Source organism: Artibeus jamaicensis, unplaced genomic scaffold (genome assembly GCF_021234435.1).
Source record: "Artibeus jamaicensis isolate MK-2021 breed Jamaican fruit bat unplaced genomic scaffold, CSHL_Jam_final contig_2170, whole genome shotgun sequence".
Classification (NCBI taxonomy): domain Eukaryota; kingdom Metazoa; phylum Chordata; class Mammalia; order Chiroptera; family Phyllostomidae; genus Artibeus; species Artibeus jamaicensis.
The window spans coordinates 1,748,710-2,037,067 of record NW_026521445.1 but is presented as its reverse complement, the minus strand read 5'-3'; the positions used below and the strand labels follow the sequence as shown (position 1 = coordinate 2,037,067).

Genomic DNA, 288,358 nt, shown 5'->3' with positions numbered 1-288,358 from the left:
AGGAGTGCAGGCAGCTTCTAGACACTGGAAAAGGTACGAAAACAGATTCTTTCTTAGAACTTCCAGAGTGTATGTAGCCCTGAGTTCTTGATTTTAGCCTTGTGAAACCCATTTTGGACTTCTGAACTCTAAAGTGTAAGATAATAATTTTGTATTGTTTTAAGGCACTAAGTTTGTGGTAAATTGTTACTGCAGCAATAAGAAAAGAATACACGAGTTAATATTTTAGTAGCACTATGGAATGGACCGTATTTGGTCTAAGTCAGGGCATGGTAACCTATTGGCCTCTGCTGATTGTGATTTAGGAGTTGACCTGTGACCTAGTTCCATTTGGTGACTCGAAAAGGGAAGACTGCTGACCGGGGAGACTTTCTGGGAAGGAATTTGCTCCCTACTAAAAAGAACTGTTTAGATAAGAAATCTTGCCCCTTCCTGCCTGCCATGAACAAAGCTAAGAGAGAGCGTAATGCTTTGGAGCTGCACGGAAAGACCGTGAATCATGAAGGTAAAGGTCAGAAAGACTGACCCAATAAAAAGTAATGACTGCTCGAGATGAAAAGAAACTCGATGTGTTTTCATCCTTGAAGCGTCAGAAAAGAGTCTGGAGTTTGCAGTTCGGGCAAATTATTTTTCTGTAGGGAGTCTGTGGTTGATTCAGGAACATTAGATCGTGAACTCAAGATGATTGGTCAGAAGATAATCAGCAAAAAACACACTGGTGTGATTGTTCCAGTGCAGGTCTGGGAACTCACACAAGGCATTATGAAATATATCTATTTCTTCCACTGAGCTTTTCATTACAGGACAAACTGATTGAGTCTTGCTACACCAAACTTGACCAAGACAGACTTACTATAGAGGAACATTCCATATAGAACAGTTTCTTAGGAAGTATCAGGTTTTCTTTTCGAAGAACTTCCTGATTTGCCTGTCATGAATGGCATCCCAGTTATTTTTCCAGGTATCTAAGTTAGAAGTCTGGGACTTTGCCTCTTTTTCTTTAGTTATTTCTCTTGCTGCACATCTACTGGTCACCTTTGTGCTTTCTTATCCCTCTGTCCTCTGTTCCTGTGTCACTTCGGCCCTTCATCATTGCTTATCTAGGTCACTGCAATGTCTCTGTGTCCTTTATGTCTCCTCCTCTAATCCAGGCCTCAAACTTTAGGCAAATGACCTTTTCAAAATTCAAAGCTGATCATGCCAACTCCTACCTCCAACTGTTTGATGTCTCCTTATGACCTACAGGGTCAAGCCCCAAATTCTCAGCATCACTGTTAATAAATTCTTTCAAGGTGTGGTTCTTAATCGAGTTTCTGGCTATGACTTTCCTTTCTAGAATCTTGAAGTCTAGTCAGTTAGAATGACCTTCAAGTCCCTGGTGGGGCCAGACTGTGTCACGTCTCTCTACCTTTTGGCATGCTGCCTTCCCCACTGGAACTGAAAACATCCCCACTCTGTGTACTCAGAGCAAACATCACCCCTTCCGTAGTGCCATTCTGATGATCTCTAAAGTACCCGGGGAACTGGCTATTTCTCCTCGATGAGGAATGTACACCCCGCTCCCTACCCCACTTTTATTCATCTCCGTTATTTTCTTATTGTGTCATATTCTTTACAGTTTTAGAAATTGTGCTCTCCATACTAGATGGTAAACTTCTGGACATAAGGATCATTCTGAGGTTGCTTGTCCTTTCCTGGAGCTTCATACAGATCCTGGCACATATAAGACTCAGTCTCAGAGAGATGCACATAAATCAATGAGAGAATAAATGGCAGTTGGCAAGGGATTAGAAAGTGAGATCAGCTTCATAATGGATAGTGTTTAGAACAAAAGTAAGCGTACATGTTGTTTAGTTCAAACTTTTCATTTTATAGTTCTAGATTGCACTGTCCAAATTGTCTACTACATACTCAAAGTGTGGCTTTTCTGAAGTGATAGGTTCTGTAAGTGTAAAATATACACCAAAATTTAAAGCCATAGTACCTCAAAGACAGACTATATATCTCCTTAACAATTTTTATATTGATGACATTTTTATAATGACAATATTTTAGTCATTTTGGATAAAATAAAATAAATTATTAAAATTCATTTTACCTATTTGTTTTTACTTTTTAAATATATGGATGGCTGCTACAAAAAATTAAATTACTTATGTGGTTCACATTTGAGGTTCTTATATTTTGGTTGGACCATTTCTAGAATGGGAGTTGGCAAACTACAAATCTGACTAACCCTTGTTTTTTGATGCCTATTAATTTTCTTTTACATTTTTGTGTCATTAACTTTTAAATATTTATATAAGTGCCCACATAATAGCCTTGATTTTGCACTGGGCCCACAGAACCTAAAATATTTACTATGTGGCCCTTTTAAGTAAATGTTTATTGGCCCTGGTATAGAAGATAAGGTTCAGTGTAGTGAAATAAAAAATAATGTAACAACAGTAATTGCCTTAATAATAGCCCACACATTGAGCGTTCAATTATTTCATAAATATCTTTTGACAGCCTGCTTTGGGCTGGACACTGTGTGTAGACATTCAAGGAAAGAGCTCTCCTCCCTTCCTCGTGTACCTGAAAATCTCATGAGGAAGATATATCTTAAACAAATAAACAAAACCCACAAACCTTGAGAGAAAGGGCAACCTCCCCGAATCAGCAAGAATTATTGGAATCATAATTTTAAGTAATGTCATAACCTTAATACTCTTAAATTGTTGTAGTGAAGATAGAACTAAGCTTTACTGATCCATACAGGTTGTGTTTAGTATTCATGTCGTGGGTGCTTAGAATTGCTTGAGAATTTTTTCTCTTGAATTATTTAAAGATTCTTTCTAATATTATATTCATTTTTTCATTAATTAATTGGCCAATTCATGCTTTCACTCAAGCATTGATAGAATATGTATTGAGGACCAGTTGTACAGTAGTTATAACATAGTCTTGGCCCCTAAGAAGCTCAGAATCTGGTGGGGAGATCATTATATGAGTAAGGAATGGTGAATATACCGTGTGAATAATGCTTGAATATACATATAACCAATATGCTGTGATCACATGAAGTTGGAGAAGCAATCTCTGTCTGGAGGGTAAAAACATTTTTCCCCCCATAGGAGATGATATTACAGCAAATCTTAAAGAATAAATAGAAGCTTGCCTTAAATGAAAGAGGGATGCTTTCGAGGAAGAAGAAATAGCATGAAAAAAAGGAATGGAGGTATTACTTATTTGAGAGAGAGAGGGGAAGAAATTCAGCTTGGGGGAGGGTAGAGTATGCGTAAAATAGGAGGGGTGAGTAGTGAGCTTGAGGGGAGACACTGGGACCTGATTTCAGAACACCCATATATCTCAAAGAAAAGGCTGAGCTTTCTCATCGGTGATGGGCAAGCTCTGAATTGTATTATTTATTTATTTAACAATCTAATCTGAATTTTTCAGGTTTCTTTTTCTGGTGAGAGATGTATAGGAGTTGGGTAGGGGAATGTGTGGCTTAAAAGCTAATTACGAGGCTGTTGAAATCCTTTGAGGGAGAAATGATGAGAACCCAAATTAGGGCACAGCGGGGAAAATAGGAAAGGAGAGGGGAGTTGAAAGACTTCTTAAAGGTAACATTAATTGACTTTCTTCATTGTTGTTGAATAATCTGATGTACATTTGGAAGAAAGGGAAAATCAAGACGGCCACCTTGGCTGTGTTGTTGAGAGCCACCAGAGTGCCACGCCCTTAACTGAAAGAGAGAGAAAGGGAAAGCCGGTAAGGATGGGGGTGCGGGCGTGACGGGAAGTTGTATTTGAGACCCTTCCAGGTGGAGCCCTGTCTGTGTGGGGAAGTGGGTGTGGAGGCACTGCCAGGGCAAAAGGGGTGCAGAAACAGAGGAGACGTAATTCCCACCTTGAAGGAGGGTGTAATCTAGGGGAGGCGGCAGGATGTGAGCAGGTCATTTCAACAGAGCAGGCGTCTTCCTGAATTCCGGCTGCTATAATGAAATAGCAAAGACTGGGTGTCCTAGAAACTGCGGAAATTTATTTCCCACAGTCCTGGAGTCTGGAAGTCTGAGGTTAGGGTCTCAGTGTGGTCTGGGGAGAGCCCCCTTCTGAGTCATAGACTTCTTGCTGTGTCCTCACAAGGTGGAAGGGGCCAGGGGGCTCTGCGGGGTCTCTGTTTTTTCTTTTAAAATTTCCTAAGAAAATTTGTCAATATCAATGGTTGTAATTTTAAATATTAATTAATTAATTTTATTAAATTTATTGGGGTGATATAGGTTAATAAAATTATATAGGTTTTATGAGACTGACGCACTACCTACTGCGCTAAGGCACCTAAAATTATATAGGTTTTAATTCTATGATATAAGTGCAATTAGAATTATATAGGTGCAATTCTATGATATATCATCTATATATTGCATTGTGTGCCAACCACCCAAAGTCAGATCTTCTTCTGCTCCCATACATCTGACCCCCTCTACCCTTTGCTACCCCTCCATCACTCCCCTTGGAGTCTCTTTTATAAGGAAACTAATTTGCCCTCTTGACCTAAGCACCCTCGGAAGGCCCTACCTCCTAATTCCATCATATTGGGCATTAGGATTTCAATATAGACCTTTCAGGGAGCTCACAAACATTCAGACTGGAGCAGCGTGATTGAGGCTAAAATACAAAGCACCATTAAGTCACAGCAGGAACTATAATGCATCGCGAGGTTAAGAACAAATATCCCCTCCCCAGTTATTTTCCTATACAGGTAATGAGTTTCTACACATTAGCATTCTGATTCATTTTCCTGGGCAAGTATTTTGTCTGGTTCTATGATTTATGGACCACTTTGGAATTTTGAACAAATAAATACTTACTGAGCAATCATGAAAGTAGTATTTACTTTCTTTAAAAAATCTTACTTTCATTTCCATCCTCCTCCTTTTGGCTGAAGTTTTCATTGTTTCCTTTCTCAATCCTTTTCCTCTGTATATTTTCTTCAATTAAAAAAATACATGCCACCATTGGAGTTTTTGCGGTTACATACATTATTATTCTCCACTATCATTTACCATGTCTTGAACTACCTTATCCTCAAGAAAAGAATGAAAAAAATCTGAATTTAATATTTAATATCTACTAATACCATAAATATTTTACCAGTTTCTGCAACTCTTTTAAAACTTTCCAGCTGGGAATATTTTTTATAAAGGAGCAACTAGAGAGGGCATTATTTAAAGGGTTTACACAATATAAAAAGATGTCTTCTAAAGATAACTTTGGTGTGAGAAACAGCATAGTATAAAAAGCAAGTTATCCTAATTAGATCTATTTCTTGTCATTCTGTAATGGTGTGGATTACATTAACCTCTAATGAGTCACCGAAATTATAAAATTATAAAAAGCGTACCTTTACTATTATTTGGGGGGCATATGCCTTTCTTCTATTAACTGACAGTCAGAAAGCCCACTCCAGGGGCGTGTAATAGATCAGGGTTGCCATGGGGAAGTCGCTGTGGGCAGCTTTTCTCCACTGGGCCCCCCCTTTAGTGCAGGGGACTTGGGGGCTCCTCACTAGTCATCGGGGTAGAATTTCATTTGCTTCCACAGCCCCTGCTCTCTCTGTCATCTGTCTCTTGCAGGAACTGAGACTCACACACCGACTATGGTTATTTCTGCTTCTTCCCTGGCGTTCGCCGCCTTCCCCAGCCTTGTGTAAACTGAAGCAAGCAGAATGCCACAATTGCTTCAGCAACAGCTTCTTTTAAAATCTGCTTCTGAGACAGAATTTGGAGAAGCAAAATCTGTCTACATTAAGAAAGGTTTCCTAAAGGGTTGTCGTACTCTGACTTTTTAAAATGTTTTTCTTTCTTTTTTTTTATACCAGTAGTTAAAAAGAAACTCTAGGCAAATACTGGATGATCTGACTTATATGTGGAATCTAAAGAACGTGTACACACGCACACACACAACAATAACCAAAAAACAAACTTACAGAGGAGATCTGATTTGTGGTTACCAGGGGTGGTGGGTACAGGGAGGAGGAGCTGGATGAAGGTGGTCGAAAGGTACAAACTTACAGTTACAAAATTCATAAGTGCTAGGGATGTACATACTGCTGTACACTGTATACCTGAAAGTTAAGAGAATAGGTCCAAGGAGGTCTCATCACAAAAACCTTTGTATCTCTCTGTGTGAGATGACGGCCATTAACTACACTTAGTGTGGTAAGCACTTCACCTATGTACGCAAGTCAGTATGCTGTACACTTAAAAACTTATCTCAATTGTCTCTCAAGAAAACTGAAAAAGCAAAGAATCTCTAACATGCAGGTGCAAAGTGGGTTCTCCCCGAGCCTCAAAATCAGTTTCAAAGTAGAAGAAACATGGAAATTTATCATTCTACATTGTTTTTTAAATATATTTTATTAATTATGCCATTACGGTTGTTCTATTTCCCCCCTTCATTCCCCTCCACCCTGCACACCCCCTCCCCCACCACTCCCCCCACTTTAGTTTATGACCCTGTGTCTCATTCTATATTTCCCATACTATTCTTGTCCTCCTCCCTACTCCTCCTCCCACTCCCCTGTTGCTAACCCTCCATGCGATCTTCATTTCTATGGTTCTGCTCCTGATCTAGCTGTCCTCTTAGTTTGCTTTTGTTTTAGGTGTGGTTCTTAATAACTGTGAGTTTGCTGTCCTTTCACTGTTCATCTTTTTTATCTTCTTTTTCTTAGGTAAGTCCCTTTAACATTTCATATAATAAGGGCTTGGTGATGATGAACTCCTTGAATTTGATCTTATCTGAGAAGCACTTTATCTGTCCTTCCATTCTAAATGAGAGTTTTGCTGGATAGAGCAATCTTGGTTGTAGGTCTTTGGATTTCATGACTTGGAATATTTCTTTCCAGCCCCTTCTTGCCTGTAAGGTCTCTTTTGAGAAATCTGCTGACAGTCCTATGGGAACTCCTTTGTAGGTGACTGTCCCCTTATCTCTTGCTGCTTCTAGGATTCTCTCCTTCATTTTAATCTTGGCTAATATAATGATGATGTGCCTTGGTGTGTTCCTTCTTGGGTCCAACTTCTTTGGGACTCTCTGAGCTTCTTGGATTTCCTGGAAGTCTTTTCTTTTCCAAATTGGGGAAGTTCTCCTTTATTATTTGTTCAGGTAAGTTTTCCACTTGTTGCTGTTCCTCTTCCCCTTCTGGTACCCCTATAATTTGAATGTTGGAACGTTTAAAGATGTCCTGGAGGTTCCTAAGCCTCTCCTCATTTTTTTGAATTCTTGTTTCTTCCTTCTTTTCTGTTTGGTCATTTTTTCCTTCCTTCTGGTCCACTCCTTTGATTTGAGTCCCAGTTTCCTTTCCATTACTATTGGTTTCCTATGCATTTCCCTTCATTTCACTTAGTTTAGCCTTCATTTGTTCCTCCAATTTGTGACTAAAATCAACCAGTTCTGTGAGCATCCTGATCACCAGTGTTTTGAACTGTGCATCTGATAGGTTGGCTATCTCTTTGTCATTTAGAAGTATTGGCTCTGGGGCTTTGAGTTGTTGTTCTTGAGCCATGTTTTGGACCATTTGCGCCTGTTCTGTATGAGAAGTGGAGCCTTACGTGTTCACCAGGGCGGGGCCACCTAGGTCGCTGGTTTGTGACGCTATTTGTGGGGGCAGGGTCAGAGAAGGACAATGGTGGTTCCCTCTGCCGCTTCCTGCTGCTGGGGCCTGCTGGGTACGTCTCACCACCGCTAGCTCTTTCACTGGTTTATCTGCACCTGAATGTGTGACTTTGATCAGCCCTCAGTGGTCCACCGCCTTGCGCCCTCAGTGGGTCTGCCCGCTTCTCCATACCTGGGATCCGCCCACGGCTGCTGGTGTACCTGTGTCTCGCGCCTGGGTCAGTCTGGTGGATCTTTCCTGCCCGATCCCGCTCTGCTGCTGGCTCTGCCCCTCTTGCCTGTTTGGCTGAAGCGTTCGTTGTTGTCAGACTTCCGTGTAGTTCAATTTTCTGTGGTTTGGCTGCATTTTTATTGCTAAAACTTTATTGTTTTTAAACTTTGTTGTGCGTGAAGGTGCAGTGCTTCCACCTACACCTCCATCTTGGCAGAAGTCCCTCATTCTACATTGTTATAAGATGTGGCTAGTTGACGATAGGTGCTGGTAAGAATGCTGGTAAGAATGGTTTTCTCTGGGCCCTCCAACAAGTCTCTGCACTATGGGTCTCTAACTGTGAAAGGAGACAACATCCTCTTCACGGGGTTGCGAACGGGGTCAAATGTGACATGTGAAAAAACTACTTAGGATTGTAAGGTACTGTAGAAATATAAGTCTATATTCAAATATATGGATATATAAGTGTATGTTTGATTGGTATTTGTATCAAATGTTAATGTTTGTTTATACTTATATAAATATGTAACAAGTTTCACAATCGGATGAGGATCTCTGTAGGTGCTAATTGATGTTAGGGGGCTGGGTCTGCTGAGTACAATTTCATGTTTGTCACAGAAACCTCTGCTTCTGTTTTCAAGCCTACATTATAGGTATTTCTCCTTAAGTATATAAACACATAGGTTCAAAGTGCTAGAAATACCGAGCAAATTGCGGAAAGCCAGAAAGTAAGCCCAGGGTAGAAGATAAACTCACTTTGTTCAGTGCTTCGTGTACTGGGCATTGTTGTAAGCGCTTTAGACGCAAGGATGTGGTCACTTGTCCCAACAGACCTGTGAGGTTGTTGCTGTTATTGCCCCCATTTTACAGAGTGGCAAAGTGAGGCATACAGGAGTTACATAACCTGTTCAAGATCACAGCATGTAAGCAGATGAGCTGGGATTTGAATCCAGTTTTTCAGCTTTGATGACCATGTACCTAAACAAGACATAGATGTGCTTAGGTTTCATGGAATAAAGAGTATATTTCACATGTTCGCACAAAAGAGGTTATTGCAAATAACCAATGAAATGGTCACTAGCAAGTCAATGATTTGAAAAAGCCAGGAAAACTGTTAAGACGTTGTTGAGATAATGTCTAAAATTATAATATGGACCAGGTATTAGATAAAATTAAAGGGTTATACAGGAACAAGTATAAAGGACACATGGCCAAAAACTAAGGGGGGTGGAAATGGGAGGGAGGTGGGGAGCACTGGGGGGGTGGACTGGGATGGGAGTAGAAGACAGAAAACTGTACTTAAACAATAATTAAATTAAAAAATGCTTAAAAAGTAATGATAGCATTATAAAATTAAAAAAATAAAGGGTTATAGTTTCGTTAAGTGTTTTAATGTATGTTGCCACGTAAGAAAATGTCCTCATTCTTTAAAAACTCACCCTGAAGTATTTTCAAGTGAAATGTCATGATACCTTGGATTTACTTTTAAACAATTTGTGAGAGATAAAAAAAGCAACAAAAAGTGAGAGCAAGAACGAGAGAGAGAGAGAGAGAGAGTATTAGAGTGTGTGCTGGGATAAATAAAGCAAGTATGGCAAGATGCTGATGACCACTGAATCTGGGTAATGCACATATGGTCGTTTACTGTGCTATTCTCTCTACATGGGTATATATTTAAACAGTCATAGTAAAAAAAAAAAAAAGAATCGGTTCACGTAAGTTCACAGAAGCCCAGTGGTAATGCCAGCATCGATTTGTGAGAAATAAATGTGCTCCACACAGAGGAACAGCTTAATGGCACCCACCAGTCTACATGGAAGTGACATTTAAAGCCACAAAATAGCACTGTTTATTTTTCATGTGTGAGTGCTTTTGGAAAGAAAAAGTAGAAAGACAATAATATCATCTAAGTTTGTTTACTAGGAATAACTCTCGAATAATGGTTTTAATGTGTTGTAGCTCCGTATTTATTTTTAGCTTTTTTTTCTGTTTTGTTGGTTAATTCAAAACACCAAACACTTCTTGGCTTGAGCAAAATGGGCATGTCATTTTCACACCAAAGGAAGGTCATAATTGCTTGTTCTGTCTCATCTGAACTTTGTGAAAAGACACAATTTCACTTTTCAAAAGTTCACAAATAAAACATTTGCAAAGTTTTCACAATTAATTGCAGTTCCAACTACCAGAACATTTGAAAACATCTTTTTTTTCCCCACTTTCACGGATAAGTGAAAACCAAAAATTTCATAAAAGTTCTTTTTCTTTGAAAAAATATATTTCTAGTTAGATTAAAAGTCAACATAAATTTTGTCCAATCCTTTTAATTTTCTTTATAAATATTTGTCTTCCGAAGCTTGCTCCAGTGACTTCTGAAATATATTTAAAAGATTAACATTTGCATATACAGTTCTACAATCTCTTCTCTAATTCTTGCAGCCAGCTCTTTTTTTTTTGAACTTGGAATATTTCAGATGATAGGGAAGTAACACTTTGCATATAGTACTATACACTGCACAGTGCTGTTAGTGAGGACTCAGAGAGCAGCTTGCAGTCAATTGCACTCATATGTTTGCAATGAGAAGTATAAATATTACATTAAGTGAGCTAGAAATTCTAAGTGGCCTCCTGTCAATGTAGGTCAGATTTAGCTACCAGAAGTATATATGCTGACTGCAGAAGAATGACTTTGAGTTTTAAGGGCCCCTGGGTATCCAACTTGCACATGAAGGACTGTGGATCACTTGGGGTCAGAGGGGCAGCTTTAGAGTCAGCCAGACTCTGGTCGGAAACTTAGCCTTGACCCTTACTAGCTGTGTGACTCACTGGCCCTCATTTCCTCATTTATAAAATGGAAATCATACCTCCTTCATAAGATTATTGTGATGATAATTTCTGCAAAGTGCTTAGCAGAATGCCTGGCCTAGTAAGAGGTCAAGTAGCTATTATCATACTATAATGTTATTATTATTAAGTATTAGACAGTTGTGAAGGGCAATTTTTTTTATTCTTTTAAGTCATTTCTGAAGCTAACTTGAAGCATTAAAAATTATTTGGCATATTTCACACATTTTATTGGATAAGCTTTTATTGAGCACATACTATGTGTATAGCATTGAACATTCAAAATAACAATCTGTACTCCCAGTTCTATTCCTTGACCCATCATGAATCATTTAGTAAAAATTAATAAAGTAATATCCTAAAAGCATATTGACCACATCGCATTTAACATGAAAATTATTATTGTGCTTGTACAATGCAGCTTTTTCTAAACTTCAAATTAGCAAGCATTCAGAATTAGGATTTTCTCTAAATGGACAAAAACTTGCTCTCTTTTCTGAGGCTGGCTATATTTATATTTCTTATACATATGTATGGGAGGTTTATATTAAAGATTTTGTAATCGTTGCTCCTTTTATTTAATTAAACATTTGAAAGAATGCATTTTTTCCACATTCATAAGTGATCATACAAGTTCCTCAAATTTTCCACAGGACAAAAAAATAACTATATTTGGGTGGAGATAGAACATGCAATGGAAAGTTTTAGCCCCAAAGAACTTTTTTTCATCAAGTTATGAACATGCGAACATGGAATTATAATTGAAACCATTTTGTATACTTCACCATAAAATTCATCCTGAAGAGAATGTTTTGCTAATTTAAACAACAGATATGAATGACTCCTACTTGTCCACAGGATTTTTAGAGTATCTGCCATGTCACCTCTGTAGTAACCATGCTGAATGGTAAACACAGTAACTAGAAAACTATTAAAGATGTTTAGATAGACATAGAACAGCTAAATGAAGTTTAGAGAGAAATCTCTGTTTTCTACTGACACCCAAAGTTTTTGAGATGGTCTAATGCAAAATGACCAGATTTAGCCAGTGTTCTCCCCTGGAGCTGGTGAAGTAAAACCAAATTCACTCTTGACTTCTCATACTTTTTTATTTTTATTGTTCACTTCCGAATGATGATTTAAATGAGCAGCGAAGAGACCAAAATTGAGCCGACGACTAGATAGAAAATAAGCATCTGAAGAGACTTTTACAGCAAAAGGACCCGAGAGATGATTTAACCTAAACAAGCTCAATGTACCGTAACTATAAACTGACCCCCCCCCCTCTGCAAAGCTGAAATATGCCTTGTTAAAAGCAGATCGGTTCTGGAACCCAGGCCTCTGAAAAGTCGTCTCAGCGATCTTTCTTCTGGAGTTTCGTTCTGCGGTAGTGCCTTCGATATAGCAGGTACTTCATCAAATGGATTTGAGAAATGAATGGCAGATTGAGGATTGATTTTATATTTATCCAGGTTGCATATCGATGATTGAAAACCTCAAATAGAAGTGAAGGAGCTACAACAGAGATTTTTGTACAAATGCTTAGACATTTTCCTTGACACCAGGTTTGAGAATGTTAGCTACACTGCCTTGTTGACCTTCCACACGCTTAGTAAGCTTTTCCATCTTTGGCCAAAGTCTCTCTCAGGAGACACCGTCGACACGTCATCGCTCTCTGTTCATCCATCCATCTCCTGGCCACGTACCCCGAAAATATCCAAGGATTTGGTTCTTGACCCGAGTATCCGAGTTCTTGCATCATCCCGGGCAGCGCTCATACAGATGGCCTTTTCAATATGTGTCCTCCCGGTTCCCTGACGTGATGCCAAGGCTGTCATTTACATTGGACCTCGATCCCTCTGTCATCATTCAGAGCTGTCTTACCCCTAACATCTCAAATCCCCATTTCTGTCCAGAACCTCGTACCTTTCCAGGTGTTTCTGTCCCATCCTGTGCTTATGAGGTCTTTCACCTCCTTAGGTTCTACAGTTTCTCTGTCCCTCCTCTCACTCCCAAACTACCCGCCCGCTCTGGCTTCCCTCCCTTCCCTAGAAAGTCCATCCTAACATCGTTTTGCACATATTTGTGGTTTGCTTCCCACACTTGACTTTGTCACACCCTCTCGATGAACGTTTCCACCTTAGTTCTGTACTTCTTTGTGAAAGTTGCCCCCGAGTTGAGGATATGTGCTGCCGCTATGAATTCAAAGCCCCCAGTCTCCGTTTTGTCTTCTTTGCCCCTCAGAGGTAAATCTGCATGGCTTTCCTTTCTAAAACTAACTGAGCAAGCCCGTTCCCTCTTTTGAAGCTCTTTTGCTTAGTTGGAACCCTGCTAGACCCTTGAGGTTAGCTATCTCGAGCTCCATTTTCAACTCCCTTTTCTCTTGCCTGACCCTGCTATCCAAGTAATACAAAGATTAAAAACTTGGTTTTCCAGGGTCCCTTAGAACTAGGTGGCCAAGTGATATCACTGTTTCCAACTGAGCTCAGACTGAAGTCTTTGGGTACTCTTCTTCCTTTTTTTCCCCTTCCTCCCTGTGCAAATTCAGGGCTGCAGCCATGTTGTAATCGTGACTTACAAAGCAACGTGTCGGGGACAGGGAAGTAGAGCACCGGGAGAGCTGTGTGACACTGATGATTTTATGGAGCCACTGTGCCCCGGCAGCTATCTCTCCAGCAGCCTCATCTCCCAAGTTCAGCTAAAGAGTGGTTTGCATTTTTCATGCGTACTTCCTCTCTTCTTATTGACTTCTCAAACCGCTGTACGCAAATTGCTCTTGAAAAGATTACTCCTAACTTTATTTTAAGTTTCCAGTTAACTTGATTGTGTTTCCTAGACCATTTGCATTATTGATCAAACTCTACTCAAAACTCTCTCTGCCTCTGGCTTCTCCTGATTTTGTTTTTACCTCCAAGACAAATGCTTCTCAGCTTCTTAATTTCCCACTTGACTCTCCTCAAACCCCCAGTCCCTCAATTTTTGATTTTGCTCTTTTCTTGATGGCTCCCCTCCGTGATGGTGTCTTGGGGTTCCCTGCTTGGCCTCTAATGTTCTTACTATTTATACTCTTTGTGATTAACCATCTACCCTTTGGTTGAAATACCAACAATATTCCAGAGTCTTCTAAATATGAGTCTGTTGTTTAAATCTCTCCTTAAAGCTGCATCTCCAATGAGAAGATAGACAATACCCTAGCCATTTAAATAGAGAATGTTTCCTATAGAGAATTGTTAACTAGCCAAAGGTGATTAACTACTAAAAGGGGCAATAAAGGGCTCTTAAATTACAAAATTAGTAATTGCAGAAAGCAACTACTACTTCTACGGTTGTGGAAGAGTGAAAAAGCAAGAAATTAAGAGTTTTAAAGGGCTCTGCTCCTCTCCTCACTTGTCCTAGGGTTGAAGTCCAGACCTTTTTGGACAGGGTGTGGCTGCAGTGGGCAGTGAACTGCAAGGTGGAAAACGTGGCCAGAGAGCACAGGGCTGGAGCTGGTCTGAGGGGTTTTTGAGGTCAGTGCTACTGGGCCTTCTACCTGGCTCTGCCTCCTACTGCTGTGGCCCCAGAGTCCACACTGTGCTCTCTACTGGCAAAGCCTAATAATGAGCCAGTTGGCAGAGGAGAACTGTCTACAGGGCCCAGTACCCAAAGCAAAGAAGGATGGCTTTGGGGCCGTAGAGACTATTGGTCATAGCGGAAATGGTCCACTGTAGCCCCGAGTCAATCTGCTGAAATAGAACTAATCACATTTCCCTCTGGGTCCTCTCACCAAATACATGGTATCCCCATCTCCCCAGTCATACAAGTTGGAAAACTGAAAGGCATGCTAGACTCTTTCCTTTTCCTAACCCTTACGTTTACTCAATTAAGTACTGTTGATTTTATCTCCTAGAGATTTATTCCTTTACTAAATACCTATTGAGCATCTATTGTGTACCAGGCACCATTCTAGACACTGGAGATACACCAGAGAAAAATCACTGCCCAATGGACTTACAGTCCAGTATTGAAGGGTGGAGCAGAGATGAGAAATGAAGAAATGAGGAATACATTAAGCAGCATATTCGTAGATTATAAGAGCCACACATAAAATTCAACAAGGAAAGGGAACAGGAAGTGTTGGGAATTGCATTTTTCTATAACATGCTCAGGAAAGGAGGTAGCATTTGAATAAAGATTTGATGGGAGTGAGGGAAAAATTGGGGGAAAGAGCATTCCAGAAAAAGGGACAACTAGAGAAATAGCTCTTAGGATTGTGCCTGGTGTGTTTGGGCGTGAGTAGTAGGAGAATAGGTCAGAGAGGTGACAGAGGACAAAGCTGTGTGGCCTTGTGGGCCATTGAAAGGACTTTGGTTTGTGTTCACAGTAGGATTGGAGGCCTTTGAAGGGTTTTGAACAAGGGTCATCTCATGAGGTCTAAGCTTTAACAGAATTGCCCTGGTTGCTGAGGGAGAATGGTCTGAAAGGGGAGCAAGGAGGAAAACGAGGAGGCCAGTTGGGAGATTTTAGTGAGAAGCCATTCAGTCAAGAGACAGTTCTGGCTTCTCCAGCATGTTGCAGTGGAAGGGGTGAGAATATAAGTGGACTTTCTCTCTGTCATCTCTGACCACTGCCATTGTCTTAGAACTTGCTCTTTGTCCCCTGGGTTTTCTCCTAATTCAGCTCCCTGCTTGCAGCCTCAGTGTCTTGTTCTCTCCCGGGCTAAAGTTTGTCTTTCACACTGATGCTCTGGTAATCTTTCTATGACACAATTCTGATTTTCTTAGCAATTTGACTCCCTGCGCCCAACAGGAGAAAGTTCCAATTCGTAGCATGACATACAAAAGTTTTTCATGCCCTAAATCTTTTTCTTTTTTTAAAATCCTTGCCCAAGGATATGTTCACTGGTTTTAGAGAGAGAGAAACAGCAACGTGGGAGAGAAGCATCAATCGGTTGCCTCCTGTACATGCCCCATCTGGGGACTGAACTCGCAGCCTAGGTGTGTGCCCTGACTGAGGACTGAACCTGCAACCTTCTGGTGTGTGGGGGCAATGCTCCAGCCAACTGAGCCACCCAGCCAGGGCTCATGCCCTAAATTTTTTCTCTCCTTTAGCAGTGAGTCACATGCTCTCTAGGCAACCCAAGTTGTTCTCAAATCTTTAAATTGGCCATAGCCTCCCTTCCTCTTTCTGTCTTTTCATATTCTGTCCCTTCTTTCTAGAATAGTTTAAATAAGACAAACATTTCTAAGAATAAGGTAAACAAAATCACCTTTGGTTGCATAGATCAGAATATTGTTCCCTGCATGTAATTTAATACTATTTGAGACTTATTGAGATAGGTAGCTGGGGACCAGATCCTCAGTGAAGACCCCAGGAGTAGCCTTTAAGTGATGATAATGAAGGAGTTGGCATGCAAAATTCTAGTGATTCCTAAAAAGTTTTAAGGGAGAAATATGCTGCTGAGCATCTTGGTGGACTTCTGGGAAGACTATGGCCCCCTTTTCAGCCTTAGGCCAGCTGTTCTTGTTGGCCACACAGATTCGACTTTGGCTTTACACAGTCACGTTCTTTAGCATTCAGTGTCTCCCAGTGATGTTGGAAACTGTAGACTGTGGAGGTGGGAGCATGTGATCATGCACCATGCACCAGTGCAGTCTACAGGAGGCCAAGCCACATGTGGTTCTTACAGGGTTACCAAGGACAGGGGCAGGACTAAGCTGGAAGTAGAAATTGGAGCGTGGGATGGTGGGGGGGGGTGGATTAAGTCCATATTTGAACTTGCTATTTTTTTTTTTTGTGAAATGTCTTGTTGCTCTTTAAGATCTTTTCCAATGGTTCAGAGTTGCAAGGCTGTGGTATCTCCAGCTCTGGGATTATATTCTTCTAAAATTAATTTAAAATTTATTCTAAGAAAGTAAAAAAATCAAATACCGCAAGAGTGTTCTGGGGCTTATGAAAAATAGTAACCCCTGTCCTTAGTTCCCCACTTCTTGTCTACTCTTCAAAGGTAAATGCTTTATGGTCTTAGTAATTTCTTTTTGTGTTTGTCTTGATATTTCTAGATATTGTTTAAACTATCTCTGGATTCATTAGTTTTAGGCAGTGTCTTGTAACTTTGACAAAGGGCGATCAGGGTTTAACTCCCTTGCATAGACCTGCTGCCCAGCCTCCCCACTTTCTGCATAACCTCTGAGTCCTCGCACCCCTCCTTTCCAATGTGATTACATCACACCTTGGGGTAATTAAGATTCAGAATTTAAATTTTTATAACTATACAAATGTTGTACACTGCTGAGCCAAATAGCATTGCATAATTTCATTTCTTTTCTTGGACAAATATGTTTTCCCCCTTGGAGTTACTTTCATTTGTTTGAGTTTTCTTTGTATCTGTTGCTAAATATTTTTGTAACCTTCCATAATGTCTAAATAAAGTTTTACATATTTGAAATTAACAAGATTGTTTATCAGATTATTTTTTTCTGCATGAAGATGTCCTTGCTAGAGTTTCAGTTTGGATGATATTCTATAGTCTGATTCATGGTTGGCACCCTGGGGTTAATCTTGGAGTGACTTTGTTGGATTCTTGCTTCCTCTATCCTGGGACTTTTTCTTTTTTGCCTATTTCAGGAGAGGCCCAGCTTTCAGTGCCTTTAAGAAAAGTATGTAGGAAACAAATGTCTGAGTTATTGCATGTGTAAAAATATGTTTATTCTACCCTCACATCTAATTCAACATTTGATTTAGGGTGGAAATTAAGGCTTAAAATAATTTTTCTTCATATATTTGAAGGACTTGTTCCATTGCTTTCTAACTTCAAATGTTGTTGACAACTGGTTCAATGTCATTTTTTTCTCTAATCCTTTGCATGTGATTTATTTTTTCCTCTCTGGAAGATTTTATGATTTCATTATTTCACATTTCAAAATGATGAGCTAGATGGCTGGTGGGTCCTTTCACTCTGGAGACTTCTGTATTCAATTAAGTGACAATTTCTGGTAGTCTTTCCTTGATAATTTCCTCCCCAATCTTTTATGATTTTCTCTCTTCTGGAACTTCCATGAATAGAATGTTGGACCTCTTGAACTTATCCTCTGATTCCTGTATCTCTTCTGCTTTTGTCCAGTTTTAGACCTCTTATTCCATTCTGTGCGATTTCTTGGCTTTATCTTCTACCTATGCTATTCAGTTACTTATTTTAGCTATTGTTCTGTTAATTTCCCAGAATGCTTCCTTTTCTGATTGTTCTTTTTTTATTAATAGTGGGTTGGGAAGGGGATATAGTCCATCCATTTATACTAGGAATAGGGGGTGGGTGTGAAAAACAAAATGTCTCTGTTGGGTCTCAGTGTTAGAGTTGAGTCTAAAGAACATTGGACTTTTGTCTAAAGAAGACTGAACAATCAATACCTTGATATTTTGACTTCTGGTACTGCTCCTTGGGTATAATATTGTTAATTGAAATCCATTTAGGGAGGAGACATGAGTAACAGGGAATGATGGGGTATTCCAATATCATTGGGTTTACTTCCTTTGACAGCTATAAAACTGAGCTCACAATCTATTAATGGTTCACTGTATTCACTCCACAAATGTTTATTGAATGAATCAGTAGCTCGTGTCTAACTCATGACCTGATGTTTGTTTCTCTTCTAGGACATCTCTCCCAAATAAATTGGCTTCTGCTTGGATTACAAAATGCCAGCTAGCAGGGTGGGTGGAGGTTGAAGAGGGTATAAGGGGGATAAACTGTAATGGAAAAATACAATAAAAAATTAAAAAGACTAAACATTTAGCTTAGAAAATGAGAGTTCTTTACTATATTTATTTTAGGGAAAAATTTGATCATTGTAGAGACAGATGGTAGAGTTCTCACCTTTTTTCAAAAAAACACAAACAGGAGTTTTTAGAAGCGTAGTGCTAAAATCACATAAGAATGGAAATTAAGGGAGGAAAACTGGGATCGGGGAGGTTATTTTAATGCGTTTTAGATATTTTCAGTTCTACGCAATGACAACTCAACCTGTCAATCATCTTCAGCAGTAAGCATATAGATTTTGTACATAGAGAATCTGATAATCTCTAAATTAAGAAAGAAAAGACAAAACATGTAGCTGCTGAAAACACCTAACATACATAGAGAAATGAAAGTAAACACAAGCGGATGAAATGGAAGTCAGTGGATGTTAGGTGTACTTTAATACATTCCACTGAGGAAAATGCAAATGTTTATAAGCAGAGACATTGAAAAAAGAGTAAACTGACAGTAACCAGAGAGGAGAGGTAGGGGGATCATGAAGGAAAGGAGGGGAAGGGTTGTCAAGGAACATGTATAAAGGACACATGGACAAAGCCAAAGGGGATAGGATTGAGAGTGGGAGCTGGGGAGGAATGGGGTGGGGAGAATTGGTGTTGGGGGGTTGGATGGAAACAATTGTGCTTGAACAACAATAAAAAAGTAAAAGTAAGATAAAATAGCATCTATTGATATTGGAGCAGGCATTCTGCGACTAAAGAAGGGACACAAAGAAAATCAAGATGTATGCAGAATGGGAATTTTCAGAGTTCGTTTTACCCCACAGTCCCATACTTAGCCGTCTCTTGCCCACCAAACTGCATCCCATAATTTGGGATTCCTATAATTCAATGATCACTGTACCAAAAGAGATTTCCATTCATGTGGCCTGCAGACAGAGGTGGTGTGATTTCTATTGTTGGAGAAATAGGGAGAGAGGAGAAAAATAAGAAGGGCCTATGGAGGAGCCAAGAGTAGGATATATTGTCTTGGAAGAAAGGTTCTTGTCCAAAAGGGGTGAAGACACAAGACAACAGACAGGTGCTTGTTTTCAGCCTCACTGCTGTGAACTTGCCTCCAGAGACTTCCTCTATAAGTCGGATGACTATATATAATTTATTGTCAAAACAGAGACACTTTTCTGAGGGAGGTGCCATGCTATTAATAATTATGCCAGAGAATGGTGAAAATCCAACTTTCCTGGGCACATGGAAGTGAGTGACCAGCCTTCCCTATAGGTTTCCTGTGGTGTGAACTCCACCACCCATGATTACCACCTTCATTCTCTCTTGTGCATAGCATTAAAAGTTGGTCAGGTTCCCAAAGGGGTGGGTGGATCCCCTGCCTCTGTTTCCTTGTTTATCCCATAGCACACAGCCTAATGGAACTGGAGTATGAGGCTGGCCAGGGCTATCCCCTTTTCAGAGAAACCCCAACAATCTCCTTTCACTTGACTTCTTCTTTAGATCCTAGGAATCTTCGGCTGCTCTGTGTTAGTGCGGTAAGTCAGTAAATGAGTAAGTTTCCCAGCCTCGGGCCGACAGCTCTTTCTGTGAACTGTTCTCTTCTTGCTGGTGTGGGGGCTCTAGACTGAGCTTTTCTCACCAGAAGTTCAAGAGGCAGTTGAGAGCTTAGGGGTATAAAGGGGGGAAAGCCCTATTTTTTTCTGCCATGCTTTTAGGTCTCTGGGCTGATGTAAGCCTCAACAAAAATAATTCTTCAGATGGATCAATCTAGTTTATTAGGGTCCTGAACCAAGATTTGAGCTCAATGTTCCAATTTGTAATCAATCATTTCTTTCCTCAGCTCATACATAAAATAGATAAATGTGAGAGGAATCTTTCCATTTTAGCTTCCTTACATTTTCTGTGTTAGCCTTCCTGGAGCTCACAGTGTGATCTCCTAGAATATTCTGTCTTTTACTTGTCCAGACTCTTTAGGCAGTATCACGAGTTTCTGTACTCACTTAACTACTTGTATTACTTCCCAAGTAGAGCTATTCAGAAATATTTCAGAGACAAGGTTCATTCGTTTTATGTACTTCCAAATACCAACTCTTTCTGCTCAGTCAGATATCTTTGGCTTTATTTCTGTACTGGGAGAGTGAACGTCAATTTTCACCCATTTCTGAGGCCTTTTCTTTCCAATCTGTTTATTCCTTGTGGCCTCTCCAAATATGTAGTATTGATTTTGATGTTAGTACTTTTTAGAAAAATGTATTTTTACTTTCTTAAATGTAAACTATACTTCCATAAGTGTATTTAAACATATGTACCTTTTAGAGGATTATAATTTTTAAAAAAGCCTTATTTGTGTTCATTATTATTTTGCTTTTCAAAACTGTTTTTATCGACTCTATATTGTGTATCTATACGCCATATATTATTTCATTTTAACTTTGTTTCTATAAATGGAAATCATATCAGTTAGCATTCACTGCAAAACAAACTACTCCAAAACTTATTGGTTTAAAAATGATAATTGTTTGCTCAGAACTTTTTAGGTCAATCGTTTGGGCTGACTTCATCTACAATGGCTGTCTCGGCTCCAAGGAGTGCCATCTGGTCTTACTGGTTCATTACTGGTCAGCTGCTCCGCAGGGGTTACACAGTGGTCATGTAACTGGCCATTGCACTGGTGGGCAGCCAGGAGGGTTGATGGAGATAACTGGACCCAAAGGCATTCTTCATGTAGCAGAAGGGCCCAGGCTTGTTCACTCAATGATGACTGTGTGGTTCCCAAGACCAGCAAGAGAGCAAGCCCCGATGCACACGCACCTGCATCATGTTTGCCAATGACTCCGTGGCCAAGGCCAAGTACAAAGCAAATTACATTTATGAAAAAAGGCATAGACAAAAACTTTACATTTCAAGGGAAAAGTGACAGAGTCACAAGGCAAAGAGCCATGGACACTACAGTTGGAAGAATTTATGACCATGATTGAAAGCTACCATTGTTGACTGACCAGTTACAGAGAGAGGTGTGTTAAAATCTCTCGTCATGACTGTAGACTTTTTACATTTTTCTTTGTAATTCTGTCAATGTTTGCTTTATGTATTTTATGAGGATATATTATTTTATGCTACAAGTTTAGAACTTAAATATTTTCCTGGAAAATTAAGAGTTTTATTATTATGAATGAGTGGGTTCCTCCTTGCTCTTTACTTTTATTTTTTGCTTCTCAGACCTTCCTTTTTATATAAATGTCCACCTGCCTGAAGAATCCCTGATAGAATTTTCTTGGTAAAGGTCTACCAAAGGTGAATTTATTAGTTTATTAGTCAGGAAATATTTTTATTTTGTCCTTGGTATTTAAAGATATTTTTTGCTGGGTATAGTAGATTGACAATTATTTTCCCTCACACTGAAAATGGCGTTGCACTGTCTTAAGACTTCTGTTCTTCTTTTTTGAGATTTAGCTGGCAGTCCAATTTGACTTTCTTAAAGGTCTTTTCTCCCTTGCTGCTCTTTAATATTTTTTACTTGATTTTGGTGTTCCATAATTTCAATACGATGTATATATATATATTTTTTTTCATTTTGCCTGTCTGAAATTCATTGGATTTTTAAATCTGTGGACTGGTGGCTTTTATCACTTTCATAGCAATGGGTTTTTTTTCAAATTTTGCCCAGCCTCTATTATTTCTCTTTTTCTTTCTAAAAAACTAATTAGATGTACATTTGACTTGCACATGATTATTTATCTTTTTTAGTGTTATTAATAATTTAAACATTTTTCTCAACAAATGTAAGCCATATAAATCAAATCAAATCAAAGACTAGTTGCCTAGTGTTCTTATATTTGAAACATCAAAACATCTGTAGTCTCTTTGAAGTCACTGCATGTCATTTGTTTTTGCATCATTCTTCACCCTTCTGCTCATCTCTGCCCCAGAGCTCTGAGAATTGTGTCTTTGGAACTCAGAATGTATTAGCTAAGTTAATAAAATAGATACTCGCTTGTTAATCTCAAATCAAACCTCCACATCCTGGCACATCAGTAATACTTTTTGAAACTAAGGATAATAATGTGTGTGTGTGTTTGTGTGAGTTACTTACCTGTCCAAATATTTTTATTAGAGAAAATCTATTCTATCTTGCAGCTAAGGGAGTGGAGAAAGAAGGAGCATGGGAAGGAAAACTTAAGACTTTCCTCTTTGCCCTGGCAGGTGTGGATCAGTTGGTTGGAGTGTTCTGTAAACCAAAAGGTCATGGGCTTGATTTCTGGTCAGGGTACATGCCTGGGTTTCGGGTTCAATCGCTGCTCTGGGTGTGTACGAGAAGCAACTGATCTGTATTTCCTTCTCACACTGATGTTTTTCTCCCTCTCTCCCTCCCTTCCCCTTCCACCGAAATCGATGAGCATGTACTCAGGTGAAGATAAAAAAAAGATTTCTCTCTCTATCTCTTCATTGTTTCTCCTCAAAGGAGTGTTGCATCTGTTTAGGAGAGAGAGAAACTTGACCTCTATATCAACTGCCTTTGTCAGAAGGTGGGACTAAAACAAGGTGACTTTGTCAGTTCTTTCTTAGCTCTCTGCCAGTCTCTAGGGATTACCTGCATTAAAATGTTTTTATTTTTCTAGCTCCACAAAATAAGAAAACAAGGCCTTTATTATCTCACCTTTGACTTAAAGTTTGAGTCAGGATAATGTAAAGGCTGAGCAGAAGGATGCAGTCCCACTGTAGTCTCCAAACTGTTACCAGAGAGCACTAATTAAATAATTGTTCCATGTATCTCATTTCTGTTTTTTTTCTCTTTAGACTAGAAGCCAAGAAAGAAAAAAGTGGGTAGAATTCAGACATCAAACCTTACTCTGGAATCTTCATAGTCTGTTGTAAAAATAAATATTCTCAGGAGAGATAAAGGTTAGATAGTAATTGATTATAGTCAATATAATAAATTGGAAATTACTAAAATAAATAAATGTTAATGGCAGAATATGGCTCATTACTATGAGGTAAAAATTGGTTATTGAGAGAAAAAAATAATGAAACAGGAAGACAAGGAGAATGGCTTTGGATATAACTATTTGAAATCTTTTTGTTTGCTTCTAGTTTTCTATTGACTGCTTCCATAGTTTTTGATGATTACTCACTCTAAGTCCGAGATCACGTTAGTAGATGTTCTTGCATTCTTGAAAGAACTCTGTACAATTCATTGAAGTGAACACCTTCAGTATGCTTATTAATTCCTTAATTTTTTTTCTGAAGAAAACTCATAAATTTTACAGGTAGAAGAAAAACAATCACCAAACCCAGCACACAAAACTCAGAGATGACCAATGAAGAAAAGGTGAGAATACTCACAGATAAAATAGCTTGGTAGTAAGTCCGAGATGAGAAAACACAGGTCAAAATTTCCCTGATTAAAATCAAACAAACAAACAAACAAACAAACTACATTCTCGAGATTTTATTGCTCATCAATGAAATGCCTAATTCTAACACTGTATACCTAGTCCCTCAGGCCTGCCACTCAACACACTTATATATACACTTTCAAAAAAGGGTAAGAATAGTTTCATGAGATTTATTTTGGAAGATACAGCCAAAAAACCCACTCAAAAAGCCAAACAAATAAGGAAACAACAATAAAAGTTTGTTTTTTTGGTAACAAGTTTTTTTCCAACAAGTTTAAACTCTTTAATTTGTGAAACATGGGAACTGTGTTTTACAGAGGTTGGCTAGTTTGTCAGGGAGAGGTTCAGACCCAAGTCTCAGTCTCCTTCTTCTTGGTCGCAAATTCTTTCAATTAGGACATTCTTGCAACAGTCAATGGCTATTTTGTCAACAATAAAGTGACTATATATATATAGTCACTTTATTGATATAGTCACTTTATTGTTGACTATATATGTATATATGTATATATATATGCATATATATATATATTTATATATATATAAAGATCCTAAGAGAAATTGAATGAATTCAACATGAGCTGTTAGCAGGAATTACTTTCTACACATTAGAGGCATGATCTAGCTCTATCTAGATTGCATAAATAGCTCTCTAGATTTTTTGGAAATAATTAACTAATTTCAACATATCATTGAACTATAATTTTAAGAGTATGGTATCAGAAATGAATAAATTCAATTTCTGTTTAGTCATATCTGTATTGATTAAGAAAGCACAGATTTATAAAATGATTTTATAAATTGTGAGTATTCACATTACAAAGATTGTGATCTCATTTTGTAAAATGATTAATTACTTCCCTTGATGTATTTCAGTCTTGGCTAACAAGTCATTAACAGCTTTGCAAAAGCAAGGAGGAGGAAAGGCAGAAATTCTGAAAGCTAGACCTCTAGGAACTATTGCTAAGCAAAATAATTCAGAAATGGCCCTGGCTGGTGTAGCTCAGTGGATTGTGTGTCGGCCTGTGAACCAGAGGGTTGTGGTTCAATTCCCAGTCAGGGTATATGCCTGGGTTGCAGGCCAGTTCCCAGCAGGGGATGCATGAGAGGCAACCATACATTGATATTTCTCTCCCTCTCTCCTTCCCTTCGCCTCTAAAAATAAATAAATAAAATCTTTAAAAAAATAATTCAGAAATGGAGCTAAGGTATGTCAAAAACTATAAGGCACTGAAAAGTAAGTTTTGGGTAATAAAGTATATTTCACACGTGTTCAGAAATATATCTTTCTACAAATCTTTTTTACCTTTTCTATTCTATTGAAGTTATTTTTAAAATGATTTTATTTATTTACTTTTAGAGAGAGGGGAAGGGAGGGAGAAAGAGAGGGAAAGAAACATCAATGTGTGGTTGCCTCTCCAGTGTCCCATACTGGGGACCTGGCCCACAATCCAGGCATGTGCCCAGACTGAGGATCGAAACAGTGACCCTTTGGTTCACAGGCATGCATTCAGTCCATTGAGCCACACTAGCCAAAGCTGACGTCTGTTTTAATCAACCAATCTCTCTCTCTCTCTTCTAACCCTCTCTCTTGTAGTTATATGACACTCCTGAGAAATTCCTCTACTTGGGTTCCTCTTTGGGACCTAAGATCATTTTCCTTCTCATGAGATGCCAACAAATGGTTGGTGACTATAGCTTATTGTTCTTAGAAAAGAAAAATAAAGGAGATCATGTAACATCTAATTATCCATTGTTAAATGTTCTCTTTGTTTGGAGATAATTCTTATTTTTTTATATTTTTATGAAAAATAAGGTAAAACTTGCTCATTCAGTTCCTCATATAAGGTGAAACACAGGTGAGCATTAGAAATACAGATTTACTATGAGGGATCGTAATTTCTTCTATGGGGGAAGTAATAGTACATCTCTGTGCTATATATACAGTGGTCAGCTGGGCTTACTGTACCAAGCCTCGGTTGCTTCTGTCCAGTCACTCTGTGTCTGAGCTGCTATTCCGAGAGCCATCCAACTATGAATCTTAAGACTGTTTATATAGTTGAAGCACTCTTCTTCCCAACAGCGGGCAGGGGCGATGTGGACTCTGATGATCTGGGTACCACTTGTACTTGGTAGGGAATAAAGGGTGACTCTGTCTCTTGGTATCTGGAAAATTTTCTCTCACTGTGATTAGAAGACTCAAAGTATCCCCCTACCCTGTTTAGGGTGGCACCTTAAATATGGTAAGGAAAGTATACATTGAATTCTTACCTGGTAAATAATAGCAAGAAGGTAGTGTACCACAAAGGAATAAAACAACCTCTAAGTGATTTTACATGTTAATTCACAGCCCTGGTCAGTGTGACCCACTGGGCGGATCATTGTGCCATAACCGAAAGGTTGCAGGTTCAATTCCTGGTTGAGGCATGTACCTGGGTTGTGCGTTCGATGCCTGGTCTGGGCTTGTATGGGAGGCAACTGATCAGTGTTTCTTTCACATAAATGTTTTTCTTTCCCTTCCTTTCTCTCTAAAAGCAATGAAAAAAAAAATGTCCTCAGGTAAGGATTTAAGAAAATTCACAATGACTTTCCCCTAATTTTTGTAGTTGGCATAATAACATAAAAATGATTGGGATAGGTATTCAAGGAGAAAAATGATCTCACCTGAATCAGACTTATCCTCCCAGAAGGCCCTGCTTTGTATGTATGATGGTGATAGAATAACAGTAAAAGTACTGGATCCCCCTGTTTACATTTTTATCATTATTATTTTACATTTTTTAGTTTTCCATATTCCATATTTCAAAGAGGTAAATTTTTTTCCCTAAGAAAATAGCTAATGGATATCTTGGAATACTTATTGGAAGTGACAAAAAGGAGCAAAGAAATATTCACTTGGAAATTTGCAACTTTGAAAGTTGCTTCATTACTATGCTTTGCACTCTTCACATGGTCCCTTTCTTAGGTAGAAATTGTTATGATTACAAGATTGGATATATAGTGTGAGGTGAAAGCAAAATAAGCAAAAACTGATTTTCTATGAGAAAAGTAAAAATACTTTTTTCTATAAGGCACAAATAGATGTGGATGTATAACATATAAACTTACAAAATAAGCTGGCAATGAAAAACACAATAGCAAAATCTGAAAATATGAATATGTAATTTACTTAGACATGTAAAATATTCCAATATATATCATGTTAATACCTTTTTTGTTTTTCATATATTAAGTGACTTGATCCATTATCTACTATCAGTTCAGAGGGACAGTCTGACCTTAACACCGAGAATCTTTTTATCATAGAAAAATTTATAAAAGCATTTAAAGCAAGATAAACCTGATTTGAGGAATCAACTCTCATATGTTCCAGACTGAAGGCTAATTGTAGGTCATCATGAAAAGCCGAGAGACATTTTACCATTCCAGTCCTTCCCGAAGGGTCAGCCAAGCGTTCTGTATTGTAGGGCCTTGGCTGATCGCCTTTGGATTCTCCAAATCCTGGACCCTCCTCTTTCCAGTTTATCCAGGGTTCTTCCTGTGAATTTCTGGGATCCACTCAAAACTGATGTACTAAGACATACATGTCAGAAGGTGCTTCAAGTGACTCTCATGCGCAGCGTGCTTTGGGAGTGGTTGATCGAGGAGCCCTCTGTTCCCTTTTGTTTCACCTTCACGTTCAGCCACCGAGCATTTGTTGGGGAAGTCAGGCTTCTCTAGGATGGATGGAGTGATGTCCAGAAGAGAGGAGAGAGACTGATGGTTGGGGAAAAAGACAGTGTCCTGAGGGGGGATTCAATGAGCTGGGCTGAGTAGATGGGAAATAGATTTTATGGATGAGAGAGATTTGCAGAGCTTTTCAGGAGGTCATGAGCTGCTGTTGGTTGTGACTTGTGGATGCTGGAGGACTGATCCCTGTGACTGAGTTGGTGGTCTATGCAGACAACCTTTGGGAGGGGCGCTTCTCTATCTTGCTCTGAAGAGCAGTATCCAACAGATACTTGACAGTGTGGCATCGAGTATAGAAGGAAGTTCGAGTATATTAATCGAGCATTAAATATGGAAAGCACCACAGACCAAAGAGCAGACTGACTTTCAATTTCCTGGTATCACTTAAAAAATTCAGAGTTTTGCATAATCCAATGGCTCAATGTAAGCAATAGGGAAATGAGAGTGAATATTTGATACTCAGATATACTCCTGAATTAAAAATACTTAAAGATACTCACAAGAAGACCAACTAGCAGCTCTTCCTAGGCAAGACACCACTGTGAAAATCCCAGAACAAGGGGGTGAGGCTGATCATGGAGACGACAAAGAACAGTTTCACTTTGACCGCACCACATCTCCCCTGGGCCGGCACAGCGCTGAACCGAGAGGGACCCTTAGGCCTAGGATTCCTCTAGTGGGGAAGAGAACCCGAGGTCAGCATCCAGCTTCCCCCGCATTGTAGGAGGCCCACTGAGGCTTCACTTTGTGGGGATCAATGGGATAACCTTCAGAGCTGGACCACTGGGAATCAGACAGGGAGGAAGGGGGTGACATTTTATCTACCTGGGCTCAGATCTCCATGGACCACATTCCTGCTGGCAGTAGTGCCCAACTAGAGATCTTAGCCAGTGGGACCCCCACCCAAGCCAGATGAGTAGAGCTGAGCTGGTGTCAAACCATCCTTGCATCCCAAGGATGAGTCCCATTTGATCGTGGCCTAAGACCCTTTTAATGCATTGTATGGTTTGGTTTGCTAGTGTTCTGTTGAGAAGTTTTACATCTATATTTATCATGGCTATTGGCCTGTAGTTTCCTTTTCTTATAGTGTCCTTATCTGACTTTGGTATTAGGGTAATGCTTCCATTGTAAAATGAGTTTGAGAATGGTTCATCCTGTTTAATATTATTTTTTGGAAATAAAAGACAACTACATGAGGTGATAGATGTATTAACTAAACTTATTATGGTAATAGTTTCATAATACTTATGTATATTATCTATTCACATTGTGTACATTAAACTTACACAATGTTATATTCAATTATATCTCAATAAATCCAGAGAAAAAAAGAAGAAAAAATACTCAAAAGATTGATAATTGTCTCTAAGACACATGGAACTAATTAATGTCTTTAAACATGTAGAATTTATATGTTCATTGAGTATTGAAATTGTATTTTAGAGTGTTACTGAACCTTTTATATTTCTTATTTTAACACATACGAATATATAATCTTAAAACAAAGTATTTACTTTGTAAACCTTACTGAAAATTTTTAATGTCAAATGGAGAAAGGAAACCATCTAATTTTATCTATTGAGATCATGTGAGAGATTGAAACCTTTAATGTAAATCTAAGGGAAATTCTTTTTTCTAGGAATTTCAATTGTATTTAGTTTCTATGGGGAAAGCGTCAAATTATCTATGAGGTATTTACCTATCTTTTTTAAAAATTTTATTTATTTATCTTTAGAGGGGAAGGGAAGGAGAGAGGGAGAGAAATATCAGTGTATGGTTGCTTCTCGTGCATCCCCTGCTGGGAACTGGCCCCTGCTGGGAACTGGCCTGCAACCCAGGCATGTGCCCTGACTGGGAATCGAACCACGATCCTTTGGTTCACAGGCCCGCACTCAATCCACTGAGCTACACCAGCCAGGGGGGCTATTTACCTATCTTTTAAAGTATTGATACAAGTGCTCATATTTCTGGGAGTAAACAATATAATCATGTAATGATATAATGAAAACAATCTTTTGATTTTTTTCCGTTCTTATACATGTAAGATGGAAACTGACTTCAGTTTTGATTATACTAATAAAATCATTAAATACTTACCCTCTAGTATCTGGACAGTTGGAAATAATTTTAAAAGGCTTTTTTCCCCTTGAATTACAGATAACTGTTTAAATTCTCTGGTTTGGGTCTAGTTCAAGTGTTTTGAAACTATTTAGGCCTGCTTTTTTTTTTTTTTTTTTAGGAGAAAAGCAATCTGAATCACAACATTCTAGGCTCTTCTAAGTATTTTTTTCTTTTTCCCTTTCCACTAGTATTGTGGAAAGCTTCAGTTAAATCCTGGAACATGAATGGAAGCTTTTGGTTAGGCTGCCATCCTAGAAAAGTGGTACCCACTGAGTAAGGAGCCAGGCTTGGCACTGACACTAATGAACTGGGTGACTCCAAAGTGAGTCACTTCATGTCTCTGTGACTTAGTTTTTCCATGTATAAAAGGGGGATAATCTCTTTTTATGCCCATTTTTTTAGGGCTGTTATAAGTTTAAGTTAAGCTTCTCTCTGAGGGCCAAGTACTTCCTGGGACAAAGCAACACGGCCATCAGCAGTGAGGAGAAGGAAAGTTCATGAATGAATGTACAACTAGCAGGGACTCAGATAGACACAAAGCAGATGAAGAGTCAGGATACATTACAAGTGTAGGCTGAAACTTGCTGGAGAAAAAGACTGTCAGGTCAACAGCAGCAGGGGCTAGGACTGGAGACATGTGGGAGTTGAGGTATCTGAAGTCTCAACTATCTTTTCCTTGGCTTTAGCTAGAGTCATTGTCAGGGTCAGCTATCAGCTACAAATGGGAGCTTTCAGGGATGGAATAAGAGGAAGAAATCAAGAAGCCAATGGTGGATAATAAGAAGAAAGAAGAGGAAAGGAAGGCACAAGGGAAGCAAACATATGTCTGGTATCCCCATTTTGTCTTCTGTAGGGTCTACAGAGTGAGAGGAGGAAGAGGAGGAAGGAGGAGGAAGAGAGGGAAGGAGAAAAAGAGACTTACCTGGCTTCTATGAGGACAGAGAAGTATGGAAGCACTTTCAGGGAAAGACGAACTCAAGAGTCTGCTGAACGTGTAGTAATAAGATGCAGTGTAGCAAGAGAATACATAGTGGAGAACTAATTATATAATCAATTTGAAATGAGTTCAAGAAGTATATTTGTTATAATCTAAATTCTAGAGTCAGGAACAAATGCACTGTCAATCACCAGAGAGGTTAGGTCTAATTTTAACACGAATTTAGGAGAGACATGACTAGAATCTATAGACCTTAGCTGAACACTTCATCCTTGTCTCTTAGACTTGTAGCAATCCCTATGTTTTTCTTTCTAGTGCAAGTCACTTCCTGTAATTTACGCTAAACATTGCTGTGAAACTGATCTTAAAAAAGAAAAACAACCCCCCCAAAATCACAAATCTGATTATTGCTTAAAAGTGTTCATCACCCGAGGAATAAAATCCGAATTCTTCAATGTGACATTGTTAATTTTGATCACATTCCAGGCTAACTTTGCAATGTCATCTCCCAACCCCCTTGATTACAGAAAATTCAGTTTATTATCAATTTTCTTTCTGCATGGAGATACTGAAAATTTTTAGAATACCTCTGTCTAGGATTTTAATGAATGGTGCCGGGACAATTTTTCATATTGAAGGGAATTAAAATAATACTTCATACCCAAAGCAAGATTTAGTTTAAGGTAGGTTAACTACTGAAGTGTGAGAGTAAAATGTATTCTATTTTTTTGGTAATAATTTATTGACAAATCTGTTTTAATACCAGAGTGCGTTTTCTGTCACACATTATGTGCTTATTACATAATGTTTGAAATTATGTTTAGAGATTCAGGGAAGATGTCTGTGTACCTCTGGCACTCTTTGAAAAAAAAGTAATATTGTTATTATCCCTCTACTACCTATATTTTAAAATCTGTGATATTTCAAACGCAATTCATTAGGAATTTAAAATGAAGTATCAGAGATGTGGAAAAACTTGAAAAAGAAGATAACTACAGAATTGTAGAATGGTACAAATTCATTTAAAAAATTTTTAAATTTCAATAGTTTTAGAATGTTCAATAAAATATTAATGTAAGACATTCTACGTTACTTCCCAGCTCTCCTAACTTTAAATTATTACTAAATATTACAAGTCAAGATTTGGCATATAATGGGTTATTGTTGAATAGCTTGAATTAATAAATTGAAAAGAATTTTTGATACTAGCAAATTTAATTTCCTGTTCATCAGGCAATTACATTGCTCTACCTCTTAGTCCCAAGGCAGAAAATGGAGGTGATGGTAGCAAGATTAATTAACATTTGATTGTGTTATAAACATCATATTTTAATTGATGCCAGATTGTGCAGTGGGTAGTTGTCATTGTCTTGGCTATTCCAATTCCTTCCCGTGTTTGGGGATGCCCTGCCTTGGTGAGGGAGCGAAGAGTTGGCCAAGGCCTTGTCGGTCTAAAGCAGCTGAAAGTGGACCCCTACTGGCTTGCTCAGCCTGCCTTGTAGTTAGAGAACAGGCAGATCACCTGGCTTACCACTCAGCATCCCTCACATCACATGCTGTCTTAGGAGCCAGTGATGGGATGAGGAAGGGGTGGGCAGCTCTTCTGGTCACAGCAGAGGTAGCCCCACTGTAAGGCTGGGCTCCTGAGGCTGGAAGTGATGGGGCTGCAGCAAAATGAAATGAAATGTTGCTGGTGGAATGTCCCCTGCCCTGGGGGGAACCTGCTTACGGCCCACTCTGTTCTGGTTTTGTCCTGGGGCCTCCAAAAGATAATCACACCCAAACATTGTCCAAAATAAGTACATTTCCAAACTTCTTGTTATTCCTGTTTGAACCTACCATGCGTTAAGCTTTATATTTTCATTTCCTTCTTACACTTTTCTACCTGCTCACAGTATGTATCATATTTCTTTCATTTTTAGTCTTTGCTCCCAGATTTCCTCTGAGAAAGTGCTCGATTGCATTTATACACCCCCCTCCATAAAACTAACAATAATATAAACACACAAGGCAGTTTCTTTTCTTACAGAAAACAAGAAATATTTATCTTTACAAGCCAACTAAATCTTCAGACATAGCTCTACTAGAAACATTTGTACTCAGAATGGATGCTGGTGGTTGAACAGAGGCGAGTTCTCCACCCCCATCTCCCAATGAAGGAGCAATTTGCCTCAAAGGTTAATTTGATTCTGTGAGAAGTCAAAAGTGCTTGCAATTTTAAAATGGCCTTCTCCCCAACCCACCCAGTTTCTAGCCACAGATTAAATGAGAGAAAAAAAATACAGGCTAAGCATTCCTTATAAAAGAGGGAAATAGAAAAGTAAGATTAGCAGGACTTAAGATGGCTGAAATAACACGGTGATAATATAATGGATATAAGTCTCTTTTGGCCAGGCAGGCAGTTCAATACTCAACCAGTTTGAGTTTTAGATCATCTCCTTAGACGGGCCTCATTGGGGAGCAGATTCATACCTCTCACTATGGAAATTGATAAAAGCCAGGTATCCCCCACTCCCCCTCTGGCAGCCAGAGCGCATGCACATGGTTTCAGCCCACAGCTAAAGTACTTCCGCCGGGGAACTTGGCGCTGGAGAAGCATCTGTGGAGCTGTGCGCATGTACTGCCATCTGCAGCAGTGCGTGGAGGGGAGAGGTGCGTGATTACACCTGCTATCGGCCTCCAGAGCCCCCAGCCCCGCTGTCTTGCGTTTACGTTTCAAACCTGCATCTCTACTTTATAAACACTGCTAGTATTTTATTAATCCCATCTCTGTATACAATGGCCAGGGTTCTTTTCTATTGCTTGCAAGCAAGAACGCAGATGGGAGTAAATAGTAACCTTTTTGAATTATGGGATTAAAAACTGGGCATTGATCATGCTGGGCTATGAGGGTGGCAATGAGTAGCACATTTGTATGTCTTACGCAAGTTCTTGACCAACATACTCTTATTTATCTTGTTTATCTCTTGCAACCACAGTGCAAGCACCATAGTTCCTTGAGCACTGGAGTTTTTGACTGTTTTTTTCATGGCTGTATCCTCAGCATATTAGATAGTACCTGGCTTATAATAGGTTTCCAATAATTATTTGTCAAATGGGTGAATGAATACATGGGAAAATGAACATATGAAATTATAAACAACTTTATTATAAATATAAGCTTGTATCAGAGAAGTGAGCAAATGTATATGCTCAGTTGTCCATTTTCAAATGATCAACTTTATGGTATGTGAATCTCGCCTCAATAAAAATGACAACAAAAATTTTATCCTTGACAGAATACACAGAAACACATTCATCTCTTGGGAGTAGTCAGCTACCAAAGAAAGTCAGAACAACAGTGTGCTCAGCACAGAAAGCCTGTGCCACTGACGCCATTTATTTAATAGATGTTTATTGAGCATCTCCTATGGGGCCAGGCCCTCATGTGCCTGGGATACATCAGTGAAAAAAAAAGGCCAGCAAAGTCCCCCCTCTAATGGAACCTGTGCTCCAATTGGAGGAACGCATCATAAATAAGTGACATATTATATAGAATTGTCAAAGGTGATAAGTATGGTAAAAAAATTAAAATCCTATAGTAAGGCAGAGGGGATCAGCAGTGTTGAGGGTTTTTTTTTCAATTTTAAATAGGATGATTTGGGTAAGTCTCATTGAGCAAATGACATTTGAGCAAAGATTTGAAAGATGTGATGAAGTTAGTCATATTGATGTCTGGGGAAATACTGCTCCAAACAAAACCAATAGGCTTGGTGTTTTCTAGGAACAGCAAAGAGGGTAAAACAGAGTAGGAAGGGTGATCAGAACAGCATCAAGTAGATCAAACTCTGTACTGTCCTATACACCATTATAGGGCTTGGACTTCTACTATCTATTGCATGGAAGTTGTGATTTCAACATAGGAATGATAACCTGACTCTATATTTTATAAAGATTACTCAGGCTACCAAACTATGAATGACTAAAGGGGGGCAAAGAGGACAGCGGGGAGATGACTGTGCTGTCTCCTGCAGTTGAGTCACCTGGGGGAGAATGGGAGTGGGTAGGACCAGAGAAGTAGCAGTACAGGTGGGGAAGAGTAGTCAAATTCTATATGTTGAGGATGGTACTGACATGATTTGCTTGCTGGGTTGCCAAGTCTCTGTGAGAGAAAGAAAAAAAGTTAAGGAAGACTCTGAAGTGTTGACCTGAACACTGGAAAGATGGAGTGACCCTGAACTTGTGGAAAGAGCATGGATGAAGTAGGTTTGGGAAGGAAGATCAGGGGTAGAGTTTTGGACATGTTAGGTGGAAGATCTCCTTTAAGTATTTAAAGGGAGATGCCATACAAATATCATGTGACTTCATTCATATGTGGAGTCTAAAGGACAAAATGAACACACAAAATAAAAACAGACTCATAGTTGTAGAGAACTGACCGAGGGTTGCCAGTGGGGAGGGTTTTGGGGGGCTCTGTGGAAAAGGTGAAAGGATGAAGAAGTACAAATTGATAGTTACAAAACAGTCACAGGATGTAAAAGGCAGCATAGTAAATATAGTCAATAGTATTGTAATCATTACATATGGTGCCGTGTGAATCCTGGAACTATCAGTGGGATCACTTTGTAAAGTATGTGATTGACCACTATACTGCATACCTGGAACTAATACAAAATAATATTAAATGTAAACTATAATTGAAAAATAGAATTCAAAAAGAGCAGAGGGAGATGTGATATAGGCTGTTGGATACCTGAGATGGAAGCTTGGGAGGGAGGTAACTCTGAACTTGGATGTGTACTTGAGAGTTGGAGCGGAAATAGTATTTAAAGTCATGAGGCTGGATGACTTCACCAAAAGGGCTGAATGTAGATGGGGAAGTGAGGAGCTTTGAGGACTGGGCTCTGGGAGAGTTCCAACAGCGAGAGCACCGAGAGATAAAGAAACACCAGCCCAGGAGAGGAGAAGGAGCAACCAGTGAGGTAGGAGGCAATTCAGGGCATTCTAGAAATTCCAAAGGGAATCATGATATGGAGTGTAGTGAATGACAGATTGATCCAATGTATCAAACACTGCTGTATACTTGGGTAGGCATGGACTGAGGACTGACCACTGGATTTGTCCATGTGATTGTTATTCTGGATGTTTACAAGAACAGTTTTGGTGTGGTGCTGGGAGACAATTCTGGTCAGGTGGGTTTAGGAGAGAACAGCAGAAGAGGGACCAGAGACAATGAGTGCAAATAATATTTGGGGTGAATTTTGCTACAAAGCAGGGGCTATAGGGAGCAGCCGACAAAGCAAGTGAGTTCTAGGGGTGGGGGGTTGGGTGGTATACCACTGCACCCACAACACCAATTTTGGTGAAATATTGTCTTTTAGGTAGGAGAATACTTCTTGATGCTATGTATTGGTTACTTTTAGGCACCAAGCAGATTAGATTGAAGATCTTGTTAGGGTTGTCTAACAATAGTATCTAGAGGAAGAAAATAAGATTTAAAAAAAATCAAATTACCTCTGTCCTAGGGCAGATTCTCCTAAGAGATACATTTCTAGACATTTAGTAACCTGTATTTATTCTCCTATACAATTTAACATCTGACTCAGTGACCTGAAAGATTCAGTGACCAATGCAGCTACATTTTCAGTAAGCAATGGCTGATCCCTGGTAATTGCTATGCTAATGTTAGATTGGTTTCCTCCGGACTCTCGGCTTTATCAGTTCAAGCTAAGGTGATGTATGGCCCCTCAAGTACACCTATGATTATCATTATTCCATAGCAGTGAAAATTTCCTTCCTGATTACGACATTACTCCATTCTGGCAGCTCGCCCCTAGGCTTGATGAGGGCTTCTTTTTGTTTCTCTACTATTTATGTGTCAATGTCTGTCTTCTTCCCTCATACTACACTTGCCTAGGCTGATGCAATCTATTGTATGGATTCAAGTCTGCCGACATTATGGTCATATTTAAATATCTTTGTCCAGAGTTCTAGACCAGTAGATCTAATGGCTATAGGACAGCTTTGTAGCATGTTCCATAAACATCTTAACTCAGTTGATTTTGAACCCAAGTTACCTGTATCTATAGGACAACTGCAGAAAGCCAGGGTAAGTGACTCATGTACTATGGCCAAGTTTCCCATGCTAACTAAAATGGCAACTTTCTTTGTTTTAGTCTGGAATTATAATTAGCATCCTGAGCAAATATTCCCAGGCCGTTTAGAAGGTATGACGGGCAGTTATGCCTTTGATGAATGAAACTCAGCAAATGAATTAATTTGCTTACTGAATAAAGTTTGGCAGATAAAAATCTTTCAAAACATGGGGTGTCAGTGGAAATAGAAGACAAATGGTTTTGGTGGTAGAAAAACTGGGAGAAATTGTACTTAAAATGTATTTTGTGCCTTGAAAACCAGAAAAAGAACCTCATTTGTTGATATGACAGTGATTTGCAAATATCAGCTGGCCTTTGCCTCTCCTTCTGGATTCGGTCCTTCTTTTATGTTTGGCTCACTCCCAAGCAGTGAGTGACAGGAAGCTGCACAAGCAAACCTCCCATTCACAATCTGTCCTGTTCCCATGGCGCAGTTGATCATTGTGACAGTGTGGTCGAGTCGCAAGAGAATGAAAAAGAAGAGATTTGCCTGCTTGGTTTAACACACAGAAGTGCCACGACAAGATGAAAGTTAACCAACTTTGGGTCAGTGAGTCTACCTTCGGCACCTGGGCCAACGGGGATGGCCACGCCAACATTGACGTAATGTGACCACTCACCTGTGTGCAGAACAGGCCAGTCAAAACAGGGACTTCAGTGATAAATCTATAAAGGCCAGGAAGGAGGACTTCAGAAATCTGAGAGTTTTGGGCCAAACACCGAAAAGTGTGCCTCCACTTAACCACCTGTGTGACCTGAGCAATTTGTCTCTCCCAGGTGTTGCTTTCTTCTGCGTAGTGGGGATTCTAATATTTATTTTTCTAGGTTGTTTTAGATCATTGTAGGTAAAGTCTCATATGCAGGGTGGGGTAAGAGTAGGTTTACAGTTGTGGGCTTGGAAAGCAATACTATCATTAATAAGTAATTGTGCAAAAGTCAAGTGGCTGTTTCATGTACTCACAACTGGAAACCTAATTTTGCCCCACTCTGTGTATAGTTGGACCTTCCCATGGATTGAATGTTTATGTCCATGAGAAATTCATATGTTGAAATACTAGCACCCAAGGTGAGGGTGTTAGAAGGTGCATCTTTGGGAGCTGATTAGGTCATGACGGAGGAGCCCTCATGAATGGGATTAGTGCCCTTAAAAAAGCCGCCAAAAACAGCTCCCTTGCCTCTTCTGCCACATGAAGTTACAGTGAGAAAACATCAGTCCATAAGACAGTGGGTTCTCACCAGCTACCGATTCTGCTGGTGCCTTCATCTTGGACTTCCATTCTCCAGGACTGTGAAAAATTAATTTCTGCTATTTTTAAGCATTTCTTTTTTAAAAGATTTTATTTATTTTATTTTTAGACAGACGTGAAGAGAAAGAGAGGGAAAGAAACACCAATGTGTGGTTGTCTGTCACACACTCCTCACTGGGGACCTGGCCCACAACCCAGGCATGTACCCTGACTGGGAATTGAACCCGTGACCTTAGGTTCAAAGTCCAGTGCTCAATCCACTGAGCCACACCAACCAGGGCTAAGCATTTCGTTATAGTAGTTTGAATGCACCGTGATAGACCTTTTCTTAAGATTCCAGTGTGTGAGACTGCTCTCACCATGTATATCTGCCATGGTCCCCCTTTCATAAATGCCCATTCTTTGTCTTAGCCCCATTCAATCACTAGATCGCTTTCTCAGACACAAATATCAGCCCATTTCCATAAGGACAATGCCTACTTCTTAGACCTCTATTTTAACTACTGTGATAAGGTATAATTTCAAACTGATACCTATCTACTTCCCAGTTCTCTGATGTAAGCAAAATCTATCCTCCTGTTGAGTTCTATTTGCCTCTCTACAGATCGCAGGTGCAACTTCCATTTGTGACAATGGGAGTTCTTCCTGTGAAATCAATTCAAAGGAACTCCAGCTGGGGGAGAAAAGGGCGTCAGACAAAAAGTACAAAAACATAGACATTTGCTTTTAAGTGTGTTCTGGGCCTTTCAATCCTTCCTTGAGCAGTCCTTCATCAAAATAAAGAGCTCTTGGTCAGCCCCAACCATACATTAAAAAAATATATATTTGAGTTCTAATGACTTCACACATCTTTATTCCATTTTAATCTTAGTTTTAAACTAATGCCACCATGAACCCTCAAAGGATTTTCAAGAAATGGGGACACCACATGGGGAACGTATCAACCGTGTGGAATGTGTCGTTGAGTAGGCCATTTGGTGATTACCAGAGCAGGCCTAGTCATTAAGTACTTGGTCTTGGGAGTCAAACGTAGGAGTGTGATGTCTCTCAGGTAAGTCACCCGAAATAACTACCTTTCTGTGGCTCTGTTTTCTTTAATTACAATAGTGGTAAGACCACCAAATGGGATAAGAAGAAGAGTCTGAGTACACTATTTGGCACAAAGTGAGCATTGGTCACTGGCAGGCAGCTAAACACGAACCAGATTCCAGCCTTCCCCTATGGGTCTCGGAATTACATCTCAACTCCTTACTATGGCCTACAAGTCCCCGTGCGACCTGGCCACTGCCCACCCTCTACTCTCATTTTACTCCACAGCCTGCTTCAATGGATGGCTTTCTGTCTTAGGAATCTGCCACCTTCTGTACTCAAAAAGCCTTTATCCCTGCTCTTAACATGGTGGGCTCTTACATCCAGATGTAAGTTCACCTCTCTCCTCTGGAAAGCCTTCTCTGACTTCTCCGCTCAAAAGGGTTCCCCTGTCCTCCCACCACCTATCACTCATGTTACTTCCTCTCATGTCTCCTGTTTCATTACAGTCCCTTATCCATATTAATTGTTTATTATTTGTTTACTTCCTTATTGTCTGGCTCCTGCTTCTAAGGAGGTGATGTATAAAGCCAGGGATCTTGTCTATCTTGTTTATTGCTGCATCCCCAGCACTGAGAAGAGATTCTGAAGCCTAAAAGGGGCTCAATAAATGATCTTAAATGGATAGTTTTAGAATATTCCATATTAAGTAAATTATATTATTAATTGCTAAGTATTACAATTTCTTACATTAAAATGTCATCCTTTGTAATAATGTTAAATGATTAAATAGCAATTGAAAAGTAATAAAATGCCTTTAAAGTGTTATAACAATGAACAGACTTATTTCCAGGGCTGCTAAGAAGGAAATCCAAGAATGCATACACTTGTTAGGGTAACTACTTGCCTTAGATTTAAGGAATTATAATTCCCAAAGCATATGAGTAAACCTAGTAAGATAAGATTCAAAATATTTCTAATGTTATCTAGAACCAGGAAATGTCACAATATTTCTAAACACCTAGAACCAGGTAAAACCAATGATTTGGCATGCATATATAAAACCATTAGCTAAATCTGATAGACTGATTTCATACCTATTTTTAGCAGGTGTTTTTAACTAAAGAAGCAAGTAAATTTTTATGTTGTATTTAAAGTTTAATACCTAAATAGCAGATTATTTTTTAAGATGTGCTATAAAGGCAAGAAAAGAATAGAGGGACCTAAATGCAAAAAAGCAGAGTTTTACTTTTGGTATTGCTATCAACAAGCTTCGAGAACTTAAAGTAAGTCACTCCCTCTCTTGAAGCCTGAGTTCTCTCACCTACAACAGTAAGATAAGTATAATAGAATCATTTTAGAAATTGAATCACACAGTGGATAGGGATGTTCTTGGCTCATAGTAGTTTGCCTCTAGTGATGTTTCAAAGGAACAATGGCATGTTTGAATCTTTAATATAAATTTCTTATTAATAGTGTTCTTCTTGCTGTAATATTTTAAATGTTGTTGTTTTCCATTTGACCACAAAGTATCTCTCTACTAAGAAAACAAAAACAAAGCAAAGCTCAAATACCATATAAAAACAAAAATAATTCAGTATTTTTTATTATGTCAACATCTTTATTCAGTTTTTATAAGTAACTGTGGAAAGTGAATAAAGTCCAGTTAACTTAAGAACTGATAGAATTCTTTGAACAAAAACAAACCTATTGATAAATGTTAATGCTATAGAGATTTTCTTGTAAAAGAGAATTGAGTAAGCTCTGTATATGAGTAGGAATATTCTAAAATTCTTTTCCAGGCTCTCATTAAGCTAGAGATTTCACTGTCGTTTTAAAAGCTAACTGATTTGAACGCCTTGGTATTTGCCTATAGACTTTGATAAATTTAAGGGAGTTTTCAAAGGTGGTTTTGATTATACACAAGTATGGCTTTACCTCCTGAGACATAAGGATTAATTTGCCCAACATATTATGATCCCCTACAAGCTGGTCTCCCAGTAAAGAAGGTGGTTTGCATTGAATCTCCATGCAGATTGGTTTGGAGTCAGTGCTTAACAATTAATCCTAGTCAACTGCAAGTTTGGACACCAACCTCTTATTCCCATATCATCATGATAAGGAGGGGCTGGAATTACTCTCAGCAATGATTGCTTAAGGTGAATAGATAGGATCGGAGCCAAGATTCTGTCAACAAATACTGCTCTTGCATCTTGGCCCCTGATCAGCACGGGAGGCACAGATGTTGGGATCTCTCTTAAAACATGTCTGGCATATCTGACGATGGGCTATTTGCACTGGTTTGTGTGATACCCATTGACTTAGGGGCCTCCACTCCTCCTAAGACAAAACTCCATTGACTTCTTATATCTGTCCATGCACCCCACTCAGATCATAATAGATGGAGTAATAAGTATAAATATATTTTCTGCATTAAATTTTTTTTACCTCTCTTGATTTTGAGGGTTAAAATTTCTCCAATTGTTTTCTTTGTCTTTTCCAACAGATTTTGAGAGTTAAGGAAGATATAAGATCAAAACCCTAAACTTCAGGGTTTCAGTCTCTAGCAAGCGTTTTTTCTGCTCATGTTGCTATATTATCGAAATACAGAACTTTTTATATCTGTGGTGTGATTAGGGTCTGTTGGATCAAAGTAGGAGAAACAACAACAATAATAACAATTCTAATTTGAGCACCACTTTCCAAGTACTTGTGACCAGCTCTGCAGAATATTATCTTATTTAATTCTCATAAGTATACCCTGAGGAAGTTATTGCTTTTTGTGTTTTAGAAGTGACTTCATTGATGTCCAAGGTGGCTAAGAGACTTGTTTGTGGATACACAGCAAAAAGAGGATCAATCTTCGAATCAAACCCAAATCTCTCTGTCTCTAAGTCCTAAACTGTTAAAAAAAAAAGAGAGAGAGAGATTCTCTACCATCTTTCCACACTGGATGTGAGAGGGACACCCAGATCCATCACCTGACCCCGGTCTCTATTTATGTCTCGCTGTCCCCAATATTTCCCGAAGCCAACTTCATATAAAGCAGTTAATGTTTTATTTTTCTTTCAACATATGGGATTTTCTTATGCAATTATTGATCACATGTTATTTTTAATATTCCATTCATAAAACTCATTATTGGTAATACATTTTTAAATAAGTTTATTTACAGACATTCCTAGAACACAAAGTTAACATAGCTATACCTTTCTAATAAGACAGGTTGTCTGATTTCTAAGAGCACTGTAACTCTGAAGCCTCAAAGAAGAGGATGGCAGAGCACAGCCACTTAGTTTTTGGATTGTCCTGACAAGTGAGACTGGTGACAAGAAAATAACAAAAGCTGTCACAACAACAAAAATTTCAGATATGGGTAAATAGTCCCACTAACCTCACAAGACCCCAGAGTATACTTCTGTTGTATTACATTGCTGGTGTTTATGTTGCTTTTGAGCTGTTATTCTATGTAAATGCTCTCTTAAAAATAGCAAGAACACTTTAAGTATATTTTAAAATGCTTTGATTACAAGTTAGATTGAATAGTAAACATTTTTACGACTACTCTAAATTAGAAATTTATCATTCAGAGAGCTACATTTTCCAGGGGACTCCCCTTTATGGTAGAGTGCATCAAGCCCATGAACAACCGAGTCTACCATTTAATTTACTTCTGAAATATTTTGGAGGTGTGTGGTGGATATAACATGCCTTCTCTCCTTACCTAGTCTGACTATACAGTAGTCATCCCTTTTCCAGGGGGGGATAAGTTCAAGACCTCCAGTGGATGCCTGAAACCATGGATAGTATCAGATTTTATACATACACATATATTTTTAGTACACACATACCTTTTACTTAAAGGAAGCATCTATCAGATTCTCTTTGGCATATCTGAGTTGCCAGCATCACTACCCTTGTGCTTCGGGGACATTACTAAATAAAAGGAGGGTGACTTGAACACAACCACTGTGAAACCGTGACAGTCAATCTAATCACCGAGGCAGCTACTAAATGACTGATGGGCAGGGGGCGGGTCTACAGGTCCGTTGGACAAAGGGATGACTCACAGCCTGGATGGGGCTGTGCGAGATTTCATCACGCTACTCGGAACAGGGCACGACTTAACATTTATGAATTGTTTATTTCTGGAATTTTTCATTTAATATTTTCAGACTGTGGTTGGCCACAGGAAATGAAACCATGGATAAGGAGGGGCTACTGCAGGTTCCTGTCTTCCTTCTCCAGGATGAACGTGTCTGGGGTTTGCGGTCAGTTTAAGTGCAGGCTTTTTACCTCTCTTATGAGAACGTGGTAGCTACTTAGTTTCTTGCTAGGCATGTTTTCCTTTCCTCATCTGTGATCACAGAACTCTTTTTTTTCCATGGAGAACTTCTTCCTACAGTTGGGTTGAGTCTGACCACACTCTCACCATAGAGGTGGGCACGTGACCCAGAGCGCTCTGTTCAAGTAATTGGTTCGGGTGTAGGGATACGATCCAAGCCAAAAACCCAGAGTGTTTCTGGGGCCTCTTTTGCTAGAGTTGTTGGGAAAAAAGCCTTTTATCCCTACTGGACTGCTAGCTTGAAGGATGACGTTGGCTTGGAACTTTGTGGTCATTCTTCACGCACAAGAACGGAGCCCCTGGGAGAGGAAAAGCCAACACAGACGGAAGCAGAGCTGAGAAATGAAGTGTCGGAAATACGATGGTAAACTTTACACCTGTGCACTCAGCCAGGCCTGAAGGCAACACTGTAGACATTCCAGTAGTTTGAGCCAACCACATTTTCTTTTACTTAAAAGAGTTCGAGTTGGATTTCTGGCAATTTCACCCCCCAATTTTTTATTCACAGTCTCCCTAAGCCTTGGTTTTTCTAATTTGTAAAGTGGTGATGAGATTCACTACATTGTAGAGTAAGGTATAAATTAAAACGATCTATGTCAACTACTCGGCACATGTTACGTCCTCAATAAATGAACTCAGCAGCAGAGAAGCTCTCAGATTTCCTCCACAACAAGACCACTCACTGTGGTTCCTCTCTGCCTGGCTGCCAGCTGAGCCTGTTGTTCTCGCCTTCGCTGGTCTTCATTTGATCCGGGAACTGCCTGTTCCCTAGCTGATTGGTCAGGGAGCCTCCTCCTGCTCTTGGCGGGCAGATGTTCTTAAGAAGTGGAGGTCTCTGTCCTGCTGTGCACTGGAACTGTGAAAAGATCTCACCTAGAGAAGAGAGCACGCCCACAAGAATTCCCAAGAAGACCGCACTGAAGGCACAGACGAGCTGACTTTGGTCCCGGTTCAGGAACATCTGGAGGAACAGCTGTGGCCAGCAAGAACGTGTTTATCTCCTTTGTAAAGGAAAGGAGGGGAAAGGCAGGGAGTGCAGCAGGACTAAATAGAGATCCGTTCCCATCGTCCAAACTTGGGATGGAAAATAATGGAGCAAAAACACAGCTTGTTTTTAAATCAAATAGCTTAAAGGGTAATGAGTTGAGAGGGAAGACAGAAAACTGAAGTTTTTAAGCTGTTAGTCTTGTGTCTCCCACCTGCTGCTAATATTAGTTTCAGGGATCTATAAAGTGTATCTGTATCTGATCTTGAAATGTCCTTCAGCAGCAAAACCTAAACTGCTTCCTTATTATTCGAAGGTTAACTCCCTCGGGATTTTATTTGGGAGATAGCATTGTTGATATTGTGAAAAAGTCCTTAAGATTTATTATACTTTACAAGTCAGTATTTTTTCTTTCTTTTGGCGAGATTGTAAAGACTGTACTATAAGGTTTTTTTTTTTTATTTTCACGAATGAATTCAGTAGTTTGGGCTTCAACTGTACAAATTTATGATCATGGCTTTGAAAAGAATTTTGTTTTTTCAAAAAGTGCCTGGCTCATGCTTTTCAAAACTAGGAAAATAAAACTTAAGCATTTATGATACTTGGAAAAGAGGAGACTAGTTGCAATTTTATGGTTGAAACTGTAACTACAATAACCATGTATTTTTTTGGTAGCCAAGTTACTGGAGATATTTTTTTTCTTTCCTCATTAGCAGATGAAACTTCAAGAAATTGAAGAATTAGAGCCTCATAATAAACTAGCTATGAAGGCACATTAGACTGGTTATTAAAACACAATTTCTAAACCTTTTTGAGGGAAACTCTAAAAAATCAATTCTAGAGTGTTCATCAATGGTAGCAGGAGAGAAATTCAGGTTTATTTTTAACAGGAAAAAAGAACCTTGCAAAAATATGGGTTCAGCTTTATACGAGACAGTTTCTAGACAAACATAGATGAATGATTCAATAGCCGCAGGGTACCCCTTTAAGTAAATACTGAACTGTGGGACTCAAAAAAACAAATTCAAAGCAAAACATTATTAATCAGCTTGAGTTTTTTCCCCCCTCTCAACATTCTAAGAGAACAAACAGACCAACATTGAGGAATGCTTTCAACGAGAACAACCAGCAGAGTATGGTTCAGAGTTGCCCTTGATAAAACTTTTGTTACGTAGAGACTTCCTCTGAGCCAGTCTTCATTTTGATGCATCACGTATGGGAAAACGGTCAAACATCAAAATACTATAACGTCTTAATTGTTTTTCCTTTACAATGTGCCTAGTTGAACTTCTGGTTGACCCAGCATATATTCTCTACCCTCTTATTAGGTAAAAGTTGGTACTAAACACATACCTGACTTGGAGGATACCTTGCATACCAGCGTTCTGAGTCCCTTGCTGGAAGGTGTCCTTTATAGAAAGCCACAATAAAGAATCTTAGCTTGGGATCTTACACAAACTAAACATGCAAACTGAAGTGGAGATTTAAGATGTTCTTCTGAGCAATCTTGGTCTAAAGCATTTTCACCTAAAATAGTCAGGAAATGAGCAGAAGATGATTTTTGTTCCTTGATTTACAACTGTAATTTTCTTCACCAAACCCCAAAATCTGGGTGAATGTAGCTATTCTGAGTCATAGGACAGACTCCAGACACCTGTTAGATAAATGTTCAGTCACCCACATCTTACTGAGCAGAAGACAAGCCTATTGGCTCACTTACTTTGTGGCCAATCATTTTCGTATTCTTCTCTTTAGGTAGTTTTGCTTACACATGAAGAAGCTCATTGTAGGGTTGGGTAGGGACAACTTCTAGATGTAAAAACAAAATGGTCTACATATTCCTAAGGAACCTCATTAACCATGGGCTAATGCATTTAGATTATTGGATGGCTGATGCTAATTTGCAACTGTTTGAATGTTTCTTTATACATGTTTTTGTTCGGGCTAAATGTTGTATTGGACTGTAATTGCCATGCCAATGATACTCTTAACTTCATTCTTATACATAAATAGTTTTAAGTGCATATAAGGAGGTCAGTATATTGTAATATTGAGGTAAATAATTTCCCAAATACATTTAATGTGCATTTATGAAAGTCTAATCTGTATTGGAGAATAATATTAGTAAAGATAGTTACATAAAATAATTTCTCAATAAAACTATCAATTTTAGTAGATGAAAGGTCTAATAGGAAGATAAATAAATCAATCTAATTTCTAGATTAAAGGCATATATAACTTGATATTACTAAAAACTGATCATCTTAAATGTGTATGTATGTAGTCCCAACCTTAGAAAAAAATAATCATTCTAATTGGCTAGTTTTACATTACTTTCATATTAAATCTTACAACATTTAATAAGCAATCATTTATCTGCTATTAGGAATACTAGTAATACACATTTTAAGCTATTTGAGAATTCATTACAAATAGGATTTTGTAAGCTGATGCAGAGTAATCTTTTGGCAAATGAGATTAGTTATCTATCTTTTACTTGCATCACAAACTAATAATTAGTGATTTTCCACAAACAGCCAATTTTTCTAAAGTATGTTAGTAGATATGGTTCTGTGTATAGTTTAAAATATTGTGTAAATGTTATAATAATAAAAAATTTTTGATCACTTTATTCACCTAAAATCTCTCTTCAACAAATCAAGCTATTTTCATATTAACTGCTTTCTTCTCCTTACCTATCTGCTTACATTTTAAATAGTTCAATACATATCAGGTGTTTGTAAGGCATATGCCCATGCTGTCCATTCTTAGCGTGCACTGCTGGTATCTAGACATTGGCTGTTGTGGTGCAGCTTTGACTTCTACGTAGGGCTTCAGATGGTGCTTTTTTGACATTCATAACCTTGCAAGTAAATGTGGTGTGTGGGGGTATTTAAAAAATTTAAAAAGCCATATTCATTTTTGTTACTTAACCCTGAATGTTAGCTTTTCTGACCATGAGAGTGAAGTGTATGCCGTATGATAAACAGAAGGTTGGATGGCAACAAGGATTGTGGTTTCTTATCTTATGAACTTCTTACGATGAGTGAGTCTCACCCAGACATGAAATTATACCAATACTCCTCTCGCCTGGGCTGCTCTGAGACACACAGAGAGATGTCGTCATACCAGTTAGCTGCTTTTTGACTTTTCTTTCTATAGGGAATCAAACAAAGGAAAACCTCAGTATAGACATATAGACATATGCTCCGCTGTTAACTGTCCAGGGAGCCCAAACATAAGCAATTATTAGCACTTTCTTTCATCTCTACTAATAACATTTTTGAATATAGTAAGCACTGTACGAAATACTTTACCAATATTTTCACTTTAAGTTCTCCTAATGAGCCTACAAATGAAGTCCCATTTTGCCGATGAAGAAATTAAGATTCCCAGAGCTTTGAGAACTTGACCAAAGCCACCTCTTTATGGAGCAATGATGTAGAGTCCAGATTTGAACCCAGACAGACTGACTTCACAGCAAGTACCTAAAACCACTAAAATGCCCTCCACCTAAGAATAAAAATTTTGAGAACATCACAAATGTTGAAAAAATATCGCTGTCATTGTCCAAGGGTTTAAATGTCAATATCAAGACCATTAGTCTGGTGAGAGCATTCCTGAGCCCATCTTAGAGGTATCTCCTTTCTCTTAACATTATGATTTTTGTGGATTTGATATACAATACATTGTGGAACTGCCTTGCCTATAGATTCTTGACATGGTCTTTCACCATTTGCTTGAGGGATTGAGTTCCTCTGTCCTGGAAGGTCTTGGATATACTTGGGGAAAAGTAGATAAAAATTATGGTTTACTTCTCTTTATGTACATGATCTAAAGATTTATGAGACAGAAAAGAAGATAGTACGGGTGCTTCTATCTATATGTGAGTGCCCAGCCCCTGTTGCCACATACTTAGCCTTTGGTACAAATGATGGAGATTGTAAACTGGAGATTGCAGAGCCTGCGTAATAATAATTATATGTAGCTAGTCTAGAGTCTAGAGCCATTTAAGGAAACATTTTAGCTGAGTATGTTTTGGAGTCGGGGAAGAAGAAAACAGCAATTCATCTCTAATCACAGAGAATGCTGGAATATGACTACAACTATCACTTTGTAAAGTCATAGTACAAAATTTCCTCTCCATGAATAAAGTTCTCTTTAACCAGGGACTAGATTTGGCAAGATATATTGGTAGAGGCCATGCCAATTGGGCTTCAAATGTTGTTATCAATATTGCATTCCTTCCTTCCGATTTTATTCCGGTAGTTTGTCTTCTGTGGTTATAAGACAGGTGCCATCCAGTTCTGTTAAGTTTATTGAACTCTCTGGAGACAACATAATCAACTGGAAAAGCTATCGGAATTATGAGTCAGCTGTCTTTCCCAACGTGGAAGACTTTTTTTTAGCGAAAGCATGTTCAAGATGTGTTCATTCGACAGAAATGAAATAAAGTCAGCTAGAAATCAAAATCCAAGTTTCTTCAAAATATCTTCATGATATTCTGCATTTATGCATTGTTAATCACTCTACTTGGCTCTGTTTACATAAGTTTAAAATGTGTCTAACTAAAGGGATGATAATAATAACTCCAGAACCAGCTGCCCCTTTGCATCTCCAGCAGCAGAGAATGGCATGCCTTAGCATTTTAAGTTATTTAATTCCTAACTAATGAGAAAATTGCAGAACTAATATAGATTTTGTGGTCCAATTTATAGTCCAAATAACATTGTACATAATCATGGAAGATACTTTTAAGAAACTTCTTAAGAATGTGCACCTTGGGTGAAAGGAAATTAAATAAAGGCATTAACCTCTTGTAGAGAGACTTCACTAGAAAAAAACCCCCTAAGAATTTATGATTCATTAAAGATTTATTCAATATTTACAATGAATTGCCAATTTAATTTACTGTCTGGAGGAAACAGGACACTAGGTTACATGATGAAAGGTTAGAACCCAGTAAAAATTGTGATTATAATAAATATTGTATTTGCTCTTAAGTAGTTATTACTTTAGGCCAGTGATTGAAATATCGGTAAAACAAAATGATAAGGTCTTTTGCATAAAGAGTTGATATCACAAACTATGAGTGTGTCTTGTGTTTCACAATAGTCTTGCATTAACTTGTCAACAATCTCTTCTTCATTGTATTTAATGACTGGCAGCAGGCATGTGTGAAAGTACATGCAGGGAAGATAATAAGTTCTCTTGCTAAAATCTTCATCTTTAGCTGGTTCTGGAACTGGGTTAGGTGGCATAGGAAGCAAACAAAAAGGTAAATAAATTGTTTAATTGACTAGATATTCTAACGGAAAGAAAAAGCATATTTCTTTCTCCTCTCTGTCTCTCTCATTCCTCCCAATCATTGTCATTGAGTAATTCACGTTTTGTTATATGGAAAAATATGTAGTTATATCTTTGTAGATCTAATACTTATGTGTTCACTGTCAATATTTTCTTTCTATAGTCCTTTTTGTTGGAACGTAAAGTGTTGGCTTAGCTATAGGAACCTTTCTTTTACCTAGAAGAAAGAAAAGATTTGTTTGGGGGACTGGATGAAAGAAAGTGAAGGAATTAAGCAAAAAACGTACATATATAAGCAGAAAACCACAGACGGCGGAGTGTTGAAAGCCAGAGGGAAGGGGTGTTAACGAGATAGGTGGAGGTGAGCAAAGGGGAAAATGCAGATGGAAAGAGACTTTGGTTCCGACGATGGGCACATGATGCGGTGTGTGCGGATGTTTTACTGAGTTGTACACTTGAAACCTGTGTGGTTTTATGAACCAATTTCATGCCAATAAATTCAATCAAAAAAAGAAGAAGAAAAGATGTTTCTCTTTCCTTAAGTCTATGTTTGAAAATTAAAGTATATGCTGTAGGAAAAAATACATTAGATTGGAAATGGATGGTATGAATTTTAGTTTCCGGTCTCCTTGTAAGTATCCAATAATTAACAGAATGACAATAGGCAAATGGTTTAGCCACTCTTGGTCTCTGTCCCCTTACTTGTTGAATCAAGGTGATTGGATCAGGTAACCGGTGGCTATTTCCCCTGCGCTCATAGTTCCCCAAGTCTTCTTTTCATTCTGTGGATAACCCAAGTTCTTTTCCTGCCTCGGAGCCTTTGCATTTTTTATTCCTTCTGCCCGGACCATTATTCCTTTCATCAGTTCTAAGACCGACTCCTCCTCATCCTTCCCATCATGCTTTGCTACCTCTTTAAGAGGCCTTCCTGGAGCATCCTATCTAACTTAGTTCTATCTCCTATAGTCTTTATAGCAGCATTCGTTACTCTTTTTATAACACTAATTACAACTTATAATTAATTATTTTTGTAGACAGTCTTCCTGAGGCTGATGCTGTTAGATGCTACCTAAGATCTCTAAGTACTTCTTCCTAATGAAGAAACTAATGATGTTTTTCAGAGTACCACTATGTCAGGGTAAATAAAAGTACTCACTTCCCTAAGCTCTTTTGGCACTAAGAGTGGTGCCCTGATACAGATCCAGTCATTTAGTCCTGGGCTGATGGTTTCTGGGGAAATGCTTCCTTACCTGGTATATCTATCCTACTACTTCTAGACCTTCTCTGTAGTTTCTACATGAAAGACAGACATTGTGTCTGAAGAGTCCACAGCAATTTTATAATCATGTATATGAGATCCATGAACTGAAGTTGATGGAACAGAAAAAGTCTGGGTCCTCAACAATAGCAACACCAGAGGTATCTGCTGTACCAGGCTTGAATTAACCAATTTGGAATCCTTTGTTAAGCTTAAACCCCATAGGCTTAAGCCACTGATTTCTAGTTTTCTGTTATTTCACTGTCTGCTGCGTTCTTCACACATTTCTCTCTTGAATGCAGCTGTAGGAAAACAACAGACATGTGGTCTTCTAGCCCCAGCATCTTATAAAATGCTTGACATAGAGTAAGCCCTTAATATTTGTTAATTTAAGTCGAGAACCTGAAGCACAAAAACAAGTATTAAAAAAGTGCCCAGCACACCTAAGGAGAAAATAATTTAAGCCTTAATGTCAATGCCTCTAAAATAGGAAGATTTATATGAAGCAATAGGACAGCCATTATGACTCCGACAGATAAATGGGCTAAATATATGAAACACCCATTCACTTGAGGCAATAAGAGGAATAAATCATCTGTTGTCTTTAGCAAAAGAGTTTTGTGATCAAATAAAGAGGAGCTATGTCCTAATTAAGCATTTGAGTGAGTGTTTTGGCATTGACTTAGGGAGAGACAGTGATTCAAACCGTCCTCACTCAGAATCACTTAACATTGCATCAGAAAATGTTTCCTACCGTGTTGATTGGCTTTGATGTAAACATACCTATGAAATCAGAAAATATAGAAAAAGTTGGAAGAAGGAGAGTGGCTAAGTGGAACAGCTGAATTGCTAACTCCGTGATGTACGAATGAAACAAATAATTATCTGAATGACTCTCTGTGGGATTCAATTTGGAAAGTAATCAGCTCAACTCTGTTTCCTTCCTCTGAATAGTCCTTTCCTGTTTTGTGTGAGATCTGGTTCAGCCGGGACTGAAGTTACTGTGTTTCATATTCTGTCACTTGGGCTTCCGTGTTTGTCTACACCAGTCAAAGCCTCAGTGGAACTGATAAATTCTGTCCGTGACACAGTTTCATAAAAGCAGCTGCCATTTGTTACATGTCTGTGAGATACCCATCTTCTCGCATGACTTAGCTCAGCCAATCTCACATTAGTTCTGGAAGCTAGACATCCAGAACTAGCTTCATTTTTTCACATTTTGTCGGTAAAGAGTCAGAGGCTCAAAGAGTTAAGCTATGACTTGTGACAAGGTACGTGGGGCCTCTTTGGTTCTAAAGACCACGATGTTAGCAACACACATAAATTTTTTTTCCTCCGTTTGAGACTTGGCTTGCCTGTGCAGTTGTGGTTTTCGCGTTTTATTAAAGACAAGGGTGAAGAAGAGTTATTTCACATGTATGGCATTTGCAGATCTTTGTATCTGATTTAGGAAAGAATTGCAACAAAGCCACTCAATATTCCACCTACCTCTGGTAAAAGGAAGATTAGAAGATTGGAAAATTTGACGTGACTTTGATGTCTTAAATGCTAAACAGCGCTGCACAGGATGAAAATTCCTTGGAAGAAGATGGGGAGTATAACTACTTTTGCAGGTGTTTTAGAGCAAAAATCTGTTCACTTAGTGGTTCCACATTTTTGAGACGGACGTAAATAGGAAAATTTTTCATATTTTTTTTCCACGGAAGGAACGTGAAAATGCCAGAGAGATAGAGGCAATTATTTTGATTGAGCATTTACGTTACTTGTTATGATGGCAAAATCAATTTATATTCACAGGATCATTTGTCAAAATCCAGGAAATATAGCACATTGATAATTGCATCAGAAGCAATTACATTTGGTTTCTTGATTAAAAAGAAAGAAAATGAGTATTACCCATTAATTAACAAAATTATGAATAGTCTCAGTTCACATATGCATTTATTTTCTTGATGAATACAAGGTGATTTGACGTTTGTAAAGTTCTGTTGCAGCTTGAGTATGGAAGTCCAAACTTTCTCCATGTCAATGAAAGATACATTTAAGATTTATTCATAACTCATTCAGTGAAATGCGTAGGTAAAAATTTAGCTTTTCCAAGAAGGAAAATGCCCCTGTATCAGGACACATGAAAGAGTGGGGAGAAGGGACCCACAATTAAAATCCTTAACATAGTTTTGGAATCTAGCTTTGTATTTGGCTGTAATCCAAATTATAAATGTGTTTACCATGTTGACAACTAAGGTCAAGATCTGAATGGTCCAACAGCTTGATCCACACGTTTTGTGAGGCCCTGCTGCCTGTTGAGACTTTTTCTCGGCATCTGAGTTGACACAGGGAAGCATCGACTATCCTGAGACTGGGTGGGGAATCTGCTTCAGAATAAGGGTCGTTTTCTGTAAAAACCATGTGTTACTTTCCATTAAGTATGTGAGAGCTCTTTTAGAAAATTTTGTGTGGGATGTAGTTCATTTTCATTACTGTATTATTTCTCCACCACTTAGGACAATTCATTAGAAAAATCCATCTGATTTATTTGAAGTAACCAATTAAGCCTTTGAGACACAATAATGAATATGCAAATTATACCACATTAACAGTCACAGGAGAAATGAATTAAATTAAAAATATACAGCCTTTCAGACATTAAAAAATATTTTGTTTTACTGTCACAGATACTCAAAATCCATATGATTTTTCTGTTGTGCTTCATTTTAATTATCTCCTTGCCTAGAAGCACCAAGACAGATGACCATGCCTATTTAAATTCATTACATCAGGTTACTAATAGGATATTACACATGATAGTCATATTGACAAAAGACTTGACGAGGCCAATAACAAAAAACGTGAATCCAGAACAGAATAATTACACCAAAAAGTAAATAATCATCATTGCTATTCCCTTCTCAGACATGCTTACAGGGAAATAAAGGGCTAAGGGGTCATTCTGAGAACATTACCAAACTGCCAACATCTTGACTCAAGCCAGCAAAGTCTGTGGTACAGTGAGGTTTTAAATGTTTTTTCCTGATGACTGGATAATGTTAGGGAGATATGAATATTACCGATAAGATATCTGTAAAATAGTCCCTGGCTGGTGTAGCTCAGTGGATTGAGCACGGGCCTTGGGAAGCAAAGGATTGCGGTTTGATTCCCAGTCAGGGCACATGCCTGGGTTGCAGGCTAGTTCCCAGCCGGGAATGCATAAGAGGCAACCATACATTGATGTTTCTCTCCCTCTCTCCTTCCCTTACCCCTCTAAAGATAAATAAATCAAATCTAAAAAAATCAAAAATAAAGAAATCTGTATAATAATACTTAGTACTCTCTGAGGGCTTTCTGTGTGGAGTTTACTGCTCTGGGTGCCTAGCCAGTCCCCTGTGAATGGACCCTGTCGTGGCTGTTGCACAGGAGCGGCACCAGAGAGCACGGTGACCGACCCAAGGCAGCGCCAGCATCCGAGGGCAAAGATTCCCCACTGGAGACCGCGTGTTCATCCCTGGCCTGCTCTGAGAGAGAAGTGACAGAGAACATCATTGGCATTTTCCTGAGATGAAATATTAAAGTGTTAGAAAATTAGAGAGATGAATGTTGCTGTTTAGAAATTGTTATCATGTTTACTTCTTGCTATTATTGTTCAAAATATGCAGTACGAAATAGGCAATAAGAATTCACACGCTGGTGCCTTGTTTTCCTACTGAGCTCAGGGAGCTTTTCTTTCTTTCTTTCTTTTTGTAGTTGTTCAACTACAGTTGTTTCCATTCCCCCCCACCCTCCCCCACCCCACCCACTTCCACCTCCCACACTCAATCCCCCCACACCCTTTGGCTTTGTCCATGGGTCCTTTCAATGTAGCAAATGTATCATCTTATTATTTTAACCTCAATTTTTTCAATAAGAGACTGCAAGAAGGCGCATGTGTCATCATAGTGTAAATGAAATGAATTGAGGTGGTTACACAGGTACTGGTAGTAGATATTTGTCGGACAATTGAATTCATTACCAAAATTATTTTGGAAAACAGTTACCTTCTACTGAACTATTGAATATTAGATTTCTTCTCTTCCTTCCTTTTTTCCTTCCTTCCTTCCTTCCTTTTTTCCTTCCTTTCTTCCTTCCCTCCTTTCACCTCTCATTATTTCATCATTAGCATTATCATCAGCCCCACGATCATCATCTCTACCTTTCCCCAAAAGATCTGAGACAACTGCTTGAACATTATACTTCAGGAAGAAGTCAATTTTTACCTTAAATAGTAATTAATAAAATTAACAAGTGATTATTAAGCATGTAGCTCATGCAAAACACTGCTATAGATGTTTTGTCATAGTACTTTAAAAATGTTCTAACTCTCAAGAGCCTGCAGTTTCTTGGGCTAATAAATCATACACACAATTATAATCCAAGGACTCCTGAGATAAGTCCTCTTAAAAGTACAGAATTGTATAGGAGTTCAGAGGTTGTTTCCAGGTGAGAATTAGGATAGGGAGGAGGGAAATCTGAGGCTGGTGATCAAAATGGGGGCTTTGGAATTGAGTTTTGGGGGAAGAATCAGCTTTCTGTGTTCGTGTAACTCTATTATGTAACAGCTTTGCCAGGTTTTCTCCTAAGGATGGATTTTTTTTCCTATGAAAACTACCACGCCAGGTGATCTGTAGAGCACAGTTCAAACCACAGCTCTGCTGCTTAGTCGTCACTGTGTCTTGTGGCCAGGTGGCTATGCCTCTGTTTCTTCACCTGTGCAATGGGGACGATGGTGATATTTACCTCCTAGAGTTATTCTGATCACGAAGTGAATTAATATGGGCCAAGCAGACACAACAATGCCAGCACTAGGTAGAAGTTAGCTCCCAGGATTATTACTGAGTGGAGGTGGAAAATTCCGATCAGTGGCGTGCCTTAGGATGCGTAGGGAGTAAGGCAAGGACCATTTTGCATGTCTCACATTTCCGTTGTGTTTTGTTGGGAGGGAAGTGTGTTTTGAGTTTGAACTTTCAATAATTGTTAGGCCTTATTTAAGCATAGAGCATATTTACGGGCCGGATAGAGAAAGATAATATTTCTGAGGACTCGTGGACATTAAATGTTGACTCCGCCCTGCCTGTGACATCTTATGTTTTGATCAGACTGTAAGAGCAAATATATTATCTCACAACACTGCCTGTACAAAGTGGATAAAGTACTAGAGATAAGGCAGGATAGACCCTGTTGAAAATTAATTGGTTCTTCAAGAGGATTAAAAGTAATCGTCATCCTCTTCCACCCCGCCCGTTCAGTTAGCAAGCAAACATTTTAGCTTGGTTTTTTTGAAGAACACAAATTCCTATCAACACTCTACAACCATATGACTGATTTCTGTAGGGAACTTCTCATTAGCAGTTAGTTATTCATCGCTCTGATCACTTGGCCCATACAATATTGTTGACCTGGTGAAAGAGAAAGTCCTTCATTCCCAGTCTCGTATTTCCACAGCTTGTTGATTTATTTTTATAAGGCTGCTCAGATTTTTATAGTAAAAAGCCACTTGAAAATAGATCTTGCCTAAATGCATTCAGGTGCACGCTAATTGATTTTCCTCCTTCTATGAAAATTTGCACAACAAGAGGAACAGCTGGAGACAGTTTATTAACTAATTGGAAATCTTGGGTTTCGGAGCTACTTGGAAAAGAACAGAAGGGAAGACTTGCATGATATGAAAAAAGATGCGTGTTCTTCCTGACAATGAGATATCATATTATTCCATTTGCCCATTGACTACTTCCTCTACAAAGCTTCTGGCTCAGAAATAGACTGGAAATCAAATTAAGTCTTGCATGATGTTCCAGAATGGTAAATGTGTATATCTTTGGTATTTGATATTTGCTGGATAATACTGCCATATTATATATATTCAGAACTCTCTGTGTCAATGATGGTCACTCACCACATAGTTTAAGCAAAAAAAAGGGGGGGTGGAATTTATTTAACTAGAAATTTCAAGGGTGGTCCTGACTTCAGGCAGGGCAGGAACTCAGATAATGCCGTTTGGGTTCTATCTTCTTCTGTCTTGTAATCCTTTTTTTTTTGTGGCCTGAGTACACTGTCTGCCTAGTTCTCTACGTGGCAGGAAAGATGGCCCTTACAGCCCTCAGCTTCAAATCCTTGTGGTTTGATATCTAAAAGAAAAAAGGAAGCCCCTCTCACTTCAACACATACCAGGTTTAAGAGAAGACTATGCTTGACTGAGCTTACTTATGGCAAAGGTCCTCCCATTCATGTACAATAAAAATCTTCTCAAACTCTAGCATATAAACCTCTCATACTTACACTGGATGACCCGTTAAACTTCAGGTTCTAATTAAGCCCATTTTTACATTTCTTATATGGATAACTTACTAACTCCCAAGACCAGGATTTAATAAAACGTGATTCACACCAAGAAAAGAGAGTGGTAATAATCAGTGACATAAACAGAAATCAAGAAACTGCAGGAGGCTGTTATTTTTTTTTAAATGCACAAAAAATAAGATAATCAAGGTACCTGGGTGATAAATTCAAAGCTCATAGAAAACAGCAATACCTTTCTTTTTTATTTGGAATGAACGGAGAGGAAAATGGGGCCTCTGAGATTCATTACTCAGTTTTACTCAAATAATAATGATCGTAATTTACATGATTAGAGTACACACAATCTCATCACATTTTCAGAACAGTTTTGAGAGGGAATGTACTTTTAGTCCTCTCCCATCAAGCGCATCCAGGCTGCTTCGCTCTGAGCAATGATACTTTGAGCAAGGATCCTCTTTGTGCTGGGCTCAGGTCTGAGGACCCGCAGTGTGGCCAGTACGGGTCCTTAACCTACTTCTGTCTAGTGAGAGAAGCCAGGGAACCTCCGCTGGCTTAACGCTATGTTAAAAGTGGCTCTTCTCTTTCGATTCTCAGTATCTGACTCAGCTCCACCTTTGACTTTGTTTTATTGGCTTTTAGTGTCCAAGACAAGATGTCTTGACTCTGGCACTGGGCATGAATCTGGGCCTGTGTGTTATCCTACTGGTTTTACTTGATAACAGTGGTGCCTCCTGAGTCAGTATCTGGCAAATAACTATTGGAGTCAGTTTCTCCTCAGCTGTTTCTTCTGGCTCCTTTTATTTTATTCTTTTAATTAAAAAATTAAATTTGTTTGCCCTGATATAGTTCCCCTTTGTTTGATTAAACACATCCTTGATTCATAATGATATTTATGATTATAATAATAATGGTGAAAAGGACCACAAAAGCTAAATTTTATTGAGTACTCTATTCCAGTCACTGTAATAAGTCATTTTTATGCATTAACATAGTTAATTAGTTAATTTTCTTAATATCCTTAACTGTGCACTCTGATTCTCTTCATTTTACAGACGGGAAAATCGAATCACAAAGAAATGAATTAATTTGCCCAAGTTCACAGTGGCAGACAGTAATAGAGCCAGGACCTGAAGCCAGGTAGTTTGGTTCTAGAGTTCCCTAATGTCAAGGAGAGAAATATGCTATATGGTATTTTAAAACAAGGACAACAATACTGTTGCTTATTATGTATTCGACTGCCTTTCTGTAATAGTGATGATGGTGATGATGATAAACATATAGGACTTCCTGGTTTACAGAATAACTGGTCCACTTTCAGGACAGTAGCTCTCACTTAGAGTGTGGGCAAAACTGGGGGGTTGGCATGCTAGGCAGCAGAATCAAAAGACGCGTGTAGACTGCACATGAACTGATGAACAGGGGTAATTATTTGGAGGAGACACTGAGTGCTTTGTGGGAGGAAAACAAGGAAGAGGTCATAAGTTTTGTCTCTTCATTGGCAGGCCATGCTCAGCAGAAGAGTCGTTGGGTAAATCCACTCTTTTTCAGTAAATATTTGGTGTCATTCATGTAGCTTATCACCATTTTTCCTTTGAGTCATATAGAATATCTCCCCTGAGAGAAATTGTGATGCGCACAATTTCCTAATTTTTTTGCATGCCCCGGGGCATTTCTTGTGCTCTGTGTTAATTACCATCTAGGGCCACCGTCCTGCTGGATCACCTCATCATCCAGTTCTGTCCAGACCCTTCCCCAGAACTATTTAATCAGAATTTCCAGAGGTGGCTCCAGGCATAGCTATATCCCAGAGCTGCCCAAATCAAACGGATGGGCAGCCCTGGACTAAGAACCACCCAGTAGAATGTTAGAACTGGAAGGACTTCGGCAAAGTAAATGAGCTGCAACTTAGAGATGTGACCTGCCATCCACAGTCACCTGCAGAGCTGGTGATTGGCTCACTTCTTTTTTCAGTGCTCTGTCTCTTGTTTGATGTGACTGGTATTTCTAGGAACAAGTTAGAGTACATGCCTCTCATTACTTTTTCCTCTTTGCCTTGTTAAGTGGCCTGAGAAGAGCAGCGCTGCCCATTAGACTGACATCCAAGTTGTGAACAGCATGCCCCTTCCACTTGACTTCAGAAAAGATTCAGGTTCCGGTCCGAGTGCCGCTCAGGTATTGCTCATCCTGTGACTGTCCCGTTGCCCCTCCGACAGTTCTTCTATTCCAGCTTACCTTCTTCCGATAGGATTCCTCTTCCCCCATCATTTTTTGTTGCATATCTCACCTTTTCAACACAAATTTAGACCCCAAAGTAGGAGGAAGTCTATCCTGAATTGTTGTCTCTAGTTCCGATGACCCCATGACCTACTCAGAATCTGTATTGCTTGTACTACCTTACACACAGTAGTTCTCATTAGAGATGGATCTTGCCAGTGAGTCTTTCTTTTATTTTCCATCTGAATACAAATTAAAAAGAAAATGAAGACGTGACCTCTTAGATATTTTTTACTTCCACATCCTAGGCACTGATAGACATATTTGATAAAGATCTACCATGAGAGGGAAAGAGAGAACATGAGCCTTTGGGATACATGATGCCTATCAGCTCTAAAATTGAGGGACTCTGGTCTCTGGCTTAACCCAAGGGACATTAAAAGCCAAAACCTTCCAAGACATGATTGGCCCCAGATCTGAAGGGGCAGGTCACCCCTAGCATTTGTTAGTATCAGGCGTATGAAGCTATATCCATTAGTTACGTTTACTCTGGTATATAGGTACCATAAACCCTTGAAAGTAGTTTATTAGGATCCCAACGTTTAAGCAAGAAGGAAAAGAACCTCCTTCCCTGAGCTGATATCACATTGGAAGAGGGTGAAGATGAGGTAGAAATGAATAAAAATCGATCATTTTACCCACGATTTCATATGAAGACATAAATTAGCATGTAAGTCAATGAAAATATCCTTAGAGTCATACTATTAATAAACATTAAAAATAGACAAAGTAATTGTCCAATTGGAACCCACTGAAACATCCTTTAAAGAATGAAAACAAAATGAAGAGTTTTAGTTAAATAAAAACCAGCAGAATTTGTCTCACGCAGACTGTCATTAAAAAAGTACTTTAGGCAAAAGAAAAACATCTGACTTGCAACAGAGAGCAAAGAAATTGGTAAGCCAATGGGTCACTCCAAAAATATAGAACAATAAAATAATGTTTTCCTGGATTAAAAAGGATAGTATTAAAGTTGGGAACAATGTGGAAATAATTCAAGGATTCCTAGAGTCTATATTTTGTTAAAATAATTACGTGTTTTTAAAGTTGTGGGAATAATGTTGGAAGAATAGAAAGATAGTGCTTAACTCCTAAGCCAAAGAGGGAAGAATAAAATATTAAAAATTCATTCAATTGAAAGAAGATCAAGAAAGGGGAAAGAGAAAAAAAACAAATAGTTCAAATGTAAGCACAAAGTAAAATTGTAGAACAATCTGCATATATCAGCCATCATTATAAATATAAATGGAGTAACCTCCATTTAAGAGAGAAAATTTGTCAGGCTTTTTGAAAACATGCAATTCATCTATTAGTAAGAGATACACCTAAACCTAAGGATACAGAAAAGTTGAAAGATCAAAAAAAGATCCCCAGGCTCATAGGACGACTTTGTCCTTAAAGCTATAGCAGGGACAAATGGGCATGTCACCCAGACTCTGGCCCTCAGTGGCACTCAGGCCAGACTTGAACTCTGAAGCAAGTGACATGAGGCAGAATGCGTGGGTGCTGGGGATGGAAATGTTTGCGGTAACATCAAGTTCGGGAGCAGCAAGTTTACTGCGCGCCAGCTCCAATCATGTCCTTCTCAGACTGGTTCTGCAAGTGTAATTTTGGTTGTTTTTCCTGGAAGATTACCTGCAGCTAGGAATTCTGTGAGCTGCTCTATATCCTTAGGCAAACAAACTCCCGCCCGCTGTGTCTTTGCACTCAGAGCCAGCTTCTATTACTTGCAGCTAAGCACCCTGACTGATACAAAATGGGGACCCCTGTTGCTTTGATCTTTCCTGCAAGCCCCGGTCGGTTTCTGAATTCTCGCACTTTGCGATGATTTCAGCTCTCTCATGTTTGAGCAAAATGCACACGATCAGCACCTATGTTCAGACATCTATCAAATTTAGAAATAAATGGAGGCAAGAGATACCTGTTTAATCTAAGGCAAACTTCCCACTTCAGAATTCATGAAGATCATGTAAACAGGTACTGTAGCCCAGGGGAATTGGTAAATGAGATGAATTACTGTTATATTTTAAAAGGGACATTCAATTTGTTTGGAGATTGTTTTCTTTTCTTTCCACCTAATTTTTTTTTTATCTGAAATTGAGTCCTATTTTGTATCTCAGCCCAGTATTAGTTTTTGTAAATAATTATTCATGTAACTTTAATGCTTGCCTCCCTGGTAGGCTGTAAGCATCAGGGAGGCAATGAAAATGCTTGTCTTGGTCACTCCAGTATTCCTGTGCTTAGCATGTATTAAATGATCATAAAAACATTTTAAGTTAAATGAATAAAAATAAATGAATGTAATATAGTAAATGCAAAAATTTTTTTGAGTTTTCAAATATTTTTTAAAGATTCTTTTCTTTTTTGAAAATATTTTATTTATTTTTAGACAGAGGGGAAGGGAAGGAGAAGGAGAGAGTGAGAAACATCCATGTGTGGTTGCTTCTCCCACGCCCCCTACTGGGGACCTGGCCCACAACCCAGGCCTGTGCTCTGACTGGGAATCAAACCAGTGACCCTTTGGTTTGCAGGCCAGTGCTCAATCAACTAAGCCACACCAGATGGGGCTACATTTTATTTTTCAATTGCAGTTCCCATTCAGTGTTATTTTGTATGTTTCAGTTGAACAGCTTAGTGTCGCCCCCAATATTTCCAGTCTCCGCCTGGCACCATATGTAGTTATTACAATATTATTGACTGTATTTCCTATGCTTTACTTTATACCCCTGTGACTATTTTGTAACTACCAAAGAATTTCTTTCACTATATTATGGACGACTTCTCAATTTGTTTCCTTTTTTCCATGAAATGGCAAAATTGAAGAACTGCTAACTCATTTAACATATAGATATTTGTAGTACTAGTTATGGTCAATATAAAAACTACCCCAAAAATCAGTTGGTAAAATGATCATTTTAGTCCAAGTGATTTTTACATGTAAAAAACACTTTAAAAGAGACCATATCTGACACAATTGATTAGGAGTGAAAAAGTACAAATTCTTTCTTCATATCTCCCAACCACTGAAGTGACTTTTGGTTTACGGATGGGCTTAAAGATCTTATTCAATGAGTAAAAAAGAAAAAAAACGCATGGACAAGGACAAGTGTAATGATTGTGGGAAGGGTGAAGGGGAATGGGAGGAGGTGGATGATGTGGTGTGGAATTGTGTGCCTGAAACCTGTATAAACTTGTGAACCAGTGCCACCCCAGTAAATTCAATAAAAAGGAATAAAAAAGGTCTCATTCGAAATTCCATTGTTTCACATTTAAAAATAATTGGCAGCCCTTAAAATGTCTAGAGATTTTACATCTCAAATAGGCCCTCTCCCAGGATTTTCTTTCAGAAAGTCCATTAAATCGTCTGCATTTGATTAATCTCCAGAGCTTTCTTCTAGACGTCTGTCCAGCAGTATCTGCTCTAATAAAACTTGCCTTTCCTTAAAAATCCTTCCTCTTCAGTCTTTAAATAAAATGACCACTTCCTTCCAGGACCTTTTTAATTAAACAGTTCATCTGCCCAGACAGTCCTTATTTCTTCCTCTTTTAGATGAATAGTTATTTAAGACTTTTTACTCCGAATCTGCAGTGGAATTCCACGATTGCCACTGCCCTTTGCTGGCATTGAAAGGCGTGTACATGGAGGTAGGTGGACTTCATTGAGCATCGCTGTACAACGGCTGCCTTCAGTGTGGCCCCATGAGATCTGGCTTCCACATTCTGCATTCTTTCTCCACCCTAATCTTCTTTTATACTCCCAACCTCTACCTGAATGAATGGCCTTCAGCCCATCATCCCCAGAGAGCCAAAGGCATCTGAAGTGTTCTCCATTTTTCTCTATCTGTTATCATGGCATAAATTCTACATAGTAGCTTGCTAAGGCTACTATAACAAAGTAGTAGGTGGCTAACACAAATCAATTTTCTCACAAGTTTGGAGGCTAATCCTCCAGCAAGGGGTCCGTAGGGTTGACGGCATCTAGGCCTTTCTCCTTGGTTTGTAGGTACCAATCTTTTCCCTGTTTTTTCCCTGTTTCTTCCTGTAGTCTTCCCTCTGTGCTTGTCCTCATCCCAGTCTCTCCCTATATGGACACTGGTCACATTGGATTAAGGCTCACCCTAATGATTTTATTTAACCTTCATTACCTTTGTAAAGACCCTATCTCCAAACACTGTCACATTCTGAGGTCCTGGGGGTCAGGGCTTTAACATATGAATTTCGGGGTATTACAACTCAGCCCATAACACTCTATATCTTGCTTCTTTGGACTTCAAGAGCCTATTTGTGAGTTGTAAGAAAAATAAGAGCATTTCTTGTTTCTATTTCTTTGCTTCATCCTAGAATAACCCTAATTTCCCTCAAGGAAATGATTGAGCAAAAGATTATGTATGAAGGAAAGGACACGGATTTCTATTTTAAGGCAGCATTTCACTGCTTCTACACTTTGCCAGGAACAGTGCTGAGCAGTTGCTGGAATTACTGTCATAGGCACTGATGGTGTCAGCTTGTGCAAGCAGATGCACACCTGCAGAGAGTTTAGGTCATGTGCAGGCTGTTCCTCAGCCATCAGCCATTAAGGATGCCACTGGGAGGCAGGAATGTCTGTCAAACCCAAGATCTAATTGTTAAGATGACTTTTAAGTTAAATTGGGCAAAACTGTTTCAATGCATGTGTATGCTACTAATAATTCATACTGCTTATCGTTCATGGAAGAAGAATGCTGAAAGAGTAAGCTGGTGGACTGCTCTAAAATTGGCATAGTAAAAACCACTGGAGGTCAAGGTGGGTTCCTCTCATTGCCTGAGGGTACTCAGTGAGGAGTTAAGGAACTCAGGGTTTGGCCTTGTGGTTCTAAGACCTTCTATAAGGCTGCGTGGGGAAAAAGTCTCTCTCTTCCACGGATTGCCACACAGCCCTGACCACTCAGGTCTCTAGGCTTTAGCTCCCTCTTGGGAGAGGAAGGTCAGTCACTCTGTACCCCACAGTCACTTTGTGTCACTTGTTTATTGTACCCTTTACAAAACAATAGCAAGAAATGACAGAGCTAGTAGGTATATTAAGCTCCTGGGATAAGCATGAATTTCAGTGGATGTAGAAGCTTCTTTTTCCAGCAAGGAATTTAAGGTATATTTTTCAACATGTTTTGGGAACCGCCCTGCCTGGTTTCAGGAATTGTAACTGCCTCCCATGGCTAAGTGAGCGGCCTCTGGAATGTGGGCCATGGGAGACAAAGCTTGTCTCTGGCAGCAAGCGCTGCTTCTGCTTCTTCCCCTGCCCCCAAAGCATGGTTGATGTCCATGGCGGGTATGACCCCTCAGAGAGGGGCAACCTAGGCCAGATATGATCACTTGGGAGGCCATCATGGAAGGACTCGGGGGGATTGCAACACAGAGGGAGCAATGGAACCGTGTCCTCTCAGCTATTGTGACATAGACCGAGTCCCCATTTCCATCAGGGAGAAGCGCTGCCTAGCTCTAATCCACATAAGCCTAAAAACCTATGATGAGGAAGGTGGTGCAGCCCTGTGCTGGAAAGGGCGGGTATCTGGGATAAATCAGGCATAAGAAAGAATATGTAAAAATCCTGTGAAACCTATTTTGTTTAGAATGCTCGCATTTAAATGGTAAGGGTCCAAGCAAGAAGTTGGTTCCTCAAAGTTTTATGGCTCCTTAGCTATCTGACCCTGACTGAGAATAAGCCCTCATAGTTCTTTGAATGCTATCTATCGTTTGATCCTTACCCGTATTCTTGTGCAAATGAACCCAATAAAAGGCCCTTGAGCCGGGGGCTCTTGACCCTTCCCCTTTGAGGGGTCAGCCACCTTTCCTCCCCAAGCAGATCATGTCTTGGTAGTGTTTACTTTCATCCGTGGCCCATGGGGGGACTGTGAAGAAAGTTGCCCCCACAAACATTTAAGGAATATTTTTCTCTGCAGAAAGAAAAATAACCAATCTAATAATTCTGATGATTATAATCATAATGACAATGAAATGGTAGAAATTATTACCATTGCTATGTTTCGGGCAGTGCATATAATTCTATTAGTGAGCAAAATAAAATGAACTTGACAAACCCATTGAAATGGAATAAATCACAAAATTAATTAAATCTATTTGTCATTCTTCCTGGCATGTTTTATTTTTAGAGTTTATTTATACCAAAGTAAAAAGTAAGTTTATTTATAACACAGTAAGTTAGTGATGTGAACTCCAAGTCATATAATTTATATGTTTAGGAATAATGAAGAAGATGTCACTGGCCACTTCATTATTATCTTCTTAACAATTAAATTTTAACCGAGAGGTTGGAAAGAACACATTAACGCAGTGATTATTCTCTAGACCAAAGGCTACAGGGGGAGGACCATAAAATGAGAGTGTGGGGAATCATGTGTGGAGCAGTGGGAAGAATATGGGAATGATCTGAGTCCGGGGATTCGGAATGAAGTTTTTGAGACTGTCGAGGAGAAGTCGAAGGTTTTGACTTCCATAACAACACCAAATGGGTGGGGTTATAAGAAGAGTGTTATTCAGGAGTGACTCATGTTCACCATCTCTAATATGGGTGAATTCGAGATGGATTTAAATGATGTGTTTTGGTTAGTTTTAAATGATTTCTCCATATTTAAAGTTGTAAAGTTCAGAGAGAGACTCATAAAGGAAGATCACTGTTTGTTGAGCATCTTTACATAGAACCTAATGTATGGGCATTGGACACGCCTCAGTGGATAAGAGAGATAACCATAGGCGTTACTTATCTTAAAGTCTAGTGGAAACTATATCAGTTTCCTGGATATCCTAATGGATAGAACAGAGGTCTTCAATGAGAGGATCACTTGTGAATTCTGAGAACTTATCTGGTTAAGTCTAGGAGGGAATTGTCCCTGTTTTCTGAGGTTTGCTGCTATTTTTGAAGTGCAGAAGGGAACGATTTTCTCTAATCCCACCATGGCTGTGAACATTCCCATTTGCCCTGCCTCAAAATTTCAGACAGTTTTCAGCAAGAGAGCTCACATGGGGCACAGAACATTAGACATAGGACAAATAGCTTGCTTTCTGTGGTGGTGGGGTAGAATGTTCTTTTCTTATGCACCCGAGGGGGCTGAAGACAAGGGGCAGGAGACTGAGAAAGGGAAGAACAGAGAGGAAGAGGTGCCAAAGTCAAGAGACAGAGGTCAAGATTGATGGGAGAGAGGCTACGTTGAGGCATGTGGGCAGTGGGGGTGGATTGGTGAGTGGGTACACTTTGCAAAAAGCTGGGTATTTGTTCTGAGTTTGCCTGTGATATTTGACCCTTGGTAATATGTTGATGCTCCTTTTGAGTGACTGTTCAAATTCTCAGTTTCTAGGAGGTGTTGAGTTGTCCATCTAATGTTTCTCCACTTGTCTTCGCATGACCACTGTAGGGACCAAGTTTGTCCTGGCTTGGCAAATGTGACTCAGCCCTGTATGGAAAAACCTACAGATGTGAAGTGGTAGGCAGAACCCAGACTTGCAAACCAAGTTTTCCCATGGGAATCAGGCATAGAAAATGCTTACAGATTGTTATGGCTTGCTCTTGCTAAAACTCCCTCCCCCTGGTCTAAAGCAACAAATGTGTATTGTCTACCTTCAAGGTAATTTTCAAAGCCTGTGTGAGCTCTCCCAAGGACAGAGCTATCAGCTCATTGCCATCCCCCTCTGCACGTTATTTTTATTTCCTTGATTGTACCTAGAATATAGACAATAATATTCTACGTGGTAGATAATAAATCTTTCTTTGATGTAAGACCCCAGGAAAACAATAAAAGCCTGTCTAGGCAAGGGTTGGGGTACTCCTCTCTTGAGGGAGTGGCTGAGGCATCCATAGGCACTGTTCTCTTGAGAGAGCAGCCATGCCATTTTCTTTTTCCACACAGGATTGTTGTTGCCTGTGCGTTGATTCTCGTCATAAGCCACAACAGGCGGACTCTGCTGGACAGGGTCCGCCACAGACCACTAATGTCCACTGCTGGGCCTCCTTAACACTCCCCTGTAGACTGGATTTAACTCGGGTCCTACAACCAAGGCTTCTACCTAGGGAGAACTAGTCGACTAGGGAGAACTTCACCTTGCTTTTTTCAATTAAATGAAAATGTGCCTTTTCTCCTGTGACCAAACTTTTATCTGCAATGGGCACCCCTTTTCTGTCTTCTTTCCCACACATGCACAGGAACGATTTGCTGCCGTCCTAGGGCTTTCCAATGCGTCGACTCTAAATCTGCACAGATACAAAGGAGGCAGGCCCACAGTTACAAGTTGAGAGGTGATGGCATCTTTCAATACCTGCTTCCTTCTCTTTGGTCTTCTACTGGATTCCACAGATCAGTGAACTCATATGGCCTTTGTCTTTCTCTCTCTGACTTATTTCACTCAGCACCATACCTCTAGGTTCATGCACATTGTTGCATTGTTTTGTTTTTACAACCGAGTCATATTCCATGGTGTACAAGCAGAACAGAAACAGACTCACAGATACAGAGAACATTATGACAGTTGTCAGATGGGAGTAGGGTTAAGGGACTGGGTGAAAAAGATGAAGGGATTGAGAAGTACAAATTGGTAGTTACAGAATAATTGCGGGGATGTAAAGTACAGCATAGGGAATATAGTTAATAACATTGTAACACTAGGTATGGCACGAGATGGGTATAAGATTTATCAGGGTGATCATTTTGTTATAAATGTCTAATTACTGTGTAGTACACCTGAAACTAATACAATGTTTTATGTCAACTGTAACAGAAAAATAGCACTTATTTTAAAAATAAATAAATTGGAAAAAAGGAAAAAAATCTGCTCCCTTAGAGCCTGAGAGGTAGACAGGCCTGAGTGTTACACAGAGCAGCTTGGATTTGTCTGTGCTTTGAGGTGTGGCCAGAGCTGTTTGTAGGGTGTGGCTGGAGCTATCACGCAGTGCTGACCTGAAGCCTTCGCTTGTCAGGGGCTGCTTCCCAGTGACTCCTGCCACCTGCTTGAGGTGGTTAGTGCTGTCTCCTTGGGTTCTAGACAGCTCTGTCACAGCAGTGAGCCTTTAAGTCACTCCTTTGCCTTCCACAGTTTTGCTCAGGCTGTTCGATTCTCCTGATGTTCCCTTGTCAGAGCTGTTCTGTGGGGGAAGGAGGTTCTTTATCTCCTGCCTGGAATTCTAATAAAGGCAAAAGGGGTTAAAGAGCATCAGGGGAAATCTTGTCACAGGACCTGGCACCGGTCTTGAGGTCTCTAGTTAGTACCTTGGGTGAAAGTGTCGCCAGGGTTGTTTGCCATTGACTGTGTCCCATTTCAGCTGGCTTGTGGGCTTGCTTGTGGAGGTGGCTTCTCTGCGAGTTCCTTACCAACATTGGTGCCTTCAGAAAGGCCTCTGGGTTTCAGTCCCTTGCTGGCTTGCTTTGGACACTTCTCTCTGGCTGTTCAGTCAGGACCAAGGCCGCTACCTGGCTTTACTCAAGGAGGAGCGAGACTCCGTTTCTGTGGCTTTGACATGAAACTGTTCTGCCCCTCTTTTCTGTCTCTCCTGAACAGCTTATATTTCTTCTTGTTAATCAGATTCTCTCGCCTGATCAGCAGATCGGCTTCCTACAGGATTATACATTTTAACTGGGCACTCGTAAATTTTTTACAAGCAGGTATTGATTCTAATTTAGCTACAAGTAAGGCCTTCTTTGTTTCTCCTTCAAATTATTTTGATACTCAGTTGGTTAGAGAGTCATCCTTGCACGCCAAGTTTACAGGTTCGATCCTCAGCTGGGGCACATACAAGAATCAACCAATGGGAGTATAAATATGTGGAACAACAAATTAATGTTTCTCTTTCTCTTTCTCTTAAAACAATCAAATTTTCTTTAAAAAAAAAAAGACAACTTGGAGAAAGGGGATGACTCCAGATTTTGGAATCTCACAAGACTGGAGTCAATTCCAATCAATGTAGACTTAGGATTAATTAATTTTCCAAAGACTCAGTGTTTTCATCTAAAAAATGGAGACAATATTTTCTATTTCACAGGATTACTCTGAGGATTAAAAAAATAATGGTTAGAAATCACTTGGTGTGTCACAGGCATTAAGTTTCTTTCTTTTCACGTTTGTAATGATTGTCACAATCCATCGTTCTTGGGGCTGATCCTGCCATCTGGTTCCTGTGTACGTCATGCCAAAGAAAATGGTGCTGAGTTATATATAGAACCACTGTGCTCAACAGCACTGTCTAGTCAAAAAGCGATGAGACCTGTAAAGTAACCAGAATTTTCCTATTTCTGTGCTTTTGCAGAACAAAGTGACAGAAATTGTCGCAGCAGCTGAAATGAAAAGGGAGAATTTCATGGCATGCACGGAGGACTGAGGCATAGAGTGATCACAATGACGTGTATATTACTGTGCTGAGGTCACCAGTGAAATGTTTTCATATTGACTCTCAACACACCTAGACCTGTAATTACCAAAGTAATATGACATGTTGTTAGTAGTCATGTTTGAGTGATCCAGAAGATTCTGATGATCAGATGATTCCAAATTCTTGAACTTCCAGTTGATCAAAGTTTGTTAAATAAATATCCAGTAAGCAACAGTCACCATTGCTTCGTTTTAGCACCTGGAGATCAGTTGCCAGAGGTGTATCCTGATACACTTGATACACCCTTTGATAATTCATTCCAAAATCGCAATAGAAAACATCCAAAAGCTTGTAATCAGAGATTAATAGTTAATTGCATCCAAGGCCCCATAAGAATTTTAGCCTCATTATACCAAAGAGAGGTATAATGATTTAAATAGCAAAGATTTGCTTGCAATTGATAGTAATCTATAGTTAACATATAAGGAACAGAAGGGTAATTGATGACAAGATGCATTGATACGTTATCATTTGTGATTCAGAAGAGAGTCAACTTATTCAGAACTTATAATCATAAGTCTCAGATTTTCTTAGATGGCAGGATTTTGTTGGGATAGGTCTATAAGACTTCCCAGCAGATTGCCAACTTCATTAACAAGTGACCAAAGTTCTGACTCAAGATTTGGCATATTTGGTAGTAATTAGGGTTGTATGTGGAGTCTCACTGGAAAACATCCATTCCTGATACACTGTGATTTTTCATTAGACTGGTTCTAAGAGATAATACTTAATTATTTTTCTGCTGCTGGTACATCTTATTCTCAATTGTCTATAGTCAAACACTGGAATATTGACTTTAGTAAATAAAATTTTCAGGTGATCTCAAAGTATATTTTGGCTGTCTGTTACTTATGGAGTTCTTGTGCGTTTGTGTGTGTGTGTGTGCGTGTGTGTGTGCGCTTTTTGAAGTGCCTTGTGCCACATCTAGGAACAGGGAAAGTTGGCTCCAATATTTGAAGATCAGAGCTGATGGTGAGAAGTACTAATTTTTTGGCATAGGACTCAAACTGAGTAGAGATTCAATGAAGAGTAATTTCATTTCCTGCTTTTCTGTTTTTCCTGTTTTACCTTCATCCTTTGGTAGAGCTAATGATGTCTGTGTATCAGGCCAAGGGAAAGAGAGTTAGGAGAAAATGACAAGGACTCTGTGTTCATTAAATAATCAATGGAAATAGCGGAACACCATCCACCAATTACATATATTTCCAAAACCAAATTTTGCCACAGAGATTCTACCAGCCTTTCACATACAAATACTTCTGCCATTAACCTTCAAATACTGTAAAAGCCATTTGGACTTGGCGTGTCTTGGAAATGATTGGAGACAGAGAACATGGCAGTACACAGATGTCTGAATTCATGGAGCCTGAACACAATTTATGACTTGTCTTCATGTCAAGATTCATGTAAAGGCAGGGATCTGGAAGTCATAGGCTTGCTGTTCTTGGTATTAAAATGAGCTCTAGAGAATTAGTTTAACCAAAGGTTTCAGACCTCTAACACACTGTGGCTCTTAAACACCAACTAGAGTCTTGTTTTTGTTAGGGTCTCATCTCAAATTCAGGTAGGCAATGAATAATCAGAAAACGGTTCTTAATGAAAAAGCTGAATCTGAAAAGTTGACATCTTGAAAGGTAACAAATTAAATCTGAGTTGAGCAAGAGACAACAAAAAATGTTCATGTTGATTTAACTTTAATTAGAGAATCATAATGTCATGATTTGGAAGTGAAATGTATTTCTGTGGGATTTGTAGCAGTGGGAAATTTTGAGCATTTCTGATAAATTGAAAAGAGCTTGGACATGAGTAATGAAAATGATGAAGGAGCTGGAAGAACTGACTTATAGGAGAAGATGAGAAGAATTTAACATGGATAGCTTGGCTGAGTGAAGAACCAATACTTTGATTAATAACTATGCATTCTTGAAGTGCATAAGCAACCATGAAAAAAATCAGTGCATGTTGGGTGTGGAAAACATGAATAATGGAATCAATTAAGAACAGTAAAATAAGCTGAATGCAAAATGTAAGATATCTATTTTGGGGTTTTTTGGGTATGCTCTTGAGGTACTTTCAACGTTAAATATTTCCTAGTAAAATGGATGAGTTCTTAATATTTTCAATCCTTTTTTTAAACAAAAGAAGCAAAATCTCCCAAGAGTTTTGAAAGGATATATTTTGTTTATAGGGGCATAGTGGTTAGATTTTAACCATAGTAGGCAGCCAAGCCAACCACTATCTTCTACACAGTGTCTTAAATCAATTGTAATTGATCCTAAAAGCCACAGAAGGGGTTCTAGTTTTCCCCTGGGAAGTTTGTCTTAGACCTCTGAGGGGGGCAGAGGGAAACAGTGGACAAGGCCTTGACACCCATTGGTTCAGGACAGACTGAATGCACACTGTCACCTCTTACAAGGTGTCTGGTTCTGTCCAGAAGTCAGGAACATCTGAGTTAAGTCAAGTTGAGCTTAAAAACTTGAACGAAATATGTCAACATGTCATGGCATGCATGGAGGACTGAGGCATAGAGTGATCACAATGACATGTATATTACTGTGCTGAGGTCACCAGTGAAATGGTTATGCTAAGGGTTTGATTGCTAAGACAGAAGCTACGAATACAGCTAGGATGGGGGAGGAGTGAATTCAAGATTCTAGGCAGGCTGGCATGGTGGTTTAACATACCTACATAGGTACCAGTCAACCCACACATCTTAAAATCCAGGTTGGCTACTTACTAAGCATTTCATCTCAGGCAAATGCTTTTCCTTTACAAGTCTCAGTTTCTTCTTAAATGAAGCAGGGTATCTCTAAGAGTTGTTCTGAGAATTATGTCAAAAATTATATTTATATAGCTCAGCAGAGTGTCTGATTCATAATGTGTTTTGTAAGTCTTAGTACTTATCCTTGTTACTAGCCTCACCATCTACCCTGACTATATCCATCATTCCTATGACCACACCTCTCTTTCCAAAGATGAGTGTTTTATGGGCCATTCCAGGGGTCAATTGGGGACAGAGGAGATTGTCGTCATTCTATGAGAAAGCATGAGTTATTTCACATCAATGTATTTTACAGTAAACCCTTTAGGGTTTAAACTAAAATCTGAATAGCTGCATGTCTAAATCAAAATTAAAATTCAGTTTTATTATATTTTATTACAAATAATAATCACTTCACTTACTTTTCTTTTTTTCCCAAGTCTTAATTTGCTAGTTTGGCATGTATTCTGATATGTTACTAATTTTTAAAATTCTAATTTATATTTTACTATGCTTTTGTGGGTTCCTGGTTTTGTTATAAGATACCCAAATAGTTTGTGTAAGATGAAAGAGTAGAAACAAATAAAGGAAATATACATTGTTGAAATACTTATAAAACAAAATTATATATCTATAAGTTAGGAATGATATACTCATGGCATTAAAGAATAGAGAAATTCATGTCAATGGAAAATAGCATATTAATGATGTTGGTTCACCTTACAGGGAAGGAAGAAGAATTTAGGGAGGAGAATGTGGAGAGCTTTCTCTATCCTGGCAATCCTTGGAATGGATAAGGAGAAATCAGTAGGATGTTGGCTTCTGTTCAATGACAGAATTTCCATTCTGAGTGATCCTGGGAAAGCTGGCGTAAAGAGTGACTACTGAGACGAGTATGGCAGATCCAAAGTTGGTGAGAAATGTAAGGCACAGTTGGCTTCTGCATGTGCTGTTTGTACTTTGGTTCCCTGGGCTTCAGCTTGTACCTTCTGATGGTACTAATGTTCCTCATGCATGTGAATATTTTCTATTCTTATTATTTAATTTTCTGGGAACTTGTTGTACATACAAGGGTTCTATTAACAGCTTTACCATGGAGAGTTTTTTTTTTAACACCAAATGCTTTATAAGCACCATCTAATCCAATCACCAGTTAAATTTCTTTATTCCATCTCCCTAAAATAGTTGTGATTCTATAGTCAGAATCAGAGCAGAATCAACTACATTGAAAGTCCATCTCCTCCAGGAAGGTTACTCCAACCAGGATGTCAGGAGCTGGGTTTGCAGGTTTTGTTTGAACTTTCCTGCCTTGGGTCAGTTGCTGGGAGGGCAGGGCTCTGGGTGAGGAGAGCCTAGAAAAGGAGTACTCAGAAATGAGAGCCCAAAATTAGAATGAAGTATCTTGGGTGAAGCAGATCGAGAAGAGGAAAAGGGATCACCAACACAGATGGGATCCTTTTACTAGAACTAGTTGGATACATGGGCAAGGAACTAAGTTTAGTAAACACGCAAACATTGGAAGTCTGAATCAGATAAGGATGTCTAATGAGGAAACCGAGGCTTAGAGAGCATCAGTTACATATTCAAGGCCACAGAGCCGATCACTGGTAGAGCTGGCTTCAAATCTAGGTCTCTCTTACATGAGAGCTTCTGTCCTTGACTTATATACATCATAAACTTATGCACAAATTTCAAAGCTACTTTTCAGGAGAGCAAATGTGTAAGTTCCTTCAGTTTTCTACTTGAACTTACTTTCTATTTCTAGCCCCCACTGTTTTTGATATGAACATTGTAATTTAGTCATTACCAAGAAAACAAAGTCATGTTCAAGTCGGTTGTCTGTCATTTCAGGTTTGAGGTTATTCAAGCACACCCTTCTTTTCCCTGGAGTTAATGCTATGCTCAGAAGGCTGTGAGGCAAATGGTAAAAAGATATTTATTTATTTTAAAGATTTTACTTATTTATTTTTAGAGAGAGGGGAAGGGAGGTAGAAAGAGAGGAAGAGGCAGCAATGTGTGGTTGCCTCTTGCTTGCCTTCTACTGGGGTCTGGCCTGTGACCCAGGCATGTGCCCTGACCAGGAATTGAACTGGTGACCCTTTGGTTCACAGGCTGGTGTTCAATCCACTGAGCCACACCAGCCAGAGAAAGAGATATTTATTTAATGACTTAGCTCACAGGTGGCAAACACAAGGCCCGAAGGCTAAATCCTCCACCTTGTTTCTACCCGGTGGTAGTGCTGAGCTCTCTCGCTTAACTGTTTAGTGTAATAACATTTACACAGTCCTAAAATTACATTTGGCCCTTTGAAGGGAACTGCGAGGCTGATGTAACCACTGGGAAAATGAATTTGACACCCCTGTCTTGGATTCATCTTGGTAGCCTGCTGATGTCCATTCATCTGGCTCTCTGGCTTGTCTCTACCATAATAGTACCTGTCACATTTTAACAACATTCTTAGCTGAACCTCTACTGGGCAGGCTACTTTGTCATTTCTGCCTTAGCCCCCACCGCTGTAATTTCTCTGTGACCTACAGCACTTCGTCTGTCATCAGCTGCTACCTCCAGTCTGGGGGACCACAGAAACCTTCAGGCCGAAGGTCCCCTGGGTTGCCCCTAGCCTTCTCCTTTTATTATCTGGGGTAGCCCCACCAAACTGGCATGGCCACCTGTTCACCAAGGACATTACCTGGAAATCGAGGTCCCTGTTCTCCCATCTTTGAATCTTATGGCTTACTTGGAGGGCTAAGGCATTTTGGATCCCCATGGAGGCTGAAGAAAGGGCTTAACGCCCAGCCTCCCCACCTGCCTCATTAATGATGAACTCCCATGGTTTGTATCTGTTCTGTCTCTAACATCTTTTCTTCCCCAGCCCACAGCATTCTCTCCCTAGACTGGTGTGTGGGTGGAGATCTGAATCAGGCTGACAACATCTACTTCCTAACCCTTCAGTCTCATTCGTGGCTCTAGAGTGTTTGCGTTTGCTTGTGTAGTGGTTCCTTTTGACACTTATTCTTAGAGCTTAATCAGCAGCTGAACTCCCAGTCTAAGCCAGGGAGGGGTCACTTCTGTGGGGGGCTGAGATCGAGCTGCATTCCAGTTCTTGCTTGCATATTGTCATCCAGCTTCTGTAAAATAATCACGTCTTGTTAGAATCATCCTTTTTAATGGTGATTCCAAGGATTAATAATAATTTTATTTTTGTAGGACTTGCAGATATTGAAAAGTTGCCTAAATACTTGGGACTTTTCGAGTTCAGTAAAAGTTACTCAATTTGCTGTGCTGCTGACTTCAAGAACCTTGACATTTAAGACACATAAAAGGGGATAATTATGTAAGTTATAAAATTAACAAGTACTGCGACAGTTCCTTACCCCAGCCAAGTCTATCTTAGTGCAGGTGTTGGGAATTCAAGGGTAAAAAAAAATTGGCATTGACAAGGGATGCTGATTACGTGGGCTAGTGCAACCTTCACCATCAATCATCCCTGTGTGTGCAAGGAAAAGCCCTGTTAAAATAATCTTTAAGCGATTGCCCAGACTCTTGTTCCTATCAAAATGGTTTTCTCCTGGGCGCTTTTTTCATGTCCACATCCAAGAAGAATGCAACTTCTACCTCACAAATATTACCCTAGCTTCTTCATCCCTATTATTACTGCCTTATCATCTGTTGTCTAAAATATTATAACAGCCTCTTGGCTCTTCCTGCTTTACCTAGTCCAAGCTCTGCTTACACACAGCTATTCTTTATGATGTACAAACTCGATCTTTCCTCCCTCATTTGGAAGCTAGGATGCCTATCACTGCTTACAGAAAAAAATGCCAACCTTTGAGCAAGGTGTCCAAGGTACTCAATGGTCTGCATGCAACCATGTCAGTATGCATGTATGCATTTACTCACTCATTCAATAGATTTTTATTGACCACATTATGGAAATGCAGGGGTACCTCCATACTCATTGGGAATTTGTTGTGGAACTTATGATGAGTGTTAAAACTGGCGAGTACTAAATAATTAAGCAGTTTTTCTTGCAGGGTGCAACTGTGACTCATACCAGTTCCAAGCAAGCGCCGAGGGCTGATGCAGTTTTTTCTCGACAAAATGCAATGAGTACAGGGTTTGATGAGTTTGGAAGCTGAGCAGTATTGAGGTATGACTGTACATGCAAACAAAATTTTCTGCCAGGTAAGAGTGGAAGTGTGAGTGAGGAACAGGTAAAAAGAAGAAAAACAAGGAGAGAAACCGCTACACAGGCTATAATGGGCTCAGGACGGTTGGGGAAGGCTCATCTTCTACCACTGCTTATGTTCCTTCTCTAGCACACCTTTATTTTTTTTATTTTTAAAGACTTTATTTATTTATCTTTAGAGGGAAAGGAAAGGAGAGAACAAGAGAAGGAGAGAAATATCAATGTGTGGTTGCCTCTCATGCATTCTGTGCTGGGAACTGGCCTGCAACCCAGGCATGTGCCCTGACTGGGAATTGAACCGCGATCCTCTGGTTCACAGGTCTGCACTCAATCCACTAAGCTACACTTGCCAGGGTTCCAGCACACCTTTAATTAAGCTGCTGCACAAGCATGGTCTTTCACCTCTGCTCAGTTGAGTTTCTTGATAAACAGATTCTTCGTCCTTATCTTTGACTTTCCAGAGTTGCCTAATGCAGTACTTGGCACTCCATGGCACGCTGTGGCACCCAGTAACCCATGGTGGAGTTAGGACATTGTTCTGAGGTTTGTCCTGAAATGAGCTCAGGTTTGGAACTTTATTTGCTGTCGAAGGGTGTTCACTTAAAGGACACTTATTTATGACAAAAATATATTTATTATTTCTCCTTGGTACATCCTTAGAGTTTTGCCTTGGTTTTTTTTTCAGTTTGAACCATAGGTAAATGCCATGGATACTTTACTGTTTCATAGAGAACACCTAGATGTATACTCTAGGTGTTTTCAAGAGTGGGATCCTGTTATTCACAGAGGGGAAAGCGGTTTGATAATAAGGACAAACTTGTGATAATAGAGCAAACACTGTGGCAAGAGCACTGAGTAGCTGAGTGAAGAAGCAAGAAGAAGGAGCATTCCAGAGAAAGCAGTCTGTAGGTAAAGACGACAACGATGCACAGGGCATAAAATGTAGATTCACTAGATTATAGTAAGGAGAACATTTAGCATTTAATAAGTGCTTGGTGGGCTTTCTTATTCACTTATTTTTAAAAGATTTTACTTTGTGCTTATAAGGCACTTAGCAATTTCTTTATTGCTGAGTGTTAAAAGGGGTACAAAGGGCAAGAAGATTGAATCCAGATAGAACCCACTAGACAGTACATTACATTAGTATTACATGCATAGTATTTCTATATTTGAATCAGAGTTTTAGAATACAGTGGTATAGTAGACCAGGATTAAAATCGGCCCTGGTGCTTTCCCTACTTCTGGAATAATATTCCTTTTATTTTGGAAACATCTCCAATCTCTCCTTGTATTATGTGATCCTGGTGGAAGTTTTGCATCATAGTACCCCACCTATCTGGGCATGTGGGTGGGCATGGAACCCAAGTGGAGCTAGTCCATTCCAGGGTCTTTTCAAATCTGACTGAAGGCAGAAGAGTACTTACTCCCTTTCAGCAATGAGTGAAGCCGAGCTATGAAGTGAAGACCAGTATGCAGTCATGCTCTGGCCCTCTAAACAAAGCCAGTCTGAAAGAAGGAAGTTGGAACTCAAGAGAAGCCAACTTGAGAGGCTGGACAACAACCTGGCAATGTTCTCAGCCCCACTCCAGTTGTCTCAAAGTCCCACCTTAACCTAGAGCTCTTGGCGGCTGATTCCTTGATTCCTCAACCCCCGCTTTTGCCATACAAGGTTAAGTTATGTCTCTAGAACTTGTACCAGAAGCTGATCTGGTGAGTTTAATGACTTAAGATCCACAGAATCATAAAAGGGGCTTTATGTTATTGTGAGGAGGTTCTTATGAAGGCTAACCATTTTTTACTTTTTGCTATCATCAATACTGTGATTTTTTTAAAAAGCCAAACTATTTTTATGGTAGTCTAGATTAGAACAGCACTATCTCCACTTCTAGGAAAAGGTCATTAAGAGTCATCTTCTCCCATCGAGTCTAATGTCTTGATCCCAGTTTTCCCAGTTGGTGAAAAGGCATTAGCGTGTAGAAAGGAGAGTCCGTTTCCTGGCAACTGAGGGTCCAATAGACTCTTGTTGCTTTAGGTGCAGCTGACGTTCTACTGAGAGATAAATGGGCCCCTGCAGTGGCCAGATTGTTTTCATGTTTTCTCTGTTTTCTTTTGGAAAAGATTGGGCTCTCTGCTTTGTTTTGTGATGTCTAGGGGGACTGTGTTCATGTGGATTTTGGCAAGTTTGTCTGACCCTGGATTCCTCAAAGTGCACTGAAGACTTAAAAATACAAGAAACTTTTTTTGGGGGGGTGGTCCTTGATTGATTAAGGGTTCTACATTGATTGTCAGAAGAAACATGTCATCACTTGAACATTTTGGAGCACAAACAAAACATTTAAAAAATCAGAAATAATCATGTAAAAAAAATGATGTCTTCTGATGACCTCTTTAAGGCTCCCATTGCCATTGTCATCTTTCTGCCGAGTGTTTATTTAGTAGAATCTAATGGAGAACACTTTGCCAACACTTGGAGACACCGAGAAGAATATTATGTATTTGTCAACTTCAAGGAGGTTCCCTTGTAAATAAATCAGGGCATGTACTGCTATAACCAGAATGTGCCCAGGTTATACCAAAAGAAAGAAGTTCACAGCGATAGTAAAAACAAATACTAAAACCAGCAATATTTCTCTGGTTCCTCTACTATGTATATCTTGGCCTACTATTCCCTCCTGCAATTGCTCCCAGCTAGTTCAGGCAACTCTGATGGAGTGACTCAGTGTTGCTAACTCACACAGATTTCTTGTCTGTTCGGTAGAGTCCATGAGTTCTCCATTGTTTGTCCCTGGGTAGGTGTCTTGGCCACCCGGTGAGGCTCCCATGTTCTCTCTCCCATTTTTGGTTCTTCGGGATGTCCCTTGCTGGCACTGATCTGTGATGCTGTCTGCTCATCATACCATGTGTAGGTCAGTCCAGCCTCCTAATTAGGTTTCTAGGGCCTTCACCCTTATTCATCTCATGGGTCTTTGCCTCCTTGAAAGGGGAACATACCCTCTGTCACTTGTTCCTTGAGCTAAAAAGACACACTTTGTGTGTTGGGTGCCTTGCAGAGATCTTAAGAAAGCAGCACTGTTATTTGTTTACTTTGTAGACTCTAAGTCCCAGGTATTTTGGTAAAGTTCTGCTTGAGTTATTGGGCAGGGTAGTGATTGATGGGCCAGGGGACTATGGGACAAGCATACTTCAGGTGGCACTTAAAACTACTTCTCTCCCACATTGACCCAATGGGCCTGGATTACCTTGCTGGCAAGAAATTACTTTCCCAAGATGCTTCTTTGCTTTTTAGATGTATAGCATTCATATTTTCTCAACCTCAATGTCATTCTACATATGCATTTATTTATTTGATAAAAATATACTGATACTTCTAATGCGCCAGTCACTCTGCTAGGCCTTCGGGATATAATGGTTGATGAAACATTGCTGATTCTGTCATCGTGCATCTTGGCAGGAAGTATTACAGCTTAAAACTGTCTCGATATTCAGTAGTTAAACAGCTTATGTCAGCTTCTAACCTCTGCTGCAGAGCAGATGAACAACAGAAGGTTGCATTTATTAAATGCCAAGGAGAGAAGCCCCAGAGGAGTTAAGAAGAGCAATGGATTCTCAGAAAGACTGGACTAAGCTTGTGAAAAGAAATGGCATTTGGGTTGAGGGAATGCGGGGACTAGGTGAATGGAAAGGAACAGGAATAGCGTTTCAGAAGGAATGCATTTCCTTGCATTTTCCTTGGACAGAGGGCCCAAGAAGAGAGAGGCAGGAGGGATTTGTATATATGCAGACCAGGAGGAAGGCTCAGGATAGGATGGAGTTGCACTGGCCCAGATTCACATGGTGGTTGGAGCACATAGTATGGATGCTTGTGACCCTGGGTTGGTTAATTAGATTCTCTGAGCCTCCGTTTCTTAATCTGTAAAACGAGGATAGTAAGCCCTGCCTCATGCGTTTTCATATGGGTTATAAGAACACAAAGTATAGAAATGTAGGTAAAGTCCTAAGAATTATGTCTGGCAAGTAGAAAGTGCTCAAAATCTGATAGGTCGTGCCAGTTTGGTTGAAGCAGATGATGTGTGTAGGGGAAGAAAGGACTTGTTTTGATATTTGTTTTTTGGAGTCAACCCTGCTGCTGAGTGTGTGAAAATGACTGAGGAGCACTCTGCTTTGTTACCCGTAAGGGGATAGAAAATAAATAAAAGAGATGGACTGCTTTCTTGTTCTTCTTCCAACTTCTTATCTGTGTGTTGAGCACCTGAATGACTCAGCCCAGTTCCGTCTGAGCGCAGGACATGTGCTAGACCAGCTGGGTCCTAGAGAAGGACGCCTGTTCCCTCCTCGCTTCTGCTTTGCCCTGAAAAGCTGGGGAAACACTCATAGGTGGTCTGACCATATCACTGTTGTCTCAGAACATCAAGTTGGGTTATTTAAATTTAAACAGCTATTTAATAAACAAGGCTCTTACATTCCTCCATCCCCTCAGAAAAACACCAGCTTCCGAACACTCGGCTTAATTTGCTCCAATTTTGTCTTGCCTTTTATTTGTGGCAAAATAAACTTCACTGACTGACTCAACTTCCTAGTCCTACTGTTGGCTTCTAATCTGCTTCCTTTGTAATTAGCTTAAACTCGGAATCAATTCCGGCGCCCTATGCACTGCAGCTTTGAAGCGAAGTTGCCATTTTACTTGGAAAGGGCAACATGGATCAACACTTGCAATTTTCTTTCATTTAGATTCCTCGCACATGAGGCCTGGAACAAGTCCTCGTCGAAACCTCATCTGAGTGGGTATTGTAGCCACAGTGAGGTAACACTGACAGAATTTTATATGAAAATTCTGAAAGCGAGGGCATTTGGTAAACACAAAAGAATAAAAACAGGAAGTAGGAAGAAGAATGATGCAGAGTCAGTTAACAGTTTGCCAAGAAGCCAAGTCATGAAGAATTGTTGAAAGAATGGCACGCAGATATTGGGTGGTCATTTAAACAATCATCTGGATTGAATAATAACACGGAGGCAATGGAAACTAAAGGACTGATTGCAGAGCGAAAATCACATGGGATTATAATTTCATTCTGGGGGTTTCTTTTATTCTGAGTTACTAGCAGTTACTAGCTCCTATCATGATTTACCTAGGCAAGGCATCCCTGAATTCGTATTCCCTGCTTCTTTTTGTTCCTGACACGTGTTCTTAGTCTTTCTTCTCATCTGAAGGACCCGACACCGTTGTATTAGAGTTAATTCATGTGGCATCTCACTGTAGCGGGCCGGTGAGAACCCGGAGGGCATGGAATGTGCTGTCTTTGACCGAGTGTCCTGTGCCCAGCCGAGACTCACGCACTGTCGGTGTTCCACGAAAGTTGTGACGGGAATGAGCACATGAGTGCCCATTTTGCTTAGCCAGACAGGATTTCTGCCCATTTCTCTGAGCATTCTTTTGACAGATAGTTTACTTTTTGAACTCCCTCTGAAGTGATGGATTACTTCTGATGTGGAAGAAACGTTCGAAAGAAAAAGAAAGGAAGGAAGAAAGAGAAAGAAAGAAAGAGAGAAAGAAAGAGAAAGAGAGAGAAAGAGAAAGAGAGAAAGAGAGAGAGAGAAAGAGAGAGAGAAAGAGAGAGAGAAAGAGAGAGAGAGAAAGAGAGAGAGAAAGAGAGAAAGAGAGAGAGAGAAAGAGAGAAAGAGAGAGAGAGAGAAAGAAAGAAGAAAGAGAAAGAAAGAAAGAAAGGAAGAAAGGAAGGAAGGAAGGAAGAAAGGAAGAAAGAAAGAAAGAAAGAAAGAAAGAAAGAAAGAAAGAAAGAAAGAAAGAAAGAAAGAAAGAAAGAAAGAAAGAAAGAAAGAAAAACTACACAGCCACAGGGCTGTGATTCCCAAAACGGTTTCCCTGCTAACAGCAAGTATCTCATGATGAAAGAACCCCAATCAGTCTGGCACCGTCATGACAGTGACTGACAGCCTGACAGGCTATGCTTTGCCTGATAAATCGCAGAGGGCTGGGTGTGTTTTCCATACCTTGACAGCTTTAAGCTTCTCCTGACACATGTCAGTGGAGCTGCGGCAAGAAGAAGGAGCCTTGGGCACACCCAGTGCTACTGCTTACACGTGTGGGTAGATGGGAAATTGGCCTCACCTTCCCTGCTCCATGATCTCTTCTCCTGGTCGGAACCTGAGATATTTTCATTATCCCAGTTCTGGACGCGTGACTCTGTCAGTTACAGAAACTTGATTGTCCTCATGTACTAGGACATGGGGACAGCCTACTAAAAAGGATATAGATCTGAGAATCAGAGAGACACCTTTTAGGTGTGTGCAAGTCAGCAAATATCAGTGAGTCTGTGCTTCTGAATCAATAAGCAGGTATGATCCTTGTTCCACAGAATTGTTGTGAGAATGGAAATAGCGTGCCTGGAGTTTATGAAATGAAACCAGCTAGGGGCTGAATGTTTATGTTTCGCCAAATTCACGTGCTGAAACCTGCCCCCCAGGGTGATGGCATTAGGGGGTGGAGCCTGTGGGAGGTGATGAGATCATGAGGCTAGAGCCCTTGTGAATGGGATTGGTGCCATTATGGGGATCAGACACCTCCCTCACCCCTTCCATGTGAAAACACAGCGGAAAGATGAGTTGTCCAGGAACCAGAAAGCAGACCCTCTCAGGGCACTGAATCTGGTGGAACCTGGATCTGGGACTTCCCAGCTTCTGAAACAGAAATAATATTTGTTACTGAAACCATCCAGTCCTTGGTAGTTTCTGCTAGAGTAGCCCCAATCAAGCAGTTCTTAACTGGGACAATTTTTGTATTCTGCTCCTTCAGGGGACATTTAGCAATGTCTGGAGACATTTTTGGATGTCACAGCTGGGGGCAGGTGCTACTGGCATCCAGCGGCTCGAGGCAAAGGATGCTGCTTAGTATCTTAAAATGCACAGCACAGCCCTTTCCCTCCCCCGCTCACATATGCAACAAGGAATTCTTCTGCTCAACATATCAATAGTGCTGAGGCTGAGAAACCCTGCTTGTTCAGCAGGAATGGCGCAGCCCTGTGCAGAAGCTTACCAGTTCAATTTCTAGAGGGGCTGCTGATTCATTCTACTTAACTAACCCCTCCCTCAGAAACCCACCAGCTGACTCTTGCTCCCCATTTAAAAAGCATTTGGGCTTTAATCTATTAAAGGCAGGTTAAACTAAGATGTTCTGCAAACAAGTATGTTTTAGTTTAGACTTAAGAAACCACCATGTCCTTCAGCTCTGAAGCTTGTGCCTCCTCCCACAGTCACACAAAGGCCCCCAGAATATTTCCCTGTGCCACCTCTCATCCTCGGACGTCCTCCGGGTAACGATGTGTAAGGGGGTCTGCTCTGGGGTGGGATCTGCCTCCTGGCCTGCTGTGATTTTGCTGTCACTGTGTTGGCAGAGTTTGGTCCTGACTCAGTTTTCTGGCTTTTAAGACTAACCAGTGTCCCTTCCCAACACTCAACGTCACTGTGTTGAAGTCCTAACCCCCAGCACCTCAGATTATGACTGTGTTTGTAGCCAGGGTCTTAAAGGGGCAACTTAATTAAAATAAGGTCACAAGGGTGAACCCTACCCCTGTAGGACCATTGTCCTTACAAGAGGAGATTAGGACACAGACAAGCAGAGAGGGAAAACCAGCAGCATCAGGATCACAGGGGCATTTCTTAGAAATGCAAATTTTCAGGCCTCCCCGACAGCTGAATCAGGAACTCTAGGGGTCAGACATAGATGTTTGTCCTTAGCAAGCCCTCCAGGGGCTTGTTAAATACTCAAGTTTGAAACGCCAGTTACAATGTCTTCCATTCTCTGAGATTCCCTTTCCTGTTCTCTGCACGGTCACTTCTGCCTGGTCCCTCCCCAGAGTGTACCCTTCATTAAAACACCCTTCACCTGCTTACTATGAGCAAGTCAACAGGAGGTGTGCAGATTCAATGATGGAAAATCTAACTCTCCAATAATCCTGCCATCAATATGAGAGCATTGACTACTTACTCCCCGGGAAATGATTTTTCCCCCCCCCGAACAGGGCTGTGATATCTTTATCCCCAGCTGCAATGTTAAATGTCCTTTGGTTACCACCAGGCTCGAAGTTGCTAATACACAGAGTTGAAGAGCAAAGAAGGGGGGAGGGAAGAGACCTTGTCAGTCCTTTTAGACAAATACTAACACAGATAACGAATTTGTAAAGTACTTTTCAATGCACAACGCTCTTTTTTATATCCTGAGATGTTAGTTTCCTTATCTGCAGAGTGGGGATAAATATATTTAGCGAAGAGGACTTCTAATATAAGCTCATGAGTTTCGTCCCCCACTTTCCAGGTAGGAAACTACTGTAGAGCAGTCACTTAGTACTGTTACGGAACAAGAGGTGGTCCGAGGGAGGGGCAATACAATATTTGGCCCACCTTAGGGGTGCCAAAAACTGCTATACAACAGGGGCCCCTCCCAAGAACAGAATACTAATATCTACTGGGCTCTTCTGTCCGCCGCCAATTGGAAAGCCGCCGCCAATAAAATGTTTATTTAATGCTATTCAGGCCTAATGCCTCCACTAAAATATCAAAGTCCTTTTGGGTATACACCTACACCCACACAGCTCTCCCTTCTCCCACTGTCCCAACTCCGGGTACCGTAAACCAGGAAAAGAGCACACGTCTGTGTTGCAGGCCTCTGGCACTGTCATCTGTGTCACCGTGCAGGATCTCGAGTTAATCCAAAGTACTGTGATACCCTCTCATGGTCCACTGGCAAGAGTCCTTTGTACCCAGTTCCAGTCAAAGTCTCTCTTGCTTTCCAGGCCACGCGGCCAAAGGGAGCACCCCAAAGCTGCGTGGGCCTCTTCTACCAAAGCTGCAGGGGTTCACGCTCCACCAAAAGCATGTGGCTTTTTTCTTCACCTGGCTGCAGGGATCTCCATTCTGGCAAGGCTGCGTGGTTTTCCCTTCCACCTGGGCAGTTATCCCCTCATGTCTCAGAGCCAGTCTTTTTCCAAGCTCTCACGCAGGCGCTCTCTCTCAGAGGTGCAGCCCCTAGTTCCATCCTGGGTAGCAGCCACTCCCTTCTCCCTGGCTCAAAAATTGGCCACAGCTATTTAACATATCTATGAAGCCAGTTAAAGGTTATAGATATGTTAAATAATCATTCTAGAGGTTAGCTGCAAAACAGTTACTATGCAAAACAGCTCTCAATGGCCCTGGCTCCATTCGTTTCTCCCCCCTGGGGGGGGGTGAGGACATCTTATATGTCTCTCCAATATTTTTATACACTTTGAATTCTTGACACCATTCCAAATCTTTTTTGGGGCCCCCCCTTGACTGCACCCTGTATCAGTACAAGTGGTCCATCTTGCAAAGAGATAACTGGGTCTGGTCCTTTCCGATCCCATCAATAGAAAACTGAGACACTACTTGCCATAGTGTGGATGGATCTATGGGGCATTATGATAAGTAAAAACAAGTCAGACAGAGAAAGAGAAATACTGTCATTTCACTTATATGTGGCATCTGCAGAACAATATGAATGAACACAGAAACACACTCATAGACACAGAGAACATGATACAGGGTGCAGCCGGGGGGGGGCTCCCCAAAAAAAAACAGATTTGGAAAGATGTCCAGAACTCAAAGTGTATAGAAATATTGGAGAGACATATAAGATGTCCTCACCGCCCGCCCCCCAGGGGGAAGGGATGAATGGAGCCAGGCCATTGAGAGCTGTTTTGCATAGCAACAGTTTTGCAGCTAACCTCTGGAATGATTATTTAACATATCTATAACCTTTAACTGGTTTCATGGATATGTTAAATAGGAGTGGCCAAGTTTGGAGCCAGGGAGAAGGGAGAAGGAAGAAGGGAGAAAGGACTCGAGCTGGTAATGAGGAGCTGCACTCCTGAGGGAGAAAGTCTTGGACTCAGGAAGATGTAACTAAGGTCTGCACTCCTGAGAGAGAAGGGCTTGAGGACTCAGGATGTAACGAGGGGCTGCGCTCCTGAGTGAGAAGGCCTGGGAGAGAGCCACGCGGTTTCAGCAGAGTGAGGACCCCCTGTTGGTGAGGTGAAAGAGGGAGCCACGTGGTTTTGGCAGGGTGCAGACCCCCTCTTTCCCAGGTGAAAGGGAAGAACCACGCAGCTTTGCCAGAATGGAGATCCCTGCAGCCAGGTGAAGAAGAAAGCCACATGCTTTTGGTGGAGTGCGGACTCCTGCAGCTTTGGTAGAAGAGGCCCACGCGGCTTTGGGGTGCCCCCTTTGGCCGCAGGGCCTGAAAAAGCAAGAGAGACTTTGACTGGAACTGGGTACAAAGGACTCTTGCCAGTGGACCATGAGAGGGTACCACAGTACTTTGGATTAACTCGAGATCCTGCACAGTGACACAGCTGACGGTGCCAGCGGCCTGCAACACAGACATGTGCTCTTTTCCTGGTTTACGGTACCCGGAGTTGGGACAGTGGGAGAAGGGAGAGCTGTGTGGGTGTAGGTGTATACCCTAAAGGACTTTGATATTTTAGTGGAGGCATTAGGCCTGAATAGCATTAAATAAACATTTTGTTTCCTTTTCACAAATCTCTGGCATTAAGAGATGTCTTTCCAATTGGCGGCGGACAGAAGGGCCCAGTAGATTTTAGTATTTTGTTTTCGGGAGGGGCCCCTGTTGTATAGCAGTTTTGGGCATCCCTAGGTGGGCCAAATATTGTATTGCCCCTCCCTCGGACCTCCTCTTGTTCGGTAACAAACAGACTGATGATTGTCGGGGAGAAGGAGGTTGGGGGACTGGAAAAAAGAGGTGAAGAAATACAGATCAGCCTTGGAGATGTAGATTACAGCATCAGGAATATAGTCAATAATATTGTAATAACTGTGCATGGTGCCCAGTGGGTGCTGGAAATATTGGAGGGAACATTCTGTAAAGTATATGGTTATTTAACTATTATGCTGTACACCTGAAACTCATACAAAACAATATTGAATGCAAACTGTAACTAAAAAATAATTTTAAAAATTTCAAAAACCTAAGAGAAAACTCATTAGTTCCCACATGTAGTTTTTAGCACTGAGCAGGAGTGGTCCAGCCATGCAGGCCCCAGCACGTACACTGATGGGTGCTTAGGAGACAAGCGATGCTCCTGTCCTCTTCCACTCTGGTCCATCGCCTCACTAGAAATGCCTAATGGGTGCTGTCCAGAGAGCCCTGCTTTGAATCCCCTTCTGTAAAGGTACAGAGGGGAGAAGACAGGGTACTCAGGACTAGAGCTGTTGAACAAAAATGCATTGTGACAAAAGCAAACCACCAGTTGTCAGGGTACTGTTGATACAGAGTGCAGCCAAGAGGGGCCCCCCAATAAAGATTTGGAATGTTGTCCAGAATTCAAAGTGTATAGGAATATTGGAGAGACATATAAGATGTCCTCACCCCTTCCCCCAAGGGACGAATGGAGCAGGGCCATTGAGAGCTATTTTGCATAGCAACAGTTTTGCAGCTAACCACCCCTCAGGGGGAGGTCTGTGTGGGAGCTTGGAAAAGATGGGCTCCGGGACATGAGGGGATAACTGCCCAGGTGGAAGGGAAAACCACGCAGCTTTACCGGAATGGAGATCCCTGCAGCCAGGTGAAGAAGAAAGCCACATGCTATTGGCGGAGTGCAAACCCCTGCAGCTTTGGTAGAAAAGGCCCACGTGGCTTTGGGGTGCTCCCTTTGGCCATGTGGCCTGGAAAGCAAGAGAGACTTTGACTGGAACTGGGTACAAAGGACTCTTGCCAGTGGACCATGAGAGGGTACCACAGTCCTTTGGATTAACTAGAGAGATCCTGCCTGCACGGTGACACAGCTGACGGTGCCAGTGGCCTGCAACACAGACATGTGCTCTTTTCCTGATTTAAGGTACCCGGAGTTGGGACAGTGGGAGAAGGGAGAGCTGTGTGGGTGTAGGTGTACACCCTAAAGGACTTTGATATTTTAGTGGAGGCATTAGGCCTGAATAGCATTAAATAAACATTTTGTTTCCTTTTCACAAATCTCTGGCATTGAGAGATGTCTTTCCAATTGGCAGCGGACAGAAGAGCCCAGTAGATATTAGTATTCTGTTCTTGGGAGGGGCCCCTGTTGTAAAGCAGTTTTTGGCATCCCTAGGTGGGCCGAATATTGTATTTCCCCTCCCTCAGACCTCTTGTTTGGTAGCACTGTCACAGGGAGGGCATCAGAAAGATGGTGATGCTTGCTGCAGGGTTGCTGCAGGTGAAGGGGGCGTCTCCTGTGAGCGCTGGATGCCAGCACAAAGGAGCCTGAGGACCACCGTGGAAAGACAGGCTCTGTCTGGAAGTTGCACAACTCCCTCTGTGTTTGAATATTGAACATCATCAGACTCAAAAACTGTGGCTGGTGCTACAGATCACTCACTGAGAAATAATGATCAAAAAAGCACCAAGGTAGATTCATGGAAGAGACTACAGGAATCTGGGAAACTCTGTTTAAACCTTGATGTGGCAGCAGAATGAAAAAGAGTGTGATTGCATGTGTGTCTGTGCATGTGTGCATGCTCATGTGTGCATGTGTCTGAGCATGTGTGACTGCATGCATGTATGTGTGTTTTAACATGCCCTTTGCATGCTCTTTCAAATCCCCACAAATGTTCGGGGGAGACAATTACAAACGATTTGGAGGCATGACAGGTTGTCTTTGAGAATTCATGAATGTCTGAGAGCCGTGGGATTGACATGGGATTTTCTTAGGCTCTTTTAAGGAGAAGTGAGTGCCAAGACTTAGGGTGCAATTAGAATTTGTTCAAGTATATTTTTGGCAACCACCTACCGAATGCCCCCCACCCCCACCCCGTCGAGGTGAGAGCTTGTTGTCGGCCATCCCTTCCTCTGCTGGTGTGACTGGGACCCACAGCCTCGCTCCAACCTCTGGAAACTGCCGCCCGGCCCTGCTGGGTTTGGTTCTGAATGCAGTTTGTTGCTTTTTGCAGTTTGACGACATAACGGAGGCTCCATATAAGCCACAGTATAATGAAAGAGTTAGCATTTACTGTTTCCTATGCAGTGGACGTTGTTCTAAGTTGTTATAGGCAATATCCAATTCCAGTCCTATATTGGGAGGCAGACTGAACACCTGTATTAGCTTCTGTTCTTTCCTGTGAGTTCATTATGATGAGAGCAGAGAAATAAGTTTTCTTAAAATAGGTAAAAATCAGAGATTGAAAACTGGCAGCCAAGGGTTGGATCTTGCCAGTGGCCATGTTTTGATTAGCCAGCAGAGTGTTTAGAAAAACATTATTTTCCAACATTTAAGAACTGGTTATTTTTAAAATAAATGTTTATATACCTGGCCAGTTTTTGAAAAAATCAAAGGTTTGTCACCTCTTGTATTTCCTGCTCAGGTTGACAATTCTCTGTGGGTAAACAATGCTTGTCATTTTAGATGAATGAGTCTTCGACATCCTGCGACATGAAGTTGTTCTATTCCCCTTGCCCTGGTTGTCATTTGATTTGTAATTCCTTATAAAAAGATTGGGAATAGTCTTTCAACACCTGGCTTATTTCACTCAGCGTAATGCTTTCCAGTTCCATCCATGCTGTTGCAAAGAGTAGGCGCTCCTTCTTTCTTTATGCTGCATAGAATTCCACTGTGTAAATGTACTATAATTTTTTGATCCATTCATTTACTGATGGGCACCTAGGTTGCTTCCAACTCTTGGCTATTGTAAATTGTGCTGCTATGAACATTGGGGTGCATAGGTTCTTTCGTAAATACCATATGATCTCATCTTTAACAGGAAGCTAAACAACAAAACAAACAAGCAAGCAAAACAAAAACAAAGACACTGAAATAGAGAATGGGGGGACAGTGACCAGAGGGGAGAGGGGAGGGAATTTCAGGGGAAAAAGGGGAAGGACTTACAGGAACTAGGATAAAGGACACATGGACAACAACTGAGGGGCATGGAAATGGGACGGAGGTGGGGAGCACTGGGGGGGGCTGGGATGGGAGTAAAAAACAGAAAACTGCACTTGAACAATAATTAAACAAATTTTAAAAAATTAAAAAAAGATTGGTAACAGCGAAGGAAGCAGAAGAGGCCATCAATGAATGTGACATTTAAACACATTTCTAGAAGATCAAAAGTGAATAGGTGCTTTTGATTTGGAAGTCACAGCGTAAAATACTCACAGACTGAGCCAGCAGACCCTGGGGAGGCTACTGAGCCTGGGCTCATGGGTAAACCTAGGGCCGAAATGAAGGATGTACTTGATGGTCTGCTGGGGCAGCCGCCCCTCCCCCAATGCCATTACAACATGCAGATGTCTTCACGCAGGTAAAAATGTGACCATGTTTTACTTTCAATCCTCAGGCTTTCTTCGTCTTAGAGCTGGAAGTTTGCACACTTTTATCAGCCTCTCTCGACTTCCAGCACCCCCACAGTCCCTGGCAACCACTTTTCCACTCTCTGTTTCTGTGAGTTTGACTTTTGTTTTTAGAGTCCACGTGTAAGGGACACCCACGCAAGACTTGTCTTTCTCTGTCTGGCTTATTTCACTTGGCCTGAGATCCTCCAAATCTGTTCCTGTTGTCACAAATGGCAGGGCCACCTTCCTTCCCATGGATGGATAATATTTCATTATATAATGTATATACAATATATATATGCACTTATCTTACATCTTCACTTATTTACTGATGGACATTTCGGTTGTTTCCGTGTCTTGACTTTGAAACTAATTGTGAAATGAACATGGGAGTGCAGCTATCACTTCAATATCCTGCTTTTTATTCCCTTTGGATATGTACCCAGGTGTGGAACTGCTGGATCATATACTGATTCTATTTTTAATTCTCTGAGAAACTTCTACACTGTTTTCCACAGTGGCTGCATAAATTTACGTTCCCACCAACAGCGCACAAGGGTTCCCTTCCTGCCACATCCTCTCCAACACTTGTTATCTCTTATCTTTTTAACCAGAGCCATTCTAACAGGTGTGATTTCTCGTTATGGTGTTTGTTTGCATGTCCCTGATGATTGGTGACGCACCTCTTCATGTACCTTTTGGCCATTTATGTGCCTTCTTTGAACAAATGTCTGGTCAGTTCTTCCGCCCATTTTTTAATTGAAACTTTTTTTACTATTGAGTTGTGGCCATTCTTCGTATACCATGGCTTTAACCTATTAGACATATTATGTGTAAATATTATCTCCCATTCACTAGTCGCCTTTTCATTTTGTCGGTGGTTTCCTGTGCTGCACAGAGGTGTTTAGTTTAATCTAGTTCCACTTGTTCATGTTCGCTTTTGTTGCCTTTGGTGTCAATTCAAAAAATCATTGCCAAGACCAATGTCAAGGACATTACCCTCTATTTTTTTTTTTTTAGGAATTTTATGGTTACAGCTATTTTTTTTCTTAGGAAATAAGTGAATGAACTATTTTAGGGAGGATTTCAGCCGTGAGGGTGTGTATTGTGTTCCAGAGCAAAGCCCTCCTTGTTCAGGAATACGGGGCCAGAGCATCTAGGCCTGAGAACCAGCTCTGCCACCCCTGCCCACCATCACAGAACTTCAGGCCAACAATCTTCTTCCATTTAAAAATATGAATCAACACCCCAAAATCACCATTCACTTTGAAAAGCTTGCAAGATGAAAAAAGGAATTCCAAGATACACATGTATAAAACCTAGTCTGACAGTGAATAGATAATTCATGGCACAAAAAAGAAAGTAAAACAAAACAAAACTAAACCAATATGTATCCCCAGAAAGATCTAAGAATAGTGCATCATGAAATAAAAATGCGATGCCATGTAAAAGGAAAATCTGAGACCAAGAAAGTCAACTTAAAAATTAAACATGTGACTAATACAAAATTTAAAATCAGCATTGGCAGATAGATTTTTAAAAATTCACCCAGAAAGTAAAAGGTATAGAGATGTAGAAAATATAGTAAAAAGAAAAAAGATATGAACTAAGGGGATCAATACTGAACTTCAATATCTAATTCAGAGGAATTCTAGAAAAATGGAACAGAAAAAAGTAAAAGGACAAAATGTTCAAAGAAAGAATAGAAGACAATTTCTCAGGACTCAGAATTACATGAATTTTTAGATTGAAAGGGGACCAATAAAAGCCGTGTAGAAAGACAAAGGACATCTAACCACATCAGGAAGAATATGAGAAATGGCAAAAAAGCTTTCAGAGAGGAAAATGAAACATACATTAAAACAAAAAAAATAATCTTGTTCACCAAGTCACCAGGTTCTGAAGAATGATTTGAAATCTAGGATTTGATCACCTATAAAAATGAGAAAGCTGGTATGAAAAATGAATAATCAGGTATCCTTTGAAACATGTGAGAAGGCACTTGGAAAGTTTATCTTCTCTAAAGTTCTCCACAAAAGGTGAACAGATAAATTAGCTGAAAAAACTAAAAGTAGGAATGTAATTTAGTGGAACTAACCCAAGAGTCCAGTGAAAATAATGTATAATCTCGTGATAACAAGATTGGAGATTTTGACTCTACAACCATCACCCAAAATACTGGCAGACTATATTTCTTATCTTTAACGTGGGGAAGAGGAGAAGCTAGGAAGTGAGTGCCTTTTGATCTTTAGGATTTCCTTAGTCCTGTGTTTACTGGGTCTTGTACCATGTACATTGTACCATCCTAACTGTTACTCATTTTGTGAACATGTGTACTAATTGATATTCCTGATTTCCATGCAATAATGTAGTTCTCTGTGTTATGTGGTCACATTTTTGGATCTTAGCCATTGTGTTAGAGTGTTTTACTGTGTATACCAGAAAAAAAAACACATAGGCAATATACCCAGAAAGTTAATAGTCCAATAGTGCAGGCAATCTATTCCACTCTCCTCTTTAAAGATGTTTTATTTTGCTTGGTTCTCCCCCTCCAAGCCCATGGCCACTCCTTAGTCTCTTGCTTGTTCTTTCTAACCATTGCATACTTGGAAGAGCCGGAGCACAGGGTCATTGGATAGCTTCTTTTTGCTGTCTTTGCTCCTTGGGTGATGTCACTTAATGAAATAATTCAAGGCTTTTAACATCATCTTAAAACAGATCAATCCAAAATTAATATTTTCATCCCAGAATACTTCTCTTTTCAGAAACTAGCAGCTCTGTTCAGCAAGGCTTTAAAATTTTCAGTGACCCTTTGACTCTTTCTTCCACACCTCACATCTAATCCCTGGGCAATTTTGTTGGCCTCGCCTTCAGAAGAGCTCCAGCATCTGTTTATTAACATCTCCACGGCAAATCAGCCTCCAATCCACCATCACGTCCTGCCTGAATTATCAGAACGGCGTCCTCCTCAGGGTCATCCTGTTCCTGCCCTTGCTCCTGGTGGGCTCTTCACAAGACAGCTGCCAGAGGGATGGGTCCTTTTAAAATGTAAGCCAGAACATGTCTCATTCTGCTAAAAACCTTATCACTGGCTTCCCAGTTCACATCGAAAAAAGCCTAAACTATTTCACTGGTCTAAAGACTTTCTCATCCTGTGCCCCCGCCTTCCACATTGCCTCTCTGATCTGCTCCCCTGTCTACGCATTCCAGTGGACTCCTGGCTAGTCTTTAAAATGCTAGGCATACTCCGGCCTTGGAGATCTTTTGTTTCATGTCTGGAATACTCTATCCCTGGGTATCTCACTTCCTCACCTCCTTGTGTTCTTGCTGAAATACCACCTTTTTGGTGAGTCTGCCTTGGCCACCCACCCTGTTTTTCGTTGCATCCCTACTTGACTTCCCTGCTTTACTTTTGACCTTTGGAAAAATCATCTTCACCTGAGTTATTATATGTATTCATTTATTTGTTCACGGTCTCTTTCTTTTTGAACTGGAATGTAGCTTTCCAAAGGCCAGAGTGTTCTGATTGCTATATCCCAAGTGCTACAATGGTGTCTGATACTTAGTACGTGTTCAATACATCGATTGAATGAATGAATGAATGAATGAATAGGTTCCAAGTGAAATGTTTGCAAGATAAATGGAATAGAGTCAAAGGAGTAGATAAAACAAAGGGATAAAAAAATACCAGAAGTATAATTAAGAAGGCATCAATTCCTCCTCTCAACAACTAAATAACAATTAAATCTACACTATTTGAAATGAACATTCTTATAAACAGTGTAACGTAAAATGGAAAATTAGAATTGTGTTTAGTGATGAATTTTTAAACATTGTTTTTTTTAAAAATCAGTAAAAATCGGAGTTAATTTTATATGGGTCAGGCTTTACTTGATTTCAAATTTTAAAAGCCACGCATGAGCTTTTAAGAGCCTCTTTTATGAACACGATTTCCACTTTCTGGCCCTGCGGGGATGGGGTTTCCCAGGAAGAGCAAAGCCAGCATCATCCAGAACGGGAGAGAAATGAAAATTCCCAGGCCCCACCCCCACCTCATCTGCCGAAAGTCCTGGGGTGGGGTTCAGACATTTGTGTTTTCACGAGTCCTCCAGGCGAGTCTGATGCCAGCTAAGGTTTGAGAGCAATGACTTGAACCTGGCCCTCACGAGGACTCGGCTTTCCCGCACAGTGGAGCCTGTTTTCCAATCCCATTTCTCGGATCACTGGCGTGGTGTGAGTGTTGGGTGTTATTTCCCTTATTCTTCCTGGCCTCTCATGGGCCATTTTTTTTCCTCCTCTCACAACACACACATGCACACACAAACACACATGTGCACATGTGCACAAATGAACACATGCATAAACTCACACACATCATCAGATCAGACGTACTTCCCTTGCACCTTCTTATCTGTCATTATCCATTGTCTTCTGTCACACATACAAATGAAAGGTAACCTTTCCCCCATTTTAAAACACAAAACAAATTTTCAAACTCTCTCTTGAACTCTGTTTCTCTTTAAGTCATTGTCCCATTTCACGCCTTTTACGGCAGAATTCAAAATAATTCTCCAAAAAGTCTCCCTTGTTTATCCTTTGAACTCCCTAAATTGGGCTTTTACTGACACTGCTCTTACCAAGGTCACTTCCCTTGGCTAAATCCAAAGAGCAGTGTTTAGTTCTCACCTATGTCACCCATCAGCAGCATCGGACAATTTATCCCACTTGCCTCCTTGAAATCCTTTCTTCACCTAACATCAGGTCGCCACTCTCCTGGTTTTCTCCAGCTCAATCTTCTCATTCAGTATCTTCACAGGTACCTGAGCACTAAACTCTTCCCTGTTCTATCAACACCCATTTCTGCATAATTTTATCCAGTCATGGCTTTCAATATCCTTATATGCTGATGAGTGACTCCCAAATTCCTGTCCCCAGACCTAACTGGGACCCGGAATTCTGGAGTCCAAACCTACCTATATTTCAATATCTACTCATCATATCAATTTGGTTGATTATTGGCATCTTAAATTAACATGTACAAAACTGAGCTATATATTTCCTCCCAGACCCATTTCTTTAGTCTTTGCTACTTCAGCTGATGGTAACCCCGTTCTTCCAGTTGCTTAGGCCAAGAACCTTGAGTTGCCCTTGGATGCTCTTTCTCTCTTATACCCCATTTAAGACGACAGCAAACTCTCTCGACTCTATTTTCAAAACATGTCCAGAATCTGACTGGCTACCATCCCCTCCTCTGTTACCACCTTGGTTGAAGGCACCATCACATCTCACTGCGGCTTCTAACTGGTTCTGCTCTTTTCTTGTTCTCGGGGAGTCCATCCTCAGCACGGCACAGAGCCGCTCCTGCTAACTGCAAGTCAGATCTCATCACTTATCTACTCATATCCCTTTGGTAAAATTTCCTCTAACTCAGAGTGCAGAACAAAGCTCTTCTAGTGACTTAAGTGGTCCTGCATGACCAACTCTCCATTGCCATTTTGATCTTAAATATCTGTTTGGTCTATTCTTGCCACTGTGTCCTCTGTTATTTTCTTAGACATTTCAGGGTCTCTCTCCAGCATTAGCTCCTTTCTTTGCCTATTCTCCTCCAAAGATTTATCTCTTTCCCTTACTTTGTCCAAGTTACTAATCAAAGGTCATAATTCCAGTGGTCCTTATTTTACTTTTTTCCCAACAGGTTCTCTTTTCTGTCTATTTTTCTCTCCTTATAACTTTGCACTATATAGCATATGATCTATCTTATTAATATTCGTGTTGTTCGTTGTCTCTCTTCCATGCTAGAATGTAAAGGCTATGAAAGTAGAAACTTGTGTCCATTGCTACACCTAGAACCTAGAGCAGTGTCTGTCACATGGTAGGCACGTCATATGTATTTACAGAAAAATGAATGAATGAAAACTTGAGCTCTTCATTTCAAAAAGCATTCACACTAATTCATAGGCCCAAGGGATAATACAATACTCTTTTATTTTTAATGGGAGAGAATGTACGTATTTTTGTGACACCTTGGTTGAAGACTAGAACTGTATCTCTACAGCCGACACTGTCCTGGACCAGTACTTGGTGAGGTAAGTGAGGTACCTACTTTGAGGCCCAATAACTGTACTTGGGGGTGTGTCCATCTAGTAATTAAGACAAATGATACTTTATCAGTATTCCAGATAAATAATATTTTGACATAATATCTTTAAAGCAAAGGATCTTTGATACATCACATACCAAGATTTTAATAAAGATAGGATTGATGTTTCTGAGTCCCATTAGCCTTGGTCTCCACTGTGGCTGCCCTCGGTGCGGATTTTATCTTTTGGTACTTAGTGACTGACTGTTGGTTGAGTGAGTCAATGAAAGAAGGCCAGAAAAGCTGTGCCAGAGGAAGAGAAACCTAGGTCTTCAAGACCTTTCCTTGTTCCTTGGCTTTACCAACGAAAGGAATCAACACTTACTCTGTGCCAGGTTCTGATCAAAGTGCTTTATTTGTGCTGTATAATAACTTATTGAAGTCTTTTCCAAATCCTATAACTGGTTACTATTACCATCATCCCCATTTTACAGATGTGGAAATTGAGGTCCAGAAAAAAAACAGAAAGACTTGTGTGAGTTTGTACTCTAGTGAGTGGCAGACTTGGGCTTGATAGTGGCTGCGTTGGATCTTCTGTGGAGAGGAATTCTAACGGCTCTGCAAGGCACCAGGAGACATTCCAGGAAAAGGGAATCTAAGCAAATTCCTTGTACTGTTATAGAGTAAGTTCACACGGACACCAAAATAAATCATGAAAACAGGAAAAAACAGATGTCACGATCCAAACACTAGGCTGGGGAAACTAATGTGGAATTGTTTTACAAAGCATGTCAAACATATGGAACAAGTTACAAAGCAGGGCCGTTATAGATTTACAAAAAATACCATTGGCTTCAGGAACCAGGGTGTAGTATTAAAGGAAGAAAAATGAAGGCAAGAGAGGCATTTTCTTATTATCTGCAGCAGGAAGGAGAGGCTGCTCTGATAGTTTTCTCATCGTTATAAACCTTTCCGAAATGATCTTTCCCAGGGAGAAATTACTTATGACATCCTTTCGAGGATGCAAGCAAGGCTCTAAGCTCTAATGGCGTGTGTAGAAAGGATGGAATCACAGGTGGGGATCACTTGCTGGAGATTATTTGCAAGTCTATTCATAGTGAAGGCCATTGACCTCCACTGCACTAATCTGGAGTTTATATTATGAGGGCTCTGTTGAGGTTTATCATTGGAAAGTAGACTAGCCGTTTAATATGTGTAAACAAGTTTTTGGAAAATGACATGAACACATTTTGTCGAATATAATGTCTCCACCCTGTACAGAAGCAAGCTTTCCCCTTGCGTGGTGTGGAATGGTGAAGCTTTATTGCGTGTTGTGAATGCTGGTTGTCACATACATAAAAGTCTTTAGGAAATGCATGGAGGGTGAACAAATGTGAGAGGGATTTTTCATTTGCAATGTCTGTTTCTTTCTTTTTAATTGCATAAGATGTGGGTAGTGACAGAGGTTTGAATTGCAGGCCCTCACATGAGAGTTGAGGGTTTCCTCTTCCCAACCTTGGTCGGCATAGGCAGATTTGCCCTGGATGCTGGAGCCCCAGGATGCTGGTTTAGGAGCCGGGAGCCTTCCCTTCCCCGCTCCCAAACCAGCCACCCTGGCAGCCCCACCTATGTACTTAGGCTAGGTGGGGGGGTGGGGTGGGGGAGAAAGAAAATAAATGTATCCCTTCTCAGGCTGCAAGTGGAAATTTATATTCTAATCTGTCTTCTTTTTTTTTTTAAATATTAAATTTTATTTAGTTACTTTTCAAGTACATTTTTTTTTCTCTCTTCCCCCCCCCCGCCCTGCCCGGTCTCCCCCCTCCCTCTCATTCCCCCCCCAGTCCTCATCTCTGTGTCTTTCATACTTGTTCCTCAAAATCCCTCCCCCTTTTTCCCCTTAAGTTCCCTTCCCTCTCCCCTCTAATCTGTCTTCTTTTAAGATGTGTTGAAATAAAGTCAGATTTTCTTTTCCTGCCTTTGACTTTTATGTAAATTTCTGGGGCTCTTTGAAGTCCCGGAGGGGATTGACACCTGCTCCTTGTTTTTACAAGACCCTGTGAGCACTTGTCCATCTGCACCGTCTCCCCCACGTGCTCCTGGGAGGTGGAAACTCAGCTCTCGCTGGCTCCGGGCTCTCCGTGCGTGTGAGGAATGAACCCTGTTCTAAATCACTAAAAGCCCCAGTGGAAAGAAAGAAGCAAAGCATTTTAATGTAGCGATTTCAGAAAAGGGGCACGGGCCCAAAGCGGTATTTTTTTTCTTCATGTAATGTGTAAACTAATGTGCTCCCTCTGAGCAAGGAAATGGAGTCAGGGAATGCTGAGACCGGATCTCTTCGATGTGTCTTCAGTCAAGCACAAGGCTGCCAGAGGAATCCCGGGGTTCATGACAGTGCCTCTGGTAGTTGCAAGCGGTCTGGGGGAATGAACGTGCGCGGTGAACTTGCTAAAATCCCTTCGTTACCCACTGGCTGTGTGACCTTGCGCAAGACACTTCGCTTTAATGGGCTTTGGGTTTTGTTTCTGTTTTTTGCTATAATTCACTTCCTCCCTATACGCAATTAATAAGTTTGCATGTTCCACTTCATTCATTCATTCGTTCACTGGACAAATGTATTAATCGCCCACTTCTGTGCCAAGCTAATTACTTGGTGCCCATGACTTAGTGTCAGATGAGACGAGACTTAATTGCTAAATCCATGGAATTTACAGTTGAGTAGGGAGAGGTATACGTTAATAATAAATTATGAGAATATGTGGAAAATATATAAATGTAGTTACTTTAAAGAGGAGAAATGCTGTAAGCTATACAAACACTAAAAAAGGGGAATTGAACTAGTCCATCATGGGTATTATTAGATTTTGAGCAAGTGTAGGACAACTAAAATGTTTATAACCATCTTTTTGAAAAACTCGGAAATAGTTTTATTGAATCTTGTAGAAAAAGACTTACATCCTGTTTCATAATATGAAGAAAAAAATTTTACTGGTTTCTATGAAATCTTGTAGGTGGACACCTAATTTTGTTAGGAAGAGCTGAGTTTTTAAGACCCAAGTATGAATGGGTCTCCTGTGTGTGAGAGAAAATACTATGCATTTGTGAACAGGCTTGAAGGCATCAGATAAAGAGAGGGCATGTACGTGGTGGAGCAGGCAAGGTGACGTGCTGGGAGGCAGCGTGAGAAGTGGCCTTTTCATGATTCCTTAAGCCTTAAAGCTTCTCAACTTGCAGTGCTTCAGTGGCAGTGGGTGCAGAGATTGGTCTTTGCAACACCAGGCTGCAGGCCAAGAAACAGCTGCTTAAAGATGTAAAGTATTAGGAATCTGCAGGAAGCAAGGCTGGGGGTCTTTGGACTCTCGTAAATGACATTGGATTTTATGGCATTGGATTTCAAGTTAAGCTCAGTAAGATTATTGTGTTGTCCAGCAAACATGAAAGTTATACCATGTTTTAATTTATGCACTATATGACATAGAATAGTACCTAAGAGAAAAATTGGCTCTGCTTTTTTGCTACTCAAATGGTATCTGATGTCTCTGGTGCCTGTATTCGAATCCTCTCGGCCTCACCTGCATGCGGGCTTCAACTCACCTTCTGATATGTGGGTCTTCTCTCACGTTGCATGTTTCATTTTGCAGCCACTGGTGGAAGCCTGCTCTCTTGTCAAGCATTTGTTTGTACCTGGAAGTGAGGTGATTAACATCTCTGGAGGTGTCCTTTTTGAATTGTAGGAACAGAGGAATAAATTCATCCCCAGTTGATCCTCTGGTAGCTAGTTCTAAGACACATGAATATACGTTTTGTAAGTTCTCCTGTAAGAGAAAGCCCCGGTTGCCCATAGAAATGACCCTGAGTGTTACCTTGTCCCTCTGCCTTGATTTGTCCCATTCCCTCTCCCCAGCTCCTTGGAATTACTCCTCAAGTGGGATATTTACATGCAACTCCTTGCTGCAGGACCTACTTTTTGGGAAACCCCAAAATATGACAAATGATAGAATCTGTGCATATTTGAAAAGAAGGACTATAGATGCAGCTATCTTTCCACTCCTAATTTGTCCAACACTTTAGCATGCCCAGTCAGACGATGATTATATTGCATCCTTAAAATTATTCCAAGAGTAAGACTTATTTCTATCCCCACTGTACAGATGGAGAAACTGAGCCTTGAAGTGAAGATGCGAAAAGTAACTTGCTCGATGTCACGTGGAAGTTGCCTACGTGGAACTAAAATTAGTTGTTCCAATCAATAAACCTTTGTGGAATACTTACTGTGTGCCAGGCCATGGGCTAGGCATGGAAACATGCATTTCTCTTTCCCCTGGGCCCTCTCCATGTTGCAGAATTTTTCTCCACTGGACTCTCTAGGGCTGACCTAGAAGGGAGGGACACACAGATCTCCAGTGGTCCTGGCCTCGGGGAGGACTGGTGATTAGGATGTTGGGGCTGCTTTCTTCTTGCAGTTGCTTTTGCCCCAAGGGGGCAGAGACCCAACCCCTCTCCCCACTGCTTCAGGGTGGCTTGTCTCAGCCTTGGTCTCACTCTTCAGTCTTCACCCTTGAGACACTCTCGGCAACGTGGCCCAGGACCGATAGTTCTAGACGGACTTCTCTCAAACAGGTGGTCTTGGTGGCTCTTCTTCCCTAGTTTCTCTGCTTCATCAGTGACTCAGGTTGTGACTCAGGCTATAGGTTTATCTGGAGGCTGCGTAGGCAATAGGTTAATGCTCACTGCTCTGAAGGATGATGCCACTTCAGCTGTAAGTGGGTATTAAATTGTTCTTCAGCCACAAACAGTGATCAGTCAAATACAAATGGTCTGATTGCTGAAAATGGTCCATGCATCTGATGTAAAATTTAATGATACTGGTGATACTGATGATTTAATGATACTGATAATTTAATGATACTGATCTGGATCAATAATACTGACCTATCAGCCCACAAAGTAATATGCATGCCTTTATTTTTATTTGAGTGATAAATGTCAAAACAAAATCATTGAAAAACTGCACATTGTTTTGCTGTCTGTGTGATACAAGTATGTTACAAATAACACTAGAAGTTAACCTTATCATCTCCCCGATATGACATAAAATAGCAGACATATAAAGGACTGCCAAGTGGACATTTTATCTGGAAACAAACCTCTGTTATTGGCAGAGACTCTGTAGCAGAGCTTTGCTTTCGGGCCCCACAAAACTTAATCAAAAAATCATGTCAAGCTAAAAAATATTTGCAGATAAAAACCTTCAAGGTATTGATCTCATTTATATATAATCCGAAGAGTCTGAAACCTTACTTTTCTAAAGGATCAGTGTTCTTACTGATCATTTTTCAAAGTCTGTGGCTGTTTTACAAAGTTCATATTTATTACTTCCTGTAAAGATTTCTTTCACTAGCAAAGAACAAAACAAAACCATAAAAAATAAAACAAAAACTCTGGGGTTTATAAATTTTTTATATTGATATTTTATTTCATAATGTCACCGTACGGTGCTTAAGGTTGGAGGATTTTATGTGGTGTGGCATTTTGTGTGAAGTAGTGAGGGGAAATAAATGATTGTATATTAATATATATTGTATATAAAACTACATGTAGCAATATTTATCTCTCTTTAAAACTATATATGTATAAATGCATATATCTACACACACATGTATATATGTACAGATACAGTCCATATATGCAAATAAAGTTATACAAACACATATACATAAACAGATGTCTCTCTTGGATTTTCTTGAAAATTGAGCTCGACACAAGGCTTAAGTGCTAATGCTTTATTGGGAAGAGAATCTCAGGGTAACTAGAGAACATCAAGAAGCAGATGCAAGATGGTGTGTTACCACGTGGACCACGGCTTCACCAAGAGCCACAGAGTCACAGAGGCTCTGTCAGCTGTGCACCTGCTGGACCCTGTGTGGCGTTGTTGGGACAGCCAGCATGGCAGAACCCTGCATCTAAACAGTGTGATTAAGGCAATAAGTGAGATGACATTTATCTGCCAGTTCTCTTCCATCTGCTGCTTCCTGTTGGTCAAAGTTTGTCTTGTGGAAGTTCACTGCCCCCACACCTAAGAGGTTCTATCATCTGGTCCCCTTGACAGCTTTGGGGGAGCCAGGTCTTGCCCCATGTGATGTGTGTTTCTGGAACTGAAGTCTGGGGATGGTGGAAGTAAACAGGGACTGTAGCTACGTTGCTTGTTTGCCTTCTGATTTAAAGTCATGCCCCTGTGATAGACAGAGTGTATGAATGGCCCCATTCCCTATGCTTCCCTGTGTCCACTTCCTTTGGCAGTAGATGCCCTATTAATACTAACCCTGGGCCTGCCTTTTATAATATCTTGCTTTGGCCAAAGTGACCTTAACAATTTGATCTAAACAGAGGCTTTAAAATACACCCATACATTTCTACTTCCTCCCTTGCCTCTGATTGCCTTGAAAATGTACTCAAGGTGGCCGAAGACCACACCTGGGCTAGCCTCTTTAGGCGGTATGAAAGTCATGTATAAGCGAGAGCTCAAGGAGAGGAGCTCAGTTGTCTTGGCAAGGCTGTCCTATACCACCAGTCTGCAGGCCACTGACCCCAAAACTGTCAAAGAGCCCAGCCAAGAGCTGATGATCAGCTACCCAACATGCAGTTGATACATTAATGAGCCCAGAAAAGACCTGAGTCATCTGTTAACCTCTAAAATAGTCGCCAATAATAAATGCCTATTGTTTTAAGCCATTGAGTTTGGAGTAGGTATGTTACATAGCAATGGCTGACATAATGCCCCAGTTAGCGAGATTTTGGGTGAAATTATAATCTAATCTTTTCATAGCAAGTCCACAGGAGAAATGAGCCAATAAGAAGAGCTTGAGCTATTAAACACTTAACAATATACCAAGGAAATATTTTTTATTATATTTTGAAGCTGCTCAGAAGAGAAAGAATAGAAAATAACTGAAGGGTAGCTTTGGAGTAGGCTGTTGTTATTTGGGAGAATGTCAACATGTCTCATCTGAAAGTTGAACATATTCTGGCTTCGTTCGAACCCAGAGTTTGTTTTGTAATGGTGTTCCAGAGCCGTTTCCACATAGGTAGGGCGACCTTGGGCTGGCCGACCCAAACTATTTCCCAACAAACCATTGTGTTCACTGTTACTTTGAGGTTGCTGTGCAGAAATATGAGTGGAAATAAGTGCATTGGGGACCTTAGAAGGTTTGGCAGTACGTTTGAGATGCTTATGTGAGCCACACAAGTTAGGAATCTGAAATGGAAATCTCCTAAGAATAACCATTCTCACGAAATTTCCAATCCCTCTTGTTTTTGGCAGAATTTAAAATTCCATGGAAGTGGCTCATGTCGCAAGACTTCTGTGTGGTGCTGGCCAGCACCAGGAAGAAGAGCGGCCCAGGAAAGGAAAACCAAACCAATGTGGCTGCATGTTTTCACGCCTTTTAAAAGGTTTGGGTTTGGCTCAAACCAGGAAAGAGCACTTGGGGTTTTGATTTTAGTCCCAGTGCCTTCAAATACCATTCACCTGACTCATGAAGCTTTGAACAGCAGGAGGAAGCAAGAAAGTGAATAATTTTTCAGTATCCCTGATGTTCAAACATGAACTAAGCAGAATACAGAGTACCAAATATACTCATATACTTCTTCCTTCAGGGTGGAGTGGCAACACAATTTATTAATCAGCCAATTTATTTCGTGCCAGGCATATAGGTGACCTTAAGGTATACTAGACTCAGTTTCTCCCCTTAGATAGTTCACGCAGTTGAGTAAGGTGGACAAACCTGGACCAGATTCTCTTGTGCTTTCTAAAAGTTCACTAGAATTTTAGAACCTTATGCATATTATTTGTGTCTTTGAGGATGATTTTGCTGTCACCCTCATCTCGCTATTGCGTAAACTGACTCTACTGCTTGGGACTTCCTACCATCTGTTGCCTGCTTGGCAAATTCCAATTTCTACCCCAAATCCAGCTTAGACATCAATTTTCATCTTGCCAATCAAGATTAATTAACTACTTCCTCCTCTTTGCTACCTTTCTACTTTGTACACGTTGGTATTATTGCATTTAACATACAAAATTGTGTTCTTACTGCAGTGCCTGGGGCATAGTAGATATCTGATAAATGGAAATGGTCTGAACAAATACACCACTGTAAAAAGTTCCCTTTCTGAAACCCAGGAGCACTCAATCAGCATTAGCCTCCTTATCTCTGAACTCCACACTAATTAACCACTTGTCATTCCCAATGAGATTTTTGTCTCAGCAGTTTCCACCACGTTCATCGTCCAGGTCACTCTGTCAGTGTTCTCACAAACAAGTATGAAAGGTCAGCAAATGCTCATGGGTTAGTTTTGTTTTGTTTTGAAATCAAGTGGTCTAATTCTCTGTCGCCATTTGAAAGGGATCGTAACTTCTAGACCCTAGCAGTGCTTACAGCACTGAATTACCTGGCATGAAATACCATGGACTTGAAATACAGAAACTGTAGCTTTCCACAAAGTTAAAATGGGATGGGAATAATCCGATTTAGCTATTCTTCAGGTTGCCAGTGGCTGGGTACTTCATCAGATTACAGCATGAGATGGTACTAATGAAGCAAAGGTCGGGGGTTCACGTTCTCTGCCTGGTCCAATTACTATCGTTATTTTTCACATTCCTCTTCCACTTCCTTCCATCTCAGGTCTCCTACCGATGTGCAAAGGGATGTCCAGAAAAGGGAGCATGGCAAGGGTTCAGTGAAAACCTACTTTATTTCTGGAAAGACAACTGACCGTTTCTGTGCAGTTGCCATGCGCGTTTGCACGGGGGAGGGTCATTCTGGTATACTCGAAAATGCGAGTGTCTATTCATCTACTCTCTTTTCCTTATGCGATTTGAAAAGCATGCGTTGTCTTAGTCAGATGGAGGGATTATGTTACTTGAATGCGGGTATTTAATGGACATTATCACATTTATTATCATATCAAAACCAGATGTTCAAAATTTGGGCTAGAAATTCTATAACACGGATTGGATTACCTCAGGGTCACCATCCCAGCTCAGGCTCACTGCTCAGTGGTATTTTGTTATGGCTTTAATAGAGCAATAATGTGTTTCCCTAAGTCTTAGTCTGGTATTAGATGACATGTGGGCTAATTTTGGTGGGTTGAGCAGACCCGTAGGGGGTTATACAAACCTGAGCAATTTGCTTCCCCAGCAATAAGAAAACATGAGAAGAATTATTATTAATAGTCAGGGCATCTTTCTTGCTCTTTCTTCTTCCCTCCTCTCTTCTCTCTCTTTCATCCTTTATCTTTATCTCTTTTATTTAAAATCATTGTCATTTTCCCTCTCTCCAAATATCCCTCAAACCTCCTCCAGGAACAGCATCAACCTCTAATTACTAACTTTCTTATCTCAGCGAAAGCTAATTGAAAACTTCCTCCTCTGTGCCCTTCTAACATTGCTTCTGTACCGATAAAATTAAAGCAAACAAGCTTAGAAAAACTGATAGCATTCTTGATTAAAAAATGATAATCAATGCAATTTAGATAAGGTTAAAAAAAAAGGGAAATAAAAGCCTTGGTGGAACCAAGCCAGCGATTCATCTGTTTGCATTAATAGGTTCCAGCAATGGTACCACAGGCATGGAAAGCCTGTTCGCCACTGCACTGAGCAGGCACATGAGCTTAAAAATAAACTTTGACAATGTAGATCTCTTTGTCCTTTCAGGAATGGAAAACATTATGTACTTCAAAGCATACTAAGCCCGATTTTAAAATGTAGTTGGGGTATTTTTCCTCTGGCAACTGGGAGGGTCTTCAGGCTCCACACAGGACGTGGATGCTTCATGTGTGATAGTACTTGACCCACAAACTAGTGAGAATGCATGACGCTGGCAGTTTGGATCTGCTCATTCGTGAGGAAGGAACTTCTGTCTTTTAAAGTTCTCTGGAATAACCGGGAGATAGTTCATCATTTCAGTCAGGGGAATTTCTTTCTGCCCCCAACTGCTAAAACAGTATTGGAGTAGCTCATTTCACTGGCATACAGCAGCGTTTGCTCCCTTTTTGAGTGCTTTTGGACAGGAAATCGATCTATAGGGTAAGATTCACACCAAAGAGAAAACAGGATGGGACGATGGCTTGTTAGTACAAGTGACTCTGTTTTGGAAATCACGGACCAGAAGCCTTGGAGGAAGAACGGCTTTAAAGATCAAAAGCATGATGACTCCTGATGAAAACATCCCCAAATGATGAACCCTCGAGCAAAAAGGAACTTCTACGGTGAGTATCTCAGCAATAATCCAGTATCTGATTTGTTTTCACAATTTCTAGAGTATGTGGAGTAGGTTTCCAAGCAAATACTTGATACAGGGAGTCTTCATTATAGACACATCTATAATGAAACTCATGAGTTGTTCCAACAGTGGGTTCGTTGCTGAAATTTTTTTCCTGACCTCACAACCTTGAAATTAACTGCGTGCAAATGTGGGCACGTTTGATGCAATAGGCAGGTTATATCAGGCTTTAACTGTGTGCTGTGTCGCTCTGGCAATGCAAAACTGATCAACACGGGTATCTATAAATTCCATTACGATGGAATTCTGGTCATTTAAACTATGTTTGGTTTCATGTGATAGCTAATCCTGTGATTTTTTTCCTATATAGATCGACACATTATTTGCAATTTACTTAGACTATTTCCTCAGTGAATTGTATTTGTATAGTAGAGAAGAGATGCTTCGAATCTTAGAAGGGGGGGGAATTGAATGATAAACTATCATACAATACAAATACAAAATACAAAACTTGGGAACTACGATCTCTCTTTTTTATTCTTCCATATTTATTTTGTGAGTCATTTTGTTTGAAAATTGTTTAGATGGCTCTGTATAAGACTTCTCAGTCCATAGGAATATTGTTGTGGTATTAGAATGTGAATCAAGCTCATCAACTGCATAACGTTATGTAAATATTAAAAATAGCCTAGTCTATTTTTAGTCTCTGGCATGAAGTATACACTTAATAGTTTTTTGAATGTGGAATATATGCTGGTGTTGGGTAATAGGGCAAAGATCCTGCTTATATCGTAATCATTTCATATCAGGACTTTACTTTGTAAACTTATTCATGAGTTTGATTTAATTCTGCCTTATAAAGAGCTGTATAATAATGAGGTGACATTGTATGGCTGTTTCCAATAAGGAATTTTTTTTAAAAATTAAATTTGAATTGATTTCTATTCTTGGCTGTTTTTCTTTTGCAATACAAAGGAGGTTATCAAACATTGCTTATCTGAAGAGATATCAAAACATTTTTGAAGCAATTCAGTATATAAAATGTCAGCTTAGTTACAAATAGCACATAATTTCCAGGTGCTAGTTTGTGGTGTTGGGACTTGGAATTAACAATTTTGGAGCCCCCTCTGCTGAGGATTGATGGGTAAGCCAAGACACTGGCCAAGCCCTGAAATGTCAGGGGCATGAAAATAAACTAAGAGGCGAGTGTATTAAGAGACTTGGAGTCAAACCAAGTATTTCTGGAGAAGAGAAGCAGAAAATATGGAGAAAGGCATTGAGTGGGAGAGAGCTGGAGAGGTAAGGTAAATTCATTAGCGATGCCATCTCTGTCTCCTACAGCGTCAGACAGCACTGTTCTGATACTCTATAAGTTTTTTTTTAGACCACTTGCTATAGATACTTGTTATACTGAACACATGTCTTTTTGCCACTACAAGTATGAAACAAGAATGCTGTGCATGTGGTTTTATCGCATCTTCTTAGAAGGGTGGTGGGATCCTATGGATAGGAATAGACAGACGCTGTAACTAAGCAACAATTATCACCAAGGTCAAATACTTTTGAATAGTCATATATAACATTTGGATAAGCTTCAATTACCCTTTAACAGTTCAGTTCAGTCTCCTACTGAGAAGTGTATTTTATATACCATTTATCTAGGTAGATCTAATTAGAATAAGATATTCTACAGGAATCACTTGGAGGTTCTTTTCAAAATTAGATGGTTGGTTGATATTGTCTGCATGAACACTTTTTTGGGCTAAAATCATCTTGATTTATTATGCAGAATTCTGGGACCTCAATCAAGGAATGATGCAACATTAGTGAAGTCCTACGGTTTTCTCTTTTTAAGGAAAGGGAAGGCATGTGACTGTGATATAGAAGCCAAGAAAGTAATGTATGATAGAGTGATTAATATTTTGAGGGTTAGCTTCAAAAGGAAAATGTGGGCTTAGACGCCACCCCCCCCCAGCAGGATGTGGTTTCTGATGACAAATCATAACATGAATTTTTATGACACATTATAAATGTTTTCCTAGTTAGTTGTTTGACATCAGAGCAAGCTGTCAGAACTGTCCAAAGATCTGTTGTATCAAGAGGAATGAGCTTCCTACCATGGGTAGATGTGGAGGTTCATCACAGAGTGAAAAGCAAGTATTTTGAGTCAGACAAATATGTATTGGAATTCCCGATCCCCCCCACTGATAATATGTGTGACCTTGAGCAAATTATTGAAACTTTAAGTGTCTGGCTCCCCACCTATAAAATGGGGTTAAGAATTCTTCTGTTTTAGGATTATTGTAGATTAAATGAGATCATTTATATCAATAGCCTGGCCTATAGCAAGCGTGCTTTGACTAGATAGCTAAACTACATGACCTTTCTAACCTTGTGGTTGTAGAATTCTAGCTGTTTAAAATAAGCTCTGTCTTAGATTGTGCTAAAAACTATCCAAAGATGTAACTCAATAGAAATATCTATTCTCACTGAGTGGGCTTATAATAACATAAAATCATAAAGCAAAGCTACTACATGTACAATAGGAGAATGAGTAAGGCAGTAAAAATATATGAATCAGAAATAATGAGTTTTTTTAAAGATTTTATTTATTTATTTTTAGAGAGAGGGGAAGAGATAGAGGAAGACAGAGAGAAAGAGAGACAGAGAGAGAGAATCATCAATGTGTGGTGTTTCTCACACACCCCCTACTAGGACCCTGGCCTGCAACCCAGGCATGTGCCCTGAATGGGAATCGAACCAGCAACCCTTCAGTTCGCAGGCCAGCACCCAATCCACAGAGCCACACCAGCCAGGGTGGAAATAATGACTTCTTTAAAAAGATGCTTTAGATGTGTCAGGTGATGATATCAATTTGATGGACTGTTCTACAGTCCTCGATGATTGAGGCAGTGGAAACACTGGAGTAGCTATTACTAATTAATTTTCCCTTTCATCCTGTGTCTAACCATCTTAAGAAACCCTCTGTAATCAGCAAAGTCATTCTCAGCAGAAATTAATGGCTTTTTCAGAGTTTAATGACTGAAAATGTTCATCTCTAAAATATTTCCTGTGACATCTTTCTGTGGAGCCTGCAAAAGCTGAAATTTATGTGGGTGGACTTCTTGATGATTTAATTTATTGTGTCCATTTGGTACAAGTGCAAAGCACTTGGCAGACCACTATTCTTAACTACTGCTTAAACTGGCTTAAGCACTGTTTATATACCACAGATGGCAAATAACAGTGTAGCTGTTAGATTTACTATATAGAGAGTTAACACGTATTTGCAAGAATGTCAGTGGTGGCTATTAAGAAAGTATTATCATAAATATACATATATATATACACACACACATATATGTATATATATATAGTGGCATTTTCTTTTTAAATTGTTTCCTCATATATTATTTTATTTTTTCTTACCCTTGAAGTAGAGATGGATACTGCATTTCCTTCATTTGCTGCATTCTACAAATAATAAACCTTGAGTTTAAGCAGAATTGTCTAAGGAGGAAGTTGAATATGAAATGATGAGACTTTGGGTCTATTGTAATTTGTCTAGTTGCTTTATGACCATTTCTGATTTTTATCCAGAAATGTATGATTGACTGAGAAGTACATGATTCTTCCAGTTCTTTCACAGGAGCCTTAAACTTCTACTTTGTATTTACCATCATCCACAGAGGTTCAATCAATCAGGCAAAAAATATATAGTATAATGAACTTCAATATTTATTCAGTTACATTTTTTTATTTTATGTAGGAATTAAGTTGTGCTCTTGACCACCTTCCTTGGTTGAGATTCCATGAATCTGTACAATTGTATTTTATATTATGTCTACATTTCATGTAGACATACTATACTGCTACATTATATCATGTTATATTATCTGACAAATGAACCAGGGGACAGCATCAGGTAAAACTCTGCTCCATGTGTCTTCAGAGGGCTGATAAACTAGGTCTTGTCAGCATAGATTTTTAGACTCGGGGCCTGGTTACACTTGTTGATTTCAGTGGAGTAATCGGAAGACTTCCTTCCGGTTTAGCGTGACTGAAGATTTTAGCCAGAAGGAACCACACTTTGCAGGTCCAAGAGGAAAACAGAAAACTGCACAGTTGCGGGATTTAAGATCTCACACGAGTCATCCACTAGGTGATTTTGAAATCAAATACATTATTTTCCTATCAATAACTTTGTGCCATTTTTAGCTTAGTTCCTAATTTTCTTTTCATTGAAAAGCTTATCACATCTGCATGCTCTGTATAATACTTCTGGTTGGTGGCATTTCATGCAAATGTAGGCTTAAAGAGGGAGTCAATGAATAGAGGGCTTGGGTGCCTATTCATCTGAATAGAATGAAACTCAGAGGTCTTACTGTGAATAAGCGTTGCTCAGAATGTCTTGGCCTTATTCTTTCTTTCTCCTCTGAAAGAAACAGCCACTAAAGTTAGATTAAGTGCAGCCCAGCTACTAGAGATGTGATCTCAAGTCATTAAGTAGGATAATACTAAAGTTTTCGGTTTTCATTCCACCGTTTTTGTTCTCTGGAAACCCGAGATCAGAGATTAAGGTGAATCACAGTCACATGAAGAAGCAACCAGAAACTTGCCGCACCTTGAGGTTTTAGAGTTCTGAGCAGTGTGGTCCTGACAAAGTGCTTGCTTTTTTTCTTCATATTTTAAAAGTTCATTTTATTTTTGAAAAAGGTATACAGGATTCCTACTTTTTCAGGGTGAGATCGCCTGCTCACAGAACACAAATTTTTGTCATATATATTTATTTAAAATATCTGTATAAAGTAAAATTCATTAATTTTTGTGTGTTCAGTTCTGTGAATTTCTACCTTGTACGGGGTCTTGGTCACCACTGTCACAATCAGCATACAGGACAGCTCCTTCAGCCCCAGAATAGTCTCTCATGCTGCTCCTCTGTGGTCAGAACCTCCCCCCTTCTGAACTGCGGGGATCACTTACCTGTTTCCTGTCTCTACAGTTTTGCCTTTTCTAAAATGCCTCATAAGTGAAATTATACCGTTTGCAACTTTTTGAGTTGGTTTTCTTTCACTTAGCAGGATGTATTTGTGATTCATCCATGATGGCATGTCTATCAGTTGTGTGTTTCTTTTTATTGCTGGGCAGACTTTTATTTTACCAGAGTTTGTTGATTGATTCGCCAAGGAAGAACATTCAGGCTGCTTTCAGTTTGGAGTGATAATGAACAATGAACATAAAGTGCTCCAAACACAGGTTTTTGTGTAAATGTAAGTTTTCATTTTTTAGGGTGAATGAATGCTTCCCTACAAGTGGGATTCCAGATCATGTGGTCAATGTACATGTAACTTTGTAAGAAACTGCCACGCTGTTTTCCAGAGTGACTTAACCATTTAGCATTCCCACTAGCAATGCATGAGAGTTCTAGTTACTCTGTGTCCTTGTCAGCACTTGGTACTGTCAAATTAAAAAAAAATCTGAGCCATTCTAGCACGTGTGTGAGGACATCTCATTGTGGTTTTAAATGCTACCTTTGCATGTGCTAAGTTTCTATCTGAATATTTCATTTGGAGAAATGTCTGTTCAACTCATTTGTCTACTTTTTACTGGATATTTGTTTTCTTATTATTGCTTTTGAGAGTTCTTTTTCAATTATGGGTAAAAGTCCTTTGTTGGATTTGTTATGTAAAGGTATTTTCCTGTAGTTTTCTTTCATTTTCTTAGCCGTCTTTTATAAAGAAAAGGGTTTTAGTTATTATGAAGTACAATTGATTTATTTTTTTCTCATAAGGATTAAGTTTAGTGTTGTATCTAAAAATTCTCTTCCTAATCCAAACTCATTAAAATTTTCTTTTTTTAAAGAATATTTAAAATTCCGTGTTCTACACTTAGGTCCATTGAATTAAATGTTTTCATAAGGTATGAGGTGTGGGTTGAAGTATATATACTTTTTGCATATGAATACCTGATTGTTTCAGGCATTTTTTCCATTTGTGGAAAAGACTATATTTTATTAATAAAATTGCCTTTGCACTTGCATTAAAAATCAGTTGATTATATTTTTTCAGACCTATTTCTAAATTCTCTATGTTGTCTCATTAATTTATGTATGTATAGTTTTACTAAAACTATATTATCCTGATTAGTATAGCTACAGAGTAAATCATGACATCAGGTATTGTGAGTCCTCTAAATTTGTTCTTCTTTCTCAAAGCTGTTTTCCACGTCTTTTCCCTTTTCATATAAATTTGTGATCAGCTTGATCGTATCTGCAAAAATCCTGCTTGGATTTTTATTGAAATAAGTGTTAAGTCTCTAGGGCAATTTGGGGAGAGTTGACATCATAATAACATTTGAGCTGTCCAATCCACCTAGCTAGCTCTTCTTTGATTTTTTTCAACAGTGTTCTGTAGTTTTTATCATATCATATCATAGACTTCATATATTATTTGTTAGATTTATACCTAAGTCTTTAATTTTTAGAACTATTATTGATAATACTTTTAAAAGTTTGTTTCCAATTTTCATCACTTATATACAGATACATGTTAAATTGTTTTGTATATTGCCATGTGTCTTGCAAATTTGCTAACCTCATTTCTTAGTTCTAGGAGCTTTTTCTGGAAATTATTTAAGTTTTCTATGTAGATCATACGGTCTCTGAACAGAAACAGTTTGATGTCTTCCTTTCCAACATATGTGCTTTTTATTTTTATTTTTACATGTCTCATTGTACTCACTAGGGCTCCCAATACTATGTGAATAGGATTGGTGAGAGCAAACATCTTTGATTTGTTTTTGATTTTAGGAAGGAAGGATTTAATCTTCAACATCAAATATGGTGTTAGTTATAGATATTTTTGTAAGTACACTTTATCAGGTGAAGGAAGTTTTCTTCTAGTGTAAGTATTATAATTATATGATGTAGTTTTACGAGAGTTTTTGTTATGAGTAGATTTTAGTTTTTTAAAAATCTCTTTTCTGCACCTGTTTATATAATCATGTGGTTATTCTCCTGTTGTATGTTAGTATGGTGGGTCATACTGATTGAATTTTGAATGTTAAACTAGACTTACAGTTCTAGGACTAATCCCACTTGATTGTGAGGTGTGTTTTCATAAAGCACACCTCATCTCGTTAGCTTACTGCTAACATTGGTTGAGGATTTTCACATATATGTACATGAGTGGTATTGGGCTATAGTTTTCTTTTCTTGTACTGCCTTTCTGTTGCTTTGGTGTTGGGTAATACTGACCTCATACAATGCCAATAATTCTCCTTTCTGACCCAGAATGTGTGGATGCTAACAAAATGTCATTGGAACAGAGAGAAATTCGTGATCAGGTTTGCCATAATGCTGTTTCATCTAGAGGGTGCTAATCTGAAGAACATACAGTTACAAAAAGCAAGTGGGACACCTAATTTATAAAATTCAGTGAGATTGTGTCAGAAAATCGTTTAACGTGATCATCCACGTGTGATGTAAATTACGAAATCACACCCAGCCAGGATCACCTCTCATTCCCACCTGACTGTCATGAGGTCATGTTTGTACACGGAGTCCATCTGGTCATTTTCCCATAAGCCGATGAGAGTCTGTTATTGTCTCCATGTCTATCCTGAACAGTATAATAGCTTTGTTCCACAGACAGATGAATTTTCCAGAGTTAGTGGAAACCTATAGTTATCTCCCTGTTTTCTTGGTGGAACAAATGTAGGCTGCTTTGATGGTATGGCGATGCCACATGTAAGAACATCAGCTTAAGAAAGAGAGTTCTGAACTCTGAAATTAGAGTGAGGAAGACTGGTATGGGCAGATGTCAAACCTTTCAGTTCAGGAGCAGTGTGAGAAGTGTGAGAATAGCATAATGTGGTGGTTATGGAAGTGAACTCGACTGCCTGGTTTGAACTAGCCAGCTGGGCGACCTTAGGTGAGTTACTAAACCTCTCATTGGTCACTTTAAACAGAATTCGTTTAAAGCTCCTTTTCATTTTTCCTCTTATTTCTGGTTTCCTAGGTGTGAATTCTCTGTTTTGTTGGGCTCTAAGTCTTTGGCTTGTCATCTGTGGCTTGGACTCCTGAATGTTACATTCTCAGATTATTGGCTTTTCAAGGATGACCTTCCTGCAGTAGTCCTCTGTGTGAACCGGGCTGTGGTTGCCTCTCTGTGGAGTGATTTTCCATGCCTTCAGGTCCTATGCTACAAAATTCAAGCTTTTCAGCTTGAGATTTTGAGCCACACAAAATTCAGACTTACACACAAACCATAAGGCTCTGGACTCTTTGGCAGGGAACTCTGCATTCATTCGTGACCAGGTATGGGTGGTTTATTTCCAGATGAGCCCCTGGACAGTAGGTAGATATTTTTCCCTCTTTTAAAAATCCACAGGGATGAGGATTTGTGCTCCCAGCACCATTTGCCCTTGGGTTTTTTATTCTTTTACACCTCCACAGGTACTCCCTTAATTTATAGCACTTGCAGGTTTACTTTTGTTGGGGTAGGGTTGAATTAATTAAAACAAAGATATTTAATGCACTACAGCATCATCAGAAACTAGGTAAGATCTAAGGGGTAAAAAAAGAAAAAGAAAGGAAGAGAAATAAGAAGCCTGAGCAGAAACCAGAATACTGAGCAAACACAAAAGGCGAGGCATCTGCCCTGGAGGCAGATGGCAGTCCAGTGCTGGGGTCTCCAGACGGGCGTCCCTTGCAGTTGGAAACCCCTCCATTAATCCGAAGCCCCGGAAGGGAGCTAAGTGGCTTCCGGTCAGTAGTGCCCCTGGCCTTTCTGGAAAAAAGCCTTCCCAGGTTAGGGGCCTATATCAAGTGTTGCCAAATGTGAGTGTGCAATCCAAATTTAGCAAATACCTGTGGAAATAAGCCACTTAACTCTGAGTTGATAGAAACAATAAAGAGCAAATTAGACACGAAAGAACTACAGGCATGGGAATTATATTATGCAGGATCTAAAATTCTGCATGAAATGATTAAAACTATAAAATGAGCCCTGGCTGGTGTAGCTCAGTGGACTGAGCGTGGGCCTGCGAACCAGAGTATCGCGGTTTGATTCCCAATCAGGGCACATGCTTGGGTTGCAGGCCAGTTCCCAGCAGGGGACACATAAGAGGCAACCATACATTGATATTTCTCTCCTTCTCTCCTTCCCTTCCCCTCTAAAGATAAATAAATAAAATCTTTTAAAAAATACTAAAAAAACACAAAACTATAAAATGAAATAAAATAAGGGTTATAAATAAGGGTTAAAAAATCTATGCAAGATGAATAGGCATATTCGTGAAAGAACTAGTGCCTTTTGGCAATGAAAAATATAATCACTGAAACACAGAAGTCAACTAACAGGTTTAACATGGAAGAGAGGAATTGGAAGGTAAGTTTAACAACATTATTCTGAGCATGGAGCATAGGAAGGCAAAGATATGAAAAATACAAAGTAGTTAAGAGGCATGGTGGATTCAGTAAAAACAAATTAACAAGTATTCAACTGAAGTTTAACTTTGAGAGAATAAAGGAAAGGCACTATCCAAATAAATACAGGTGAGACTTTTTAAAAATAATAAATGTCATAGAACTGCGGATACATCACACATCAAGCAGGTTAACAAAAGGAAACCACACTTATATATAGTACAGTAAACTGTAAATATCAAAGATAAATAGAGCTTAAATACAGAGCAGAAAGACAGACTACTTACATACAAAGGAATGATAATTAGATTAATAACTAATTTCTACATAAATACATTGGAGAACTTCAATGAAATGGTTGTCACATTCCTAAAACTACAAAAAGAAAATAAAATCTAAATATTGTAATTGCTTTCAGGTACTAGAAACTATTAAGTGTTGGTTCTGTATATACACGCTACCAAAATCTTAAGGAAGATAAACTATTCCAATAAAGTATAAAATTTTCCAAATATTTTTATGAAATAAGATTACATTGATAACACAGCCAGTTGCACAAATTAAAAACAAAAATCCTGAATAATTCTTGCATTCTGGGAATGATCTGTTTATTCCCTCTTCTTTGCTGGTATATTCTCTTTGTTTGTATTATATAGAATTTTTAAGCTGTTTAATATAATTTACCATATTTACATATCAAAAGAGAGAAATAAGCCATTATCCCAATAAGTTGAAAAGGCATTTTGTAACAATTACACCCATTCTTAATTTAGAAAACATAAACCCTTAATTAAATAAAAGGGGATCAATACTTCCTGAGTATTTAACAATGTGTCCCAAACTAAATGTCAACCTCCTGTGTAATGGGAAACACTAGATGCATCAGCAGTAATGTTAGGAATAAGACTGAGATGTCGCAGTTATCACTATAATTTGACATTGATCTGCAGGTATGTATTAGTACATTTAACATTGGTCTGGCTGTAACAGATAATATAACCAGATGGAGGAAAGCAAGTAAACCCATTAAATGGGAGGTAGGACATAAAATTATCATTATTTTTGATATACTGAAAGAACAAATTAACTCTAACAAGTTAAAAACCTCAACAAATTAACTATCAAATTAATATATAGTATTTGGCCTTCAAATTATACAGGGTGGGGCAAAAGTAGGTTTACAATGTAAGCAAGTGAAACAGAGTTTATTCTTATATTATTATTTATCTTTATTATTTTCCCTACAAACTACCATTAAATCTAAATTTTCCTACTATAACCCAATTAGAAAATATGAGAAAAATCTCTTTTTATAATAGCAACAGAAAGAATAAAATCTTTAGAAAAAATGTTTAACCATGAATATGTACAATCCATGTAAAGAAAAATGTGTTGAATAAGAAGGGAACATAAAAGAATAATTGAAAAAATAAAAAAGAAAATCATTTTCTTGGATTAATATCAGGTCTTTCTAAATTAATTTATACATGTAACATACTCTCAATAGAAGGTAGTAACAAGATTTTTTACACCAAGAGCACTTATTCTAAAATTCTTACCAAAAACCAAATGAGCCAGAGCAATTGTTTTTTAAATATGAAAGTCATATAAAAATATGTTATAAAGCTACAATAATTAAAAGAGGAATAAATATCTGAATGGACAGATAGGTGGTAAATACTACAAGGTTCAGAAATAGATCTAAATATATGTGAGGATCTAGCATATGGTAAAAATGTTATTTCAAATCAGTGAGAAGAAAAGGAGAATTATAAATGTATTGTGTTAACTGAGAAGTCACTTAAAAAGCAATATTTATTACATCATCACTTGTACCACATAAGTTAAATTTAATTCACTACTAAATATTTAAATTAAAGAAATAAAATCCATGTTGGGAAGTTTTTCTAAGCATAAATTAAAAGCCACACACCAAAAGAGAAGAACCAATAAATCTGATTACCTGAAAAAAAGTAGGCAAGACAATTAACACTAGAGAAAGAGCCCTGAATGGTGTCACTCAGTTGGTTGGGCATCGCCTTGTGAGAAAGGTCATTAATTTGATTCCTGGTCAGGATACATGCCTGGGTTGCAGGTTTGGTCCCAGGCTGGGGTGTGTATGAGAAACAATGGATCAATGTTTCTCTGCCTCTCTTCTTCCCTTTCCCTCTTGCTAAAAATAAATAAATACAATCTTTAAAAAAGTCAAAAGATATTTTCAAGTTATATCATGGACAAAGAGATTTTACATATCTCAAACGCCTACAAACCATCAGGAACCCACCTAGCAACCAAATGGAAAAAAAGGCAAACGCACACAGAAAAAAAGCAAGTGTACAGTAAATATGAATGATTTGTAAACATAAAACAAAGTTTAATTTCACATGCAGTAAGAGAAAAAAAATAAAAACACTTGGGAAATCATAAAAGAAAATACTTTTATATCTATGTTATCAGAGGTATGGAAGAAAAGACTTTCAAATTACTGGTGGCAGTTAAAATGGATGCCAACTTCATGAAAAACACTTTTGAATGTATGTGAATATTGAAGATGGTCAGAGTCCCAGACCCAGCAATTCCACTTCTAGCCCATTCTGAGATATGTAGATGAATCATGTTCATGTCTAAGGGGATTCATTGCAATGTTTTTAGATAACAAAACACTGGAAACAATGTAAATGTCTATTATCATAGGTGTGGTGAAATCAGTTATTGTGCATGCATTTCTATGTAATCGTGCCAAAAAGAATGAAGCAATTCAATATATATTCCTGTGAATGTCTAGATCGGGGGTGTCCAACCTTTTGGCATCTCTGGGCCACACTGGGAGAAGAAGAGTTGTCTTGGACCACACATTAAATACACTGTGACACATCATCACAAAAACATCTCATAATGTTTTAAGTAAATTTATGATTTTGCTTTGGGCCGCATTCATAGTCATCATGGGCTGCATGCAGCTCTTGGGGTGCAGGTCGGACACCCTTGGAGATGATACCATAATATAAGTTTCTCACTGGAATGTAACTTTCATAACTAAACCAAATGGTCCACAGGTGCAGGAATTTTTTTCCTATTTAATTCATTGTTGTACCTATAACAATCCTGGTACATAGTAGAGCTTAAAATGCTTACTAAATGAATTAAATAATTAAATGGAGAGGAAAGCAAGATGTAGAATGTATTGACTTTGACATATCAAAAGGGGAGTTGTTTGAAGGTGTTTATTAAGTCATTGGAAATAGGACTCTAGAGTTGGAGGTAAAAATTCAGAATCATCAGTTAAATCTGTAGATGTGGGTGTAGAAGGGACAGGGGACTTGTTACTGGGTGGCATCAGTTTGTAATGGGCAGACAGAGAAGGGAGGGCCAATCAGGGAGCAGAGCCATAGATGGTAATCAAGGCACAAATGGTATTTGGAGCCAAAAGAGGGGCTTTTGAAAGAATAAGCAACTGTATCAAATGCTGTATTGATATAAAAATAAGAACAGCAAACAGGACCAAAACGTGTCATTTGGATTGGTGGTTAAGACCACAGGTTCAGCTGAGTGTTGGTAGCAGAAGGCTGATTGGTAAGGAATGGAGGTGATGAAGGAAAAAAAAGTGGAAAACTAAGAGTTATGCTAGTATTTTTGATGTTTGACCATGATGGGAGGAGGGAGAGAGAGGATTTAGTAGGAAAGTATGTATGTTAGTCACAAGAAAATTTAGCTCCATTTGATCTAGACCCATTGGTAAACTCTCCCAATCAATGAACCAGGGATCCATTCCAGAACAAAATGACCCCTAAGTTCACACTCTGGTACACTTCTTTAAAAAATAAAGCACTCCAGCGCTTTGAGATATTTCTTGAAATTGCCTTGAGAAATGCAGGGGTCTCAGTGTGGATCAAGAGATGTAGAAGATGAACATGGACCATCTTATGATGTCATGGCGAAGAAGCTCTCCAGGCTAAGAGGGCTATGCCATTTGTTCAAGAAAATTGAACAAATTTAAAAGGGTACTATTAACTACAATTGGAACATTTTGAGTAAGATAATAACTGCAGCGGACTGAAATTCTTCAAATGTTTCAATCTCTGAATTCATAATGATAAGAAAATAGTTACCTAGAGATTCAGGGAAGGCCTCTGAAAGCCACAGGTAAGCTGAGAGTGAGGGCTAAGTAGGGAAGAGCTAGTGAAGACAATGGGGAGAGAATACCAGGTGCACAGCCAGAGGGCGGAACTCGGTCTTTCATGGCTGGAAGATAGAGGGTGGGAGGGAGACAGGTTAAAATGAGGCTGGAGAAATATGCAGGGCCAGTGACTCAGGGCCATGTGGTCACGCGAAGGCCTTGACTGTTTGCTCTAAATGCAATAGAAACTTCTTGAAAAGTTTTGTGCAGGGAAAGAACATGATCATATTTGCAGTTTTAAAAGATCATGCAGGCTGATCATGTATGGCCACTGAATTGATAGAGAGAGAGAGAGAGAGAGAGAAAGCTGCAGCAAGTGAAAGATGAAATCGGTTAGGTTGGAGAAGCACTTGTGGAATTCCATTCCCTGTCAACATGAAATAAACAACTAGAACAGGAACAGAATCACAGAAATGGAAGTTGAATGGAGGGTTATCAGTGGGGAGTGGGAGTTGGGGAATGGAGGGAAAGGTACAGGGAATAGAAACATAAATGGTAGGTACAAAATAGACAGGGGGAGGTTAAGAATAGTATGAGAAATGTAGGAGCCAAAGAAGTTGTATGTATGACCCATGGACATGAACTAACAGCAGGGGTGGGGGATGCGGCTGGGGGGGGTGTACAGGGCAGAGGGGAATAAAGGGAGGGGAGATGAGACAACTTTAATGGCATAATCAATAAAATATATTAAAATTTAAAAAAGAAATAAGCAATCCAAGAAAAGCCTGTTGCTCTCTGGAGTATATATGCATCATCTTCTGTGTTCTAAGTAAGTACCTGATAAAACAAGCCCTTTTATGCTGTTCTATGATTATCAATAACTGGGTGCAGTGTAGTTGTCTCTGACAGAGGATAGACACCATGTAACTTTTATATTTATAGTGAAAACTTAGGAGGCTCTTTTCTGTCTAGTAGCATGATATCACTTGCTTTGAAACTCTTCTGAACAGATAAAATCACTCAGGGTTACAGTTTGTTTTTGCCTTTTCTGAAGTGATGTATAGGCCTTTCAAAGAGTGGTTTGGAATCAGAGACTTTGTGTTTCTTACTGAATTCATATAAAGCAAACTAACTATTTCTACATAAAAAGGAGCTGTTCTCCCCTTGAGAGACACAGGTGAGCAGGCTATTCCTCAGCTGAGATGCCTGGTAGGCATCTCAGTGGTTAATGGCTAGTGCCCATTAGTTGTTGCCTCTGTTCTGATGGGCCGGGGCCAATGCACTCATTTATTAAATATTGAAAACTCACTCTGCATATATATTACCATAACATCTCCAATTGTCATTCGAAACACATTTTAATGAATTCACTCTTTATATGGTTGAGCTTAAAGGTTGAGAATAGGCAACATTCACAAACTGCATACCATTCTTTGGGGGGACCGGGAAGGAAGATTGTTAAAGAAGAGGTTATAGGTTGTCTTTCTTGAAGTCTCTATTTTCCAGTATGCTTAGTTATTCTCCACGGAAAACAAGACTTCATTGGATTTGCTTTTCATCATTTTTTGACACAATGTTATTGTTTTCTTTTTTAATGGAGACCCCAACTTCTTGCCGTATTGTAATCGGGGAAAAAAGAAGCCAGGAGGATTTATTTCAACAGGAGCCACCATAAATCTATGGGTCGATGGTCATAGTATTAACTGTCCTTTGCTGTTTTGTTGCGTGAGTTTGCATTTTCTACCATTTCTGCCAGTTCTTTGGTACTCTGTGGGGTACCCTGCAGAAGAATGATGTTTTGGATATTTTCAATGAGGACATTCTTCAATGATGGTTTTGTGTTGTTAACACCATTAATAATGTTTGGGACCAAATTTGTTGAATAAATGTATCAAGCTTTGAAATATTAATAATGAAAGAAAATTGGACTACAAAGTTGTTTAGACCTCTCTCTTGAATGGCTTGTAAATTGGTTAAAAGCTAGTCACAACCCTCACTTTGGTGTGGGGTTCATCGGCCATCTCAGAGGTCAAGTTCAAAAGACAGACACCAAACACATTTTCCATATCAATACCTTTAGAAGTTGGTGGCTTTCCAGGGTGATTGCTGCAGGATGTGCTGATTTGGATGTGTGAATTGCAGATAGTGGGCTTTATACTTTGTTCTTTGTTCCTACCATATTCACTCAAACAGCTAAGTAAGATTAAAGAATCCTCAATTAAAAGTCATGTGTAGGATAGCACCTCTTAATTTCATTTCATGAGTCTCCTGGTCTGCCTAACTCTGATCTTCTACTATAAGCAATCACATTTCTATAGTGATGAAAGGACTTAATCCTTTCCATTTTATTTATTTATTTATGTATTTATTTATAAAATCCTCACTCAAGGGTATATTTATTGATTTTTTTAGAGAGAGGGAGAAACATGGATCAGTTGCCTCTCACGTGCGCCCACCTGGAGATGGAACCTGTAACGTAGGTGTGTGCCCTGACCTGGGATGGGACCCACAGCCTCCTGGTGTTCAGGTCAATGCTCCAACCAACCGAGTCACCCATTGGGCCATTTCAATGACTTTGAATGATCCAGTTTTCCTTTTAATGGCAGAAAATGTGTTTCTGTTGATAGATGATAGTTGGATATTGGCTATTAAGAATGTATTTTTAGCTTTACAGTAATTGCCATGCATCTTCGGACAGGTAGAAGTTATACTGTGGCTCACGTGTGAGATGCTTATGATTCATCCTGTAAACCTCAGTGTTTAGGAAATACGATTTGATTCTTCTAGTAAGTCAACTTAACTTTTACTTCAAGTTTCCTATTTTGCCCGAGAGAAGTTTCATCTTGATCAATTCGAGGTTTCTTCCATTTCATTGTTTCAGGGTCTGTTCAGTCAATTCAGGGTTTTCCCAAATCCTGGGTTTGCTTCTAGGTTCTGGAAGTTTCCGTGGTTTATGTCCTTGACATGGATCTCTTGACATCTGCGTTGGTAGCATTTGCTGTGTCCTCTCTGGTCACTGAGTCCTCACAGGTTGTATTCTTCTTGTCCTACACATCAGGCCTCTTCAAGTCTGCTTGGCAATCCTGAGCCCCTCTGAGAAGACACCAGGAACATGTGGCTGCTCCCTTCTGGGTCCACAGGGGATGGTCTGGATGTTGTGTGCAGTCATTGCTACTCACACACTGCTGTGCTGGGCTGGGCAGAGTGCATTTTAAAGAAATGTGTGCCTTACTGGGGTCTTCTGAAGCAGAGCAGTCACTATGTCTGCCTGGGAACATGCATCTTCCCCCTGCTGGACTTGGCCGGGGCTGGGGGTCCCTTTGTAAAGATTTAGGAGTATCTAATCTCTTTTCCTCTTTCTGATTTTCCTCTCCTTTTCCAGCCCAGATCACCTTTATGTTTTCTAAAACTGAAAAGAAAAAAATTTTAGATTTTAGACATTACTATTTTCCCCACTTTATGTTTATATAAGGCCTTTGGTTTTTGAAACTCCAAAGTCAGTGATTGACATCTATCTTTGTTCTTTCCTTCCTGGAAGCTCTAAGGCTGGAAGTGGCTTTTTCACTGGGGGATAGAGTCCCATGAGTAAACATGAATTGCTAGGAATGAAGAGAAAGAACTCAGTCACACAATATTCAAGAATGAATAGTATGGTTGTTTTACACATGGCTTTCCATAGTCTACAGAGTTTAAAACTGGAGGAAGTGACCCTAAAATGTGAGGCTTTTATTTTAAGGCAGTGACCGCTACTGTGAAATAGCTGTGTGACCCCCTTTCAAATGGTCGATCTTGCATTATATGAACTTTCTCTAAGGCTTAGTTTGTTGTTTGTTGTTGTATTTTTTTCCTGTACAGTTAGATTGAGAAGGAAATTTATTCTTGGAAATATGTGGCTCTTTGGGCTCCAGCCAGGCCTCTTTTACAAAGATGTTCTTCTATGTATGGCTCTTTGACAAAGAGAATTCCTGCTGTATTAGCTGAACTAGTCAGTTCAGTGACCCTTTAATGAATTTTCTTTTAGTATATGACCCCTGGCTGTAAGTATATCACTTTTTTTATTCTCACTTGAGAATATTTTAAAATTGCTTTTAGAGAGAAAGGTGGGGTAGAAATATAGAGACAGAGAGAAAGAGAGGGAGGGAGAGACAGATATTTATGTTAGAGAGACAAGCGTCAAATCAGTTGCCTCCTATCTGTACCTGGACAGTGGATAGTATGTGCCTGGACTGGGGACCAAACCAACAACCTAGGTATGTGTCCTGACTGGGAATTAAACCCACAACCTTTCAGTTATGGGATAATGTTCTAACCAACTGAGCCACATCGGCCAAAGCCATAAGTATGAAGTCTGTCCAGAAGGTATGCAGCAGCATAATGTGAAAAATAGAGACATTATTGAATGAGATACAGGATACAAGGAACATTGTGCATAGGACAATGATGCCTCAGTCTCCTTCGAAGTAGGCACCTTGGGACCTCACTCAGTTCTCCCAGCCACCATCAGCTGCCCTGTTGTATTTTCCTGAATCTCATTGGTCATCTGAAATCTCTTCCCTTTCAAAGGTGATTTTAATTTTGGGAAAACCAGAAGTCACAGGGTACCAAATCTGGGCTCTAGTGGGGCTGAGTCACCTGGGTGATTTGATGTTTCACTAAAAAGCTCTTCATGAGATGCGATGCCTGAGTAGGCACATTGTCATGATAAAGCTGCCAATCACCAATTGCCCATAGCTGTGGCCTTCTGAATCATTTGAATAATTTCCATGAAGGGATGTGCAAGCTTAATGCAAAATTTGATGCAGATTCATTTCTCTACTCGTTCAGTCATTTTGAATGCAATGGCCACACAGTACGCATGCTCACTCAATGGCATCTACCACCCACCGACTAGTACAATGAAGTTGTCATTATTCACGCATGTGTATTCCAGTTCATTCTCATCGGCTGCCAGGTTACACCAATGTCAATGTTGGACAAAACCATTCTCGTTATATTAATAATGGCTGGACTCTTTTTCCAGACAGACCTCATATGTCACTTCAGTATTATTTTATAGCTTGAATTCCATTACAGTGAAGCATTTTGAGAATGGAAAGATACATGACAGCATTTTAGGTTAAATGACGCCACCACAGTTACAGTCAATAGTGGAGTCCCTAGTCAGTGAGCCTGGCCATGTTCCAGAGTTGGCCTTGAAGGGTATACATTACAGGTGAAGTCCATCAGCCAGCAAATATGCTTTCATAAGCACCCAATTTCTAGATTTGTTTTGATATCCATTTTACATTGTAATGGGAGTGGTTTGAAACCATTACAAATCTGACAAAGTCATTTTTAGTTTGCAAGGCGCTGTTTCCCAGGTGAGGAAATTTAGATGAGATGAGTTGCAGGGGTTGTGCTTGCTCCCGGGTGGGTGGCCCTACATTTTATCTGATGCTCTGGTGTCTTTGTTTTGTCTCCCACCCACTACACCCACTCCTGCTGCCTTTGGTGGTCTTGTTGTTAGGACAGAGATGAGGGGAAGAGCCAGCTGCATACCAGCTCTACAGAGTTTCTTAGTCGGTGCCCCTAGTAGGCAGGAGCAAGGGCACGTGACCCCTTTGTGGATGGGGGCATTGATCCGGCTTCTGGCAAAGCAGCGGTGGCAGGAGCCTCCTGAGGCAGGCACAGGGACCTGATGGGGAGAGTGTCCCTGCAGGCACAGCCCTGCCTTGGCACCCTGTGGGCTCATTCTGTGGATCAGAGGACAAGCCATGTGGACTAAAGTTATCTCTGGACGGGGCTAGTGTTTGGTCAAGGACTTTTGAGCTTGAACCAAAGTTAGGGCCATGTCAGGCATCTATACAGCATTCATGTTGGTTCCTCATAGCCTTAGTTCACAATTTTGAAAGGCCCCGTGGGCAGGTGCCTGGGGCACTTGCTCAGAAAATAATGTGCTCCTAATCCTGGTATTCAAGGCTATATAAACCTATGAGACGTCAGGTGTATTAACACTGCTTTCGTATAGAAATGCCTGAACTAGCCCAGGTTTTTGAAGCAAACTACGTTTGGAAGATGATGTGTAGTTTTCTGCTCTAAGCTTTTTCTCATGGTATTCCTCTGACTTCTCAGAATCTTACCAATGCACCTTTTTCATAAAGCTTTCCATGCCCTGAAATTCCCCCTGAAAAATATGTTACTCAAATATCAAAGGATCCTAAATTAGAAAAAATATCAGTGATTCATAATTTTTTTATACTATTTAAGAGACTCCGTTATTTACCTGATTGTTTCACTGTTGTCTTTATATCTGTTCTCACCTACCAGACTTGCATACTTTTCTTCTTGCTCAAACAAATATGCACACCTACAGGACTTTCTTTCTTCACTGAAATAAAATCATATTATACACATTACGTTGCTTCATGATATGTTCTGGACACAAATTGGTTAGGAGCCAGTGCACCCAGTGGTTAAGAGCAAGGCCTTAGGGTTACACTGCCTGAGTTCGAATCCGAGACCTGGAGCTAAACAGTCCTGTGACTTCAGGAAAGGTATTTAACCATTGAGTTTTCTCATTGGTTACACGGGAATAATGACAGTTTGAATCTCATGGGGTTGTTGTGGAGGTTAAATAAATTAGTACATAACAAGTGTGTGGAAAAGCACACTCAGGACACATGGTTACATATTGCCCATACAGGCCAGAAACACGCATATACACACAAACCTAAAAGTTTATGTAAATGAGATGACCATAATGTTTTCATTCCAGACTAGTATTTCCAGTTTTGTTTCTTCTTTCCATCCCTACTTTCTGCTTCTTCCCACAGCCGCTTGTCCTACTCCAAACACTGGAAGCAGCACAAACATCAGCAAGTATAAACCCCCTTAGCTTGTATAGCCTTATCTGTATTCTTCTGTAATGTCCCTGATGGCAATCAAACCAGATCTCACGTGTAAACATATGCATATAATATACACATGTATACACATTCACACACATGTGTACATGTTTGTCTTTGCTGTACAAAAGTAAAACTATATTATATCTACATCATTTTTGAAGGGGAACACCTTCCTTTTCTCACTAATGTTTTTGGAAATCCCTCCAGGTTAGCAGATGTAAACAATATTATGTTCTCTGGATTACCTAAAATTTCTGAATTATCTGAATAATATTGTGCTTTCTGGATTAAGATAATGCATCTCTTTGTGGACACATTTTTGTTGACTTGGAGTGCTGCAATGCAGATCTGGGCTCACATATTTTTATTTACTGATGGTTGTATTTCTATGGGGTATATACCCAAGAGAGAGATTACTTGGTCAAAGGTTTAGGTATTTTTAATGTTAGTAAATGTTGCCAGATTACTTTCTAAGAGCTATATGCATTTACATTTCCATCAGCAACGTAGAAAACACTTTTTCCATATATCCCCACTGACAATATTTTCATTGTTTAAAATTATTGCCAGTCTGATAGGTTTAAGATGGTTTATTGTTAACAGTTTCCATTTCTCTATTAGTGAGTTAAAAAAATATCTGTTGGCTGTTTAGATCTGTTCATCTGTGAATTGCCTATTTATATCTGTTGCTCATTTGTCTCTTAGGCTGTTGTCTGTTTCTTGTCAATTTTAGAAGCTTTCTTCATATAATTACAGCTTTTAAACCCTTATCTGTCATTTGTAGTACAAACATGTTTTCTAAGTCTATTATTTGTTTACTGTCTTTATTTATAGTATTTTCTCCACATGGCAGTTCTTTATTAGCTTCTGTCTAGATCTGCCCCGGAAGTCCTAATAAAACATTAAAATTATATTTATATATAACAATTTACCTGTGTTTTAAGTATGACATCAGATAGGGCTATTATTTTATAATTTTTTCAGGGTGAATACCCAGTTTGGGGAGTAATTTTGTAAAATATTTTTCTCCCACAAATTAAATTATACTGTGGTCAGAGATTAGTAAGATTAAGATGCATAGGTTTCATTGGTTCTATGCCTTTCTTTATTCAATTCCGTGTATATTGCTATTTTAAAGGCGATATTTTCTCCTTTCTTTTTCTAAAGATACATGTTATTAGAGAAGAGAAAAATCTATTGATGTTAGTCTGCTTACCTGGTATCTAGCCATTCTATAAATCCTCTTAGTGGTACCCATAGTCTTTCTCTTTTTATTTATTTATTTTAAATTAATTTTATTTAGTTATTTTTCAAGTACAGTTTTTTGTCTATTTCTCCCATCACAGCCTCCCCCGCCCCTTGCTCCCCACCTCCCTCCCATTTCCACCCCCTTAGTTCTCGTCCCTGTGTCCTTCCTATTTGTTCCTCCAAATCCCTCCCCTTTTTCCCCTTAACTTCCCAGAGGAGAGTCTTTCTCTTTTTAAATCTCTAATAATTTTAAGTACACAATCATACCATCAGCAAGATAGAGACAGCTTTATTTCTTCATTTTTAATATTTATACAAAACACTCAATTTTCTTATCTCACTGTTTTCAGTAGACTTTCCAAACTAATTTTGAATAAATAGAGCAATACCAAGATCTCCCCTTAATTCCCAAGTTTACTGGGTTCTTTCTATTATTTCAACATTAAGATTACTTTCAACTTTTGGTTTTAGTAAATATTTCAATGCTTACCTTTTCTTATCATAAAACTTGTTTTTCAGGTTGGCTGTTAATGTTGTCAAATGTCATGTCGACATCTGTTAATGGGGTCATATCTGAGTTTTCCCTCAGTTTGATGAAACACTAAATATGGTATTAGATTTTGTAATTCAAACCTGTTTTTGCACTCCTAGAATAAACAATACTTGGTCAGTTTGGGGGTTTCGTAGGTATGTAGTTAGGTTCTATTTGCTAATATTTTAGTTAAAGCTTTTCATTGACTTTCTTGAGATTAATCTATTTCAATCAAGTTTGATATTTAATTTATGCTAGCTTTAAGTAAATTGTGAACTTTTCCATATTTTCTGTGGTCTGGAATAGTATATATTTTATTCTTTGAAAGTCTGATAGACCTCAGCTATGAAAATATCTGATGAATCATACTTGCCTTCTATTCAGTTCTATAGAAATTGGTCAATAGAAGTTTCCTCTTCTTTTACCTCAAAGTTTCCTTTTTCTCAATAAAATTTCCATTTTGGTTAACACGTTTTTTATTTCACTGAAAATAATCCCTTCCCACTGGTTTTTCAAATTAATTATTATAGATCTGTATGTAATATGTCTTTGTAATTCTGTCAATTCTTTCTTCATTTGTGGTTCTCCATTTCCTTAAGTTATCTTTAATTTCTGTTAACAATACCTTGCAATATTTAATGTATAGACCTTGAGAATTTTTCATTAGATTTATCCCTCAGTATTTCAGATTTTTGATGGTTGTTTCCTTCACTTTATTTCCCAACTGTTTGTTGCTAATATATAAGAATTCAACTGATTTTTTATATTGACCTCATAATTGGCAACCTTAATAAATTTACTTATGCCCTGGCTGATGCAGCTCAGTGGATTGAGCATGGGGCTGTGAAGCAAAGGGTTGCTGGTTTGATTCCCAGTCAGGGCACATGCCTGGGTTGCAGGCCAGGTCCCCAGTAGGGGACCCATGAGAGGCAACCACACATTGATGTTTCTCTCTCATGCTTTCTCCTTCCCTTGCCCTCTCTCTAAAAATAAATAAATAAAATATTTTTAAAAGTTTTACTTATTTTTTCACATGTTTATTATATCTTAAGATTTACTAAATGGATAATCATGCAGTCTGTGACTAGAGATGATTTGACTTCTTCCTTTGAATTTCTTATGCCTTTTATTTTTTCTTGCCTGGCTGCACTTGATATGACTTCAGCTCAATGTTGAGTAGAAGTGGTGAGAATGGATATCATTACCTTGTTCCCAATCTCAGGAGGACAGAGCCCTTGATGTTTTTCATTGACTTCCTAGGACGTCTATGATGTTATTTTTTAGCCAACTTTGTATGACGTTGAGAAAATTACTTGTTATTCCCAAGTTACTGAGAACCTTTTACTTTAATCATGAATGGTTATATAATTTTGTATAAAATCATAGAAATGATTTTTCTACATTTACTGTAATGTGATTTTGTTTTTTATTATTTTAATGTGAATTGCGATTCACAAATGGTTAGCTGATTGATTTTCAAATGGTTAGCTAACCTCATGTTGCTAAGATTAACACCAATCTCTTGTGATGGGTTGACATTTTTACATATTGCTGCATCATTAGTTTGACGTATTGACTTAATAGTTTTTATAAGAGTTTTGGGGTCTAAATTCATGAGCGGTATTCCTTGGTAGGTGTTTTTTTTTTTGGTAATGCTCATGTTAGGTTTTGATATGAGTTATACTGACCTTGTAAAATGTGTTATAAAGTATTCTCTTCTTTATTAAATACTTGATAGAATTCACCAGTAATGAGTTGACCCAAGCCTGGGATTTTCTTTGTGGGGAGTTTTAAAATTATGAATTTAGTTATTCTCAATTAATATTACTATATTAATATTATGGTATTCTATTTTTTCTGTTTTCATAATTTGAGTCCTTTAAAATATTTGTCAATTTCATCTAAGTTTATTAGTATTACATTTAAAAATATGCTCTTATTGTCTTTTTTAAGGTTCATTGAGTCTATACCGAATTCTTTCACTTCTGATATTGGTCGTTTGTGTTTGCTCTTCCTCTTCCTTGAGAGATAACCAACGTGGTGGAAGACAGCTGTGTATGCTCGGTGAGGTAGCTGCTGGTGAGTTGTTGGTCTTCTTCCAAGACATCAGAGGACAGCTTGAAGCATCTTTCTTGTGTTCTTCTAACTGCAAAGGTAGAGAGAGTTCAATCCACTTGTTTTCAAATCTTAGAAACTAGAGAGATGCTGCATTTCACTGGGGACATCATGGACCTACTTGCCCTTTCCAGGGGTCTAAGGATCTCTGAAATGAAGCTTTCTCCAGGATCTACTTCATTCATTTCCTTGCCCTAGGGCTCATCAATATCCTCTGAGCTTCCATCAGGCTTCCAAAGGAGCAAATTGATTGCTTATTTACTCATGCCCCCCTCCTGGCATATTTTACTAGCTAGCACCAGCAGTTACAGGTCCCCTAGGAGATGATGGTCCCCTAAGAGCTGGTGGTAAATGAAGTTGGTATGTGTGAAGATGATAACCCCTTTCATTTCAGTGTCCAAGCTTTATTCTTTAAATTTAAATTTATGACCATTGTTGAGAAGGCTCTATCTATAGACTCTCACATTTTTGTACTGTAGACAAGCTTTAGAATCACTTCTTATTTTTTGCCTCCATATATCTCATTTTGTCTCAGCAAAATTTGAGGACAGAGAAATGGAATCAATTGATTGTGCTCCTAAAACAGGGAGACCTTCTCCTTTATTCCTCAGTAAGTTTTAAGGAAATATTTAATATTTACAATATCTAATCAAGAGACTTGGATATCTGACATTTTCTATTTCTTCTTCATCACTGAAAACACTGAAAAATGTTTAATTCCAAGCACTTCTGCTTTCTGAATGCCACTTTGTTTGCTTCTATATCTCTTCTCTTTCTGTTCTGTCATAAGGTCATTTACATGAAAATGGTATCTTAAGATGGCTTATCAATATGTTATGATTGCTTTCACCTGCAGCAGAAAATACTCTGCCATCTTTTATTGTAGCCATGGAAACAATTATGCTGTCAAAGAAGAGAAGTAAGATTTCAGCTAGGGTGGAAATTAGGTTGAATAGATAATGGAGAAGAAGTGAAAAGGTGCCTACTATTTATTCCTAAAGGGAAATCAGATATAAACGAGGTAGCAATTACTCATTTTGTTTTAAGACTACTTAAAAAAATGTAAAATCAAACTTAGAGCTATTTGTATGAGTTTTGCCCAAACCAATAAGCTAAAAAGATCATCATACTGTTAATCTTTATCAACTGCCTTGGGTCGCACACAAAAATCACCCTAACCTGAATATACTCCTGTTCTTGTAAGCTAACCCATAACTTAGGCTGTGATTCTTCTAGCACAATGGGGGCAATTTTATCTGTTCATAAAACTTCTCACTTAAACACAAAATTAATCTTGAAAGATGAAGAGTAGCTTGATCAGCCGTTTACCACCAGAGCTATTGAGTTGTACAGTCATTTTCTTGGAGTTCCCACTTGGGAGACTTTCTAATTTCCCAATAAAACCTATCCAAGGCTATGTTTTTAGTATCTTCCAAACTAGAAATAAATAATTTTCAAATAAGTATTAGATGTTGAATATAAGCTATTTCATAAATTGATAGAGGACCTCAATTTAAATGTAAATTTAAAGGTAAATTATAAGTTTTAATCTGGAATCGAAGCATAGTAGGGAAAATTTATGGCTTCAAGATATCTTAGAAATTATTATTAGAAACCAACACACAATTCTATTTAATGCATTGCTCTGGAACTTTTTAAGTTTTCTTTCCAGAAGTTTTTTTTTTAATTTTAGGCTATAAATAGTTGAGTACTTGGATTATTGCCAACACATACAATTTGCTTTGTAATAATTTTTTATTTATCCTCTGGAGAGCTCATCTACTCAGAGGCTCCTGAGAGTGGAGTGTTTTAGACAGGGGAAGAATGAATGCTTTTTCTATCATTGCTTATTGGTTCCCAGGAAAACTGATTTTCTGCAGCACATTGCAATGAACCAGGGACCGAGCAATCTGGCTGTGTCGTTTTGTAGAACATTATGGGATGTCATTCCTTGGGTAAGCATGGTGTAATAGCAGGAGCTCTGAGATGAGTGTTTAATGTAGTCCAGTTCCTGTGCTAAGTACTTTACACTATATTGCAGCGATGTGATACTTTTGAGCCATATTGTCTGGGGTTGAATCTGAACTTACTGTTATGGAGTGTTGGGCAAGATAACTAACCTATCTCTGCTCTTGCTCTTCTATGTTAAAAAAACAGCGCTCTATTGGCCTTAAAGGCTTGCTGCAAGGCACATAAGCAGTACTATATAATATTTTCAATCAGCTTTAATTCTTAAAATAAACCTATAAGGAAAGTGCTATTATTGCATCCCTCTTACAAGTGACAAAGAAGATGATTAGGTTATGTAGCTTGTCCAAGGTTCTATGGTTAGATTAGAATCTGAACCTAAGCCTGTTGAACTTTAAACAAATTATTCTTTTTAATTCTACCAGATGTGTCTCTGCTTCTAAGCAGAACAGGATACTGGGAAACATAGTTAACCCTGCGGAGCCTCTATTTATACACATCTGTATAAATAATGGGGATCCCGGGCACCATATAAACAAAAGACCCACTCAGTGGAAGTCTCTGCTTCTAAAGTGGGAAGTCGCTGTCACTGGAAGTGAACTGGCATGATGTAATAGGCAGTCATTTGGCATTTTAGATACGGTGTGTGTACTTTGCTAGCTGTCAGGTCTCAGGAAACCAGTTTTCTCGTGTCTAATTGGGATTCGGCCAGCCATCAATTTTTCAGTGTCTGCCAACACTATACCAAATGAGAATAATATTCCCAGATATGTCAACCCCTAAACTCTGGAGGGGAAATAAAACATTTGACACCTAACTGCTGGTTGCACAGGCTCTGTGCTCTGCGGACAAGAAGGGACTGTCTTCTGTGCTGACAGCTCTGCAGTACCCCCTGCCTCAGAGCCGGCCAAGCAAAGCAGGTCTGGACAGGTCTGGCATCTCTGACCCCTGGCTGGTCTTCCTTTTCTACTTTTGCATTTGTGTATTTTACTCCCCGCCCCCTTTGTCCATCATCTCATGTCTAGCTGGACTTAAAAAACACTATTAGATGTTCAGGAAAACACTTGAGAAGGCTCCTGTAGAAGCTAGAGTTTTATAAGATGGATTAGTGATAGAGTCAAAAAGGGCCTGATAATCTGAGGGCACAAAGAAGAGCACATTCTCATCTAAAATATAACCCTGGACATTAGCACAAATAGAATGGGTGGACCAAAAAAGCATTGAGCTAATTTGCCTACAAATAATAGCAAGAGAGTAGAAAGTACAAATCCATTCTATTTACCTTACATTTTAAAGTTTCTGTCAGTGGCACTTTTGCTTGACAATTGCCCCAAAATGCTGAAATTAGAATCACTTTTTACTTCTTTCTTTTATCAAATCCTCCTGGGTTGATTTTACTCTATTCTCTCATGTACTGGTGACTGGGACTGACATTTCCTATATGGACTCACCTCCAGAAAACAAGTTCCCCAAACAAACATCTATTTTTCATCTCATTTACTTTTTCTAAATTTATAAGTCTCCCACTTCAGCAGTGGACAAAATGCAAACTCATCTTTCCATGCTAGGCTTTCTCCTTGAATCTAAACTAATCTCTTACTATGTAATAAATGTTTCCTAAGCATCCTGTATGTATCACTTACTCTCCTAGGTGCCCATGAACGTGTGGTAAGGCAGTGTGAGCCCTCATAGGGCCAATATAACCATCATTGGCCTGTCCATTTTGATGGTAGATGAACCACAGAAATTTTTCAAATCCCACAATCAGTATTTGCAATAGCCACCTTAACAAACAAAATAAACTAATAAGTGTTGATGAAGGCGTGGAGAACTTGGAATCCTTCTGCCTGAGGATGTGGGTGAGAATGTATAATGTGGCAGCTGTAGCATGGCAGTTCCTCAAAAATGAAACATGGAATCAGCGCAGAACCCAGCAATTCCACCCTTGGGTATGCACCCCAAAAATGGAAAGGAGGGACTTGAACACATATTTGCATAGCCATGTTCATAGCAGCATGATTCACAGTAGCCAAAAGGGAAGCAACGCCAGTGTCCATCAGTGAATGAATGACAAGCAAAGTATGGTATGCACAGACAATGGAATATTACTCAGCCTTAAAGAGGTAAGAAATCCTGGCACATGCTACCAGATGGAGGGATCTTGAAAACATGGTGCTAAGTGAAATAACCAGCCACTAAAATACAAATGCACTTTGATTCTAGGTATACGAGGTCTAAGTGCTCACACAGAGACATAGAGTGAAATGGCGGTGTCCAGGGGCCTGGGAGGGAAGGGTGTGGGGAGTTAGTGTTCAAGGGTGTGGAGTTTCAGTCTGGGGAGATGGGAAAGTTGTGGAGATGACTGGTGGAGACAATGGTTGTGCAACAGTCTGAATGTACTTAGTACCACAGAACTGTACACTTAAAGTGGTTAAAATGGTAAATTTTATATTATGTATATTTTATTATAATAACAAATGAAATAAAATGAATATTGAGTGGTAAACAGCAAGTTAGATAGATACTCCCTTGCTAATGAGTTAGCAAGGTAGATGGCAATCTTAAGAAATCCATGGATGAGGTCAAAAAATATTATTATGTTGAAAAACATAGATGCATAATAAGAATTCTTAAAGTAAGTAGAGAATAAGAGGATAAAGACAAAGATAATAACCAGAAGAAAATTTTGCTGGGTTGAGAGAGAACACAAGTGTGCAAAATATATGTTCTTTAGTAAAATAAATGAATGAATAGAGAAAACACATGGCGCAGTTTTTCCCAATGTATACTTAAGAAAATACTAGTTCCATATGATTATCTGAGAAGGAAGAAGGGTGATTACATATTAGTAAATTTTATAAATACATTAAACATTATCCTTTTCATGACTTATAAAACTCACTGTAGGATTTCCTACAGTAAAGAAAACTGTTAATTTTCATTTAACCTAGCATTTCCCTGATTTATTTGAAGAAAACACCTCTTCGTATCCTAAAACACACTTTGGAAAGAATGGTATAAATGAGAGTACATGATATTTTTTAGCTGGCAGACCTAAGTTTGAATGACACTTTTCTGAGTCTCAATTTTCTAAACTAGAAAGTGAGGGTAACAATAATATCTATTTCATAAGGTAGAATATTGAAAGTTCAGGTTACCTGGCAAAGTAACTAATTCATCCATTCAATTAATGGATTAACCAGTAGTATACTGAAAGAGAAGAATTACAAAAGAACACAATTCGATGGGGAGATATAAAAATTGGGCCATAATTGGGGATCCTCATTGGCCATAGTGTTCTTTACAACTAGATACGTGGGAGTCACCTAGTGTGTGTGTGTGTGTGTGTGTGTGTGTGTGTGTGTGTGTGTGTTGATGGTGAGTTGGCAAGAATTTATTAACAGATGAACAGAGTTAAAAACAAATTTGTGATTAGGTGAACTATGATGCAGTAACTAGTCCCAATAAAATAAACCTTTGTGGTCTCATATAAAACTCAATAATGGCCTGGGGGAGTAATTTGTCTGGGTCTCTGTACCACTAATTACATTCCTGTATAAGGTGCTGGATGGATCTAATCTCTTTTCTGAATGTGACCATTTTCCTTTGTGAACTAGGATTCAAAGAGAACTGTAATCTTGCTCGCTGTTGTGCATCAAGGGATGACCTTTGAGTGATGGTTGAGATAAGAATTTTTAAGAATTCTGCATATCTTGGTCTTTTCCTAAATGCAGATCAAATAACCCAACACACACACACACACACACACACACACACACACACATAAAACCTTTGCTTAATTTGATGGATAATATCTAAAATTCTGCCCTTGAATTATTATCTGAAAGTCTTTTTCTTCAGTCTATATGTAGTTTGGCCTGGAATAAATTTTTTAAAAAAACAAATGCCCTGGAATCATTATCCAAGTGCTCTTACATTTTCCCAGTAGGTTTTCTTGGGTTCTCACCCATGCATAAAAATTTCTGGTCTGTTGTTCCTGGTTTGGCCACACTAACAAACCCATGACTTCTGAGGGTTGATGTGTGTTCTGTGAATATGTCCCTTGATGTTAGCGACAGTGCAATTGATTCGTAGTAATTACCTTCTTGAAGCACTCACCATTGGCAAAACACAAACTTCCATCATATACTAAAATCAGCTCCAGGATGTAACAAGTAGAATTCTACAGCTTTCTGTGTGATGGATTATACACATTCATAGTTCAAGTAGTCATGGAAAATTCTAGTGTAGGGAGATTGGCTACCATACAGGAGTGATTGACAAATATTTAGATCTTAAGTTATACTCAGACTTGTAAATTCTAGGTCATAGCCAGGAAAATAGAACTGAATGCAGTTGTCCCCTGGGGTGAATAGAAATCTCTGTTAACTAATGGATTTGATTTGGAAAATGTGTTTGAGAAATATAACAGCAATATATTTTATAGAGATGGCCCTTGGCAACAAAAGAATCATCTAAGAAAAACCCTTAAAGGATTATATTTCTTAATTTCTCTGTATTTCTTTACATGTGTGTATATGTATGTATATACACACGTATATGTATATACATATATATACATATATATATACACGTATATATACGTATACGCGTGTGTGTATATAGCCGTATAATATTTTCCAGGTGTTGTAGATATAGATGGGAACTATATTGGACTAAGGTCAAATTTTATCTTAGTATATAAAAATATGGAACTTAGACATCATTTTCTGAGACGGAATATTCAGTCCAATGTTTGTACTTTCAGCTTTGAAAGATCACAAGCAAATAATGAGATACAGCAGTTAAAAGGAGCTGAGCTTGCAATAAGCAGGTGCATGTTTTGATGGGTTAGTACCATGTTCATAGGCTCAGATCCTTTTTCTCAGCCTTTTAAAGCCTGTACTCTTTTATATAAACAAAATATTATGTCCTTTTACATTATGTAAAAATGTGAAGTATATATAAATAATACGACAAAAATTAAGGTGATGGTAGAGGAAATTTTATGTCAAAGGGTGTGTTTCTGGACTTTACCATGTGATGTAAATTTGAGCCTTGACTTTGTTTGCTTGTCAATAGGCTTTTTTTTATCCAAGGAGCTAAGGAAATTTGAGCAGAGTGTGAGCCAATTTCAATATTAACCTTGTAGCGAAAGAGAAACTAATATCTATCTCTATAGTGATTTTCTATAAGAAAAAGAAATATCTATAAGACAGATATATTGGCATTGATTCCTGCAGTAATAGTTGGATTTAATACTAATAAAAAGAATACCCGATTGAACTCTTACCATATGGCTATTGTGCTGAGCACTTTGCATTAATTTTGAAAACTACAGAACTTCGATTTCTTTGGGTTTTCTCATTTGATCTCAAAGCAACCGAAGGAAGTAGTTCAGATTATTAGCATCATTTTAGACTTGGGTTTCATGAGATATAGGAACTGAGACATGGGGAAATTAAGTAACTTACCCAAGACCACATGTCTGGCAGATGTCAGAATCTGGATTTGAATCTGGAGCTCTCTGATTCCTGAGACCCTGACCTAGCTCATTACTTCACAATGTACATAATCAATACTATTAAGCAAAAACATGATGTTGGCTCCCTCTATTAATGCATTAAAACTTCAAATACCTCTGGAAAATTTTCTAAGCTCTTTGGAAACTTATTTTACTTTTTTACATCTGGAGAAATCACACTTTTCCCCTTTGCTCTAACAATGCAGAAATTACAGCTTTTGTACCACCCATCTGCTGAAATCCATTTTCCTTTCATCTTTACACAGTTAAATACCTCAATACAGATACATTCTTCATCTGTACTGACAGAGGAATTTTGTGAACAGAGGTCAGATCTGTATCAAGGAAGGCAAATAAGCTGATGTCTCACGTACTGTGCCGGAGGAGGACAGTATCTGCAGATAACAATACAGAGAATTCTTGCCCTGGCTGATGTAGCTCGGTGGTTTGAGCGTGGGCTGCGAACCGAAGGGTGGCCAGTTCAATTCCTAGTCAGGGCACATGCCTGGGTTACAGGCCAGGTCCCCAGTGGGGGCCATGTCGGAGGCAACCACCCATTGATGTTTCTCTAACTGTCTCCCTCCCTTTCCCTGTCTAAAAATAAATAAAACCTTTATAAAAAATACAGAGAATTCTCTGCAACATTGTTTTCTTCATGAATTTTATCAAGAATATTGATTACGCCTCCAGAATTTCAATGAATATTCCAAGAACATTTTTTCAAATTCGGCGTTTAAGTAATTTTAGAAAACCTTACAAAATACTGTTGGGCTTTCACTGGGCTCTCTCTGGCTTGAGAAAACAGTACATATACTTCCATACCAGGAACCAATCCATGAATAGCTGAGCCTAATTATTCTGTAATAGCCACATCATTACTACCCAACAAAAAGGGGTAAGGACACTTTTTTTGGGGGATGAGATTGTGGATTTGGTAGCAACTCTAAGTCATGGAGTTAGCACTTAACCTAGAGTCGAGGAAAAGCTTTCTGCAAACTCCTTTGTGTTTCCCCTCCAAGCTCAGTGTGGCTGGTATGTACACTGCAGCCGTCACAAAAATCTCCACCCGTGTGAGGGCTTTTTTTTGGTTAACATGCTTAGTGATTAAAAGGGAAGTTTCATATAGCATGGCCATAGCCTGTGTGGTTTCCCGAATAGTTTTCTAACACTCACTGATCTTATGTGCCGCAGAGAACCATGCTTTGGAAGGAAACAAACAAAACAACAGATAAAACGAAAAGTCCTTCAAATCCTCAGTTTTTAAAAAGGCTTGCATGATTTTGGATTCAAATTTTATTCAAGTCAAAGGGGTCACTAGTGTTTTAGACAGATAATACACCAGAGTAAATTGTATTCCTTTTTTTTTATTTTTGGTTTTTGGGTTTTGTTTTTTTGTTTGTTTGGGTTTTTTTTTTTGCTAGTGTTGTGACAGCTACTAAGCATTCAGCCGAGGGGACACGGGAGACTGAAATCTCCTTGGCTGGTTCACCAGACCCCATGCTCTGGTCGTTCTCTGTCAGCCTGGAGGAATCCCTCCACACCCGGAGATGCATTCGTTTTTGTGGGTATCCACAGGTTGTACCTTTTTGCTGAGTAGTATCTGGCAGCATTCAGAACCTCAGTGTAGCCGTTCATCCATTAAAAAGAGCTCCCAGGTTGTCTCCACTGTTCGGCTCTATGAATAACGCTCTGTGAACATCGGGTATAGATTTTTGAGTGCATATAAATTTTCGTCTCTCAGTTGCTGAAGAGCACACTTGCTGAGTCATAGCATAATTACATGTTTTGTTTTATAACAAGCTGCCGCGCTGTTTTCTAGCATGGCTGTGCCATTTTACATTCCCATCTGCACTATGAGAGTGATCCGGTTTTTTGGCTTCCCTGCCAGCATTTGCTGTTGTCTTTAGGTTTTCTTCTAGCTGTTCTAATAGGTATCGAGTGACATCTCATTGGGTTACTGGGGTTTAAATTTGATTTTTCCTAATGCCTAACAGGTGAATCATATTTGCATGTGCTTGTTTGCCGTCCATACCTCCTGTTCTGTATAATGACTCTTTGTGCCTTTTGCCCATTTTCAAATTAGATTAAAAAAATAAACTGTTGCTTTTAGAGCTGCAAGTGTTACGAGATGATGTCAGAAAGGTAATAGTGGACCAGATCCTGTGGGGTCTTGCAGTTAAATGAAAGGCCTTTTGCCTTAACTGTGGATGAAATTAAAACAAAACAAAACAAAACTTCAGATTGCTTTGGACAGATTTAGTACTATTTAGTATTATAAAAGTTAGTCATTATTTTATAGTAAAGACCATGGTTACCTTCAAACAGAAAACATTATTATTTATGAAGTTCAGCTATTTTTTCACTCAACAAATACTTATTAAGTACGTACTACATTCCAGGTAAATTCTCTGGGTCACGGGTCATGTAAGCTGTAAGAATAACAGACAAGGGACTTCGTGTTATGGAGCCAACATTACAGTAGGTAAAGTAAGTAAAAAAAAAAAAAGAAAAGGAATGTAAGTTCAAATAGAGATGATGGGTGTGAGCTCAATAAAAATTAATACAGGTGCAATGGCATATGATATTTGGGGGAAGAGGTGAGTTATTGACAGATGATGGTCTGGGAAGAACTTGCTGAGAAATGGTATTTAGACAAAGCCTGAGTACTGCAAGAGAGTCATCATTCCCAGGTCAGTGCATACGTGTCCTGAAGCGGGGAAAACTGGCATGTTGGAAAAGTGCATGCAAGCCTGTGAAACTAGAGAACTGTGAATAGGGAGGAGTGCAGGGCGGGGGGCGGGGTGGCGAATGGTGAGCACTTCCCAGTGAAGTGAGAAGCCTGGGAAGGCTTTGAGAAGAGTGATGAGGTGATCTGGGTGAGGTTTTTAAAGGGAGGCTCTGACCGCAGAGAGGAAAACGGACTGGAGGGGACGCAGTGAAGAGCTATCGCATCCGTCCTAGTGAGTGGTGGGCACTCAGACCTGGGCCAGGTGGGTGGGGGTTTTGGAAGAGACATTTAGATTCGGGAAAACCTTTGGAATTTCCGCTCTTAGGACTTGCTGTTAGAGTCATTTGTGCTAAAGTGGGAGTGATTTTTTTCACCCCAAGGGGATATGTGAAAATGTCCCGGTGCATTTTGGGTTGTTACGACCCGCACGAGCTGGCACCACATAGAGACCAGGGGACGCAGCTAACCACCCAACAGTGGAGAGGACAGCGCCCCACCAAGAGAGTTATCTTACCCCAGGCACCAAACGGGCCAAGGCTGAGAAACTCTGGATTAGATGTTGTGGAAACGGAATCTATAATTCCTAGGTTTGGGACATGAGCAATGAATGGGTTTATTAGCCATTAATTTTGTGATGCCGGAAGGAACCGCACCCAGGCCAACCTGAACAATTTTTGGAAAGGTCTCAAAGGTGTTTTCGGCATCATCCTTCCGTCAAGAACACATACTGCATTCCATAAAAGTATAAACTGTGCCGCATTCCGTTCATGAATTTGCATCATGACTATTATGTAGAACTAAATGGTACACTGCAGATGCAGATAATTGTAGGTATTTCTCTGAGTTTTTTTTTTTTTTTTTGCCATGGCGCTAGATTCCTCTATGTCTTTACTGTAAATGGAAATTATGTTAAAGTTGTCTGGGCAGATGTGGAGGTGAGCAAAGGGCTTCCTTCTTGTTTCCCCAAACCCAGAGGGATGCGAGCTTCCCATGGTTTCACTTGCAGAGTTTTTGGTGTTTGGATTTCTGGGTTCAGTCATCTAATGATGAGCTGGAGGCTCGCTCCTATCAGCAGGAGGCAAGATGAACAAATCCATGGAGAGACATGAAAAACCAGACTCCTTCCAGGCAGGAGGATGGATCCAAATTTCTTGGAAATTTTCCTTAGATAATAATGATACAGCTTTCCTTAATATTCTGGGTGGTAGGTAGGGAGGTAAAGGTTTGAGGTCCTACGGTGTATGAGGACATGCGGTTAAACATTGGAAAATTCGCTGGATGAGCAATGAATACATGAATGAATGGTGAAGAATGAATGAACGTGAACACATGTAGGTGGGGAAGGATAAAATGGACAAGGCCAATGATAACAGCTTGTGGAAGGTGTTCAATGTATGTTTTTAAAATAGAAACGTCACCTGGAAAAGTTATGTTTCATGCTTTTGAACTCAAATCACGATTGCAAGTGGAAATTCTAGGAAATGGAAAATGGACAAATAAAGGAACACTCCCTCTCTTCTGTAAGGTCTTTCTAGCTTACAACTATGTAAAGAAAATGTCCAATAGATATTTGTGGACTGAGTGCAGATTCCATGTTATTGCCCCCCCCCTTTTTTTAAGATACTCTTAAAAGGTGTCTTTTCTCAATCCATCAAGACGGCCCCTCCACCTTAAAAGAATGATAGCAGAGACACTATAAAGTCTATACTTTTTGAGCTGCAACTATGTGGGTTATTTTTAGCTTTGCTATTTCTGTTAGTTTAATTTTGTGATTAATGACATCTGTGGTTGTTGGACTTTCCTTAATTCAAAGTGGTCATTGTCACATTCCTTGTGGGAGAGGAATAGGATAGTTAGGAAGCTGTTAAAGGGAGCATTGAATCTTTTTCTCCAAATCAGAAAGACTCTCTACACAGCTCCTTTTAAATGCTAGCTCTGACAGCCAAAGCCCCAAGCCAGGCTGGAAAGCTTTTGCGAGGTTGCAAAGGCTGCTTTGTTGTCAGTTCCTCCCTTCCACCAGGAACACATACTTCATCACATGGGTATAGAAGGTGCTATTTTCTGTGCAGTGTGACTTCACTTGCCCAGGCACCCACCAAGTGTGTCTTTGACATGGCTGATTCTCCTGTGGGCTTCATGGCTCTCCTGCCCCTGCTCTGAGATTAGCCAGGGACAGGAAGGCACCAACTGTGAGTTATTGTCTACAAGCAAAAGTCTGCAATTTCTGTGTCCAGGACTCTAGTGTGTCTTTCTATAAATAGAAAGTGATGTGCAAAGTGATAATTCAAACCACAAAAAATGCATGGAGACAAGGGAACTATTGCCTGATTGGGGACATTTTTCAGGTTATGGGAGAGGATTTTTTTGTCTTTTCCCATACAAACCAATCGAATCTTGCTCAGAAGGACTATTCTAGGTGCACGTGTATTTGAAATTATTTTTTAAATTTTTTCTAGTGTCTTCTTTCCGCTAGGTTGGTTTTTACTTGTCTTTACCAAATACTGTAAATGTCCATAAAACCATATCTTTAGCTCACTAATTTGAATGCTGAGCACACGATTGAAGCATTAGATCACTAATTTGAATAATAAACATAGCATTAAAATTCCAAGGTAATTGAGTTGGATGAATTGCTTATATAATAAGTATATTACAGGCATATCATAATTTATTATTAAACCTAAAATATATTCCAACAGTGTGGTGGTGAATAATTAGTTCATATTATGTTAAGAAATGCCTGTGGCCCCTGGACTCTTAAAGTATATTACCATTATTTGTGAGTAAATAGCAGAGCAAGACCTAAGCTTTATCAGTGTCAGGGTGTCTTCATATCACCTTCAGATAAGTATCTGCTGTTTCCCAATCACTACCTGTGATTAGAAATCCTCACTGCATGCTCAGAATGTCTTCCCATTTCAGAGAGGAAAAGACACATATTAACTCCTCCAGTCACGAGAAAGGGCTAGTAACTGAGTATTGATTGCACTGGTCTAAGTAACAAGCTACAATGAAGATTCCCAAGGATCAGCTTCCGTAGTCACAGCTGTATTCTCGGGAGCGTGGGTGGTCCAGCAGAGGAAAGGGTCGTGCTTACTGTTTGAAGAGCTTTGATTTTATTATGAGGAAGTAAACTAGGTCCCAGAATGCCCTCTCCAGTCTTATGTGTCTTCTTCTGGGTCTTACTTTCCCCACCTTGAATAAAGAAAGACAAGATTTCCAGCCTTCCTTCTCCCCAAATATCCCTCCCATCCTCCGTTTATTGCAGTTTAAGCCCTTTCTCTTCTGGTCGGATTTCTCTATCTGGTCAGAATGTTCATTTGGCCTATAGCAGAAACTCTTGTCCTCTGTCATTGATCTTCTGGTCTACCTGAGCAATGGCTACAGCCCATTCACACGGAAATCAAAATTCAGTCATCAAATATTGCTCTGTCCTTGAAGGATTCTTATTCAGTAGTTTAGCAAATTACTGGAAATTTCTCTTATATACAATGGTTTAGGGGTTGCACACCCCAAAATAATACATTTAAAGTTTAAGTCCACCTCAAAGCTCAATCACTCCGTGTTTGATTTCTTAAAATGTGTCATATTACTTGAAGACTAAAAGCCATGGAAAACCAAGAGCATAAGGATATCTAGAATAGCTTGTTTCCTAGCAACTACATTTATTATTAGTGTTTATCAAAGGTGCTGCCTATAGATGCTGTTCCGAAATAATGACTTTCTGAAAGTTTCTTCAGAAAAAACAGGTTAGGAGAGTAACATCTTACTTACCTAGATGTTTTAATGTATAAAACCTTTGTAAACCAGTAATGTTCCCATTATATTTGTAAGGCAGATGGGCCTTAAAATCTCACTCAGGCTGCGGAGACAGCCTAGTGAGACTAGAACCAACTCCTGGATCTTTTTTTCTGTCCCAGAGGCTCATCAGTAGGCCAGGAATAATATTAGTAATTCGCAAAAATGTATGTGGTAACAAAAAATGGCTTATTGCTTGTCTAGCTCAAAGTGAGTAATATATGTTTATTACCTACCTCTATCACCCCTTTCTAGATTTACGCACTGCTGCTCATTTGTGAACTTGCCCTTGGCCCTTCTCCAGCTATCCTTATTATGCATTTGAATTACTCAATTGCCAAATTAAGCCTGTGCTTGCAGCAATAGCAAAGCAGAGGTACAAACATTTTTTGGGGGGGGAATGAAGTTGAGCTTTGCATATTAAAGCTTAGAAGTATAATGGGATAATCATAGTTTTCTGAACATGCTTGTTCTCACCTTTTGGCTCAGTGTTATTTTCATTTTGAATTATGCATGGTGGGTCGTTCCCTGTTGGGGGTGTGACAGAGTTTCCACAAGTGCAGAAGGGCTGGACTGGAGGTCAGAGCAGAGGGAGCAGCCTCCGCAGATGGCACGGCTCTGGGTGTGCCAAGAGGGAGCCAAGGCAGAACCCACTGGGGCGATAAGGAGGAAGAGGTGGTTCTTGCCTTGGTTTGTATTGACACGTTAGGGTTTTGTGGAATAAAAGCTGCACTCACCTGCTTTTAAGTCTTGGCTCTGTCACTGAAGTTCTTGCAGCTCTAATAGTCTATGACTTCTAATTTCTAGTTGCAGTAATGTCTACTGTTGTATTAGATTAGTAATAGCAAGTAGGGAAGAGGGAGTACGCAAGGCAGTGTGACCAAAGTAGAGAAGGAAGGAGAAGAGACCAAAGAAGAGCAGACGGATAAGCCAGGAGAAGAACGTCAGGGGATGACAAGTGAAAAGGGGATGGGGGGCAGAGAGAGAGGAGAGGGGGAGGGGAGGATAAAGGAGGGGAGAGGGGAGGAGAGGAGAGGAGGAGAAGAGAAGAGAAAGGGCAGTGAGTGTGAAAGAAATGAGTGTGAAAGAAGGGGAAAGGAGCCAGAGAACACTAGAGAACAGGCTGAAGACACACACAGACTTCAGAGCCAGAGAAACCTGTTTTCGCACTCGGCCCCTCCCCTTGCAGCCCTTTAATCTCGGGCAAACTGCCTCCTTCTCCAAGCCCCTGGGTACCTTTCAAGGGGCTAATCTTTCCCAGGGAGGTTGCAAGAAGTAATTCAGAGCATAAAGGTGTGCTGGCTTGAGAGTGATGATTATAATAGGATAATAATGATAAAAGGCAAAGTTAACAAGTTTAAAAAGTAAAAAAAAAAATGAAGAGATGAAGAAGAAGTCTGAGGAATGGGAAAGTAGAATATGAGGAATAAAAAGGAAAAAATTGAACATGAACAAGGTTCATTTTGTTCCAAATGCCAGGGGACATAATTAAAACTTTGCCCCAAACTCTCTTCAAGGTGTTTCATCTTTCTCTCCCCCAGGGCAACATCCCCACGCAATACACTCTTCGTGTACCTGGCCACTAGCTGGCAGAGGCCCTCACTCCTCACTTTTGTGTTCTTCTAGGAGGGACACGTTTGCTTCTTACCCTTGTGCCTTTTGGTACCAGGAGCTGAGACTGAATTAATGACAGGACCCAGGACTGCGTATATGCTCACTCTAACCCCATGTATCTTTCCCGAAAATGCCCAAAGCGAAGAGTGTTTTTAATTTCTCTCTCCCTCACCCATCATTAAGTCTTGCTGATTTTACCTCCAAACCATGCACTAAAATCCACTTTCTTTAAACTACAGTCTCACCCGCCCAAGCCACCATTGGCGATCACCAAGGTTTCTATAATAACCTTTGCTTCCACTTTTGCCTCCTTCAGTCTTTTTCCAAAGATAAAGTCATTCCCCCGATTAAAACAGTCCAGTGGCTTCCCGCAGCACTAGCATAAAATCCGAAGCCATTCACCTGGTTTCCAAGGACCTACGAGGTAGTAACCTCCACTGACCTTTCCAATTCCATTCTGCTTTTCTCTCCACCATTTACCCTCAGGCCACATTGAAGATTTTTTTTTCCTCCCTGTTTCTTTTAGTTACCAGGTTTTGTTTTTTCCCCCTTTAGGGCCTTTTGGATGGCTACATCTTTTATTTCTTATCTTTGTATGTCAGACTCCTTCTTGTCATTTCAGATTTTTGCTTGGAAGTCACTTCTCTGAGCAGCTTTAGCGTGCATTCCACATAAAAGTCATCTAGTCTTTTGGATCTCATGGCCCTATTTTTTTCTGCATCCAGGCACATTTTCACCTTCATCGTTTTAGTGTGTGTATGTGTGTGTGTGCACATATGAATAGGCATGTATGTATGTCTCCTTGTCCCCAGAATTTCAGCTCTAAGAGAGCAGAGGTCTTGCCATTCCCAGAGTCCTTTTCCCAGTGTCAAGAGTGCGTACTGTATATAATAGACACTCAGTAAGTAATCTGTTAAATAAACAATTTAGCCCCTGGATATGGTATTTAAATCCTTGCCAGTATTTAAAATTCTTTACAGTGTGAGGATTTCGAGGGTAGGGGTAGGGGGTATAAAGGGAGTAAGTGGTGACAGAAAAAAAATACAATAAAAACATTCCTTGTAGGTAATCAGCATTTTATTCAAGCCATTGATTCAGAAAGACTTTCCATCCCTCTCCTCATCTGATGAGTTAATGAGTAAAATATACTGTCAGTGATACAAATAACAAAATAGCATTTAGAGAAATATTTATATATATATATATATATATGGACTTTGCATGCACAGCTCATATATTGCAACATTCTAAACAGAATCTTGCTGCATATCAGTGGTGTTAAAGGCAGAGACTGTTGAAGGGGAAAGAATTTTCTAAATATCTAACAGTTTAAAATGCCAAACCTGGCCAAGCCAGATCACAGAATCTTACATGCAGGCAATCTGTGATAGACAAAAAGGGGAAATAAAAGAAAAGTCCATCAAAGGTAGCCCTAGAGAAGCAGAAGAAAGAAAGAAGGAAGATAAGGGAGGTAGAAAGTCAGAAACGCATCCTTTGTCTGAGCCCCAGGGCTGCAGAGGGGTGCGTTACAGAAGCCCAGGGGATACCCACGCACCCTTCTCTGGCCCTGCTCCCTCTTTGTGATTACGTCCTCCCACAGGGGGGTGCTAATGCAACACAGAGAGTTGGGCTTGGGGCCTCCAACACAACTGACAAGCAAACCAACACGGTCAGCAGGCCTTGGGATTCTGCAATCTAGACATATATACCTAGAGTGTGTCTGGATTCAGTACGCAACCTGGCTTCAGTCTTCCTGTCGTCTGGGTTCTAAGGAGGGAGCCAGCAGGCTTGCCCCGGGGGCCTGCAGACTTGGCAAGACTCAGGAGGGCTGCAGGCCAGCCAGCTGGAGCTGAGGTGAGGCAGAGTGAGCAGGCAGGGCTGGCCCCAAATGAAGAGACTCGAGGTGTATATGGGCCAGAGGGGTCAAGAGGCGATACCAGCAGCATGCTGTGGAAGGGACCAGCCTGATGATTCTTCAGGGACAGCAAATTCCCAACAAAGGGGTAGCCTGACCTTCTCAGATGTCAATGTTTTCCCGTGTCCTAGACACTCCAACTCTGACAGAAGCCAGGAGAAGTCTGAAGGACAGAACAAACATCCCCCAAAGACCAGGTAACACCTAGATGCCCAGTATAAATTATTGGCTCAGATGGCTCTTAAACTTACCTGAACTCCTATTTCTTCCTTCCTTCCCTCTCTCCTTTTGTCCTTTTCTGTTCTCTCCCTCTCTCTCTCCCTTTCTTTTTTTCCCTCTTACTTTTTCTCATGCTGTGTAGCAGGTAAAAGATTGGATAAAGATCGGAGAGTCGTGTTAGAGAAAATTATGAATCTCTATATATTCTCTATATACCTGAGTGTGGCATGAGTCACTGTTGTATAATCCATTCCACAATGTTGAACTGAAACTCCTTCCTCATTTGGATGCCTCAGGTGTTCACTGAATACAAAATACCTTCTCCAAAATATGCGAGACCAATAATATTTGCACAGAATCCGAATTCTTTATCGACGTTTGTGTGCCCATGAACATATGCAAGAATAAATTTAGGAAGACACTTAGCTATTTAAGTTAAATATTCAGTTTAAGAGTACATGATTATACAACTGGAAGGCTGTATACATGTATTTTAATTTCAATGTAGGTTTTCTGGCTACAGAAGACATGCATATTAGAGTGAGTTGAATTATTTACAACCAAATATTAATAGAAATAGATCCAATACAAAATCATTAGCATGATTTTATTCTTTTTATAACTTTCTTTTTTTAAGTTGATGTTATGGTAGCTAATTTGTATATTGGGCTATGTACTATACTCAATTTCCAAGCACTTTAAATATTTATTTAATCATGTTGAGAACATTTCCTTATGCCTTTAAAATATCTTCAAAATTGTTTTTAAGGTATATGTCATATTCAACAATACACAAGTATTAACGATTTATTTGACCATAGATCTAATGATGGAAAATACACTTATTAGAACTTTTTTCCTGTTAGAAGTAGTCTGTTTATACATAAAATTTTATGCAGATTACCACATCAGTCAAGATATGGAAACTTTTTAACCAGCTTACATGAGACTGAAAGTTTAGTGTTATGAATTCATCTGTTACCTACCATCTATTGCCGCCTTCAAACAAGACGGCCTTTGCTTATTCCCAAAATGTTGTGAAGCATCTGCTTTAAGCTTCTACATCAAAGAAATGAGATTTCACAGGCTTTAAAATTTGAAATTACTTATAAATGTGATCTTTCCAGCATTTATGTTGATTATTTTTCAAATTAAGTTTTAACATGCTTATGAAAAGATCTTTTTATATTTTTGTTTTTTAATTCAGATATATGACATCACATGCACTTCAATGTTTAAAAGTTAAAAAAACACCTCCAGGCCCTGGCTGGTGTAGCTCAGCGGATTGAGCGCGGGCCTGCAAACCACACGATTGCAGTTTGATTCCCTGTCAGGGCACATGCCTGGGTTGCAGGACAGTTCCCAGTGAAAGGCAACCATACGAAAGGCCAAATACGTTGATATTTCTCTCCTTCTCTCCTTCCCTTCCTCTCTAAAGATAAATAAGTAAAATATTTAAAAAAAAAACCCTTCTCCAAAGAATGAGTATTTTTTCTTTTTCTTTTTTGGTGTGGAGTTTTTATGATTCAAAAATGACTCATGCAGCTTTAAAAAATTATGATAGTATGTCAAATATGCAAACAGTCTTGTGGATTAAAAATTAATCAATTCACAAAGTGCTAACTCTTGGGGCCTTTTGTAAAAATATTTTGAGTTATATGGAATAACTGAATGGATTTAAAAGGGAGGTGAATTTCTGTAAAAAATATCCAAGAAGTTCTTTTTTTTCTGATTAAAAAAAGTGGTTGTCCTATAATTAGTTTTAACTATTGAGGTTAAACCTGAGACACAGGCTCAGGCTGTTTCCTTGGAAACAGATTATTTAGGAAGTAGTCAAGGGGTAGGTGCGATAAAGAAGAAATTATTAGTATTTGCTTTATTTTTAAAGGGAAATGATCTTGAAGTTTTAGAAGATTTAATTAAACACTAAGTTTTAGTTCTAAAATGATAAATTATAAGGCAGTTTGAGGTAATTTTATACTATAATAATAGATGCTAACAATCTTCAAGATAATATTATGATTTTAATGGTAACACCCTCTCTGCTCAGCCAATACATGGTTTCCATTCAAACTACCCAGGTCTCTGACAGAGTTAGTTGTCTAAGCCTATTCAGAAGGCTGGAAGTTACTCTCAGAGAAGCAAAACATTATGCTGGAAACCAAAGTCACAGATAGGAGTGTGGACTTTAAAGGAACGAGATGAGTCCTGGGCATTAAACAAAGAGAACTGACAGTGGTTTGAATAGCTATAGCCTTTTTTTAGGTACCACTTCTGATCAGTTTAAACATCTTGAGATGTAAACATGAGATGTGATCAGCTCATGAGCCAGATTTGTTGAATAGTGTGGATAATACCTTAGTCATCCTACATCATTTTCATGTAGGTAGAACATATTTGGGGAAAGGATGATGGTATTAAGCTTCAAAAAGGGAAATTTGAGCCCTGGCTCATGTAGCTCAGTGGATTGAGTGGGGGCCTGCAAACTAAGGGACTGTGGTTCATTCCCAGTCAGGGCACATGCCTGGGTTGCAGGCCAGCGGGAGACACACAAGACGCAACCGTACATTGATGTTTCTCTCCCTCTCTCCTTCCCTTCCCCTCTAAAGATAAATGAATAAAATCTTTTTTTAAAAGGAAGCAATTTGAAGGAGGTTGGTAGAGCCAACACAGAAGCCCTCAGCCAGAAATACATCATCAAATCTTTAAGCCAGTGTTCATAATACATAATTAGATGTGGGATGGGCTGATCCCACATCCAGAGCTGCTAAGTGATTGTGGGTTAGAGAATTGTTCGAGTGAGGTCACAGGAGGCTCGTTTAAGTCAAAGGCCTATTTTAAAATCCTGTGGCATTTTAAAGCAAAATTTGATGACCCTACAAGCATTTATTCACTCTTCAAAAGTTTATTACGGCATTCACTGTGTGTTGGTACTGGTCAGAAATTTTGGGATATAAGAAGTAGAAGATATAGACCCTGATTTCAAAAGAAGATGAACACACCAGAAAACCAATGAATGTAAGAGAATCAGATAAGACTTTTAAAAGGTATGCCAATAAATTGGATAAACTAGAAGAAATGGATAAACTCCTAGAAACATACACTGAGGAAGACAGAATCATAGGAAGAAATAGAAAATCTGAACTGATTAATTACTAGTAAGGAGATTGTATCAATCATCGAAAACCTCCAAATAAACAAAAGATGAACTGGGTGCTAGAAGCAGGAGGAGTCCAGCAAGGTCCCTGAAAGAGAAGAAAAGACAGAGAAGGTAAAACTACATCCTGGGAGGAGTTCTGGGACACGAGTGGAAGTCAGCCAGATGGATTCGGGTCAAGGAGCAGGAAGATCTTATGCAATGGACTGAAGCCTTGGAGACTGTGGCTGGTTTGGAAGAACGTAGCAGTAATACAGCCGGGGATGATGGTCATAATGTGTGGCGGCAAGATAGAACATGAAACTGAAAAATATACAGTTGAAGAGCCTTTATTCTTGCCAGTAGCTGAATTCCATCCTGAAGGCTGTGGGAAACCACTGGGAGTTTCTCAGCGAGATGGTATTCTGACCACAGCAGGGAGAAGAGATGAAAAAGATATACATGGTGAAGGCAAGGTCACCGACTCGGAGACTATTGCAGCAACTCAGGTGAAGAATGATGAGGCAACAGGTTCATCCTGCTGAACCAGTCCCTGTAGATTTTCTATCCACCACGTTATGAGCACTTGAAGCTACTTTTTCTACCTCTTCAGAGAATTTGAAGCTACTTTTTCTACCTCTTCAGAGAGTCACTGTGCTAATAATAACTCTTCTCTATGGAGCTCTTTCCATATGACAGACACCATCCTGGGCCCTTCATGTGTTATCAGGTATGTCAGATGCATAACACCCTGGTGAGAAAAGTACTATTATTGTCTCTCTTATAGAGAGAAAAAAAGAAACACAACGATCACAAAGCAGATACGTGACAGAAGCTTGATTCAGAGTCTGTTTTGACCAACTTGACATACTGTCTCTTTGTTCCCATTACTGTCTTTTTGTTACTGATTTAAGACACAGAGAGAGAGACTCAATTGTTGTTCCACTTCTTATGCATTCATTGGTTGATTCTCGTATGTGGCCTGAGTGGAGACGCATCCATACCCTTGATGTATCAGGGCGACACTCCAAGCAACTGAGCTCCTCAGCCAGGGCCTCATTACTGTCTTTAGTAATATAACTCTGAGTAATTTCTCTCCTTTGTTCTGATTCCTGGCCCCAGCTCCATTTTTATTTTGTTTCAGCTTAATGAGCTTTTTGTCAGCTGCACTCAATAGTGTTCAAGTTCCTGTCCCTGGACTTGATTCTCAGCCGAAGTCGCAGCCTCCAATTCAGACTCGATAGCCTCAGCAGTGGAATGGAAAAGAAAAGGCAGAAAACTGTACTTGAACAACAATTCAATAAAAAAGAAAAGAAAAGAAAAGAAAGGGTGATTTTTAAAACTATTTATGAGTTGGAATTTGTTGACTAAATGCATGTGTTGGGTTAGAAAGAGAACAGGTACAAGGATGTTATACCACAGTTATTGGTTAAGTCAATAGTCAGTGTTTATTATTACCATTAAAAAGATCATTTACTATGATCCTTATAAGGAAATGTGAATATATGATCTTTCTAGCACTTCTTATCTTTCCTCTGTGGTCAATAATTGCTTATTTTTTACCTGCTTAGTTTCCTATGTATTCTATCACTGTTGTTCCTCTGGCAGAAGTATAAATCTTTGCTCAATGCATCCCCCGTGAAGGAATCTGTTAAGTTTTTTGTGTGTGTTTGTTTGAGGACAGTTCTTCAGACTTTTTTACCCGGCTCTGAATCACGGCATTTGCTCTTTAACTCTCTCTGGTATCTGAAGTTCTGGGGCTTCCTTTACAAACTTTCTAGGAATTGTTTCTGCCTCACTCCTATACTCCATACCCTATTTCTTCCAGTTTCTTGTTCTATTTCTTAGCTTTGTTGGAGCATATCACCCCCACAGCTGCTGAGCAAGAGTTCATGGAAACTGGGCAGAATCCCCTTTGTGTCCCCATATTAATAATGGACGTGCATTCTGATGATAGTCTTCTGACCTGATGGGAAGTCTCATGCTATGATCACTGGCTTTTAAATGATTTGAATGACACCTCAGCATAGGAGGTAAATATTTGGAGAATTTGCATGTTTGACAATAATTATTCTATAGAGGCATGTGATTAGTTTAGCTAGGTATCAAATTTTCATTTGGATGGCATCTTCAATCAGACATTTGAGGTTATTGCTAACTTATCTTCAAGTTATGGCATTAATATTTATAAGTCCAATGTCATTCTGAACTTTGATTTGTTGTATGTGACCAATTTTTTCTTTTTTGGAATTTTTTAGGTTTTTTAAAAATTATTATTCTGGCAGTTTCTTAGCTCTTTTAATTTACTGAGTTGTGCACACTGTGAGCTTTTACAGTTTGATAAATTTCGGCCTTCAGTTCTGAAAATTTTTCTTGTATTATTTCTTGAAAAAAATTTCTGTTAAAATTTTGTGCATTCTCTTTTTCTGGGATTAGTATTTTCACACTAGCATTCCTGAACGAATCCTCTGTCTTATATTTTCTTTCCTATTTTCTATTGTTTTTATATTTTGTTACACTTTCTGAGGAATATCCTCAAATGTATCTTCTTAAATTTCTCTGCAATTTTTATTTCTGTTACCAGAAAATTTTGATTTGCAAGAGTTTTTTTTGTTCTCTGAATGTTTCTTTTTATAACCTCCTGTTCTTATTTTGTGCAAATCTTCTCCTTTTTTGATTATTAACTTATGTTACTAAATTTTCACTTAAAGAGATAGGTTTATTTCTCTTTTTTTTCAGCTTTGCTGAGAAATGGTAAACAAAACCTGTACATTTTTGAATATATACTATCATGGCTTTATATATGTATGTATTTGAAATAATTACCACCATCAAGCTAATTAAACACATCAATCACCTCACCTAGTTCCTTCTCTTATCTCTCAGAATAAAAGTTATGGTTTCTCTGAAAATTTCTTTTGGTCTCTGGATTGTCTCTATTTGCCTGATTGTTGGTTTTCTATTGTTCTAGTCTTTCTTGTGGTAAAGGATTCCCTCTTATGTTTGAGAGTCCCTGGTGGTCCATTGATACGAGAATAGCAATGTGTGTGTATGGTGGGGAGATCTTGTGGAGTTGAGGGTTTCTGAGTGGCAGCCTCCTAATCAGGATCAGGCAGATAATGAGCTGCAGCCTTTTTCTCTTGGGCTGTCAGCTTTTCCATAGAGCAATTCCCTACTCCTCGTCCTAGGAAAGTGGGTTGTACCTGCTATCAGCATCCTGGGAGCCAAGAGAGAGTTTCTTTAAATTATTGGGTTGGCCAAAAAGTCCATGTGGTTTTTTTCCATAGACTAAAACACACTTTTTAAAATTTTTCACCAATAACTTTATTGATTTGGACATTTTGAGTATGTCAGCAATCTCCTGCCTGGTATAATGTTGATTGTTCTCAATATCTTGATCTGGTCACTATCAAGACATTGAGACATACGATGCTCTACCTGACTGTGGAGCATCACCATCCAGTGAGAAAGCTCCAGAACGATATTTCCCAAACGACTTTGGACATGTTTGATCAGTCACAGCACCTTTTCCATACACTGTACACATGGTTATTTGCACTTCAGCTGCAGTTTTACCTTTCTTGAAATAATAGATCACAGTATGGTGAACAGCTTGGGTATCTTCTTCTATTTTCAATATTAAAATGGCTACGTAAACATTCACCGATTTTGATAAGTTTTTAAAAGATGCACACTGACATGACAGCTGTCACAATACAATCTGACAAAGTTGTTTCAAATGAAATTAAAGACAAGTAAGCACTTCTCGAACCATCTTATGGGAAAAACCAAATGAACTTTTTGGCCAACTCAATCCTTTAAAAGTAGACAGTCTTCTTATATTTGATCTGTATTTCCTCCAATGTGTTGGGATTGGTAAGATTTTCTTCATGAACAGTTATTTGGACAATTCCTATAAACTATGGCTTTAAAACCATCCTTGCAGATGATTACATCACTTTACCAACCTGCCATAAAGGATGAAAATTCACTGTTAAACTCTGTGAAGAAAGCTTTCTTTTAAGACACCTTTGTTGCCCGAGGGAAGTACCTGCCATGAATTAACATACCATGTTAGCTAGTCATCTCTTCCTCAAGTCCCCCTGGGAGAATGGCATGCAGACCAGGCCACTTTTGAGTGGGAGGAGATTCCAGGAAATATGCAGTGCGTGACCTACTAACCTTCATTTCCCCGTTGGAGTATCACAACAGAGGGTCCTGGGAATGGGATTCCAGATGGAAATGGAGAGTGAACACACAGAAACACAGCAGAAAAATTCTCCCTTCCCAATACTTTCAAAGGAAAACCCGAATTATCAGCTGGCAATATCTGGAAAGGTAAGAGCTCAAAGGTGTATCTAGGAAGGTCTTGTGGATGAATCTTCTTGAGTAGAGTTCTGACATATGAAAAGTAACACACTGTGGGGAGTGACATGATTGAGAAAAAATCACTGTTATCAGGTTATTAGCATTTCTTGTTGTAATCTAAGAAAGCCATTAGGTTCACATGTGCTTCTGCAAAGAGAAGCAGTGAAATGAGGTTCTACATGAATCATTCAAGATAAAATACCAGCTTTACCTGAAGTAGCTGAAATATTCCGATGGGAGACAAAAGTATGTCAGTTTTGCATTGTAAAAAGCCTCTTTGCTATGGATAATTGCCTCAGTGGTGTGTGTGTGTGTGTGTGTGTGTGTGTGTGTGTGTGTGTGTGTGTATTTAATGTGGATACAACCAAAGAAAATAAAGAAGTGGGTTGCACAGAGTTCAGAAACTTCAGAAACTGACCGAGTCCTAGACGTGAAATGTTTGGCTGAATCACCTTGGTGAGGAGGATGCAGAATCCGATGTTTAGAACAATCTTTGCTTCCCTGGGTAATTCCAACAAGCTCAGGCTTGCTCCCTACTTTCTAGGGAGTGTGTGGTTTGGTCATCTAGCTGCTGTGTACAGGGATGCAGTTTACTCAGAACGCCAGGGCTTGCTACAGGTACAGCCGGACAGTGGGTCAGGAAAGAAGAGGACCAAGCTACTGCTGAGTCCAGCCTTCCAGGAGCTGGATCAGAGGCCACTCTCTGTTTTTCAAAACATCAAGGCCAAGCTTCAGCCCCACTGAAGGGAGGGTCATTTAATATTCAAGTATCCAGGCTGAAATCCTTCTCTGGTAATTACGTTACTTATATTTAAAATTCCTTGCAGCTTCTAGTAGAAAAGCTCTAATGTCCTCTTTCTGCAATTTCTTTCCACCGTATACCCTTTTTATTTATTATGTTTGTGAGTTGTATAGTGTTGTGGTACAGTGTTTAAATACCAGCTCTTTTATCAGACAGATTGGGTAATTATTAGATTTGGGGAAACTTTAAAAATTAAAGGTTGTAAGGGATTATAAATATGCAAGTATTACACTATAGCACTTACTTTACAACAGTTTTAAATTGGGGAATTAGACATTACATTATTAAGGCTCTGCTTTCTTACCCATAAAGATTTATCTGAATACTTTAAGCATTTTAAAAATTATGTACAAACAGGACTTTGAAAAGGGAAAAAATTTAAAGTACTCCTAATTTGATGAAGCTGTAAGATAAGTCCTCCTACAAAGCCAAGGTCTGTTGTCTATTTTACTCATTTTCAAAGTGTAGATTTTACACATGGATACCCTCAACTACACGTTCCCGTGAACCGGAAGTTGCAAACAAACTTATGTGTTCTTTAAATTTTTCCAAAAGACTATTTATTGGATCTTAGCATTAGCTATATTTTTAGAAAAAAAGATACAAAGCAAGAAATTGACTTATGCATCAAATTCATAAACTGAGATACATGAAATACTTTCAATGGAACATTTAGAGCCTCAGAACCAAAGTTCTTTCCTTAGTAACAGTCATCTGGCTACTGACTAGAGCTTCATTATGACTTAATGTTTGAGGGTCACAGTAAGTGAGAAATTAGGTGTCCACGAGCCAAATGATGAAAGGGACTTTTTCTAGGCAAATAATTTTGCATGTAATTAGCTAGCAAGTGTCTTCTTCTAAGACACTTGCTTCTAAGCTTCCAAGACACTACTTAGTTTTCACAAATACTACACATCTTTATAGGATGGGAAAATTTGGATGACTTGCATTAGTAACCCATGTACTGAGGTGGTCTGGCTCTTAAAAAGTGATCAGTCTTTGGAAGAAATGTTGAGAAGAAAGACGTCTCTTCTGAAATTTCAAAGGGAAAATGACCACCTTTTTTTCTTTCTGTGCCAAATGCTCTAAAGTGAGTGTGAATTTGGCGAGTGCTGGACTGTGGATTGTTCTTGGCATGGGGCCAGCGTGGGCCAGTGTATACAGATCATGCCTTGTTTTTTTCCTTTTCTAGGAGATTTTATTTATTTATTTTTAGAGAGAGGTGGAGGGAGGGAGGGAGAGAAACATCAATGTGTGGCTGCCCCTCATGCGCCCCCTACTGGAGACATGACCCACAACTCGGGCATGTGCTGGTGTGCCCTGACTGGGAACAGAACCACACTCTTCCATTCACAGGCTGGCGCTCAATTCTCTGAGCCACACCAGCCAGGGCTTGTCTGTCATTTTTAAACCCTGGCTCCTGACTCAGGATTTTCCCCCCTGAAACAGCAGTCTGTTGAGAGTGCTGGCAAACATAGTCCGACAAGGTAAAAAGGTGTGAAAGACACTGTTTGCTCTTCTCTGTTTGTGTTGTATTCATAGGAACGTCTTTCATTTCATTACTTAAGTCCAAGGTTAAGGTTTCCCCTGATAAGGAGTTTTACTCTAAATTTGATCAGGAAAAATGGATCATTCTGCAAAAGCTCTGTATATCTCAAGGTAGGGAAATCACGACAACATAAATTTCGAGTAAAAAAAGGCCATTTGGAAAGAATTCATGTAATATTATACCATTTGTGTAAGTTTTAAAATGCTTTATATCTTTATGGACACGCACATCCATTGGGAATATGTGTTCACCTTCACAACGAGGATGGACATGTACTCCAGGAGAATGGCTGTTTTGGGGGAGGGGGAAAGGAGAAAGGAACGGAGTGGACGGGGTGAACTGGCACTGTGGTTGAGAGCTGCTTCTCCTCAACAGCGGAGTAACAGATATCTAAACCAAATATGCAAAATGTCAATGCTTTTAAAAAATCCAGGTTTAGGCTATTTTATGTTCTTTTGGACTGTTTAATAATTAAACATTTACAAAATTTATATTTAAAAAGCCTCTGAGGTTGCTGAAATACTTGAGGTCATTTCAACGAGCCTTTAGGAAGAAACTACAGTGTAACAAGGCATTGGGGACACAGACATGAAGGTGACAGGGTCCCTACCCTAAGGAAGCCCAGCCGGAGGGACAGAGCTGTAACAAACATCCACAGTAAAGTGTGGTGGCCACAGTCATGTTTCACACTGTGGCATCAGACTGGAATGATTGACTCTATGGTGACTCTGCTAGACAATGTTAAAGAAACCTAGACCAGATCAATGACAAAAAGTCATGATGAATGAAGTTGAAAGATGACTTACTTTCTTATTTACTCTTTCAGATGCATCATTAACAAATTGTTCACAGAGAAAGATCCTCAGAATGTAATTGGCAAATGCTCCCATGTAATTTATTTAAATGAATAATTACTGTGTCCTTTAGCAGATGTTTCCTTTGTGGCCCCTTCCAAGTCTGTCTTTACGACCTTTTTTTTCCCATAGAAATACTGTCTTCTCAGATAGATCATCAAATCTCGACAGAGAGGGCTGTCTGGTTTTCATATTTCCACTGCCCAACCTCTGGAGTTTTTAAGTATATTCCTATATAAACAATAGTGATGGTTTGTGTTTTTAAAAAGATTTTATTTATATATTTTCAGAGAAAGGGGAAGGGAGGGAGAAAGAGAGGGAAATGCTGATGCAAGAGAGAAACACTAATCGTTTGCTTGCCTCTTGTACTGGAGATGAACCTGCAACCCAGGTGTGTGCCCCGAATGGGCATTGAACTGGCGACCTTTTGCATTGCAGGATGACACCCAGCCAGCTGAGTCACACTAGTCAGGGTGATGGTTCAATTTTGACCGATGGTCTACTATGTAGTATGGAATCATAGTAAAGAGACACTTAATCCCAAACTCAGTATTAGGGGCCAAGGGCAACAGGGAGACACCTGGAGTTCAGATCCGCACTGTCTGAAATGTGCAGGTACAGTATACAAAGACTGTATTGCCATGGATAAAAACGGGGCAGATGACACCCATCATTTCAAGCCAAGGAATCACTACAGTTAAATACTAGGTAAGAAGCTTGGCAAGGCACACTGGGATTTGAACAATACACTATTAGTTCCCCTTCTTGAGAAAATATTAATGGAAAACACTAAAGTTGGGTTTCTATCCAACTTTCCTCCAAAGAAAAACCACCACCAAACTTAGCCTTCCCCTGTTGGTGTAAAAATAAAAACAGGGGCAAAATCCAATTTATTCTATTCATAGCTGTACTTGGCCAGTAGTAATGCTAACAGATTCTCACCGATAATTATTAGAAATAGAACAATAAATATTTGACATCTCAGTTTTAATTAAAATGAGCACGATGTGATACTGAGGTGATAGTAACAAGAGAGATCTTTGATAAACCAGCAAAGAGGGGACAGATAGAATATCTGAGTCACAGGAGTAAACACACATGACACCTGTTGGCTCCACAGAAAACTCATTTTCTGGGGTCCTTACTGTGTTTATATGTTATCTGCATACACTGGTCTCCACAGCAACCAATGACTTGGGGTTACAAATTTTTACTGGAATTAAAAACATGTTTATGTAAAAGACGAGTTTTATGTGTGTACAGAAAACAACATTTTTACAATAAAAGGGGGGAGAAACAAACAAACCCAGAAGCACTGAAAGCAATCAAGGTCCCTTAGGAGATAGAAAGTAAAGTCAACACAATCCAAGGAACAGTGGCAGACAGCAATGGGGCCACGGCAATCTAAGTATGTGCAAGGCAGCAAAAGTGGCCACGAGGACAAACCTTGGTGTCCCTCTCTGGGCTCCCACTGTAGTCTTGGGAACCCACCTGTGGTCCCCCTTCCTAACCTAACTGGATGCCACTTATCTACCCTTTGTTGGTGGCGTCCAGGTAAGGACTTTTCCTACGTCAGGGACTATGGGAAAGGCTCCCTGTTCCAGAAAGAAGTTGCCGGATCTACAGAGTGTTCTTTTCTTTCCAGAACAGAAAGGCTGGAATTTGACTCTTTTTTTCTTTTTCTTTTTCTTTTTCTTTTTCTTTTTCTTTTTCTTTTTCTTTTTCTTTTTCTTTTTCTTTTTCTTTCTTTTCTTTTTCTTTTTCTTTTTCTTTTTTTTGCAGCCTCAGTTACCTGATTCCTCCCTGTGTCCCACTTGCTGGTTTGGTTCCTAAAGGTCAGCTTCCATGTGTGCTGGGTAAACCCTGGAAGATAATAGATTTTTTGCTTTTATTTCATTTCTTACCTCAGACCCCACTTCCTTTCTTCTGTCTCTGTGGGGGGTTTTTGGCTAACAATGAGAATAAGAGTATTATGATTGAGTTCTTACTATATTTCACACACTTTTCTGAATAGTTTTTAAGTGTTTCCTTTTTGAAGTCTCATTAACAAGTCGAGGTTCATATATTTTCTATCCTATTTCACAGATGAGGAAACAAGGAGAGCTAATAAGTGGCTGAGGCAGCTCACGATCTCCACTAGTGGCCATGCTGACTTTCATGATAGCGAAATAACCTGGGGTAGTGCAGAACCTGGGGGAAATATAGTAACTTTCCATGTCCCTGAAATACCTTGATGTGAGTTAAATGATTTCTGATGACACATGTCCGAGTTCCCATGACATCTTTCTTTGACTGTCCTAAAAGCTGGTCATGTTGTGTGTGTTTTGATAGTGGTGGCCTTTTATTCCCACTCCTCTAACAAGCATTTGGATACCTACTATGTCTTCTAAGAAATCAAAAAGAATTCAGGTGGAATACCCGCCCTCAGCGAGCTTTTAGTCTAGTAGAGGAAGCCAGACAAATACACACAAGTGTAAAAAGTGCTCTTAGTGTGCATCGGGACACAAGGCAATTGTGCCACAATCAAATTTATCGGAGGTAAACAACAGGGAAGGTTCCACAGAGGAGCATTGCCAGGATATATAATCGGGTAACTACCCTGAGCAAATTACATTAATTGTTCAATTCTGTATTTTTTCATCTTCTAAAGTATGAAGTAGCAGATTTCATAGGACCTTGGGGCCAAGCTTAGCTTTTCTCATATCTCGTTTCTAATTTAAATGATAGTTTCAGGGATTGTGTGGTATTGACGTTTCTATGCTGGCTTGAATTGTTTTCCCAGTGGGCGCTTTGACAGTTCATAGATGTATTTGCATAATTGGCTGAGTCCTGATGTGAAGCTGACATGTCTGTGATTCTCAAGGTCTGAGAGAAGCTGGTAGAGACTGTGACAACCATGAGTTAACATTTTGCCCTCTGTTATTACCTAATTATGTACATTAATTATCTCATGGAAGGGTTTGTGGTGGTGGTGGCTGAGAAGGTCTGTATTTTCAGTGGCTGTTTGGGGAAGGTCTGAAGTGCCCTCTGTAACCCTGGAGAACACAGGACACAGTGTAAGTGAATCCATCAGATTCGCAGTGTGGTGCACAGAAATTTGGGTGGTGAAGGGCTGCTTCTTATGTAATGTAGCACAGCACCTGGAGCTCCGGGAAGGAGAGCTGATGCAGGAGAGACCCCATGTGTGATGGAGCAGGGAAGGTATGTATTCATGAAACAGGGCAATAGGGTGAGGAACAGGATGAAGAGAGTAAGACCAACATGTGAAAGAGTGAGGTGCACCTGTCTTTATTTCAAATTTTGGACTTTTGTTTAGCATGTTTTTTTGCATTAATATTAATTTTAAAATATCATATGAAAGTATTTATCTTGATTACTGTGTTTTTGACAGCCCCTCAAATTGTGCTCTAAGTGGAGTGCTTCACCCTCCTCTATCTTCTGCTGGGGGGAGCGTTGCATGATTGCACTTGAACTGACCTGTTTCCATGCTTATTATCACCCAGTAAATGGAGTTGTTGCATCGTGTTGTAGAGGTGACCTCACAGGTCACTTCTGATGCTACCTTAATCCAGAGGCTGCCGCCAGGGGTCTTGGGGACCACGTTCAGCCTGCAGACGTGCATTATTGCCACCAACATGGTTTAGTTTTGAAAATGGAGTTGCCTTCATTTTGAAATGGAAAGGTGCCTTCTAAAACAATTTGGATATTTGACTTCTTATGAAATTTGGATCTATGCTTTTTCATAGCAGTAATTAACTAGAGCTGACCACACTATCTCCTCAGTTTCACCCGGCCTATTTTGTAGGTGTCTGTTACTGCCTGGTGCGGTAAGCATTGACATTCTGAGCCCTCATTAACTGCAGGATTCTTTCAATAATCCCTCTTAAATACATGCTTTCATTCATTTAAGAAATACTGACTTTTGTGGACTGATGTGTAAGATATGGCTGAGGAGCAAGATGACATGTTACCTTTCCTCTTGGAACTTAATTGTAATCTCTTAGGTTATGCTATACATTGTATTATATCCTTAAAAAAGGTATATTCAAGTCCTAACCCTGATAGCTTAGAATATAGCGTTATTGGGTCTTTACAGAGGTCATCCCGTTAAAATGAGTTCAATAGAGTGAGCCCTAAGCCAATAAGGCTGCTGTTTTGCAAAGAGGAGGACACTGGGCCTCAGAGACAGACACAGACAGAGGGGAAACCACGTGAAGATGTACAGGCAGACGATGGCTGTGGGACTGGAGAGATGCGTCTATCATCCAAGGAATGCCCAGGATCGCGGGCCAACACCGGAAGCCAGAAGCCACAAGGAAGGCTTCTCCCCAGGGCTGCCTGAGGGAACCTGGCCCTGCTGATACCTAGACTTTCAGCCTCCAGAGCTGAAATCATAAATTGCAGGTGCTTTTAGCCATCCAAGAATTTGGCATTTCATCACGGCAGCCCTAACAGGGCTCAACTAAGTAACGATTTGAACCAGTTGTTTAATAACAATTGTGACCAGAATCATGAAGGGTGAGTACAGAGTGCATGCTGGTGTGATGGCTGATCTTTTGGGGAAGTTAGGAGGTTTTGGGGTCTTTTTGGGAGGACGTGTACTTTAGCTGAGGTCTGTAAGATGAGTAGGTGTTACTTGCTAGTCCTGAAAACAGGAGCAGCCCAGACCAGAAAGACCGGTCTGCACAGAGACTCCAAAGAAAGAAAGAGCAAGATGTTTTCAAGAAACTGCAAACCAGCTGGTGGCTGAGTTGGAGATGGGAAATGGTGGGACCCAGTGAGGTGGGCTCTATTCAGGAGGGTGCATTGATTGGCTTCGGAGAAGTTATTTAATGACTGAGAATAATGATCTTGCTTACCTCATAGGGCCGTCATGAGGATTAAATGAGGTAGTAACTGAAGGGGACTTCCAAGAATAGCTGGCATATGTGGCTCCATAGATGTTACCTGTAGTTAGGATTCCCGTTCGAGTTACCATCAGTTTTATGAAGGCAAGGATGCGCAGGGCCCGAGCTTCCCTTAGCACATTGGTCCCTATCCTGAAGGCAACGGGAAGCTAATATATTCTTTTAACCAGGGCTTTCACTTAACCACATTTTATTTTTAAAAGATCCCTCTAGCCGCAGGGTGGACTGGAAATCAGTGGAGAGGAGGGTCACTGGAGAAAGTCCCTGGGGATAGGTGTTGGTGGTGGTAGTCCTGCCTCAGTCACTTTGTAGAATTTGGAGAGATCACAGAACCATCTTAACAAATTTTGAAATTCCACATGACCCTGCTTTCTTCTGTCTTAGGGTTTTCTTCTAGAATAAATATGCCCTGGGTGACGCATGGATTTTTATCTCAATTCTTCCATAAACTTAGCAGGATGGCCTTGGGCAAGTCTTGCCAGTGCTCATGTAATCAGAGACAGAACAGATACAAGGGAACAACAGATTAGTACGTGGTGAAGAGAAGACTTGGTTATCGAACACATCCAAACACGTCTCTAGGAGATTCTAAGCACTCATATTCTCTACTTGCTTATTTATTGCCTCTATGTCTTGTGACTTCATTTTAGAAAAGAAATGGAATGGCTTTGCTTTTCATAAAGCCACATTCATTGCTATTGGAATTTGTGGACTCAGGTGAAGGCAAAATGATGGACTGGCAAATGTTCACAACGAATGCAAGTTTTTAAAAAAGTACTGGATGTGCTGAAAATTCATTAGGTAATGAAAGCAATCAAGAGAAATTGAAAATGCTCTAATTCTCCTGGATTTATGATTGATTTTAATACAAACTATCATATTTAATAGGATTGGTTTGCCTAATATTGGCAGGCTTAAAAATTACTTAATGAATCCATCGTCAGTGGAAGATTCACCTGTGATACCAAAGGTGGAAAATGTTAAAGTGTAGAAACATATCAGCCAATGATCATTTCCTAGTGACTGTTTATGACACTCAGCTTTGAAAAGGGAAAGGCAGTCTAGGGCAGAATTTCTCTGGAAACTAAGGAAATTCTAATGTTTTCTGCATTTATTATAACAGAGTACCATTTTAGATGGGTTTATTTTTTTTATAATGCCCTTATTCATTATCTTTATTCCCTACTGAACAAAATTCTGCATGAATATTAACTTATTTTTAATAAACCCTCTTGTGTGCTCTGATTAAAGCACTCATATTTATATGCAAAAGATGGTGTTTTGACTTACATGAATTTTCAGAACTAAAAAGACATCACACGGGACTAAGAAATGCCATTATAAAAGAGATTCTTGTTTACATTAAAAAAATCTTATCTTCATATTTTTCCTGCATATGTGTTTAAAGTGAGCAATGTACAAAGCCATTTAAAAAGATGTTGCTGTGTGTTATATATTTCAGGGTGATTTTAATTTTTTTTCCACCAAATGAACTGCCTGATTATGATGACTTTTGCACAGTTTTAGGCAAAAACTTTTTTCCTGTGTCAAGGTGAGGTACTTCCATCAAAATCCTTCTCAGCAACTCCATGATGTTTAACAAACTGGGCTTAGACATGATTGTCCTTTTGTCATTCTGTCCTTGTTTAAACACCATGATTACAGAAATTTGGGGTACCTTCTTCACACTGTATACCCCCAAGTGCTACGAAAGTGCCTTCCTGGTTCATAGAAGGTGCCTAATACATGCTACTTGAATGAGTGAGGAAATAGACAAGTAGTTCTCATACCAGAAATGACTTCGTGCAGGTAGGCGATACCGTGTGAGGGGAGACCTTTTGAATTGTGCACCCTTGAGACTAAGAATGAATGCCAGCATGTGCCAGTGGTGGCCACAATTTGCCAAGTGACCTGATTTGCCCAGTAGCCCAGTTTCTCACTGGCGCCAACTGGCCTCTGTAACTGTGAGCCGTCAGAGCACCAGGAACCCAAACACTGTTTTTTATCCAGGATTCTTAAAGTGTGCTTCCTGAACCACTGCATCAGCATCTCGTGGGAACTAGTTTTTCACGTCAGTTCTCAGGTCTCACCAAGAGGTGAGGCATCAAAAACCGTGCCGTACAAACTCTCCAGGTGATTCAGATGTGTGCTCACGTTTGCAACCAGCTGCTCCAGGCTCTGCTGGTTCAGGGACTGCTAACTGTTACCTCTTCTCTTCCTTTGTGTTCTTCCAGTGATGTCCAACTTCCCTGCTAGTTGGCACATTTTAAGTTCAGGACACAAATACTTCATAATGATTAAATTTTGTCCTTTGAAGGGTTGTCCTCTTTTTTTGTTTATTGATTTTAGGGGCACAGAGAGAGAGAGAAATTTGTTCCACTTGTTTATGCATTTATTGGTTGATTCTTGTGTGTGTAGAGTAATGCTTTAACTAACTGCACTGCCTAGCAAAGGCTAGGAATTGCATTCTTAAAGTAATCTGCATAGCTCAGGTCTGACCGACACTTTACAAGCTTGCCTTGGAATTCAAATCTTAGAAGTTGTGTTATTATCTATTGCACCATAGCAAATGACCCCAAAACATAGCAGCTGCAAATGGGCACCATTTATGATCTCACAGTTTTTGAGGCTTAGTTGGGTGGTCCTGGCTCAGGGTGTTGCCTAAGACAGGGTGTTGCACTCAAGGTGTTGTCTAAGACAAGAGCCGTCTCTCGGCTCAGCTAGGAAAGGCTCTGCTCCTGTGTTCACCTACATGGCTCCTGGAAGACCTCGGGAGAGCTGCTTTCAGGCTTGCTCATGTGAGCCTCTCCTCGGGGCTGCCTTAGGATATGGCAGTTGGCTTCCACCAGAGGTGTCAATCCAAGAGGGGGCGAGAGAGCATTCAAGAGGGAAGCCAAGGTCTTCTTATAATCTAACCATGGAAGGGATGGGTAGCACCATCACTTGTTCTGTATTCTATTCATTAGCAGCCCATGAAGGGGAGAGCATAATCCAAGGCCATGAATACAAGGAGGCAAGAATCGTGGGTCAGTTTCAGAGACCACCATGTAAGCAAATTATTTCTCACTTTGTTTAGTATTTAATATTGCAATGTGTCAAATGGGACTCTTGATTTCTAGTGTCAAACATCTTGACAGAAACTGGCTTATCCAAAAAAAAATGTGTACAGTACGGCGTCGTGTGATTTAGGCGACTGAGTAGATGTTGTCACCTGGATGTGGTCCTCCTGGTTCTGCTTGCTCTGCATGGCTCCATTCTCAGGTAGCTTGTCCTCTGTTATTGCCATCAAAGTCTTTAAGGCTTTGGGGGTCAAGGTCAGTGGAATAGCATGGAAGTTTCTTTTCCCAGAAACTCTGGCATAAATTCCCTTGGTTGAGTGGTTCATAAGCCCATGCCCAAACCAACTGGGAGACAGGAATCATGCCTGTGTTGGCTGAGACCCAGGACACATGCTGCACCCAGTCAGGGGTGAGCCTCACAAGCTGTGAGAGGGGAAGGTTAGTGCCGTTCAAGGGACATCAGGCAAGCATTTCACTAAAGTGCTGCCTGTACTGTCTCCCCCGTTTGCAGTCAACTGAAACCTACTGGAAAATGCCCACCCTTGACCTCACCATTGACCTCCATACCCACTGGATCACAGAGCCCTGTGGATCTCCTACTATCTCTCATGGACATCCAAGTCACCGTGAATCTCTGGCCTAAAGCAATAATGTCTAAAGTCACTGTCTGCATGCTTCCATTTTTGTTCACCTCTGGCTGTTCTCCACATGGAAATCCAAATGATTTTTTTAATGCCATCTGATGAGGTTAGTCCTCTGCTGAAAATTCATCCAAGTCCCATTAATTAAAATCCAGGTGCCACATGACCTGGTCTTCGCCCGCCTCTCCAGTTTGATCCGTGTCCACCACCAATGCTCACTCTCTGAGTTCCTCGAGTTCTCTAGGCTTCTTCTTGCCACAGGCTTGCCACATGCTGTCTCTTCCTCTGAGGAAGCTCTTTCCTTTCATTGTGCTTGTCCCCTCTCCCACCCCACCCCATCTCACCTTTGCTCATCCACAGGGTCCCACTTGGGTGTCACTTCCATAGCCAGGTCTTCCCTGACCCTCCAACATTAGATTCCATCATAGCACCCTGCATGCTCTCCATATTGCAGGTATCTGAGTTTTAATTTTGTACTTCTTTAGCATCTTCCATCTTAATGAAGGCAGAAACCTTGTTATATTCACAGAGCTCCTATTCAGTGCCTAGGAGGCATTCAAAAATATTGAATGAATGTGATTTGTTCCTCCTCATCTTAGGCCTGGGCAATTGTGTTATCGAGAAGATTAAATACATGGCAAGACTCATTATAGAGTTGGAATTTGTGGGGGTCTTGCTTGTCCAAAAGCGCCCTGGCTCACAGGATTAAGTCAAGCACAGGGGAGAATAAGAATTCTTTTGAGGACCTACGATGTGAAACATATATATGTTGTTTCCCTTTAATTCTCATGACAACCTCTTGTGAGTTCAATGCACTACCTCTGTGTTGTAGCTGAGGCAACTAATGGCCAGAGAGCTAATGGGGCCCCCCCTCAAACTCACGTGGTTCAAACATAGTAGAGTTAAGATACCAAAGAAGTCACCTTGGTGCCCAAATCCCAGGTCTGATTGAAATTATGGGAAAGACAGTGGCATGCTCATTTTCCTAACTGTGGAATTTTGAGTAGGCCAAAGTAGGGAATCAGAAGGAGCATAAAAGAGTAGTTCTGTGGATTTTGTGCTGCTAGTTAGAGCAGAACAACAGGCATGCAGGCCCTGGAATGAGGGCGGTGCAGAATTTGGGGGAGCTAAATCTTTTAACTACATATTTCAGGTTTTCCTATGCATTCAAATAGAATTCAGGGGTGTCCAGTGTCCTGCAGTATAAAAGAAATCCCGTCTACCTAGTCTTCCCGTTATACTCTTCATGGGATTTCTGTGCATTGGGTAACTCAGGCATAAAATGAAACAAGACAGTCCATCCTGTTTCCTTGTTTCTCCAGTTGCAATGATATGCAAACTAGTCTATTTCCCTTTTTTCCAACTCTTACTTCAAAGACCTTGAGTTAATATGTGTTTGGCACAATAAAGCTCTTAAAGGGGTAGGAGTGCTTACTTGAGGGGGCCGTGAGGGAGCTGCAGTGCCAAACAGCGCTAGATGAGTGTAGGGACTGGCTTCTCGGTCCTTCCAAATTGTTCGTGAGGTGGAGGCTGGCGCAGTGGAATGATTCCTGCTAACGTGACAGTTTGAAATTTGTTTTTTTGTTTTTAAAAAATTTGTTTTAATGTCTCTGTAAAGTAAGTCCACCCCTCCCCACACACGCTCCATGCATGTGTGCTTAATGTGACAAGAATGCAAAAAGGGACCTAGGAGGACGACTGCGACCTACTAATTGATGAAGAAAAGGAGGGAGCGATGGCATTTCAGCCTTTGGGACAGGTGGCGAGTCCCACATCTCGTGAGTCTGGGAAAAAGGAAGCGCTATACAGGCATTTTTGAACCATGAGTTAATCCCCTACTGCAGTAAGCATTAACCAGTGTGACAGGGGACCAGTGCTTGGCAGGACATGGTTAAATCTGCAAAACACCCAGAGGGAATAAAGAATCACCAAGTTGTTGAACAAAAGGGAAAATGTATATAAAGAGAAGAAAAAGAAGAAGAATGAGGAGAAGGAGAAGAAGAATACTCACCCAGAGTGTCAGAGTATTTGGGATCATTTCCTCTAGAGAACAAAAAGCTGGCAACAGGGTAGAAAATGGTTCTGAGGGTGGTGAATTCATCTCATGTCCTGTATATGTATATACTCTGGTTCCAAACACCTGCGGGGAGACCCCGTGAATGAGGTCAGCACTCACACCTTCATGGAGGTGTCCATCAAACACCTGGTTAGTTCCAGTCCCTGGTTACCGTGGATACCATGGGAACAGAGAGGCATGATTAATTCCCGCCCTGAGCTTACAGTCTAGTTTTTAAAAAGCACAACATAATGGGACAAGTGCAGCCGATGTGACAAGGGCAAAGATGGAAGTACCCGTTGCTTCAGAAAGTGAATAGTCAGGATTTAGCAGACATTTCCAGACACCTGGGAATCTGGAGGATAATACTGGTGAGGTTGGCTTTACGTGTTAGCTAGACTAGGCTACCATACCCAGTTACTTAGTCAAACACTTATCTAAGGGTGGCTACAAAAGCGTTTTTGAAGAGGTGGCTAACATCTACCATCGGTTGCCTTTAAGGAAAGATTACTCTGGATGATGTAAGGAGGCTTCAAGAATCAGTTGAAGGTCTCATGAGCCAAACCTGAGGTTTCCCAGAAAAGAAATTCAAGATAAGTATCGACTTGACTGAGTTTGCAGTCTGCCAGAACTGCCCTCAGGATTTCAGATGGACTGGCCAGTCCACACAGTCCTGTGAGTCAATTCCTTAAACCCAACCTTTTACACATAGCATACTCGGCCCCCCTGTTTCTCCGGAGAACACTCCTGATACAGTATCTTAGTTGTCTGAGGTTGGGGCAAGCACCGGGAAGGCGTGTAAGGAAGTGACAGTACCCAGGCTGGCCTGGAGTGAAAGAGAAGTGACCAGAAAGCACATTGTATGTGACCTAGAGAGTTTGAAAGGGTTTTACATCTGGGAAATGAGAGGATCCGATTTACATCTTAGAAAGGACATCCGATTCTATGATTACTGAGAGCAGAAGTCAGGAAAAACATATTTCCATTCCAGCAGGAAGGAATTCCTAACAAGGAAGGCATTTTTAGTAGGAGAAGGAGGTGCTGAATCGCTCCCGGAATTTTCAAAATAATTGGACATCTCAAATCATCGATGGCCACAGTCTTGCGATAGGGGGGCAACTCTGTTTACAATCACGAGTCTTTCTGCTCCACCTGCCTCCTTCATGGCTTGTAGCCTTCACTTGTTTCTCACGTCTGCAGTTGATAGCTTTCCTTAGGAAGCTCTCCTTGTAACCAGGGAAAGATTCCACCCTGGCCAAGCAGCCTTTCTCCAAGACGGTGGAGGTGGGAGGGTGGAGGTCAGCTGGGGATTCCCTCTGCCAAAGTGGAAAGAAGAGCGAATTCACAAACGGACAGGAGTTCCGCTGCCTCCCGAGTGTGGGGAGAGGACTCGCCCACGACAGCGGCAGCCTAGACTCTGCCTGCCCGGCCTCTGCAGGTTCGGTTCCCTCACCCGCGCCCGCCACCTCCGCGGCCCCCGCGCGGCGGTCGAAGAGTCTGGGCGGGGACCGGTACTTGCCAAGCGGGGATCTGGAAGCAGAGGTGCGTGGGGAGCGCCCAGACAGACTGAGAAGTCCGAGGTGTCCCACCCCGCTGCTCTAAGGAGAACATTTGCAACCCCAGTCCCCAGCAAAGGGATCTTGCTCTGAGACCCTAACCAATTTTTCTCTGCATCCCTCGATGAACTCACCCTGGCTCCCGGTGCGTTCCCCATCCTTTTTGTTCGGAACATTCTGCCCCGAGCTCCCTGCCCAGGTCAAGCACCCTTGGAGAACGGGAGGGGGCTGCCGGTGACTGGATCACGGAGGCGCAGGCAGGAGGGAGAAGCCAGCACCCCCGGGGCCGCCCCTGCGGCAGAGGTGTTCGGCGCCCAAGGGGCACTTCTCTGCACCACCCTGGGGGCCCAAACGGGGGGAAGGATGCTCCCGTGCAAGGGGTTCGGGAACCCGAGCCCCGGATCTGGGTTCTACCCCACTCACCCCGCCTGGGAGGGAGAGGAGTTGGAGCCCAGCGTGCGGGGGAATGAGAGCGGGGGTCTGGGCAGGGCCAGGGTTAGTGGAAGGGGCCGAGAGAAGAGGCAGCAGGTGAGTCCGAGGGCCGCGTCCCCCGACGGGGGGCGGGCGGAGGGGGGGTTGCGAAGGGAGCGGCTGGCAGGGGCGACGCCGACGAGGGTTGGGCTGGGCGGGGTGCGGAGAGGCGAGCCCGGGCGTTGGAGGGGGGAGTGGGGAAGCGGCGGAGGGGAGGGAGTTCCGAAAGGAGGGAAGGGAACGGGCGAGCCTGGAAGGCAGCGCCGCGGAGCGCGGCCGAGCCCGGGCCAGAGCCGCGCGGGGCACGGAGCGCTCGGCCGGGGGAGACGCACAAAGACATGCGAAGAGGGGCTGCGCGAGGCTCGCGCACAAAGACGCCGGGGCGCAGGGCCGCCTGGGCTGCACCGACCGCCCCCGAGCCGCGCCGGGGCCGGGCCAGCGCCGAGCCCGGGGCGGAGCGCTCCGCGGCGGCGGCGGCGGCGGCGGCTGCGGGCCCGCGCGGGACCCGGGTCTCCCGCGCTCCCCGGGTGACCCGGGCCCGGCCACAGGCGCGCGCGGGGGCGGCGGCGCCGGAGCCCAACTTGGCCTCGGCCTCGCCCTCTGCCCAGCCCGCCGGTGTCCCCTCCTTCCCGCGATTTCGTTTCTTCTCACGCTCCCCCCACCCCCTCCCGCGTCCAGCCCGGCTCTCCCCACCTTGTAAAACAAAGCCGGGGAAAATGCCTGCCCGTGCAGCTCGGAGCGCGCAGCCGGTCTCTGAATAAGAAGTGAGTACAATGGCGTGTTTGTAGAAGGTTCAAGTCCGTCTTTTTAAAAAACATTTTGAATGCTGCATGCCTCATGCTTCCCAGCGCCTCGCGGGAGAGACCCGGCTATAGAGCAGGAGGTGAGACCTCGGGGACCCCCGTCCACCTCCCGCCCCGCGCTTTCCCGCCCCAGCCTGTCGGAGGGGGGGGGGGGGGGCTGCAAACGCCCCTGGGGCTGCGAGCGGACGTTTTCCACCTTCGTTTCCCGTCCAAGGTGTTGGGTCTTGATCTGGGCTTGGAGGCAAACCTGTATCCCCCATCCCCGATCCCCTCCTCGCTGCTTCTCCCCCCAACCCCTCCTCTCCCGCTGGTGCCTGAGGGTTGGTATCTGCCCTGGGGATGGGTCTGAGACACCTGGGGGGGAGTTTCCCAAGGAGGAGGAGGATCAGCCCTCGGGGTAGCCGACTGGCAGGGCGCGAGGTGACCCTGGTCACACTTGTTGCCTGTCGCGTGGTGGGATTGGCAGTGGTGCTGAAAAAGGCTCGTTTCTCCTGGTATTGAGTCGTCCATTGAACCCGGGAGTGGAGCAAGGAAGACACAGCTGGGTGAGGATGGGAGACGTGGACTAAGAGGTGCGGGGGGCAGAGCAGGGAGGTAGTGGCGGTGCTCGGCGTGTGTGGAGGGGGCTGGTCTCGGATTCCTCGTGCTGAGGGGCTTCTCTTCACCAAAGCAATGGAGATGGAAACCCAGAGGGTTCCCCACATTAGACCGAGAAGAAAGGCCGTTGTTTTATTTTGGTGCCCATTCTGTCTGCCAAATGTGCATTATATGTATTAATGTTAATTTAAAATAGGGCAATAGCTTAAAAGAATTAAACTCCATCAGGAAATGTATTAGCGTAGAGACACCCACAATGTTTAAAAAAATACCTGCCCCCCTTCTCCAAAGGCACATAATGATAAGGTCTGGTTTGGCAGTGAGATTTACAGTTGGGATTTGGGGAGCATGCATGTACAGTCTTGGGGTTTTCCAGTTCTACAAGACTGGAAACCACTAATATGAAAAAAACAGAAATAAGGAAGAACAGAGATCTAGAGAGAAAGTCTTGGGAAGCTTTCTTCAGAGAGATATTGAGCTTCTGTGTGATTTTGTTATTTGTATTTCAAAAACAGCCTAATTTTAGATGATGACCTTTATTTTTCATCAGACTCATCAAGAGGCTGGGAGGTTGGCTGGGGTGGCTAGACAGCAGATGACAGTAATTTTTAGCTATTATCAGCTTTTCTATTTAAAAAGTTTTTCTTTAAAAAAATTAAAATACTGAACACATTTGCAGTGCTAATTTTGAGTGAAGTTGCCTGTGTAAACATTAGCTGTTAAAGGTGTCTCCTAGTGCAGGGCTTTATTCAGAGCAGAGGAGTGTGTCAGGGAGGGAAGACTGCACATCCCTGTACTGAAGAGGTTGGACCATAGGAGATTTCTGTAATGCAGGTGTGCGGAGATTCACGTATATACAGGTACAGTTACCTCATTAAGCCCTGACTTCATCTCCTCAGAATGAGAACCATTTAGAGATTTGCCATCATTTTACAACACTGCTTAGGTCTGGTGCTGAACATACCTGGGTTTGCAAAGCCCGTGTGTGTGTGTGTGTGTGTGTGTGTGTGTGTGTGTGTGTGTGATGGGTAGCTGAAGATTTATTTTATGAACTCAAACTGCGGTAGCCCTACATTTAACTCTGGTAGACAGGAGGGCAATGTATGTCGCCCTGTGAAAGCTGACACCCTCTATTTCCTTCTTTTTCTCAAGTAATTTCAGGTTCCTGGAGGGTATTTGGGTGCTATTCCATAGGGATATCCATGCTTACCCAAAAGTGCCTTTTAGATTAGGGTATCATTTTATTAAACCCATACTATACACAATAATTTTACTTGTAACAACCATGGACAACCATAATCAATTAAATAATTGATTATTCTAGCTGTGTCAGTGGCTCGCACCCCCTGTTTTGGGGCCATTCTATTACCCCTTTTGGTTTAATGTTTCTGTTCCAGTCAAATGTATTGTAGTAAATGACTTATTTTCCCCTCAGTAAGTGGAAATCTGGTACCTCTTGTATTTGCTAAAAAGGAATCCATTAATGATATTTTTGAACAGCTGAGATAAATAATAAATGAATTTAGATTCACCTCAGAGTATATGGGAATTTGTAAGAGAACACATAAATTCACTCTAATGCAGCAATTAGCTTTGCACAGAGCGGTGTAGGGTCCAAGGTGTGAGACAAGGGTTTAATTTTTTTCTTGATAATGTTCGCTGTTGAAATGGAAGAAACTAGTCATGTCTCATCTGCACCAAGGATTCTGCCAAAACGGGTGGCAATACTTTTATTTTTATAAACACGTCAGAGATCAAATAGCAAAATCTAGAGAGTGCTTAATCATGACCCCACTGCAGCGGATAAAGCAAAAAGAAATGATTGGGCTATTGTGGTTTATTTATTATCGTGTATTACCAGAAAATTACTAATGTTTTACTTTGAACAAATAGGACTTGAGTCACGAATTCACTTACAATGCATTGCCTTTATTATAGTGATTTTGTGGTGTGAAGTGTTAAGCACTTGAGAAGAACGACGGAAGAGCCTTCTTCTCCATGAGTTTTCAAATATCTAGTATCATCAACTCTTAGGAATTCACTGAGTTTTTGTTGCCTCGCATGGCAGACATATATAGATTTTGGAATTAATTAGGAAGAGTCAGGCATGCTTTGATTTTTTTTTTAAGTTTCCTGGTCCACCTCCTGTTGTTGTTTTTTTCCTGATCCCCAATAGCAGCGGAGAGCTAAGACTCCGCCCCTTTTCCTTGAACTCATATACGGCCCAGAGCTTCCACCAGGGGAACAGAGTTCAGTCAAAAACCTTGGCTGATCCCTTAAGCCCACCACTACCCCTCTGGTCTCCTCCAACCTAACCCTCATTCTCTGTCATTGTCAGTGGCGGCACCTGATTTGCTGGATCCAAAATCTGCCGCTCAGAACTCCAAACCGAGGCTCTCGTTTTCCACGAAACCCACAGTGCTTGCTTCTCGAGTGGAGAGTGACACGACCATTAATGTTATGAAATGGAAGACGGTCTCGACGATTTTCCTGGTGGTCGTCCTCTACCTGATCATCGGAGCCACCGTGTTCAAGGCGCTGGAGCAGCCGCACGAGATTTCCCAGAGAACCACCATTGTGATCCAGAAGCAGACGTTCATTTCCCAGCACGCCTGTGTCAACTCGACTGAGCTGGACGAACTCATCCAGGTAACGGCCCAGACCAGGAGTTCCTCCGCTTCCTCTGCTTCCTCTAACGGGGGCAGAAAGAGAAAGAGCTAGAGGAGACAGCTCAGAGCACAAAGCTGTCCTGATGTACCCTGCAGGGACCCTGGTCCACCTTCCTCCTCAGCTAGGCTGCTTCCCCACAGTTTGTCTCCTCTCTACCCTTCTCCCCTGTTTTCTTACCTCTGCCGTCTTTTCTTCTCCTTTTCCCTTATCTCTTCTTCCCATCGTTCCTCCTCATCCTCTTCTGTTCCTGCTCGTCTGTATGTCTGTCCTGGTGTCTCGCTGCTTTTTTTTCCCTCTGCCCTGCTTTGGAACTGCCAGTGGACGTTCATGGACATGGGGGTGAGCTTGCTGGAGGCCCTCCTGGTTAAATGACCTCTGTTGACAGAGATGCTTTGCTGGGGCAAATGAGAGAAAAATATAAGGCAGACCAGGAGTGTCAATCATGGCACTCACCGTGGTAAGATAGGAAAGATGAGTCTCTGGTGTGACCCTCTTGCCATAGGCACCCCTCATGGCCCATCAGGACAAAGGATAACTCCGATAACTGCCTTTGCTAGCCGTCTAGGAGGGTGATTGGTCATTGCATCTCCAGATCCCAAAGAAAAGCAATTTATTACTGCACAAAAAACAGAGTTTTTGAATAAAAACGAATTTAGTTTTAATTTATTAGATGATAACAGGTTAGTATCTTTATGGAGAAACATTTTTGTTTTAAAATTTAATCCCCAAATGACTTAAACATTTCAGTTTAAGCCTCCTTGGAGTAGCTCTATTTTTGTTGTAGATTTTTGCCTCAAACGGAAGTCAAGCCTGGTTGAGAAGGCAGCCCTGGAACTTTCTGTTAACAAGAGGTCTGACTGGTTGTTGAAAACATTCACCCTCATCTAATGGTTGGTTTTACATCATTCAAATGAGTTGAAATCATAGGTTGAGGGAAGAAATCATTGTTGGTTTTAATAGAGCTTCTTGTCCCAAGACCTTTCCTCTTTTATTTCCTCTTGCCACTAATTCTCAATTTCTACCTCTGCTCTGCAGAGCCCTCTGCATTTGAGAATACACAAGTTCAAGTTTTATTGAAAATTAGATGAGGGTCAGCTAATATTCTCTGACCCTTGTTTAGCTCCTATGACATTCAGACACTTCTGCATTTCACTATTTGACTTAAATTTTGAAAAGGGTCCTCATAGACTTATATACTGAATTCTGTACTATTTTTAGATGATAGCAACATTTTCAGTAGTGACAGTGAACCTGACAACTAATGTCATGGTCCCACCCATCTCATTGCCTGTTCCTACGTGAGATCACTATTACTTCACTCTCTTTGCGCCTCATACTCTTAAGAGGTATGAGAAATCTTTGGGTTTTAGAAGAGCTACAAGTTGTCTTGGAGGTATCTTAGAGTACAGGTAAAGCCTAAACTTTGGGATCAAGTAGATGTATTTTAAACTCCACTTGAGTACTCTTCTAGAAGTGCCATTTTAAGCAAGCCATTTTGCTCCTTAAGCTTTAAAAGATCTATCTGGGCCCTGACCGGCTGTGGCTCAGTTGGATGGGCATTGTTCGAAAAGCGAAAGGCCACTGGATTGATTCTTGGTCAGGGACCATGTCTGGGTCAAATGTTTGGTCCCAGTTGGGGCATAAGCAAGGCAACCGATCAATGTTTCTCTCTCACATTGATGTTTCTCTCTCTCCCCTCCCCTTAGGGAATCAAAATAAATAAAATAAATGAAATAAAGTCTAAAAATAAATACACAAAATCTTTTAAAAAATAAATGATTTACCTGGACTAAGGAAAGAATATGTATCAAATAGGGTTGCCATGAAGAGATAATCCCAGTAAAGCATTTAGGTGCTTTAAAAGCATCAAGTTTGTTTGCTATCATCATCTTCTTATCCCCTACTTCCACCTCATCCTCGTTTTTTTGGGTTGAAGCATCTGATTCTTAGCATCTGAAGTGAGGTGTGTTTGGTCTTGGACAGAGATAAAAAGCCTGTAATTAGGACTATGCTGAAGGAAACTCTGTGTGAATCTGTAAACGCTCCCACTGCATGGCACCACCCAGGTTTATTGAGAATCATGAAAATGACCTGAAGGTCATGGCAGGTGGAGACAACCTGGAGGTGCCAACTGATCATTTTTACTACGTTGTTTTTGGAATGGCAACAAACAGAGCTTAATACAGGGCCTATTTTTTCCTTTCTGCTGCACACAGGCAATCCACTTTAGCTTTCCTAATATTCACTACCGGTTGAGTCTTGTTGCTTTTTAAAAATTTTAAGCATTTTTGTGCTTATTCAGTATTTTTCAATGAAGAAGTTGCCTATTATTTGTTGTTGTATGACTTACCTTTATAACCCGGATGGCGCTAATAAATTACTTTTTTTCTCTTTGAATAGAATTTCTTCTGATAAAAGAAATCTTTATAATGGCATGGCTTCAAGGACCAAGAGCAGCAATAAATAGGGAGGAAGGCAAGTGAGCCAGCAATCCCATATTGGAATTACATTTTATTCATTATGATTCTCATAAATTTCAAAGTGTTTTCCATGTTTATTTTCCCATTTAGTCATCCTTTAAAACCTCATCAATACATATATTATTATAACTTGATTTCTGGAGATTTATCTTCTTCCTTTGATTGAGCTTCCCTGTTTTTTTGTGCGCCTGGTAACTTCGTGTGGTGACGTATCCATGTGAAAGAATGGCCGCCTCTCTCAGCCTTTTCAGACTGACTGACGTATAGGAAAAGACTTCCACCAACCATCCCATCTTGAGACGCCTCTCAAGCCTTTGCTATGTATGGATTATCTTCTCTGGATTTGGACTGGTAAAGTAGATGGATTTGCCCTTTTCTTTTTTCAGGAGCTTGAATCTCTTGCTACCTCTGGTGTCTGTCAGTAGTACTGCAGATTTCTGGAGCTATTGGGAGCCACTCAGGTCTCTTTTATTCTCAGTGGTCCCCCAGTTTCTAGAATATGCTACATCCCATCAGCACTCTGACTAGGGCAAGACAGAAACCATTCCTTTGGGTAGCTCCTTTCAAAGCAGAAATGTTCGGCATGGCTCCGTTCTTTTCTTGCCCCATGATGGAGAGGTTGCCAAGCTGTGTTTTTCTCTGTCTCTGTACGTGGGCCCTGTGGAGCAGATGGAAGCTGCCCAGCTAGCTCACTTTGGTCCTCAGTGTCCCCCAGGCACCTAGAGTGTGCCAGGTCCCCTCAGAGCTCTGGGATAAGTAAGACAGAATCCAGTCACCTGGGCAGCACCCTAAAAACCCAGAATATTATGTGCACATTCCAACCCTTTCCAAGAAGAAGCCAGGGACTGGGAGTTTTCTTCCGATCATGGTGCACTGAACTAGGGTGAAGACTGTGTGATCTGAAAGACAACCAGGGCTTCCAGGCTTCTAGCCTGTCCGGATCGTATAGTGGTTAGTTCTCTGCGCTGTGAGAGATAACACAGGCATAACTTGGAGACATAGTGGGTTTAGTTCCAGATCACCGTAATAAAGCTAACATTATGATAAAGCAAGTCACACAAATTGTGACACAATTGCGCTTGGTTTCCTAGTGCATATAATAGTTATGTTCACACTATACTGTAGTGTATTAAGCATACAATAACATCATGCATCAAAAACAATGTAAATACCTTAATTAAAAAACACTTTATTGCTAAAAATGCTAGCCATCATCTGGGCCCTCAGGGAGTCATAATCTTTTTGCTGGTGGAGGGTCTTGCCTTGATGTTGGTGGTGCTGACTGACCAGGGTGGTGGCTTCTGAAGATTGTCACATCAAATGACTCTTCCTTTGATGGCTGCTCCCTCTGTGGTGCTGTTTGGCGGCATTTTACCCACAGTGGAACTTCTTTCAGTATTGGAGTCGATCTTCTCAAACCCTGTTGCTGTTTTCTTCAACTAAGTCTGTATAATATTCTCAATCCTTCATTGTCATTTCCACAGTCTTTACAGCATCTTCCCCATGAGGAGGTTCCATCTCACGAAGCCACTGATTTTGCTCATCCCTAAGAAGAAACCCCCATCGTTCAGGTTTGATCGTGAGACCAGCAATTCAGTCGCACCTTGAGGCTCCACTTGTACTTCTCCTTCTCTTGCTCTTTCCACCACATCTGCAGTTACTTCCTCCAACAAAGTCTTGAACCTCTCAAAGTCACCCAAGAAAGTTGAAGTCAACTTCTTCCAAATTCCTATTAATGCTGATCGTTTGACCTCTTCCCATGAACCACAAATGAATGGTCTTAGTGGAATCTACAAAGGTGAATTTTTTTCAGAAGCTTTCAATTCATTTTGCTGATTCATCAGAGGAATCCCTGTCTATGGCCGCAATAACCTTACGAAATGTAGTTGTTAGATAATCACACTTGAATGTTGAAGTTACTCCTTGATCCGTGGGCTGCAGAGTACACACTGGGTTAGCAGGCCTCCCCATCACAGCGCCAGGCTGCCTAGGTACATTGTCCACAAGCAGTGATATTTTGAAAGGAACCTTTTCTTTTTTTGAGTGGTAGGTCTCAGTGGTGGGCTGAAAATATTCTGTAAACCATGTTGTCAACAGATGTGCTCTAATCGAGACTTTGTTGTTCCATTTATAGAGCACAGGCAGAAGAGAGTTAGCATAATTCTTCGGGGCCCTAGGATTTGCAGAATGGTAAATGAGCACTGGCTTCCACGGAAACTCACCAGCTGCATTAGCTCCTCACAAGGGAGTCAGCAGGTTCTTTGAAGCTCTGAAGCCAGCCATTGGCTTCTTTTCTCTAGTTATGAAAGTCCTAGACGGCATCTTCTTTGAATAGGAAGCTATTTTGTCTACGTTGAAAATCTGCTGCTAAATGGGGTCATCTTCTGGAATTACCTTAGCAGGATCTTCTGGCTAGTTAGCTGTGGCCTCTACATCAGCATTTCCACTTCGCCTTGTACTTTTGTGTTGTAGAGGTGGCTTCTTTCCTTAAACCAACCTCTGCTAGCTTCAAACTTTTTTTATGCAGTTCCCTCTCCTCTTCATAGAACTGAACAGAGTTAGGGCCTTGCTCTGGATTTGGCTTTGGCTGAAGGGAATGTTGCGGCTGGTATGATCCCCTATTTAGACCACCCAAACTTTCTCCATATCAGCAATAAGGTTGTTTCACTTTTTTTACTCTTCATGTGTTCACTGGAGTAGCACTTTTAATTTTCTTGAAGGATTTTCCTTTGCATTCACAACCTGGTTCATTGGCACGAGAGGCCTAGATTTTGGCCAGTCTTGTCTTTCAACATGCGCTCCTCACTGAGCTCAATAATTTCTAGCTTTTGGCTTAAAGTGAGAAATGTGCGACTCTCCTGTTCACTTGAACACTCAGGCCCTGGTGGGATTATTAACTGCCTAATTTGAATATTGTTGTTTCTCATGGAACAAGGAGGCCAAAGGAGAGAGAGATGGGAAGCCCTGTAGCTGGAGCAATCAGAGCAGAGGCAACATTTATTCCTCATTGTTCATTGTCTTATGTGGGTGCAGTTGGCGGCACCCCAAAGCGATTACACTGGTACCATCGACAATCACAGACCACAGATCACCATAACAAATATGATAACAATGAACACATTTAAAATAGTGTAAGAATAGTGTAGAGTACGTGACACAGAAATACTAAGTGAGCCAATGCTGCTGAAAAAATGTTGCCAATAGACTTGGTCAACACAGGATTGCCACGAAACTTCAATTTGGGGAAAATGTAGTATATGCCAGTGCACTAAAGTGAAGTGCAATGGAACTTCATGCCTGTCCGCGGTCAGCTCTGGGCAGACAAGTGCGTGTCTGGGGGAAGGCATGCCAGGCAGAGAGGAGAGTGACAGCAAAGGTCCAGAGACAGGCACATTATTGGCAGGAAGGCCTCATGGTCAGAAGGAATGAACGAAGCAGGGAATTTACATGAAAAAACACTAAAGAAATAACAGGGGCTTAGATCCCGCAGGGGTGTCCAACCTACGACCTGTGGACCGCATGTGACCTAGAATGGCCATGAATGTGGTCCAACACAAAATTGGAAATGTATTTAAAATCTTTTTTTTGCTCATCAGTTTTCATTAGTGTTTGTGTATTTACTGTGTGGCCCAGGGCAATTCTTCTTCTTCCAGTGTGGCCCAGAGATGCCAAAAGGTTGGACAACCCTATGAGGGTTTTGTAAATCAGTGTAAGGGACCTTGGATTCTACTTGTAGTCTGTTACGGGAATATGGAAGGGCCTTGGGCAGAGCAGGGACATGATCTGGCTTTTAGGTCAAAAGCATCGCTGTGGCTGTCCTCTGAGGAAGAGAATGCAGGGGGCAGAGTCGGGCATCAACTGCAAGAATCCAGTGAGGGGGAGACGGTGGTGGTCTGGGTGAGGACGGAAGCTGGGGATGTGATGAGATGTGATCAAGTTGGGGTATTTCAAAAATAAACTCGACAGGATTTGATGTGAAGTGTGAGAAAAAGAAGTCAAGGATGATTCATAGGTTCAGGGCTTGAAGAACTGGCAGGATGAAGTTGCCAGTTAACGAGATGTAAAAACTTGGATAGAGCAGGTTTTAGCGAGGAGCCAGTGTCTGATTTGGCAAATGATTGGTTTGCATTGCCTTTTGGACACCCATGCAGGGTAGTGGTCCAAGGTGAAGAATACCTCTGGGACTTATCAGCATATTAATGATGTTTAAAGCTTTGAGGCCCAATGAAATCGCCTAGTGTGGGAGTGTGGACAGGTGGAGAGGAACACACCCAGGGCTTCAGTGGCGAGGGGATAAGACAGTGGTCAGGTGGGAGGAAAGCAGACCGCCTGGTGGTCTCTGAGCCAAGTGAGGACCTGTTACAAAGTGGGAGGGGTTAGCTATGTCAAATGCTACCGCCAAGTCCCACTCTCTTTACTGTGATCTGTAATATGCAACTGGTACTCTAGTCTATATATTCATGATAGTGAACTTATGTGTACTTAGCAACATTAAGCACAAAACATGACACACGTGATTTCTGAGCCATTAGCATCACCATAAACACAGAGGCCGTATGTGATGTGCTCAGAAAAGACAAATCCTGGGACCGTTTGGGACACATTAGACTCACATGGATAAAATAAATAGGATGTTCACCCTGCTTCAGACTTCTGAGTGGATTCTTTTTAAATAACTCAATTATAAACTGATGTATTGCTTAGAACCTTTAAAGTGTTTTCCCACAGAAATAAAGTCTAGGAGATGGCTACACGCATGCCTCAAGCTAGGCAATGAAAGCTTTCATATAGTAGCTAAACTGAAACACCAAGACCTGAGAGTGAAGCAAGAAAATTAAAAAAATATTGTTTTCATTGATTTTGTTTTTATTGTTTTTACTTATTTGGAACCAGCAAGCCATGTAGCCTCTCTGTGCATCAGCTTTTGGGGAAGATTAAATGATATGCATCTGATTTTTGTTATGTGATACCATATTGATAATGGTCATGGGTTACTTTTATTTCTTTCTATTTAAAATTTTTATTGATTGATTTAAGAGAGAGAGAGAGAGAGAGAGAGAGAGAGACATCAATTTGCTGTTCCACTTTATTTATGTATTCATTGGTTGATTCTTGTGTGTGCCTGACCGAGGATCAAACCCCCAACCTTGGTGCATCAGGACGGTGCTCTAAACAGCTGAGCTACCCAGCCAGTGCCTCTTGGGGTATTTTTATGAGGTGGTGAAACACCTCAGTCTTTCAGTGCTGGCTCCAAATAGTCATTTAAGGAGAGGTAGCTGTTGAAAAAACACCCAACAGATGCACCGTAGGTGATTAAAAATGAAAAAGTGAGTGAAGTTCAAATGCAGTCACCTCCTGAGGCCAGTGCTCTTCCCCTTTCATGCATCCGCTGTATCCTCAAGATACTCCATGTTGCTTTTACTGTGACTTTTCAACTCCTGCTCCTTTCTGCCCGGTTTGAAAATAGCTGGCTAGTTCCACCAGCAGGAACACATTCTTGCTTTGAGGGCAGGAGAAGTGAAGATCAACTTGATACTTCTTCTCCAGACATGAGACCCATCCTCCCCCCACAATCGCTCTAGCAATGGCCTCCTCCTAGGCTGCTGTGCTCTGAATGCTTTTGGGGCTGATATTCTTGTGTGAATGAGGATGAACAATGCAGCGTCTGTCAGTGACTGATGGAGAAAACATGGGGGAAGATGCCAGGCTGATTTCAGGGCTGATGGCTGTGGTGTGACACTCTGAAGTCAGCCCGAGAGGTGCCTGAGGGGAGAGTTTAATTGCATTTTTGTGCAGTAACTATTGGACAGTTGTCAAGTGGTAGCTCCGTCATTCCAGTTGGCTTGAGAAAAAGCATAAGAAATTCTGTAACGTGCCTATTTCTCAACAAAATAGATCTCAACTAATGCCGTATTTTCACTAACTGGTGAGGGTAGGGGTGTAGGATTGAGGAAGATGGGGGAAGGTTGGAGGAAGGCTAAGAAGCTAAGACAGGAAGAGTCTAAATCATTCCATTTTAGGAAGTAACTCATACACTATTTTTGCTCTCTCGATTCGGTGACATTGAACAGAGAAGAAATGTAAACCTGGTAAACAGTTTTGCAAGACTTTCGTTTCTCTGCATGACATGAGCAAGTCGTTAGTTAACTTAATCTGCAGGGTGTTAAGAAATTTAACCTGGCATCTGAAAGCTCGGACCTTTCTTGTAGGCTTGTTTACTGGCAATGGGTCAACTCATTGAACTGAGAAATACACTCATTTTACAGGGTCTGAAACAGGACCTGTCTAGCAGAATATTATTGGAGCATCATAGTATTGTGATATCTGGCCTTTACTGATGACTAATTCAGGCTGTGGGGAGTTTGCTTTACTCTAAGACAAATCGGGGTAACTTCTTTTTGTTCACTGTGTGTGTGCATGCAAGGGGTATGATTTCCAATCTTTGTGATGACCTTTTAGTTGCATATTTAGGCAGAGCAGGAAAAAAATCATTTGTTTTTAAGACCTATTTTTAAAACCTATAAAACCTGTTTAAATTTGTATCTGTAGTGAAAATATAGGCTTAAGTGTACTGGAAAATCAAATAAGCAGAGCTCAGCGGCATTCTATGGAAAAAACCAAAAGACTCTCCAAATTTGGGAATTCTATGGATGCCTGTAATTGACAGAGTAAAACTGCCCTTGTTCCACTTGGGGTTATTTATTTAATCAGGTTAGAATGTCAAGTTTTAGGAACAGTGCATTAATAAATGCTGGATAGTGTGGTAGGCCTTAGGCGAAATGGTATAAAAGTTTTGTCTTCAATGCTCTGTGTGCTTGATCTCAGTCTCCTACCCACACAAACGCTATTTTAAGGGTGACCTCCTTTAAAAGAACTTCCTAGATAGAATGACTGTAAGTTGTGTTAAGTTGCCACCTTATTCTTGTAGAACTGTTACTTCTTTGTTATCTAAGCAACCTCTATCTCTTTCCATACGCCCTTTTGTTTCTTTCCGACTTCTCACTCAACCTCCTCTCTCCGTATTTTTCTTCTCTTTTTTAAACCTTGTCCCCCCTACGTGTGCTGGGATGGAAGGGGAAGAAAAATAGAGGTTTGTATTCTGAGAGAATGTTAAAACGCTGCACAATGGCACGGAATCCAGGAAAACTTGTAACGACACACACAGCTGTAGAAGTGCGGGTTTCAGTGTACAGGGTCCTGGGTATTGTTCTGGCTCCTTTCATGTTGCAGGGACTCAGGGGTCTTGACCACGTTTTAGCCTTTCTACAGCACAGTGTCACTTCCCACAGGACTCAAAGAATAACAGAATTTCAGGGTTTCAAGTTCGGTCCTTGCCTTTTCTATAATAACTTAGAAAATGAACTTGGATGCTGTCATACCAGTTCATTCTGTGATAGAGAAGGGGTGATGCCAACTGTGTCACATGTAGCTCCTCAGTAGATGCTGACGTCCATGAAGCGAGATATTGATGACTTCAACAACGCCTTGGAACATGCTTCAGATGAAAATATCTGAAGGCAGATTTGATGATTATAGCTTTTAACAAAATCAAAAATCAAATACCTGTAGGTTGCAAAAATCTGTTTTACAGAGTGTAATTTTTTTCTCATTTTCTCCAATGTCCAGCACCATGTGTATGGCTTTTAGGATGACAAGAGTCGTCCATGATGGACATAACCAGGGCCAATGATGCTGCACACAGCATACACCTCTGCCTCTGGCCCCATGAATGACATTGACCCACAGCAAACTCTCTGTTGTCCCCAGTTTGGATTTTAAGCTTTTGTTTCTACTAAAGGAAGTCAATTTACACTTTCAAAATCTCAAGTAAAGAAAGGTGTACACTTCATTACTCTGTATAAAAATAGCTTTGACATGCAATGGTGTAATCTCCAAATAGATGGAAAGACACGGGGAGGGGAGCGAGATGTTTGCTTTTAAAGTCTGGTTTACAGACACTGCTGCTTGTCAGAAATACTCTCCTTCTTCAGTTATAAGAGTTGCCTTTTGTATTTTTTAAGGATGCTTTATAAGAATTTCTAATTAATGTATAGTTAAACTTAGGTCATCCTTGACTTGGAAACACATTCAAGGACTTTGAAAGTCTTTTTAAGCAGTCATGAAATAGGTTCTGATTCAAATTGTTTCCGACAAAGACAATAGATGAAAAACATTATTGCCTATTGCCTGGCTCACTGAAAAGATCTACTCTGGGGAAACCTTGCAAACTCGCTTCTTTACCAGACTCTAAATATAGCATGATTTAATCACCTGGATTCTGCATGAAATATGCAAATGTACTACTTCATCTCTTTTCCACAAGAAATGAGAAATACATATTTTAGGAAGAAAAAAATACTGATGTTAGATTTAGAAAAATCTCACCTTTGTCAATACTTACGATAGTCCATTTAATTATGTGATGTAATTGTAGAATTTTTCTTTTTTTGATTTGTGTAGATTCCTCTGTTTTTCCTAGACCAAAAAAATAATGCTAAACAATAAACAAATGTCATTTCCATGTAACTATAGAATTTCTGAAAATTAAGTCACGTGAACTGTGTCCCAAGTTCATTTATCTAACTGGAGGTTAGAATGTATAGTAGTATGGTATATTTGGTATCCAAAGATGAACGTACAAAGTTACTTCTATAAAATGTAATCATCTTAAATACTAGTAATATTCTTTGATTTCTCAAATATATACAAAGTTGGACACAACTTAAATATCAAATAAGGATTCAATCACTGGTCCATGCTTTCCAAGAATAGCATTCTTAGCCATATAGGGCTTTATTTAAACTAACAAGTATGTATTCTTCACAGTAGAATTATAAGATCATTATAGATTGGTTTGCTGTCAAGTTTGCTGCTTATGGGAATTAGCTATAATGCTGCAGTGATAAATCACAATGATATCACACAGTGTGATAAATCATACTGCAAAGAAATTTAGCATGTTTAACACGCTATTCATGAAAACATAAGTACCATTTTTTGCATGCTAATATAAAGTTATCATTTTGTAGGCCAAACATTGCTTGGATATTGGCAATATTGTATGGTTCAGTCCAGTATTATCATCAGTGGAGAGATGCACCAGAGTATTCCCCGTGGAATAATGTGCTAATACAGTGTCACTCTCAAGAAGTTGTTTGCTCACTGGCTGAATTATCAGTGGTCCCAGAAATACTATCTCATGCATTGGACTCCTGGGGATATTTTAATGATTGTCAGTAATTGCCTTGCATTCCAAGGCTGTGCTAGTTTCATATGATTATAAACAAGAGTCTTATCAATGTTTGGTGTTAAAGCTGGTTATAGTTCCAGAAACCCAGATGACATACTTATAATTCAAGAATGCACCAATTTGTAGTAGATGCTGTGAACTTTGATTCTAAAAGTCATGGAAACTAACTCATAATTTTATGGATAGTTACCTTTATCGTCTCTATGAGTATAAGCCTCTTAGAGCTCTAGTTCCTAAAGTATTAACTTACACTCTTGACTGTAACAATATATTCAATTTTCTTTCCTTATGCCCATTCTATTATTGACTATAAACTAACTGGAGAGCAAAACTGAGTGTGAATCCAAACACTATTTCTATTGTAGATTTCTATTTCTTAAATCCTTCAGATGTAGGACCCAACATTCACTTCACCCTATTCTAAAAAATTCAAGTTATTCATCAGTTGTCAATATGACTTGATTGTTTATAGAAGTTGCCTTTAATGGCAAAGTGAATTTTGATTACTGATGAAGTGATTGCTTAGTCATGTAATGTGGTGTACACAGAAACAGTTCTCATGAAGGGATTGTTAAATGGTCCATGGGCCTGAATTGATATGGAAATTGCAGACTCTCAGATCTATGACAGTGCACTTGCCAAGGGCATTCAATTTCCTGTGGATGTTGACCAAGAGAACTTGTACAAAAACATAAAAGAAATGTACGAGAATATTCCAGGAAAGGACCTCATGGTGGACTCATTCTCCTAGTGATCTGACATATTCCCGGTGCCACCTCCAGCTTCTGTTGCAATAATCGCAGCTCTGTGATAACGATTTACAACCCACACATTGCAGACAGAACTGTTTATAAGTTTACATTTGCTTCTTTTGCATTTACATAATTTGTGGATCTTATCCAAGTGTCTGGGGAATGTTGCACCTCATCATTGACAAGCAAAAGAACAGGCTAAAAAGTGGCGGTGCTGGTCAGAAAGGCTAGATTGAGTCAGTTGTTGGAGGAATTAGCTTGCTTCCAGTCAATAAAACAACTAATTTTACTTAATGGGGTGAAGTCTAAAGATGTGCCTTGTCTTTTCTCATCTATATCACCCATGTTTTTACTTCTCTTGCTTCCCCATTGCTTAACACGAAAAGCAACTGATAATTTTTTGGATAAATGAATCTGTTAAAGAAATGTCTGCAACTCATAAAAATATACCTTGGATGCAATTATAATCTATCTAAATCCTTCCTTCTCTTTCCTTGATTTTTACTGGAAGCATCAGTTTTTCCTGGGAGTTACAAGGCTAGAGGTCATGGAGCCTGTGCTTGCAATGTGTGTATTCCTATCTTAAGATATATCCAAAGACATTTTAAGGTTTTTAAGTTTTCCTGGCTGGTGTGGCTCAGTGGGTTGAGCACCAGCCTGTGAACCAAAGGGTCACCGGTTCGATTCCCAGTCGGGGCACATGTCTGGGTTGCAGGCCAGTTCCACAACTGGGGACATGCAAGAGGCCACCACACATTGATGTTCCGCTCCCTCTTTTTCTCCCTCCCTTCTAATCTCTCTTAGAATAAATAAATAAAAACTTTTAATTAAAAAAATTTATTTATCTTTTTTATTTAATTGTGCTCATAATTATTTAATTAAATATTTTTTTCATTTGACAGTAACTTCTTAAGTAGTGCCTCCATGATTCACATGGTACAGTTTTTGTCACTCACCAGAAGACTGTCTGACCTTAAACAACTCACTTTACTTCCTTGGTCTTTAGTTTCTTTGCCTACCCAAAGAAGTGTCTTCCACTTTTTACACCTGCAAATTAAGTGATGAGGATTTCTAAAACTCTCTTTGCAACAGAAATGCCTTATTCAAACAATCTCAGTCTCTTTGTTTCCTGCACATTTTCTCCCAACAGATTCTCCTCTACTTTCCGTTCTTGGAGCTCCCCTCCCCCACCCCAACACCTGATGATTGAAGAGGGATTAAAATGTCATCCTCTTCCTGTCTGTGGGTACTACTCAAGGCAGCATCCAGAGCCAAGTGTTCCCACGCGAATAATACTGGTTGTCTGACTGGTTGTCACCTGTGGACCTTTGGCGATACTCATGGTTATAGAATTTGTAAAAACCTGCGTGCATTCTAAGAATCTAAACATAAATGGACCGACTTAAGTTTGATAGTAAATCGTGGTTGCCTTTTTCTTCTCATCTTAGCCTGTTTCGTTGGACCTTACTGATACGCACTCTCCGTGGGTACCCACGTGCCAGGCTTGGCTACGTCTGCTTAACACGCAAAATGATTAGGACTTTGGAAATACTTGTGGGGTTCTTTTTGGTAAAACTCTGTGTTATTTAAATTGTAGTTTACCATCTGATATTTTAATTCTGTTTACGAAAAATACATTGCTACGTTTAGTCAATGTAAATAAATCACTACAAGTGTTAATGGATGACAATATGAATGCATATTGATACAACATGATAAGCTTCGTGCAGATCCATTCATTTAATAACAAATGTAATTCAATCAATACATTCTTTAGTATGAAGTTGTAATCTATATTGTATACTTTAAATGGGAAACCAAACCTTAAAATGCAATCTGTCTGGTTAGTCATCTGGGGAGGAATATATGCTGTTTGTTGACTTTCTGTGATTCATGTGTACTGATGAATTTCTTTTTAAACTTGCAGCAAATAGTGGCAGCAATAAATGCAGGGATTATACCATTAGGAAACACCTCCAATCAAATCAGTCACTGGGACTTGGGAAGTTCCTTCTTCTTTGCTGGCACTGTTATTACAACTATAGGTAGGAGACAACTTATTTTGTTTTTTTAATTTTGGTACAGCTTGTGAGCTAAAGTTCATTTGTTTGAATTTTTTTTACAGTCAGTCAACATGGTTTATGTATGGTAGAAAACTAGATTTCAGTGAATTGATTTTGGGAAGAGGGTTTGAAGGTTTGAACAAAGGAACGATGAAGATGAATTAGTTATTATTTCCAAATGCTGAGTTGAGTTTGCGATGTGTCTGAAACTCCAGAGCAGAGCAGTTGCCATTTGACTAATGGATAGGGACTTCATGAAATGGCTTAAATTATTATTGGGTGGGGGGTCAAGAAGTTTTGAATTTCTCTGCATCTCTGATTGTGTGTCTGTAGAAAGAAAGGATTAGAGTCCAATTTTGATGTTTTTGTTTCATTATTTGGTATCAACTTTTTCAACTTATAAATTTTAAGTCTATAGTATTTCCACAGATTGTTCCCATTCTTCTATGCATGTCTATTATAATTACTTTGGGGCTCTCTTTTTATACATTATGTGTTTCCAATAGCATATGTATACTAAAAAAATTAATGCTGAACTATGAGGATTACAAGAGAATTAAAGTTGAAAGTCTTGCTCCTTTGTTTTTTAATCATGTTGCTGGTTGTAGCGTTAAAAGGGTGCAGAGTGGAATGCAGTCTCTTCTGGGGGCATGAATTTGCATACACTCCACACCTTCTGGGCCGCAGATTGGGTACATGTAGGTGACTTCTCTTCTGTTAGCCACTCAGTATCCCCCCAAATATCCAGAGGATGTAAGTGCAGACCCCATAGAGAAGCCATATTTGCCATGCTGTGGGGACCAGGACAAGTTATAGCTGTGTTGTTTAGTGGAAAGAGGTCAGTTTCAAGCATAATTTTTAAGAGAGGTAAGGAAATTGGCTCATCACAGTTATGAAGGAATTTTAAGAATAATTGTGCAAAACTGAGTTCTGCCCTTTCATATATGCTCATGAGGAGATGTCCTCTCGGGGGCCTGATCTCTGATTTTGGGGTGTGAATTAAGATTCTACTAATTTTAATTTTATTCTTTGATGTCAGTGACAAATGACCACTGAAATGCAAAAGGTTTTCACATTGGGACTTTATATCAAAGTCCTAAATAAGAAAACATGGGCGACGTATGGATGAACTCTCCCTTAAAATTTTCCTCTCAGAGGAATTTGTAGTGATCTATCATTATGCGAATCCTCTGTAATACCTTGTGCTGGATCAGTTGTCAGTGAAATAAATACCTTAGCATGTTGATTTTTGCCTTTGTTACAAGGTCAAGGAACTGTGTTTGCTCTTACATTTCCATTAGCCAGGTCAGAAAGTTGCGTGGCTGTGAAAATCTGGAAGAATGGCGACCTTGATTTCTAACCATAATAACAGGTTAACTTTGGAACTTAGACATCGTGGCCATTTCTACTATGGAAATGACTGTTTATCGTGGAAACTACTTAGAATCTGGGAGGGAAAAAAAGCACACAAGCTGAGTGAGAATGGTTTGTTTCTGCCCAATGAAAACTCAAAAGGCCAAGTTAGAACTCATCATGACCACCACTAAATTATTGCCCAAGAGACTTAGTCATTATACAGACTTATTGTTGCATTGCAAGTTTATAAACAGTCTCATTTTTTGAATCCCAAGTTCAGTACATTTTGCAGACGTATCCTTCAACACATGAAAAAATAAACCATTATTACCAGCCTTACCTCAAATTATAGCCATTAAGCATAGAAACTGATTATTTAGGTTGGTTAGGTAGCTGCCCAACAGCCCAGATTGCCTACTGTTCTATCTGGGGCTTTAGTCTTAGGTAGATTAAGTTATTCTAGGTCATCCACATTTATTTCCTGATCTTTTACTCCCAGGTCAAGGCTACCTCCTCTGACCTTGGGCTAGATTATGGTCTAGGGCTGGGTAAACATTTTGACCTCTTTCATAGGCATGCATTTGATATCCAAATCATTATTCAATAAAATTTATAGTGTAATTACTAATACTGCTGATGACAAGAATCGTGTGAGCCTTGAAGCAGTTTTTAGCAGCTATAGGAATTGTAACCACTAGCATTACCTGCATTGTATTAGTTATTTAAAAAGGAGAACTTGAGACAGTTTGGGAGAATAGATTGCAGTGGGTCTGCTAAGGTGCCTGGTACAGGCTGTGTTTCTGGAGCTGTAATGGCAGCAGTTGCCCAAGATTTTTGTGTTCAGTGTTATTGATTTGCCTGAGAAGCCAAAGTGACCCTTGCTATTCAAAAGAAATATAGCCAAGAGAAGTTCAATTACACAAAATGGAATATTAACATTTAAGGACTAATTTTAGAGAATCTTTTCATATATCTATGTACACTTTCCAAAATCATACCCTTGCAAACCCTTTACAAATTCCATTCCATTGTTGTGCAGACTAAAATTCATTTTTGACTATTCTCTCTCTCTCATAGTTCACTTTCAGTCCATTCTGTTGGCTCAGATTTTAAAGGTGATCCATAACTTAACTGCTGCTGCTCGCCATTCAAACTGCCACCATTTTGGTCCAAGAGAGCATCATCTCAATGCCAGCATCCTTGTAGGAAGGATTCTCTGCTCAGAACCTTCAGGGGTACCCAACTCAGTCAGAGCAAAACCCATCCTTCATTCCCTCTCTCACTGTAGACACATGTTCCATGAGGTTAAGGGATTTTTAAGGGTTTGAATCTTTTCTGTATTCCCAGTGCCTGACACAGAAGAGGTGCTTAGTAATTATTTTTTGGAGTTAAAAACAAATAGGCATTCCAAACAGTATGAACTGTGGCTTATTTGAAATGACATAACACTAAGATGTTATCTATTATGCTAAAGTCTTAGCTCTTTCCATCGGCTTCATTACTAACTTTTTTGTTTGTTCACTTGTTGATTCCACAAATAAAAAAACTATCACTCCGCTACTGTAATGATAAAAGGTAAATTACTTGAGCTTAAGTTGTACACAGATGGGTCAAGGGGCCAATGGGCCGATAATCATTGACCATAGAGTGTCAGTTATACTTAAGAACATTTAATGGGAATGGATAGGAGTCACACCTTACATAGATATTGGGGTAGGTGGGTGTAAGGAAGGGGCAAGGAATACTTCCGTTTCCTTAGTAAATGTCCCAGTTGAGACTAGAAAGGCAATTAGGAACTTTCCAGGTGAATAAAGATGGAAAGGGAATATTTGAGGCGTTGGGAGTTCATATGGTTAAGATCAGAGGTCAGAGACAATACGTTCCATTTGGGACTGCAAGTTACCTAGAGCTACTGTTTGTCATTGATGGGTTCATGCGCAGGGCCAGGTAAATCAGTGAATCCACGTCAGTACCTCCCATTGGATCAGTGCTACTTCTGCCACTGCCAGGGGTGGAAGGAGGAAAGGACACAGCCCCTGCCTGCAGTCTACTTAGTGAGACAAAATTTACATGTGTGACGTAACTGAAGAATAACAGAAGCAGGTATAATCCCACGTTACATGGAACCACGGACTGAGTGCCATCAGATCTGAGACCAAGCAAAGCTCACGTGGGCTGGAACTGGGAGGAAAGGCTTAATGAGAGAAGTTGAATGTGAACTATGCTTTGAAGAAAAAGTTTTGCTTTCAGTTGATGAAGGGGAAAGAGCCTCCAAGTCTGTGACCTGGCTAAGCAAAAATGCAAAGAGAGGAATGAACTTGATTTATCTTGATGATAAAAAATAAGTATTTGAGTGTGCCAGAGGAGTTGTTTAAAGGAATAGTGGAAATACTATTGACTGACTCAGATGGGAAGAGTACAGTTGAATGTAATTTGAGTTTTCTGAATTTTAGACTTACTCTAAGACAGAACATGGATATTTTTTCTTTTTTTGGCAAGTGGAGGGACAGGGTAAAAGTGACATAGAAAGTGTACCTGTCATGAAGGGGCTTCATGGATACTGACAGCTAAGAGGCAATTAGGAGGCATTTCAGTGACCCATGGAAGGAGCACGAGAGTACTGACTGGGGTGATTGGAGCTGCTGTGAATGAGAAGATTAAGACACAATGTGCAAATAATTAGATGCAGAGATTGTCAGACCTTCGTGATGACTACAGTGGAGAGAGAGGAGTTGAAATGTTGAATATGGAGTTGTGTATTTAGGTAGCAAACTTGCCACTCATAGAGAAAAGTAGTCAGTCCTGTAAAGAAAAAGGAGGAAAAAAAAGATCAAAAATTTATATATTGTATTGCATATGGAAGCTTCATTTTAGGGGCTCTCCACCTGAGTTTTTATTTGTATATTTTTTAATTCAGACAGATTAGGAATACAGGTGGCCAGGCTACCTCTTAGAGCTCACATTGAGGTTCAAGAGACCAACAATCAATCATTGTAATCAATAATAATTGATTGTTGATTATAATAGATTGCTATTATTGTTTAATTATTGGCACATTAAAACACATGGCCATTATCAATGGCCATACATACAAGAAGTTCATGTGCAGTGATAGTGAGTAGACAGTGGGGCTGGGTAGGCGGTGGGAGGTGTTCTAGAGGAAACTGATTCAAGACCTCTGAGCAGGTGACACTGAAGCTGAAACCCGGAGAATGGAAAGAAAGCAGCTAGGTAAGAAGAGTGAGTGCCAAACAAGTTCAGGCAAAAGGATCAGCCATGGCAAAAACCTGGAAAGGGAAGATTTTGGCAGGTGCAAGGAATACGGATGGGTCCATGCGACAGAGCCTAGAAGAAGCAAAGTTGGCAAGATTACTGTGTTTTACCATGTATAATGAGCACTTTTTTAGCTCAAGTTTTTGAGGAAAAAATAAGGGTGTGCATTATACAGGTGTATAATGGTTATGTATCATAGGTATAATGGGTATAATAGTCCCATGTGTAATGCACACAAAAACATGAGGGCTCATTATACACAGCAAAGTATGGTAACAATAGCCAGAGCATGTAAGACCTGGTAGGTCAAGGCAACACTCCTAATTCAGGGGGAAGTCATGAAAGGTAAAGGCAGAAGGTAAAAGCCTGATGTGACCCTGGCTGCCACACAGAAGGCAAAGGGGAGACCAGAGAAGTTACTGCATTCATCCATGGGTGAGAAGGTGCTCACTTGGACTAAGTAGGTGACAGCGAGGAGGGTGAAAAGTGGACAAATACATGATTAAAAAAAGAAAGCTTCCTGATGGACATATCTTTGAGAAGAATGCCCTAGGGGCTTTAGTATTTTAAACGTTGTCATTTTAAAGCTAGTAGGAAATTGCTTATACTGTAGGAGAGACTGCTGACAAAATAATGTCATGGACAAGTGTATTCCATTTTGAGGTCAATTTAAAGATTGGAATAAAACGTAAGATGATTTTATTACCCAAAAGCATTAACTGTAATAAAACTTCCCCCAGTGGAAAAGGAATGGGAAGCCAGGGCTGAGGGTCTGCCCAAGCCGATCACTCAATCATCCTGATCTCTGGGTGTCAGAATAATGCACAACCACAAGGGCTCCAATAAGGTCTACACAGCTTCACGACCCGAAAGAATCATGTTAAGTCTTACGGAAAGCAGTTCTTTGGAGTGGCTGTTCTCATCCTTACAGAGGACTCTTGTTTTCCACCACTTGAGTACAGAGATTGAGTTCAGTTATGCAGTTTCTACATTTAGTTTTTCTGTATGTTGAACCAGCCACGAGGACTTCTAATTTGCTTTAGCCTAGGTTGAATTGCTAATGTGGTCATGACAATTGTCTCAGATTTCCGATGAACCCATATTTTGCCTATGTAGGAAAATGCTTAATGATTAGAAAAATAAAATTAAATTAAAAAAAACAGGAAAAATGTAAGGTTTGGAGTAATTTTAGCAAATAGTTCCAGATTTTTATCCAGATTTTAATCTTCTTTTTAGAAGAGGCCAATTTTGGTATATTGTAAGCTGTAAAGCCTTACACATGTCTTCAGCAGGGAGTCTAGGACCTTGCTGTTGGATATGATTGAAAACTACAACCTAAAGAGTCAGGGATAAATTATAAGATGATTTCTGGTTCAATTTTGTGATCTTAAGGAGCCACTGTCTAAACTTGGAACTGAATATACTTGAAGCAGTGGTGTAGAATTGGCCAGTAAGTGTTTTCTCAGGGGTTGATGTCATTGCAGTTTTGATGGTTGCGTGTTATCTTATTAATTTAGTACACCCATAATTCTGTGGCATTTCACTAGTCTCTTTCTTGGCTGTACTCAGAAAACTGCATTTTGGACTTTGGAAACCCATGTTAAAGAAAAGTTAAGGTTCTTGGAGGCAGCCTGCAAGGCAAATAATCTTGCAAGGCGACTTCCAGCCCTGACTCTACAATCTCCTTGCATTTTTTTCTTGTGCCAGTTTTTTAAAACGTATGCTGATTTTTCCAAAGTATGTAACTCTGCCAACTGTGTTGGGCAGTGGAAATTAAGACATTTTCTTAGGTTTTTGATGTTCTGTTTCTCCCCCCATCCACTTAAATTAATGGAAATAATATCTATCTTGGGCTATTAGCCACCTATGTTCCTGCCATTCAAAATCTTCATGTAGGTTTATGTATTTTCTGCGTTACAATGAATTTCCCAGAGGATATGTCTTATGAATGGCAGTTAAGTTTCCGGAGTTCAGAATTAAATTTGGTAGGCAGTATAGCTGAAATAGTGCACTAACAGTGTGTCAACTGCAAAGCAATTATGAGCTAGATTAGTCATCTTCTGTTTTTATTACGTACGTCTTTGACATCAGTGCCACGGAGGTTCAATTCAGAGCACCTAGTAGTCAGCATCCTAGAATCTTGTGCTTATTGGAAGGATTAAGGATGTAATCCTCTCAGGAGTGAAAAAGCTGTTTTAATTTTTTTTTGTAGGAGAACACAGAGCAAGAGAATAGAGCTCTATCAGAAACTGGAAGCCCCAGTGGGAGCAGGCTGGCTGTGGTATCAGCATACTAGTCATTCAGATCTTGGGTGTGTTCAAGTCAGGAACTGCTTGTATTCTGAAACAAAAGACACTTTACTATATTTCTGCATACTTTTGAAAAGTTTGCTGTAACATCTGTCAAATTTTGTGATAAAAAAATTACCCCCAAAGTGGAAGCTAAGAATTATCATGGATTTCATGTTCTGAATAAATACAGAAACTATATTTTTCTTGTCTTTTCCTCCCTTCTTAAAATCCAGTGTTGTTTGTCATAAAATATAGATTTTATAGAGCATCTGACTGGCCATCAGCTATGCAGGTATGGCTCTGGATGTGATTAAAACGAGGTGAGATGATTATCAGAAAAATACTTCTTGTAACTGGCTCAAGTATTTCATTCGATAAGGAAGGAATCTAGTAACATTTGTGTAGGCCTGTCTGCTTTGAGCTAGTAATTACGCTACATATTTCTGAACCTTTCTCAAAATTTTTTTTAGACTTGTGCAATCTGACTCTTGGAAAATTGGCCTTGTTATTTACATGGTACTGTAACTATAGCATGATATTTACAGAAGAAGTGTCTGTGCTGAATGGGGGTCATGTGTGTGTATTGTGGTTTGTGTACACATCAAGTACAATGCAGACATGACTGATTCTGAATGGAAGGGAATTCCATGCAGCTGATTCTTGATTCCGATGTCCCATTGGGGGAAATACAGGGTGAAGCAAAAGAAGGTTTACACTGGTTTGTATGGAAAAGAATACAAAATTAATATACCAATGCAATAATAAGCTCGGTTTCATGTTCTCAAACTGTAAACCTACTTTTGCCCTACCCTGTATTGACAATATGAATAACTGAAAATCACAGGTCATTCAGAAACGCCTATTAATTGCTAATCTTAAACTTCTTGTCCTTCCCAATCTTTCTTATGGTCCAGTTGGGTGTTATACCCTCTGCTCTGTGCTCTGGTTTCCACCATGAAGATGCTAAGCAGCGAGAAAAGAAAAGAGGGGGTATAAAATAAGTCATAAGCTGCCTCAGTAGCTTGTGTTCGAAAAGAACACATGTATTAAATAGGTAATTCCAGTGGTGCTTGTCAGTGCCTTAATGGAAACTATACCATAACTTAATTTGCTGCATAAAAAGTAGGTGTAGACATGACCTAATAAATATCAAACTACAACTAAATAATGCGTTGTATGTTTTCATGCAGACAGTTATCCCAGTATTACTTATAGAGTACAGCTTTGGGGGAAAATATTTCTGCCTATTTTTTTTGAAACGAGTGACACAGGTGAGGGAACATCAGATTTCATTTCAGAAGATTTAAGTTTAGTTTTGTCTTTGCTGTGAGTTAGGGTTATAGTCTTGGGCAGATCACAGTTCCCATATCCTTAATGCTGTCACTTGTCAAATGGGGCAACCGTTACTCACAATCAGTTGATGTGAATGTTAAATAAGATTATAGATGTGAAAATAATTTGTACACTGAATGATAGAATACTAATTTAGAGTAAGCTGGTTTTATTATTAATTTTTATTTTATGAAAATGAGCCAATATTATGTTTTGCACATTTGTTGATATTACTGATATCAATAAGGAAAAAGATACAGTCTTTCTTAAAGCTTTGAACACCCTCCTTTAAGGTTATTTGATATTCAAACTAATTTGGCTCCTACTGTATTATTGTAGTTGATTATGTTCTAGAACTACCTTCCTATATATAGAGTGGTTACATCAGGGAAATTATCTCACACTAGAAATACATTTGTAAAATTATAATCTGAGCTTTTTTTTTGCAGAGGTTTTGCTGTTCTTGATGGTGTTATTTAGGGATTTCATGGGCATGTAGGGTATTTTAGTAATGATCACTTACTAAGGCCCAAACGATGATGATGAAAGCATTCAAACCATTTGGGAAAATAAATGAAAAGAGTTTGTTTATGAGGTAGGGACAGAATAACACAGGGGTCAGCAAACTGTGGCCCGAGGGCATGACCCAGCCTGCCACCTGTCAGGTACTCGTTGGAGCACAGCCGCCCCATTTCTTTTCGCTTTGTCTCTGGCTGCCTTCCTGCGATGATAGCAGAGTTGAGTGGTTCCAACAGAGACCACCTGGCCTGCAAAGCTGAAAATATTCACTATCTGGCCCTTTACAGGAAAAGTTTGTAAGTGCCAGCTAGGAACTACAGAAAAGAGGGTAAGGTAAAGAAAAAGGATGCAACTCATAAACCGAAGACCTGGATTGGAGTCCTGATTCTAATATATAGTCACTGTGTGACTTCGACTACATCACTGAGCTAGTTTTCTGAGTGGTTTCCTTCCAGTGAATAGTCTAGATAACTTCTTAATTGGTGACTGATAATAAATGGGCTTGCTATCTTATAGGATTTTATGAAAATGCAAAGGACAATATATTTAATAATGTTGAATGAACTACTAAGTGTATAATATTCATCTTTAAAAAGAATATGCTGTATTTCCCCCTTTTTCTTCCCTTCTGTACTGAAAAGGTTGAAATAGGCTTTGTGACTTCAAATCTGTAAACCCCCAGAAGGTGTGTGGATAAGATTTAATGGTTCATAATCGTGTCTTCTGGAGAAGGGGCCCACAGTGTGCATTAGATTCTCAAAGGAGTTCTTAATTCTCATAGGGATTTAAAACTATTGGCTTGAATAATTCTGCTTTTTGGAGTGATGAAAAGTGTAATGTTTCTGGCACTTCACAAATGAAGAGAAAGAATCACATTAGAAACCCAGTAGCAATATGTTCATGTGGTTTAAGCAGATTAAATCATGACTTAGAGGAGTGAGGATGGAGCTCAAAAAAAAAACCATGTGAAACTGTTTCTTCAAAAAAAAATCTTATTCTATTGCTGAGCTGAGTGATATTATTGTATCAAATATTCTCAATTCTATCAGGCTCCTGCAGACTATAAACTATAACATGATGAGAAATGTTCTAGTTTAGAACATTAAAGTCCAATCTCTATCCATGACATCCTGGGTTTAACAAATTCAGACTTTGGGAAAAAAATTCAAGGAAATGCAACGTAAGTGCCAGAGAAGGAAGTCAACATATTCTTTGGGGGGACAAATTTGGGGGATGAAATTGTGGATTTCTGATAATGGGAAGGAAGTTGTTATAATAAAGGCATTTTTAATTATGGCTAATGACAGGAAGAAAAAAATTAGCTTGGACCTGATTGTAAATCACACTTGAACTCTTGGTCTTTCTACAATGTCTCCTGGTTCAGTTTTATAAATATTTGCTGAAAGTCTGAAGGTGTGCAATGCTAATTACCAAGTTCATGAAGACTCTAGGAAAAATATGTAAATCGAGGCAACCTTAGATAGGTGCTTTGCCTGTCAATATAGAAAATAAATCATATTCTTTTATATGGCAATACTGGGCATGCAAATAGTGAAGAATTAATGATATGGTTACTTGAAATCCAATGCTGTCTAATTTTCCTTAAAACATAATAAAGAGTACATTTACATAACTAAACACACAGATGAGAAACAAATAAGCAGAATAAAAATACACAGTGACAGGTGAGCCCCTGCAGCTGACCCCCAATCTCCCACGCAGGGTCAACCACCATTACTGCTTCTTGCTGTTATTCTAGAAATCGTCTGTGTACCAGGCCTGCCCAGAAGGTATCGGGCCATGTAACATGAAAAATAAAGTATCTTCTTTATTGAAGAAGATACAAGATACAAGAAACTGTGTACACGGGACAATGATGCCCCCGTCCCCTTCAAAGTAGGCACCTCGGGACCTCACACAGTTCTCCCAGTTGCCATCAGCTGCCCTGTTGTATTTTCCTGAATCTCATCAACAATCTGAAAACTCTTCCCTTTCAAGGGTAATTCTAGTTTTGGGAAAAGCCAGAGGTCACAAGGCACTGAACCTGGGCTGTAGGGGGACTGAGTCACCTGGGTGATTTGCTGTTTTGCCCAAAAAGTCTGCGCAGGGCCTGATGCCTGAGCAGGTGCATTGTTGTGATGAAGCTGTCAATCACCAGTTGCCCATGGCTGCAGCCTTCTGAATCATCTGAATAGTTTCTGTCGATGGAAACTATTCTGTTGATGGAGGAATGCTCAAGCTTAATGCATAATGTGATGCAGATTCATTGCTCTACTTGCTCAGTCATTTTTAATTCAGTGGCCACACAGCACACATGCTCACCTAATGGTGTCCCCATGGACTAGCACAGTGAAGTCATCATTGGTCACACATGTGCATTCCAGTCCACTCTCCTTGGCTGCCAGGTTACATTGATGTCACACGAACCATTCATGTTATATTAACAATGGTTGGACTTTTTGGGGACAGACCTTGCATATGTGTACATATGTGTAATTAATATGTACATGGTCCTTATACAAGCGAAAGCTGCCCTGCATTACTATTTCCACATAATAATACATTTTGGAAATTTTATCACTTCCTGAAGATTTGCTTCATTGTTTTAGCAGCTGCATATTATTCCAATTGAAGAATATGTCACATCTTTATCTTTTTCGATGATCATTAGTTGTTGTCACTAACATGCTGCACTGGGTATTTAATGCTATATAACATATATAATAAATATACTTATGTTTATTTATTTTCTTTTACCCAGTACCACTTTTTAATAGTCCTTTTTCACTATGCTTATTTTTAAACAATAATGATTGTTCTATCAAATTTCATCTATCAAAATTTTATAATATATAGATAGGTCTTTTTTATATGGTAATATGTAGTTAATATGATAATAGAAAATGCAGAAATATATAAAAAATGAAAATAACTAGATATGACCATGTTTTCTTATAGTAATTTTTCTATATATGCTTGGTGTAGTTGCTCTCATATCACAGTTACTGACTTTTAGAGATATTTAGCATGCTGATCCTCTGATCCTTATGGATGTTATAAATGTGGGCTTGTTGGCATAAGATATTTGTCATTGAATGGCTTATTAGTTTTCCAAATTAAAAAGATAAAAATAAAATTCAGACTTTTTAACATGAACTTCAAACACGTAGAGAGTCGCCACTTATTATACTTGTCCTTTATAATGGCTGCTAGTTACACTAGGCTGCTGCTTTACTTTTGTAAAGGAAAAGAAGTTTGGTTCACTTCTCTGAACAGCATGATGCTGTCATTTAAATTGTGGCGTCATCCAGTGCAAGATCCCAAATGTGTCCCTTAAACTGTGAGAAAAAGAATGCAGCATGCCGTATAAATGCCTTCTTAACGGTATAATGAGCATTCCTCTTGCAAAACTTGTCCTCAGCCAGCTTTTTTAATGTGAGTGGAATGAATATTTACATATTTGTAAATGGCTTTCCTTTGCCTGCACAGTGATCAGGGATAGAATTCTTGGATCACAGCCTTTTCTGGTCACAACTGTAGATATTTCTCTATTTTTCTTTTGTCATTTGCTGTTACACAGGAGGAGTTTGATACTGGCCTGATTTTCCTTTTATTGGTAACCTGTTTTCCTTAACTGCCTCCCCGCTCCCACTTGTATAGATTAGAGGTTTTCTTTTCATCTGGCACAGGTTTCGTTTCTTTTGTTTTAGGGATACTGACCATTTTTATGTTGTTTCTCTGTTCTCTTTTCTTTATCATGTAACTCTTAAAACTTTTTCTACCTTTATTCTTTTCTGCAATTCTGGAAAATCTTTTTTTTAAAATTTAATTTAATTTAATTTAATTTAATTTTTTAATTAAAATGTTTAAATATATTTTATTGATTATGCCATTACAGTTGTGCTATTCCCCCCTTCATTCCCCTCCACCTTGCACACCCCTCCCCCACCCCTCCCCCCTTTAGTTTATGACCACGTGTCTCAAGTTCTTTAGATTCTATATTTCCCACACTATTCTTGCCCTCCCCCTATCTATTTTCTACCTACCGTCTATGCTACTTATTTTCTGTACCTTCTCCCCCCTTCTTCTCCCACTCCCCTGTTGCTAACCCTCCACGTGATCTTCATTTCTATGGTTCACTCCTGATCTAGCTGTCCTCTTAGTTTGCTTTTGTTTTAGGTGTGGTTGTTAATAACTGTGAGTTTGCTGTCCTTTCACTGTTCATCTTTTTTATCTTCTTTTTCTTAGGTAAGTCCCTTTAACATTTCACATAATAAGGGCTTGGTGATGATGAACTCCTTGAATTTGATCTTATCTGAGAAGCACTTTATCTGTCCTTCCATTCTAAATGAAAGTTTTGCTGGGTAGAGCAATCTTGGATGTAGGTCTTTGGATTTCATGACTTGGAGTACTTCTTTCCAGCCCCTTCTTGCCTGTAAGGTCTCTTTTGAGAAATCCGCTGACGATCTTTTATAGATCTTTACAGAAATACTTTGTAAACTGCAACACTGACTTGACTTTCTACTGTTTCAGTTCTCTTTCATTATCTAGAATACAGATTGTAGCTTTGCAATCGGACATTTAACGTCCTTTCACTGTTGTCAGATCCACCTCTTTTTCTTTACTGAATTTTGTCTTCAGATTCTAGCGAATTCATTTTTTGTTGGTTGTAGGCTCCAAAGTATGGACATGATGTTTAATTCTCTCCTGTGGTTTGCAAACATTTTTTCTGGGTCTTGCAGTAATGCCATTTGCAGAGACATGCTCTTCCTAATCATCTCGTCTTTTACTGAGCAGATATTTATTGAGTGACTATTGAGTAGTTTCTAGGTGGTTGGAGTACATCAAATCAATAGACCAGAAAACCAGTGAGAGACTAAATAAGGAAGTAAGTTATGTGGAATGTAATGTGTTAACCATACTATAGCTTTAGAGGGAAAATAGACCAGAACAATAGGCTGGGAGTGGGAGTTGGGAGTCTGAACAATGGTTTTTTTTCCTGTGTTCTACATTACTTTTCCCATTGGGATTTGTTTTTCTAATCTGTGGATGCAGAGTACATAGAGTAGGGATGGGGGCCACACATTCTTTCTACCTAATTCAGCATAGAGAGGCTGGATAGCAAACAATATATACTTAGTATGTTCTAGGTACTATTGTAAAGGCTTTACATATGTCGAAAATGTTCATCCTTATAACACCTCTATAAGGTAGTTGCTATCTTTGGTCCCATTTTGAGATAAGTAAACAAAGGTATTGAGAGGTTAAATAATGGACCTAAGTTATAATGTGAGTATACAGTGTTAACAGGGTTTTAAACCCACAGATCCTTGCTGCAAGGTTGGTGCTTGTGACCTCTGACCTGCATTGCATCACGGATTGAGGAGAGTAAGGTATATGTTTTATACCACAAATTTTAACTGAACTGATGATACCTATTCACCTTGCTCTCCTAATGATTGGAGACTTAGTACTAAGATTCTACCTTTCTAGGTGAAGGAACTATACCATCATTACTTTTAGAAAATTCACAAGTAATTTGTTAATATCAAATTGCATACAGTATATCTATCTTTATACTATGTGAGGAAACCTGAAATGATATTGAGACTACTTGGCTTTACTATCTGATATTAAGAATATAATTTTTAAATGTATAAAGGTACATTCTTAGTTTTTTACAATGTATCTTATTAAAAAATAAGATACACCAATAAATTAGTTTGGAGATATTTAATTTGTCAAAATCAAAGAATGCAGGGGAATCTAATCTCAGGCTAGAGATGAATCTGAAATATGCTAATGGGTGTTGAATTTAAACTGAGTTTAACTGATGACTCTCAATGATCGTGGTGGCCTAGCCTCAGCTGCCGTCACTCAAGTTCAAGACCTGGGTAATTATGCATCTTTCAGGTGGGCTGGCTGTCACACTGCCTCCCTCCCCCTGTCTCACAGTGACAGCGGTTGATGAGTTTTGAATTACTGCCTGAAAGTAATAGCCAGGGCAAGCATAGTTCTTTGCACTGTAATTTCAAGTTAAATTGTATTAAATATAGACACTCAACCATCGAAAACTTTACGTTTTATCTCTTCAACCTATGCTACCTAATTATCATCCATACTTCAGTTTTCTTGGCCTCAGTTTTTCATAGACGTGTAATGATGGAGTTAGGATCCGATTGGCCCTTTCGACTTTTATATTTGGGATTTTGTTTTAGAAATTCAGATGCCCTTTCCCCCTCCTTTGTGGTACTGTGTATTGTGAATACAGAAAAATAACAGGTCCTCTCGGACAAGATCCTGTCTAGCAATCCCATGAGGGATGTCAGAGTAGTAGCTCCAAAACCACAGGCTTTGCTGCGACCCCGTTACCGCGTTCAGCGCTGCTCAAGCCGAGTGCAGTATTCAGCGTGTGGCCAGCACCTGCCTGGCTGTGACAGCGAAGGGTGAACTTCCGTGACCTGAGAGCAGTTGCATTCTGGATGGTTTGATTGGTAATCGCTGTTTTTGTTCCTGTGAAATCTGCAAAGTGAAGAGCAGGAAAAAGGATGTTGGCTCAACTCTCCTTCAGTCATGTTTCTTGGGGGGGCGGGGGATAGCAGCAGCAGCACTGTCTTTTCCAGCGTGAATTCTATCAGCAGTGGGCACTTACTCTGAGTGGCGGTGGCACTGCCTGAGCCACGCTTTATTTATGGTGAAGACAGTGATGTTAAGGGGCCAATACTCGTGGACCCACTGTGTGCCGAGCACCAGACTAATTCCTTTATGTGTATTATTTCACTTCATCCTGATGACATTGTACAAATGGAGAAACTGAGGCACCAAGAGATTTTTTTTTTTTTAAGTAATTTTCTCAGTGGTAGAATGGCAAAGCTAGGATTCAAACCCAGAAGTATTTGGGCTTAAGAGCCCACAGTCTTAACAACTTTGCTGTATTGCCCTCACTGTACCTGAAAATAAATTTGAATGAGTCTGTTTGCAATTGAGGAAAAATATGACAAATCAAAGATAGCATAGCATTCTTTGCTATCTGGATATTACAAATCTAGATAGCATTTCTCGACGATTCAGATTAATATCTACCAAGATTCAGCTTTCTAAAATGAAAATGAAAATTTGTATTTATGATGTCTATTCTATTACTCTTAGGGTAATTTGGTGGTAGATGTATTGCATAGTTTTATCATTTTATTGTTCATAGTGTAAAATAAAAAAATATTCAGTGGCACTGTTCAATAGGTCAAATTCTATTCAGGACTGTCATGAAAGGTCAGGGATACTGCAATGGAATTTTGTTAAAGGGGACAGGAATTGGCCTTAACTCTTCAACAAGGCAAAATGGATATTTATGACCAAGGAGCATGAAGTAGCATCAGTAGATTGCACATTGTAAGGGAGACATTAGGGGTAAGGGAGGATTTTGGCTAAAATAACCTAATAGGATTCTTGCTGAAGGCCCTTGAGGCTGATCAGATATCACCTGGGTGGTGGTGGCAGATGAGAAACCTCATCAAATATCAAGAAGGATCAAATATTGAGGATGGGGATTTCTGGCTAAACTGACTTTAGCAACATTCTTGCTGGTATTAGACTTCACAAGGAAAGCCATGGGGTCACAAGGCTTAGTGAAAAAGAGAGCTCAGGGCAGCCCAAACAAAATTTGGTCAAGGAGAGAATCTTTGCCAATAGATAGTATAGTTTAATTTATTGCTTTTATGGTTTATTGTTTGATGCCAAGTATGATCAGGAATACATCAAATCATACTGAAGTTCCTATAGGAAAACCCTTCTAGAGTATGATTTCCAGATGCTGCATTATCACAGAAGCTCAGATTCCAGACTTACAATCTCCATCAGTATGTGGGAAAGCATCAGTTATCTTGGGGTAAGAGAAGAATCGGTTAACAAGGGGCAGCTAAATAGCACGTGAATTTACAGCCATTTCTATGTGGATTATTTCATTACGCCTTGAACATGTCTGTTTATTGTTTATTGGCTTGAGCTTCAGATAAGTTGGTTGGCCAACATTTAGTGGTCATGTTTTATTAAAATTTTATATCTTTGGACAATTGCAATCAAATAGAGAGAAATGCAGTGTTCACACAGGAAGTAGCCTGTGAGGCCTGAGTGGGACCTTGAGATGAACTGTGTCACTTCTTCTATGTCCCGTTCGCTGTAGGTAGGCTGTTGTCAACCAGCGGGAGGGTGGGTGACCATCTAGTGCTATTTAAATTCACTGTTACCCCTGCTCCGCCCTCATGACCCCGCTCTCTCCTCCCCACCCCCCACTTACCAAGCACATGTCAGCACAGGTGAAAAGCGGATAGGGTGCAAACCAATGTATCGAAGAAAGAGCTGGGGAAGGTAGAAAACAATATGCAGATTGATTATTATTGTCATTCATTGGCAAAGTTCCTTGGCAGGGGAATTCCACGTCAGCTGCAGTTATGTCTTGTTAGCAAAAGTGTTTGGTGGAAACTCATTCCACACACAACTTAAGGAACATAATTTCTCAAATTTGCAAATTTACAACTGTGATGTAGGATTTTATTATGTAAGTTGCAACTAAAGGTAGCAAGGGAGCCGTCTTGTGATTGTGAAATACTGTTTCAACTGCAGGCACAAGGCTTCTGGGCCAAAGGGGAGTCTGCCCTTAAAGTAAAAACTAAGTGTCAAAACAATCCTCTGATTTAGTTATTTTCATGGAGACCGTTGTTTTGACGCATCTCTATCTTCCTTCCCAGTGTGACGAGGTGAAACAGCAGGCATGGCCAGGCATGGTCCATACTCTCTGGTTATATAATTGAGAAAACCATTTATTTAAGTTTGAGCAACACTCTCTATAGCTTGGATCCCAAATGCTTGCTTTTGAAATCCCAACCTTAACATTTGGTATGTTTAATCTTGAACACAGCACTTCACTTCAATAAACCTCAGCTTCCACATTCAGGCAGTGGGAATAGTTAGTTGTACCCGAGTCTCATAGGGCTGGGAACATTAAATGAAGCATGCACACAAAGGGTTTAGCACTACATCTGGCGTGTGGGGGCTGGGAAAAGGGCAGGCTTCTAGGAAAAACATGCTCCAGAAGAAAGTCTTTATAAGACCATCCGTGAGGTATTAAAGGAAAAGGCCATTAAAGGAGAGTGGTGAGACAAAATGAGTTGCCACTACAGTTATCTGTGAGTCACTCACCTAAGTTACTGTAGGGAGAGACAGGAAACAAGCTAGTCTGATTATTCTTTAAAGGATAAGGGCTGTTCAGAAGTCAACTGAAAATACCACCTATGTGCAGAAGAGATTCCAAAGGATGATGAGACAGCCAGGGAGTGACATCTTCCTGTAGCTAACGCCATTGTTTCGGTGGGAGCCTTGATGAACGAGCTCTTTTCGAGTATCTGAGGTCCAAGCTCTGAAACTTCTTTAGTTAATCTTGCAAACCTCCACACTTTGGATGAGAGCCCGCCAGAGCTTCTTTTTCCTACTGTCCTGTCCTTTTGTTGGCTTGATAGTGGTTCTCCTTATTCTGGAACACAGTTTAGTTAATACTTCGTATTTCTAGTGTTTTAGCCAAACATTGCAGAACTTGCTTAGTCAACCTCCTCATTCTCCTATCCATCTTGTTATTCATAGTGTAGCCAGTTGTTTACTTTGGTGTTAATGTGTTTGTGTGTGTACGTGTTTTGTGGTTAATGGTTCATTAAATTTTCTGGCTTTTTTTCCCTCTTTGTTGTGCCTGCATCTATTTTTTCTATGGTATGTTTTCTTTCTGGACTCTCTTTTTTTTCTCCCTGAAATATATAAGTTCTCAAGCACACCTACCTAGATAGTTATTTTAGTGACGTCTTCCTGGATGATAAGGTTGCCTGCACCTTGTACATCTGAAAATTGCTAAAATAAGACCCTCATTCTTTTTTGATACTTAAGCAAAAGATAACATTTCAGGGTAATGGTTGTGTTTTATGAGTACTTTAAGATGTTACTCCATTAATTTCCAATGACTATTATTGCGCATGTGTTGTTCTTTGTAAGAAATCTCTTTCTTCTTTCTATCGGCTAGCTTTTTAGATTTTGTTTCTTTTTCTATATTCTGCAGTTTCTCTGTAATATGCCTAAGTGTGGATTTATATTTATGTATCATATTCGAAACTGGTGCACATTCAATACAGGAATCCATAAGTCTTCAGTTCTTGAAAGTTCTTAGCTAACAACATATTTGCTATTATTTTCCTGCAAGTCACACCATTTACTTCTCCTGGAACTTATATTATTGGCTGTTTGGGCCTGTCAATCCTCTGTGTGTCTGTGTCCTAACTACTCCTTTACATTTTTGCTTTAAATCCCTTTTCTTTTCATTGTCATGTTCCATGTGAATTTCTCAGGACTTCCTTCACATTCACTGGTTCTTTTCTCACCTATATCAGCCTGCTTCATCTGTTTTATTTCTTTACAAAATAGTTAATATGTTTGATTTCTAAGATTTTTTATTTTTTCACTTTTTTTAACCGACTCATTCATATTTTCATACCCTTTTATTGAAAATGTTAATACAAATTTTGTTTTTTTAAATCTCTGGATATTCCACTATACTTCTTTCAAAACTTAGTTGAGTCTGTTTCATAAAATTTTCACTTGGAAGAAATTCCTGTTTTAGATGCTGATTATATTTGTTTTTAGCTGTTGCTTTAGTTATGGACTTTTGTTTAGAAGCCTCATGTTTAGTAGGATGGTTTATATTCTACTCTCTTTTTCATTTCCTTTTACTCCTCACTGTTTACACTTGGGTCCTTGCTGAATTTCCTGATAAAATACATGAATATAGTTGTCCAGGTGTAGAGTTAGTTCAAGGTTCTTCTTGGGTCTGTTCTACCTTCCAAGCTTAAAGGCTGCATTTTGAGAGCAGTTCTACTTTCTACATAATGTTAGCATTTGAATGAATGGATCTAACTTGGCAACTTTCCAGAAGGCTGGCTCTTTCAGAGGTCAAAGTAACCATGACATGAGGCCAAAATTATGCCAACCCAGTGTTTTATAAGGCATTTTATTTTACTGATTTTTGAGAGAGGAGAAGAGAGGGGGAAAGGGGGGGGCAGCAGGGAGAGAGAGAGAGAGAGAGAGAGAGAGAGAGAGAGAGAGGCTACTTTTATCCAAAAGAATTGCTTATTACAGGTGAGCCTGACATTTTTCATTAGAACCGAACTCGTTTATGAAAGTTGGCCATTTGACTGGCTTTCAGTAAATATCCCAAGGACACTCAACCAATAAGGTATTTTGGGTCTATTAATTTATCATTGTGAATCTTTGATGCTTTCCAGCAACAGGTACATACTGAAATAACAATCTAAGGTTAAATAATTACGGTGAAAGACTAAATCAGGACAAATCACAAGCCAAGCATGACAAAGTCAGGCCGCTTCGGGAGGAAGCCTGGGAGAACCAGTTCCGGACGTTCGGTTCTCTCTTCAGTGTTGCAGCAAAAATGTGGGCCTTTCCACAGTGGCTTTGCTGTTCATCCCACTTACAGCATCATCACGTTCCTGTGTAGTCATGTTTATCTCTCATTTTCCTTATGGTCCTGCCCTGGGAGTTACGCTTACAGAACTACTGTCCTGTCTTAGTAACATTTTATGATCCTATTTTAAAAAATACTTGATAATTTAATCTATCTGATAATATTTAGTATATAAGCGAAGTGGGGGCATGATTTATTTCCAAGGAGCTTGCTCCTTGCCCCATTACTATTTATTGAATAATCAACTTTTAAATTGATTTGAAATATTATATTATCAAATATTAAATTCATTTACATGCTGGGGAAACTTTCCAGCGTTTCTACTGTTTTCATTTATGAATTTGCCACGAAATTTTAATTAAAACTATAGATAGCAATTTTTTAATTTGGAAGTAAACTTTATATTAGTTTTCCTTTTAAATATTTATTGGCTATTATTGTTCACTTTATTCTAGATGAATTTTAGAATCACTTCATTAAGTTGTAATATTTAAAAATGATTATTTTGATTGCAAAGTAGTAAGTTTATTAATTAATGGAGGATCTCTTTTTAATTTTTTATGAGTTCCTCTACAGAATCATATTCATGTGTATGTTTTTCTTTATCCTTATCCTCTTTTTAAAATATCGTGAGGTTTATGTCAAGAAATATGTATTGGTTGTCAATTATAGTAAGTAGCAAGCTACTTGGAAATAAATGTGTATATTTCTACATAAAATAAATCAGATAGACATTAAATGGACTGTTGCAAATGTTAAAAGGTAAACCGAGGCACATCAGAAATTGTTAAGAGTATATTTGAGCAAAAATAGGTTTGAATTGGGCTGTGCCAAACCACAAGTATTTAGAAGGGATCCACCTATAGGAGAAGAGGAAGACTTTTATAGGGAAGATGTGGAAACAAAGGAAGGACATTCTTTGATTGGCTGTAGCTTAAGGGGTTGCCTTCTTTGGGAAAGCCTAGTTGGTTCTTTGTGATTGGTTGTTCATAGGTTTTGGTTTCTTAACCTTGGAGCATTTACTAGCTTACCTTACCTTTGGGTTTGCTCCAGTCTAATGGCTTCCTCGTTTAGTTAACTTGACACAAATAATTAAATAACTACAAATGTTTACAGTGCTTGAAAGAGAGCATTATTTATCTGTAGTCTTAATAAATTATGTCAAAAAATGAACTGTCCTCTTGAGACTGTTCAGATGGGGTGGCATATATGAGCCTTCTGCTAAGTGATCTTCCTGCAGTGGCTTCACAGCAGCTGTCTCCAGAAGGCTCTTCCCTGAAAGTGATATGAAAGAGAGATGATGGCTATTCCGTGTGATGTGCTCATGTAAATGCCAAGAGTTGGCTTACAGGTATTGGCTTGGCTTCCATCCAAATGAATGGCACAGTCTCACATTTGACTCTATTTTATGCTGCGATGTATTGGTAAATAGTAGGTGGTAGAGGGAGGAAAAGCCGTATATTGTAGTGCCTACTAATTTCTGCCATGTAAAATATATTCTTCTATAGCTGATTTCAAGCTACGAATGTGAAGTCAGCTAACTTGCAAAATTCCTTAAAATTTAACCATTGAAATTCAAACCAGCTCTGGTGCACCATTGAACCCCTCCTATTATCCTTTCCCCCGGCCCCAACCACCGTCGCCCTCCTCTGGTCTCAGTCTAACTCACCTCCTCGCAGGCCATGCCCCACCCTTCCTCAGTCTGCCCTATGTCCTCAAGCTCCTTGGAACTTCTCTTGCTATGCATATGCCATATCATAAACTAATAGCTGCTTTCTCAAGGAGGAACATTTTGAGGGGAATAACATTCATTTAGGAGTTAAAAAAAAAACAAAACTTAATATTATTTCTTTTTCTTTTCTTCTTGCTATAAGTCTGTCATACCTTGAGGCAACAAAGATACTGCCAACTGGCCAGGGAAAAGGGCCAGAAAGTCCAGACAGTCACAGAGATTAATATTTTAAAAGTTTGACAAACCGAGGCTTAGTCAATGGATACCGTTCATCTGAGGCCCATAAATCCATTAACAGAATCAAGTCATTTCACCATTGTCTGTTGACTGGTTAGAACATGCGGTAACTGCGGAGGGTAATCTACTCTATCTTTATACAGGGAGGAGAGGGGAAGAGAATATGAGAAACTATCATCTCTCTCCTACAGAAGCCACTTGATTCTATCACCCAGGAAAACGTGTGGCGATCTGTAGGCATCAGAATACTGCTGGGTCACTCTGAGTGTGCTGGGGAGGGGTGATTGAGGGAGGCATGATGTTCCTGGGGCACAGGTGCAGCCACAGAGCTCAGCATAATGATGGCGAGAGAACTATGTGGACAGGAAGCAGAAGGAACCATCAGTCTCCTTCATCCCTACTCCCTTCTGTCTTCCTTCTGCTGACCTTGGTATGGAGATAGTAAAAATGCAGTATGGCAATGATGCCACAAGGGATGGTCTCAATTGTTTGATCAGTGAAAGGTAGATGTTATATCTACAATGCTCTTTGGATTTGGGGCCATTTTATTGGTGATGTAAACAGTCTTCCTAGGGAAATTCTCTGCCAGCTTATCTGAAGCTGTTCCAGTAGCCTCCGGGCTGAATTCGAGCCAGTAAGGATGAAAACTTGGAGTTCTTGTTCCTTGTGCCCTCTTAACTTCCATGGTGTAGATCAAATGGAGCCCTCCACAGCTAGGCTTTCATATTTTAAACAACAGACCCTATTTATAGTGATGCCACAGTCAACATTAAAAAAGTTGTTTCTGTATTTTTGATCTTGATCCTTCCGGGCGGTAGGTTACTTCTTATGGATGTAACTGAAGATATTCATCCTCTTGCTCAGAGTGAGAAAATGGGATGGAATAGGGTAACTTGGATGCCTGCCCTTCCTCAAGCCATGCAGTTATTTAGCTGGAGAGGCAATAGAGAACAGTGTTGGATCTTAGCAGGACTCTCTGGAAAAATCAGATAACTCCTGTCAAAACAGTCCACCCTGCTGAGTTGACAAGGATCTGCTGTTTGTGATGCTTCACTTACTGATGTTGGAACATCGGACGGGGTTGAAGTTGTTAGGTTCTATTCTTGGACAGGGTACAGAAATGATGCTCCATCCCAAACACATTTCAGCCACAGACACTAACCAATGTAGCATTGGACTGTGCTTACAAGGGTGAAAATATGGCCAGGAGTTCACAAACACTTGAGGAAATTCACCTCAATGATGGAACCATAGGACCTCTCTCAAGGAATTGAGTTAATATGTAGTACAAGACCAAAAAAAAACCCCACAAAGAAATGAATATAATTATTATATTCATGGAAGAAGAGCAGGGTAATGAAAAAAGGCAATGTTCTTGAAAATTAGATACATTAAAAGAAAACCCTCAATTGATGGGTTGACTAGCAATAAACACCAAATTGAGCAGGGGGAAGGTGGAGAAAGAAACATTATGAGGAGAAACTATATGGTTAACACCACCAAATCTTAGCCCATTAAAGCAATACATTCTTTGCAGTAGATGGCAATGGAAGCCTAATTGCCAGTAAGATTGTCAGGATAGAGAGACAGAAGTACATTGAATGGAAATATTTGCTTTATTGCTGTGTCGCCCCTTTAGTTTCCACTATTTAGTTTAATTGGAACAATTGCTATACCTAGTAGATGATTGAAATGTTTGCTTATGAGTATTTTATGTTAAAATATATTAAAAGTTATGTATATTTTAATATAAATACTCATAAGGAAACATTTCAGTCATCTATTGTAGCATAGATGGTAGGTAGAAAATAGAAAGAGGGAGGGTAAGAATAGTATAGGAAATGTAGAAACCAAAGAACTTACAAGTATGACCCATGGACGTGAATTAAAGGGGGGAATGTGGATGGGAGGGGGTGTGCAGGGAGTAGAGAAGTGAAGGGGAGAAATGGGACAATTAATAGCATAGTCAATAAAATATATTATAAAAATATGTATACTAAAAGTTTATATAAAGCAAAGGGATTCTTAACTAGTTGGAATCTATGACTGATAGAGTATTTAGAAATTTTTGAATCAACCCTGAAGTCATGTGTTTTAGACTATTACTCTTATAAACAACTGAATTCTTTTTTTTAATGTATTTAGGGTTTGGAAACATCTCACCTCGCACAGAAGGGGGCAAAATATTCTGTATCATCTATGCCTTACTGGGAATCCCCCTCTTTGGCTTTTTGTTGGCTGGAGTTGGAGATCAACTAGGGACCATATTTGGAAAAGGAATTGCCAAAGTGGAAGATACGTTTATTGTAAGTATGCGAGACTTTGAATTACTTGTAATTATTGTTTAATCTCTTAAAATATCACACTCTTTCTATTAGCTTCTAAATATACAGTTAGACATTCATTATCGGATTTTCTGTGACAATTTCTAGGTATTAGTATTAGCACTATGTAGTTATTTTTATACTTACCTGAGTGAGTAAATGAATTCATGAGAACACCCCTAAAATAGGCATAAAAGGTAGGAATCTGAGAGTCACAAGTTCAGATTTTTCAGCTATATTGTCTCCTTCCTCTCTTCTCTATTTTGTCATTTATTTAATGTGAATATTGATACTGATAATGAGGTATTACTATAAGAATCAGATATAATATAGGTTAAAGCTTAACGTAGCTACTTAAGACTGACAACATCTCATTATTTAAGAGTTACTTTGGGCCCTGGCTGGTGTAGCTCTGTGGATTGAGCGTGGGCCTGTGAACCAAAGGATCATGGTTCAATTCCCAGTTAGGGCACATGCCTGGGTTGCAGGCCAGTTCCCAGCAGGGGATGCATGAGAGGCAACGATACTTCTATATTTCTCTCCCTCTCTCCTTACCTTCCACTCTAAAGATAAATAAATAAAATCTTTTTTAAAAAAGTTACTTCAGTACCCTTGGTCATTGCTGGTGTCATTGTAAGCCCATCTGTGAAGGAGAGAGTAATATATAGCAAACACAATGAAGGTGATTATACAACTTAATTCAGTAATGTCATTTATAGAAATTTATCTAAGGGATGTAATTCAGTAGAACCTACAGTAATATACATGATGTTCATGGACAGAGGTTCAATATAAAAAAATAAATAAAATGAAAATGCTTCAACTAGAATTTGGAGTAAAAAATGGTTAATAGTATCATCATGATTATAAACTTCTATTCTTGAAGATAATTATGGAAATGACTGTGTTAGGAATGGGGTTACAAATGATTACTACTGTTGTCGCTATTACAAATACATTTTATTTGTTACTCAATAGTATTTTATATTTTCACAAACATTTTAACAAAGCATTTTACATTTAACTCTATGGATGAAATACTATTGAGTATTGTTTTCCAGTTTAAACTATAGTTCCAGTTTTTAGCATTAGTTATATTTCATTTGTAAATTCAAGGTTCACTCTCAAATATTTAGAATGGGGTAGGTATAGTTTTTCCAAAACAGAAGTTTAATCTTTTTATAGCATTATACTTTTCTGATATTGATATTAAAAATAGTTTGTATTCATATTAATTGAGAAGTGGGGTTAGGGGCATAAACTTGGTAGTGCCTAATTGTTCATTTATTCAGCAGAGTTTTAGGTGCCTGTGGGATGCTGGGTAATATTTTTCTTATTTTTCTTTTTTCTTTTGCCTGTCACTAACCTGGTGACTGACCATGCCATAGTGGGGCCAGAGTCAGTGAATAAGGTCAGCAGTTGTTCTTTGAGGACTCTAGCATGAGTAATATTTTTCATGCTGCCTGTATATCACTGTATAAAACAAATCCTGTGCCCTATTAGTGATTACAGTCCAGCAGACATGATTTAGCATTTAGTACGAAACATTTCTGAGAACTTTACAAATGAGATTTGTTTTACTCTCGGATATGTGATATGGATGGCAGGCTAGGAAAACTTTTATTTCCACTTTCCATTCTGTGGTTTCATAGATCTTTATTTCTGGATAGAAATATTTTCATCCTCCCAAGTTCAGTAATTCTTCTATGGTGTGGGGCTGTGACCTATGGTTTTCACAGTAGATGGGGCAGATTTAGAGATGAAAAATGTATGGTGATTAATCTCAAAAGGAGATCTGGAGGTAAAGTGCATTCATGACGAACTTGATTAAATGTCATCCAGTGGGGGTTCCTGATAAGAGAAAGAGGTGAGGGAAGGTGGGCAATCTGATGACAGCTGCAGCCGAGGGCTGTTGGAGACTTACCCTCACTCACGTATCACTGTTGCCATGTTCAGTTTTACAGTTAAAGGCACAGAGCAGACAGACTGTGCATGTGGGTCACATGAGACTCAACTGTGAACTTTCAGTCTGTTACCAATACACTTGAGTCAGTTGAATAATGTTTGGCAAATGTGATAGGAGTGAGGGGGAGTCATTTTGTCAATTATCAGTAGTCAATATTTAATTAATGGTTCAGCTTTTTTTCATTTTTGATATATTTCTAGATTGTGTTTACCCAGCAATTCTTTGTATGCCTGTAGACTAGAAATATTTTCACAGCAGTTCAGGGAAACAAAAGGATGATGTAAATCTAGAATTGTATCCTCGGAGCCAATGTAATTTTATTTTTGAGAGCATTTTACTTGTGTTAAAGCCATGAAAGAGAAAAGTGGCATTGTTATTAGCATTGAGTGTATATGTTATACCCAATTTTGTCTTTACTTAGAAAGACAATAAAAAATCATGAAAATGAAGAAAACAACCTTTTCACTTGCTAATTTGCTGATCACAGGGTATATAGGTTAGCTTTGTGCATGCACCAATAATCCATGAATCTCTGTCAATTAATTCCTCCTCCTTTTTCTGTCTGTATCTCTTCTGTAGAAGTGGAACGTCAGTCAGACCAAGATTCGCATCATCTCAACAATCATCTTTATCCTGTTTGGCTGCGTGCTCTTCGTTGCTCTGCCCGCAATCATATTCAAGCACATAGAAGGCTGGAGTGCCCTGGATGCCATTTATTTTGTGGTTATCACTTTAACAACCATTGGATTTGGTGACTACGTTGCAGGTAAGGTTTTCCTGGCACCAACACTGCTCTTCTAACCCTTGGCCGTTATAGACGTCACTCGGGTTTGCCGTCCAACTGAGTGACTGTATTCTTTCCTAAGGTTGCCATAACCAAGTACCACGAACTGGGTGGCTTTAAACAAAAGAAATCCATTCTTTCATGGAAGTTCAAAATCAAGGTGCCAGCAGTAGCTTGACACCTCTGAGACTCAGGCAGAATCCTTCCCGGGCTCTGTCCAGCCCCTCGTTGAAGGCCTTCGGTCCTCACTGGCCCCTGGCTTTCAGCGGCATCGCTCCCATCTCTGCTTTCATTATCACGTGGCTTTCTCCCTGTGTCCACATTTCCCTCTTCTTAGAAAAATAGCAATCATATTTTTAAAAAAGGAATACCAGTCAACAGGATTAAAAGCCCGCTCTCATCCAGTATGAGTTCATCATTACTAACACATCTATAAGGACCTTATTTTCAAATTAAGTCACATTCCAGAGTCACAGGGACTAGGCCTTCAACATATGTTTTTGGAAGACACAGTTAAATGTGTCTTCCCAAAAAACTCATTTTATGACAGTAGAGGTAAGCAGATGGGTGCAGTTCAACATTTATTGTTTATTCTATGAAAGAAATTTGGTGGCTGGTTGTTCAGAATTTTATATTCCCAGCCTATTTGCAGAAACCTAACATCAGCCCCTTAGTTTTTTAGCACTACAAGAATTTCAGTTTAACTTATCTTTGCTCTTTTTTCTTAGGTCTTTTTATGTCTTAGTTTAAAAAAAACACATATAGACTTTAGAAGATGTTCTTAGCTACTAAAAACTTTTTTTCTTGAAGATATTTATTTTTTTCATTTTCAATTCTCAGGATGATATTTTTGGGCTTAGCCAAAGTGTCCACATTCTTTATCTATTTTTAAAATTTTTCTCTTCTATATATGTTATTTCAACTGCTATTTGCTTTATTGTTAGAGTTCTTAGGACTTAACATCTCCATCATTTCAACTCTCTTTTTCCCCGGTTATATTATTTAATTATTATTGTTCTAACTTCAGTTTTAAATAGATAATAATTGTGTCAAAAGTAATGTAATAATGTACTACCATGGATCATTTTGACCACCTCCTGAAAAGCTAAGCTATTCTTTAAAAATAGTTAGTTTGGAGTATGAGAAAAACATGCCAAATATTATAGTAGGAATGTGCCATTAAATTTTCCAGAGTAAACTCACCAGCTGAATTTAGTTTTAGGAGAGTTTTATACTTTCTGATTATTTACAGTTCCTTCTTGACCCAAACTTCTTACTTAAATAGTTTCAAAAAGAGAATATGTTTTGCAGTTCTGTGAAATCTCAGAGAAAGCTGACAGTGCGCATGTTTTTATTGATTGGTTAGTAAGTGTGAGTTGGCAAGGCCTTCCTTTCTGGGGAATGGATAACATCCTTGAAGGTATGTTTTTTTGAGTGGAACTTCGCTCCGGTCAAAAATGCTCTGTGCACCTCTGTGTGCTGGCTGGAGGGCCTGGGGTGGGGGTCACACACTCTGCTGGAGATCTTTTAGTTTTCTAACTAGCAGAATGTAGACAGAAGAGTCTCAGACATTTGCATGTCCGTATAAGAGCTTCTGTCCTAAAACACCCATTTTTCTCCTCCTCATCAAAGCTGTAGAACTGGCTTGAGTAGAAGCAAAAAGTGTATTAATATAGGAGAAAGTGAGACACGGTGTGGATAAGAACACTGATACTTGTGGTGTGTTAATCTTAGCCTCTTGTACCATTTCATAAGTATAATTAACAACGTTTCATAAAAACTAGAATATACAGGTATTAGGCGATATATCTTCTATTTTTAGGCCAATACGATTGTATTGCTTATAATATGTTTTAAATTTTTAATTTTATTTTTATAGTAATGCACAGTTTTATTTATTTTTCAGGTTTATTAAGATATAATTGATAAATAAAATTATTAGGTATTTGAAGTGTACATTGCAGTATTTCATACCATCTAGTTAATTAACACATCCATCACCTCACATATATATTCCCCCTCTTTTTTTTTTTTTTGGCAACAACCTTGAAGTTCTACTCTCTCAGCAAATTCCAATGATATAATACAATGTATTTGTTATTTTCAACAATTGGCAGATGGTATCAGTCCAGAGGCCCACATGGTCTGAGACTAAAAAAAAAACCCAAATTATAAAAATAACTAATGTGGGTAGAGTCCTAAAATAATGTCGTGCATTTGTGACCACAGTATAAACTGGCTTAGGAAAAAAGGGACAAATATTTTTACTTCATGGTTTTGTGGAAGATGAAAAACAATTTTTTTAAACTTACCTTATGAGCTCAACACTCTGAAACTGGCTGGATCATGTGGGTTTCGTTAGTACCCAGTCTGCACTGCCCCCAGAGAGACGTTCAATGAAAACATCTTATGTGTCTCAGTGACCTGCAATTTAGAGTCGGAGCAGAGTATCGTGGGGGGACGGCAACAAAGTGATATTCGCATGGCATTGAGTTTAGTGTAACACGCATCTTTTTTATTACTAGGGTTTTAGTTTTCGTAGACCTCTTTGAATTCATTATTTTAATTTTACAGCAGAAATAATGAAAAATGGTAGAAATACATTTGGCTAATAATTAGCAAAGTCGTTTGTTATGATGGAGGTGACACGTGGCTTAGAAATATGAATGAGAGAAGAGGTAGATCGACGTTAGTTTGGTTGACTTATCTCTAGCTCCTTCACTGATGTATTTTTGTAGCTATTTTGGTCTTTGTGAGACTCTAGAACTCTGCTCATGGTATTGTTTCCAGTGAGGCCTGTTCTCAGGGTGCGTTTTGGCAGAAGAATATGGATGAGGGAGCAAGAGTCTGGGGAAGGCTGGGTAGGAAATGTGTGCCTTTTGGAAAAGTCTTAGAAAAAGCAAAAATGAGGAGTATTTTTTAAAAGATCTTGGGAAAGAATTGCCTTATATAGTTCATCCTAAAAATAGTCTTTGCTTCTGGGTGCTTTGTGACTGTAAAGTAAAATTAGCCATTGAGTTAAGGCAAGTACCACACCTGGGAAATACAGATTGTTTACTTTTTTAGAACCTTCTCTCTTGCTATTAGTTGTCCCTACTGATAGTGTTTTCACTTCACTATGATATTTTTGCTGGGGAAAAACAAGAGGCGTTGCTGTGACTTACAGCTACTCATCTTTCCATTGGCCTACAAATTCCCAAAGAGAGCAAAGTTGTACCTCTTGTAATGCACACTCACTGGCTGGCGTCCTTCTCAAGCCTGCACACCCACTCCGACAAGGATTAGAGCTCAATCACACTGGTGCACAGAACTTCTTGGAAGACACATTCAAGAACTGCAGTCTTTAAACTGCAGTGTTATTAAAGGAAAAGAAGTACGCTTTGGAAGTGATGTATAAATGTTTAGGATACAAGTCGTAACCTTGGTGTGACTATCAGGAACATCTCATAAGCAGCAGGTGAAAATGTGGAGTTTTAGACCAGAACTCTGAGACAGAGGGCTCATCCTCTGGAAGGAGCGAGAAAGTCCACGCAGCAAGACTGTCTACCGTGGGGAGGAAACAGAACAATTCCTGTTCCTATGTGTTCTTCAACCTCTTTCCTTGCATGTCACAACATACATGGTATAAATGAGCACAAAATAGATTTCTGGTTTCTAAATAAATATATTTAAATTTGCATGAGCAGAACCTTTTCATTGTTGGTGGTAATGAAATTAAAAGCATTTAGGGAGCGCAAGTTGGGACACAAGAACCTAGCATTTGGGACTCTGTGTAGGTGACCGAGCAGAGGAACCCAATGCTTAGTGATTCTTCTGTAGGACAAGCTCTCCTGGCGAATTTTAATTTTATATTTACATGTATGCAAGGGATGAGTTTTAGTGGCTGGTTGGCTACCTTAGCGGTCAGTGTCGGCTCTGTCCCACTGGCCCACTGTTCTGGAGTTCAGTGTTCCAGGGACACAAAGGATGTGGGGGCCCCAGGGCTTCTCCACCGCTTTTATTTTACATGTGAATAAACATAGCCCTATTGCTGAGAGTACTACTGCATGCTGTGTTTTCCTTCCTAAAAAGTGAGAAGACACTAAGTTATTCAGCAAAGTGTCACATACTGGATTTGAGCAGTCAGTGCTTAGAATATATAGACAAATTTATAGAGGCAAGTTAAAGTTAATGGCAAAATTATATTCAAGAGCTAAGTGTTGATTTCCTATGTTCTGCTTTTTAACTTTTGTCATTTTTTTCATTTGATGAGAGGTCTGGGGTTAATAAGTTACTAAATTATGATTACCTTAAAGACCGAGAACTAGGTATATGCAATTGTGTGAAAAATTGAGTTCTACTTATTCAGACTTGCTTCTACAACTAATCTCCTAAGTCCATGATTAAAAAAAATAGTTGGTGAATCCTCAAAATTGGAGAAAAGGCAAATTAATGACCTAACTTAACACAATTTAAAATATTTTCAAAGCTAGTGCCCTCTTTAATATATACTGTGGGGGTTTGAATAGATGAATTTCTACAAATTTAGACGCTGCCCAATGAAATGCTTAGAAATACTTTTCATAAACCAAATTAGTTCATGAGAGATAATAAGAATGAGTGAAAGCCAGATGCAAACATACAGTTTTGCAAAGCAGTGAGTTCTTATTACCTACTTTACTAATGAAAAGCAAAAGTTTTAGTCCAAAATTTGAATGTTCCAAGAAATCTTCATGGTTGATATTATGTAAACACATTTTCTATCTGAACACAAATGTATTTACTTATCCATATATATATATCTTCTTGGGATTTTGATCAGTGAGAGTTAGTATATTTAGTTAAATAATGAATTTTTCTTCATCTCACATGTGTTATTGAATGCTTACCGGGTAAATCAGGCTTTGTGTTTAGTGCCTTATGTTCTTCTATAGAGAAAATGTCATTGGGCTTCCTCCCAGGTCAGATTCTTCTTCTGGTGCATTGATCTTTACTAAATTTTTACATATTTTCGAAGTTGTAGAGCCAATCAGCATCACATTTTTGACTTGGAAAAATATATTTGTATATCTCATATTAAGAATTGAGTTTTCTTAGAATTATGTTTTCAAAGTCATTACTGGAAATGCAGTTTTTATTGAGCACACTATTGCTTTCTCTTACGACTGAAACATGACTCACGGAGCAGAGTGCTCCGAGTGCTTAACTAATGGAAGGGGATTTTATCATGAAGACATATAAATCTGTAGAAAAATCATGGAGTTTTAAATTTTGTTTAAAAGAGTTTGTTCTAGTAGAGACCCTGCAGGACACAGTTCCTGATGTTGCCTAAGACCTTTGCAACTATGTCAAAGGCCAGTTATTAAAACGGCTTTTATGGAGCTGATCACTGAAAATTTGCCAGGAACTCAACAGATACCAAGGAAAGAACCCGATGAGGAGTGGGGTCTACTCAAGATCAGACAGTACTACCATCACCACCACAGTGGCTCAGAAAAATTGTTTTGATTGGAAAGAGAGGGCTGTGTGACTGCTAGGGAGATGGATTACATCATTCGTGCATTCATTCATTCGTTCAGATATTTGGTGAGCCCATATTGTATATTCCATACTGTGCTTAGCACTTAGTGATAATGAATGCCTATTCTTATGGGCCAGAAGGTTCGAAATCCAGGAACATTAACTACCAATGCTGGTAGTTACTTTGTGTGTGTACAGAAAATTCTGTAAAGAGTCTGGAATACCACTGCTTCAGCTAGGGACTCTCCGAGAACTCACAAGAGAGCTGATGGCTAGTTGCATGATTAATCAAATAGGATTTGACCCAAAAGGCTCAAAAGTCCTGGAGACTGTGGACAAACCAAGAAGTTAGGTAACTTCTAGGATTCAGAATGGATGCAGAGAAGCATTGTAGAGACACAGGGAGAAAAAGAAGAGAAGGAAATCATTCAGTGACTAATAGTTATGGCTTAGGGAGGCTGGCAGTAAATTTTACTGTTTGATGAAAAAGACTCCAAATTGCTCTATATTGAGACTTAAAGGTAATTTCTAGGGATAACAATTGTGTACATCTCATATACTGTACATTTCTATTCTCATAAAAGATGAGCGAGTGAAGCAATGTGTTGATTTTTCTTTATGATCGTGAGATGTTCTAAAGGTCGTTTCCTTTAGAAACTACCTTTGTGTCTTGTGTCTTCACCCCAAGTCATGTCTCCTTCCATTGCTATTTTTATTTATTTTTTCTTTTTAAGTATTCTGTGATTCAGGAGCATCACAGGGAAAGAAAAATAAATTTAAGGGGAGAAGTACATTGTATACTCAGGTTTTTTAGAGAAAAATAGGGCCAACTTCTAGAAACTGTTGGAATGATAACAGCAACAAGGTGAGGAGGCTTTCAATGAAATGATACTTATCTTCAGATTCACCTGGTTTCTAGGTAAGACCCTGGAAAAGAAGAGGTGCGTCTTCTTTGATTTTATGTTTCCAGCACTAGTTGGGTGTCTACCGTTCAGTGTGAGCGAACAAGGCCAGTGGATAAATGATGGGATCGTAGGTGATGTGGACCACCTGCCCAATGAAAAAAGCCTGTCACGTGGAGTCAGGCAGGCCTGGGTGTCTAAAAAGCCTGATAAAGACAGCTAGAGAGGTATGACTTACATCTATGGGCAATGGTCTTGCTAATCATCCTGCCCCAAGTGGAAATGACAGGAGTGGGAATACAGCTTCCCTCAAAAGTTTAGGGAACCCATGTGGGGAGAGAAAGCGTTCCCAGGCAACCTTGCCAGCCTGAACCTTTCCTGGGCTACATGTTTTAGTACCTATAGTTTGATCTACTAGATTAGATTAGACTCTGGCTGATTTCCTTAAGTACCAGGAAGAAGTCCAAAGAGAAATGGCACTATTTATTTAGTTAGTTAGTTTTAAAGTATATTTTATTGATTATGCTATTACAGCTGTCCCAGTGTTTTTCTCCTTTTTATCCCCCTTTGCCCTTCACCCCCCACCATCCAGCATTCCTCCCCACCCTTAGTTTATGTCCACGGGGTTGTACCTATAAGTTCTTTGGCTTCTCCATTTCCCATACTATTCTTAACCTCCCCCTGTCTATTTTGTGCCTACCTATTAATGCTTCTTATTCCCTGTGCCTTTCCCTCCATTCTCCCCCTCCCCACTGATAACCCTCCATGTGATCTCCATTTCTGTGATTCTGTTCCTGATCTAGTTGTTTGCTTATTTTTGTTTTTTTTTAGGTTCAGTTGTTGATAGTTATAAGTTTGTTGTCATTTTGCTGTTCATAGTTTTTGATCTTCTATTTCTTAGATAAGTCCCTTTAATATTTCATATAATTAGGGCTTGATGATGATGGACTCCTTTAACTTGACCTTACCTGGGAAGCACTTTATCTGCACTTTCATTCTAAATGGTAGCTTTGCTGGGTAGAGTCATCTTGGATGTAGGTCCTTGCCTTTTATGACTTTGAATACTTCTTTCCATCCCCTTCTGGCCTATAAAGTTTCTTTTGAGAAATCAGCTGATTGTCTTATTAAAGATAAGGAGAGAATCTTAAAAGCATCAAGTGGAAAGGAGAGAGTTACCTAAAGGGATGAGAAATGGCACTATTTAAAAGAGACTGTCACATATCATTTGAGAGTCAGGAAGAGACTTATTTTAACTACCTGGAAAAGTTTATAAGATTCCTGAAACCTTTGTCTTTCCACCCCTTTTTGCTATTTTTATTGCTTTCCTATCATGATCAGTCAGAAAGCTCTTAAAATGGAAAGGATCTGTGTGCATATTTGTAGTGGCAACAAAGAGAACAGCAATGTGGTCACCATTCCTGCCAAGTGGGTGAGGAATCCAAGCGTGGACAGTGGGCTGTGGCATCCTGCAGTCTGTGTCTCAGGAGTCTGTGGAAGGAGAAGAGAAATGACGGAGTGGCAGAGGAGACCTGGGGGTGGGGGTGGCATATGGGGAGTGAAGCCAGAGCAGAAAAACTACCCTGTGTTCTTAATAAGCAACAGACCCATGGACAGGTTTCCTGCATGTAGCCAGATTAAATTAATGCTTATAACAGCCAAGACAATGTTTCAATGTTTTCTAATTTAAAAATAAAACCACACTGGCTGGTGTGGCTCAGTGGATTTAGCATGGGCCTGCGAACCAAAGGATCACAGTTCAATTCCCGGTCGGGGCACGTGCCTGGATTGCGGGCCAGTTCCCAGTGGGGGACGCACATCAACCGTACATTGATGTTTCTCTCTCTCTCCTTCCCTTCCCCTCTAAAGATAAATGAATAAAAACTTAAAAAAAAATAAAACCAATAGCTGTTTTAGCAAGTTATTTTAACATTACGGATTATTTAATTTTGCTTAGATTCTTGGATCATGTGAATTAAATATGGTGGAAATTATTCATAAATCTTAGCTATCAAAAAGTGAAGAGGGCTCTAGCTGGTGTGGCTCAGGGGGTTGAACACCAGCCTGAGAACCGAGGGGTCACTGGTTTGATTCCTGGTCAGGGCACATGCCTGGATTGTGGGCCAGGTCCATAATGCGGGGCACTGGAGAGGCAACCACACATTGATGTTTCTCTCCCTCTTTTTCTCCCTCCCTTCCCCTCTCGAAAAAGAAATTTAAAAAATCTTTTTAAAAAAGTGAAGAGGATTTGTGAGTTGTTTGGCCACATTCACAGATACATTGGTTTTCCCTCGATCTTTTGACTGCTGGTATTTCATAAGAGTGGCAGTTAAGAATGGGAAAACATTGTCCCCTAACTGTGACTTAGAACCCACTGAAACTTGTGGGGTAGACATTTTACCCCAGTACAAACCTTTTAGTGATTGAGCTAGTTTACTCTTTCCAAACTGTGACATCTCCTTTATAAGAGAGAAGACATAGAAAGTCATCTTGAGTGTGAACGAACTTCTACAATCCACATCTTGGTGAATTTCAGGTTAAATGAGTCACAGGTCTTTGAAAGATGATTTTTCTGCTTTAGAAAGAGAAAGCACTTGGAACAAATGTCAGTTTGGTCTTATGAAAATGGAAATATTTGAAAAACAGGTTTCACTAGTGAGGCTGTCATATAACAAGTTTCCGCACACATGTCTGTAGTCCCTTCTGTGAATATGTGGAGCCGCAGCCCCCATGGGCCGAGTCTTAACCATCATGAGATGCATTTAGCCTCCATAATCTTCCCCCAAAATGATATATATTTTTAAAACACTGCACATGGTGAAATCTTTCACAATATTTTGAAGGCGATATCATTTACTTTGAAACTGTGTTCTTAAAACGACTTCTTTCAAATGAAAGCTGAAGTTAACATTATTTGCCTGATAGAAAAATGGTCTCTTTTCACTCTGCCCCTTTAGGACTTGAAAATGTCATGGCAGGCAACTCACAGTCTAATTTATATAGAGTAATGGTACAGTCAAACTTTTATATTTGATTTTTAACGCATAGTGACTACTTACTAGCTGTTGTCCTGGTCGTATGGCTTGATTTTTTGACAGTTGAGTACACCCTTGGCTCCTGTGAAAACATCCCAGTCTCGGTGCTATCGATCCTGAAATCTTTATTGTCTGCTCTGCCCTGCTAACGTTAGATGGGTATTTAAGGATCTCCCTGGGTATCTGCGCCTGTGTGTGCTTCTAGCAGGACAAACCTATCATATCCTGGTTTAAATTACCTTAGTCTTTTCTGGCCACTCTTCCTTCCCTTGTGTTTCCTGTTCAGTTGCTGGTACCATCTCCCAAGTGAGGGCCTTTGGTCATTCTAGAGCCTTCCTTTCAGTTACCACACTGACTCACCAGTCATTAAACCTGATGATTCTGCCCCTAAAAGGCTTCTTTTTTTTCATTCCAGCCCTAACTCAGGCACAATAATTTTTTTGCTGGTTCAGAACAAACGTTTCTAATGGGCTTCTCTGTTGGTCCTTCCTTTCTGCCACTAGATCTTTCTGTGCGTATAGTCAAACGAGTATAAGACCTACCTGTTTATCCACTTTTACCTACTCCCCATCGCTGCAGGAGCCTCTCCTTACAACCTGGCACAACTCACTTTTTCTGTTCTTCTCTTATACCCCTCTGCCCTCTGGCAGTCATCCATATATAGCTTTAGCTACTATTAAAACCCTTTGACTATACCACACATTTCCATTTAAACTTTTTCTCTTTTGATCCTCATCACTTAAGGCTCATTTTTCTGTCTTCACATCCTTCCCCTTCTGGAAGTATTGTAAAAATTCTTTCACCTGCATCCTCTCCTAGTACAATTTCATTCTCTCTCACTGTCCCTGGGTATACTCCATGATGGTTAATTGTCTATGTGAGGCTTTCTCGGGCTCAATTATGAGTTTCTCAAGAGAAAGACTTGTTTCCATCCCTTGTAAAAAACAGTCCCTGTTCGGTGTTGGGGATTTAATAATTGGCCTATCAGTATGTGCTGATGTAGAGATGTGTGGGGATGTGTTCACATTCTCATGGGTGCAGTTACTATACCTATGGAGAAGTAAAGATCAGAGTAAAGCAAAAACAGTTCCTTTGCCAACATTTTCCTTGAGAGCTAGGGGTTTAAATTCATGGCAAACAAGGGAATTTCTCTGAAAAGTCAGAGAATAGTGAGTAGCAGTATCCCCTGCAAATTACTGTTTAAATGAGACCCACTGTGCCATTGTGTCTGGCGTTTGTTTTCAATTTGTTGTATTGACGATTTTGAAATAAGAGCCACTCTCTGTTCAGGGTGGCATTGAATTGATTGGTTAGCGTGTCCTGATTGGTCAGTGTGACTTGGTTGGCAGTAAGGTAAAATTTACTCAACTAAATGTATACTCAAAAAAATGTGTCCCCCGGCTGGTGTAGCTCAGTGGATTGAGCGCGGGCTTGCGAACCAGACAATCACAGTTCGATTCCCAGTCAGGGCACATGCCTGGGTTGCAAGCCGGTTCCCTGCAGGCCAGTTCCCAGCAGGGGACACACGAAAGGCAACCACACATTGGTGTTTCTCTCCCTCTCTCCTTCCCTTCCCCTCTAAAGATAAATAAATAAATAAATAAGTAAAATATTTTTAAAAAATGTGTCATCTCTGTCTTCTACTTGTCACACTAGAGATGGAAAGAGAACTTGGAGTAAAGTGCTAGACTTAATGATAAGACACATTGTAGGAAATAAAGAAGAAACATGGAGCAAGAAAAAATCATGATGACCTGGAGAATTCATGAAATGTCTTATTAAAAAAAACTTATTTCGCTGGCTCATGAAAAATGAATAAGGACTATATGAGGGCGAAGGAGGGATTCCGTAGGAAGAAAGGAACGTGAGCTCATGGACAGGATGATCGCCGTTTTACCAGCCAAAATTCAGCAAGTGATTTTAGCAAACGTCTCTGCTGTTAACATTTACGAATCGGAGGCTATTTCATTCCGCACTGTTTCCTTTCTCACAGGTGGATCGGACATCGAATATCTAGACCTCTACAAGCCTGTGGTGTGGTTTTGGATCCTCGTAGGGCTCGCGTACTTCGCCGCTGTCCTGAGCATGATTGGGGACTGGCTCCGAGTGATATCGAAAAAGACGAAGGAAGAGGTGAGGGTTCAGAAGCTTGCACAAAACACTTCTATTTCACTAATTTAATAAAAATTAAAAACCCTCTTTTTTATATTTATTTAAAAAATATTTATGTTTTGTGTACATTTGTTGCTATCCTAGAAGTTATCATTCATTCACTTACAAATATTAAACGCGTCTATGTTCCAGATGCTATCTAGGTGCTTAGGGTAATTTGTAATAAAAGAGGTGTAGTTAAATTTTTTTATTATATCTTTTTTGCTTTTTTTCCTTAAAAAAACAAAGTAATTTTATTCTATAAAGGAAAGTACAGTAGGAAATATTCGTGTCAACATATTCGTAGTAGGAAAAAGTGAATGTATTAAATAATATTAATTTTCTCCTACTTTAGTCAATTTATTTCCTTTTTTGTTATGTCTTTATAAATAGGTGCTAGTCTCGATGTGCATACACACGTATGTGCCCCAAAGCTGTGCACGTTGGCCAATTTCTTTATATACAAATCTCAGCTGCTCAAAAAGAGATCCTTTTACCTATTTTGAACAACTATATATATGGAAACGAACATCAAAATTTTGGCTCATGACATTTTGGAAACTTTAAATTCAATTTTGAAATTGTGCAGTTTGAGACAGAGAGAGAAAAATTGTGGTTATGTTCACTACAATGTATTTTCAATGTACTTTTAGGGATCTTGAGATGCTAAGGGAAAACAGAGATTGTAAATAGGAACTATTTTCAATGACGTAGCTAAAAGGAGAACTTCTCAAACATCTAGCCATAAACTGGCTTTCTTTGAAATAGTTTCCAAAAAACACACACATACATTTTAAAAAAAATAAAACAACTGAGCGGAATATATGTCTTATAGTTAAGAAAAGCGTTATTTTGTGAAATATATATATGTTGCATACATATTCTAAACATACTATACATTATATACATGCATGCATATGTACATACTAAATATTGCAGATGGATCACAGTTAGAAAGCCACTAAGGCACATAGAACAGGGGGAAACTTTATCTTTATTACATTGGTATATTTAATTAAATATTAAAGAATATTTTATTAAAGTTTTAAAAGCTATATGTTAGAAACCAGTGCTTCTGGGGATGGGACTCGTTGGTGCAAAGCATTAGTGCACTTTTCTGGAGTAAGGAGATAACTCTCTGTACAAGTGCTCGGGCTGCCATCGCAAGACAACCACAGACTGCACAGCTCAAACAACAGAAATGTGTTTTCTCCCAATTCAGGAAGCTGGGGGGCCGGCAGCGATTGGGGTCTGGGAGGTCTCTCCTCGGCTTGCAGATGTTGCCTTCTTTCTGTGTCCTCACATGGCCTTTCCTGTGTGCGCACACATGGACAGAGAGAGCTCTGGTGGCTTTCCTCTTCTTCCAAGGACACCATGCTCTTGGACCAGAGCTGCACCCTTCTGACCTCATTTAACCTTAACCTTCTGTTCCAAGGCCTTATCTCCAAACACAATCACGTTGAACGTTAAGGCTTCAGTGTATGGATTTGTGGAGAATACAACTCAGGCCATAACACCATTCTTTGAAATAAACTTAAATGTCTACATTGATTGGTTTATTTAATAGGAAAAACAGGTTTGTGTGTCTCCTGAGGACTGACCTTCACGATTCTCAACCAAAAGTGTGAGCTGTATCATTGTGTTTTCATGCTTTCAAACGCTGAAAAGTAGTAAACTATTTTCTTTGTTGGCTTCTGCCTAGCCTGGGGAGTAGCATATTCTTTCTGGTGACCACATCTGTAGGAAGCTCATGTGAGGGAACGCCATGAACAAGTTCATGTGAACCCTCTGCAGCTGCAGCTGCTGCAGACAGCTGAGCCAGTGCAAGTGGTGCTGTCAGTTTGAGCAGATGTGTGTTTTCTAATTTAAGTTGCAGTTTAGGGAAGTCACAAGATCAGGTCACAAATTCAACAGAAAATGTGAAGAAAAGAAGGGAAAGATCGCTTATAATTTATCTATAGATAGATCATCAGGTCTTTACAGATGAAATGCTACTAGAATTTTTATAGCACTGGGAAAAAGATGATTAGAGCATCCTCATTTTGGAATAACTGAGTCAAAGGCCCAATGAAATAAACACCAACTAAATGTATTCTAGTCTGGCGTCTTTACCTGGATGAGCCAGGCCAGGTGAATGAATGTTCAGTATCTATTCCTTACCGTCTAACCTAAGTCATTCCAGATACTCCAGCTTTGAAACACTTCCTAAGTGTTCAGAAGCAACAAGGTTATTTCTGGTTTTCTGTTTCAATGGATGAAAATGCTAAATAATTTTGATAACTTGGAATCTGCCCTATTAAAAAATGTGACTAGTACAGAATATAAAAAATACAAACTAATACATAGCATCAAATTTCCAGTTCAAAGCACTAAAACACATGCTGTCCTTGAATAAAAAGATTTTGACAAATAGTAAACTCCAATCTTACATATTTTTAAATAAATAATCTTATAACAATTAATATGGTTCTATTACATTTTAAAAATGAATGTGATATATTGCTTAGTTAGAAACATATAGCTCTAATCATATGTGGTCTTATTTCTGTTATGTGAAAATATATTTTATTTCCTATGAACACTAGTTTTAATGGAACTGTTATGTTTACAATGAAAGATAAATAGCTTTTAATGAGCATGCTGAAAGAAAACATGTTAGTATGGCTATTCCATCTGAAATATTTGAAGAGGAGATGGTTAATTGGAACAACCCTGAAAGGTCTCAGAAATGTCACACATGATTAGAGTTGATGTGCATTCCTCAAAGAAAATAGAATGACCTCAATCATTTTTCCACAGAGGCATACAACTTTCTATAAAAGTGTTTGTTTCATTATTTTTAAATCTCTAATGGAGAGTGGGTCCCTGTCCACCACTGAGAACTGATACGATTATCTTTTTCTATGAAGCCATATGCTCTCTTCTGAAGGACCAAGGTTTTCATTTAGAAAATAAAGATTATTTAGGTATTTGAGATAATACAAGAAGTATATATATCTGAGGCGGGTGTAATAAAAAGAAGATGTGATCACAGCATTCAGAAGGTACATTCCTAAGCAAGCAGGGAATACCGCATCCTGCATATGTGCAAACATAGTTCAGTTTGCTACTGCTTACATTCCTTGAGTGGGAAAGGCCTGGGTTTTTTGTCTAGTTCTCTAAGTTTTGTGGATGTACCACAGTGTTTGGAATCTGTGAGACGAACACCACCACTGCCCCCACCGGCATGGCCGTGTGGTGGCGCTACAGCTGGCCACAGCGAACGAATGGCCAGGCATCAGCCCTTAGCCAATATCGTTTCCTTAGTCTGGAGGCATCCATGCCAATGCAGATGCTCACTAGGAGACTGACCTTGCATCACATTAGGGAAACTGCCTTTGATTGGGAAGCTCAAGTGCCAAGAGGCCTTGAAAGACTGTTTCTAGAACTTCTTATTTGGCCCCTGCATTATGAAGGAACCTGAGAATATGGAGAGATGTAGTTTTCTTCTGCTGGTTATCTGGTGAGAGAGCATTTGGTCTCCTCTAAAGATCACGCCTTTCCGTGACAAGCTAGGGCTGGGAAGCTCTTTATCTTGTCTGGCGATGGGCAACTGGAGACCAGTCGCAGCCTGGGCCCTAGAAAGGTTGTAGTGCCGCACTTTATCATGATTTGTTATGGGAGAAGTGCTTTAAATATGAATGGCCTTAGATGCCGTTTGAAGTAGGACTTTATTCTGAAAACCTTAGGGAGCCATTGAAGGGTTTTAAGTAGGGGGCAATGAATGATCTTGTCCACAGTGAGGATGATGGCTTTTTGGGGAGAAATTATTGCCTAGAATAGGGGTCTATTATCTTATTACAGTGGGATACATATTACACTGTAATATTATCTTATTACAGTGAGATGAAAGCAGAGATTTCAAAATTATTTGGGGGATAGAAGGTATAGGGTCTGGTAATCAGGTAGGTGTGAGCAGTAAAGAGAAAGCAGGGATGATATTTATGATTCTAGCTTTGGGCGATATTACAAAACACAGGAAAACGAGAGATTCTGAGTAGAAGGGAGGAGGATTGAAAGTATCATTATGGACATGTTTTCAATGATGGATGTGTGGCTAATTCAAGTGTAGGTGATTGGATATGCAACCTGGAATGTCAGAAGGATGGGAGCCAGAGAGTCGATTCAGGGGGCTCTGGGTGACCAGGACGTACGTGGCAGTGGGAGGACTACAGACGAATTCACCGAACGAAGGTTTGTGAAGAAAGTGGGCAAAAAGAGCTAAAAATGGAACCCAGAGGAACACCTTCATTTAAGACAGTGAATTTAGAGACTATTAAGGACTGTTTAGCAAATAACATAGTCAAAGAAATTGATTCATGGTAGGGGTCTGTTGGAAGGTCAAAGGAGTTGAGGTCTTGAAGAAAAGATGGTTAAAGTAATGGATCTGAATGAAGCCTGGGGGAAGAATGGAACCCGAGGAGAGGCCGACACAGCAACATAAAATAGAGAAACAGTGCAATTAGAATTTTCAAGGAGGTCGTGCCCCAGGGATGCCGCTTCCACAGAAACAAATGTGAAGTTGCCGCCCTGGAATTGCGCAGAGGAATGGGTACAGCCGAAGGTACTTCTCTGGGCAGGCACATCAAGCACAGTCCCAAAGGGCAGCATTGATGATACGTTTTCTTTGGAATGGGAGCCCTTGGAGCACAAACAATACAAAACTGTGAACAGTGCCTCCTGAAGTTGTGCAGTGTAGCAGCCCTGATCCGGGGTACCGTGGGCATGCGCACGCGGTAAATATGGATGGTGGGCGGCGGGGCTGGAGGCCCAGCTGTTGAGTGACAGTGTCAAAGCAGCAGGAAAGGGAGATGTCTGGAGGCATGGAGACCAGTTGGGAGATTATTTAAGGTTAATTCATTCCTAAGCCATTAACTCACTCATTCATTAGAAGGATACTTATGAAGGACTATGTGATGAGCACTGTGTCAGGCTCTGGGAGCGACTCTTCGCCTGTGGTAGCTGAGGCCGATCTCTGTATTAGAAGGGTTGCAGGGCTGGCACATTTCCTTCCTGGTCTTTACAATCTTCGCTTTTACTTTTACTTTTAGAGATGGGAAAAGGAGTTTTGAATAAGAAGGCACTTAGCCTTTGACTAGTTCAAATGGCCCGCTTTTACTTTTTTCTTTTCCCTCCTTCCCATCTTCAGAGAGCACGTCAGACTTTGTAGTCATTAGTTTGCTTGCTGACATACTTGGGAGAGGGAGAATTACTATGTAGTTCCGATTTTTTTCTTGGTATATTTACTGTGATTCTCTTGTTGAGAAACTAAAGCAATTAGGAATGATTGAAGTCATATAAAATAAAACAGGGGCAAGCAGTGTCATGATGGGCTATTAAAAATAAGGCATGTGTACAGGTCTCTGTTTTCTGTCCCTCTGGACTCTGGGGAAGAGATCAGAGTCGTCAGACTCTGAAGTTCATCTCCTGGTCTGTATTTGGCTCTACCTACTCATGCCAAGGAGAAAATTCCTTCTTTTTCCAGTCCCGACTTGGCTCAGAAAGGTATTATTCACTTAGTAAATGGGTAATAGGAATGGGAAATAAAAATAAAAGAACAAATAATATCAAATAATAATATAAGACTTAAATTGGGCTTTGAGGCAACAGTAACTCTCATATGTGAGTTCATGTCTAATTTCCAAGTGAATTTTATGAACCATCCTATCTGTAGAACCAAGACCCCCAATTACGTGTCTGTGTAGTCTTAGTATTATTATATTGGATACTGTGAACCTTGGAGGGTCCAATATTAGGAAGTTTTTTCCAAGTCAAAATATATGCCAAAAATAGGATTTGAGAGTGGTAGAAGTAGAAATGCTTTTCTTCTGGAGTACACTTTATGTCTTTTTAAAATATTAGGTAAGATAATGATGTGACGTCCCTAGCTGTCACATAATGGCTCATAAGGACACGGAAGCACATGGGGGTAAGTCAGGTGATGTGCTTAAGGTTACACAGCTCTTCCGTGGGTGAGCGGTAGAACCAGTAATCATGCCAGTGGGATTCACTCCTGGGCCCAGCCTTCTAGCCTTTTTGCTATGCTGCCTTCCCAGACCTCAAGAAGTTGGTTATGTGTTTTTGTTATTACCCTTCTTTTCTTCTTTTCATTTTATACATAGGCAATATCAACACATTAGAAGTACCAAATCTAACCCAGTTGTTACTGTGTAGCTACGAAGAGGAGCTTTATGACTAGTTTGGTCACTAATTGTGTCCCCATATAGATCAGTGCATCTTAAAACGTACAATTATAACATTCTGTTAAATGAATAGAATTAGTTTGTGTGATTTCTGGGGAAAAAAATGCATGGGCTTTGGAGCCCGTACAATTGAGATTTAATTCTGTCTTAACTATGTACCAGCTCTGAGAACTTCACCAGCAAATACCTAATCAGAAGGGGTTCTGAGTCTCCATTTTCCTTTAAAATGAGATTTAGCCTCCTTTATGAGATTGCTTGGAGATTCAGTGGGTAGAGTGTGGATGTGCTCAATGCTTCCTAAATGCTTGTTCTTTTCTTCAGGGGTTTTGGAAGAAATTAGTATCAAATATTTTCCCACATCAAATAATTCTGTAATGTTTTAAGATTATCCCCTCTATATCATTATATATTGTTCTACATGAACATCAAATGGTGAGAGTGTTTACATGCCTGAACATTTTGTTGAAAGAGTAAGTAAATGCAAGCAAAAAGGTAAGGGAACATTAGGTTATATTATTGCTGGAAGTTAATAGCAAGCCCTGAATTCAGAATAGCCTGCAAAGAAGTAGGTATAGGAATTTTAAATATGTTGCATGGTCTGTGGACGTGAAAACTAATTCCTACATTAAATGTTTTTCTTAAACCCATCCATTACTATCATCTCAGTTCTTTTCTAGAATTGGAGCCATATGAGTCCTCGTGTCCTGATGTGACTGGGTAGAATCCATTTGTATTTTCCTTTTATGAAACCAAGGAAGAGTATTTCAATTGTTACTCTAAAAATAAACACAGGCAGTAAGATTCTTTCTTTTTTTCATTTTTAGATTTTAGGTTGAACTCTTACTGTTTATAAATTGTATCTTCTTTTTGCTTCAAGTATTTCACAGAATGCAATCTGGTAATGACAATTCAGAGTCATTTTTTCTATTCATTTGTTCATAGTAGGAAAGTAAGTTAATAGTTTTTGCCTCAAAGCACTTTGTAATTTCATTTTCTTTAGTTGCAGAGCACATTATAGGGATTTAATGCATCAAGATATAATGTTATCCATCTCTTTTGACTGTTTGAAGGCTGTTGTCTGTTCTGAGAATTTGTATTAGGGGAAGCAGCTGCTATGAACTTTGCTTTTAAAATTGTTTTTGGATTTTCTGCATCAAACCAACATATTTTGCTTGCTGTATTCAGAGCTAAAATCAATCACATTCTACAAAAAATAAAACCTATGTTTGATGAGAACATGAGCATGGGTCAACAAATGATTTTATTTTTAGTTTCTCTTCATAGATGGCTCTTTCTAAAAGAATATTTGTTTGTGTTTGATTTGACTTGAGAGTAGGGTTGGGTTGGGGGGGGCAGCTTTGAATTTTAATCATGGATTATTTGATCATCTTTTACAGCAAAGTCCATGATCTCTTCTGTGATCAGTAAGTGGTACCTCACTGTATGGGCTCCAAAGCCCATGCATTTTTTTCAGAAATCACACAAACTAATTCTATTTATTTCAAAGAATGTTATAATTGTACGTGTTAAGATGCACTGATCTATATGGGAGCACAATTAGTAACCAAGCTAGTCATAAAGCTCCTCTTTGTAGCTACATAGTAACAACTGGGTTAGATTTGGTACTTACTTCTAATGTGTTGATATTGTCTATTTATAAAATGAAAAGGGAATTTAGTTCTTTCCGATTTGAACCAAAGAACAGCTTGCAATTAACAATACGTCTGTATGTGCACGTACATAAACACACATGCAGATATAAAATCTCTTTGTGAACAAAGGTGAACTCTTGCTCTTCCTTATGAAATATTTCAATTTCTCTCCCCTTCCAGGCACGTGTTAGCACTGTACTTCCCTTTCCCCCTGTGGTTGGTGAGTCATGTGAATAGTTCTGGTCAGTGAACTGTGGGCAGAAGTGGTGTGAGAAAATGGGAAGGACGTAGAATGGTGCCTTTGAGACCCTCAGGAGCACACTTGCCTCGGGCACGATGACCACAGAAGGTCATGGTGCTGGGTCAGCCTGGGTCCCTGAGTAGCCACAATGCGCAGAGCCCCTGTTGACGTGTCATGGACGTTTAGCATGAGTGAGAAATGAACTTGTACTTGAAAGCACTAAAGATAAGGGGCCGTTTGTCCTAGATTTTAACCTCTCCTATCCTCACTAATCCAGTAAAACTACATAATTTTTTTGTTGCTTTATTTCAAGGAAAGAGTTAAAATAGTTATCATCATGATCACCATCATCATTTGGGAGATTTAAACTTTATGCACCGTGCTAATATTTGGTGAATTTAGTTTTAGTTCAGTTTGCAGATCTCTGATAGACTTATATATATTATCTAAAGTGCATTATCTATATTTATCTTATTTAAGATTTGCTAGTGGTTTTATTTAAATAGAAACATCAGGTAAGAGTTGAAGTGAAGAAGAGAAACTTGCTTTTCAAGGGACCTATGGACAGACTGAGCTGCGTGGAGACCAGACGCCCAGCTGCTGTGAAAGGCAGTCTCGGATGTTGAGTAGTATTGAATCTGTTTTCCGTGTGAGTGTTCCAAAAGAAAGGATCTTGAACTGATGTTGTTTCATAAAACCAATAAGTAAAACAAAGTAATCATAGATATAAAAGAGCAGCATATCTTTATATAATGTTTTGAAATTTATCAGGTTGAACCATATGAAATTGTTTATACTCAACTATTTTTGACTTTGAGAATCACAATTCCATATGGTTCAAGGTAATATTTTAAGGAACTGTATTCACAAGCCAGTTTCTACAAATATAACTTTCCTACTATAATCTATACATTAGAGTATGGTCTATACACTAGGCCAAGTCACGTTTGGCTAGACATTTCTGGTATACTTTCTTTAGTCATGGCTTGGCTAAGAACTTTTCAAAATTCTATTTTGCTTATGTATAAACTGATTATCTCATCTCAACTCAAATACAAATTTGTCACGCTTTGATGTTCCGGAAATCTATCCCTGTCACACTTGTCACTCTAGACTATAGCTCAAATCTCTTCTCACTTGGCCATGTCGGAACTGCTTCTGACACTGAAGCTCCCTCAGGGGCCACTGTGCTCAAATCGTGAAAATACATTCCCCACGCTCTCCCCGTAACCCAGCTAATGGGTGGCTGAAGCATATGTACCCTAACGAAAGGCTTGAGGGTAATTAAAGGAGTTACAGAACAGAAAAGGAAAACTGCATGCTGGGTAATCACACAATGTTGTTCCTAGAGGGCATCTTCTCAAAGGGGCCCTTCTTGGTCATCTTGCTCTTCAGTCCCTGGCTTGGTGGCATACTGCAGGGGTCTGCTTATCACTCAGAAACCCAACCAGTAGAAGGCTATGTTGACATAATAATAATAATACACTCTATAACCTGTGTGTAATGTGTATAACATATGTAAATATACTCTCCCCCCAAATGGAAATAGGCATTCACATTATTAAACATGATACTGGATATTTCAATCTGAAGCAACTTAATATGGATTGCCTTCTCGGGTAAAATTGTTCCCAGGAACAGTGGGTAGGTACTTGACTTATGTGTCTGTGATTAAACAGACAAGTAGACATACAAACAAACACAAATAAACAAACATGCTCTCCAGAGCAGTCAGCTTTGTTGTGAAGGAGGTGCAGCTACAAAAATACACTCCAGCTCTAGCACACAGGGCTGCTCACGACCCACAAAGTGTCTTTTTCTTCACCTTTAGAAGTAAATAAAATAAAACACTTCCCACATCTTCTAGCTGTTTATGCTTGCCACGCATAGTTATTTTTAAAACGATTTTATTTTTATTTATATTTAGAGAGAGGAAGGAAAGGAGAGAAACATCAATGTGTAGTTGCCTCTCGTGTGCCCCCAGGTGGGGACTTGGCCTGCAACTCAGGCATGTGCCCTGACTGGGAATTGAACCAGAGACACTTTGGTTTGCAGCCCACGCTCAATCCACTGAGCTATGCCAGCTGCATAGTTGCGTTTAGCCAGCTTGGTTTTACTATTGTCATAATCCAGCTACGGCAACAAGCACTTAGTTATCTTTTGAGCAAAATGTTTGTATGAAACATTGCCCCAAAGTTTAGTAGAAAAATCAATCATATTGGAATATCTTACTATAGAAAGAAATGTATTTCCCAAATTGGAACCTATGTATATGAAAGTAATGATATTCTTCATGTAATTTCTCACTAATGACAAGGTTTGCTGTGTGTTGATGGACTCTTCAATTTCTTGGTGCTATTCTGAGGACATAAGACATTTCTTTTAGTGAGGGTAATTTAATGCCATCCAGTCTTTGTATACCTATATGCACATATATGTACATTGATCTTTATACATACATGTGAGTATATCTACATATACACACACTCATCTTTATACATAAATATATAGTATATATGCATGCATATATACATACCCACCTTTATTTCTATTTGTGGCATTTCTGCCACACTTTGAAAGGCTGTTGGATAGACGTAGCTTAAGTATACACTCAGTTTAAGGCCTATTGTTTTGTGTTTGATACGCATTTCAGAATGAGCAATAAAGGTTGCAAGGACATGTATATGTATATGTATATATAAGGACAAGATAAAAATTGATTTCCTATTTTGAAGCCGTGTGCACTGCAACCTGGAAGCTTTGTCACAAATGTGAATTAGCCAAAAGGCAGTAAAGTGCAGTCTAAGTTTCAGAAGAGAAGAAATAAGAATCTCACCGAGTCGTGTTTCTGATGTGCACGTTGGGAACTGTTAGTGCCACTTGCAAAAGGTGCACGGTGCACGTGACTTCAGCCCATCACTGATTGGTGTGTTCATCAGACACGTTTCAATCATGATGCTGTGTCAGGCATTTTACTAGCTATTGGGAATAAAGGTATAAAAAAGTCACTGCATTTGCCCTAGAGGAGAAATTTATAGGCAACCATGTACTAATAATTACTACAGAGTAGGTGCCACAATAGAGACATAAAGGAGGTACATCTTGTGCCTTGGTGCACAGAAATGGAATTGCTATGTATAATTGGATGAACTGGGGAAACTGCATAGAAAAGGTGATATCCCTGACTTCCTTTCCCACTTTACATTTAACCCAATAGCATTGATCTGAAAAAATGTTCAGTCCTATGGCATCGATATTCAGAGTACCCAGAATCCACCTGCTTCTCACCTGCTCATCATCTCTTTCTGTGCCACCATTAACTCCCACCTGGATTATTCTAAAGCCTCCTAACTCATCTCCTGCTTCTTCCTTTGCTTGGTATGAAGTTTGAGCTCAGCTAAGGTGCCAGAATAATCCTTTGAAACAAGTCATACATATGTTATCATTTCTCTACTTAGCAGCTCTCTGATGTCTTCCCATTATTTTCAGAGTAAAAGTTAAAGTCTTTGAAATGGCATTAAGGGTTCCTCAGGATCTAGCCTCCCTCACCCTTACCTCTTCTCTTACTATTCCTTGTCTTCGCTCCCTCCACTCCAGCCTCACTGCCCCTCGGTGCTCCTCCCACACTGGGCTTGCCCTGCCCCAGTGCCTTTGCACGGACTGTTCCCTCCCTCAGGAATGCTTTTTCCCCAGACACCTATCTAGCTCCATTCCCAATATCTCCAAGTCTTTTTAACAACATTAATGTCATAGGTGTTAATATCTTTAAATACATACAACATACTAATTTCATGAATACAACAGAATGATTCCATATTTGTATATATATTGAAACAATCACCACAGTCAGTCTGGTTTAGGTACATCTGTGACCGTACATAGTTACAACATTTTTTCCTGTGATGAATACTTTTAAGATCTACTCTTTTAAGAACTTATAAATATGCAGTATAGCCCTGACTGGTGGGATTCAGTTGAGTGGGTGTTGTCCCACAAAGCGGAAAGGTTGCAGTTTCAATTCCAGGTTGGGGCACATGCCTGGGTTGCAGTTCGGTCCTCAGTCTGGGCACGATTGATGATGTTTTTCTCTTGCATTGATGTTTCTCTCCTTGTCTTTCTCCTCCTGTTGCCCCTCTCTAAAAATAAATAAGTAACATCTTTAAAATAAATAAATAGGCAAGCAGTACAGTACTATTAAGCATAGTCATCATGCTGTATGCTATATCCCTTGACTTACTGACTTTATAACTGCAGATTTAAAGTTATAAACTCCTCTCACCCACCCATTTTGCTCCCCCTGACACCCCCCACCTCTGGCAATCATCAATCCGTTTTCTGTATCTATAAGCTTCCTCCCTTCCTTCCTTCCTTCCTTCCTTCCTCCCTTCCTCCCTCCCTCCCTTCCTTCCTTCCTTCCTTCCTTCCTTCCTTCCTTCCTTCCTTCCTTCCTTCCTTCCTTCCTTCCTTCCTTCCTCCCTCCTTTCCTTCCTTCCTTCCTTCCTTCCTTCTCCTTTCTTATTCCACATATAAATGAGACTATCCAGTGTTTATCCTTCTCTAACTTATTTCACTTAGTATAATACCCTCAAGGTCCATCCATGTTGTGTGATACTTCTGTCTGAGTGGAATAAAAATATTCCTGGCTTTGGGATGCTATGTAGTTTAAGGCCTATGAAAAGTGAACATGTTTTAGATAGTTTTATATCCAGGAGAGACAGCAGTTCCCTTATCCTACATGGGACCATGGGACCACGGGACAGGCTTCAGGTGGTTCTGGTCATGCCGTGGGGCAGTGGGGCATCACCATTGGTCTGGGAAGGGGGACAAATAGAAACTGACCAAGTCAGAGCACTCTTCTTGTTGCAGACAAGCAGATGCAACCTTACAACAAAGTTTCCCCAGTTTGATAAGCATTGTAAGCTATGGAATTATTAGAAGTGTCGGTTATATAGTAGTATGCTGAATCTGGGTCTCATAAAACAGTACTTCCTTAACACAAATAGAAAAAGGGTTAGAAATATAATATGAAGTTGCTTCTAGAACCGCTACCTTGCCAAATGAACTGTAGGTTCTCCTGATTTGAAGCACTGTAAGATGAAAGCGTGTAACTCAGAAGTGTCGTTTCAGAAGTTGGGAAATGTGGAGGCTCTAGAATTTAATATTTGAGAAATATCCTATGATTAATCCATTTCCCTTGTTATCTTTGTGAATTTTTGCAAGCACCCCTCATTTAACACTTCCAGTTGGGTCGGCAACAACTTTAGATGTATATATCTCATCGTTGCCTCTCTGAACCTGTGTACTAATAAAAACACGTTTCATTTGTCTACATGTGACACCCGTGAATAGTAAGACAGTCTCATTTTTTAAAGATTTTATTTGTTTATCTTTGGAGGGGAAGGGAAGGAGAGAGGGAGAGAAATATCTGTGTATGGTTGCCTCTGGTGTGTCTCCCACTGGGAACTGGCCTGCAACCCAGGCATGTGCCCTGACTGGGGATCAAACCACAATCCTTTGATTTGCAGGCCCGCACTCAATCCAATGAGCTACACCAGCCAGGGCCAGCCTTATATTTTTGCAAAGCACTCAGGTAGCTGGGTATTTCATTCCACAAAGTGGTCACTGATGTGTTGTGTCTCCTTATTGGACAGCCTAGCAGTTTGAAGAGATTTTTAAACGAATGGAAAATGAATTGGTTCTGGTAACTGGCAGTTTTTTTCTCATTCCCTGGAATTTTCTACCTTCTGTTATTCAAAATGTAGGAGCAGCCAACTTTTACATCTGAAGGAAAACAAAATAAGGAGGGTAGTGAGAGGGGAACTTGGGAATTGTTAAGGCCTTCGAGAGCTTTGTGATGAGCCCTGAGGGTGTTATCCTCAGACCTAGGCAAAGGTCCGTCTCACTCCCCACTCTGAGCACTGGTTTAACGTGAGCGCTAGTGAAGCTGGGTTTGCAATCATTATCAAATCAAAAATAACAAGGAACACTGGCAAGATACCTGTACAGGTGTTTGGATTTGTCATTTCTTCTCTCTGCCCTTTCTCACCTTCCTGAATATTTCTTACCCCTTTAGTACTCATTATAGCACAGGCTTCATAAAATAACCAAACCAAGGTATAATAGAAACCCATTATAATACAGCTGTCTGTTAAATGGTTATAGACAAAAATAGATCAAATCATGTTCTCTAAAGCATAAAGTGCTATCATACGTGCTATGTGTAAAAGCCGGTCTGCTGGAGGAAATTAGCAGTGGAAGGGAAGGAGTTCCGTTTCATTGTCTCTCTGGGTAGCATCCTTTACACTTTCTGTGGTCTGAGCAGATGCTCTGGACCACTCAGACTGCAGCAGAGAGGGGTGGAGGCCTGCATGCCCATCACGCCGCCTTTCTAGACACTGTTCAGAAGCATTTGTTGAAAGGCTGTTACAATATTGGTCCTTGGCTTGCCTCTCACAGTGGACCCTTGCTGTGTTTCACCCTTACCCTCAGAGGAGTTGTTTTTCCCTAATTTTAAATCCATAATCAGTGGGCACGGCTGGGGAAACAAGGGCAGGCATTTCCGATCTCGTGTGTATGACACCCAGGGTCAACCCTCGTACTCTTCTGGGGTGAGAGCTGGCCTGTCCTGCTGTTCCTTTCACAATGTTTCCATTGTTCCTTCTTTTATCTCCTGTCTTTTCTTTCTGTGTCTTTGGCAGCCTCATTACAGTGTGGCCAAGTTAGTGGAAATACAGTGGCATGCTCAGCAGACAGGGACAGTCTCACTGCTGTAGAGTGTGGCGGTGCTTTCCTGGGTTGGGGATGGTGGTCATGAATACTCGCTTGCTTCTGTGCAGTGGACAAGGTTAAGTATTAGACCCTCTCTTCCACCTTGACTTGTTGAAATTGAGTGGGGGGAAATTTGGGGGTTTGCATTCTTTTCCAAAAGTTCAGGGTCACTTTTGATTTTTTTCCTGAAAAATTTTCTACACATTCATAAAAGAATAAAAGCATAATTCTCTATGGTCCAATTTAAAGGTGAAGCAAAGGAAGTTCTATGGACCAGGCCATCTAATAGAAATAGAATCCAGATTGAGCGCGGGCCTGCGAACCAGAGGATCGCAGTTGGATTCCCAGTCAGGGCACATGCCTGGGTTACAGGCCAGTTCCCAGCAGGGGATGCACGAGAGGCAACCATACATTGATGTTTCTCTCCCTCTCTCCTTCCCTTACCCTCTAAAGATAAATAAATAAAATCCTTAAAAAAAGAAATAGAATCCAACACACAAATGCAAGCCACATATGTAACTTTAATTTTTCTTTCTTTTTAAATTTTTATTCAAGTACAGTTGTCTCCACTCCCCTTCACCCCAGTCACCCCCATCTCCCACCATCAATCCCATCCCCCTTTGGCTTTGTCCGTGTGTCCTTTATACATGTTATTAGCCTCAGTCAATAAGTCAAAGAAACAGGTAAAATTAATTTTAATAATATATTTTACTTAACCTAATATATCTAAACTACTATAATTTTGAGTAATATGAAATTTGTAACTGAGATATGCTATATTGCTTTCGTAGTAAAATTTCAATATCTGGTATGTAGTTTATGCCCACAAAATATCATAAATCAGACTGGCCATCTCTGAAGTTTCTAATAGCCAGAGTGGCAGTGTCCACTGAAGTAGACAGTACAGAGGAAGACTAATATCATCACACGGATCATAGTCTCTACTATGGGACAGGGACTAAGGGTCTCTGGCAGGAATCTGTTTGAAGACAAAGCCGAAGCTTCTGTGCTAATGCTACAGATTGAACTTTGCATCCCAGAATATTATTATCTTTAATTGATATCATTTCAAAGAGTTCAAAAACAGAAGCATATAAGGCTAATCGCAAAGGCAGTGAAGTATATGGGCAGATTAATATTACATGCCACTTGCCCTATCTGGAGTAGTTCCTGGAGAATATCTTTGCACGTTATATTGCTGTTGCTCCTTCCTGAGTTTCATCTTTGTCAAAGTGAACAGCTATACGTGGCTCGTCAATTATTTCAGAGGATTTCTGTAAATGCCGACCACCCACGCCCAAGCAATTCCACATGGGAGAGTTAACCCTGTGAGAGAAACTTCTAAAAGCAATTCCCCCTTTAAAAAAGAAGTTGGAAATATAATTTTCCTGCATCTGCTTACACCATATGGAATATTTTCTCCCACATTTCATTTGCAAAGATTAAATATGATATTTTTAAATGGATAGAGCCTATTTTTGGAGCACATGCATGAACCTCTGAAAATAATGTCAACAAGGAACAACAAAATGAGGACTTGCTTTTTTCTCACACCTGTAGCTGTCACGTCTCATCTTCCTCTTCTCCCAAACTCCCCAGCTGTTCATCTCCAACTTGTCCTGGCACTGCTTCTGGTAATGCACTTAATCAGAGACTGGGGCAGCCCTAGGTTCCCAAATAACTTTTTCCTTTGACTTTCATAGAAAAAAAAATAGTACCTGGCTCCTCTTACAGTAGAATTTCAAATGTGCTTACATTTTAAGAACACTAACTGGATTTAACAACTTTAAATTTGAAAACAATCACGTGTACTTTAGCTATTGAACTCAATATTTATTCATCAATGCATGCAATTTAAATATGTTGATAAATTTAGGGTAACGAGTTTAAAGAAAAAGCAGCGAATTGTCTATTTACTATAAAGTTATTACTCTGTAAACTTTTGTGGGGAGATGCTTTGAGATTTTTGTGATTTTCCTCTTGCCATAGAACTCTCAATTTAAATTTTATTTACATCAGTCCAGACTCGCCGATTAATGCTGTAATCAATGACTTATAATCTGTTAAAATCATCATTTATTTTGTACTTTAAGTTGCCCCAGCCTTGGCCATGGGAGAGCCTTTAAGCTGTCTTCTGGGTCTTCCGGCCTATCTCCAAAATTTGGGGGGCAGTTTTTCTTTTTTTACTTTCTGGCACAAGCAGATGTTTGAAGCTCAACTTAAACAATCTCTCTGCCTTATCCCTGGAATCGCTCATTTCTCCAAGGAGTCACAGTTTCTTTTAGAGGATGGTGGTATTTAGAAGTGAAGAAGTGGGCACTTGTCACCCAGTAGACAGAGCTAAGAAATGTATTTTGTATTTATGCAAACACCTATTTCCACCTATATTTATTTCATATCCGTCTACCTTGAAAACCATGGGTTCATACTGATATCTCTAATTCCAATCTAGCACATCAATTCCTTCTACTTTTCTGCAGTTTTATATTTTCATTGTTTTCTCTTACAGAGACTGCTGTTAATCTCATTATACATATGTATAAATATTTTTGTTCTGTTTCATTTTTTTAAATTATGTATTGGTTTCAGGTGTACAGCTGAGTGGTTAGACAATCATATACTTTACAAAGTGTTCCCCTCAATATTTCCAGTACCCTGACTGATGCCATATATAATTATCACAATATTATTGACTACATGTTATTAACATGATCTATAATGCTTTCAGATTTTTAGAAGATATTTAGAATCATGATATTAATATTATGATTTTATTATAATATTATTAATGTTAGTATTTTTTCTTGACATTGTTTTTATTAAAGCTATTGTGCTTAATCTTTATACAATTATGTTAATATGCATGGTGTTAAGAAGTAGAGAGATTGCTAACTAAAACAAAGCAGTTTAGATTAGGGAGACCTTATGAATATTGCATATACTTTCGTGAAAACCAAAGAAAAACATCATGTACTATTCTGTCAAGATAATGTGGCACTTAGTAATTACTTTAGTTTTTTTTTAAACCTGGTCGGTAAAGAGAATAATTTGAATTGTTCTTTTTAACAGTACAGTTAAACAGTACAATGAAATGGCAATACTTCAGAAAATGAATTAATGGTAATTATCAGGAATTACAGTCTAGGCAACCTCTGCAAGCAGAATGCAAAGTAGGCCTCAAATTATTTTTACAGATGCAGTGTTTCCAGCTCATCTACCTGCTTTGAATATCTAACTTTTCTCAAGTCATTAAGGGATAAAAGCATCTGAGAAGAGCAAGTTAAAACCCTGCTGTCCAACGGACAGCAGCCAGCATTGGCCAAGGGCAGAAAAACCCCTTTGGCTCTATTCCTGGGGAAGAAAATCACTTAGTGGCCGTGAAATTCTAAATGCTCCACTTTGCTTCAGGTTCTCTTGAGAATGTCCCTTAGGAAAAGGACTTGCTATCCATGTTATTCTGCCCACATCAAAAACAATGATGAGCTCTGCACCTAAACAGAATAGTTTTTAAAGAAAAATTAAAGCTCTTCTAAGTACTAGTGAAATACTATTGAAGCAGCCCCCCCCCCATCCAGGGAAGATATGTTCTAAGACCTCCAAGTGGGTGCATGAAAGCATAGTCAGTACTGAGCCCCATGTATACTGTTTTTTCCTATGTGTGCACACCTAAGATAAAGTTGAAACCACTCATGTGCTTCGGGCCATTATGAGGTAGAACAAAGGTGACCTGAACCCAAACACTGTGATACCGCAACAGTCGATCTGACAACCAAGGCGGCTACTAAGTGACTAATGGCTGGAAAGTGTCTGCAGTGTGGAGACGTTGCTCGTCCCTTGTGGGTCGGGAGTTTTCACTGTGCTACTCAGAATGGCACCCGATTTCATATTTATGAGTTGTTTCTTTCTGGAATTTTCCATTTAATGTTTTCAGACCATAGTTCACGGTGGATACTGAAACTAAGGAGATTGAAACCGCAGACAAGGGGAGAACTACTGTTGGTAATTGGAAAAAAACCTCACAGAGTTTCAGATAGAATTCCTCACCCAGTTAGGACTCCAGGAGAGGGACTGGCTTACCTAGATCGAGTGATTATTATTCCTAGTTAATGAAGAACTACGTGAGAAGGAAAATGAGTCAATTAGAATAGAGAATATAGATACGGCAGGGCAAGATCTACAGGGAGAAAAGGACTATTCAAGATTGTAGGGTTGCCAGAAAAATGGCCTTGTACCTAAGTGAGAATGAGAAGGGAGTGATTCCAGGGACATGATTGGTGAAGGCACTTTGAGAGAAAGAAAGTCTGAAATCCCTGTCTTGCCACATAGTTCAGCGAAATTTAGCAGTTGCCAAATTTCCAAATCAGACAACAAATTTGCACTGCAGAGTAGATGCCAGCAAGTAAACAGAAAAATGTTGCTGAGATGGTCACCTCTGGAAATGGACCATTTAGGATATTAGCAAATTGTGATTATTATTCATTTATTAATGATCAAACAAGTTACCGGTAAGTTAGAATTACTCTAAAATGTGCAGGACTCCACAGGTGCATCCAGATAAATTAGGCAGCAGATTTAAAAATGGTATAATGCTCAACCCTTCGGTGAGTGGGTGTTAGATTTTGGAGAAAACAAAATCCAACAGCATGGTTTCACACTGTACAGCCTCTCACGTATTAGCTAACACTCGACAGCGTCATTTCTGGCAATCCCAGCTGGTGGGGAGACAGTGACTTTCACTGCATGGAGCCTGCAGGCACTTTTAGAGGGCGTGCATCTTGGAGTTTATTCTTTTATCAGAAGTCAGGGTTGCATTATGTCTTCCTGTTGTGGAAGTATGGCCCAGAAACAGATCACAGGGACCTAGAAAATACAAGGAAATACAGCTCCTTACAAATCAGCTTTACTGTCTTGGCAAAATATGCTGCTGGCATTTGGTAGAGTCCTTCGGAGAAAAATAATCTTAGAAATGCAGTTGATAAAGACCAAGCATTTAAAAGACTTGTATTGTTTAAACGTTTTTCAAACTGAGGACACTGAAAATTCTCTGTAGGTCACGTTACCATTTCTGTTACCAAGGCAATTCCAATGAAGACGGACTTGAGGCAGAAACAAGGAGACTTTCCAGAAGTGAAATCATAAACAAGCAGAAAATCAGGGCAGGGAATTACCTTTCATCACACCTCAGTGTAGAGTAGAATTAATTACACTTTAATAAATTAGAGGTGATTCACAAGTATTGACTCAAAGATTCTCAATCATTTTTTCAGTTTTTAAATTGAGGTTTAATTACATACAACCTTGATTTATTTCTGGGGTACAGTATAATGATTCTATATTGATATGTATTGCAAAATGATCACCACAGTAAGTCAACATCTGTGAGTATGTTTTTCCTTGTTACATAACTTTTTCTTTGTAATGAGCACTTTTAAGATCTCTCTTAGCAACTTTCAAATATGTAATATGGTGTTATTAATGATAGTTGCCCTACTGTGTGTTATATCCCCATGAGTTATTTACTTTATAACTGGAAGTTTGTATCTTTTGACTTCCTGGACTACCTTAATCTATTTCACTCACTTCCTCTCAATCCCCTGCCTCTGGTAACAACAGTCTGTTCTCGGTAACTGTGAGCTTTATTTATTTTAGATTCCACATATAAATGAGATCATATGGTATTTGTCTTTTTGCATCTGACTTATTTCACCTAACATCATTGCAGTTGTCCATGTTGTTACAAATGACAAGATTGTATTCTTTTTATGGCTGACTAATATTCCATTTTTTTGGGGGGGGTGTGTGTGCGTGTGTGTGTGTCTAACACTTTCTTTATGCATTCATCCATTGGTAGACACATAGATTGTTTCTGTATCTTGACTATTATAAATAACATGGCAATGAAAATGGGGGCATATATCTTTTTGAGTTGAGTTTTTAATTTTTGGATAAACACCCAGAAAGGGAATTGCCAGGTCCTATGGTAGCTCTGTTTTTAATTATTTGAGGAACTTCCTTACTGTTTTTCATAGTGGCTGCACCAATTTAAATTCCCACCAACAGTGCACAAGGGTTCTCTATTCTTCACATCTTTGCCAACACTTATTATTTCTTATTTTTTATAATAGCCATTCCAGCAGGTGTGAGGTGACATCTCATTGTGGTTTTGATTTGCATTTCCTCGAAGTTTAGTGATGTTGAGCATCTTTTCATATACCTGTTGGCCATCTGTATGTTTTGGCAAAATGTCTTTCAGATTCTCTGCTCATTTTTACATTGGATTCTTCATTTTCCTTTTTCTTTCTGTCTTTTTCTTTTTTGCTATTGAATGTGGTGGGTTCTTTATATATTTGAATATGACCCACTTATTAGATATGTGATTTGCAAATATCTTCCCCCATTACATAGGTTGCATTTTCATTTTGTTGACTCACAGTTCTTTTTTATTTTCCTTATATCATTAAAAATTAAAGACTTTTTCAAGGTATTATTTTTTTACTTTGATATCTGGATAAGAAAGACTCTCACTGGAAATTGAAGTCCAATTCTGACATGTGTGTTGAGCAAATAAATAGCATCTCATAGGGAACTCTGCCCTCATAAGGTTGATTCAGGGCATGGTACGCTACCCACTGAATCTGCATGGATAACGTTACAACATCAGCAAAGGCAGATTGAAAAGGAAAAGAAAAGCTGCTCAAAAATGCCTGCAACTCAAGAAAAGTCAACACTAAGCCCAGGGTTTGGTACATAATAAATATCAGTAGATGATTTTCGAAATCCAAACTTTACATTTTTACATATTTGTACTTTTATTATCTTTGCCTATATGCATTCATTATATAGTTTTCTCAGAATAAAAATATAATTTTATTTTCTTTATCACTTTACTTATCACAATCATAATATTAGAAAATAGTTTCCATAGTTGATTGACTCCTCTGAACACTGATTTCTTAAATGACATTTATTAATCTCAATATTATGCCATTAAAATGTGATTCAGAGAATATCTTCCTATATTCTTTCTTTTTCCCTTGGTGGAAATTCTTGCCCAGCATACATTTCTATCAATTATTTACTTTTTTCAAGGGGCATGCACATTTTAGTGATTTTTGATGTTGGTCTCTGCATTGCCTTCTCTTTAGCTGCAGCAGCTGACACTGATGTAGAACGTATGCAAATGTCAGCCACATGTTAGGCCCTGAGAGTGTTTTCACAGGAAGAGGGCGGTGTCAGTCAACAGACCCAGGCTTCTTCCTGGCCCGTCAGAAAGTTTTCAGGAATCTAGCTTGTTCCCATTACCATGTTGAGTACTTTTATGAGGAGGAAAACCAAACAGGCGGCACAGTCTCTGTTGTTAGGCTTACCATCTAATTGGGAAAACTAAATTCATCTTATTCAGTAACTCTTACTCTAATTACTGCCGCAGATGCTCAGAGGTGAGTAGGTGGGAAGGAAGGGTAAACTTGGTAGAAAATAGGACAGTGATTCTCCCCTTTAAGAAATCTGCCAAGTTGTTGGTTGATTGTAGTCAGTGGAGGGATAAATACTCCCTCTGGGTACAAAAGAGCTTCCTATAACTTCATAAATTGTAAGTTTCTAGAAGAGTTGAACTTTTATCTTTTTTAGGGCATCCTATCAATTCTATGTCATCTAGGAAAATTGCCCTAAAAGAGTCAGTATATGGAAAGCACTTGTTTTTACATTACCTTGCTGTGATATCCAGGGCCTTTTGTATTATTTGAGATATCTAAGGAACCTGAGGACTGTAGGGTTTGAAACCACTACTGGGCAGGCAAATATTGTGCCTCTGTAATCGCGAGACTTTGCTACTTTGGAAAGCTATTAGATGCTTAATAAGTGTTTGTAGTTGTTGAGAAATATGTTAGTGATTCTCCTAAAGTGAAAATGCTAATGCTTCTTCAAAGGTTACGTTCCCCAAGGATGGTGAAGCCCAGGTTCTGGGTAGGCTAGTCAAGTACTGTCTTGCAGAGTGGTGAGAATGGTGGAACAGGACAGGGGGCTGGTGAGGAGAAGGGACTGGGAAGGGAATTTGGTTTGAGAGATCTGTACAACAGAGATGACGTTCCTCACTTTGAGGATCAAATATTAGTAGCATCACAGTCTTCTGAAAATGATGAGGAAGCTCTACAAAGACTAAAATGTTCGAAGACCCTACTTTGAATTTTTACTATGAGTTGACCCAGCTGCATCTGCCTCCTGAGAGGAACAGAATCATTCCATCAGAGTCAACTAGAAAGCAGATGGTTGGCACTGGAGCATGAATCCAAAACACTTTCGATTTGTCTGCTGCTCATTCATTCATTCATTCATTCATCCCACAGATACTGAATTTCCACTACATACTTCCTTTTAGTTTATGGAAATACTGAATAGGATATAGCAGACATAGCCTCTCTTCTGCCATGAAACCGGGAGAGCAATGAAACTAGTAGCTGGAATAAATTGTGCTAGGAATAAATTAAATTACTAATAAGTAATGAACGAATGAAGGCAAGAGAAAGAGTGGCATTCAGCAAGAATTAACAAGTGTTCAGGATGGCCCCCACAAGAAGGCTTTGAGAGGGGTAGCGGTTAGAATTGAGGCTGAACCAGTAGGTAGACCCTAGCACACAGGAGCACTTTAAAGAGTTTGGACTTTATCCTAAATGAGATGGGAGTCTATTGGACAGCTTTATGCAAGAAAAATACTTGAGTGATTTGTTTTTGTTATGAGGAACCCCACCTGCTGGGTGGAGAATATAGTTGAGGAGATGGACTTCATTAGGTCAGCAGTACTGCTGAGGAGGCTGCTGCTGTGATGCAGATGAGACCTAATGGTGGACAAGACCGCAGTGGTGACCATGGAAAGAAGTGGAGGAATTGAGAGAAGGGGCAAATCAGCAAGATGTGGGGTTGATTTGCTGTAAGATTGACTGAAAGGAAGAATAAAGGATTATATTGAATTTCAACTTGGAAAAATTAGTAGTTAATAGTTCTGTTCACTGTGATAAGGAATAAAGGACAAACAGATTTGAGAAGTTAAATGTTTTCATTTGGAGATATCCTGACTTTGTGATGTCTGGATGTCATCTAAAGTGAAGATCTTTAATAAGCAGTCCGTTACACAGATACTGAATTCGGCAGAGAGATTAGACCTAGACTATGGATTTGGGAGTCATCAGCATGTAGATGGTAATTGAAACAGTTGGAAGATATGATCATCCAGGGAAAGTGAGGAACAAAGGTAGTTAAAGAGGAAAGGAAAAAGAAATAAGCTCACAAAGTTGATTGAGGAGAATTAACCTGATTGGTAAGAGAACACCATGAGAATGTGCTGATTCCAAAGCTAAGAGCAAAGACTGATTGGGAAGGAGGGTGTATCAGGGACAGATGCTGTTTGCTGCTGTCAAGATCAGCAGGCATAAGGACAGAGAATGGTCCACTGAATGTAACAACATGGGTGAGAGCAGCTCCAGTGGGGTTTAGAGGGCAAGGGACTGTAGCACTCCATTCTCGTCCTTTCAGAGCACCTGGGCTCTGAGAGTGATGTGAAAGTCAACTACATACAGAATCCAGGGGGAGATCTCCTCTTTGAGTCAAGGTATGAGCTGCAGGAACACTCACTGCTATGCTTTAGGGAGCTATTTTTGCTCAGTTTGGGTCCTCAGAGAAGTGGTGTGGGTTGATTTATTTTAGGTAGTTGAGATACATTTAAGTTATTGAAAGATTTTTTAAAATAAAAATCCAATTAAAGTGCTTTAATGAGCATCAAGATTAATTCTAAAATTTCTTTGAAAACAGAAAAGAGCACCTTCAGAGTTTGGACATATCATTTTATCATCATTAAGAGATATGAATTTGCGCTTTAGGATACGGTGTCACCTGGCCAAGAATGAATACATCACTGTTCGATGAGGTCAGGATTTCTTTTTAAGGAATAGGAATAAGACATTTTTTAAATGTATTTTATTGATTATGCCATTATGAGAGGAACATATGAAGGCTCAACTAATTGAAATGAATGGAAATGCACAGGAAACCAATAGTAATGGAAAGAAAACTGGGACTCAAATCAAGGGAGTGGACCAGAAAGAGAAAAAAAAAATGACCAAACAGAAAAGAATGTAGAAACAAGAATTCAAAAAAAGGAATAAGACATTTTTTTTTGGTGGCCTTGGTTGGGTTTTTAAAAAACTCTCCTTTATTTCTCTCTCTCTTTTTTCTTCTTATTTTTAAGCTTTGAGTTTGGGCCTTATGTTTCTGAAACCCAGTATCATGAAGAATAGTAGAAAGACAAGGGCACAATAGAGAGGGAGCGGACTCCGTTGGTGGTTAGGATGAGCAGCCCTGGTGCATAATGTCATGTGTCAATTTTCATTTTTCATTCGAGGATCTTGGGGAAATTATTGCAGTGTTCCTCAGCCTAATATAATCTGCTATAGGATGCATTTCTGTATCATGTGAATATTCCTTATACTCACCAAACGATGTTTCATCCTTAGAGTTAATAAGATTGTGCTGGTAAGACAGAGCTCTCTGTGGGAGTTAGACCTCCCAGGTTGAATCTCGGCTCTGCTACATTTGCATTGTGTGTTCTAAGGTTTTGAAGCTCTCTAGCTTCAGTTTCCTCTTCTGTGAAATGGGGGACATAATAGAATTTCCCCTGTCAGAGTCATTATGACAATCAAATAAGGTAAGATTTTTTAAAAGAGCAATGCCCAGCACATAGCAGGCACTATATATGAGGTCTGTCCAGAAGGTATCCAGCCATGTAATATGACAAATAGAGACATTTATTGAAGAGGATGCAAGATACAAGGAACATTGTGCAAAGGAAAATGATGCCTCAGTTCCCTTCAAAGTGAGCACATTGGGACCTCACAGTCGCCATCAGCTACCAGTCACCATCAGCTGCCCTGTTGTGTTTTCCTGAATATCCTTGATGATCTGAAATCTCTTCTTTTTGAAAGGTGATTTTCGTTTTGGGAAAAGCAAAAGGTTGTGGGGGTGCCAAATCTGGGCTGTAAGGGGCCTGAGTCACCTGGGTGATTCAATGTTTCACCAGAAAACTCTGCATGAGACATGATGCATGAGTGGGCACATTGTCAAGATGAAACTGTCAATCACTAGTTGCCCATAGTTGTGGCCTTCTGAATCATTTGAATAGTTTCCATGGAAGAATATTCAGACTTAATGCAAAATGTGATGCAGATTCTTTGCTCTACTCGATCATTTTGAATGTGACAGCCACAGAGTACACATGCTCACTCAGTGGTATCTACAGCCCCCGCTAACTAGTACAGTGAAGTCATCATTGTTCACACAGGTACATTCCAGTCCACTTCTTGGCTGCCAGGTTATGTTGACACTGTGCAAACCATTCTCGTTGTATTAACAATGACTTGACTTTTTCCAGACAGACCTTGTTGTATACATACAAAATTCCACACTATCTTATGACATAGACCTGTTTGTTTTTTTTACGTATGTATTTTTAAGTATTAAATCTTCCACCTGGCCATTGAGACAAATGCGTTCATGCACTAGTTAGAATCATCTTGTGTGACATCCACTATGCCCAGCACATTTTGCAAAACCATTCTCATTTGACAGAGACCTGTTTTAAAAACGAGAGTCCTTTTTATTCTGAGCGAATGTTTAGTGAGTTATATGTTAAATTCATTATATTTTGCAATATTATTCCAGTCATATAACAGTGTAATATAAACACAAACATTCTTTCACCTTAGCCTGTCTTTGTCTGATAAAATGCATCACCTGCTGCGTAACTCAAGGGTTAGGCAATCCATTGCATTTCTGGTGCAACATGCAAAGAGACCTCAAGCCATGATGCCACTGGAGTCTTAGAACCTGTGCATTATATTCCAGGGCAAAGTGTCCCCTTTTTGGAATTCTATGTCATTATTCCATATCTGGCATTCACCTCTAAGCTCTTCAAGGGTGCTTGGCAAACCATATCATTATCACCAATCTCATTATCATAATTAGTAATGTATAGTTTCTTACACTAATTTAATGTACACACATATCACTTATTTATTCTGCAAAATAATTTATTATCATCCTTATTTCATACATAGATAAGGAATTCAAAGCTCAAAAAAGGTACAATTGCTTGTCTATGGTCACCCAGAATGTGAGTGATAGAACTGGAAGCTCTCATCCCTCCTCCCCACCTCTGCTAAGCTCCTCCCACCCCGGTTTTTGACTTTTTCGGCTACAACCCTCATGACTTCCAGAACTTAACTTTCCACTCTTGGGGATGCTGGAAAAATTAGGGGAAAAAACATGTCCCCCAAAGTGGATGAGAATACCAGATGCTTCCAGAGATTGAATGCAATTAAACATAAGAAATTAAAGAAGTTTATGGACTCAGACAAGTCTGAGCTTCCCTTGCATTCAGCCTTTTCCTAATTTGCAGGAATCACTAATTTGTAGAAGCACTTGGCTCTGCAGGAAGCTTTGTGGGTGTCATTAGTGCGACCTAAGGGATCGTGGTGGCTTTGTGAAAACTGGCTTCCTGAGAAAAATTCAGATCAAGTCTAAGGAAGGTTTTTATTCTTTGCCCAATTTATCATGACCACTTACATTTCAAATTGCAATTATTAAAATATTTAAAGAATTTTCTGGGTAGGTGCCAATAATCAGATTCTCTTTTCTGTGAAAAGACAGAGGTTGTCAGGGCTACAGAAAACCCTGAGTACGAAAACTGCGAATTAGAGGGAAACTTCAGTGTCCTCCAAATCTGAAAATATTCATCTTTCAAACCAGCATTTATACTTCTAGCAGTTCTTGGACACATTAGCAAAGATAAGGGTGCAAGAATATTCACTAAAGTTTTATTACCAATAGCAAAAAAAAAACCATAACCTAATAACAACAACAACAACAAATGACCCCAAAGTCCATCAGTTGTAGCATGCTGTATCTATCCTGTGGAATGCTAGGCTGCTGATGTGACCGTGAGGTCGAATAATGGGTACTAACAAGGGAAAAAAGACTAAAATTGGTTGAGGGGAGCCATTTCCAAAATGATGTGTTTATTATAAGGCTATTTTTGCAAAAATATTAATGATAATCAAGTGGAGGAGGAAGAAACTAAGGTTAGTATATAGAGAAGAAAACCAATTGGCAGTCTGTGCTACACTATTGCAAGTTGTACCATTGAGGTGCGAGATTCCAGAGAACATTCATCATCGGCGATGTGTTTATTCACTTAACAGATGTTTTGTTAGAAGTCCACTGCGTACCAGGTATATTCTAGGTGCTGAGGAGACACATAGAACTTTAATTCTAGTTAGAGGAGATAGAAAATCTGCCGTTAAGTAGATTAACATTTGAATTTTGGATGAGCAAATCTATTACTATGAATACTAAGAAGACATTTTTAAGGTTAAAAAAAATAATAGGAGACCATTACCAAAGAAAAGGGAGGCAAAGCCAGGGAACGTCAGTAGCCTTTCTGGTCATGGTGGTGAAAGACTGGTAACCAGAATAAAACCACCAGAGTCGAGCTCATCGTAGGCCCGTCAGCTCTAACAGCCCCCAAGACTTGAGCTTTGGTGTGGGGCCTCCTCAGACAGGTGTCTTCGGGGCCAGTGCTGATTGGCTTTGGTCATCACTGGTATGTGGGAGGAAGTGGAATATACTAGCTGGTTCTTGTACTTTTCACAGACACTGACTTAAAGAAAAAAATGTAGGTTCTTTCCTGTTCCCTTTATTTTATTGCCCTCACTACTAGGAAAACCTTGTACTAGAAAAAAAAGTATATTGACCTTTGTTCTTTTTACATTTAGAAATATCTGAATTCTCAGATAAAATAGGTCAATTCCTTTATTACGAAATCATTGGTAAGATGAAAGGAAAGGTCTGGGGGATTTTTAACTTTTTCATTCATAATTATCCTTTTATTGTAAAGTGCAAATTTCACCCCATTCAGGATTATCTGCTTGTAGTGTAAACTAGAATTTAATAACATATTTGAAAATAACTTCTGTTCATGACCATATTAGTTAGGTTTTCTGTCTTTGAGCACAGTCTTTAAGAAGGCTGCTATTGTAAGTCTTTAAAATTAAATTGAAACTGGTAGAGATGCAACTAAATCCTTAAATCTGTATATTAAAGACATGATTTCAAAACTGTACAGATAGTGTTCATTTGTTAATGGTGCACTTCAGCGAGTTTCCACGGAGGCACCTCTCTGTAGCAGATATACCAATGAATACGGTACAGACTCTGAACTCCAGAACTCGTACCTAAACAGAAAGGCAGGGTGGGCCCTGGCTGGTGTAGCTCAGTGGATTGAGCGCAAGCCTGCGAACTAAGGAATTGCGGTTTGATTCTTAGTCAGGGCACATGCCTGGGTTGCAGGCCAGTTCCCAGCAGGGGACACATGAGAGGCAACCATACATTGATATTTCTCTCCCTCTCTCCTTCCCTTCCCCTCTAAAGATAAATGAATAAAATCTTTAAAAAAAAAGAAAGGCAGGGTAGTAAACAGGAAAACAACACACATGGTTGGGACAGGAATTATTTATAAATGTTTATGGGTTGATTAGGTGTTTCTCACCACTGATTAATACAGCCCGTGCTTCTCTAGCCAAAGAGCCCCTGAAAAGCAGAATGAAACATTCAAAAATCTCTCCCATACCTAAGAATAGTGGGACAGGGGCCCTTACAGGAGCAGTGAGAAGCTTCAGGCTAAATTGCTGTACACTTATTTTTTGATAATTGATATTTTTTATTTTATTAAATTTATTCAGGTGGCATTCATTCATAGGGTGATGTGGGTTTCCAGTGTTCATTTCTGCGATACATGGTCTGTGCATTTCATTATGTGCTCACCACCCAAAGTCAAATCATCGTCCATCACCATATATTTGGCCCCCTTGACCCTTTACTGTCCTGCCCCATCCCCTTCCCTCTGGTAGCCACCATGCTCTGTCCGTCTGGGTGAAATCGCTATCAGTTAGTCCATCTTTCTCTGCAGGTTTCCTAGCAGTTGCCTCAGTGATTACGCAATGCTTGATCTTGCCAATTACATGAGCGATGATGTTTTTGCTTTTCCAGCTTTGCCTTTTTCAACCTCAGATGCAGAGAACAAGCAGTTATTTCTTGTTAGGAGAATACAAGTAGAAAATAAAAGACCTCTTTAAAATAGAAAAGGAGATCAGGTGTGTGTGTACGTGATTACGGATGGATGAGGAAGAGCTGATCTGCTTTGTGCTGCCTTTCAAAGATATTTGCACAGTTTCTATTTTGTTGTGCACACACACATCTATGATTATCCAAATATATATATATGTACACATGTTGACATATATGTACCTGGATATCCCCTCTCATAATTTAAATCTTCAGCATAAATATTTAGAATCTGACTTGGTCTGATCAGGTTGCTGTAGCCAAATACCACAGATTGGGCAGCAAACATTTATTTCTCATGGCTTTGGAGGCTGGAAGTCCAGGATCACAGAACCAGCCTGACTGAACCGGTCGGTAGGTAGTCTTCTGGCTGTGTCCTCACATGGTGGAAGGAGCTAGGGAGCTCTCTCGGGCTGCTTTCCTAAAGGAACTAATCCTATTCTTGAGGTCTCCACCCTCATGAATTAATCACCTCTCAGAGGCTCTACCTCCTAATACCATCACCTCTGGGGTTTGAATTTCAACAAAGGATTGGAGTACCAACATTCAGACTGTAGCAGAAACCATCTGTTATATTCCTCATACCAAAGTTTGAAACAAAAATCAACGGAGGTTAAAACAACAGAATGGAAACAGACCTATAGTTATTGGCTTAAAAAATGAGTTCAGCCCTGGCTGATGTGGCTCAGTGGATTGAGTGCCAACCTGGGAACCAAAGGATTTGTGGGTTTAAGTCCCAGTCAGGGCACGTGCCTGGATTGCAGGCCAGGTCCCCAGTAGGGGGCGTGCGAGAGGCAAGCACACATTGATGTTTCCCTCTTTTTCCTTCCCTTCCCCTCTCTCTAAAAGTAAATAAATAAAATCTTTCATTTTTTTTAAATGAGTGCAGTGGGGCTCCCTGGGCTGAAAGCAGAAAGGCCAGCCACAGAGGGAATGGGAGCTTGTTCCACAGTGGGGGATGCTCCTAGCAACCCGTCTACAGTGTTGAAGCCTAGTTGGTTAAGGAAAGGATTATAACATTTTCCAGGGGGTTAGTCATTATTCTATTTAAGTCACAAAAGTGCAGACATAACTTTATAGAAGTCAGAGAAAACATGATGCACATGCTTAAGCCTTGGCAGTATTTTTTTTCTTTAAGCCTTAAAAGGCAAGCTCACAACAATAACTACAGAGGCTCTTACAAGGGGGCGAAGTCCTTTAGCCCAGCCGTCCTGGTAGGTGTGTGCTGTGCAGATGCCTGTTCTATATACAGCAGAGGAAATGAGAGCTCAGACAGGCCAAGTGCCTAACTTCCCCAGTTCCAGTTCCACAGGCATGTGCTGAGAAATGATTCCTTGGACTCACTTGTCTTCTAAAACGGGCCTCAAACGACTTGCCGGCTCTCATTTGCTTCCCCTAAAGGCAAAACCAAGATATTTTCGTGTTTATTTCGTAAACAGTTTGCTAAGTGAGCACTCTGGGGCTGGATACCAGTTCCTGTACATACCACTCCTGGTCTCTAACCCCTGAATTTGCATCTCATGCTGCAGCCAGGTTCGAAGCTGTCAGAACCGACTAGGTCACCCAGTCTGGGCTTTTATTCTGCCCTGCTGCTTCTGGTGCCTAGTCTGTATCCAAAGACTTCTTGAAATTACAGGTGAAAAAAAATCACCCAAAGTTTTATGAGGTTAGAGAATGCTATTCTTTTTATAGCTTCAGAAGTTTCAACCACAGGATCCATACACAAAAAACAAGCACATTTTGTACCTCTTGCATAATTTGATTGAAAGAGTTTATGTTCACAGATTCCTTTTTAGAGCTGTATCTACATGTAAAATGCCATTCTGCTCTGCACATCTGACCTTATTACACCAAATCTTAAACCTCCAGTAGGACAACAGCCTAGTCTTCTTTTTAAACCCCACCAAAGCCAATGATCAAAAGGTGAAGCGCACTTGTTGACCATCCTGTTCGTTTCTCTCTTTGCCTTGTCTCTGCCTATGTGCTCCAGGTGGGAGAGTTCAGAGCCCATGCTGCTGAATGGACAGCCAACGTCACGGCTGAGTTCAAGGAAACCAGGAGGCGGCTGAGTGTGGAGATTTATGACAAGTTCCAGCGTGCCACCTCGATTAAGCGGAAGCTCTCCGCAGAACTGGCTGGGAACCACAACCAGGAGCTGACACCTTGTAGGAGGACCCTGTCCGTGAACCACCTAGCCACGGAGAGGGACGTCTTGCCTCCTTTACTGAAAACTGAAAGTATCTATTTGAACGGATTGACGCCACACTGTGCAGGCGAGGAAATTGCTGTCATTGAGAATATTAAATAGCCTTCTCTTTGAAGAGCCTTAGGCATAGCCATAGGTGAGGACTTGTATATGCTCTTTAAGACTGTTGCTGGTAGCATTTTTAAAAATTGTGCATGAACTCCAAAGGGGGGAAAAAGAGATACACCCATCATCATGGCCATCTACCATCGACAGGATTTGGAATTCTGAGCCAGCACTATCTTTCTGATGATGCTTGTTGAGCGCTCCACTTACTTTGACCAGTGGAATAAAACAAGCAATGTCTGATGCCTTTTTTGTGCCCAGACTGTTCTCCTCCCTTTCCCCTAACATGCCACAAGGCTTCAGAGTGAATTATAATTGTTCCTGGTAATAATGTAGCTTCGAGGGATCAGTCCCTAACTTTTCAGGGTCTACCTAACTGAGCCTAGATACGCACCACTTATGGAAGACGACCTTTCTGTTTGTAAATGGCGAGGGATTCTTACGCAGCCTTTTACCTAAGAAATTTTCTGTCAGTGCCTTATCTTAGGAAGAAACAGAACCTCTCTAGCTAATGTGTGGTTTCTCCTTCCCCGCCCCACCCGTAGGCTCACCTGCAGTCCTTTACCCGGGGACTCCCATTTGAATACCATGCCTTGCTGGAAAGAGTGTGTAAATGACTGAAGTGGTGATTCCCGAAGAAGGAGTAGATGCCAAGTTAGATGGACATTGAAGCGACACTCAGACACCCTAGCGTAAAAGGCACTGCAGAGGAAGGAGGTGCCCAGATGGCTCCTCTGAGTATTTATTTGACTCAGGTACCAGCGGTACATATATACGATGTGATTATTGCCCGGCCGGCAAAATTGGCTGCTTCCAGTCTCTTTTTCCCTGGCAGTATTTGGAATTGACCATTTATTAAAAACTATACATTTTTAAAGGTGGAAGAAGAAAATCCATATATATATATATATATATATATATATATGTATATGATCGAACAGAAGAGAACTATAAAAATGGATATTATTGGAGGCAACTTAAGACAATTGGTGTGCATTACCATTCTGATGAAGAGAAGATAGCAAACCAGTGTGTTACGAGCTTTTGCTAATAAACATTATACTGCCAGCATTGATTTGCTTTTTGTTGTATGAAAGGTTATACGATTTGCTTTCCTTGGGTGACATTTGCCAGATGCGGGGAGGAGATACAGCAGGCGGGGTTGGGCACAGGCCTGGCCTTCCATGGGGTGTACCTCTGGAGTTGTGATTGAAGTTGAAACTGGGACCACTGTGATTTTGCCTAAGGAAAATGCAGACTGTAGGCATAACTCTAACATTAGAGAAAAAGCTGTTATAGCACAATTTACATCTCGAGGTTTTTTTTTTAAAGTAGAAAAGGCTGATAATCCTTTTTAGTTAAATTTTATAGCCTGTAACTCTTTGGATATTTCCAAAATTCAGAAGAAATTCAGTAAAGGCACCTAATAGATTGCTACTCTTTCTTTTATTTTCATACTTAGATCTGCTGTACATTGTATATATAATTTTGAAAATGCAGAAAGAAAATGATTTCCCTAAATATAATTACAAAGCATTTCTTTTACTATTGGAGGTTATCTAAATAAGCGGCATTCATATTAGAGTCTTAATAAACAGCCCAAGATCTTAAAATAAAAACAACTTAATAGATGTTTATTTTCCAAAATTTAAATTTAAGCTAAAATTGTAAATATTCAATTAACTTGTTAGAGGTACTTTTATAAACTCAAAAAAAATTCTAACTGAAATTTTAGAAGGTCAGGCTCTTTTAGAAAGAAAGCTACATCCATTTCCTCCATAACTGTTCTGGAAGTTCATATGGTGAGTTGCACCATGTATCAACTGTGAATTGTACTGACAAATAAAGTTTGTAATGAAAGTCAGCATTTTCTGAGTCTCCTGCTTGCTGCTGAGAATTTAGATCTGAGTGTGACTAAGTTGAATGCCAGGATGTCTCTTTCCATGCTGAGTTATCCTGGGACTCCTTCATTCAAAATTTTCAATAAATATTTTCAATGCAATATTACTGCCCTTGTTAAACATGTACACAATGTTTTTTTCCAATGGCTGTTCAGAGTCAATATTGTGAACTTTCATTTTTGAAATATTTTAAATAGCATATACATTCAAGATCATTTTTATTAAGTTATGATATATCAGTATCTTATTTTATCACTGTTAGATCTTGTCTTGACACTGAAGTCATCTGAATGCCGAGCACAGGCACCTGATAAGTGCTTTTTGTACCAGGAAAAAAGTAGTATCCTGGTAGAATTGAGGTCCAAAGAAGGTAGCTGCCAACCCATCTTCCAGGCCTCATCTACCAAATATTTGGATGACATACCTTGTCAGTATCTTCCATAAATTTATTCATTTATTCCCAAGCAACTTGATGCTCGGTAAGTATCCTAAAAGTGGTCCTCAACATCATCCTTAGGGTGGGCGAAATCTAACACAAGCATGCACATTATATCAGTTTTGCTTTCTCAAGCTTGATTTTGTTTACTTCTTGTAGAGAACACTGATAATGATTTTTTTACATAGTTCTCTAGTGTGCTTCTTTCTTCCTTCCTACTTCCCTCCCTCTCTGCCTCTCCTTCCTTCCTTCCTTCCTTCCTTCCTTCCTTCCTTCCTTCCTTCCTTCCTTCCTTCCTTCCTTTCTTCCTTCCTTCCTTCCTTTACTGGACCAGTTTAAGAGTGAGTAGTTTTGTCTTGAAAAACATTTGGAAAAAAAGTTATGTACTAGAACCAGCAAAGATCAGGAACTCTCTGACCTGAAATCTTAGATATGAATTCTGGACAAGGCTCCCTGTCTACTTTACAACAAATGCAAAAGGGATTATTTGGGAGTTCTTTCCATTTATTACATAAATCTATACTTTGCCACGTAGCTCATGCCACACAACCTACTTTTCAATATTATTTCACTCTTGCAATACAGGAAAGAGTGAAACTTCTGAAGCCAAGAAGAAATGGAATCATTTATGTCTTGGCCTTCAAACACAATGGGGAAGCAGGGTGTAGGACTTCATTTCTCATATTTTGAGGAAAATGGGACATATAAAAAAGACCAACTTCTTCCTTAGTTTGTGTAAAAAAAAAAGGGTAGAATTCTTTGATTCTTGAGGTTAGGTGTTCAAACAGGGGAAGGGAAATTTTGGATGGAATACCAAAAAACAACAAATGTAGACCTTCTGAAGGCATGAAATAGATATTCATGCCTAAGAACTGGAGGCCTCGATCAACTTTTACTTTTGTTTTCCTTTTTAAACAAATGTTTGCTGTTCTAAGTAAAATCAAAACTTATTTGTGGTTTGCATTTCTTGTTAAAGTGTCAGCATAAATTTTCTTATGCGTGAAGTAAGAAAGGTCTCGATTTGAATACTCGTAACTCCATTAAAATGACTACCTGATTTTGGCTTCAGCCTGGTTTCCTTAAATGTCCTTTTATAGTGAAACTTCCTGGCCTGGTGCTGGCGCGTGTGTTGGTTTTGAGATGGCAAGGAGTAAAATGAGTCCTTTGATAGGAACTCTTGAGAATGACTTACTGCGATCACCTTTATAAGAGGAAGCTTTGTAAGTTCCACGTGCTTTCTCCCTCCCACCCCCTCTTGAAGGTTTATACAGCTTCTTTCCACACATGATACCTCCCCAAGGGGGATCTCAATGACCCCTTCCTAAAAGACAGGGTTTAATTAGTTCCGTTGACCAGGAATTTTGACTCTGCTATTCGTTTGATTTGATACCACGTGTTCACCAAGCCAAAATTCTTACTATTTCTATTATTTATAAAGCACATTATTATTTTCCAGTATTAACATTGTAAAGTACGTTCACTGTGTTATGTATTTTTCTTTTTTTAATTTAATTATTTTTCAACTACAGTATTCTGTCTTTTACTCCCGTCCTAGTGCACCCCCCATGCCCTCCACCTCCCTCCCATTTCCACCCCCCTTAGTTGTTGTCCATGTGTCCTTTATACTAGTTGCTGTAAATCCTTCCCCTTTTTCCCCTGAAATTCCCTCCCCTCTCCCCTCTGGTCGCTGTCCCCCTGTTCTCTGTTTCAGTGTCACTGTTTTTGTTTTGCTTGCTTGTTTGTTTTGTTGTTTAGCTTCCTGTTAGAGGTAAGATCATATGGTATTTGTCTTTCACCGTCTGGCTTATTTCACTCAGCATAATGCTTTCCAGTTCCATCCAAGCTGTTGCAAAGGGTAGGAGCTCCTTCTTTCTTTCTGCTGCATAGAATTCCATTGTGTGTATATGTACCATAATTTTTTGATCCATTCATTTACTGATGGGCATCTAGGTTGCTTCCAGCTTTTTCAATTTACATTTTTTTTTTTTTACTTTTCTCTTGTCATTCCTTTACAAAGTATTTCTTCTGTATATTCACCAAAAACTCATTGCTCTTTTTCTGCTGCATTCTTAGACTTGGATTTCCCTCTGAGGTCCACATCCATCTAGCTAGTTCCCACTGGGTATCTCCACTTCTCAAAGGCACTTCAACTTATCCAAGACCTGTATAATACATCCCCAGACCTAGCCCTCCTTTGATGTCACTTATTTCAGCAGATGACACCACCATCCACCAGATCTGGGCAAGTCATCCTTTGTGTGTGTTCCTTCAAGTCCACACCTACCCATCACCAAGCCCTATTGACTTGCATTCGGAATGCCTTGAATGTGTGCACAGCCATTATCTTACCCCAAGCCACTACCTCATCTCACCTTCTACTCTGACTGGTTTTGTATCATTCTCTGCTCCTGTCATTGATTAAAGAGTGGTCTTTTTAATGTGCAAATCCGATTGCGCTACCTTCCAGTTTATATCCAGTCATTGTCTTTCATTTTTAGGAGTAAGACTACAGCCTTTCACATGGCCTTCTTTTCATCTCCCTTATGCCATCCTTCCCAGGCTCATCTTTATTACTCCGTGATGCTCTGCAGTCCAGCCTCACTGGATTTCTCTCTTTGATCACAAGGTTATGCTCATGCTGTTCCCTTTGCCCGTAATACTTGCTATCCTTCCGATCCTCAGCTTTTTACACATAACCAACTCCTACTCATCATTCACAACCCAGCTCAAGTATCAGTTTCTCTGATAAGCCTTCCCTGATATCAGTTCAGGTACCTTCATAATATACTTTATAAAACCCTGTTTCCCTAAGGTCATGATTAGATATTCATCACTCTTCTTATTTGATTATTACCTGTCTTTCTCATTAGAATGTAATTCATTGGTTTTAACTTACTGTGTTATTTCAAGATACTAGCAAAGTACACACAGTAGTTGCTCGAAAAATACATGATGAACAGATGATTGAAGATGTAAACAGAGGTTTGACTGTTGTAACCATCTGAAGGATCCTTGCGTATAAGTATTCCAAATTTTCTCAGTTCCACAAACATGTATCTGTTCCCTTCTACTGGCTTAGTAGTCAATGGGATACACACAGAAACTATTTCTCCTATTAGCTGACAAACTAGTACTAGTTATTCATTGTGTACAAAAAAGCCTCGGCCAATTTTCTAACTAGACAGATTTGCAGTTTATTTGGCATTATTATATACTCTTATACCTTATAAGCAAGGGTTTCATTATTTTTACTTCCAAATTTTGGCTCACAATAGATACTATCAAAGCCTTTCCATTGCAATCTAATCTTGAAAATTTGTTTAGAAATTAATTACAAAACATATTTACTAATAGTAGTAAATGGATGCTTTCTATTAGTAGAAAGCAAAATGCGCATTATTCTTGCCAAATAAAATTTAGCTTTTTCATGCTTAAACAAATTTGTAAGCAATCTGGGAAGAAGTCCATTATTAGGCACATTTTGAACTGTATCCAACAGAGAATGTTAGTCACTTACATGGTATAATTTTGAAATTAACTCAGAATAAACATTGATTTTCATTCAGTTGATGCCTGACTTTGTAGACAGTACCCCTTTTTACATGATTCCATTAATGCAGAGTAACATGTCGACAATTTTTATCCTACTATCTCCTTTGTTTTAAAAACACTTTAGACTTTTACATATTACTGCATTACACAGTATGTTTCTCTATTTTTATTTTAAAAAATTTAATGAGTATCAGGAAGTGGCAATGTCTGGTCCAGACTCAAATTTTATAATGCCCAAGTATTTCAGAGTTGAAAAGAGAATAGCATCAGGATCCTGCCAAGACATCTAACTAACCCATCTTGTTTCTCAGGTGCAGGGATTCGGAGTTTACATATGCACCGAGAAAGCTGGCTCTGACAAGGCCAAGGCCTGGATATATACAAGTAGATTAGCCAAGTGTATGAATCTATTCAATGATTACATTGTATGTGCAAACAAATGGTTGACCAAGTCAACACTTTTCAAGGGCCTTTAATGTGCCAATCACTAGAAATACAATGCCAAACAAGTGTCTGCTGTCTAGGGGACGACAGCACGGGTGGGACAATGACAAGCAGCATCAAGAGATGCCTCCCAGTGCAGAGAGGCTCCGAACAAAAGGCTCTTTCTTGCTTTTTTATGGACAGGAGAGGCCAGGGCAGGAGGAAAGGGGGAAGGGCTAGCAGTAGAAAGTAGCTGAGTGCGGTGGCTGATCAAAAAGTGCTTCAAGAAGGCCTCATTAAGGAGGCCCCCAAGAAGAGGCGCTTGTGTCTAAGTTCTTGCCTGCAGCTCCTTCCAGAAAATTCCTGTATGTTGACTCTGGGAAGGGTGGCTTTTCCCATGACACCAGTTTCCCCCATGAACTGGCCTATGGTTGGGCCGGAAGGATTACACCTAGGATCTTGGACGGGAGTAACCTCAAACTTGAAAATAGGGAGTAATGTGGGCAGATCTGTGCTTGCGGACTGATCACTCTGGCACCAACCAACGAATGCGTAAATAGCTGGAGTGACGAATCGGTGGTTCTCTCTCGCGCGCTTCCTCTCTCTCAAAATTAAAAACCTCACTGTTAGAGTGATCACTCTGGCAAAAGTGTGGAGTAGATGCAGAGGGGAAAGATGAGCCGCATGGCAGAAAGTCAGAAAGCCTGCGAGGTCCCAGACAGAGAGATTAGGGTGGGAACCACGCCAGGGGCGCTGGGTGGAGGCCGGCACCATCGGCAAGGTGAGGGGCATAAGCTCCAGGAAGAAGGGAGAAGGTTTGAGGGGGACACTGATGTTTTGAATTTAAGGCACCTGTGCAGCCCCCCAAGTGAAAACCTTCCACGGGCAGTTAGAACACTCAAATGAGCTCAGGCCAGGAATCCTGTGTAGGAAATGGAACGTGGGAATCACTGACATTACAAGTCTGCACGTTCACAATGAGAAGGTGAATGTTGAAGTGATATTCTAAAGGTTAACCCAGTTTTGAATGGTACATGTAAGTTAGGTGTGTTTTGTTGCAAGTCAAAAATCCCTCTCATGTGGGTTCAGTAGGAAGGGCCTCAGAACCCTTTCAACCTAAGCATTGGTCAAGCATTGTCTCTAAGCTGGTCCTATAACAATAACACTGTGTACATTTTCTTTGCAGCAAACACTTTTCATCCTCAGAGTGTATATACTGTTCGTACATGTTTTCAGCCCTACCTACATTGCTTCAGTTAAATCTGCTAATTTCACCATGTGTTGGAGAACATCTTCTCTTCTGGGAAAACACACAACTGACTCATACATTCAAATAGGAAAACACAAATGAAATACACAGGAAAACTCTGGTGGGCACTGTCAGTGCCTGACCTGGATCCCAGTTCACTGGGCTGTGGACCCCACCCCAGCTGCACTGAATGCTGTGCACTAAGAGTTCCCAGCTGCCTCCTTTTCTGGAAAGCAACCTTCTACAGGTCAGAAGCCACCCCATGGAGGTTACCCAGCCCCAGCCCAAGCCCCATCCCCACCCCAATGTGGGCAACCAGTACCCCAAAATCGACATGGGGATAAAAAAAAGGCAGGCATGTTTCTTGAAGGTCCTGCAACTTACACCCCAAATATCTCATTGGGATCAGGCTGAGGCTGGATGCCGGCTGAGACCACATCCCTGTGTGTCCTCTGTCCTGCCGGAGACCTGCTTCCCTCACTCCCTTTCTCCTGAGTGCCCACCTCCAAACAACACAGGCACCTGAGTTGCTGACTCAGGTTCTATTTTGAAGGCAACTGTAAACATTATATATTAGAGTAGAAGATCAGGTGGAGAGAAATAAAGGGAAAGCATATATGTACTGAGGTGATGACTGGGCCATTTATATGACTCCCATTTTCCAGGCGGCCAAAGCGAAAAGTGAAACCTTTTCACTTCAGCTCCAAAATGTGTTCAAACCCAGGCGATGAAGCCAATAAAAGAGGAGAGGTAGGTAAGTTGCCTGTGGTTGCTTCCGAATGGACTGGACTCAATTCGAGTGCTAAAAAGGGAGCTCATATGATCCGATTGAGTGGAATTAAAGCCATTCCTGACATTGTGGTCTGAAATTTTTACGTTGTCCATCTGTGGGTAATCATCCTAACTAAGGGAAGCTGTCAGATAGGAAGCAGTTCCGTGCTCTGTGCTCATCACGAGCGCTCACTAGCGAGGTCTCTGCGATTTGGAGGCTGACAGCGTAAGAACAAGCCTTTCTGAAAGCCCTTTCATACTGAAATTCTTGTAAATCCTCTGTGAGTCTTTCTTGCCTAGGTTCTCTGAAGAAGCCGCCCGCAACAGGACAGTGTCCCTTGAAAAGGTCTTATGCTCATCTAAGTAACAATTGCCTGCAGTAAAACAAGGCTGAATTTCCACAGAGTAATTAAAAAGTACATGTCCTATTAATTTGTGAATGCCCTCCACGTGGCGAAGCTGAGTGATAAAGGCTTAGCATTTGCAGTTTGGAAATTTCTTGCAGTTGACAAGGAAACATGACCCACATCACAATGAGGGACTCTGATGTTCATGAATTATTTTGGCAATGGCTTCTTGGCAAAAAAAAATATATCTGCTTAATCAGATCTTGATAATTTCCTGCCAGTTAGGTATAGCAGCATCCTCTGCACGCTGCAAGAAATGCACTGAAGACCAAAGGTTGGAATACTTTTCACTTCGGTGGCACTCCTTAGCCTAGTGCGCCTGGGCTTTTCCAGACGTCTCTAAATTGACTGCTCTGAAGTTGTTACATAACCAAGCCAATCTGATCTCTCGTTAACGTGACTGTGAAGAAGCAAAGCCCTGTATCAGTCTTTCCCAAAAATATTTAGTGAAATACTACCCTTCAGAATTCTTTGGAAAACGAAGACTGTTTCATGGTAAAAAAAAAAATGGATATACTCACCACACAGTACATCCAACTGCCTTAAAGATACACAACTGACACTAATAAGCTACAGGCTTTGAGAAATCCTACAGTAAAGAATCCGTATGTGTTAACCACTCCCACTTAACAACCGAAAACAGATATTTGTGCCTCACAAGGTTTCTAAAGACAAGGGACCAGGAAATGACTCAGCTGGGTGGTCTGGCTCAGGGTCTTTCAAGAGATTGCAGTGAAGCTGTTGGCCAGGGCTGCAATTCCATAAAGGCTGGACTGGGGCAGAAGGATGTATTTCAAAGACTGTCCCTCCGGGAGACCTCGGTCTTCAGCACATACACCTGCCTCCCCACAGCACTCCTGAGGGCCCTCATAACATGGCGGCTGGCTTCCCAAAGAATGGGTGATGACAGAAATAGAGAAAGCAGAAAGCCACAGTGCTATTTTTGATCATAGTCTGAGCCCCGCAAATGGTTTGGCCCATCACTTTCTTTACTCGACCACACAAGCTTTGACCACAATATCTATTACCATAGCTAATAATCCTGGAGAATGGAACTTAACTGGGGAAATGCTGTGTTATACTCTATTTTCACTCAAGGAAATGTAGACAATGAAAAAATACAGGTTGTGTATATAAATTGGTAATTTGACCAAGTATCATCTTTGTTTTTTAATCCCAATTTTTCAATTATATCTTTCACACTTTTAGAGAAAAATATTATACAAGCATTTTTTTAAAGTATTAATTATTCCTCACGTAACACTCATTCTATGTAGCGTGTGTTATGTTTGGAGGCACTTTTATGGCTAAACAACATTCTGGACCACAGTACTGTCCCAGCTTAGATGAAAATGGCAATAGCTGCAGGAAGGACAAGGTGATGGTCATGGCCTCTGGCAGCACCCCCTTGGGCTGCTGAAGACTTTGTAGGGCTATGAATCTTCAAAAATGGGAGTGGAATGTGCTCTATGCCCAGATCTGTTAGATGCCAGTACACATGATTAAAGCAACTGAACCTTATTACGTATTTTTTAAAAATCATCTTTGGTTTCATGTATAAGTTTAAGCTTCTCACAATGTGACCTAATAAAATAATTTTGCAATAGATCTTCCCAGATAGTTCATGGCCCACTACACATACTTTAAAAATCTAAATCTCAAAAGAGAAAGGAAAACTGGCCATTAAATGTATAGGTACAATATTATCTGTTCTCCGTAAGTGAAATGCATTTCACCTTGCTCGGTATTCAAGTGTGCCTTTATTACATGCCATTGCATATACTTGATCACCAGGAAATATTTCATATGAATAATGTTTCTAATAAGATCTGCAATTCCTTTTTGTCCAGTGTAAGAAACAAGTGGCATGTCAATGGTCCTCTGAGAGTGGGAAGAGATCGGTATGCACCTTAACCATAAACTTGGACAAATCTCCTGTAGACTCAGCAATTACAGTATGTTATATGGTTCTCCAGCTTTTGAATGGAAGGGCGTTGATGGCTCTTCCCAGAGTAGAAAGATCAAGAATGATATTTACTTCTTGTTTGGGTGAGATTGCTCCATTGGGCAAAGCACAGTGAGGATGATGATGTGAATACCGAGCAGCTGGACACAGTCTGCAGTTCTTGGCCAGTCAATTTAAAGATGTTTGCTTGAAATAATTAAGAACTGATATGGAGAATTTGGATAGCTCAATGAAAACCACAAGCCAGAATAAGTCATAACTGGATTGAATAAGACAGAAGACTTAACCTTATATGTTATTTAAACTTTAAAGAATCCATAAATACATCATCTCATGTTCTAATATATCTAATGTACCTCATTATACCATAGATTTAAATAGATTGCTGCTGTCTCTCACGACTTGCCATCCCAGCATCTCAAAACCTCATATTAATGCCATTTTCACTCACTTCAAAACAGATAAAACTGGCTATTGCTGGATGTCACACATTAAGCTATCTGGAAAAATATTTTCAAGAATCACATCTAGTCTAATGTCATTTAAAAAATAATATATACCAGTTTTTTAGTTAAAATTTTATTAAGATATATATAAAAAAAGAATACAATAAATAAAATGGTAAGTCATCAGAGTTATAAGAAAACTACTAGGTTGGGAGGAGATATGATCTCATCTGTCTTGAGATTCATGGAAAACCTTAAGGAAGAATTAATAAGCTAAATATAACCAGTGAGGGTAATGAGATTTTGATATTAAGGAGGAAGTAAAACTATTTGAAGTCCTCTTGCTCCTCCTCCTCTTTCCTCCAAATCAGATGTGCTAACAGGGTAAGATATGCAAGATTGTCTAGGAAAATACCTGTGTTAGTTTCCTTGGGCTTCCATAACAACATTGAATCACAAACGTGGTGGCTTAGAACTAAAAAAAACTTACTGTCTCACAATCTTAAGGCTAGAAGTGTGAGATCAAAGTGTCAGCAGGGCCACACTCCCCGCAAGGCCTCTAGGGAAAATCCTCCCACATGTCTTCTGGGTTCCGGCAAACCCAGCCACCCCTTGGGGTGTGGTCTCATAACTCCAACCTTTGCTTCTGACTTCATCTGTCTTCCCTCTGTGTCTTCCAAATTTCTCTTCTTCTAAAGGATAGCCGTGTCCTGTTGGATTAAGGACTCACCCTACATGCCTCATCTGAAGTCGATTACATCTGCAAAGTCTCAATTTCTAAATAAAGTCACATTTACAAATATTAGGAGTTAGAACTTCCACTTATCTCTTGAGGAAAAACAATTAAAGCTCTAACAACACTTATGTCAACTAATGGTTGTTGGTACCAATTCAACACCAACGAGAATACCCAATTTGGGATGTGGTGAAGAAGGAAACTTGATTCGGTGCCAATAGCTCAATTATCATACAACATGGCTGTGATATCAGCATAACTATAGAAGAGTTCAGTGGTGTCACAGCTAAATTATGAAACAGCAGTGATGGGGAACAGCATGGCTGTGAGGCAGCCCTGGGGCAAGGAAGCCCTGGAACAAGGTCTCTCTCCTGCCAGACAGCTCTGCTCTCTGCTGAGGTCTTTGAAATTCTAGCCCAGGAAAACACTGACTCCAGTGTTTGATGGAAAGGCAAAGTATGCTCCCTGAACCAGAGGGGAGATAAATTTTATAGAGAGAAGTCCCCACCCCTGGCCCCTGATTGGGCTGTCGTCATGCAAATGAGGACTCAAAATCTTTGTAGTTTGATTGGTTTAAGAAGCATCGTCCTGATTGGTCATACTGAAGCTGCTCTAATTGGTGGTGAAAATGCTAATGGGGGTGGGGGATACAGCTGCATAGTTCTGATTGGATGGGAAAGTCTCAGTCCTATTGGTTGAAATACAGTTTTGGGAACTCCTTTATAAGGGCTTGTTCAGACAAAGGATCACAGCACAGGCAGGCAGGCAGTGCAGGAGGCAGGCAGCTTAGTGCAGGCTTCTCCCTGAAGGGCAGTTTGTGTGAGAGGCTTCTGTCTAGAAACGGCTGTTAGGCTCTGGTTGTTAATTTGAGCCCAGTTAGCTAGCAGGAGCCCTTCTTGGTATGTCTCTTTTTTCTGGAGATTGACAGATATGAAGTGTGAATGGGGAGGGAGCAGGAGTATTCAAGACCACCTACTGACTACAGTGCCAATCTGATAGCTATAAAAGGAAGGAAGGAAAGACTGGGCAAGAAGAATCTCAAATAACAATAGTTTTTTAAAAAGTTCTGGCCAGGCTGGTGAGCAATCCTCAGGCATAGTTTGCCATTAAAAAAATTCTACCTCAGGCAGAAATAACCTTTCTCTAATATACCCACTATGTTCAGATACTGGCTGGGAGCAGCTTGGCAGAGGTGTGAAGGGAAACCAAGATGTTGCAGTTACAGGCAACCAGCTCTGCACCCTGCCACAGTTTCTGAGAAGGGAGACCCGAGCAGGGCATGTTCCTGGCCATTGTCCATCTTTCCACACGTGTTTGGAGAGTTCCTCCTCCGTGGTACCTGTGGGCTTCTTGATTTAATAGGCACACTGCATCCTGAAGGATAGCACCTCATCCTTGAAGACTGTTGTTTCCAAGCTGGTGCTTGAGCTGTGTTTTTCAATGCTTTTTCCCTAACTTATTGTGGAGGAGAGTCATGATCACTGCTGAGCCCTTGAGCCAGACCCAGCTAGATCCAGGCCAGAACAAAGATGTTTTCCTCTACGTTCCCACAGAGAGTATCCACCCCTGCCCATGTCCCAGGCATGCTGGTTCCTGGATGAGGCCCTGGGCAAGCATGTAAGACATCTTCTCTTTATCTGGGGTGGGTCATGCCCTAGTACCCCTATCCATCCTGCTCTATCTAATTCTTTAGTGTCTGTCATACAGCATGGAGGATATCTATGTTGTCTTTTAAAAAAGATTTTGTTTATTCATTTTTGTAGAGAAGGGAAGGGAGAAAGAGAAGAGAAACATCAGTGTGTGGGTGCCTCTTGTATGTCCCCTACTGGATACCTGGTCCGTAACCCAGGCATACGCCCTACTGGGAATTGAACAAGTGACCCTTTGGTTTGCAGGCCAGCACTCAATCCACTGAGCCACATCAGCCAGGGCTCCATGTTGTCTTGTTGATGCCCAAGATGTGCCTCGTATGTAAGTCCCCTCGATAAACTCTGTTAATTGACAGACTGGAGTGGCCAGCCTCTTTCTTCAGCCTTTACTTGCCCTCCAAGTACAGAAGTAGATGTTCAGTCTCAGGGCTTTCCCTGTCATGACACTTAGGAAGCCAGCTATTTCTAAATGGTGTGGTATGTTATACAATGGATTTTGTGGTCATGGTCATGGGCTCCCTCTTGCCCCTGCTCCACTGTGAAGCAGGCCCCTTGTGTTCCATGCCTGTGGATCAAGCATTCCATAAGGCCCTGGATTGTGGTCTATTCTGAGGTTTTGTGAGTAGGAAAGGTAAATCTCTACCTGTTGTAGTCATCAATCCCTGTGAAGGTAAGCTGCTGGCCCTTTCAGGGTGGGAAGGGCTCAATGTAATCGACCTGCCAGCAAACAGTCAGTTGGTCTTTTTGATGAATGGTCCCAGGTCATATTGGGAGGTCAGTGTTGATCTCCATTGCTGACAGGTTAGACACTGAGGAGCAGAAGCCAGACTGGCTTTTAAAACTGGGAAGCCCCAGGCCAATGGCAGGAATGGTCTGGTCTTAATATCCCGGCTGTGTTCAGCTGTTGGCTGGGAGCAGCCTGACAGAAGTCGGGCCTGGGGTGAACTATGTGGGAGATACAAACAGCATGTACCTTGGAAGCTGTCAATCAGCTCTATGCTGCAGAACAGGTTTTCTTGAAAAAAGATCTGAATGGGGCACCCACGTGACTGCCATAGGCAGTTCACCCAGCTACCCTATGGGGAGGGGGGAGAGTGGACAAGAAGACAAGCACCATTACAGGTATCGGAGGCTTCCTTGTTACTGGATTTTGTCCAGGTCTCTAATGAGTGATTAAATCAAATGCAGTTAATACGGCTGCCTGTGCTCTGATTCTTAGAGAAACCCAGAACTCTTCCACTTCTGTTCTGACCTGGCCACAGACCTGATTCCAAATAGACTCATATCTTGCCATTAATGACTGAAGGTATATTTGTGACAAAGGGAATAAATTGGTATGACTGATGGAAAAAAGTGATAAGGAAATTTTAAAAATGATTCATGGCTACATCATCGAAACCCTGGGTCTGTGTTTCTTTGACTTGCATTCTGTTTACTAATTGTCATGGAATATTAATTATGGTTTCAGTGAAAAAGAAGCATTGTACGATAGGCAAGAAATAATAACTATACCGCACCATGAAAATACAAGTAGAAGTAGTATCTCTTATTTTTTAAAATATTAGGCATGAAAGAAAATATGCATTTTTCATTACTTAATGTTTTTTAAAGAGTATCTGAATGAAAATTTCTGGGTTGTTATTTGTGGAATTTTGCTTCCGCTGCTAAGAATTATTTCTGCAGGTAAACATATTCTACTCAATCTTGTTGCCCAGTTGCAAGAAAGGAATAATTTACCTTTCAGATCCCAAAGGGGCCTCATTATTATACAAGAAAAAAAAAACTGAACAAGTTGGGACTGACCCAGAGGCAAGAAAGTTTCTGAAATAATCCAAGGGTGATGCTGACCACAAACAAAATGTATGAGGAATCTTCCTTCGCCCTTGAAATGAATCTATATGCCTAATGACTCTAACCAAATTAGATGCAATCATCTCAAATAAGTTGGTATAATTACAGCATATCCAATTACATCTATTCAGAAGCCATATTTCTTTCTTTGATCAATTAAAATCAGTAAAGGGAGACTTTAATTAGTGCCAGCCCTCTGAGAATGAAGAATATGAAGACTGATACAGCCTGGAATATTAGTGGTTTCAGAAGTCTCATTTGCCCCCAATTATATTTCCCACTGGTTTTCCTAAAGGAACTGTGTGTCTCTTGAAAACCCCAGAAGTAAATGTATTTTCAAAGGAGACATAAATGTTACCCCAGTGTTTACTTAGTCTTCTCACTTCTGGGATAGTAGCCCAAGGAAATAATTTTAGGGAGGAAAAAAAACTTTGTAAATACTGAGATGTTTTAAATGTGTTGATTATGTGACCAGATTGCCAGCAGTTGCCAGATCACAGGGACGGGGGGGTCACACCATCAGTATGGCCTTGACATTCTCGGGTCTCTTCTTCACCTTCCACTGAATGCTGCTCCCAGAGGTGTCTCCCATGAGCCCACAAGAAAGTGTCCTGGTGAGCCTCCTCTTTGCTTTGTGTCTCTCAGGAGGCACTGCCATCTCTCATTACATGTCACGGTGGCAGGGTAGTAAGAACCTAGGAAAATTCCTGGACAAGTGGAATGGGGAAACTGAGATGAGAAAATTAAACAAGACTGAACACTTTGAACAATGTACAGCCAGGTGGCGAATCTCAAGACCTTATCTTCCCCAGCCAAGGACATTTGACAACAAATGTTTTATACCTCTTCCCCCTGACCAGGGAATACACAGCTTAAATCACCCTGGTCTGGAACATAGAGGACACAGGCCAAATTAATGCCATTTGTGCCAACTAAACCCAAGGACGAATGAAGTCAGAGGAACAAATAACAAAACCCCATTAGAGCCAAAGAGACCCAAAATCAAAGTAAAAAAGTCAAACAGACCAAGGAATAACCCCCATCCCTCCCCCCCATATGTTCATTCTGATGCATCACCAGATTTTAAAATATGCCTGGAAGGCTGATAAATATTCTGCTTCCCCCAAGATTCTCACCCACAGAAGAGAGATAAAAACCCTCAGGACAAAGACCCCACGTGGGCTTCTTCTAGAGCATGCCCGTGCCCCATCCTGGGCATGAACTTTTTACTTTTTCCTAAACCCTGAGGGTCCTATCCACAGGATCCTGTCTCCACAGTCCCCTTTCTCTCTGACTCCTCAGTGAGCTAAATGCAGCCACGTCTTGGCTCATGTCTTTCCTGTCATGTCTTTAGGGAGCCAAAGCAGAGCCCCGCCTAGGTTCTCTCCTGTTGCTTCCTCTAGTCTAAGTCCTTCCTTGTTTCACTGTCCCCAGCTTTAATAAAAATACTCTCAAAATCACCAGGACTTGTGTTGCGAGATCTTTCCTCCATGAAGTCAAGAACCCACACACTACAGCTGGCCCGAGGCTGACCAGCTCTGGGCAGCCCCCTGTCTGCTAACCCTACTCACCACGGCCACTCTTACGGGACACTCCACCTATGACATCTGTGATTCCTCTGCTGCTAAAGCTGTGCCACTGTTGGGGGCACCGTGGGGAATAGCCCCGAAAGCAATTTTGCTTCAAGACTTCAATAGTTTACTGAGAAACTGAATTGCTAACAATTATGTTGTTTTTTACCTACAGCCCTTTGCCTCCCATATACAGAAATGAGCCCACGTGTCTGGATTGGGTATAGATTTCGAGTGACAACCACCAACCCAAACTGAAAGTGGTATTTCTTTCTGGTCTTGGCATTTTGTTGCTTTGCTAAAGTCATCATGTTGTACTTCTCTTCCCGGCCCCCACCGGCCAGGCTTCCCCTGGACACAGAGCACCAGCCAGCAAAACAAGACCAGACACACCTGGATTTCAGGTGAGGCGCAAGGTCCAACTGTCGCCACAATTCTATTACCAAAACACTGGAAAAAAGCCCATTCTTAGTAGATTACAGGAAAAAATATTCAGTCAAATATGATGTGAATATTATAAATATTAAAACATTGCAAGTCTGTAATCTAAAGTTAAATATTTAAAAAATCATTATTTAGGAAGCACATATCATACTCCCAGAATTTGTAGTAATAAGCATATATGAAAAAACAAGCCCTATAAAAACATATACAATGTATTGTACATACATAATAGAATGGATTATGTATACACTTACATAAAATAATATATTAGAGTCTAGAGAAATCATGTATTTCCCCAAAACTGTTGTGTGGAGCAGAGGGAAACATATATAATAACCCACTAACACTTGAAAAGTTCATTAAAGAATTCAGTAGATAATCTGTTATGTTATGTGGACCAAGGGAAAGAGAGAGCAGAGGACAATTCTGTCAGAGCCGGAAAGTAACTTCAGTCCAGAGAACGGGGGCTGGCCAAGGCGAAAGACCAAGCTGGGTGGGCCCTGGGGCAGTGGGAGCCTTGTCTTGTGAAGGAGAACAACCGGGAGGAGGACTTGATCTCAGAGAGGGGGCCAAGGGTACATTGGTTCCTTTTTGGTTACGCTTTGGGGTGACCCAGATTTCAGTATTTATTTCCCCCCAGACTGTATTGAATGGCCAGGGGCCTTATTCAGAAGCAAAAGCGAACTTTTAAAATAACATTGATTTTTTTCATGCTTGCTTTAACTCACTTAAACACGCAGAGCTTCTCAGTATTTAGTTCTTCTCCCTGTAAATCACTGTATGTTCATTACAGCTGAACAGCATATGACAGGTATAGGCCCTTATATTGATAAAGGACATTAGAGCAACCACAAAAGCTTGGCTTAAGTCACTCGGTGTTTGGATAAGGGTAGGAGGCAACCCCCTAACAGTACATCTGATTAACTGAAAGAGCTCATCTTTGCTCATAGAGCTGCAGAGTTACAAGGCTTTCTTAAATCTTCCTGAAATTTTAGGGAGAAACCTAAGGCTGATCCAAACCTGTAGAATGGAAAAGTTGACAAGCTAAAAATAACTCTAGTGATTAAATATTTGTGACTCCATCTTAGAGCTTTATCAGCTTCAGAGTGAACCTTAAGAGCTTAGTATACTTAGTAATGACCCTTCAAATCTTGTCCAAAGAACAGAGTAAAAATTGACAGCATTTCTTGTGTACAGGCTATTGGTCACTGTGATTAAGAAATGTTTTTTATATCAACATTTGAGGGGTAAAAAAAAAGAAAAAGATCTTAGACAATATTGGTTTACTGATGTATGTCCTGTGGTGCTCTGTGACAGGAATATCTTCTAATCTTCTCACAGAGAACATATTTTTCTTTACTTGGGAGTTCATAAGTAATTGCTGTAATACATATTTTCTTAGGGTGTTGAATTATACTTCCTTGAAGACAGGTACTATAGTTCCTTGAAGATAAGTACTTTGTTTTGCTTTGTTCATCCATAACACACAGTGGCTTCAGCTTGTTGAATATGGAGTATATGCTCGTGGGGATGGGGGAGGAAAGAGAGGGAGGCCAGTGGGTGGAGGGAGTACACGAGGAAAGAAGGAGCGGATGTAGCAGACATGAAAACTGATGTGGCAGGAGAAGATATGCTCACAAGTCCTTAATTTTTATTATGGTAGAGAATCTTCGGAAGGGGTCTGCTCCAGAGTAGGTTGTCCCCCAAATGCCTGTTGGGTTGAATATTTTCTCCAGAAGTCCAATGTACAAATAAATGAGCCTCAGATTTTACAGGTCAGGTTCCTTGGTAAGCCATAGCCTGGGTATCTAAGGGTAGTCTTGCCTCTCCATACCCAGGACTGCACCCTCATTATCTAATAGCCACCATCATGAGAGTAATAACCAATGAAGGCCTAAAGATGCACCAGGAGAACCACATACCAAGGTCAGACCTGCAGATGCCACCGCAGCTGGTTGTCCTACTTGGTTAAGCCATATCCCAGGAAGCCCTCCTGCTGAGTCATGGCCCTCCTGGGGTAAGCCGGAGTATCAGGGAGTGCCGGCAATGCATTTTCTGTACACCTGCCAAAGGGGACCCACCCACGGGGAAATACCCAGCCCCTTCCTGGGGCCCAGCTCCCTGCCCTTTCAGCAGATCTGATGTAGATCTGATGTTGGAGGGTGGCTCTGACTCTTCCAGACATCTAAGGACCACTCAGCATAAACCTCGTGGTGCAGCTTTCCTGCTACTTCCTTAATCCTGCCCTAGGTCAAGAAGGAACCCAATTTTCAACCTCAGCCTCAAACTCTAAGGTCATCCTTTTCCTTCCCCCAGGTTCATCTCGTCACCTGTCGAGATGTTCTGTTAGCAGCATGGGTACTAACAGAACAGCCACACGTGGTAGTGGGGAGGATGTGTATTTGGGGAGTGGGAAAAGGGTGTCTCCTTCCTCCTATAAACTCAGCTTCACCTTAACCCAAAGTCCCCCCATAGAAACCCACTCTGGCAACAGCCAAGGGGAAGAGATGCAAGCGCTTCTAGATTTCAAATATATTAGAGGCCAGAATAGGCAGATCCTTCAGTTTCTGGAAAAACATGACCAAGCTCTTTCCTCAAATGAAAAGGCTGCTGAAGTAATACCTAAATTATATAGCAGCTTCTTCTCTGCTACACTGTCATCTGAACCCTTTATTTCATGCAAGTAAAGGTGTATCCACAATGACTCAGTAAACCTTACATAGCCTTTGACTAGCGAATATTTCTGAACACCAGTCAGAAAGAGGCTTCTGACCTAGGAAGTATTTTGACTGCTTGAAGGATTCAGACGTATTATCACATCATCACAATGTTAGGGCACAGAATGGACGGTAGAATATATTCAGGCTCTTTATGCATAATAAACCAACCATGAGGCCTTTTAATTGGCCAGAGATAATCTGTTATGTTATGTGGACCTAGTCAAAAGGTAATCAAGGTTATCATTTCCTGAACCAGAATATGTATGAGTAAAATACTGACCTGCAAACAATGTTCACTAAATTGAATCAAAGTAAGGACTCTCTGAAAAAAGTCACTATTTCTTTTAATTTAGGGATTTGCCTACCGATAAACCTTGATTGAAAATTGTCCCATTGGATATTTAGCATTTAAAAAAAAACAAGTACTTAGACTGAACTCGAGAAGAATTATTCCTGGTGGAGCAGAAAGTGTCCTACTCTTGGTTCTGTCCCTAATCCTGCTGAGGCCTAAAGATCATACCGCTGTGTGATGAGTTTACCAACTCGTCTGAACGGTGGACCCAAAACAAAGTCCTTCTGCCCAGAGCTGTTCGCACCTGGTACAAGACTGAGTTCAGTAAAGCGGGACCTTTATCCTTTGATCAAGGATTGGAGAAGTGTGAGCTCACCACGCTCTAGCGGCAGCTTCTTCCTGATGGGAAGGAGCCTTCTGTATTTATACCCTGTGCTATGGAGTGGTCCAATTCTTTTAGGCATGCAAAGTAATTCCTTGTGTTATTCTTCTGTTGCACTCAGCCCTTTTGCACACGGTGGCCCATTGCTGTCATGGCCTTTGCAGTTGTCACCTGGTACTTTGTAGTCCGGAATTCTTTTCAGCTCCTGCAAGCAGCCATAGTTTGTGAAATAGTTCATGCATTGAGAGGTGTTAGCATCTTTTGGATGATGGCCTGGTGACAAGGACCAGCAAGGCAAGCCTCACTGTCCCCATATCGCAAATACATGGCTGCAAGTGAATAACCTCTTTAAGATAAAAATTTCTGACACCATCGTGCCTCCAAGGTCAAGTGCCTTCTTTTGTAATCTCCTGGCCCATTCAAATCTATCTATTACAATGAGAAATAGAAGTGGAAATGGAAAAGGACTAAGGACAGACCAATTCAGCCGTTCAGAGATGAACAGTAGCCCGGACGTGTATCACCAGCGGGAGGGATGAGAGCTCCATTTATCCTGATGTGAGAAGAATGCAGGTACTTTCATTTTCAACCTCATTTCAGGCTTCCCAGCTCCATTCAAGGCTGTGAGAGGAAAATGCAGGGCATGCTGGCCATTAATATTGGGAACAAAAGGTGTCATGACACTTGTCCTATTGTGAATGGCATTCCATTCAGCGAAGATTGTAAACATGTTTGGCATGTCTGGGTTGTCACTTTCCTATAGGAGATCTTTAGAAAGCATGCTGGCGTGCGTCCAGGTAGAATATGTGTCCCTTTAATTTCCCATACAGTGGCTGTTTATCTGTCTCCAAGGCAATTCTCACTGCATCTCAGAAGTAGATTAGAGATCTCGAGTCAGGGAAGACTGATCACCTGGGCATCAGGGCGTAAATATGAGCGAGCACAAAACAGATGAGAGACATTAACATGTGCTAAATAGTAGTGGGATGATGAGTTGGCTATTCATTATTAAAGTGGAATTTCTCCCAGGGTGTACATCTTACAGCTATGTGTTGTTTAACCTCTGTGGTGAGTCATTTGCTCGGCTTACAGCAGTTTTGTGCAAGTTGCTTGAATTTTGAAATCTTGTATTTCCAGCAAAAACCAGCATCAGAAACTCCGCAGAAGTGGGTTAACGTCTTTGTAGAAAATGCATTTGGATTGTCATTTTCCCAGTGTTTTAACTTATATTCTAGATTCCAATCATATTCCAAAAATATTGAGGAAGCTCACAGTAAAAGAAACATGTAATACAAAAAAAATAAGATCATAACCAAGACCCAAATTCACATAGAAAGAATTTTCATACCAAACTTCAGAAATATACAATCTTCCTCCTTTAACTAGATGGAGAAATCTCTGAACCGCTGCCTGAAGGGGTTGGGATGTGTTTAATTTGTCTGCTTCCTTCCGAATCCAGATGGAGGCAGTAAGTTTTATTGGGCACTTATTATATTTTAGGCAGTGTTAGAGACTTCATAAATATTGACACTTAATTATTCCAAGAATCCAAGACATTGGATCTCATTGCTCTTCTTTTACAAGGAAGAAAGAAAAACTATGTCTCTTAGTTACACCAAATAATTTACTCAAGATAATACACGGAACAAACAAGAGGACCAATATTTTATCCCAAGTGTCCTTGGACTGTAAAACATATGCCCCTTTCACTACTGCCAAATGAGACACACAGGCAGAGCAGTGGTGGACATAAGAATCAACTCAAGTTCTACTCCCAGGCTGGTAAGAATTGTACTTCTCAGTTCTTATTCCTCATGAAAGATGCACATGTTGTTGATAGATTTACCTGAAATTTACACTTTTAAGTATCACAGTCTTTAAGAAGAGACAGTGAATGAAGCATTAATGAGATTTTTTTAAGGTCTGGTCCTTCTCTCATCCTATCAAGATGCCAGTTTTTCTGTTTGTGGTCACTGGTCCCGCCATACGGACATTCCTTCCTCAATTGTCAGTTTTTAATAGCACGTGGCCTCTGCCAGGAATCCATGTAGAGTAGCTGCGTGTGCACGGAGGTTCGTTTCAGGCTGTGGAACAAGGAGAAACCTTGAAATCAAGTAATTGAAACACGTTTGCCACAAACCTTCTCTTTCCCCTGAGAGAGGATCGATTTCTTAAGAAACTGATAAATCTGTTGAAATCTGGTTGAAACACTAGTCAGAAAATACACAGCACACTTTTGAGAGCTGGTTAATTTACTGAACTCATACACACAACACTAAACCAGTCAAATTTTCTGGACACCATGACCAGGTCACAGAAGCCTTGACCAAATAATCCAGCCTTTGTGATGTGCCCCTGGTGTTCAGAGGGCCATCCCATTCCATGCTGAGTTGATTCCCACTTTCTTGACCCAAAGTGGAGGAGCCAGGGATAACAGCTGTAGTTCCCTTTTGGCTCCGTTCTGGGGTCATTATTGTGGGAAGCTGCAGATACTAGACTCAGGGTCCAGTGTCCACATACAAAATAGCTCCGGAATATATCTACTGCAGTGCTGGGCCATCTGTTCGGTCTCAGCTATGTGTCACACTGAGAAGACATTTATAACCAAATGTCCAAAATGAATCATGAGATAATATTTACTCCAGCCTTATATAAAAAAATACAGAGAGGGATTTCATGTCAGGTCAGCAGCAAACAATCTACTTACATCCACCTTCTTCCTAAAAGGCCTTTATTTAAATCACAGTATGCTTATTACCCCCAGCCCTGACTCCCAGTACCCTAATTTTTTTCTCTTCCAACTATCTTGATTTATCTCAATATGGTTCTGCCTCTTTCTCTGCTTCTCTTGTCTTATTTTCCTTGTATGGTTCCCTGACCTTCTCAATAGAATTCAACACGGACTTTCTACAGTTTCATATTAGCAGAGGTCCAGTCAAGAGACAAAATAACAAGAGCAAAGAAACCTTAATACAAATTTGTATCTAGGAACACAGTTGATAACTGAGAAAATAAAAGGGTGCTTCTGCACCCCAACTCAGTCTAGGTCCGCAGCCTGTTTGTGTTCAGTGTCCTGGCCACATGCTTTGCCAGTGACGATGCTGTGAATCTGACTTCCAGCGTATGAGCTGAATGGACTGCAGCAGTTCCCATGGCTGCAATTGGTTATCCAATGGTTATCTAGTTTACAAAAGATTTTATGTTAAAGATCATTGCAACCAATCTATGGTTAACCTTCACATTCGGAAGAACAACCCCAAGATCGTGCATGCTTTTGACTTGGAGAATTTGGGAGGTAACAAGTTTGTACCGCCATTGTTAGAGGTCCCATGAAGTCCCACTCCGTGATGGAGCTCACACCAAACACGACAAAGAGACTGGGGAGAACATGGGGCATCTGATCATTAAGATAACAGAAACTTAAAAATGAAACAGTTTGATGCTGCAAACCTGGATAAGTGTATCCAGATTACTGAGCTACAACAACAACCACTTCTGTCTAATTCACCTTCTCTGGGTTCTAGGTGTGGTATATTGTAAACTGTAGCTTTCATACTGATGGCCTTTGCTTTACTTTGAACGATCCTGGTGCACATTTGTTTAAACAAACAGACAAACAAACAAACAAAAACACTCCCAAAATCCCCAAAACAAAAACAAAGCCGGGGGCAGTGAAACCGACCTCATAGTATGTGGGCTATTTTGTTTCTGTAGGGTTTCTTTACACTCAGTATAATTATAATGGGATGCAACTGTATGTTGAAGTTAACAAATTCTTCTCAAAATCATGTTAAAAAGGAAAATGGAAGTGTAAGTAGAGAACTTTACAATATCATAGAGCTGGCAACCTCCAGGAGTCACTACCACCCCCAGCACTGACACAGAAAAAGATGATGGTGAAATTCTTAAAACTTAGAAAACATCAATTTCAAAGAACCTATGCACCACAATGTTCATAGCAGCACAATTTACAATAGCCAAGAGTTGGAAGCAACCTAGGTGCCCATCAGTAAATGAATGGATACAAAAATTGTGGTACATATACACAATGGAATTCTATGCTGCAGAGAGGAAGAAGGAGCTACTACCCTTTGCAACAACATGGATGGAACTGGAAAGCATTATGCTGAGTGAAATAGGCCAGGTGCTGAAAGACAAATACCATATGATCTCACCTTTAACAGGAAGCTAAACAACAAAACAAACAAGCAAATAGAAAAAAAAAAAACCAAAAAACAAAGACACTGAAATAGAGAACAAGGGGATAGTGACCAGAGGGGGAGAAGGAAGGGAAGTTAAGGGGGAAAAGGGGGGAGGGATTTGGAGGAACAAATAGGAAGGACACAGGGACGAGAACTAAGGGGGGGGGTGGAAATGGGAGGGAAGTGGGGAGCAAGGGGCGGGGGAGGCTGGGATGGGAAAAATAGACAAAAAAAACTGTACTTGAAAAATAACTAAATAAAATTAAAATAAAAAAAATAAAAAAAATAAAAAAAATCTGAGAAGCAAAAAAAAAAAAAACAAAAAAAAAAACTTAGAAACCAGAAAAAGATCTTCATGT

At 39.9% G+C, this 288,358-nt stretch overlaps 1 protein-coding gene and 1 pseudogene across 5 annotated transcripts; both read left to right on the top strand.

The window, feature by feature from the left end:
* Positions 1-107,545: 107,545 nt before the first annotated feature.
* On the top strand, positions 107,546-263,912 carry KCNK2 (potassium two pore domain channel subfamily K member 2). Of its 5 annotated transcripts, XM_053658161.1 has the most exons (8): positions 173,351-173,977; positions 176,833-177,143; positions 191,574-191,691; positions 216,107-216,267; positions 218,831-219,017; positions 230,462-230,601; positions 262,681-263,032; positions 263,547-263,912. In XM_053658161.1, the coding sequence occupies exons 1-7, from the start codon at positions 173,932-173,934 to the stop codon at positions 262,996-262,998; spliced, it is 1,281 nt and encodes a 426-aa protein (XP_053514136.1). In that variant the 5' UTR covers positions 173,351-173,931; the 3' UTR covers positions 262,999-263,032; positions 263,547-263,912. The 5 variants fall into 5 exon arrangements, with proteins under 5 accessions (XP_053514140.1, XP_053514136.1, XP_037015432.1 ...); XM_053658165.1 differs by lacking the exon at positions 173,351-173,977 and adding an exon at positions 107,546-107,589 and having other exon boundaries at positions 262,681-263,912; XM_037159537.2 differs by having other exon boundaries at positions 173,352-173,858; positions 262,681-263,912.
* Positions 263,913-280,268: 16,356 nt separating this feature from the next.
* Positions 280,269-287,221, top strand: LOC128626331 (CDGSH iron-sulfur domain-containing protein 1-like; annotated as a pseudogene).
* The last annotated feature ends 1,137 nt before the right edge of the window (positions 287,222-288,358 follow it).

Coding starts and splice junctions, on each gene's coding strand:
- KCNK2 (XM_053658161.1), top strand. CDS start 173,932: ATGCTTCCCAGCGCCTCGCGGGAGAGACCCGGCTATAGAGCAGGAG. Junction 191,692..216,106: donor CACTGTTATTACAACTATAG/GTAGGAGACAAC, acceptor TAATGTATTTAG/GGTTTGGAAACATCTCACCT. Junction 230,602..262,680: donor CGAAAAAGACGAAGGAAGAG/GTGAGGGTTCAG, acceptor TATGTGCTCCAG/GTGGGAGAGTTCAGAGCCCA.